Genomic DNA, 245,152 nt, shown 5'->3' with positions numbered 1-245,152 from the left:
CAGAGCCGAGCCCAGCGCCTCGCTGAGCATCGCACGTGAGATTCCACCAGCAGCAGCAGGGCTCCTGCCACGGGGCCAGCAGCCGCCTGGGCGCAGGAGGTTCAACGAGGCCAAATGTCCCCTGCCCTTGGGGCACAACAACCCTGAGCAGCTCCAGCCTAGGAGAAGGCTGGCTGGAAACTGCCTGGAGGAGAAGGACCTGGGGTGTTGGTTGAACAGGAGCCAGCAGGGGCCCAGGGGGCCAAGAAGGCCAAGGGCATCTGGGCTTGGAGCAGACCCGGCGTGGCCAGCAGGGCCAGGGAGGTTCTTCTCCCTCTGGCCTCGGCCCTGGGGAGAGCGCTCCTCGAATCCTGGGGTCAGTGCTGGGCCCCTCCCCACCAGAAGGATGTTGAGGCTCTGGAGCGAGTGCAGAGAAGAGAACGGAGCTGGGGAAGGGGCTGGAGAAGAAGAGGAGCGGCTGAGAGAGCTGGGGGGGTTCAGCCTGGAGAAGAGGAGGCTGAGGGGAGACCTCATTGCTCTCTGCAACTCCCTGAGAGGAGGTTGTGGAGAGGAGGGAGCTGGGCTCTTCTCCCAAGGGACAGGGGACAGGACGAGAGGGAATGGCCTCAAGCTCCGCCAGGGGAGGGTCAGGCTGGACATCGGGATGAAATATTTCCTGGCAAGGGTGATTGGGCAGTGTCCGAGGCTGCCCAGGGAGGGGGTTGAGTCCCCTTTCCTGGAGAGGTTTAAGGGCCGGGTGGCCGAGGTGCTGAGGGACATGGGTTAGTGATTGATGGGAATGGTTGGACTCGATGATCCGGTGGGTCTTTTCCAACCTGGTGAGTCTATGATTTCTATGAGCATCTGCAGGGGATGCTTTTCCTTGCTTGTAAAGCCACCGTGGAGAGAGAAATTTGGCCATAACCACAGCTTGCTCAAGGTTGGGGAGGTGGCTTTGTGGTGAGAGGGACTCCAATTCGCGCTTGTCCTGCGCTCCCATCGCTCCCTGCATCCGTGTGGTGGAGACACAAGCTGCTCTCAGACTTGTCCTGTCCAGCCATTCTCCCAACACACAACCTTGTATGTTCCTGAAAAAGCCAGAGTGATCCAAGCCCCTGATACCTCAGACCTCTCGGTATCTAGAGCCCCTGCCATCCCAAACCCCTGGACACCCCAAATCCCTGGGTATCTGGAGCTTCTGCTGTCCCGAAGCGCCTGGACACCTCAAGTCCATGGGTACCTAGAGCTCCTGCTGTCCTGACGCTCCTGGACACCCCAGATCCCTGGGTATCTGGAGCTCCTGCCATCCCAAAGCCCCTGGACACCTCAAATCCCATGGTATCTAGAGCCCCTGCCATCCCAAACCCCTAGACACCCCAAATCTCTGGGTATCTAGAGCTCCTGCTGTCCCGATGCCTCTGGACACCCCCAAATCCCACGGTATCTGGACTCCCTGCCATCCTAAAGCCCCTGAAGACCCCAAGCTCAATGCTCCTGTGTCTCCAGCACAGTGCTGAGCTCTACCAGGGCAGCACCGTGGGGACCATGCGTGTCCCTGGGATTGTCCCCCTCTTGCCCACCACCCAGAGGTCTCCTGAGCAGCCTGGACGCCGTGAAGGGCATCTCCAGCTTCCCACACCATCTCCGAACCTCCATAGCGGCTTGTGGGGAACCCACAGCTCTTCCTCCAGCCCCGAGCATCCTCATCCTCAGGTCTGAGACGACCTCCCAGCTCCAAAGCCACCGCTCCACCAACTCAACTCAAAGTTCTCAGGGAGGTGCCGCTGCCAAATTGCAGTTTCCAGTTCCCAGCCGCTTCGCCTTTCCCGCTGTTCAGCCAAGTCTCATTATGCTCCTTTCTTTCCCCTTTCCCTTTGTGTGACGGGAAGAAAATGGGTATTTCTTATTCTCCCATCCCACCCGATGGGGAGAACCTTTTCTTTTAGTTGGTTGTTTTTTTTTTTTATTTCTTTTATCCCCTTCACTCAAGCCTTTTGTACAAATTAAATCCTTGGGCTGAGGCCAAGCCTGGGGAAATTTCATCTGAAACGATGAAATTTTCTGAGCCTAACGGGAGTAATTATGGGGGGTTAGAAAGCAAACTGGTTTGCTACTTTAACAAGAGGAGGCTGTGACCCGGCACTTGTTACAGCTAATAAAAATGTTAATGAAGCAGCGGCGACTGGGCTCTCCTATCGCTCCTTCTTCCCTCTCTTGCTCTTCATCCTCCAGCCGGGGTGGAAGAAGAGCCCAGCGATGCTGTGTTTGCCTTTCTGTGCAAACACCACGTAGAGTGGAACCGGTCAGGCAGCTGAGAAGGTCCAGGGGCCACCAGGCTCCTCACGAGGCTCTCAGTGTGAGGATGTGGGTCCCAGGAGAACTTGGTGGCCCCAGGAATGCATGAGCTGGATGGGAAGGCGAGCAGCAGCGATTCGCTCCAGGATGCGTGTGCCTTCCACAAGTTATTCCAGGGGGTAAATAAAGGAGGTGGATCTACTAGAGCGAGTCCAGAGGAGGCCATGGAGATGATGCGCGCTCCCAGCCCAGAAACCATCCTGGGCTGCATCCAGAGAGGTGGGAGCAGCAGGGAGGGAGGGGATCCTGCCCCTCTGCTCCGCTCGGGGAGACCCACCTGGAGCCCCGAGTCCAGTTCTGGATCCTCAGCACAGGGAGGACACGGAGCTGCTGGAGCGAGTGCAGAGGAGGCCACGGAGATGATCCGAGGGCTGGAGAACCTCCTGTGCGAGAAGAGAGTTGGGGTTGTTGAGGCTGGAGAAGAGAAGGCTGTGGGGAGACCTTAGAGCAGCTTCCAGCACTGAAAGGGGCTCCAGGAAAGCTGGGGAGGGGCTCTGGGTCAGGGAGGGCAGGGAGAGGATGAGGGGAACGGTTTGGAGCTGAAAGATTGAGATGAGATCTTGGGAAGAAATTCTTCACGCTGAGGGGGTTGAGGCCCAGGCTGCTCAGAGCAGGGGTGGCTGCCCCGTCCCTGGAGGGGTTCAAGGCCAGGTTGGATGGGGCTTGGAGCCCCTGATCCAGTGGGAGGTGTCCCTGGGGTTGGAACTGGATGGGCTTTGAGGTCCATTCCAACCCAACCCAACCCAACCCATTCCATGAGTCTATGATTCTATTCTATGACAAATGACACCAACTGAGAAGCTCACCAGCCCATGCAGGAGCAGAAACGAGGTCTGTGGGCCCCACGGAGGGCACATCAGCTGGAAACCCACCCACAGGAGCCTCTGAAACCCCAGCAGATCCACTTTGCTTTGGGGGCCACTGGCCAATCCCCCCTCGGTGAGGGGCTGGCACGTTGAATAATTATCCCAGTGGCAACCGAGTGCCCCGGCGTATATTTTAATTACCGAGAGAGCATCCATCACGAGCTCCTCCCGCAGCGCAGCTGCTCGGCGCTGCGTTTGCTCGGGGCTCAGAAGGAGTTTTCCATCGTGGCTGGCGCTGTTTGCCGTGGGCACAGCCTTTCTGTTTGCTTTGCGTGGCTCGCTCTGCCAGTCCAACCCTTTGGGGCCGCGACGGTGCCGGGCGCGAGGTTTCCACGCCAGCCACACCAGTGCAAAGAGACAACGTGTCTCTGGGCTTTGATAGCCAGGGTGTGGTGGCTCTCCAAGAAGGTTTGTTGGTGATTCCGAGGCTGAAGTCATCAAGGCGCTGGACGACGAGCTGGGAGGCTCCAGCGCGGAGCAGAGATGCTGCTCCTCCAGCCCAGAGCTGTTGTCTCCATCGGTGGAATTCCTCAGTGCTCCTCTCCCAGGCAGCAAACCTCATTAAAAGAACAAAAGAAAAGCGAGCAGGGACATGAATTATAATTAATGTGCAACGCTGGAGATGGTGGCACGGCTGGAGAGACGCAAGCTGGGGTGGTTACAGCGCTGTTCCCTGCAGATCTGCGTCAGCTTTGCTGACTCTGAGATGTTCCCCAGCTCCCAGTGACCTCCCCAACCCAGACTGTATCCCATATTCGTGCCTCAATGCCTCTCCAGTCCCCAGTGACCTCCTTCCCACCTAGACTGGACCCTGTCTTCATGACCCAAAGTCTCTCCAGTCCCCAGTGACCTCCCCAACCCAGACTGTACCCCATAGTCATGCCCCAGTGCCTCTCCAGCCCCCAGTGACACCCCCCCTCAACCCATATATACCCTGTATTCGTACCCCAGTGTCTCCTTGGCAGGTAAAAAGGATGCAGTGATGAGCAAGATGGGAATGGTTGGACTTGAAGATCCGGTGGGTCTCTTCCAACCTGGTGATTCTATGATTCTATGATTCTAAGAGAGAGAAGCAATTGTGCATGGAGGCTCCTAAACGCCCACCGACCTCCCCAGCCTCATCCTGAGCATCTCTCGGTGCTGGACACTGCCAGTTGCCTTCCTGGGGAGGGGTTTTCATATGCTGCCTGGGGAATCCTGCGTCTCCCCCTCTCCTCCTGCCACCCTGCCCCTCCTCAGGTGCTTGTGTACCTTGGCTTCCCACCTACCTACTGCTTTTTGTCTCGTTGGGAGCAATTTTGGCTACAAATACTTCTGGTGAAGCTCTCCCGGGGGTGGCTCAGGTGGGATGGAAAGGTGAAGCTGCCCCCCGTGCATCAGCTGCCCTGGGTGGGTGCAGCTCCAGCATGGAGATCATAGAATCATAGAGTCATAGAATCACCAGGTTGGAAAGGACCCACCAGATCATCGTGTCCAACCATTCCTATGTTTGGTGCTGAGGAGGTGGCCAGCTTGGGGGCTGGAGGCATCACCAGGGAGGTTGTGAAGCACCGAGGAAGGAAGGGAAAGGCAGCAGGTGGAGGCTGAAGGTCACAGCTCGGACTTTGCCCTTGGCACCACCAGCAGCAGCTGCTCAGCAGGTGAGACGGGCACCGCAAGACTGGGTTCCTCCCCACCAGCCCCAAGCCTGTAGCAGCCACGGGATGCAGGGAGGTTCTGTGGGGGCTGCAGTGCCCCAGGAATCTCTGTGGTGGGTTTTGACCATGGCTACGTGGGTCCTGCCTTCCAAAACCCCATGGATGAGATGAACAGCTTAGGGCAGCTGCCTCAAGTTCACCCTTAGCCCTTCTGGTAGCATGGAGACAAAACGTGGGCTTTGCCAGGGTCCTTCTCTGCATCCAGACTTTTTTTTTCTCCTCACTCATGGATGCCCCATCCCTGGAGATGTCCAAGGCCAGGTTGGAGAGGATTTGGAGCCCTTGATCCAGTGGGAGGTGTCCCTGCGCGTGGCATGGGGTTGGAACTGGATGGACTTTGAGATGCCTTCAAACCCAACCCGTTCCATCGTTCTATGGTTCTTCTTGCCCCCCGCTCACATCGGGCAGCATCTCCTCTCGTTTGAGATGCCATTAAATAAAGAGATAGATGATTGCTCCAGCCCTCAGCCTGAAATGAAGGATGTGAGGTTGTGCATCTCCTCTCGGCCCTGCACCCAGGGAGCTGAGGCTGCTCTGAAATCCTGACTGATGCCTTCAGCCACCCAGGGTCCCCAGGACAGGGAACGTGATGCTGCAGCCCTCGTCCGAGGAGGGTTTTCATCTTCTTGGGTTTGGAGTCAGGTTTCGATCGATGAAGAAGCGCTCGCTCCAGCCCCATCGCCCTGACTCAGCAGGTCCTTGCGTCCCGGCCAGCGGGCAAAGCCGGGCACCGCGCTTGTGCCGGTGGCTCCCAGGCTCCCCAGGGATGGATTCTGTGCCTCCAGATCCTTTCTGGGAGGGCTGGAATTGGCTGGCTCCCTGCAAGAGGTTTTGGGGTGATGGGGGCTCCCGGTGCCTGGGATGCTGTCCCCAAGGGAGCTGGGAATAGTGACAGTGAAGCCCCTGGAGCTCCATGTCCCTGCTCTACCTGCCTGGTGCTGCTCCCAGTGCCTGGGATGCTGCCCTAGGGCAGCTGGGAATGGTGACAGTGAAGCCCCTGGAGCTCCATGTCCCCGCTCTACCTGCCTGGTGCTGCTCCCAGTGCCTGGGATGCTGCCCCAGGGGAGCTGGGAATGGTGACAGCGAAGCCCTTGGAGCTCCATGTCCCCACTCTACCTGCCTGGTGATGCTCCCAGTGCCTGGGATGCTGCCCCAGAGGAGCTGGTGACAGTGAAGCCCCTGGAGCTCCATGTCCCTGCTCTACCTGCCTGGTGCTGCTCCCAGTGCCTGGGATGCTGCCCTAGGGCAGCTGGGAATGGTGACAGTGAAGCCCCTGGAGCTCCATGTCCCCACTCTACCTGCCTGGTGCTGCTCCCAGTGCCTGGGTTGCTGCCCCAGAGGAGCTGGTGACAGTGAAGCCCCTGGAGCTCCATGTCCCCACTCTACCTGCCTGGTGCTGCTCCTAGTGCCTGGGACGCTGTCCCCAGGGGAGCTGGTGACAGTGAAGCCCCTGGAGCTCCATGTCCCTGCTCTACCTGCCTGGTGATGCTCCCAGTGACAAACGGTGCTGGTGAAGGACACAACAGCAACATTGGGCCCCGTTGCTCCTTTTGGCCCCTACCCAAAGCCTGTTGAACCTCCATCCTCCTCCCTCCTGCTGCTTTCAGAGCCCTTCAGGGCTGGCTCCGGGTCATCTTTATTTCATGAGCGTTGGAAGGCGTTGGCGGTCGATGGCTGGAAAAGGCAGAGCTGGAAGAAGATGCTGCTGCCCTTGGGCAACCGCTGCCCTTCCTGCCTGCCCCAAAGTGCTCCTGCGATGCCAACGTGGGCCTGAGAGCTCACGCCGAGCCCCAAACAATAGCGCTCTGCGTCCTGATGTTCGTCTAATTTGCGGTACACGGCTCCGTAATGAGTGGTGACCTCTATTAGCCATGCTATTAGTCTCCTCAGGAGTTCCTAAAGTACATCGCTGGGTTGTTTTTTTATTTTTTTGGTGGGTAGAGAGGCAGTCGGGTTCTGCCGAGTAACTGTACAATTAGGAATAAATCATCCCTGCGACTGCAGTCGCTGATGGATCGGAGCCGATGGGCATGGCTGGGGGGTGATGGGCAGCAATTTCTCTTCCCCTGGTTGCTCGGCTGCAAGGGCAGGAGCGAGGTCGCGTGGGCTCTGCTGGATAAAAAAAATCCTGATCGAGATAGAAAATGAAAGATCTGCCTGAAAATCAGAGAGGGATGCAAAAGAGATGGAGAGGGAAATTGCTGTTACGCTCATCACCCTGACTAGCAGCAGCTCCTGCCATGTCCGAGCATCCCTGGGCAGCCTTCCCTCCTCCTCCAAAGCTTCACGAGATGTTCCAGCAGCACCAATGAACCCTTGCTTGGCCCTGGCACCCAAGAAATCTCTTCTCAAGGCAGCAGGGTAGGTAGAAATAGCCTGGAAAAGAGAGCTTTGAGGAAGACCCTGTCTGGAAAGAGTCCCAGCTTGGTTTGCAGCCCCTGTTGCAGGATCAGGAGCTGATGACGAGGGCTTGAGCACTAAATTTCCCTGCACATTGCAAAGGGCTGAGCCCGGGGTGCCAGCTCTGGTGCTCTGGCTGCCTCCAAAAAGGACTCGAGGGATCTGAACAGGCTGGATCCATGGGCTGAGACCAACAGCAGGAGGTTCAACGAGGCCAAATGGCGGGTCCTGCCCTTGGGGCACAACAACCCTGAGCAGCTCCAGCCTAGGAGAAGGCTGGCTGGAAACTGCCTGGAGGAGAAGGACCTGGGGGGTTGGTTGGTCCCCTTCCCTGGAGGGGTTTAAGGGCCGGGTGGACGAGGTGCTGAGGGACATGGGTTAGTGATTGATGGGGATGGTTGGACTCGATGATCCGATGGGTCTCTTCCAACCTGGTGATTCTGTGATTCTATGATTCTATGAAAGCTGTGAATCAGGAACACGTGTAGGGAGAACATGTGGGAAATTCGTGCCAAGGCAGCGCCGGAGGAAGGCGACAGCGCAGGGCAGGGGTGATGATGCGTGGCCGAACGCTGCCACATCCGCTTGTAAACCAAACATCTCTGTTTTGCTGCAGGTGTCGGAGCAAAGTCCAAGCCAGCCGGTGTCTCTGCGAGGGCTGGAACAGATCTGGCAGGAAAGCCCTCCAGGTTCTGCTCGTGATGGATCCAGAAAGGCAGGGAGAAGCGAGGAACAGGGAGGGCAAAGGGGAGGGACCCCTGTCCCAGCTATGGGAAGAGCAAAGGTGGAAAATCATCTTGATATCCCACCCCGGCAACAAAAAGTCATCGGCGGAGGAATGTACTCGCTAATGCAAGCGTTTAGGAGAATTGTTCCTAATGGCTGGGGAGCGAGATGGGTTTGTCAAGAACAGGTTGTGCCAAACCCCTCTAATAGCATCTTAAATGTAATCAGAGTTGAAGGAGACAGGGGAGAACAGGGCAAAGCAGCCCTGGACCTTCCAGCCTGGTTGTAGCTCCAGGACCATGATGCTCGCATTAAGATCTGGCCCCTTCCAAGCAGCTGGAGGTGCCACCACATATGTCAGGCAGGAGCAGTCACGGTGGGACCCCTTTGCCCAGGAGAGGGCTCAGGTGAGGGTGCTTGGGGGCTCTGGGGGTGCCAGCAGCTCCGGTGGGATTTAGCAACACTGAGATTTGCCAGCAGAATCCAAACCGGCTGCGGGAAGCGAGAGGAGGTGGAGAACGGGGAGCGTAAGGGCATCCCACGGTTTGGAGGGGACAGAGGGGATGGTTATGCTGGGGTGGGAAAGCTGATGGGCTCACGTCTCCATGGGATGGATGAAGGTGCTGGAAGAGGCAACCATCACCATGCCAGGCTGGGACTGCTCTCTGCCAGCAGCCTCTGGGGGACAGAAGAGGAGGGGACCATGGCTTTGCACCTCGGCTGAGCAGCCAGTGAGTGGAGATAACCATTAATGAGGGGATTAGCAGTTATTAAATGTTAATGACCACGCTCAGAGCGATCACGGGGAAGCGGGCGTTTCAGGGCGTGTTAATAACCTCTTGGGATGCCTCACACTGCCTGGCAGCCTCATCATCCTCTGTGCGAGCCCAGCCAGACATCAGTCCTGCAGCCCTGATCTGGGGTGGATGCACTCAGTGCTGGTCCAGGATGGATGCAGTCAGTGCTGGTCCAGGATGGATGCAGTCAGTGCTGGTCCAGGGTGGATGCACTCAGTCCTGGTCCAGGGTGGATGCACTCAGTCCTGGTCCAGGGTGGATGCAGTCAGTGCTGGTCCAGGGTGGATGCACTCAGTCCTGGTCCAGGGTGGATGCACTCAGTCCTGGTCCAGGGTGGATGCAGTCAGTCCTGGTCCAGGATGGATGCACTCAGTGCTGGTCCAGGGTGGATGCACTCAGTCCTGGTCCAGGGTGGATGCACTCAGTCCTGGTCCAGGGTGGATGCACTCAGTCCTGGTCCAGGGTGGATGCAGTCAGTGCTGGTCCAGGGTGGATGCACTCAGTCCTGGTCCAGGATGGATGCACTCAGTGCTGGTCCAGGATGGATGCACTCAGTGCTGGTCCAGGGTGGATGCACTCAGTCCTGGTCCAGGATGGATGCACTCAGTGCTGGTTTGGGGTGGATGCACTCAGTCCCAGCTGCAACAGCCTCCATATGGGGTTTTTGCAGTGTCCCCCAGCCCTCAGGTTCTCCTGCTCCCCATTCTTAAGCAGTGCTCTCCCTCCTTGGCTTTTCCCTCAAACAGGGAAACAGAGGCTTCCCCCTCTCCTCTCTGCACAGGGAACAGCATCGGAGAGCAAGACAGCAACCCCCTATCCCATGTGGTTTCTCCCTAACACGATCATTAGGACCTTTGGCACCCAATTTTGTGGAGGGGAAGGATTTGTGTCTTGCAGCTGGGGAGGGCAACACTGGAGAAGGCTTCTTGAGCCAGGCTGGCTCTGCTCCACATCTGCTCAGCCCTCATCCGAACAAACCAGCTGCCCCGCAAACGTGACCTGTAGGGCTGGGAAACCTCTCAGCAGCTCCTGCTCCATCCCACCAGCCGAGCCGCTCGCCGGCAGATGTTCAGGCTGTTAACGCCCTGCATGGTTTCAGCAGCCTGCGGGTTCCAGTCTCACGCATCGCTGCCCAACGCCGGTCCCCTCCTGCCCCCGCGGTCCCCGAGGCTGGTAGCAGATGTCCGGCACGGTGCCCCTTCCGTGTGCACCACACGTTCCCTCGCCCTGCGGCTCAACCCGTGTGGAAAGCACCAGATGGGCCACCAGCGAGCGGCCGCGATGCTCCAGCGCAGAGCAGCAAAGCAATTCCCAGCGCGGTGGGAGGCACAAACCCACTCGTGGCACCTCCAGCCTCGGCACGGCTGACCGAGCCCGTTACCCCTGGGTGGATGGTGTGGGACCAGTTCCACGGCGCAGCAGGCGGCTTGAATCCCCCGAGAGGCTTTAAAAGGCAGCGATTGCTGCCAGCGCGGCTGAGCACCAGCTGCCCTCGCCTGGATGTGCGAGTCTTCAGCATATTTTGAGAACGGGCCATTTCATAGAATCACAGAATCACCAGGTTGGAAAAGACCCATCGGATCATCGAGTCCAACCATTCCCATCAATCACTAACCCATGTCCCTCAGCACCTCGGCCACCCGGCCCTTAAACCCCTCCAGGGAAGGGGACTCAACCCCCTCCCTGGGCAGCCTCGGACACTGCCCAATGACCCTTTCCATGAAAAATTTCTTCATAATGTTCAGCCTGACCCTCCCCTGGTGGAGCTTGAGGCCATTCCCTCTCGTCCTGTCCCCTGTCCCTTGGGAGAAGAGCCCAGCTCCCTCCTCTCCACAACCTCCTCTCAGGGAGTTGCAGAGAGCAAGGAGGTCTCCCCTCAGCCTCCTCTTCTCCAGGCTGAACCCCCCCAGCTCTCTCAGCCGCTCCTCTTCTTCTCCAGCCCCTTCCCCAGCTCCGTTCTCTTCTCTGCACTCGCTCCAGAGCCTCAACATCCTTCTTGTGGGGAGGGGCTCAGAACTGACCCCAGGATTTGAGGAGCAGTCTCACAGTGCCGAGTACAAATGATCTTAGAGGTCTTCTCCAACCTTAATGCTTCTATCATGGTGGGGCTGGACAGGAGCACAGGTGCTGGTGCCCACCTTGGAGCTGCTCCCACATTGCTCATTCTTGCACTCTCCACGGTGATGTCCTGTGCGTTGCCTTCATCCCACCACACAGGAGCCAGCCAGGGTGGAGCCCAGTGTCAGTGGTGCCCAACAGGAGCTTGAGAAGCTCCTGGAAGGCTCTGGTAAAGCCCCAACCTGAATCCGGCTCTTCCTGCGTGGCTTCCTGCAGGATGGAAGGAAGGAGATGTGGGATCTGGAGGGGTGAGAGCAAGGATGAGGACAGAGCTTGGCTCCTGCCAGCCCTGGGGTGCTGCAGCCTGGGCCCCTTCCAGCATCCCTGGGGACGAGTGTGAAGGGACAAGGTGAACCAGGAGCACTGGGAGCACTGGGATGCGGTGGGAGCACAGGGAACCCCAGCATGAACTGGGAGCAACAGGAATCCCAGGATGCAGTGGGAATATTTGGGTCCCTGGGAGCACAGGGATGCTTCAGGAGCACTGGCAGACCTGGAAACAACAGGAGTACTGGGATGCACTGGAGTACTGGGATATGATAGAGATGCACTGGAACACTGGGATGTACTGGGAGCCCTGGGATGTGATGGGAGCACGAGGATCCTTAGGATGCACTGGGATGCTGCAGGAGAAGAGAGATGCTCCAGGAGCACCAAGAGCCTTGGGAGCGGGGGGAGCCCTGGGCTGCACCGAGAGCTCCGGGATGCGCCGGGAGCACCGGGCGGTCTGAAAGCTCCTCCTCGTGGCTCCCGTGGAGAATTACCGGGCACCGGCCGCCGGGAGAGCCCCGGGGCACGGACCAGGGTGCAGGATCGTAGTTCATTGCATCCCTCCCACCCCACAGGAATGCAGGATCATGGCTCCATACATCCCTCCCACCCCACAGGGATGCAGGACCATGGCTCCGAGCATCCCTACCACCCCACAGAGATGCAGGATCATAGCTCCATGCATCCCTCCCACCCCACAGGGACGCAGGACCATGGCTCCGTGTATCTCCCACCCCACAGAGATGCAGGATCATAGCTCCGAGCATCCCTCCCACCCCACAGGGATGCAGGACCATGGGTCCGTGTATTTCCCACCCCACAGAGATGCAGGATCATAGCTCTGAGCATCCCTCCCACCCCACAGAGATGCAGGATCATAGCTCCGAGCATCTCTCCCACCCCACAGGGATGCAGGACCATGGGTCCGTGTATTTCCCACCCCACAGAGATGCAGGATCATAGCTCTGAGCATCCCTCCCACCCCACAGGGATGCAGGATCATGGCTCCATGCATCCCTCCCACCCCACAGGGATGCAGGACCATGGCTCCGTGTATTTCCCACCCCACAGAGATGCAGGATCATAGCTCTGAGCATCCCTTCCACCCCACAGAGATGCAGGATCACAGCTCCATGCATCCCTCCCACCCCACAGGGATGCAGGACCATGGCTCCAAGCATCCCTACCACCCCACAGAGATGCAGGATCATGGCTCCATACATCCCTCCCACCCCACAGGGATGCAGGACCATGGCTCCGAGCATCCCTACCACCCCACAGAGATGCAGGATCATAGCTCCATGCATCCCTCCCACCCCACAGGGACGCAGGACCATGGCTCCGTGTATCTCCCACCCCACAGAGATGCAGGATCATAGCTCCATGCATCCCTCCCACCCCACAGGGATGCAGGACCATGGCTCCAAGCATCCCTACCACCCCACAGAGATGCAGGATCATAGCTCCATGCATCCCTCCCACCCCACAGGGACGCAGGACCATGGCTCCGTGTATCTCCCACCCCACAGAGATGCAGGATCATAGCTCCGAGCATCCCTCCCACCCCACAGGGATGCAGGACCATGGGTCCGTGTATTTCCCACCCCACAGAGATGCAGGATCATAGCTCCATGCATCCCTCCCACCCCACAGGGACGCAGGACCATGGCTCCATGTATCTCCCACCCCACAGAGATGCAGGATCATAGCTCCATGCATCGCTACCACCTCACAGGGATGCAGGACCATGGCTCCATGTATCTCCCACCCCACAGAGATGCAGGATCATAGCTCCATGCATCCCTCCCACCCCACAGGGACGCAGGACCATGGCTCCATGTATCTCCCACCCCACAGAGATGCAGGATCATAGCTCCATGCATCACTACCACCTCACAGGGATGCAGGACCATGGCTCTGTTCATCCCTCCCACCCCACAGGGATGCAGGACCATGGCTCTGTTCATCCCTCCCACCCCACAGGGACGTAGGGCCATATCTCTGTGCATCCTTCCTGCCCCACAGGGTCGCAGCCCCTCTCCTGGCAAACACAGGATGATGGAGAGCCCAGGATGGGATTGGGATGGGACAGTGGCCCCATCCTGCCTCATTTCCCAGTAGGACCTCACCAGCGTGGGCTACTCTCTGCACAAAGCCACCGGCCACCCCAAACGAGCCCAAGGTGAGGTTTCTGACGGCTTCCAGAAAGGCATTAAGTGAATGCATGAAACACGATTTCAGGCCCCAGTCCCTGGCTGGGTACGAGCACCGGGAGCAAGGCAGGAATGCTGCAAGTGGAAAATCACTTCTGCTGCGAGCAGCAATTTCTTTTTTTTCCCCTTTGCTGGCAAAGGTGTTTGGAATAAGAGGGGAAGAGGAGGAAAGGGAACAATCTGGACCCTCAGGGCTGCTTGCAGATGCATTTGCAGAGCACTGTGCCCCTTTCCCTGCACCGTGGGGATGCCTGGGTGGGCTGCACCAAGCACATTTTGTCCCCATCCCAGTAGGTTTTGCCCTTAAAGAGCAAATTCCCAGCTCCAGCTGCAGGAATCGCTCTCTGGGAGAAGGACCAGGGTCTGGCAGTGTCACAAGGAGCAAGGGAAAAGGCGTGGAGAGGGGTTGGGGTCATTTTGGGGGCTGGGACACCTCCGCTCATCATCCCTTCCAGGAGATAAAAGCGGGATGTGCTGCTGCTGGCATCACACCCAGCTCTGTTGCCCCAGTTGCATGGGAAGGGGTGGCTGGTTCCTGCACAGGCAGAGCCACTCCCCGCAATCTGTACCCTCCAGCTAGAGATACACAAGGAAAAATCAATACCTGGCTGCAAAAAAAAAAAAAAAAGAAAAAAAAAAGGCAGCTGTGAGTGGCTTTTTATAGCAAGCTGTCCCATTTGCATCCTTCCTCAGCCCTGACCCAGGGAGACCGACCTCTGGCTAAATTAGCTGCGTCGTCCCGAGGGAAACAAGCTTTAAAAAGCAGCAGCCGAAGATGAGGAGGTGAGGCTGGCTGTGCTGGAATATTCCACGGCAGCCACCCCTTCCCGTGCTCCTTGCTGCCCCGTGTTCCTTGCAGGGAGGTCAGGCAGGTCCCAAATGGACTTATCCCCATCCCCCAAGCAGAGTTGGGTAGTGGGATGGGATGGGATGGGATGGGATGGGATGGGATGGGATGGGATGGGATGGGATGGGATGGGATGGGATGGTTGCAAGCAGCCCTGGCTCCTCTTTTCCCTGGCACTATTTCCCAGAGGGAAAAAGGGATGTAAGCAGGAGCAGAACATCGATAATCCTTCCCTGCGGCTGCCGTGGGGCGACAGCTCCACGCTGCATCCTCCACACTGTGGGTTTAGGGAGGGCTGCCAAGCAGGGTGCATCACAAGGAGAAGGAATAATCCCCTCAGGAAGCTGGAATCAGGATGGAGGACCCTGCAGGTACAGCTCAGGGCTGGAGGAGTGCTGACTCTTTCCATCCCACGGAAACCCCGCTTGTGCCCCTCAGATTGCAGAGGGGCTGAGCAGAGAGCCAGCATTTCTAGGTCAGCGATGCGAGCAGCTTAATGAGCTCCCTCATTAAGCGTCTCTGCCTCCGCATCGCACCTACGCGGGTCCAAATCGGCCTCCACCCTGATGAGGAGGGGATTTGGAAACCCCTGAGTGGGAGGGAAAGACAACTGGGGCCTTTATCCCAGTAGGATTGGAGCAGGATGAAAGGTGAGGAGCTGATGTTGGGGTGGTGGGGTGGAGGCACAACATTCTCAGGGATGGAGAGATGGGCACGGAGCAGCGACGAGGACCACGTATGGCCCAGCACCCTCAAACTGCACTTGGATTTGGGCTTCCCTGCAAAAAGAAAGGTTTTCATGTGCTGGAGGAGGAGCCTCAGGTGGCTTCTCCTGGTGCTGCGCATCAACCTTCCACCTGGAGCAGCTGAGTGCTGGGGTGGGGCTGCTCTGATAAAAGAGTGGTGAGGGGAGGTAGAACCTCTTCAGGAAGCCTAGTTTAGTCTTTGGTTTCTTGCTGTTTGCAGGGATGGCTGCAGCCTGGGGCTCTGCAGAGCTGGGAGCTGCTGGTGGACTGGAAAAGGTGAGTTGTGTCCTGAAGACTGGCTGGAGCACGTGGACCTGTGGATGAGCTATGGGTTTTCCTCCACCTTCCCCCTGAAGAACTTTTTCTTCTTTAGCATTGTCTGGCTGTGACTTGCCCTGTGTGGGTGCAAATGCAGCCCTGTGTCCTTTCTGGTTGAGCTGCTTGTGAGCTGGGTGTTAAATCCATTGGTGTGGCCATAAAAACCTCTTCTTGGAGTAGAATTATGGAGTGGATTGGGTTGGAAGGGACCTCAAAGCCCATCTAGATCCACCCCTGCCCTGGGCAGGGACACGTTCTGCTGAACCAGGAGCTCCAAGCCCCATCCAACCTGGCCTTCAACCCCTCCAGGGATGGGGCAGCCACCCCTGCTCTGGGAAACCTGCACCAGGGTCTCCCCACCCTCTCAGCAAAACATTTCTCCCCAAGATCTCATCTCCACCTCTCCTCTTGCAGCTCCAAACCCTTCCCCTCATCCTCTCCCTACATTCCCTGACCCAGAGCCCCTCCCCAGCTTTCCTGGAGCCCCTTTCAGTCCTGGAAGCTGCTCTAAGGTCTCCCTGCAGCCTTCTCTTCTCCAGACTGAACAACCCCAACTCTCTCAGCCTGGCCTCTTGCTCTTATTTGGTCACGGAATCCTGGAATGTTTTGGGCTGGAAGGAACCCCAAAGATGATTTTGATGCTGCTCTTTATGGCTGAACCCCAAACCGTGGTCCTGAGCTGGCTTGATCCCTCCTGTAATGTGACCATAACACTCAAGTTGCGTCCTTCCCACCAGAAAGATGCTTCCCTGTTGCTGAGAATGCTCTGGATGTTTGTGACCATGAGGACACGGTGCTGGTGGCCACACCAGGAGAAGCAGCTGGCTGGCAGAGGCAGGGATGCTCCTCCATGGGCTGGGAGAGAGGAAGGAAGGAGGTGTGTGGGGACCGCTGGCTGATGTGATCTGGAGTGCAGCCTGCGGATGACTCAGTGTCACTGATAACCAGCCTGGTGACCGGGGAAAATCCATTTCGAGGAGAAACTCTGCTTTGCACGCAGGGCTGCGTTGGTGGTGTGATCCTCAGGAGACGCCTCCTCCCAGTTGGGTGCCTGCTCTGGATTGCTGACCTCTTAAGTGCTAAGATCTGAATCAGAGAATTGCTAGGTTGGAAAAGACCTTTGAGATCATTGAGACCAGTCGCACCTGCCTGCTACTAAATCATATACCTGAGCACCTCATCTACCTGTCTTTTAAACCCCTGCAGGGATGGTGATTCCACCACCTCCCTGGGCAGCCTCTGCCAGTCCTTGACAACCCTTTTGGTGAAGGAATTTTTCCTAATGTCCAATCTGAACCTGCTCTGGTGCACCTTGAGGTTGTTTCCTCTTGTCCTATCACCTGGGAGAAGAGACCAACACCCACCCCTCTACAACCTCCTTCTAGGGAATTGTAGACAGTGATGAGGTCCCCCCCCTCAGCCTCTTTTTCTCCAGGCTAAACAACCCCTGGTCCTTCAGCTGCTTCTCATAAAACTTGTTCTCCACCCCCTTCACCAGCATCATTCCTCCTCTTTAGACCTCAATGTCTCAGTAAGGTGTGTCCACATCCCAGCATCACGGTGGAGATGTCCCAGCCGCAGTGAGAGCAGCTTTCTGTGCACCCTTAACAAGTTTGTGGATGACACTAAGCTGGGTGGGAGCTGGATCTGCTGGAGGGTCGGGAGGCTCCAAAGGGACCTGAACAGGCTGGATCCGTGGGCTGAGACCAATGGCAGGAGGTTCAACGAGGCCAAATGGCGGGTCCTGCCCTTGGGGCACAACAACCCTGAGCAGCTCCAGCCTAGGAGAAGGCTGGCTGGAAACTGCCTGGAGGAGAAGGACCTGGGGGGGTTGGTTGGTCCTCTTCCCTGGAGGGGTTTAAGGGCTGGGTGGACGAGGTGCTGAGGGACATGGGTTAGTGATTAATGGGAATGGTTGGACTCGATGATTCCATGGGTCTCTTCCAACCTGTTGACTCTATGATTCTATGCTGGTGGCCTTGGGGCTCTTCTGTAAGGAGCTTGGGAAGCTCTAGCAGGGGGAGCTGGGCTGCTGGAGGCTGGTGGTGCTGTGCTCGGTGCCTCGTGAGCAGCTGTAGAACCCGCGTACTCGGGTGACCAGGCAGCAACTGCGCGGTGCTGAGTGTGTAATTGGTGTCACCGCGAGCAGCTGAGGCTGGTGCTTTTAGGATGAGTAATTACATCAGGCTAATTTTGAAAATCAGGCTCTTAATGTCTTGCCAAGCTCATTTGCAGGACAACCCTCTCACAGTTGGAGCCGCTGGGCTGATAGCCAGGCAGCTGGCAGCCAGGATGCCCACATGTCCCCGTGGCCACCAGAGGTGAACACAGCACAACTGCCTCTCCCTCCGCCCCGAAAGAAGGGGTTTTGCTGCCTGCTGCAGTGCCCTGAGCAGGAGGGGAAGGGGAACGTGTCCCCCCATATAGCACCCGGGCAGCTGGTGGGGCTGAGCTTGAGGCAGAAGGGATGGAGGATGCTGAAGTCCTTGTGGATGCAGGGTGGGGGGGATTTGAGATGCATATGCCGAGGAAAAACAAAAAGCAAAAAGCGTGGGAGGGCATCCCTATTATTTTAGCCTCGGTATTTATTTTTGTTCCTGTCCTTGGTATCTTGGTGGTTGTTGGGTGAGGAGAGAGGCTTCAGAGAAAACACCTGAGACTTTATGTGCTTGAGCGAGGAGCAGGTGAGGGACCTGGGGCTGGTTGGTCTGGAGAAGAGGAGGCTGTGGGGAGACCCCATTGCTCTCTGCAGCTCCCAGAAAGGAGGTTGTGGAGAGGTAGGTCCTGGGCTCTTCTCCCAAGCGATAGGATGAGAGGGAATGACCTCAAGTCATGCCAGGGGAGGTTTAGGTTGGATATTAGGGAATAGAACTTCCCTGGAAGAGTTGTCAAACATTGGAAGAGGCTGCCCAGGGCAGTGGTGGAGTCTCCTTCCCTGGGAGGGATTTAAGACGCGTGGATGAGGTGCTTGGAGACTGAGTTTTGTGGTGTTGACTGTGTTGGGTTTGTGATTGGCCTCAATGACCTTAGAGGTCCTTTCCAACCTAAGTGATTCCTATTCCATGAACAACCAACCACCTACCTGTGGGCTCTCCCAGGGTCTTCTGGAACACTTCCTTGCTTTTTAAGCCAGTGAGAGGTGCTATACTAGCGTCCCAAGGTGGGGACGGTTCTGAGCCGTGCCCTTCAGTGACAGTGTGTCCACCAGCCAGCAGGCTGCTTTGGTCTCTGAACTTTGTGTCCTCCTTGGAAGCGCCTGGTAAATCAATCTGACCTCCCTGCAGTTGGTGCATCTCATGCAAATCGCACTGATTTGGTGATGATGAGGCGAGGTTGTGTACGTGGGGGCTCATTCCCCTGGCTCTGGAGCAGAGAAATGCTTCAATCCCTTGGCTGGGTTGCAGACGTTCCTCTCTGAGCTCCACCACCCAACAGCCAAGCATTCCCTCTCGTTGCTGAGTGCCTAAACTTGAATTTGAGCTGCTGTCACAGACACAAAAGGGGCTGGCAAGACAGTGAAGGTGGGGGGGTCTGCGTGTTCCTGGCAACCCCTCTGATGTACAGGAACAAGATGTGCTGATGACTTCTCCTCCCAGACAGGACCACCAGGAGAGGACAAGCTGGAGAGCCGCCAGCCCGCGGCATGTGAGCGGAGCTGATATAATATCTCTTCTTGGCTTGTCTAAGCATCTGTTTGTTTGTGTGGGTTTATCTCAACAGCAGCCGTGGCAGTTTGGCACGCAATGTGGTAGCTGCTGCTCTGAGCAGCTTCTTTGAACGCGGCTCCGAGCTGGAGCTGCCTACACAGCCAGCTGAACGGGCTGGGCGAGTGGCTGTGAGCTGGCACTCGCATCTCTCCTCCTCATCTCTCCCCTCCTCGCTTCTGGCCCTGGTGATCCTGGTGGCCCAAAGCTTTCTTGGAGCGAACGATGGTGGCACGTCCTGTGTCCTGCCCTGCTGGTGGTGTCCTCAACCTGAGCGTCAGCTGCTTTGAGGCACCAAAGGATGTTTGCTGTTTCTCCTGGCGTGCTCACGTGCCTCCTGGTCCACATGGAGGGGGTGTGGAGGTGGCCAAAGCAAATTCTTCCTCCTCTGCTTGGCAGCAAGAGCAAAGCAGTCCTGGGAAGTGGCTGATCTTGTCCCTGCTGCTCAGTGCTCCTCCAGAGCTGCGTGTGGGTTTGTATCCATGTGTAGGATCTCTGGGAACAAGTGCCTGGACCCATGTGGGCACCTGCTTGCTTGATTTTTGAGATCTGCAGCTCTTCAATCATAGATTCACCAGGTTGGAAGAGACCCACCGGATCATCGAGTCCAACCATCCCCATCAATCACTAACCCATGTCCCTCAGCACCTCGGCCACCCGGCCCTTAAACCCCTCCAGGGAAGGGGACTCAACCCCCTCCCTGGGCAGCCTCGGACAGGGAATCACCCTTTCTGTGCAATATTTTTTCCTAATGTTCAGCCTGCACCTCCCCTGGTGGCCTTCATGGACCTTCTTCAAGTCAGTTCAGTCCAAGAGGTGCTTGTGATCGTAGTTTGCATGGCAGAGTCATGATTGCTGCCCCCAGAGCCCTTCTTTGCTTCCCAAGTCCCTTGTTTTCCACCCTGGGGCTGCGGTGGGTGCGAGAGCTGCTGGGGAGGTGATGATGGGAGGCAACCTGGTGGCGCTTGAGGGGAGCAGAGGTTCTCCAACCCCACAGCTCTGCCTGCTAGACCTCACGCCCCTCAAATCCCAGCGCGGAGCTGCTCCAGTTGGCACCATGCACTGGTGCGTGTCTCAGTTTGTGAGCTCTGTTGCCTTTGCTGCCAAGTTGTTGGGTTTTTTTTTTAATTTCCAGCTCTTTCCTTCAGAGATTTGTTTATGGCTGTCAGGATTTGACAGACTCTTGGCACCCTTCCCACCCCAGCAAATGACACGATGGCACAAACCTCTTTTTCCTGCTTCTCCTTGCCCTGCTCCTGTGGTTCGAGACCTGTTGGGAAGGGCTGTCTTTGCAGGGAAATGAAGTTGGAGACTTTTTAGAGCCAGAAAAGACCTGGCACGGGGCTGACAGCAGCAGAAGCCAAAAGGCTCAGATGGTTTTAAATGTCAGGGAGAGGTGTAAATGTATCTCGGAGACAGCATGTCCAGGAGCTGTGGTATTTTACAGGCAGCTCCATCTCCAGAGCCAGCATTCCTCTGGCTGTCCCCTCTCTTGGAGCTGTGACTTTGTCTGCCTGGGTGACAGGGCTTGTGGCAGCAAATCCAGCCTTGGTGTGGGTGGCCTCTGGTGAAGAGGAGCGGGCTGAAGGGCTGCTGGGGGGGATCAGAGCTCTTGATGAGCAGAGGTGTGAGTGCATCTTGTCTCCTGCTGCCTGGGTGACCTTTTTCATCTTGAGATGATCCGCTCTGACAATCGGAGGCAGCGAGAAAGGAGGAAGTGGTCATCTTCCTGCTTTGCTTCTGTGGATTTGTCTGCTCTCATGTGTAACCCCCTATAAAAATAATAAAAAAAAAGAGTTTTAAGGCTCTAAGAGTCAGCAAGTTCTCCGTGCCAGCCATCTGTCCCATTTCCCTTAGCAACCATTTGTCCTTTTCTCCTTCATTAGGTATTTGAAGCAGATCCTGACTGTCAGACCCTCTCTTCTTTCCCTTTCTGCTTGCATTTGGCTCCCTGGATCATCCCCCTTGCTCGTCACCATGGCACGAGCTCCTCACCTAGGAACACGATGCAGGGGACGCGTCCGCGGTCACGGTTTAACAAGCTGTGTTTGCTCACGTTCTCCGATTCCTGCACCTGCCTGCTGGCTCTTCCTTTTGTGCCTGATCTTCTGCAGTTCTCTCTCTCCTTCACCCTCATCCTGATGCACGTGCAGCCCGCCTCGTGGTTTCGGGGCTGCGCAGGGAGCGGGGATTGGCACTATTTATGGCTCCGATCTGCTGGGCTGCCTGCTGCAGGGTAAAAGATTAAAGAGTAATTTTGGGGGAAGAGGCTTTGGAGATTTGGATCTGGAGCTGCGGCATCTGTTACTTCGCTGGCTGCTGTTTTGGTTGATGATGTGGGTACTGAACTAGTGACTTCCAAAACAAAATAGCTTAAATTAGAGCAGCCAAGGGGACTGTGCGCAGCTGGGGCTCGGGGAGGGGGTCCCATTTCCCAGCATTTGCACACCCTTCATCTCTGGGCATGGCCAAAACAGCTGAGCAACCGCATTTCCAGCTCTGCCTGTTCAGAATCCCCCTTCCCTGTGCTGCTTCTGCTCTCTGACGTGAGCCTGCAGAGGAATCCAGCACCCCTGGAGGTGCAGCATGTCCACTTGCTTCATCACCCTTGCTGCTTATGGTTTGTTACTGTGGTTTCCCTCTGGTTCAACCCAAAGGCGCGTCGGGAAGGATCAGCCTGGGTTTTGTAGCTCTTCTCCAAGAGAAATGGGTTCTGAGGGGTGAAAGCTGAATGCGATACCTCAGCTGGGCTGGTTTGTGCTTCTGGAGCAAGGAGGAGGCTCTTGGTGCATCATAAACCCAAAATTTGTTGTGCCTTCTGGTGGTGAAGGGGCTGGAGAACAAGTCTTACGAGTTGCAGCTGAGGGAACTGGGGGTGTTCAGCCTGGAGAAGAGGAGGCTGAGGGGAGACCTCATTGCTGTCTCCAACTCCCTGAGAGGAGGTTGTGGAGAGGAGGGAGCTGGGCTCTTCTCCCAAGGGACAGGGGACAGGACGAGAGGGAATGGCCTCAAGCTCCACCAGGGGAGGGTCAGGCTGGACATCAGAAAGAAATTTTTCACGGAAAGGCTCATTGAGCAGTGGAACAGGCTGCCCAGGGAGGTGGTGGAGCCACCATCCCTGGAGGTATTTAAAAGACATGTGGATGAGATGCTCGGGGACATGGTTTAGTGATTGATGGGAATGGTTGGACTCTGATCCTGGAGGTCTTTTCCGACCTAGTGATCTGTGATTCCTCAGCGTGGCACAGCAGGGCTCTGCCAGAGAGGTCCTGGGAGAGACCTGCTGGGACGTAGGCTGCTCTCTGCAACACCAGGACCATCCCGGAGAGCTGAGGAACAGCAGTGACACCTCAGTTGTTGCTCGAAGCACTGAACAAGTTGTATTTCAGGGGAGGTGGCTGTGATGCTCTGTTTCATGGGCTTGTCCTAAAGGGAGTTGCTCTCTGCAAAGGAAAACTGGGAATTTCTCTGTAGGATAATCATTCCAGGATATCGGTCTTCACAGCAGCCTTTGCTTTGCTCTTACACCCCTCTCCGAGCTGCCTGATGGGCTGTGATCCCAACACCTCTGCGCGCTGCTTTGTGGAGGAGCCGTGCTCGAAGTGGTGCTGTGAGGAGGATTGGGATCTCGATGGGAAGCGGAGCCTCCAGGCAAGAGCAGAGGCTTTCCCTCGGGCAGCTCAGAGCTGGGCTCAAGCCAAGTGGATTAGAAAAGGCTTTGAGGTTCTAGAGAACTGAGGGATGGCTCTGCAGCCTGGTGTGAGGAGTGGGAAAGGATCCAGGAGCAAAGTCAGAGAGGAATCCGTAATGCGAAGCCTGGTTTGGTACAACAGCCTCAGGTCTGCTAATGAGCATCTCTAGGAGTGAGCAAGCAGGGATGGGGATGCATTTGGCTTAATGAAATTATCCAAGAGCCCTGGCTCCAGATGCTGCTCCTTAATTGCATCTGACTGATATCCAAAGATGTGGTAAATGAGGAGGGGTGGCAGCATCTGCATCCTCTGGGCAGTGGCCACATCTGATGGTGCCATTCGCAGCCCCTCTTGCTTCCCAGAGAGCCTGGGAGGCTGCAGGTGCTGCTCGGTGAGGAAGAAGCAGGCTCGGAGCTCTCAGCACAGCTTCTCTCTAGCTCTGACAGGCACAACACAGCTGAACCGTAAACTTGTCTCTCCTGCTGCAGCGATTCCCGTCGCAGGAGGTTAGCAACTGGGAAGCAGCTCCCTGCTTGGACAGCTCGTGGGGTAAATTCTCATGGTTTAATCTCTCCTCTGCAGGAAAGTTCTGTTAATGCCACCTGACAGAGCCCTGGGAAAGGGCCAGCTCCTCTGCTCGAGGGGGGTGAACGCATCCCACATCCCTAAAGCTCCTGCGAAAAAATCCTGATTCATTTCTGGGCTTTTCAAGCTCTGCCTTCCAAAAGAGGGTTTGAGCTAGGAGGATGGAGCCAAGGGCATTTTGAAAGGTGGGCGGTGAGGAGAAATAAGAGCATGTAGGAATCCGCGGGTGGGTCAAGCAGATGGAGAAAATGAGATGATATTGCCCCAGAATTAGGCAACGGTGGGATGAAGCTGCAGCCTCTGCTGGGCTGCCAGCACCACAAACACATCATGAGTCAGGTCCCCAGAAAAAAAAAAAAAAAAGAGCTTGTGGGGCTGCATTTTTCTGCCTTCTGAGCCTTTAGGGTTCATTTCCACGCTTCCTTTTTGCTTTGCTTTACAAAAAAAAGCAGATTTCAGCGCAGGGATAAGGGGGTTGGCCAAGAGGGGAGCGTGCAACAGAGCTGGGGGATGATGCTGAGAGCCCTGAGCGCTGCTTTAACCACTCACCCATATTTCACTGCTGGAGAGGCCACCTGCAGCTGCTGGGCAGGGAAAGGCTCTGAGCTTTGCTAAAGCAGCTTCAGCAGTGAGAACTCCAGCGAAAGGTTATTTACTGTTCCTCTTCAGCGGAGATGGCCATTTACCAGTGAGAAATTTCTGAGAGTCACAGCTTGGGTAATGCTGGATAATGTCCTTGAGGTTGGGGGGGAGGAAGAAGCACTGGTGAGATTTATAGCAAGTCTTTGAAGCTTGGATTCCATAGTTAGATCTGGCAGAGCTTTAGAAAAGCAGCTGGAGGATGAGTTTGTGCTCAGAGTCATTAGCAGCGAGGGCTGTGCTGACTTACCAAGCGCAACCTGGTGGAGAAATAACTTCTAGGCTTTCTGGCAAGGCAGGTAAAATAAATACCTGTGCACAGGTGTGTGTTTAGAATCATAGAATAGTTTGGGTTGGAAAGGACCTTAAAGATCATCTCGTTCCAACCCCCCTGCCATGAGCAGGGACACCTCCTGCTGGATTAGGGGCTCCAAGCCCCATCCAACCTGGCCTTGAACCCCTCCAGGGATGGGGCAGCCACAACTCTCCTGGAAAACCTGTTCCAGTGCCTCAACACTCTTATGATGAAGAAATTCCTCCTTATATCCAGTCTAAATCTGCCCCTCTCCAGTTTATCCCCATTGCCCCTCGTTCTTTCACTCCAGCCCTTTGTGAACAGCCCCTCCCCAGGTTTCTTGTAGCCCCTTCAGGTACTGGAAGGTCACTATAAGGTCTCCTTGGAGGCAAAAGTGAATCCATAACCTTGGAAAGGTGTGGAGAGCTCTGGCTCCCTGCGTGGGAGATGCAGAAGCAGCTTTTTGGCTGGAAAAGTTAGTCTCACCTGCGGAGGAAGAGCTTGGAAACCTCATGGAACAGGCTGCCCAGGGAGGGGGTTGAGTCCCCTTCCCTGGAGGGGTTTAAGGGCCGGGTGGACGAGGTGCTGAGGGACATGGGTTAGTGATTGATGGGAATGGTTGGACTCCATGATCCCGTGGGTCTCTTCCAACCTGGTGATTCTACGAAAAGGGGCAGCTCACCAGCGTGCTGATGGGAAAGGAAAGAGCTGCGTCCAAGAGATGGAGCTGCCAAGCTGGCTAGGAGAGCTCTGCCTTGCTTGCCCACGATGGGAACCAGGGGCTGCCCCACACCTTGCTAGAATCGTAGGATCATTAAGGTCGGAAAAGATCTCTAAGCTCATCCAGTCCCATCGTCAGCCCAATTCCTCCACGCTGACGAAACCATTTTCTGAAGCGTGATGTCTATGTGCTTTTTGAACCCCTCCATATAGTATCAGTCTGTCTCCTCCTGTGTTTTGCAGATATTTACCACCCCTGTGAGTAAAAGGCTCCTGCCTGCCTGTGGGAGGGATCATAGAATCCCTCAGTTGGAAAAGACCCTTGAGATCATCAAGTCCCACCAGCTCCCAGAGCAGCCTGTGAACCCCGGAGTGTCTGTCTGAGCATCTTTGTGCTTTCAGCTTGTCTCCAGGGCCTATATCCCCAGGTTAAACTGGCTGAGGCCGCAGAGGTCTTGGAATGAGCCTTAGCTTGCAGGTAGAAATGAACTTCTTTAGATCTTCAGGCACACAGAGCGGACCAGGAATGAATCCAGCCCCATAGGCTGCTCCGTGTTGGACCAGCCTCTTGCCTTCTCCGGATGCCCTCCAGGACCTCAACGTCTTTCTTGTAATGGGGGCCCCAAAACAACCCAGGATTTGAGGTGCAACCTCACCAACTACAAGTCCAGGGCCACAATCTCCTTGGTCTGATACAGACCAAGATGCTATTGGCCACAACCTGCAGCCTGGATGTCTCTCCCGAAGAGCTGGTATCGTTGATTCCAAGGCTGTGGTGTGACTTGTGAGGTTGAAGTACAAGCTCCAGCTTGAAGAACGCAGAGAATGCCCCCTGCTTTCGTGTTCCTGGGTTATTCTTCAGCCAAGCTTCACTGCGTGAGCAGCACAGAACAGCCTGAGGGTGGCCAGGGATGATGAAGCCAGCAATTCATTAAACCAGCGTTGCTGCTGAAGCTTTTACTGCAAAACCGATGGTTGGAGGCGACGTCCTGATGGCGAGGCAATAAAGCTGCGTGAGTGCACGCTGATGGTCGCGTAGCCGAGCTGTCCGCTGCGATAACCCAGCTGATTTAGCTGCATTTGATGCTCTAACTCTGCTTTCCTACCTCTCTGCTGTGATGCAGGACTTGTCACTGAGGCAGGTACTTCTCTACGTGGCTGCCCTGGACGCTCAGCCCCAAGATCTTTCATTTTCTCCAGGTTGGGAAACTTTTAACTTAAATATTCTTGATAAAGAGGATGTTATTGGGAATGGGGTTCAGCAGGGCTAAAGTGACTCTCCAGGTCTTGGTGAACATCATCTCTCATTAAGATCTTAATTGTAGGCAGTGCCAGAGGGCAATGCCCTCAGTGCAGGTGGAGATAAGGGCTGCTGAGAGGTTTTTAAGTCCTTTCCTCAATGCTTCAGGGAGTGTTAAGGGAATGGGCTTGCACAAAACAGCTGGTTGGTGAGGAGCTCGATGTGAGCCAGCAACGTGTGCTCAACCCCCCGTGTCCTGGGCTGCATCCAGAGCGGTGGGAGCAGCAGGGAGGGAGGGGATCCTGCCCCTCTGCTCCGCTCGGGGAGACCCACCTGGAGCCCCGAGTCCAGTTCTGGATCCTCAGCACAGGGAGGACACGGAGCTGCTGGATTGAGTGCAGAGGAGGCCACGGAGATGATCCGAGGGCTGGAGAACCTCCTGTAGAAGGAGAAACTGAGAGAGTTAGGGGTGTTCAGCCTTGTTCAGGTGTTGAAGGCCAGGTTGGATGGGGCTTGGAGCCCCTGATCCAGTGGGAGGTGTCCCTGCCCGTGGCAGGAGGTGAAACTGTACGGGCTTTGAGGTCCCTTCCAACCCATTCTATGGTTCTAAAACAACATCCAAATTACTTTGTGGATTGTGTCACTGCCATAGAAGTCTGGAAGGAAAGAACTGCTGGTAGCTGGGCTGGCCCAGGCTGACCAGGAGATTTTTTTGGAGCAAAGCTGGAGCTGCTCACGAGCAGAAAACTCTATGAGACCAATTGCCTGTGATGACCTCTGCGCGTTAACCAGCAGGATCTGGGCTGCTGCGTGCTCTGTGCCACCACTTGAGAGTCTTGAGCAGCTATTAAGTGTATTCTCCTGAATAAAATAATCCCTTATATTTTTCCTGAGCTTCTCGCTTGTGTCTTCTCCAGGTTTCAGCGCTTCCAGGAGCGTCTGCTCTGCCGAGAACGCTTTGTGCTGAAGGAAGCCCTTGGAAGTGCCACACGCAGGACCAAATGATTTGTCGGGATACTATATTTGGCACCGGCTTTTCATCTAAACCAGAGCCACTTTACACCTGTCTGGCAAGATAAAGGGACTTTAAAATGAGCGTGAGGGTGATTTTATGCCTGAGCAGGATACAAAGACCTCGGCATAAATGAATCCCGGCGCTTCAAAGCTCTCACTGAATGTTTTTCTAGCACTGCTGGGCTGTTTTATTTTCAAGGGATGGTGATATCACCAACTGGAGCATTTGAAGGCTGCGCTACTGGCTTTAAGGAGGGATGGACAGACAGGTATGTGCTGCTATCCCCTGCTGGATGAGCTTCGCTGTTTTCTGGGACAGGTATTCCTGGCCCCAGGAGGCTTTTGGCTGCTTTGTTGGTCTTTTTGCATGAAGAGCATCTAAATGACGTCCTCGGTTAATTCTTTGGTCCTTGCCCTGTTGGGGCAGCTGCTGAGTCCAGGCTGGACCGCTGCTGTCCTCCCTCCAACTCCAAAGCCATAAATAGGGGAAGGTTGTTATGGAGGGTCCATCCTTCCAAGGATTTTGTTGGTAAGAATGTCCGTGAGCAGGAGGTAACCACGCTCAGGTTGCCTGAGCAAAACCTCAAGAGCAAAACCTCGTTTCTGGCACAGGTTGTCCAGTGAAATCATAGATGCTCCATCCCTGGAGATGTTCAAGGTCAGGTTGGGTGGGATTTGAGCACCTAGATCCAGTGGGAAGTGTCTCTGCCCATGGCAGGGGGTGGAACTGGATGGGCTTTGAGGTCCCTTCCAATCCAAACCACCTACGATTTTGATTGCAGTCATATTTATGGAAGCCTTTTAATTAAGAAGTGATTACGTTTCAAGCCAAATTACGGTAATGTGATGTTATCCATGGATTGGAAGAGGTGTGCCAAGTGTGTGTGTAGCTTGGACTGCCTGGAGAGGGTTCTGGAAGGAGATGTCCACGTTGGGATGGGGGCTCCTCCAAGGGAAGAGATGTTGGGAGAGCTGGGTACGGTCACCTTGCTGATGAAAGAGCCGTTGCAAGAGCAGTGGATGGTGTTGGTGGGCAAATAAAGCTACTTTTCTCTCGGAAAGGTTGAAGCGAGGCTGTCCTGAGAGTGGTGGGTGGCGTTTGAAGAGGAATAAAGCTGCTCTTCCCTTAGAAAGGGTTATCTGGAGAGCAGTGGATGGCGTTTTGTGTGGAATAAAGCCGATTTTCCCTCTGAAAGAGCTGTCCTGAGAGCAGTGGGTGACAATTTTGGGGGAATAAAGCTGGTTTTCCCTCTGAAAGGGCTGTCTTGAGACTGCTGGATAGAATTTTGTGTGGAATAAAGCTGGTTTTTCCTCTGAAAGACATGTCCTGAGAGCGGTGGATGGCATTTTGGGTTAAATAAAGCTGGTTTGCCCCCTGTTGGGGCTGTCCTGAGAGCAGTGGATGATATTTGTAGGCAAGTAAAGATGCTCTTCCCTTTAAAAGGGAGTGCCAGGTCTGTCCTGAGAGCAGTGGATGACAATTTTGGGTTAAATAAAGCTGTTTTTTCCTCTGAAAGAGCTGTCCTGAGAGCAGTGAATGGCATTTGTGGGCAAGTAAAGATGCTCTTCCCTTCGAAAGGCAGCGCCAGGTCTGTCCTGAGAGTGGTGACTGGCATTTTCAGGGGGAATAAAACTGATTTTCCCTCTGAAAGAGCTGTCCTGAGAGCAGTGGGTGACAATTTTGGGGGAATAAAGCTGGTTTTCCCTCTGAAAGGGCTGTCTTGAGACTGCTGGATAGAATTTTGTGTGGAATAAAGCTGGGTTTTCCTCTGAAAGAGCTGTCCTGAGAGCAGTGGATGACATTTGTGGGCAAGTAAAGATGCTCTTCCCTTCGAAAGGCAGTGCCAGGTCTGTCCTGAGAGCAGTGGCTGGCTTTTTGGGTTAAATAAAGCCAGTTTTCCCTCTTTCAGGGCTGTCCTGAGAGCAGTGGCTGGCTTTTTGGGTTAAATAAAGCCGCTTTTCCCTCTGTTAGGTCTATCCTGAGAGCAGTGGCTGGCGTTTTGAGCTAAATAAAGCCGCTTTTCCCTCTGTTAGGGCTATTCTGAGAGCAGTAGCTGGCTTTTTGGGTTAAATAAAGCTGCTTTTCCCTCTTTCAGGGCTGGGGGGGGCTTCTCCGGCAATGGCGCCGCGTGGCCGCCAGGGGGCGCCGCCTCCCCCCTTGTCCAGCCCCCTCCCCCCTCCCCTCGGTTTCCATGGCGACCGCTGGGTGCGTAGCGGTCCTTACGCCGCTGACGCAGTGGGCGGGGGCGGCGGAGGGCGGGGGGGGGGGGGGAAGGGGGGAGGGGGGGGCGCCCGGCATGGAGGAGGAGGAGGCGGCGGCGGAGAGGTGAGGGGGGGGGGGAGAGGGAGGCCGGGGAGAGCCCTGAGGGGCTGGGGGGCTGCCCTGTGGCTGAAGGGAAGGGCTGCGAGGGGCGGGGAGGGAGCTGGTTGGGAAAAGGGGGGGTAGATGCTGCCCCCCCCCAGCCCCATCAGTGCCTTCTCCCACCCTAGGAGTGCCGTATCCTGCCCCCCATCACCCCAGCACCTCCTTATCCTGCCCCCCATCACCCCAGCACCTCCTTATCCTGCCCCCATCACCCTAAAATTGCCTTATCCTGCCCCCCATCACCCCAGCACTGCTGTATCCTGCCCCCCATCACCCCAGCACTGCTGTATCCTGCCCCCCATCACCCCAGCGCTGCTGTATCCTGCCCCCCATCACCCCAGCACCTCCTTATCCTGCCCCCCATCACCCCAGCGCTGCTGTATCCTGCCCCCCATCACCCCAGCACCTCCTTATCCTGCCCCCATCACCCCAGCACCGCTGTATCTTGCCTCCCATCACCCTAAAATTGCCTTATCCTGCTCTCCATCACCCCAGCACCACTGTATCCTACCCCCCAGTACTGCTGTACCCTGCCCCCCCATTGCCCCAGCAGCACTGTATCCTGCCCCCGTCACCCCAGCACCTCCTTATCCTGCCCCCGTCACCCCAGCACCTCCTTATCCTGCCCCCGTCACCCCAGCACTGCTGTATCCTGCCCCCCATCACCCCAGCACCTCCCTATCCTGCCCCCATCACCCTAAAATTGCCTTATCCTGCTCCCCATTGCCCCAGCACCTCCTTATCCTGCCCCCAGCACCTCCTTATCCTGCTCCCCATCGCCCCAGCACCTCCTTATCCTGCTCCCCATCGCCCCAGCACCTCCTTATCCTGCTCCCCATCGCCCCAGCACCTCCTTATCCTGCTCCCCATCGCCCCAGCAGCACATTATCCTGCTCCCCATCGCCCCAGCAGCCCCTTATCCTGCCCCCATCACCCTAGCAGCACCATATCATGCCCCGTCCCACCCTGGCAGCACCTCATCCTGTCCCCCATCACCCTAGAAGTGCCTTATCCTGCTCCTTATTGCCCCGGCAGCACCTTAGCCTGCCCCCATCACCCTAGAAATGCTTTATCCTGCCTCTCATCGCCTCAGCAGCACCTTGTCCTGCCCCCCTGCAGTGCTGTATCCTCCCCTACAGGTACCTTATCCTGCCCTATCCCATGCTAGAAGCACCGTATCCTGCCCCCCATCACCGTCGAAGTCCCGTATCCTGCCCCTCATCAGTCCAGCAGCATCTTATCCCACCCCAGCAGCACCTTATCCTTCTCATCCTACCTTAGAAGAGCCTTATCCTGCCCCCCATCACCCTAGAAGTGCTCCCCATCACCTTGGAAGAGCCTTATCCTGCCCCATCCCACCCCAGCAGCACCTCATCCTCCCCATCCTACCTTAGAAGAGCCTCATCCTGCCCCTCATCACCTTGGAAGAGCCTTATCCTGCCCCATCCCACCCCAGCAGCACCTCATCCTCCCCATCCTACCTTAGAAGAGCCTTATCCTGCACCCCATCACCCTAGAAGTGTCCCCCATCACCTTGGAAGAGCCTTATTTTGCCCCCCATCACCCTAGAAGAGCCTTATCCTGCCCCATCCCACCAGGAACGCAGCTGGTGAAGCCCTCCCCGCTGGGAGCTGTGGCTACTGGGAGCACCAGGCGTTGTCTCCAGGCCTCTTTCCAACGTAGCCTTCACCCAATGGGATGAACGACCCCATCCCTTCCCTCCAGCCAGCGGGAACTGGGATGCGGGATCCCAATCCACGCTGGCATCGCTTCGCAAGTGCTGTCCTGGGGTGGGCGGTGGGATAGATGCTGGTGTGGGGCAGAGGAGGAAGGTGCTGCTGGGCTCTCAAGAATGGATTATCCATGCTCTCACGTGGATTATTGCTTCCCGGCAGGGAGCGGTATCCCAAAAAACTGGCACTAAAAGTATCTCAGCAGCGTGGATCTGTAAAAATCCCAGGTTAGGGTCAGGGAGAGCTGCATGTTTCTAAACCAAGGGAGATGTGACTGAGATGTTGCCAGAGAACTCGATCAGAATTCATGCTCTGCCTATTTCTGGGAATTCCGTGCCTGGTGATGTGGTTGGTCCAAGCTTGAGTTATCGCTTGGAGTCCAGGACTGGTGACGGAGTCGGCAGGTCCTGACGCGCAGGGTGGGAATCGGAGCCAAAGATGCAGCTCCTGGGATGCTGGAGTAGTTAAACGTTGCATCCCGAAAGCAGCAAATCACTGGCCAACAGATCCACGTTCAAGGAGATGGTTTGGAGGGATCTTCCAAGGTGGGAAGGAGATTTTTCACCCACCAGGATGAAAGCTTGTGTTACCTGGGGCTGCAACATCCCCCTGCCTGGTGGTTTCTGGCTGAGCAGGGAGAAGCCGTTGAGTTCGTGTGGTCAGGCCGAGCGGTTTGCAAACACTCGTGGTTGGGAGATAATGAAATCGCAGGAAGTGGCTTTGTGTAAAGGCCGAGTCTTTAATCTTTTGAGTTTTACGACCTTGGCTTCGGTGCAGTGTGGGGAAGCGTCTCGGCTGCTTGTGGTTGGGGAGGAAGGAATATCTAATAGGCACCAGCGGAAGGCTTTGAAAATAGACAATGTTGTCTGGGTGAAGTTATTCCTCGTCCTAGATGTTGGGTTTGTGTCATAAAAGTTATGTGGGGTTCTTAATTCTGCTGATTCGATTGCTGCTCAGCCCAGTGACCGGGTGGGAGCTGGTGGTGGTGGGTTCTTCGGGAAGGAGAAGGGCAAATAGAATCGTTTGGGTTGGAAGGGACCTTAAAGATCACCCAGTTCCAACTGGAACACCTCCCACTGGATCAGGGGCTCCAAGCCCCATCCAACCTGGCCTTGGATACCTCCAGGGATGGAGCAGTCACAACCTGTGGTCCTTCACACTGCTTATGGTGAAGAAATTCCTCCTTATATCCAGTCTAAATCTGCCTCTCTCCAGTTTATATCATCCTATCACTACAAACCTTTCTAACCAGCTTTCTTGTAGCCCCTTTCAGTCCTGGAAGCTGCTCTAAGGTCTCCTTGGAGCCTTCTCTTCTCCAGGCTCAACAACCCCAACTCTCTCAGCCTGGCCTCGTACGGGAGGTTCTCCAGGTTTGGGAGTTGGTGTCTTTGCTGTTTGACACTAATTTTGCTCCCTCTAATGTGCTGAAGAATCAAAATACGAGGAGGGTGTGAGCTTCGTACGTGCTGGCACTGATCTCTAAAACCAGGTTCGGTCAGAATTCCACTTGAACTTAAGGTGCTGGGTTAGAACTTTGTGGTTGCCATGGGCAAAATCAACTCAGAAGTGGTGGAAATGGGGATTACTGTAAGTCTCCGGCAGCTTAATCCTCGCTAGGAAGTGAGGAAGGCGAAGTTGGTTGTCCACCCGTTCCTCTTCTGGAGTCCGAGGAGCGAACGGTCGTGCAACGGCGTGATCGGGGTGGTTTAAAGTGAGAAATGTGGTTCTCCAGGAAGAAAAGATGAAAATACTCCATCTGATGAGAAAGTGATGTTAATGAAGAAATGGTAGAGAAAAAATCAGGAAAATCAAAGTATGTGCCAGTCTGTTTAATTAAGAAATCGGTGAATGTAGACGTCACTTTAGAATTGTCAAAGACTTGGCTTCAGCAGCTACTTAGTGCGTTTGCGTGGTCAAAAATCCTTATGAACAAATAGTTAATGACAGAAAAACTCACTTGTACGTAGGCACCTTCGGATCTCGGGTGGGAATATAAATTCCTCGTGCTGTCTCCCTCAGTTGCTTCTAAGACTGAAGAGATTTTTGTGTATCCCCTGAACCCATCTGAGCAGAAATTGGAGAGGGGGACGTGGCAGCTTTCGCACTGGCCTTTGTAGACCCATTCTTGCGTGGTTTTATCTTCTCTTCCCTCTGTAAAAGTTCAACCTCCCCTGCGGGATCCGTGTGCGGTTCAGGTTGTTTCTGTTCACGATTCTACTTTTAATCCGATGTGGGATGGGGTTTTGCAGTGCCAAGTGTAAAAAGGAGCATGCAGCCTCCTCTTAGAAGTGAATTCACGTCGAGTTGCCTCATCAAACCCAAGTCGCTTTGGTTTCCGAGTCGCGATAAAACGGGATGGGTTTACAAACAAGATAGATACGCTTCTTCCAAGCTTTTATGACTTGGAAAACACTCCTTAAACAACATCAACACCCATCCTCTTGGGTTTGTGGGTCCTTCCAGGCAAGGAGCGATGAGCTGGAGATCTGTAGAAGGTAGAGGAGTGTGGACACTTGGGATTGTAAAACCCAGCGTGCTTGGTGCTCAACGCTGATAACATCTAGGAGGCTTTGAGTCCTCTACAGGCCTGTCTACAACTTATTAAACTTTGAGGCATTAAAGCAGCAGGGATTCTGTTGCGTCTTCAGGCATGGGAAGGATGCTTGAGGTTGTCTCCTTGGGTAGCAAGTTTTTATATCTGTTCTCTTTGAATTTTGAGGAGTCTGCGTGCACCCGGCTTTTCCTCCCCGTTCTTCTTCTCCGCTTGCACTCAGGCAACAATAAATAATAGTTGGTTAAAGCCGGCAGCCTCTGATCCTGACAATGATCCAGCAGATGAATAACTACATCCTGAGCTGGATTTGGCATCGCTGACTGAGGAAGTTGCTTTTAAAGAGACAGCAGTTGAGATGCTTGGAAGAGTCGGAGCTATTTTCATCTGCATTTAGAGAGCTGCAGGGCTGGAGTTTTGAAAGAGCTGGGGGAAAGGAGTTTATGAAAGTGCCCTTTGTGCTCTCAGGAGCGTGACAAATGGACTCCTGGGATCTGCGGGGAGCGTTGGGATGTGGATTCTTGCTGGAATAGATTCTTGGAGGAGATAACTTGAAGCTTATTTGTGCTGATATATTCTTTATTCTGCATGTAGCCTGGAGAAGAGGAGGCTGAGGGGAGACCTCATTGCTCTCTCCAACTGGGTGGAGATGGGTGGGATGGGTGGATGAGGTGCTGAGGGACATGGGTTAGTGATTGATGGGAATGGTTGGACTCGATGATCCGGTGGGTCTCTTCCAACCTGGGGATTCTATGATTCTATAGCTGGGAGCTGCTAGTCTGTTCCCAGGGCACAGAAACAGACTCTAGAACCTGCTCCCTTGTTGATCTTGCTTACTGGGTATCTCTGCTTTCCAACCACGTGATATATTTTGTTTCCTGCAGCAGCAATTGCACATGATGCTGTAGGTGCAAGATGCTCTTACTCTGCTGGTTTGAGTGCATCTGTTTAAGTCGCGGTGCCTGGTGCCTTGCTCCTAAACTCGTTATGAAACGAAGTGTAGAAAAGAATATAGCCATAACGCATCCATTAAACACGGTGTTTTAGAGTTGGGGGATTCTTTAACTACTTGGAGCATCATTACAGGCTTTAAAGAATTCTAACGATGCATCTGAGAGAGTTGGGGTTGTTCAGCCTGGAGAAAACTCTAGGGAGACCTTAGAGCAGCTTCCAGCACTGAAAGGAGCTCCAGGAAAGCCAGGGAGGTTTTTTTTTAACGAAAGTATGGAATGATAGGATGAAGGGACAGGCTTTAAATTAAGATGGGGAAGGTTTAGATGAGCCATTAGGAAGAAACTCTTCATGATGAGGGTGGTGAAGCCCTGGCCCAGGTTGCCCAGAGCTGTGGTGGCTGCCCCATCCCTGGAGGGGTTGAAGACCAGGTTGGATGGGGCTTGGAGCCCCTGATCCAGTGGGAGGTGTCCCTGGGGTTGGAACTGGATGGGCTTTGAGGTCCCTTCCAACCCAACCCATCCCACGATTCTGTATTTTAGAAGCAACATACAGTCAAGTGGAATATCCTAATATAAAATGCATAGAAAACTAGGGTTTAAATGCAGAGCACAATGCAGCTGCACCTTGCGAGGAGTTTAAATAAAAAGTAGAATTCCTACTGAGCTTTAGGAAAAAAGTGCTCTGTGTTTTCAGTCAGTTCTTTTCTGTTTTATCCCTTTTTTTTTTTTTTTCCCCTCCTCCTTCCAGTGAAAGGAGTCGGGTCCCTTACCTCATACTCTGGATTTGTTTGAAAAGCTGTCAGGCTAAGAGATGAAACAAAAAAGGTTGCTGATTAATTTTCTCCTCCCTGCAGCAAGAGCAGAAAATCTGCATGGCAAGCAGAGGCTGCTTCGCTAACGAGGAGTTGTCTCGGGGGCTTCTTAACCTCCAGGCTTCCAGTTTGCTTTTACATGATGCTGCTTGAACCGGATTCATGTTCCCACAGGCTCTGCAGCCCCCTGGAAATCCTCCTCCGCTGGTGTTTCTGTCCCTCTTTGAGGAGAACTGGCCTTCTGGTCTCCTTCAGGGGGCTACAAACGTCTGGAACAGCATGAAAATTGGTGGCTTTTTGTTCTAATTCAGTCAGCATCCGACCTGCTTTTGGTTCTTGCCTCCTCCCTTTGTGTGAAATTCAAACTACAAGCGGATTCCTCTGTGATGTCTTTGACCTTAATAAGAATTTCTCCCTGAAAACAGGCTACGAGATGCTATTCAGAGTCTTTTCAACTGTGGTTTTGCTTCTTCTACGCTTGCTAGGTTAGCAGGCAACACTAAACCCCAGCGCACCTACCTTCTAGTAAGCTAATAATGTGATAAATCATCTAAAATGATCTAGTTTCCATAACCTTATGCCTAGATGGACTTTGCAGGGATGGAAACATTCTCCTCGTATGTGGCTGTGGAGGTTCTGGTGGGAATCTCAGCCAAGTGGGCTCCGATCGAGGTTGTACCTGGGATCGAGGTTGTACCTGGGGTTTGTGTTGTATTTTCTAGGTGCCTGATGTTCCATAAGAAGTGTTGTGAGCTCCTTCCTCCAGATAAAAGATTGCGTTGCTGTATGTTTTGGAGCATTTCTGCTCTGAGGCCAGGCTGGGGGAGTTGGGGTTGTTGAGCCTGGAGAAGAGAAGGCTGCATGGAGACCTTAGAGCAGCTTCCAGGGCTGAAAGGGGCTCCAGGAAAGCTGGGGAGCAAGTTTTTACAAGGGCCTGGAGGGGTAGGACAAGGGTGAATGGCTTTAAATTGGAAAGGGGGAGGTAGAGATGAGACATTAGGAAGAAATTCTTCAAGATGAGGGTGAGGAGGTCCTGGCCCAGGTTGCCCAGAGCAGTGGTGGCTGCCCCATCCCTGGAGGGGTTCAAGGCCAGGTTGGATGGGGCTTGGAGCCCCTGATCCAATGGGAGGTGTCCCTGCCTATGGCTGGGGTGGGACTGGATGAGCTTTGAGGTCCCTTCCAACCCAAACCACTCCATGATTCTATATCAGAACCCCTTAAAAGTCTCCATCACAACTCAACCTCATGATGATAACTTCCCTCAAGCACTTGGCTTGTCTTTGCTGGTCTTCGAAACGCCTGACCTTTCCTTTTTGAAGCGCAACATGGGTTTTAGTGTTTGGAAATTGAGATGTGAAAAGCATTAAATGAACTCAGTGCAGCTCTCAGTCGCTAAATGGTTTCTTTGGAACAGTAACTAGACCACTTCGTTGTTGAACTTGGATATTTTGAAAGAGCACCCACTAGGCTTTGAAAATGTTGGCCTCAGATCCTCTGGACATAGAATCATAGAGTCCCTAGGTTGGGAAAGACCTTTGAGATCATCAAGTTCAACCCTACCTGTCCACTACTAAATCATATCCCGAAGCACTTCATCTACCCGTCTTTTGAACACCTCCAGGTATGGTGACTCCACCACCACCTCCCTGGGCAGCCTCTGCCGGTGCCCGAGAACCTTGAAGTTTTTCCTAGTGTCCCCTCTGAACCTCCCCTGGTGCATCTTAAGGCTATTCCCTCTCATCCTGTTACCTGGGCGAAGAGACCATCACCCCCCTCTCTGCAACCTCCTTCCCGGCAGTTGTAGATGGTGATAAGGTCTCCCTTTAGCTTCCTCTTCTCTAAACTAAAAAACCCCAGTTGGTGGTGATTTTCTAGCCTGGTGGCCTGCCTCTCCTTCCAGGAAATCCCTTCCTGGATGATGCATTCTTCCATTTGGAAGGTCATCACCTCTCAGCCAGATTTCACCTTTTGAACTCCACTCTCCTTTTGGTGACTGTTCCCTCTGATTCAGATGTTTGTCACCATCTCCATGGTACCTGAGCATCCACTAATCACAACTGCCTCACTAAATGAGAGCATTGAGATAGGAACTTGTGCTGGTGATCCGCTCTCGGAGGAAGTAAAACCAGTTTCCGTTTGCTCTGGTGAGTGGTGGGTGTGTTACGTCCTTATGAGAAAATGAAGAAGCAGAACTTTGCGACTCCTCTCAAGTTCCTTGTTTAGTGGATGCTCTTTCTTCCCTGAATAGAATGGAGAAGGGCGACAGATTTCTTTGAGAGATTTTCTCTCTGTGGCTTCACTGGGATTGTTCTCCCCATCACCTTTGTTGTTTTCTAGCTGAGAAAAAGCTCTTTCTCTTCAGGTCTTCCTTCCAAGGTTAATGTGAGGCTAAAACTGTCTGGTGTGTGAATCATGAAGTGTATAGGAAGCAAGATGCCTTTCTCGAGAAGTTATATGCATTGAATCATAGAATTTTACCAGGTTAGAAAAGACTTCTTGGATCGTCGAGTCCAACCACTCCAATCTGCCAACAAACCAGGTCCCTCAGCACCTCGTCTACCCATCTCTTAAATACCTCCAAGGACGGGAACTCAACCACCTCCCTGGGCAGCATGTTCTAAACCAGGGAAGAGTGGAGCTTTCCTCAAACTTCAGTGACTTGAGGAGCGTGGGAGAAAATGCCTTTGTGTAATTGTGGTGGTAGAACTTCATCCTGGGGGAAGCCATGGGCTTCTTCCTCCAGAAGCCCTTTTCTCTCTAAATTCCATGTCTGTTCCTGGTTCAATAATTTGCTTTTGGAAAAGGGTCTTTTGTCCTTATTCTTTTAAAGAAGAAAAGGAACATGTTTTCTTCCACATCTGAGGGCAAACTCTTTTTGAATACCCCAAGGGCCATAATTGAATTGAACTCACTAGGCAATTGGGACATCCACGATTGTGGGGTTGTCCTCAGTGCTGTCCCCTTGGGGCTTAAAGGGGCTCCAGGAAAGCTGGGGAGGGGCTCGTGATTGGGGAGTGCAAGGATAGGAACAGTTTGGAGCTGCAAGAGGGGAGATGGAGATTAGATCTTGGTGAGAAATGTTTTGTTGTGAGGGTGGGGAGGCCCTGGCCAAGGTTTCCCAGAGCAGGGGTGGCTGCCCCATCCCTGGAGGGGTTCAAGGCCAGGTTGGATGGGGCTTGGAGCTGATCCAGTGGGAGGTGTCCCTGCCCACAGCAAGAGGTAAAACTGGATGGACTTTGAAGTCCCTTCCATCCCAAACCATTCCTTGATTCTCTGATGATCCCCATTGGAGCATGGTGCTCCAAGACCTATCCAACCTGGCCTTGAACACCTCCAGGGAGAAAACGATTCCATGAAGTGTTATTGATTTGGAGGAGTCTCTGATAAAGATCTTTGATTGCACGTAACTCCTTGCTTTATAGGATCCCAGCTTTCTGGTGGGGAGGAGGATTTATCCGTTCTCTGAGATTTTTGTCTTTCTCTTGGATGAGGGTGGAGGAATCGGTACAGGCGGGTTTGGAGGTGGGAGCCATGTAGGATGCTGCAGTAAATGCTCTTCAGCGAAGGGGTGGCTGAGTAAGTGTGGTGCTGGCATCCTAAGTGCCTCATGGGAGCTGGCTGGTAATAGTTATGGAGTTATGGGAACCTGGAGTCTGCAATATCTGAGCTTCCAGGAAGCCTGAGGAGAATCACAGAATCACCAGGTTGGAAGAGACCCACCGGATCATCGAGTCCAACCGTATCAGGTAGTTTAACTTGCCCCAGGAAAAAGGGGTGGACAGAAAGCCTTAGAGCTCACTGTGAGGTGGTTGGGAGGTGTCTATCACACCCTTCATAGTGTAAGGAACCTGTATTTTGTGTCCCTGCTTCTACTGGCTCCTCGCGTTCATACAATCGTAGAATCACAGAATGGTTTGGGTTGGAAAGGACCTCAAAGCCCATCCAGTTCCAACCCCAGGGACACCTCCCACTGGATCAGGGGCTCCAAGCCCCATCCAACCTGGCCTTGGACACCTCCAGGGATGGGGCAGCCACCTCTGCTCTGGGCAGCCTGGGCCAGGGCCTCCCCACCCTCATCATGAAGAACTTGCTAAGATCTTATCTCAGTCTCCCCTCTTTCAGCTGAAAACTGTCCCCTTTGTCCAGATTCAGAGCCCCTCCCCAGCTTTCCTGGAGCCCCTTTCAGCCCTGGAAGCTGCTCTAAGGTCTCCCCGCAGCCTTCTCTTCTCCAGCCTCAACAACCACAACTCTCTCAGCCTGGCCTTGCAAAGGAGGTTCTCCAGCCCTTGCATCATCTCCGTGGCCTCCTCTGCACTCGCTCCAGCAGCTCCATCCCTTTCTTATGCTGAGGGCTCCAGAACTGGACTTGGGGCTCCAGGTGGGTCTCCCCGAGCGGAGCAGAGGGGCAGGATCCCCTCCCTCCCTGCTGCTCCCACGGCTCTGGATGCAGCCCAGGACACGAGTGGTTCCTGGGCTGGGAGCGCACAAGTTGCCAGCTCATTTTAATCTCTCTGAACTCTCAAAGCTATTTCTTGAGTCAAGGGAGTGGAATCTTCTCGCCGTGTTTGCTCTCTGCAATGAGCCTGCACGCAAGGTTGAAGCATTAGATCATTCTTAGAGGTACGTGGAGGCCCAGGAGCTTCTGTTGGTTCCTCTGAGTTAAGGTGCCTTGGTGGGCTGAGGAAGAGGATGGAGTCACCTAGGGGAACATGGAATTCTTTCTGACACCGAGTCTCCTGGCCTGTCCTCTGAGCTAATGATTCTTTCAATGGTGAAGTCCATGTCCTTAGCTGCTGTTGTGTTTATCCTATGGAGAACTGGGTTTCCAGCTGCTCTGCTCATCTTTCTTCTCCAGAAAAGTCTTTTAATTTGTTATAAACAAACAAAAAATACTCAAAAGCAACGTAAGGAATGGGGCTTTAATTGAAAAGAGGACAGCAAGGGGCAGAAAGCTCCAGTCTTGCTTCCCACTTAAATGTGTTCCTCAGGATGAAGGTCTTTCATGGGTCTGATCCCAGCAGCAGACGAGGAAGCGTGGTTGTTGGAAAAGAAGAGTTAAACTGGAAGGTTTAAGAGTTAAACTGCTTGCAGGTATTTGCATTTTATGTCAGTGCTCTTGGTGTTGTGGCCCAGGGAGAGCTTTTGGAGTGCAGGAGTGTTGAAAAGGGTGCGGTTAAAGCAATCAGGAACCTTTTCACTTCAAATTACCTGATTTATGACATGAAAATCTCTGTGCTAACATAGATTTGTTTTGCGAACCGTTGGACTGTGAGTTACCTGGTTGTTATGCCAGAACACGCCCTCTGGAGCGACATGGGAAAATGCAGCTCAGAGCTTCTGGTTGGGACCACGAGAGCCAAATGCTTCTGCAGAAAGAGTGAGTGGAACTTCCAGCTCTTTCTTGCAGCGGTTGGCTTCGTTAATGTAATATTTGAGGAAGCCTTTTGGGTGGAGAGTGTGAGGAAACCCCCTCAGGTAGCACCAACCAGGCTGAGAGAGGTGGAGATGCTCAGCCTGGAGAAGAGAAGGCTGCGGGGGGACCTTAGAGCAGCTTCCAGGACTGAAAGGGGCTCCAGGAAAGCTGGGGAGGGGCTCTGGATGAAGAAATGCAGGGACAGGACAAGGGGAAGGGTTTGGAGCTGCAAGAGGGGAGATGGAGATGAGATCTTGGGGAGAAATGTTTTGCTGTGAGGGTGGGGAGGGGCTCTGGATCAGAAATTGCAGGGATGGGATGAGGGGGAATGGCTTTAAATTGGAAGGGGAAAGATTGAGATGAGACATTAGGAGGCAATTCTTCATGTTGAGGGGGTTGAGGACCAGGTTGCCCAGAGCAGGGGTGGCTGCCCCATCCCTGGAGGTGTTCCAGGCCAGGTTGGATGGGGCTTGGAGCCCCTGATCCAGTGGGAGGTGTCCCTGGGGGTGGAACTGGCTGGATTTTGAGGTCCTTCCCAACCCAAACCATTCTATGATTCTCTTCTGGATTGCTTTCATCCTTCCAGTCTGCCTGGGCTTGAAGTGCAAGTTGGTCTTCTACCTTTGCATCTGGAGGCAGGAGGCTCTCGCTGTGGAGAAGTTGTTGTGCCAGAGGGTGAGATAGGGAGCCTCCTAGTTGTCCAAGCGTGGAGAAGCAGGAGGTGCACGTGGTTTCCAGAAAATGCATCTGTTTCCTTGTACTTTTGATGAATAGGCTGGTGTTTGCTCAACCTATCTGCTGCCTCCACGCCTGCGTTTGCATTTCATAACGGAGATTTTGTTTAAACTCTTGTTTTTTAAGAAGGAAAAAGTGACTGATGCCAATTAGGACAGAGGAAAAGGGGGGAAGATACAATTATCCAAGGCTTGGTGACCCTCAGGACTGTGGCTGCTGCTCTTTTTTTGTAGGGAGCAGGAGTAGAAGAGGTGAGAAAAGTCTTATTGGTCTCTTCTTGAGATCCATTCAGTGTTTGTGCTGCAGAGGAGCTGGGCTGCCGAGCCCTTGTTGGATATTTCTGCTCTTGGAAGAGGAGACGAGGGTGGAAGCAGTTCCTATGGGAACAGATAGGAGATGGAAGGGCTTGAATTCTCAACTATAAGGGGGTTTGTCAAGAAAGGTGGGAAAATGATTTAATTTCTGGTTTGAGTGGGAAACCAATATTCCTTCTCTCTCCAATGGGCTCCTGACTGCGAGCTTTTCCTCTGCTGAAGAGGATTTTGTGCAGCATCTTCAAGGCTGCTTCACTGTTCCATGGGCACAGAGTTAATTACAAGTTGGACAACGGCAGGAGGTTCAACGAGGCCAAATGGCGGGTCCTGGACTTGGGGCACAACAACCCTGAGCAGCTCCAGCCTAGGAGAAGGCTGGCTGGAAACTGCCTGGAGGAGAACGACCTGGGGGGGTTGGTTGGTCCCCTTCCCTGGAGGGGTTTAAGGGCCGGGTGGCCGAGGTGCTGAGGGACATGGGTTAGTGATTGATGGGAATGGTTGGACTCGATGATCCAGTGGGTCTCTTCCAACCTGGTGATTCTATGGTTCTAGTGAGATGGACAAGTCCACCCTGCTGCTGTTTTAGCAGTGCAGAGTTTTTTTTCTGGAAGGGGGCAGCAAAAAGGCCACGTGTGGCTGGTGGATGAGAATTCAAACCCATCTCTGTTCCACGCAGCCACGATGCTCTTAGTAAAGCGGTTGGAATGAGTGCTCCAGACTAAACCATTTCTCAATCTGCTTTTCCCACCTCGTTTAAAGTAGATAAGATGGTCTGGGCAGGGACATCTAGTTTTGTTTTCCAGCTCCTTGTTGAAGCAGCTCCCAGCAGATGCAGGGGGGTGCCCAGTCCTGTCTAGCTCATCTCTCTTCTCTTCCTGGAGGGATCAGCCAGTAGGTTCTTCTTCTTTAGAAAAGTTGAGTGGGGTGAGATCCATGCCATGTCAAGGAAAACAGCTGCACTAAAAGGAAAACTGAAAAGGAAAATAAGGAAGGACGTGGAGCTGTTGGAGTCAATCCAGAGGAGGCCGCGGAGAGCTGAGAGAGTTGGGGTTGTTGAGCCTGGAGAAGAAAAGGCTGTGGGGAGACCTTAGAGCAGCTTCCAGGACTGAAAGGGGCTTCAGGAAAGCTGGGGAGGGGCTCTGGATCTGGACAAAGGGGACAGTTTTCAGCTCAAAGAGGAGAGATTGAGATGAGATCTTAGGAAGAAATTCTTCATGATGAGGTTGGAGAAGCCCAGGCTGCCCAGAGCGGTGGTGGCTGCCCCATCCCTGGAGATGTTCAAGGCCAGGTTGGATGGGGCTTGAAGCCCCTGATCCCGTGGGAGGTGTCCCTGTCCATGTCGGGGGGGAGGGAGGGAGAGTGGAACTGGATGGACTTTGAGTTCCCTTCCAACCCAAACCATTCTATGATTTTGTGACCTAAGAGGGACCGAAGCCCTGGAGATTGGTTGCTCTGTCTGAAAATTGAAATGGCAAAAAAAGAAAGTTTGTTTAATAGAGAGATCTGGGTTTTTACCAAGAAGTGTCTTGTTTCCAGCTAAATTCCTTGGAAAAGCAGGTACCTGCCAAGGGGTGGTGCCTTCCTGGCTCTGCCATGGGCACGTTTCCTAGTCACCAGCTTTTTATTAAGACATCCTGATGGTTTTGTCAGTTTGATTTCAGGGAAAGAAAGGGGTTTGATCTTAAAACAGACCTTGTTAGGCGAGTAGACCCCATAATTTCACACTTAGCTCTTGGAGACTATCCCCTGTTCACGTCCTGGGTCATCCGCTGGTACGAAGTCAACACAATATGGGGTGTGAGCAAAGCTGAGGCTGTGGCTCAGTCCTGCTGACCTCGGGAGCACTAGATGTGGGGTTTGAGACTGTCCAGCGATGCTTTTTTTTGCTGGGGCAGTGGTGAAAAGAGGTGTTGGGGTCCTGCCTGGAGCAGTTGTGCTTGGTGGAGCTTCCAGGGCCGCTTTGATGAGGAAACTCCTACCTGTGGGTCACTGTCGTATGTTTTATTATAAGGAGGAGAGCTCCCAGCTCTTCCCTGCCCTCAAAACCATCAGGGGCTTGGAGCCCCTGATCCAGTGGGAGGTGTCCCCCTGCCCATGGATGGTTGGAACTGGATGATCTTTAAGGTCCTTTCCAACCCAAACCATTCTCTAATTCTATGAAATAAGGGATTTTTCCATCTTGCTGTGTTTTTCTCCTCCCTGGCGTATTAGGGTGCAGCATAGGGAGAGGAGGAGGGAGAGGGGGAAGAAGGCGCACGTAGGCTGCTGGTGTTGTGATTTCCAACCTACTCATGGAAAGAGAGCGGGGTCATCCTTGTGCCTTTTGCATAATTGTCTCCTTTTCCAGAGTTCGGTCTGGCAGCTGGAACACCTTTTAAAGTTTCAGTGGTGCCAGGAGACAGCGTCGAAGCAGCTGTGAATTATTCATAGCATCATCCCACCCGTAGCCGTCTTCCCTTACTCCTGAGAGATCAATTCGATGGGTTGGTATCAGTTGTTGAAGTGGACACGTGTGCGAGCTCTTCTGCAGCATCCCGGCTCTGCCAAGTGAGGTGGAAGAAGGAAGAAGCTTGTGCACGTTCATTTTTTCCAGTTTAAAGAATGCTTGAATTCATCATGGTTTGGGCAGCCGTTGCTCCAAAGAGGATGCTGTAACAAACTCTGCTCTCTGGGTCTGGCTGCTCTGCTGTTTTTCCTCTTTGCAGCAAAAATAAGATCATAAATGATCCGTGGAGGTCTCGGATATGATAAAGTGGGTGATGTGCACCTAAAGATGAGCAGAAGATTAGCTGGTGATGTGCTATCAGTCACGGAGTGCAGGGATAGGACAAAGGGGAGCAGTTTGGAGCTGAAAGAGGGGAGATTGAGATAAGATCTTAGGAAGAAATTATTCATGATGAGGGTGGAGAGGCCCAGGTTGCTCAGAGCAGTGGTGGCTGCCCCATCCCTGGAGGTGTTGAAGGCCAGGTTGGATGGGGCTTGCAACCCCTGATGGTGTCCCTGCCCATGGCACGAGGTGAGGCTGGATGGGCTTTGAGGTCCCTTCCAACTCAAACCATCCCACGGTTCTGTGTATAAATAAGAGTTCTTCCTGATTTTGCACCCAGCAGTAACCTCATTGCACCTCTTGGCACGTATCCCACTGCTCCCCGTTTCAAGGAAGGAACGTGGCCAAGTGAGCTGCCTGATGGACAATCGCACAGGGAAAAAGCTGGAGAGAGGTGAGAGCTCTGGGCTTCCAGCTTTGGGTTTGGACAAGAATTGGAGCCACCTGAGCAGGCTCTTTGGTAGCTTTTGTCCTTGCAAAGTGTTTTACTGGCTCAAATCGTGATTTGCAGGTAAATTTGTTGGTCCTGTGGGCTACACTTGGTGGTCTGCAGGGTCCACGCGGAGCTGAAGGCGAACCAAACGTGCAGGCGTGTTAATTCCTATAATTCCTTTCTCCAAAGGGCTGGGAACATTGCCCCACATCACCCAGAAAAGAACCGTAGGGAATCTCAGCTGGAATGTTTGTGCCTGTGTTCAAAATTGAAGTGATTGTGGGAAGAATTGTGGGGGGCAAAGTAGCACAGGATTATGATGCTGAGGAGCTCAGACCTGGGCTAAGCTTGTGGCTGCTTGATTATGCTTTAATCAGCTGGGTTAATTGCTGTATAATATCGCTCCGAGGCCTTTGAGCTGCAGTCGGGGATGAGGATCAGGAGGTGGAAACTGAGGAAAAGATGAAATAAAGATCTGTTTGCAGGCTTTGAAAGTTCACTCTAAATGAATTGCTTACCAAACCCCAGATCTTGTGCTCCTGATCTCTTCCAAGGTAATTATAACGTTCTCACCAAGGGCTGTTTGGGGCACTATTCAATTCTGCAGCCCGATTAAAAAGCTTTCAATGAATGGGCATTGCATGGTTAATTGTAATATAATTAAAGGAGAGGGGAAAAAAGTCCGCACCTAGATAAATCCTGAAAAAGGCACTGCCACAAAGGCTATAAATTTAATTACAGGGATAATGATGCACTGCCTACAGCACAAGAGGAAAAAGTGCTTTCTCTTGTAATAGCTTAAAACTGGGTCGGCTGGGAGCCAGTCACTTGTCCTGGAGTAGGTCTGACTAAACAGCTTTTTTCCTTATAATCCTGTTTGGATTATAAGTTCAAGTGTGAAGACTCGTTTAGCGTTTGCAATTCTCATCTGCTAGACTAGAGGAAAGGTGGCTTCTCGTCTAGAAACCAAAGCATCCTTCGCCAAACAGCAGTGGGAGAGAGGATGCTTTCATAGAATTATAGAATCACCAGGTTGGAAGAGACCCACTGGATCATCGAGTCCAACCATTCCCATCAATCACTAACCCATGTCCCTCAGCACCTCGGCCACCCGGCCCTTAAACCCCTCCAGGGAAGGGGACTCAACCCCCTCCCTGGGCAGCCTCGGACACTGCCCAATCACCCTTTCCATGAAGAATTTCTTCCTGCTGTCCAGCCTGACCCTCCCCTGGTGGAGCTTGAGGCCATTCCCTCTTGTCCTGTCCCTTGGGAGAAGAGCCCACCTCCCTCCTCTCAGGGAGTTGCAGAGAGCAATGAGGTCTCCCCTCAGCCTCCTCTTCTCCAGGCTGAACCCCCCCAGCTCTCTCAGCCGCTCCTCTTCTTCTCCAGCCCCTTCCCCAGCCCCGTTCTCTTCTCTGGACTCGCTCCAGAGCCTCAACATCCTTCTGGTGGGGAGGGGCCCAGCACTGACCCCAGGATTCGAGGAGCGCTCTCCCCAGGGCCGAGGCCAGAGGGAGAAGAACCTCCCTGGCCCTGCTGGCCACGCCGGGTCTGATCCAAGCCCAGATGCCCTTGGCCTTCTTGGCCCCCTGGGCCCCTGCTGGCTCCTGTTCAACCAACCCCCCCAGGTCCTTCTCCTCCAGGCAGTTTCCAGCCAGCCTTCTCCTAGGCTGGAGCTGCTCAGGGTTGTTGTGCCCCAAGGGCAGGACCCGCCGTTTGGCCTCGTTGAACCTCCTGCCGTTGGTCTCAGCCCATGGATCCAGCCTGTTCAGATCCCTTTGGAGCCTTCCGACCCTCCAGCAGATCCACGCTCCCACCCAGCTTAGTGTCACCCCCAAACTTGCTGGGAGCTAGTCGTGGTTGGGATGCTCTGGATAAGATTTGGGGTCAACTTCTGCTCTTCATCTTTCTCACTGATGGAAGACATGAAATCGTTTTCCTTTGTGTTACCAAACCTGCTACGTTGTTGATGTCTTAATCTTCCAACAGCAGTTAGTTCAGTAGAGAGAGAGAGCTTTGAGCTGGGAGCTGGCTTTAGTCCAGGCCATTCAGCAGCCACGTCCCAGAGGATTCCCCCTCACAGCGCTCGTGCTTGTACCTGGGAGCCGATAACGAGGCTCTGCGGATGACCCTGCTGATTTCTCCAGGAAAGGTGACGGTTTTCTTGTTCAATTCAGACCAGCGTGGACTTCAGGGATGGTTTTCAGAGGAGTCCATTATGCCAGGCTGCCTTCTTTTGAAAAGAGACTAGCACAACCAAGTCACCTTGGATGCTTTTTTATTCTGGAGCATCTGTAGCTGGGTACCAGGTGAGGTTTTGTCTCGTAGACCTCTCCATGTGTTACGTGCTCTCAGGTAACACGACCAGTCCTGTTTCTCTTTCATTTACACCTCTCTGGCACCAAATTGATGTCACTTAGAGCTTCTACCTAAATTTTGTCCTCTTGATGATCTGGTGGGTCTCTTCCAACGTGGTTATTCTATGAAACTATGATTCTCTTCATCAAGAAGAAGAGACTTCCCTCCTTTCCCAGTTTCTCTGTTGTGATCTCTGCTCTCTTTCATCTGGTTTTCATGATACTCTTCTCTGTATTTTAGTAACCATGGTTTTGATTTATGTTCTGAACAATCTCCTGCTGCTTTTTTGTCCCTCCTACCGCAAGCCTCGCAGGCTTCAACGCGGAGTTGGACTCCGGTGCGTGGAGAGTCCGCGTTCCCTGCGCTCGGTCAGCCTGGAGATGACTCCTTCCTGATTTTCTTTCAGTCTAACCAGTCGTTACCCCCAGAAACAGGCAGTTCCAATCTGTGCTTCGTGTCTGCACAGCTGCTCGAAGCCGAGGAACGCTTTTTCAGGGCATTTGCTGCTGCTGCAGCTCTCGTCTTGTGACATGGGAGCTCTGCTTCTGCCTCACCTCCTTTCCCCTCGCTGCTGTCCGTCCTTGCTAAACTCATTCTGGGTTTGGAGCTGGGTGGCTGAGAGGGCAGCGATGCTGTCCCTGCATTTCCCAGCTCCTACCAACGTGGGCTTAGCGGCTTCTCTAGCAGCTGCTAACGAGAGAAAGCTAGGAGGGTGTGGAAGCAAGGAGAGAATGATGGGGAAAAAGGGAGAAAGGCTGAGAGTTGGGGTTGTTGAACCTGGAGAAGAGGAGGCTGTGGGGGAGACCTTAGAGCGGCTTCCAGGACTGGAAGGGGCTCCAGGAAAGCTGGGGAGGGGCTCTGGATCACAGAGGGCAGGGATGGGATGAGGGGAATGGCTTTAAATTGGAAGGGGAAAGATGTAAATGAGACATTAAGAAGAAATTCTTCATGTTGAGGGGGTTGAGGACCAGGTTGCCCAGAGCAGTGGTGGCTGCCCCATCCCTGGAGGGGTTCAAGGCCAGGTTGGATGGGGCTTGGAGCTCCTGATCCAGCAGGAGATGTCCCTGGGGGTGGAACTAGATGGGCTTTGAGATCCCTTCCAACCCAACCCATTCCATAATTCTTAAAATATGACATGAAAACGTCCAGGCAGCGCTTGGGACAGGGTAGAAACTCTTCACTTAGGTTGAGGTCTTGCACAGTTGTCTATCAGCTCCACGAGCAGGTGTTTATATGAAGGAGGACACAGTGATCCCCGCAGGCTGCTCCTGTAGCCCCTTCAGCTCGCCTCTTTTCAGCCCCAGAATAACAGAATGGGCAGTAAATTCCTTGGTTCGTGATGTTGCTGTTAGAGGCTCAAGGAAAGTCATCTGGGAAGCGTCCTGCAAGCAGGATTTTGGGGGAGCTGTGAGGTAGAACAGAAAGGTAGAGATGGAGACACTTGAAAAAGTGGGGGTGGGGGATGTGTGTGCTAATTTAGGAGATGAGTGTGAACGCTTGGGCGTGCTGGGAGGAGGAGATCCTGGCTGGAGGCAGGGACGTGGCTGTGCCGCCTGTAGGACATGGGGAGCAGAAGATGAGGTGGGAATTCACTGTTCCAACTCCAGGGTCTGTAGCAATGAACCCACAGAGAGAAACATGAAGGAGCAATGGTTTTAAGCTGAGAGAGGGGAGATTGAGATGAGATCTTGGGGAGAAGTGTTTTTCTGGGAGGGTGGGGAGGCCCTGGGACAGGCTGCCCAGAGCAGGGGTGGCTGCCCCATCCCTGGAGGGGTTCAAGGCCAGGTTGGATGGGGCTTGGAGCTCCTGATCCAACAGGAGGTGGGAACTGGATGGGCTTTGAGGTCCCTTCCAGCCCAAAGCGTTCCATGATTCTAAAAATATGACATGAAAACGTCCAGGCAGTGCTTGGGACAGGGTAGAAACACTTTGCTTAGGTTGAGGTCTTGCACGGTTGTGTATCAGCTCCACATGCCTGTGCCCCATCCCTGGAGGGGGTTCCAGGTTGTTTAAGCTCCAGGACAGGGAAAGTGTTGGAGTAAATAGAGATAAGAGAATTTGCAGGACTCATAGCTGGAAAACCAGGGGGTGGACGAGGTGCTGAGGGCCATGGGTTAGTGATTGATGGGAATGGTTGGACTCGATGATCCGGTGGGTCTTTTCCAACCTAGTGATTCTATGATCTTCTAAAATGGAGTGGCCTAATTAAACGATTACTGAGCCAGAACCCAGATTCTCTGCTCATCCCCGGTTCTCCTTGGGGAGAGTCGTGCCGGTGAGGGGTGGCTTGAGGTGCAGGTGCTGGAGCCTCCAGGCAAGACGCAGCCCTCTAGGGCTTGGGGGGTTGTGTCGCTGCGCTCCGCATGCAGCTGACACGGCAGGTGTGTGTGCAGAAGGTGCTCGCGTGGGCGTTGCGGAGGAGGGATGTGTGTGCTGGTGTGGAGAAGCGTAGCTAATGGAGGCTCTGTCTGAAGAGAAGGGCTTTTTAGCTCTGGGTTATGGAATTATATATATATATATATATATATGAGGTTTAAATATGATACAAGATCAGAGAAACCTTGATTCATCCTTGCTTGCATAAGCAAAATGAAAATAGGATTCCTGCCTCCCGTGACACGCATCCAAAGCTCAAATTCAGGAAGAGTCTCGCTGCTTCGGCTTCGCAGGATTCAGCCTGGGATTTGGGTTTGATCTTGCTGTGTCACTAGGAAAGCGCAGACTAGGCTTGAGTTTCGAGGAAGAGGTTCGGTTGCTGGTCTTGGCAGTCGGTGGTAGGTAGAGGTGAGGGACCTGTGTCCTTGTTTGTTGCGTTGTGCCTCTTCACGTGTGGTTACAGCATCTTTATGCGAAGCGAGGAGAAGGAAAGAACGGGGGAACCGCATGGAGTTGATGTCAACCAGCTCTGAATTTGAGACTTAATTTCCTAAACCAAGAGGGAGTTGGAGCTGCGTGCGCTGAGCAGTTGGTGACTTCACCTCTTGTAGGCATGTTCTTCCTCAGGGATCTCCAGCTTCCTAGCGGATAAGCCTTTGGGGGTAGAGAACAGCTGGCAGCAGCTGGCAGGAGGAGCTCTGCTTGGTTTGAGGGCATCCAAACACGGAGAAACAAAGGGAGAGCTGCAAAGGGAAGAAGCCACAAGGGAAACCACGGGGAACGTGGAGACCGCGAAAGAAAAGAGAGTAAGAGAATGACTGAGTGGGTTGCAAGAGGAGAGAGAAGACGCATAAAATCTAAAGGATTGGGTGAAGAGCTTTTGGAAAGCAGCATCCGTGTGCGAGAACGGGACCTCTCAGAACACTTGAAGGTGTCGTTACGGGCAGGGCTGGGACCTTGGAGGAGAGAAGCTGGTGGTGCGTGTGTCTAAGTGGAAGGAGGTTGCTCTCCAAGCGTGTGAAGAGCAGCTCAGGCTTCCGAGGGGCTGCGAGGTGGCTGGGATTGGGTTCCTGGCGCGCTGAGCCCGGGAGGGGGTTATTTATAGCAGCAACCACCGAGGGAGGAAAAAGTTTGCTCAAGCTGTCATTTGTGCGAGCTGGAGTCAAGCTCTCCTTCCCTCCTGCTCTTGCTTTCTTCGGATTCTCACTGTAATTAGCAGGCTCTGCAGCAGCCGGGTCAGAGCCGGCAGCTTTCTTTAGAAGCCTCTCTTCTCCAGGCAGGAATAAGGGAAGCTTTTTTTTTTTTTCTTCTGGGAATACTCAGCCTGGTCGTTTGTTTGATTTCAAGGGCTGTTCTCGTGCACTGAGGTGGAAGCCACGAGATGGGAGGGGCAGAACCCAAGTTGCAACGGCGGCGGCTGGAAATTCAGGCTTTAAATGTCCCCTTTGAGCTGAGGAGCAATGGAAGAACCTTTTTAAGAGCCTAATCTGCACTGATTTGAGCTGGAAAAATGCTTGTTAGTCAATACAAAGCCATTTTGCTTTGCTTTACCTTGAAAGCTTTGCCTTTAAAAACTGCAAAGCTTCCTCGTGAGCACCCGGAGTGACGGATCGAGAGCAGCGGAGCGTTGGGATACGGCTACGGGCGGCTGGAATCTGTGTTTCTCTGACGGACGGTGGCAACGCTTCGTTGTTGGGGGCTCTAAGACCTCTCGGTGCATGCATGTAAGTGATATTATCTCAGTCAAGGTCGCTTCCAAGCCCAAATTTGCAATTCTCTGCTATAGTAGTTGAGCAATTTAGCCTAGCGATGTGTTTACGCTACGTTGAAGGTGATCGCTGCTGTGAAGGGTGGTGAAAATGCTGCTTGTGCCTGAGCCACACGCATCGCCCTTCGCCAGAGAGGGCTCGTTACCGGGGTGTTTGATCTTTGCTTCGTTAACGCCCCGGGATAAACATTCAAGTGCAAGTGGATCTGCTCTGTGATCCGGGCACGTGGTTTGGACCCGTGCCCTCCGCGGGAAAGCAGCCGCCCTCTGGATGTTAGGAGGTTGTTGGGCTTCACGTGATCTTGTTGGAAAATGTGGATTTGAGGGGGTTTTTGACTTCTGTGAAGGTGGAATTGCACCAAGGGGGAGGAACGATCCCCATATAGAGATGAATTACACCTAGGAGGGGGAATGATCCCCGTGTAGAGATGAGTTTCTAAAAGTGATGCCATAAATATCACTTGAGGTTCCCTGGAGGGGTTTAAGGGCCGGGTGGACGAGGTGCTGAGGGACGTGGGTTAGTGATTGATGGGAATGGTTGGACTCGATGATCTGGTGGGTCTCTTCCAACCTGGTGATTCTGTTTTCTTAAATGTGCTCGCAAGAATAACTGCTGCTCCTTGCAGCCTTATCCCGATGTCTGATGCATTTTCAGTGAAATCTCTAAGGAATCTAGAGCTGGGGGCAAGAAATAGAAGAGATGCTACTTAGTAAGGTGCAAGGGTGATGGTCTTGGGAGGAATAAGCTGTTGGAAAGTGGGAAGGTTGAGGTGGACATGCATTTTCAATGAAATACAGACATGATGTTTTCTCTGTCTTCTATGATTCCCTCTGTGGAATCACAGAATCGCTTGGATAAGACCTTTGAGGTCATTGAGTCCAACCGTACCTGTCTGCTACTAAACCAGATCCCTGAGCACCTCGTCTAATGAGGTGGGCTCCTGGATGCTGGGGTGGTGGCTGGTTGCTGGGGGTTTCATCTGAACGTTGCAAGAAGACAGATTGGGGGTTGCAGGGGACTGGCAGGAGAGGTGGACTTGTAGGACTTCACAGTTTCGAGTGACCTATTTAAAAATGGTTATGAAATAGGTTAAGTGCGTTCACGGGGCTGGTTGTGGGAACGGAGATGCGATGGGAAGACATTTAGGACATGGTGTATTTGTTGTGAGTTGTAAGAAACAATCCTTGGTGGTGAATGACATGGAAAAGCAGCGAGAACTTAACTGTTCAGCCTGGAGAAGACATCTCTAAGGTCTGAACAACCCCAACTCTCTCAGCCTGGTCTTTGATGGGAGGTGCTCCAGCCCTCGGATCATCTCCATGGCCTCCTCTGGACTCGCTCCAACAGTTCCGTCTCCTTCTTATGTTGGGGATCCCAGAACTGGACGCGGGGCTCCAGGAGCAGAGGGACAGAATCCCCTCCCTCATCCTGCTGGCCACGTTTCTTTGGATGCAGCCCAGGACATGGGTGGTTTCTGGACTGTGAGCATGTGTTGCTGGCTCCTGTTGACCTTCTCATCCCCCAGCACCCGGGTCTCCCCCAGGGGAGACCTCCTTGCTCTCTGCAACTCCCTGAGAGGATGTTGTGGAGAGGAGGGAGCCGGGCTCTTCTCCCAAGGGACAGGGGACAGGACGAGAGGGAATGGCCTCAAGCTCCACCAGGGGAGGCTCAGGCTGGACAGCAGGAAAAAATTTTTCACAGAAAGGGTGATTGGGCAGTGTCCGAGGCTGCCCAGGGAGGGGGTTGAGTCCCCTTCCCTGGAGGGGTTTAAGGGCCGGGTGGCCGAGGTGCTGAGGGACATGGGTTAGTGATTGATGGGAATGGTTGGACTCGATGATCTGGTGGGTCTCTTCCAACCTGGTGATTCTATGATTCTATGAAATCCTTCTCCTCAGGGCTGCTCTTCCATTGCTCATGGAAGAAACCACTGCAGAGCGATTCTCTTTGCTCCACATCCCGGGGCTGCCTCTCAGCTGCTTCTCCTCGCCGACGAGTTTTGTGGGGAGGGGAGCTGGGAAAGATTGCCAAGGAACGGTGTTGACCGCACAGCTTTCCCGAGTTTGGCACCGAGCGTGTGTTCTCCCACTTCTTTCGCTCTTCTCGTATTGGCAGCGGTGGTCGCTCAGCTCCTGTAGAGTGACTGGTGGCTTTCCCTCTCTGTGACTCATCCTCTAGGGAATTCCTGAAGCTGTGAGTCAAGTTATTGGGAAAACTGTTTGCCCACTAGCGTAAACTAGGGAGCCTGTGATGGGAGAGACACTGATTTTTCAGCATAGCTTGCGTTGTCCTCTTTCTTCTTCAAGGCGAGTCACTTCCACAGTACCTGTAGCAATGATAGAATGCTGAATATATTCTTTTTCACCTCGAAATATGCTCCTCCTGATATTTTTTTCTCCTTTTATTTGAAGGTGGCTGGTCCGATAAGCGTTCCAGGGTGGAGGAAACCAAACAGAATTGAATTTGCCAGTATTGTAGTGCAAAAGAGCTCACCTAAAGAAATGAGGCTGTTGGGTCGGCACCGCTCAGCTACGTCTGAAACACGCCTTTTGTAAGTACCATCTACCACCTCGTTGTGCACTTGTTGGCTTAATCCAGCCCTTAATCTCTGCCTACAGGAAAGATGAGGAGGGGCTCTTGATCAGGGAGGGCGGGGACAGGATGAGGGGAACGGTTTGGAGTTGAAGGAGGGGAGATGGAGATGACATCTTGGGGAGAAACGTTCTCCTGTGAGGATTGCCCAGAGCAGTGGTGGCTGTCCCATACCTGGAGGGGTTGAAGGCCAGGTTGGATGGGGCTTGGAGCCCCTGATCCAGTTGGAGGTGTTGGAACTGGATGGGCTTTGAGGTCCCTTCCAGTCCAAACCAGTCCATGATTCTCACCACAAGATGGATGTTGAGGCTTTGGAGGGAGTCCAGAGAAGAGAACGGAGCTGGGGAAGGGGCTGGAGAAGAAGAGGAGCGGCTGAGAGAGCTGGGGGGGTTCAGCCTGGAGAAGAGGAGGCTGAGGGGAGACCTCATTGCTCTCTGCAACTCCCTGAGAGGAGGTTGTGGAGAGGAGGGAGCTGGGCTCTTCTCCCAAGGGACAGGGGACAGGACGAGAGGGAATGGCCTCAAGCTCCACCAGGGGAGGGTCAGGCTGGACAGCAGGAAAAAACATTTCCCAGAAAGGGTGATTGGGCAGTGTCCGAGGCTGCCCAGGGAGGGGGTTGTGTCCCCTTCCCTGGAGGGGTTTAAGGGCCGGGTGGCCGAGGTGCTGAGGGACATGGGTTAGTGATTGATGGGAATGGTTGGACTCAATGATCTGGTGGGTCTCTTCCAACCTGGTGATTCTGTGATTCTCTGAAATCCCCTTTCTTTTGGGCTTCCTGTAGCCCTGAGCGGTGAAGATGAAGATCCGATTGCTGGGTTTTAAGCAATTATTGTTTGGAGGTGGATCATACTGAAGGACTTTGAGGTCCCTTCCAAACCCAAAGTGTTCCATAACTGAGGTTGCCCAATTTCATTGTGCCCTGGCTGACTTAATCCAGCCCTCATCGGTTTAACTACGAACAAATTAATAGTTGTGTGGTTTACAACCATGAATTAACAAATTTTGAATGGGATATTACAATAAAAAGAAAGAACTTTAATCCCTAATAATCGTGTCCAGGGAAAATTAACGGTTGTACCTCATGTGAGCATGGGTTGGCTCAGACTGTGTGTGTTGCCTTCTGCTGCGAGCCAGATTCAAGGTGCTCAGCTGCTCTTTGGTTTTGATCGTGAGGTGCTTGCTGCGTCTCCAAACTCAGCTCAACTCATCCCAATATTCTCTTTCCACATCTTTTTCCCTGCCCCGTTCAATCCAAGCTTCTCTCGTCGCATTACCAGATTTTATTACCCTGTAGAACACTAAGTTCTATTTAAAATACAAAATTAGTTTCACTTTTTAATACATTTTTTTCCCCCTAGCAACTTGGACATTATTTTTGCTCGAGCTTGGAGTCGTTAGAAGGCTCAGATTGTGGGCTTCGCTGGCACAAAATGTAGGTGGTTGCAGATATGTCGGCATCGATACAACGATTGGGTGTTGTTTTTAACTAAATTAGTGTCAGCAGACTGGGATTGTGCTCCTTCCCCACTCCAAGCTTTTCAGGAGTGGCTCATTTTAAGGTAAGCTTCTCCGTCGACTTCTATTTCTTGACCACTTAGTCATCGAGGCTTTGAATTTTCTGGAGCCAGACAGGTATGAAGCTTGGAGTTCAACTGTTCTCCTGCTGAGGTCAAGTGCTGGTCACCTTGGTGCTGGAGGGTGAGGCTCTTTTCAGCTCTCGCAACGTTTTTCTTCCTTTAATTCGAGTGTCTCACGGTGATTCCTGACTTTATGGACTGAGATGAAAGCGCTTTTCAAAGGTGTTTATCCCTGCAAACTTCTTCCTTGTTCATCCACGGATGAATCCTGCCCTGTGGGGTATCCCAGCTGGAAAAAAAAATAGAGGAGACTTCAGATCTTGCTAGTTTGAGGGTTTTTTTCCTTTATTTACACACACATCTTGCAGGCAAACGCACCGATGAAGTGGGAATGGGTGTTTTGCTCATGGAAGGTGCTGAGGGCTGACAGGACAGTGGTTCTCAGCTCAAATATGGTGAAAAAGGATGATGTGGGGATGGCAGAGGGGCTTGGGGACCATCCTCCTGGTGGAAATCCCTGTCTCATCGCTTTGTAGGACTGCGATCCCCGCGAAACCAGGCTCTGAACCGGGGCCAGATGCTTTGAGGAGTTGTATTTCCATCCCTTTAATTCAGCGGATCCTTCATCCTCCTTTTAACTGGTGCTTGTGACGTCGTGCACGGCCGTGGTTTGGTGTCATTTGACTCTGCTCAGGATCTTTCCGTGCTCTTGCGCTAAAACCAATGAGATTTGCAAGGTGGTTTTTCTTTGCTGAGCTCACCACTGTTGTTGTTTCTCTATAATAAAAGGGAATCGTACAGAAAACGTGTTCAGCTTTGCAAAGAACAGCTTTATTCCAGCAGGCAGCAGGGGTGGGACTGGCCAGGCCTCCAAAAGCACGTGAGGAACTGTCATGGGCTGGAGAAGAAGGTTGGGGTTGTTGAGGCTGGAGAAGGCTGTGGGGAGACCTTAGAGCAGCTTCCAGGGCTGAAAGGGGCTCCAGGAAAGCTGGGGAGGGGCTCTGGATCAGGGAGGGCAGGGACAGGATGAGGGGAAGGGTTTGGAGCTGCAAGAGGGGAGATGGAGATGAGATCTTGGGGAGAAATGTTTTCCTGTGAGGATGGGGAAGCCCAGGTTGCCCAGAGCAGTGGTAGCTGCCCCATCCCTGGAGGGGTTCAAGGCCAGGTTGGATGGGACTTGGAGCCCCTGATCCAGTGGGAGGATCAAAGCCCATCCAGTCCCACCTCCTGCCATGGGCAGGGACACCTCCCGCTGGATCAGGGGCTCCAAGCCCCATCCAACCTGGCCTTCAACCCCTCCAGGGATGGGGCAGCCACCCCTGCTCTGGGCAACCTTTCCACCCTCCCAGGAGAACATTTCTCCCCAAGATCTCATCTCCATCTCCCCTCTTTCAGCTCCAAGCCCTTCCCTTTCACCGTATTCTTGCTCTCCCTGGTGAGGAGCCGTTGCTCGTCAGCATTGGACCCTTTGTAGCGTGTCGGGCATTGTTCTACGGGAAGACGACCAGTTTGGAGTGAACAGCGAGTGTGATTCTCAGTCTTCTGCGTTAGGAGTAAGGATTTAGAGCTAAGGGATTTTTTTTCTCATGAGAGAAGAGGAAGCGTTTAAGAAAAACCGATGAGAGGCTTTTGAAATTCGAGGGCATAAATTGTAAGGCTGCAAGGTTCAAGAAGGCACCAGGGAGGAGATGCTGTCTGCGTTTGAAGGTTTTTTGGACTCGTGAGAGCTATTTTTTCACGCAAGGTGAGAGGCGTTTGGAGTAAGGGACAGAGGGGAATGGATTTAAGCAAGGAGCACATGCACGTAGGAGATACCTCAGTGTGCTGCCTGCGGGAAAGGGGCTTTGTGAAGAAATGTTAGGGAGGGATAAGTTGATTGAGGGTCAAGAGGCCAGGTTTCTGTTCCCACCAGTGTATCCTTGAGGCTGTCACCACTGCGCTTCCAACGGTTTGTGGTTAAAGTGGGGCCAGTTACAGGAGGCTGGTTCCAAGTGGGGTCCCCAGGGCTCCGTGCAGGGTCCAACCCCGTTCAGTGTCTTTATCAATGACCTGGATGAAGGCATCGAGTGCACCCTGAGCGAGTTTGCGGATGACACTAAGCTGGGTGGAAGCTGGATCTGCTGGGGGGTCAGGAGGCTCCAAAGGGATCGGAACAGGCTGGATCCATGGGCTGAGACCAACGGGATGGGGTTCCACCAAGGCTTGGATCAGACCCGGCGTGGCCAGCAGGGCCAGGGAGGTTCTTCTCCCTCTGGCCTCGGCCCTGGGGAGAGCGCTCCTCGAATCCTGGGGTCAGTGCTGGGCCCCTCCCCACCAGAAGGATGTTGAGGCTCTGGAGCGAGTGCAGAGAAGAGAACGGAGCTGGGGAAGGGGCTGGAGAAGAAGAGGAGCGGCTGAGAGAGCTGGGGGGGTTCAGCCTGGAGAAGAGGAGGCTGAGGGGAGACCTCATTGCTCTCTGCAACTCCCTGAGAGGAGGTTGTGGAGAGGAGGGAGCTGGGCTCTTCTCCCAAGGGACAGGGGACAGGACGAGAGGGAATGGCCTCAAGCTCTACCAGGGGAGGGTCAGGCTGGACAGCAGGAAAAAACATTTCCCAGAAAGGGTGATTGGGCAGTGTCCGAGGCTGCCCAGGGAGGGGGTTGAGTCCCCTTCCCTGGAGGGGTTTAAGGGCCGGGTGGCCGAGGTGCTGAGGGACATGGGTTAGTGATTGATGGGAATGGTTGGACTCGATGATCCAGTGGGTCTCTTCCAACCCAGTGATTCTATGATTCTGTGTATTCCACCCTTTAGGATTTTAGCTGGTGGGGCGTACAGGTATCTTCTCATCCCCTGGGTTTTGAAGGTCGGTTTCTACTCCAAGATGTATTTTGGGTATTTGTGTCAGTGGGCAGCGTTGCAGCTCCAGAGCCAACCTTATCCCATTAGTTCTGTAACGATGACCTTGTAGTGAGACGATTGTGGGGCCGAGCCCTTCTCCTCGGGGAGACGCATCCGAAATGTGCCAAGCCACAAGAGGCTTTGAACCTTTCCTTTCTCAGACCTGGTGGTTCAGTCTCTTGGCTCTGGCACGGACTCGTTTTATCTCCTTCTGCTTGAAAAATGGGAAGCTACAAAGGAGAATCTTAAAAGATGGAGTGAAATTGGTATTCTGGAATTAAAGACCCCACTGATTTTTGCCACTGTTCCCTGCCTGTGCTGTGACCTGGTAGTAAATGGAGATGCTCAAGGCCAGGTTGGATGGGGCTTGGAGCCCCTGATCCAGTGGGAGGTGTCCCTGCTCATGACAGGGAGGTGGCACTGGATGGCCTTTGAGGTCCCTTCCAACCCAAACCATTCTATGATTCTATAAATACCACTCGTAGATCTTACTTTATATTATTTAAAGTACAGATCTGTTCTCTTAATCATATTCAGTCACGGAAGAAGACTCCTCACAACCTTCTGGCAGCTGCTGTACCATCTCCCTTCCCCAGGGAAGGAGCTTTCCGTGCGGTTCCTGCAGGCATCACATGCAATGAGTATCTCCTGCTGCTTTTTAAAAGGCATCTTGGAAGCTCTCATCTTCCTTTGGGGCTGGGTCATTTGTCTCCACCTTGCTTTATGAGCTCCTGTTCCATGTGGTGTGTTGAACAGAGGAGATATTCCTCCTTTTTATAAGATGCTCTGAGATATTCCCACCCTGGAAAGGCATTTTTCAAAGGTCTGGATGTTTTTGCAGCCATCCCACCACTTTTTTTTTTTTCCTGCTGTTTCTTGTTAATGGTTCTTCTGTGCCTCCTAGCTGGCTTCAGGACATTCTGTATGGATGCAACCACATCCCTGCTTCTCCCTGCAAGGGGACAACAGGGTGGTGGGGCACTGGTGCAAGATAAGTAGGGGCTGCCCCATCCCTGGAGGTGTCCAAGGCCAGGCTGGATGGGGCTTGGAGCCCCTGATCCCGTGGGAGATGTCCCTGCCCATGGCAGGGGATGGAACTGGAAGGGCTTTGAGCTCCCTTCCAACCCAAACCGTTCCATGATTCTATGAACAGTTCCCAGGTTGTGAGGAACCAAGCTCAGAAATGGAAAAAGCTCAGTTTAAGGCCCTTATAAATAGCTGGATGAGGACTGATGAAGTTTGATTTGGGGATTTTCTCCTATACAGGGACAGGAGTTGGACTCGATGGTCCTTGTGGCTCCCTTCTGACTCAGGACACTGTATGGTTCTATGAACCTATGATCCAAGTTCTAATTGATGATAGCAATCAAGCGCAGTAAATGCTTATAGAAATCCGTGATTAATGGACCAGGAGGTTTCTGTCAGCTGGAGGGGTCATAACCCAACCTGGAGTAGAAAGCCTGTGTCCCATATGGAACATCCTTACGAGGAAAGCAGGGGTCTTGGGTCCAGGTAGGGGTGACTTGATGGGGCTGGAACCCTGCGTGTCAAGTGCTGTTTCAGGGGAAGGGGTTGTATTTGATGAACCAGCAGATGTTTCAGGGACAGGAGCTGTGTGGTTAAGCGAGCTGAATGTCGTTTTTGGTCGCCCAGATTTGACAAACGTGGTTGTCTTAAAATGCTGTTGCTTTTTCAGTTCACTTCAGCATAAAACCGCTTTGGCAAGAAGTCCAGAGAGCTTCGGTAGGTCTAAGAAATAACTTCAGAAAGAGGAAATACAGGTAGAGCAGCAGGGGACAGGGCATGGTTCTGTCAGTAGAAGGAGGAGAAGAAGGTTGTGCAGCATGGTGAGGAGGCAGAGAATCATAGAATAACCGGGTTGGAAGAGACCCACCGGATCATCAAGTGCCGAGTCCAGAGGGACAGTTCCAGAGGACCAAACCAGATGGAGTTAATCTGGGATGCTCAAACACTGTCCTTTGCCTGCCTGGGCTGCTCAGTGACTCTCAGATCTTATCTTGGAGGCGTCCTTCTTCTCCTCTTGGGGCTTTGCAGACAAGCTGCTGTGCCCTCTGGACAACCATCTCCAGGTGTCCAAGCAGAGTGACCTCGTGGTGTTTTCTGGGGATAAAAAAAAAGGGTCATTGATGCACCCGTAAGCACCTCTGAGAGTGCAGGGAAGCGGAGGAACCAAGAGTCACCAGACAAATGCTGCTGCTTGAGCTGCCGCGGCACAAAGCTGCTTTTGTTTCAGTTTTCCAGATGGATTCCCCTCAGCAGCTCTTGTAGAGGATCTGTGTGAGCTGGCAGTCCTGGGCGATGACTTCTCAGCGGGTCGGGGCTGGGATGTTCCATGGGAACGTGGTGGCATTTCATCCAGTACAGGAGCATCATCCGGCCAGTGCACAGTGCTGGATCTCTGTGGAACAGCAAAGGGCTTTGTCCTCTAGTGACTCCTGCAACCAGCTCCAGCTCTAAGACCTGAAGGAGGGGAGATGGAGATGAGATCTTGGGGAGAAATGTTCTCCTGTGAGGGTGGGGAGGCCCTGGCCCAGGTTCCCCAGAGCAGGGGTGGCTGCCCCATCCCTGGAGGGGTTCAAGGCCAGGTTGGATGGGGCTTGGAGCCCCTGATCCTGTGGGAGGTGTCCCTGGGGGTGGTACTGGATGGGCTTTGATGTCCCTTCCAACCCAACCCATTTTATGATTCTATGAAATCCCCTTTCTTCTGGGCTTCTGTAGCCCCGAGTGGTGAAGATGAAGATGTGGTTGCTGGGCAGTTATTATTTTGAGGTGGATCACACTGTAGGACTCTGGAGTTGAGGCAGAACTTGAGGAGATGAGCTGAAAGAGGGTGCTGATAGATAGGAAACGCGGGCGAGATGGGATTGCTTTGTGATACCTGCACTGTGAGAAGTTCCAGGCAGGTCATTAATGACCTTTAAGGTCCCTTTCAACCCAAACCATTTGTTGAAATAGGGTGATGACTGTGTTGGGCCGGCAGGGCTTCCTCCCGTGCACACAGGCATCATGAATGGGCTGTCAGAGTGAGAAGCATCATGGGCACTGGAGGATTTGATTTGCATGTGGTGGAGATCAGATTTCCCCTAATTTTCTGCTTAACAGGAATAGCAAGTGGTGGTCTGAACGGCAGGAGGTTGAGGGAGGACCAGGAGGTTTTGGGTGATGGAGGTGGATGCTGGGCGGGTCTGGAAGCTGGATCCCATGATCAGGAGTTTCGGGGAGGGTTTGTGTTGAGCTGGGAGGGTGCAGATGTGTCCTGGGTGTCGGCACGATGCTGTGAGCCTGCAGCGAATCCTGCTGAGGGTTTGGGTGCTGGGGAGAAGCCGATTCTTTCCTGGGGTGGTGGCATGGGGTGGGTGGTCTCCTGAGGTACCAGATGGACGCACAGCCCCTTTCATAGAATCACCAGGTTGGAAGAGACCCACCGGATCATCGAGTCCAACCATTCCCATCAATCACTAACCCATGTCCCTCAGCACCTCGTCCACCCGTCCCTTAAACCCCTCCAGGGAAGGGGACTCAACCCCCTCCCTGGGCAGCCTCGGACACTGCCCAATCACCCTTTCCATGAAGAATTTCTTCCTGCTGTCCAGCCTGACCCTCCCCTGGTGGAGCTTGAGGCCATTCCCTCTCGTCCTGTCCCCTGTCCCTTGGGAGAAGAGCCCAGCTCCCTCCTCTCCACAACCTCCTCTCAGGGAGTTGGAGAGGGCAATGAGGTCTCCCCTCAGCCTCCTCATCTCCTCCAGGCTGAACAACCCCATGGCTTCCCCCATGGCTGCGTTCAGCTCGTATTTACGCGTATAACTTCTTCCAAGGGTGATGTCAGCTCTGATGGGATGTTGGATTAAGCTAAATCTCCTCGGTTTAGCTGCAACGTTGTCTCGCTGGAGCGTTTTTCTCCCTTGCTCTTTTTCTCTAAGCCTTCCCCTCCAGACAGCTAATTCTCCCCTTCCCCCACATCCTGTCACAAGGAATTAACGGGCTGAAAAGGCCTGGGAAGAGGCTGCTGGTTGGGAACAGGCTCTCCTTTCTGTGTCCCCAGGGTGGCCCCTTCTTCTGTGCCCCTTTTGTTGTCCCATCCAACTCCCACCCATTCAGTTCGTGCCAGAGGAGAAGCTGGTGGCCCTCAGCCTTTTCTCAGCGATGCTGCTCGATGCCGTCTCCTCCAGCCCAGGGGCCTTCCCGTGCGTAACCGGGGGACGCGCGGCGGCGTTCCCGCTCCTCCCAGCTTCTTGGCAGCGCCAGGGAGGAGGTTTGTGGTGCCTCGCTCGCCGCCGGAGGTCTTTCCCCCCCGTCTCCTGGCTCGGCGTCTCTGACAGCATCGCCCGCTCTCGCTCCTTCCCACAATTCACACACCAGCTCCTCAGAATGGGGGTGATGTCACTTCCTTCCAGAGGGTGCCGGGAGGGGTGGGAAGCGGGGGCTCGCGACCCCATGGCTTGCGGCGATGAATAAATGAGGTGGCTGTTCTCGAAGGGAGGGAGGCGCTCGGAAGATGCCGCTCGGCTCTGTCGGAGGGTGGTCACCGTGCCCTCCTTCTCTTTGCCTGGTGGGTGTTTCAATGGCTGCGAGAAGAGTTGGCTCTTTCCTCCTTCACGGGTGATGCCTCTCTCCGGGGAGATGCTCCCTTCCCGAGAGACCCTCCCGGGAGAGAAGAACATGCAGGAGCCGGACCGCGTGCCATGTAAGATTTCTGCTTCCACGGACCTTTCTGTGAGGGTCGAGGGCTCTGGGCTGGTTGCACGCAACGCTTGTGCTTGCGTGAGCTTCCCTCTTAGCTCCGCGTTGGCTTCTTGGGGCTTCACGTGCTGGGCGTCGGGTTTTAGTGCAGCAGCGTTAAGGGGGTTTTGCTGTTGTAAAGCTGGAGTCGGTGGTCTCAGGGCTGTTTGCGCTCTGAGCTTCCACTCTTCTTCCCAAGATCATTTCTTCATCGTCTTAAAATGCAGCTGCTGGGATCTCCCGTGGGATGAAGGCAGAGAGTCCTCATGCAGAGGGCTTTGCTTTTTAATTCTTGTGGGCTTTCCAGTCTCCGGCCTCCCATCATCTCCCTTCTTCTGCAGGGCTGGAGCACCTCCCATGCGAGGTCAGGCTAAGAGAGTTGGGGTTGTTCAACCTGGAGAAGAGAGGGCTCTGAGGAGACCTTAGAGCAACCTCCCAGTACCTGAAGGGGCTCCAAGAAAGCTGGGGAGGGGCTGCTTATGAAGGATTGTGGTGATAGGATGAGGGGGAATGGGGATAAACGGGAAGGGGCAGGTTTAGACTGGACATAAGGAGGAATTTCTTCATGATGAGAGTGGTGAGGCACTGGCACAGGCTGCCCAGGGAAGCTGTGGCTACCCCATCCCTGGAGGTGTTCAAGGGCAGGTTGGATGGGGCTTGGAGACCCTGAGATGTGTCCCTGTCCATGGCAGGTGGTTTGGAACTAGGTGATCTTTAAGGTCCCTTCCAACCCAAACTATTCTATGATTCATTCCAAATTAAGGGTGAGGCCCCAGATTGAAAATCAATTGGGACTCTTCCAGTGATGGTCCAGGAGCCTGGAAAGCCTACAACTTGGAGTGATAGTCCCACAGTGAATGTTCTCATGTGTGACAGGGAGTGACGAGCTGCTTTGCTCCATCCCTGTCTGTCGGATAAGGAGTTCACGGTCCATGTTTGCTGCCGAGTGTACTTGGCGCTGGTGAGACCACTCCTCGAATCCTGGGGTCAGTGCTGGGCCCCTCCCCACAAGGAGGATGTTGAGGCTCTGGAGCGAGTGCAGAGAAGAGAACGGAGCTGGGGAAGGGGCTGGAGAAGAAGAGGAGCGGCTGAGAGAGCTGGGGGGGTTCAGCCTGGAGAAGAGGAGGCTGAGGGGAGACCTCCTTGCTCTCTGCAACTCCCTGAGAGGAGGTTGTGGAGAGGAGGGAGCTGGGCTCTTCTGCCAAGGGACAGGGGGCAGGACGAGAGGGAGTGGCCTCAAGCTCCACCAGGGGAGGGTCAGGATGGACAGCAGGAAAAAATTCTTTGCAGAAAGGGTGATTGGTCCCCGTCCGAGGGTGCCCAGGGAGGGGGTTGAGTCCCCTTCCCTGGAGGGGTTTTAAGGGCCGGGTGGCCGAGGTGCTGAGGGACATGGGTTAGTGATTGATGGGGATGGTTGGACTTGGTCATCCGGTGGGTCTCTTCCAACCTGATTATTTTATGGTTCTTGCTGATTCCATGCTCCTCAGACCAGCAGTGAGGGCAGGTAGAGCTTAACTGCTTGTGTCTGGAGAGGTGGAAGAGTTGTGGAAGGTGTCTTGGTGGGATGCAGCCAGGGGACGCTGGGAACTGAGGTCGGAGCTTGACTGGAAGGAGTGGCAGGTGACCCTGCTGGAAAGGGAATCCATGTATACTGAGCAAAATTAGTAATGTTTGGGATATAACTGCTCCTTCTGGCCAATGCAGGAGGAGGTAGGTTGAGGAGAAGTCACCAGATGACCAGAGGAGTGAGCAGTTTGAAGGCAGAGCTGCTGCGTACTGAGTGCTCCGATTCTGATGGGCTTAGGCAGTGTGAATCCAAATGGTGGTGGAATTCCACACTTATTTTGTTTGTGGAATATAGAGCGTTTCCTTCACCCAAGTGACGAACCACTGCAAGTGTCTCAGGCTGTATGGAAGCTCCCAGAGACCTTTGTGTAGGTTTTCAATATGTGGCAAGTAGAATGGGTAGGAAGGTCCAGTCTGATGGCCAGGGGTGTCGGTACAGGAGGGGAGACTCCTCTGCTTCGAGATGTTCAGCACAATAGATGAGAGAGATGGGTTAACCGTGCCTGACCGGTGGCCACAGCAGCTTCTGCAGTTGGGATGTAGTCTGTGATATGTCACAAAACCAACACGGGGGTTGCTTTGAAGGTTCAAATTTAGTTTCAATGTGATCATGTCGCATGAAAGGGACAGGGAAAGGAAGGGATGCTGTCCAGATGGATGGGGGATGCCATCCAGAGGGACCTGGAGAGGTGGATCCACATAAACCTCATGAAGTGCAACAGGGCCAAGGGCAAGGTCCTGCAGCTGGGTCAGGGTGATCCCAAGCACAACTCCAGGCTGGGTGGAGAGTGGATTGGGAGGAGCCCTGAGGAGAAGGGCTTGGGGTGCTGGGGGTGGAGAAGCTCAAGCCCAGAAACCAACCGAGTCCTGGGCTGCATCCAGAGCGGTGGGAGCAGCAGGGAGGGAGGGGATCCTGCCCCTCTGCTCCGCTCGGGGAGACCCACCTGGAGCCCCGAGTCCAGTTCTGGATCCTCAGCACAGGGAGGACACGGAGCTGCTGGAGCGAGTGCAGAGGAGGCCACGGAGATGATCCGAGGGCTGGAGAACCTCCTGTGCGAGGAGAGAGTTGGGGTTGTTGAGCCTGGAGAAGAGAAGGCTGCGAGGAGGCCTTAGAGCAGCTTCCAGGACTGAAAGGGGCTCCAGGAAACAGGCCAACATGAGGTGTCCTCCAGGCTGTGGTAGCACAGCGGGTGCAGGTAGGAAGAGAGGGACAGGAATGAGCAATGCAGTCAGGACATGACCGCTGACTGCAGGCAGAGCACAAAGACATGATCTCAGAAACCATAGGAATGGTTTAGGAATGGTTGGACTCAATGATCCGGTGGGTCTCTTCCAACCTGGTTATTCTATAGGTTGGCAAAACCAAACAGAAGTCGTGGTTGGGGGTCACAGTTGAAGTGCGTCACACAAGAAATGGAGAAAGGAGGGAGGGACCGAGCGGCTCTGGTGGACTTAGACTGGAGTGCGTGGAGCAGAACTGAAATGGTGTGGGAGAGCTGTGCTGGGAGGAGGTGTCTGGGCAGCCCCGTGGAGTCTCGTGATGGATACCAGCGCCGTTTCTTTTTATAAAGGCTTTGTAAAGCTTTAAAAATAGTAAGACAAACAAAATGCGAGGAGGAACAGGCAGCTCCTCAATCTTCGACCTTTTAAGTGTTGGTGCCTGGCAGGGCCAGCGTGAGCACATAGGAGATGTGGAGCTTCTGTGGGAGTGATGGTGGAGGGAGAGCTCTCCTCGGAGCGTGTTCCCTCAGCTCTAAATGCTGTTGGAGCCAGTCGATAGCTTTCTCAGCTGCTCCTGCTAACTGCTAATGGGTATTTTGGCTTGCTGAGCCGAGGGAGGGGAGGGAAGTGTTGGACAACAAGGCAAGAGCCAGGCAGCAGGTGAAGAACACGGTGATAGGACCAGTGGAACCTGTCCAGATCATCCCCGCGGTGCCCGCTTACCACCACGCAGCCCTAACAGGATTCTAAATAATCTTGTGAAGTGGAGCTGGGTGAGTGGCGATTACCTTCAGCGAGTTCCACACCTGCAACACCCAGTACTTCCCACTCTTTAAACTGGGCATCCCTGCTTCTTCTCGAGCGCGCCGTGCCCCCTGGTGCTGGAAGGAAGAAGCTCTGCCAGCTTCCGAGAGCTCTGCGGTGAAGTCCTTGCGTGGAGCTCTCTTGGAGGGCTTGGAGAGAGGGTCAGCAGCATCTTTGCTTCTGTTCTTTTCCAGGAGGTGAACATCGTGCCTGCTGAACTGCCTCAGACCCACTAGCCATGCCAGGGATTGTCGTGTTCCGCCGTCGCTGGTCTGTAGGCAGCGATGACCTGGTTTTACCTGCGGTCTTCCTCTTCCTCCTGCATACCACCTGGTAAGTGGGGAAGGGAGAACAGTGCTTGCAGTTCTCCCATCAATTCTTCCTGCTGCTCCCGTTCCTTGCAGCTGGAATTCTTCCTGCGCTCGTACGTGCGGCTGGAAGGCTTGTTTGGGGCATTTCTGACAGACGTCAATGTCCTTGTGCTACTGCTTCTTCTAACAGACACCAATGTCCCCACCCATGGCCAGGGGGTTGGAACTGAATGATCTTTAAGGTCCCTTCCAACCCAAACCATCCTATGGTTCTAATTCCTGCTCCTGGTTCTTTGAATAAACTCTTAGTTGCAGTTCCAAAGAAGGAGCCCGAGCAGAGCTCCCTGCATCCTCCTGTGCTCCTCAAGGATGTCCACTGGACTTTGGGGCTGTGTATCTGTACAGGAGAAACAGTTGGAGCAGCAGATCCCATGGGATAACACGCCATAGATCATCATATTGTTCTCACCTGGCCAGGAGGACCTCTGGATAGTTTGTAAGGAGGAGATTTCCAGCCCAAATTCAATGTTAATGCTAAGTAGCTGTGGGACACAGTTCCAGTACCTGAAGGGGCTCCAAGAAAGCTGGGAGGGACTTTTTACAAAGTCTTATGGCAATAGGACAAAGGGAAATGGGTTATAAACTAGAGAGGGGCAGATTTAGACTGGACATAAGGAGGAATTTCTTCACGATGAGAGTGGGGAGGCCCTGGCAGAGGTTGCCCAGGGAGGTTGTGGCTGCCCCATCCCGGGAGGGGTTCAAGGCCAGGTTGGATGGACCTTGGGCAACTTGATCTAGTGGGAGGTGTCCCTGAGACTGCTTCTTGAATCCTGTGTTCAGTTGTGGGCCCCTCCCCACAAGAAGGATGTTGAGGCTCTGGAGCGAGTGCAGAGAAGAGAACGGAGCTGGGGAAGGGGCTGGAGAAGAAGAGGAGCGGCTGAGAGAGCTGGGGGGGTTCAGCCTGGAGAAGAGGAGGCTGAGGGGAGACCTCATTGCTCTCTGCAACTCCCTGAGAGGAGGTTGTGGAGAGGAGGGAGCTGGGCTCTTCTCCCAAGGGACAGGGGACAGGACGAGAGGGAATGGCCTCAAGCTCCACCAGGGGAGGCTCAGGTTGGACAGCAGGAAAAAATATTTCGTGGAAAGGGTGATTGGGCAGTGTCCGAGGCTGCCCAGGGAGGGGGTTGAGTCCCCTTCCCTGGAGGGGTTTAAGGGCCGGGTGGCCGAGGTGCTGAGGGACATGGGTTAGTGATTGCTGGGAATGGTTGGACTCGATGACCCGGTGGGTCTCTTCCAACCTGGTGATTCCACGATTCTATCTTCGAGGTCCCTTCCAACCCGAACGATTCTGCACTATGGTGCAGAGGATCCTTGGTAGCTTTGTGAGGAGAGCAGGCGTGGGCTTTCCTGCTGCTAACAAGCCGCTTTGTGACTCGGCAGGTTCGTGATCCTCTCCGTGGTGCTCTTTGGGCTGGTGTACAACCCCGACGAGACCTGCTCGCTGAACCTGGTGGACCACGGCAGAGGCTACCTGGGCATCCTGCTCAGCTGCATGATCGCCGAGGTGGCAATCATCTGGCTCAGCATGCGAGGCAGCATCCTCTACACCGAGCCCCGGGACTCCATGCAGTATGTGCTCTATGTCCGACTGGGTAAGAGGCAGCGGCCTGAGGCCTCCTAATGACTCAGCCTCCACACTGCCATCTGCTAAGCGCAGAAGACTTCTCTCTCCCCACACCCTGACAACCACCCAGCTTCTGAAAGGCATCCAGATGGCCCCTTGTATGTGAGATGCATCCGAATCCCTCACACGTACCGCGCCCTGGCAGTGCTGTGAGGCTCTTAGGAGATGCCCCAAATATCTTTCTAGCAAACCTTTCCCTCATTGCCATGCAGGTACATCCTTTTCCTCTAAAAAAAATACGCTCCCCTTCTGTCTCGCGACACAGATCTGCCGCGGCGAGATGCATCCACACCTCTCCCCCACCTTTTTTTCCCCCACGTTTCCCTCTGATCCAAGAATATCTATGTCAATCGTGGTCATTCTGACCCCGAGGCGTGTGCGTGTCCTTGTCTGTCATCCAGACGCTTCAATCTCCACCCACCTGCCTTGAGACACACGCTGGACCTCTTGGTTCCCACGTGATGCTTCTCGCCATCCTGCACTTCGACACTCCACCTCCAGGCACCGGGAGATAAATCAGCTTCCCACCTGCTCACTGGCTGCATCCCCTCTCTTAGCGTCCCCGTTTCCTTCCAAAACACGTTTCCTGTCTTACCCACCAAGAATTAGATCAGAAGAAAGCTTTTTGCCTTGATTTCTCGTTGAGGGCTTCCCTTTTAGCTTATCTTTCCTCCTTTGTTTTGCTGTCTTCCAAGGACAAACTCAGATTTTTCTGTGCTGGGTGGAGATTTAAGAGAAAAATCTTCTGGAGATGCCGAGTTGAGCCCGTTCCATACAAAGCATCTCATGTTTTTGCATCTCTGGGTTTGCTGGATCGCTTTCATTTGCAAAAATATGGGTAACCTTGCTCCAAAAGCTCCGTCTGGGAGACGCTTCCACCTTTGAGCGCTAAGTGCAAATGATTAACGTGAATAGCAAACAAATCCCTCTCTCCGGTTTCCCAGACACACCGCAGTCTCCCTGGGGAAGCACGTAGAGCCTGACAGTTTGAGGAACACAGTGTTAAAACCAGACTAAACGGGGCAAGGGAGGTAGGAAGAATCCAAAGAGCCGTTTTCCTACCAAAGAATTATCCCCTTTTCTTCCTTGCCTGCTTTAAACTGATATTTGTGTTCGGGAGCTGTATTTATCCTGCATCGTGGGTCTCGTGCGTCCTCGTTTCATGGGACTTTTTGCTCTTCATGAGTTCTGCTGATAGAAACAAGAGCGTGACCATCGCGTGGGCAAGGTCCATGTGACCATCCCTTTTTAAGCACTTGCAGTTCAGCTCATCTGAATCTAGGGAATGAGCTCCAATACAAAGCCAGGAAAATCTCAGCCGCGCTGCTACCGCTCCTGTCCTGCAGCCGGTAATCCCAAAGAGGAGAGAAGTCAAGGGAAGCAGAGCCAGGTCCAACCCTGGTTCCTCACCCTTGGAACTGGTCTGCCCAGAATAATGAGTTTGTAGCAAGCCATGAAGGATTCTGCGCTAACACATAGATAAGGAGAGTGGATGGTTAGGGTTGGCTAGGCTGGAGTGAGGTTTCATAGAATCACCAGGTTGGAAGAGACCCACCGGATCATCGAGTCCAACCATTCCCATCAATCACTAACCCGTGTCCCTCAGCACCTCGTCCACCCGGCCCTTAAACCCCTCCAGGGAAGGGGACTCAACCCCCTCCCTGGGCAGCCTCGGACACTGCCCAATCACCCTTTCCATGAAAAGTTTTTTCCTGCTGTCCAGCCTGAGCCTCCCCTGGTGGAGCTTGAGGCCATTCCCTCTTGTCCTGTCCCCTGTCCCTTGGGAGAAGAGCCCAGCTCCCTCCTCTCCACAACCTCCTCTCAGGGAGTTGGAGAGAGCAATGAGGTCTCAATGAGGTTTCACTCTGCACCACCAAAGGCTCACAAGAAGCTGTTAATCCTCTCCATACCTGTTCTTACCTCACCTTACTTGTCCTACCAGTCCTTTGGGATTGTAATATGTACAGAAGATGTGAGGATGAGCACCTCAGAGCAGTTTTTCCTATCTCTTTTCTGTCAGGGAGCCACTGTTGGTCCCTAGTTTCTTGTTCCTGTTTCACACAAAACTGAGAAGCCAGCAAAAGGCTCCTCAAGGACCGTGTCCTTACTGGAAGGACTCTAAAGAGCAGAAGCAGGATTAATCCTGGCTACGTGCTACTATTTATTTTGTGGTTTTGACTCGGGTCAAGGTGGTTAAGCCCCAGGAACTGTTACCTACGGGAGTCTTTCCGCTGTTGTGGGTGGAAGGTACGGCTGGTTGATTCACACCTCTCACCCAGCCAAGGGCACTCACAGCTCTGTGTCATTTAGGAGTAATTAGAGCTAAGGATGCATCACATTTTGATTTGTTTTCTTGACTATCGCCTTCCAAAGCACCAGGGCCCAGTCCTACAGTCATTTCTACAGGAAATTTCTGCAGTCACTTGGGGCACAACAACCCTGAGCAGCTCCAGCCTAGGAGAAGGCTGGCTGGAAAGTGCCTGGAGGAGAAGGACCTGGGGGGGTTGGTTGAACAGGAGCCAGCAGGGGCCCAGGGGGCCAAGAAGGCCAAGGGCATCTGGGCTTGGATCAGACCCGGCGTGGCCAGCAGGGCCAGGGAGGTTCTTCTCCTTCTGGCCTCGGCCCTGGGGAGAGCGCTCCTCGAATCCTGGGGTCAGTGCTGGGCCCCTCCCCACCAGAAGGATGTTGAGGCTCTGGAGCGAGTGCAGAGAAGAGAACGGAGCTGGGGAAGGGGCTGGAGAAGAAGAGGAGCGGCTGAGAGAGCTGGGGGGGTTCAGCCTGGAGAAGAGGAGGCTGAGGGGAGACCTCATTGCTCTCTGCAACTCCCTGAGAGGAGGTTGTGGAGAGGAGGGAGCTGGGCTCTTCTCCCAAGGGACAGGGGACAGGACGAGAGGGAATGGCCTCAAGCTCCACCAGGGGAGGGTCAGGCTGGACAGCAGGAAGAAATATTTCCTGGAAAGAGTAATTGGGCAGTGTCCGAGGCTGCCCAGGGAGGGGGTTGAGTCCCCTTCCCTGGAGGGGTTTAAGGGCCGGGTGGACGAGGTGCTGAGGGACATGGGTTAGTGATTGATGGGGATGGTTGGACTCGATGATCCGGTGGGTCTCTTCCAACCTGGTGATTCTATGATTCTATGATTCTAATTCTTACGGAGGTGCTGCCGCTATCCATCGTTTCCCTTGTGTTGCAGCTATCCTGGTGATCGAGTTTGTGTACGCGATCGTGGGCATCGTGTGGCTAACGCAGTATTACAGCTCCTGCAATGATATCACGGCGAAGAGCGTCACTCTGGGTACGTATTTAGCGTGCGGTCGGTGGTCGTTGCGGTGCACGCGCACACATCCTCTCCCCTTGGAGAGCTAATTCAGTCCTGCACGTGGGGATTGACTGTTGGAAGCGGATCGGAGCTCTAAATGCGGTTCTTGTTTTCTCTGAGACGTTATTGCTCGGCACAGTTGCTCTATTCATTTGTTTGCGCTGTCTGCATGGAGACAAGAATTCCTGTTCCTGGGAACGGGGTGGCTGGGGACTCCAAGACCTCATTCTCGTCCTTCGGTTCAAAATGACTTTACTGTTTTCCTGGAGCTCCTTTTCTCTCTCAGCCTGTCTCCTGGCGAGGGCGATGCTAGTGTCGCAGTCCCCTAGACGGTGAATATTTAACAGTCTAATGCATGAGTGACCTCCTAAACCAGCTGGCAAACTTTGCTGGGCTTTAGAAGTCTTGCCAGAGGATTTCCTCCTCCTGGAGCTGGCAGCGAGACTATTTGGGTTTTATCTGCCCTGTGGCAACGGAGACATGGGTCTAATGAGGAACGGCTGAGAGAGCTGGGGGTGTTCAGCCTGGAGAAGAGGAGGCTGAGGGGAGACCTCATTGCTCTCTCCAACTCCCTGAGAGGAGGGTGTGGAGAGGAGGGAGCTGGGCTCTTCTCCCAAGGGACAGGCCAAGAGGGAATGGCCTCAAGCTCCACCAGGGGAGGCTTAGGCTGGACAGCAGCTGAAGGACATGGTTTAGTGATTGATGGCAATGGTTGGACTCGATGATCCAGTGGGTCTTTTCCAACCTAGTGATTCTATGAGCACCAGGTACCTCTTCTCGGAGAACAAGTCTAACCAGGAGGGGCTGAGGGACCTGGGGTGGTTTAGCTGAGAGAAGAGGAGGCTGAGTGGAGACCTTCTCGCTGTCTACAACTGCCTGAAAGGAGGTTGTGGTGAGGTGGGTGCTGAGCTTTTTGTCCAAGTGATAGGTGATAAGACGAGATGAAACAGCCTCAAGCTGCACCAGCGCAGGTTCAGATTGGACATTAGGAAAAACTTCTTCACTGAAAGGGTTTTCAGGCCCTGGCAGAGGCTCCACAGGGGGTTGTTGACTCCCCATCCCTGGAGGGGTTTCAAAGACAGGTAGATGAAGTGCTTAGGAATATGATTTAGTAGTAGACGGTAGGTACGGTTGGACCTGATGATCTCAATGGCCTTTTCCAACCTAGAACTTCTCTGATTCTTTCTTTGTAGGGATGGTGGTTTGCAACTGGGTCGTCATCCTCAGTGTCTGCATCACCGTCCTGTGTGTCTTCGACCCGACCGGCCGCACCTTTGTCAAACTCCGCGCCACGAAGCGGAGACAACGCAACCTGAGGACCTACAACCTGCGGTAAAGCTGCATGGCTGGAAGGGCGCCCAGCTTTTTATGGTCCTTGACGTTCTCCTTGCCTTGATGCCGCGAGCGTTCCGCTTCAGGCGTCGCTTCCCTTTGCTGCCGAGGGGGATTTGGGAAGTCGGACCATCGGATGCTGTGTGTGGGCATCCGAATCCAAAGGAGGAGAAGCGACGTGGCTGGATTGTGCGTTAGTCACTGGATTTGGGGATCCTTACGAGCCCCTGGAACCACAACAGCTCCTTTGTCCATCCTGTAGCAGCGTTTGCCTGCTAACAATGCTTAAATTTTGCGTAGGTTGAGGCAACATCTTCTTCCAAGCCCGTTTTCTCCTTTATTTTGCCTTCACAGTCCGACCTTTTGGCCCGTGAGGTTTCTTTTCTCCTTGGTCTTTGGCCAAGAAGCGATTTCTTTTGTATCGACAGTCAGGTCTTTTAATTAAGAATTGATTGCCTCTTTGAGCTACACGGATTTCATTGCTTTTTTTTTCCACCAAGTAAGGCATTTTTCAGGCGTGGTTTTCCAGTAGCAGAACAACACAAACAGCCTTTGTTTCTTTACTCAGTCTTGACATCTGTATCTGTCAGCGAGGAATGTGGCTTTGTAGGGCTTGAGGGCGTGGGGTTTTGAATGTGAAAAAATGAAGCTTTTAAAAAATACTTTGCGAATTTAGCATTTCTCGTTGGGAATGTGTTTTCAAGAGGGTGTTTTGAGTGCGTGCTCGTCCCAACGCCTGGAAATAAGACCCTTCACATTGTCTTTTTAAGTTAAAAGGCGCAAACGCAGGCTGGGTGGAGAATGGATTGGGAGCAGAGCTGAGGAGAAGGGCTTGGGGGGATGGGGGAGGAGAAGCTCAACAGGAGCCAACAACGTGCGCTCCCAGCCCAGAAACCACCCGTGTGCTGGGCTGCATCCAGAGCGGTGGGAGCAGCAGGGAGGGAGGGGATCCTGCCCCTCTGCTCCGCTCGGGGAGACCCACCTGGAGCCCCGAGTCCAGTTCTGGATCCTCAGCATAAGAAAGGGATGGAGCTGTTGGAATGGGTCCAGAGGAGGCCACGGAGATGATCTGAGGGCTGGAGAACCTCCTGTGCAAGGCCAGGCTGAGAGAGTTGGGGTTGTTGAGGCTGGAGAAGAGAAGGCTGCGGGGAGACCTTAGAGCAGCTTCCAGGAGTGAAAGGGGCTCCAGGAAAGCTGGGGAGGGGCTCTGGATGAAGAAATGCAGGGACAGGACAAGGGGAAGGGTTTGGAGCTGCAAGAGGGGAGATGGAGATGAGATCTTGGGGAGAAATGTTTTGCTGTGAGGGTGGGGAGGCCCTGGCCCAGGTTGCCCAGAGCAGGGGTGGCTGCCCCATCCCTGGAGGGGTTCAAGGCCAGGTTGGATGGGGCTTGGAGCCCCTGATCCAGTGGGAGGTGTCCCTGCCCATGGCAGGGGTGGGACTGGGTGGGCTTTGAGGTCCCTTCCACCCCAGACCATTCAGTGATTCTGTGGATATTCAGACTTTGTTCCCCATTAGCCCAAAAGATGCGATTGCCACATTGTGATTGGGATGAAAAGCCGTGTCGATGCTGTGGATCTCGTCCCCCACACTGAACCAAAGCTGTTTGGCTCAATCCTTTATTTTTAGTGCCACAGATTGTCAAGTTGTTTTTTGCCAGAGAACTTAAAATAAGTCAAAACAACCCTCAATGTGATCTCCCCTGTGAGAAGTTTGCAGGTCCTGGAGAGCTGAAGGAAGGTATTTATCCCTTGGGCCGTGGCCAGGTTTGTTCTTCTGGGTCTGTAAGGTTTTTGGAGAGCTCGTGGCTGCCGGTTGCAGAATTTCACCCCAGAAAGGGAGCGTTAACAGGTGTTAACAAGCAAAATGCTGTGGGCTACGATCTGAAAGGGAAACATGAAATGTCACGGTGCGTTCGCTATCAAAACAGTTGTTTTCAAAGCACGTCGCTTGGAAATCACCCGTAGCTTAAAGCGATCCCTTCCAAAGGATGCGTTATGAAATCCTCCGCCTGTTTCTGGCTTGGGATCCTGTAGGACGCTGCGGGTGTTGAAACCCCTCGCTCTGCAGCGATAAATTGTAGAATTGTAGGTTCTTCTCCCTCTGGCCTCGGCCCTGGGGAGAGCGCTCCTCGAATCCTGGGGTCAGTGCTGGGCCCCTCCCCACCAGAAGGATGTTGAGGCTCTGGAGCGAGTGCAGAGAAGAGAACGGAGCTGGGGAAGGGGCTGGAGAAGAAGAGGAGCGGCTGAGAGAGCTGGGGGGGTTCAGCCTGGAGAAGAGGAGGCTGAGGGGAGACCTCATTGCTCTCTGCAACTCCCTGAGAGGAGGTTGTGGAGAGGAGGGAGCTGGGCTCTTCTCCCAAGGGACAGGGGACAGGCCGAGAGGGAATGGCCTCAAGCTCCACCAGGGGAGGGTCAGGCTGGACAGCAGGAAAAAATATTTCATGGAAAAGGTGATTGGGCAGTGTCCGAGGCTGCCCAGGGAGGGGGTTGAGTCCCCTTCCCTGGAGGGGTTTAAGGGCCGGGTGGACGAGGTGCTGAGGGACATGGGTTAGTGATTGCTGGGAATGGTTGGACTCGATGATCCGGTGGGTCTCTTCCAACCTGGTGATTCTGTGATTCTATAAAGGAAGTTTCTTAGAAAAGCCTCAGCGCGATTAGCTGAGCCTTTTGTTGTGTTGTTTTAGTTTCGTAGCTGTGCACAAACATCAAAGCCCACGCCCGTCACGATGCTGCTGCTAAGGGAAAACCGCGGCGTGAGGGAATCCAGCAGCTACAGAGGAGAATAAGGAGGCCAAAGTTAGCGGTCTCTGTGATGCATCAAAGAAATCAGGTTGTTTCATGAGTTAAAACTGAGGGAATACAGCTCAGGTTAAGCAGAACACAAAGGTCAAGTACGAGGCCAGGCTGAGAGAGTTGGGGTTGTTCAGCCTGGAGAAGAGAAGGCTGTGGAGAGACCTTAGAGCAGCTTCCAGGACTGAAAGGGGCTCCAGGAAAGCTGGGGAGATGCTTTTTCCGAGGGCCTGGAAGGACAGGACGAAGAGGAATGGCTTTAAATTGGAAGGGGGAAGATTTAGATGCTGCTGAGTTGCCATCCTTCCATCAGGAGCTCCAGCTTCTCTTGAACCTCTTACTACCAGCAGATACATAGAACAGCAGCTTCTTTGTGATCATCCATCGGGTTCTGTAGAAAAGATGGGGACAGACTTTTTGGCAGGGCCTGTTGTGACAGGACAAGGAATGATGGGTTTGAACTAAAGGAGGTGACATTTAGACTGGATATAAGGAGGTAATTTGTCTTGCTGAGGGTGTTAAGGCACCGGCACGGGTTGCCCAGGGAGGCAGAGGTGGCCCCATCCCTAGAAACATTGAAGGTCAGGTTGGCTGGAGCTCTGAGCAGTCTGATGTGGTTAAAATGACCCTGTTCCTGCAGGAGGGTTGGACCAAATGACCTGTAAAGGTCCCTTCCAACCCAAAAGGCTGAGCATTAGGAAAAAATCTTTCACGGAAAGGGTCGTTGGGCAGTGTCCGAGGCTGCCCGGGGAGGGGGTTGAGTCCCCTTCCCTGGAGGGGTTTAAGGGCCGGGTGGACGAGGTGCTGAGGGACATGGGTTAGTGATTGATGGGAACGGTTGGACTCGATGATCCTGTGGGTCTTTTCCAACCTGGTGATTCTATGATTCTATGAAAATATTCACTGATGATCCTGTTACCATGTGTGTAAATAGAGGCTTGATCCCGTCCAGAACAACTGGATTATTGACCTTCCTATCCTATAAAATGAGATGTCATTAATCTATGTGTGGTCTCTGTCTTTACGAGACCAGGGTAAACATGAGAACGTGGTCTAGCATGCATTTTAGCAGGGGTAGCGTGAGCTGCGTGGCTTTGATTGGATCCTGCTAATTGCAGTCTTCTCCTGCCTGTCCTTCTTCTCACAGACACCGCCTGGAAGAGGGTCAAGCGAGCAGCTGGACACGCCGACTCAAAGTTTTCCTTTGCTGCACACGGACAAAAGACTCGCAGTCGGTAGGTATCAAGTATCTCCTGTTGGAGAACAAGCATCCATGCTAAGGTGGACAGTAGGTGGGACTTGGTAGAGCGGAGCATGTGGGGTTCCTGCTGCCACCCCTGGACAACACGTGTTTCTCTTCACTGAGGATTCTTTGAGGTTACTTCTTGGTGGAGAGCTTATCACGGTCTACAACTCCCTGAAAAGAAGTTGTGAGGTGGGTGTTGGTCTCGTCTTCCAAGTGGCAGGTGATAGGATGAGAGGAAATGGCCTCAAGTTGCACCTAAGGAGGTTTAGATTGGATATAAGGAACAATTTCTTCATGGAAGGGGTTCTCGGGCACTGGCAGAGGCTGCCCAGGGGGGTGATGGAGTCCCCATTCCTGGAGGTGTTTAGAAGACGGGTAGATGAGATGCTCAAAGTTCTAGTTTAGCAGTAAACAGGGATGGTTGGACTTGACGATCTCAAAGGTCTTTTCCAATCAAGCGATTCTATGATTTGAGAACTCTGTGAGGACCAAGCAGAACCAGGGAATTGCTTCCAAAGACAGAAGAAAGTCATAAAGAAAGATGAGGTGGCGCATATAAAGAAAGAACTTACTTGCGTACGCTGGGCTCTGAATTAATTACAACCTTGCAGGAGGAGAGCTGGTGGTTATCAAGGACACTTTGACAAAGACATCAGAGCGCAGCGGTGGTGAAAAATGCTTCATTTCAGTAGAAGGACAAAGAAAATGACAGGGAAAACACCAAGGGATCGACCACAGCAGCGGTGTCCTCACTAAATATAGCCTGGCGTTTGGTGTCCTAAACGATGCAGTGGGAGAAGGAGCTTGTTGGAGGGGAGGTCAACGTGGAGAGGGAGAGAAATGGGGCTGGGATTTGAGGCTCAAAAGGGTTTAATAAGATGAAAAGCAGCGTAAGAATAACGGAGAGCCTGGTAAAAGCTTGTTCCTCACAGATGGGAACCAGGATGGACTAGACTGGACAACCTTGATGGCATCAAACACCTCTGTTTCTAAACTGGTTTATTCAGAAATGCAAAATATCTCACTTCATGTGAAGCTTTTTTAACCAGCTTTTCATTCTGCAGCCACTGCCCAGATTCAGTTGTGGGTTTTTGAATTCAGGATAAGAGCAGAAGCTGGAATCTTCAAGTTCTTTCTGCTCTTGAATTGCTATTTTCCATTCCATCAATTTGCAGGCTCTCCTCATTACAGAAACGAGCTTGGACTTCGTCTGTCCTGGTGACAATGTGTGGGATGAATGCATGTGTGATGGATCAGAAATGAGGCCATTGCTGTCTTTCCTGGTCTTTATGGAAGAAAAACATTCTAGCTGAAGATTGTCCTCCTCTAGGCTGGGAAATAGTTCTGCGTTGGGGCAACAATCTCTTCTGGTGGGTCTGAAGTGCAAAGTCTCCACCGGCTCCACCAACCCCACAGCCTGAAGAGTTTGTAGCAGAATCCTACAGTGTAATGGGAGGTGCTCCAGCAAAAACTCTTCCTTCAGAGAAGAACGTAGGTGTTGAACTTTCGTTCCAGCCATGAAGATGACCCAAGGGCTGGAGCTCCTCCTGTATGAGGCCAGGCTGAGAGATTTGGGCTTGTTCAGCCTGGAGAAGAGAAGGATCTAGGGAGACCTTTAGAGCAGCTTCCAGGATTGAAAGGGGCTCCAGGAAAACAGAGGAGGGTCTTTTTCCAAAGGCCTGGAGTGACAGGACGAGGAGAATTTGCTTTAAATTGGAAGGGGAAAGAGTTAGATAAGATATTAGGAAGAAATTCTTCACAATGAGGGTGGGGAGGCCCTGAGCAGTGGTGGCTGCCCCATCCCTGGAGGGGTTCAAGGCCAGGCTGGATGGGGCTTGGAGCCCCTGATCCCGTGGGAGGTGTCCCTGCCCATGACAGGGGTGGAACTGGATGGGCTTTGAGATCTCTTCCAACCCAAGCCATTCCATGATTCTGTGATTCTTTCACTTTGTTCAGAGTATTAAGAGGTGTTGCTGGCACTTTGGCTTAATGAGTTGTTTTATTTTACTTCGAGACTTTTCTTGTGTGCCCGCAGGAACCGTGTTGAGATGTGTAGGGTCAGCCCTTCAAGGATACTGCGGTTTTAGTGTTGGAGAGGTTAATGCTGGTCCATTTGCTTTTCATTTGCTGGTGTGGAAACTGCTCAGTTGACATGTGAAGCCCCATCCTTAATTGTGATTTAACTCGGTTTTGTAGGCAAGTGAAAAATGATACAGAGTAATCATGCACTCCAGGAGTTCGTTGAAGAGAATGTAGGTCATTGCCTGCCAGGGAGAGGAGTGGTTTGCTTTCTTGCCTCTCCAAGAGGAGAGATGGTGGGATTCTATCCTGAAGATCAGCCTTTCTTCAGGTGTGCATCTCAGGCTTCTACAAACAAGACTGCGGTCGCGTGGCTTTGGGTGCTGAGTCAAGGACACCATGAAAACATGGGGAAAAGGGTCCAGACCTTAGCAGGAAAGTTTTAGCAGTGGTAGGAGTCAAAATGCTGACCTTGAGTGCTCTACAGCAATCGCTCAGTCCCATACTTTATTGATCCAGCTTCTGAGTCACCCTTGTCTGAGTGATGAGCATCATTGCACGGTCCAGCCCATCTTCAACCTCCCAAACCATCCTAAACCAAGTTGGATGGGGCTTTGAGCAGCTTGGTCCAGTGGGAGGTGTCCCTGCCCATGGGACACATCTCTTCTAGGCAGGGGGTTGGAACTGGATGATCTTTAAGGTCCCTTCCAACCCAACCCATTCTATGATTCTCACTTAACGTCTTGTGGGATTTCTTTTGCGCAGAGCAAAAAGGAAAATAACATTTCTCCTCAAAATATCTTTGTTGCTTTTCTTCAGAGCCTTGTCTTGACCTTCTCAGGTCACTTCCACTTCTGTCCTTCCGGTGATGTCTTCTTTTGGAGGTATGGCCACCTTCTCTTCTGAGAACTCTATTTAATGACTCAGATCTTTTTCTAGGGTTTCCTTTGCAGGCCCTTTTGCATGAGCGTGGTCCAAGACAAACCCAAAAAAGCTTTTGAGGAGAAAGGTTGACAATGAGAATGACACCGGAATGGGATTTGCTTGGTTCCCATCTTTCTTCTTCTGCCTTATTTACAAAATAGAGATGAAGATATTTCCTTGCTCTCCCCGCCTCGGCTGTTTTGATGTTGAGGTGCTCCACTTGCCCACACACAAGCACCCAACATAGTACAAATCCAGCCTCAGCTGAGGCCTTGGGGTGTGACTACGTGAAATAAATAGGAGTTATTAATATGATTAGACCAGATCTGGTGTTCCCTGAAGGAGTCTCGTGGCTGGTTTGGAGAGCGAGCTACAGAAATGAGGCCGCTGGTGCCGCATTGGTTCTCATTCTGTGTCCTGTTTTGAGGCTCCCCGCACCCAAACTCTTCTCTCCCTGGATTTTACAGGACGCCTACTCTGAAATCGCCTACCTTTTTGCTGAGTTCTTCCGAGACCTTGACATCGTCCCGTCTGACATCATCGCCGGCCTGGTTCTTCTGCGCCAACGGCAGCGGGCCAAGCGCAACGCCGTGCTGGATGAGGTGGGTGGAGGGCACGGAGCCTGTGGGCATCTCCCTTGGCTTCTGACTTACCTGCTGCTCTCGGGACTCAACATGGGAAAAGGGATGAGGCTGCCCACCTTGTTGTTGATGGGTGATTGCCAGTCGTTGAGCTCTAAAATAAAAATACTGGCTTCTTAGCAGCTTTTTCCGAGGCTCTCAAGGGGCCCAGATGACATTGAGTCAAGCTGGTGAAACCCATCATCTCTTCTAGGCAGGTGAAACACGCAGATTTAGCTCTTGACCCCAAATTTCTCTGGCTGCAGATGAGGCTTTGAGCAACCCAATCCAGCAGCAGGAGATCTGAACTGGATGGGCTTTGAGTTCCCTTCCAACCCAAACCGTTCCATGATTCTATGTTTAGATATAAGGAAGGAATTCTACCCTGTGAAGATGGGGAGGCCCTGGCCCAGGTTGCCCAGAGCAGTGGTGGCTGCCCCATCCCTGGAGGAGTTCAGGGTCAGGTTGGATGGAGTTTGGAGACCCTTATGGAGTGGATGGAGTTTGGAGACCCTTGTGGAGTGGGAAGTGTCCCTGCCCATGGCAGCGGGTGGAGCTGGATGGGCTTTGAGGTCCCTTCCAACCCAAACTGTTCCATGATTCCTTGAAAGTCAATGGGAAGGTTCGTCCTCCTTCCGTAGTGATGTGGAGAAGACTCCAGCATCTGGATAAATGAGGAGGAACTTCAAGGAAAAATTCCTAAATTCCCAAACCATTATTGATATTGAGATTTGTGGATTGTCAGCCCCATAGAAAATTAGTTGGTGGGTTTTCCACATAGAGGAGGGATTCAGACAGCAGCGATCAGATCGGACTAGATCAGCTGGAGCTGAAGAGACCAGGTAGGATCTTGACCCCAGTTACCAAGCGCTTTGTTTGACGAGTGTAGGTTTTGTCTTGGTGTCACAAAGAAGAATTTTCCTGTGTGTTTGTGACTTACAGGCAAACAATGACATTTTAGCCTTTCTGTCTGGGATGCCGGTGACCAGGAACACCAAGTATCTGGATCTGAAGAACGCGGTAAGTCACTCAACTGAGACCTTGCAGACTCCACTGTGCTTCCCCGGGTAGCCTGCTTGGGTTTCTTTCTCAGTGGTTTCTCTTCTGCCTTCGTGCCCCTCTCTGGAAGAGTAAAAAATATTAAAGATTAGTATAACAGAATACAATTAACGTGACATGACGCGAGAAGGCTCCAGAGAGACCTTAGAGCAGCCTGAAAGGGGCTCCAGGAAAGCTGGAGAGGGATAGGACTAGGGGAAGGGTTTTGAGCTGCAAGAGGGGAGATGGAGGTGAGATCCTGGGGAGAAATGTTTTCCTATGAGGGTGGGGAGGCCCTGGCCCAGGTTGCCCAGAGCAGGGGTGGCTGCCCCATCCCTGGAGGGGTTCAAGGCCAGGTTGGATGGGGCTTGGAGCCCCTGATCCAGAGGGAGGTGTCCCTGCCCATGGTAGGGGTGGATCTGGATGAGCTTTGGAGTCCCTTCCAACCCAAACCATCCCATGATTCTACCACCGCTTGCTGTCTGGAGGAGTTTTGTTTTCAAATCACTTTTAAAGCATTCTCTGTCTCCATCCTTCGCTGCGTGAGAAGTGATAGTGTTTCCACTCAGCTGGGGGAAGGCAATGGGAGGTTTCTCCAAAGCCAGAGAGGTATCCAGCAGTGTCGTGCCAAGCCGAGCTCTTTATGGAAGTGGGATGGAAGCTCAAGCTCCACCAGGGGAGGTTCAGGCTGGACAGCAGGAAAAAACGTTTCACAGAAAGGGTCACTGGGCAGTGTCCGAGGCTGCCCAGGGAGGGGGTTGAGTCCCCTTCCCTGGAGGGGTTTAAGGGCCGGGTGGACGAGGTGCTGAGGGACATGGGTTAGTGATTGATGGAAATGGTTGGACTCGATGATCCAGTGGGTCTCTTCCAACCTGGTGATTCTTGTCTCTTCCAGCAAGAGATGCAGCGGTACAAGGAGGTCTGTTACTACATGCTCTTCGCGCTGGCTGCCTACGGGTGGCCCATCTACCTGATGAGGAAACCCACGTGTGGACTCTGTCGCCTGGCCAGATCCTGCTCGTGAGTGACCATCCTACCTTCTCTTCTTGCCTTTTCCCTTCTGTTTCCTCCAGATTTAGAGGCTCCCATCCTTTCATCGCTTCAGGACTGAATTGTCTGAGACGGTTGCTTCCAGCTGCCGTAACGTTGTCATCACATTCTCTTTAGGCCTGAGCTTTTTTTTTCACTCACAGGCATTTAGCTGTTGATAAATGAACCTATTAGAAGGATTCTCCTTCCTTTTGAGTATTTTTGTTTGTGAAGCGCCTCGTAAAGAAGGCAAAGAAATCTGCGCCGCTATTTTTATTCTGGAAGGCTTCGAGACCTGCTTTCTTTTCCGTTATAAACAGATGTAGGTGTCAGTAAACGCTGCTTTGTGTTGGAGCAATGTAGGACTGAGCTATGAAGCGTTGGATGCTTTGAGATCCCAGCCCCACCATGCACTGATTCCTTGGGAACTGGTTGCACTGTAGCTCTCTCTGGTGCTCAGAAGGAAAACTACAGCTGATCCTGGTGTCTTTTTGGTGCTGGAACTTGATTTGCCTGCTGGTTTGTGCAAGAGCTCCTACTCGTGAAGGAAATCATGGCCATTGAGATGTGGCAAACAGGATCTGCCTTTCCCTTCTCCCTAGGAATTCCGTTCTAAAGCCGATTTCTTCCACGTTCTTTGTTCCCTCAAAGCTGGTTTTCCCTCCGCAGGTGTTGCTGCCTCTGTCCTTCGCGTCCCCGCTACGCACCCAGCGTCACCATCGAAGAGGACAATTGCTGTGGCTGCAACGCCATCGCCATCCGGCGCCACTTTTTGGATGAGAACATGACCTCGGTGGACATTGTCTACACATCTTGCCACGATGCAGTAAGGAGAATCCGCAATCTTCTTCATATTTGGGGCGTGCTCCTAAGGTTCTTTACGTGCTTCGTAGAATCATGGAATGATTTGGGTTGGAAGGGATCTCAAATCCCATCCAGTCCCACCCCTGCCATGGGCAGGGACACCTCCCACTGGATCAGGGGCTCCAAGCTCCATCCGACCTGGCCTTGAACCCCTCCAGGGATGGGGCAGCCACCACTGCTCTGGGAAACCTGGGCTGGTGCCTCCTCATCCTCATAGAGAAGAATTTCTTCCTCATGTCTCATCTAAATCTTCCCCCTTCCAATTTAAAGCCATTCCCTATTGTCCTGTCCCTGCCCTCCCTGATCCAGAGCCCCTCCCCAGCTTTCCTGGAGCCCCTTTCAGCCCTGGAACCTACTCTAAGGTCTCCCCCCAACCTTCTCCAGGCTGAACAACTCCAACTCTCAGAGCCTGTCCTCATAGCAGAGGTTCTCCAGCCCTCAGATCATCTCTGTGGTCTCCTCTGGACTCGTTCCAGCACTTCCATGTCCTTCTTATGTTCGGGGTCCCAGAACTGGACACAGGGCTCCAGGTGGGATCTCATGAGTGCAGAAGAGAGGGGAAGGTGAAGTACAACAAAGGAAACTTAAGCCTTTTTCTGACCCTGGAGCTCCCCATCCCATCCCTCCATCAGGAAATACTGGCACTTGCAGAATATTTGAAATATTTGTCAGTAAAGGCTGCCCAGGGAGCGGGTTGAGTCCCCTTCCCTGGAGGGGTTTAAGGGCCGGGTGGCCGAGGTGCTGAGGGACACGGGCTAGTGATTGATGGGAACGGTTGGACTCGATGATCCCGTGGGTCTCTTCCAACCTGGTGATTCTATGATTCAACCAGAAATCAGAGGAGCACTGACCCCAAGGAGTGACCTGTCAGGCTGCTCCGTTTCCTTTCCCCTGAGCAGGAGAATCGTGAAACAGGAACATCTCACCTGATGGTTACAGTGGTGGATCTTTTCCAGGTTTATGAAACGCCGTTCTACGTGGCCGTGGACCATGACAAGAAGAAGGTGGTCATCAGCATCCGAGGGACTCTGTCTCCAAAAGTAAGTGCAGTCTGAAGTAGCCTCACGTTCCCTTGGTCACCCTTTCAGAAGAGTCCAAGACCTCCTTGACTCACACTTGGTGTGTGATTTCCTGAAACATGGTGATGCTTCTCCTCCAGGATGCCCTGACTGACCTAACTGGAGATGCAGAGCGACTTCCAGTCGAGGGTCACCATGGCACGTGGCTGGGACACAAGGTGGGTAAAAGAACAGAAACCAAACCCAACGCCAACCCAAAACTTCACTTCTTTTTCTAATGCTTTGACTTTTTACTTATAGGCCAAAATAAAGTGGTGTTTGTGTTGCAGGGTGCTCCATCGTTGCACTGAAATGGCTTTGAGATGTTAAAATCCTCAGCTCGAACGGTTCAAATTGCTCTGTAATTAAACACCGCGTACAATTAGTAAAACACAAACCATAAAGGCATCTGTGGAGACCTTGAACAAAGGGGTTGGAAGGAATGGAGCGGCTGCTGGAAAAGCTGCTGCTCGTGGAGAGATCATAGAATCACAGAATCACCAGGTTGGAAGAGACCATCGGATCATTGAGTCCAACCGTTCAGTGTTGCTGATCATCCAGTTGCATCACATCAGAGTGGGGCATTGAGCTCGTAATTCCTCGGAAGCCATGAGGTGGAGCTCCTGCTTCATTCCTTGATGTTCAAAACTTCTTCTCAATGTGTTGATGCTTTTCTTGTGGCAGTAGAGCACTGGTAGGTGGTAGATCTCTGCGTACTCAGATGGTGAGCTGGATATGGGACTGATAAAGAAGTGGTTGCAAAAGAAAGAAGGAATTGAAGGTGATTCTGCCCCTGTGATCCACTCGGTGAGACCTGCCGGGAGCCCTGCGTCCAGTGCTGGATCCTCAGCACAGGGAGGACACGGAGCTGCTGGAGCGAGTGCAGAGGAGGCCATGGAGATGATCCGAGGGCTGGAGAACCTCCTGTGTGGGAGAGACTGAGAGGGTTGGGGTGGTTGAGCCTGGAGAAGAGAAGACTGCGGGGAGACCTTAGGGCAGCTTCCAGGAGTGAAAGGGGCTCCAGGAAAGCTGGGGAGGGACTCTGGGTGAAGAAATGCAGGGATAGGATGAGGGGAAGGGTTTGGAGCTGCAAGAGGGGAGATGGAGATGAGATCTGGGGGAGAAATGTTTTGCTGTGAGGGTGGGGAGGTCCTGCCCCAGGTTGCCCAGAGCAGGGGTGGCTGCCCCATCCCTGGAGGGGTTCAAGGCCAGGTTGGATAAATCTTAGTTACAGCTATGGGTTTTTTTCCCCAAAAATAGCTCCAAGACCTCATATCTATTTGACCGGTGGCTTTCAGAGCAACGCGTGCAATCAAGGCAGCTCGTGTAGACATGAAGAGGTTTCGTTTGGAGCATGGCTGATGGCCACCGCATGGGTGGAGATGAGAGGCCACAACAGCCTGTGGGAGAGAATCAGCAAGAAGAGAAATCAAACAACTTACCGGGAGCTCCTGAGCAGCACGGTGCTTTCCTCCAAATTGAATGTGTTAGCCAGACACTTCATTTATTCTTGTATTTAAGTTGACTACCAAACATTAAAAATGCATTAGGAGAGACATCTTAAAGTTCTCTTCCCTCGAAGAGGCTCCCTCAGGAATCAGCAGTACGTTCTTATTTGGAGATTAATAGTGATAATAAGCTAAGATAAAGCTTTATTTCTGTACTAGCGACAATCCGAAGGGAAATAAAACAAAGGCCAAGTAAAAATTCCATCTAGAGCAGAGGGAATAATCTGATCACAGCTCATACAAGTCATAGAGCACAGGATGGGTTGGGTTGGAAGGGACCTCAAAGCCCATCTAGTTCCAACCCCAGGGACACCTCCCACTGGGTCAGGGGCTCCAAGCCCCATCCAACCTGGCCTTGAACCCCTCCAGGGATTGGGCAGCCACCCCTGCTCTGGGCAACCTGGACCAGGGCCTCCCCACCCTCACAAAAAAACATTTCTCCCCAGGATCTCATCTCCATCCCCTCTATTGCAGCTCCAAACCCTTCCCCTCGTCCTATCCCTGCAAACCCTGATCCAGAGCCCCATCCCAGCTTTCCTGGAGCCCCTCTCAGCCCTGGAAGCTGCTCTAAGGTCTCCCTGCAGCCTTCTCTTCTCCAGGATGAACAACCCCAATTCTCTTAACCTGACCTTGGATGGGAGATGCTCCAGCCCTCAGATCATCTCCATGGTCTCCTCTGGACCCAACAAATCCATGTCCTCCTTATGCTGGGGATTCCAGAACTGCATTTGAGACTCCAGCGCTTCCATGATATTAAAATCTCTCTTTATTAGAATATACTTTAATTATAAAAAATACAGCTCTAGGGCTGCCTAGCGGCCCGTTAGTGCCTTCGCTGCAGATTTAGGTCGTGCTTTTCAAAAATAGAACCCCAAATTCCCGTTAGAAATGTATGGAAGTCGTCTGCCACTCACTCCTCATTAGAGTTGGGAATGGAGGCTCTTCTGAACATCAGCATGGAACGTCATGGCATCTCCTTTCTGATCCTAGGGGTAGCGTTACCGATGTCCTATTTACAAGCTCAGCAGGACCCGTTGCGTTCTCCTCTCCGCTTTCAGCAGTCAAAGTGGTTCTGATGGGGTGTTTGATATTGAGGACTTAAAAAAAGCATGAAAAGGTGGATTTTTTTGAGATGGCCGTGAATTCTTTTATGTCTCTGACATCAAGCAATGCTCAATGATGTTTGCTTTGTACTTAAAACTGGTTCCAGGTAGAGATGTGATGGAAAATAGCCAAGGAGAGCGTCTTCTCTGGGCTTTGGCCAGCCCAGGCAGTGTGGATTATTGGAGATCTGCAACGAGAAGCAGCCGATTGCTGTTTATCCACGTTCACTCTGGACAACATCACTGGGTTTTGGGCTTGCTTACCACCGAATTAAACTGTAATAAAGGAATAAATGATAGGAATGGTTGGACTCGATGATCCGGTGGGTCTCTTCCAACCTGGTGATTCTATGATTCTATAAACCAAGAGTTTGAGCCACAGACCAGATTCTGGTTGCGAATCCAACTGCCTTTGTAATTCTTACGTAGAGGGAGAAACGCTCTCCAGCAGAGAGGTTGAAAGCTGAGAACCAGCCTCTCAAGTTGATTCCCAGCTTCCAGCTCAACTTCTAGTGAAGAAAACTCTGTTAATAAGTTATGACTCACATCCTCTAACAGCTCAATCCCCTTCATAGCACGGAACGCAAAGGTTGTTTCTCCATCCAAATGCTGGTCCCAGTGTCTGCTGAGCTACTAACCACCCAGCCTGGTGGTTTGGAACCAGGTTGGGTTGTGCTGGTGGGTTTTTATTCCCTAGATTTCACAGAATCATAGAGTCACCAGGTTGGAAAAGACCCACCGGATCATCAAGTCCAACCATTCCTTATCAATCACTAATTTCGCGCTGTGAGCGCAGGAATAGGACCATTGGGGATTAATTTAAGAGCTGTCGTTACTCCTAAACAGTTGGTGGTGTGATCAGTGAGCCAAGACTTGTGCCTAATGAAGTTTCTTCGTAGACGTGGAGTGGAGTCAGCGTTGTCTCCTCACGCTGACTCAAGCTGTGTGGACTGAGCTCCAACGTGCTGTCTTCTCCATGCTTGGATCAGGGCTGATGTGCAACCGTATGCATCCTGTTCTGTCTGTCTGTCCCTCAGGGAATGGTGCTCTCTGCTGAGTACATCAAGAAGAAGTTGGAGCAAGAAATGGTGCTTTCTCAAGCTTTCGGACGAGACTTGGTGAGTGTTTGTTTTCTTCTGTCTTTGCAGAAGGCGAGAATTCCCCAAAACACTCCACATCCTTGAATCTGTTGTACTAATTTCTCCAGTCTTGGAGTCGTGGAATGGTTTGGGTTGGAAGGGACCTCAAAGCCCGGCCAGTTCCACCCCTGCCATGGGCAGGGACACCTCCCACGGGATCAGGGGCTCCAAGCCCCATCCAACCTAGCCTGGAACCCCTCCAGGGATGGGGCAGCCACCCCTGCTCTGGGCAGCCTGGGCCAGGGCCTCCCTGCCCTCATCATGGAGAATTTTGTCCTAAGATCTCATCTACATCTTCCCCCTTCCAATTTAAGGCCATTCTCCCTCATCCTGTCACTCCAGGCTCTTGTACAAAGTCCCTCCCCAGCTTTCCTGGAGCTCCTTTCAGTCCTGGAAGCCGCTCTAAGGTCTCCCCACAGCCTTCTCTTCTCCAGGATCAACAACCCCAACTCTCTCAGCCTGGATTCCTTCAATTCTGCTCCTTCTGGATTGCCAGGCAGGCAAGTCGTTACCCCAGGGCTTTTTGATTTGAAACCACCAGCTCTGCAGAGCTCCTGATTTCTTCTTTTTTTTCTTCCAGCAAAGTAAGGCGAGAAGCCCCATTTGGTGGCAACGCAGGGTAGGGAACATTGAAAACAAATCAACAGGAACTAAAATCTCGTCTCTATGGAGATTCTCTTTAGAGATAGTCATGGGATGCCTTGCTAACTGCTTTTTTTGTGCACATTCCTCGTGGTTGAGAGCTGTAGGAGAGCCCAGGAGAGATCTTACGGAGCAGCCAACCTTCCTTGATCTGTCAGTAAAGCCCGGGTGATGTCCCACTTGGGAAGAGAACTTGTGCCTAGTTCCCTGGTGTCACCCAACACTATAGACCAGTATAATAAATGAGGTCTATAAAGCCTTAATTCTCCACCAGCCTTCACCTCGCTGGCTTTAACAGTGGGTGGTGGCCTAGAGGTGGTGGTAAGAAGGAAAACAACATAAAGATCTCTCATTCTTGGGGCCTGGGCTTACCTTCTATGTGTATTTTCTCAAGTCCAGGGATAACTTGGGGCCACCTGGATTCTCTTTCCTTGTTTAAAGCCCACAGGATGCTGGAAGAGCTTTGCAGAAAAACAAGACTGAAACTTTGAGACCTTCAGATGTTGTTTCAGTGAACTTCTAGCTTCTGAGCTGCACCGGGCGCTCCAGCCTGAAGAACAAGACCAGCACAAACCATTAGAGACCAGTTTTGTCTCTGGGTTGCTTGGAGCAGTTCCCAGCTGTTGAGAACAGCTCAACTTGGACTGTTCCACCTCCTAGTGAGGATTTCTGGTTTTCAAGCAGTGGAATTCATGGAAGGAAGAGGTTTCTAGGAGCAAGGAGACCTCAGCTGTGTGAGCCCAGACTTGGATGTTATCAGAAGGATCACGGGAGAGGGAAAAGGCTCACATCAAATCCTAAATAAGTCAAACAGCTTGGGTGTAAATCTTTTTCTTCCTACTTTCTTCTTTAAGGGAGGACCCAATAAGTCTGATGGAGATGGAGGAGGAAATATCAGAAGAGAGTGAATTCTGGGCTTGTGGACTTGTCTGACCTCAATTTCGTTTGGTTTTCCTTTTCAGGGGAGAGGAACAAAGCACTATGGGCTGATTGTGGTGGGTCATTCCCTCGGGGCTGGCACAGCCGCCATCCTGTCCTTCCTCTTGCGTCCCCAGTACCCGTCGTTGAAGTGCTTCGCCTATTCTCCCCCAGGTGGGCTGCTCAGGTAGGTGTCGGGGCAGGAGGACCAGGGAGAGAGAAGTGTTGGAGTGGGGGGGGTGGGAAGTTGTAGCTGGATCAGAACCTATTTGTGATGCTCTGAGGAGCAGGAGAAGACAAATCTCTGCCTTGAGAAGCATGTAGAGAAAGGGGAGGGGCGGTTTATAGGAGCTGAGGGTTGTTGGCATCTTTACTCTGTGTTGTAGGTTGGAGTTGAGGGTATGGCGGAAGATGTTCGCTCTCCAGGATACCATAGGATCATGGAATGGGTTGGGTTGGAAAGGACATCAAAGCCCACCCAGTTCCAACCCCTCCCACTGGATCAGGGGCCCCAAGCCCCATCCAACCTGGCCTTCAACCCCTCCAGGGATGGGGCAGCCACCACTGCTCTGGGCAACCTGGGCTGGTGCCTCCTCACCCTCACGGCAAAACATTTCTCCCCAAGATCTCATCTCCCTCTCCCCTCTTTTGGCTGAAAACCGTTTGTCCGTATCCCCTCCCTGAGCAGGAGCCCCTCCCCAGCTTTCCTGTAGGCACATTTCTTCTGATTTCACCCAGACTGGTGGAAGATGCCAGTTGAGGGGACAGGATGACATTTCCTTCCTCTCTCATTCTAAATTCCGTGTCTAAAATAAGTCAGAGGGCTCATGCTTCTTGGGTACCTGTTATGACCCTTGGCTCTAGGGGGAATCCAAGGTAGCTGCTCAGACGTCTGAAGGTGAATTTCTCCTGCTGTAAATTGGCACAGACCTCCTGGTCACGGTATTTATGTGGCAACCAAACGAAACCATCGCTCCTGACTGTGGCGAAGCGAGATAAGGTCTTTCTGGTCATGACAGACACCATGGGGGGACTTGAAAGCAACTCTGGACTATCAGAAGCTTCTGGTGATCGTTACATCATATTCTAAGAGCAGCTAAGGGTTGCAAACCATCCTGCTGATGAATCTGGACATTAGCGTGCCTTGTTCTGATAATAATCCCTGGGTTTGTGTAGCTGGGGATTAATTGCTCTGCAGAAGGTTTCATGAGTGTTCTAGCTTTTGGTTTGGAGCTTCCACTCCTGAGATCCCTTGATTGCTTGGGCTGTGACAGCTCAGTTGGCTCAGGTCAAGGAGATGCCTTCAACTTCCACACTGCATCGTCTCTGGTTCAACCACGTGGCCTGTGTGGTGACCGGTCCAGAAGATGATCCCGAGGAAGTTGATTGCAGAACCAGAGTGGAAGCCTTAATTCCCTCTTATCTTGGTGCTCAGGTTGCTGCAGAAGGCGGCCGTCTTGGTTCTACGCTGTCTTTATAGAGTAATCTCAGGAGCAGGGAATATCTTCTCCTTCCTTTCTGCTCTCCTGGCCATTCCCAAACCCCTAGGAACCCAACTGGGAGGCACCGAGTTTGAGTGCTTCTTTTTCCAAGCGTATTTATTCCGAGCCATATGCAGGTAAGGATGGAGGAGCTGAGTTTGTATGAGCTGTATTGTTAGAGAATAACGTCGTTGGGGGCACAGGATGTGAATATCAGGCTGTTCTTCAGGCTGTAAGTCCCAAGAGCCTCGAGCAGCTTAGGGTGTGGGGTTTTATGACCCTGGCTCGCTGGTAACGCCTCTGAGACCAGCAGCAAACTGGGAACGAAGGGCAATTTGCTGCTGGTGAAACACTGTTTGCTTCTTCTCGGTCCTGTTTCTCTTCTAGTGAGGATGCCATGGAGTATTCAAAAGAGTTTGTGACTGCGGTCGTGCTTGGCAAAGATCTAGTGCCCAGGCAAGTTGAGAAGCGTCTGCATTTCTTGTTGAGTATCTGCTGGTCTCTACCAAAGTCCCCTGTTGCCTCTCAGAAACATCTGGATCTCATGTGTCTGGTGTCCTCATTTAACTGTCCTTGTGTCCTCCTTACTCATCTTCCTCCTTACCTGTGTCTTCTCCCTGGACACCTACACTGGTGTTCCACCTCTTTATAGGCAGATCCCACCTTGTCTCTCTGTTTGAAACCAAAGAGTGAACCTCCCATCTCTGTGACTGATGTGTCAATGATGTCTTCCCGGTTGCCTGTGTCATCTCGGACCTCTTTACACTCTGCTGTCATCTCATCTTGTATTGTCTGTCCATGAGTACCTCTTCCATTTCATCTCACGTCTCTGAACCAGCTCCCTCATTTCTTGTGTCTTGGCATTTCTCACCTGTTGTCATCTCCTGGGATGTGTTCTGGGGCATTGGACTGAGAGGAGAGCGACCCGGGCTTTGCTTTTGCTTCTTCCCTGTAGCGTGACCTCACATAAACGATGGCATTTCTGTCTGTGCAGTTTAAGTCATAGAATCACCAGGTTGGAAGAGACCCACCGGACCATCGAGTCCAACCATCCCCATCAATCACTAACCCATGTCCCTCAGCACCTCGGCCACCCATCCCTTAAACCCCTCCAGGGAAGGGGACTCAACCCCCTCCCTGGGCAGCCTCGGACACTGCCCAATCACCCTTGCCAGGAAAGATTTTTTCCTGCTGTCCAGCCTGACCCTCCCCTGGTGGAGCTTGAGGCCATTCCCTCTCGTTCCTTGCGAGAAGAGCCCAGCTCCCTCCTCTCAGGTAGTTGCAGAGAGCAATGAGGTCTCCCCTCAGCCTCCTCTTCTCCAGGCTGAACCCCCCCAGCTCTCTCAGCCGCTCCTCTTCTTCTCCAGCCCCTTCCCCAGCTCCGTTCTCTTCTCTGCACTCGCTCCAGAGCCTCAACATCCTTCTGGTGGGGAGGGGCCCAGCACTGACCCCAGGATTCGAGGAGCGCTCTCCCCAGGGCCGAGGCCAGAGGGAGAAGAACCTCCCTGGCCCTGCTGGCCACGCCGGGTCTGATCCAAGCCCAGATGCCCTTGGCCTTCTTGGCCCCCTGGGCCCCTGCTGGCTCCTGTTCAGTGGGCAAGAAAGTATTCAGTAGAGAGAAAGTACTAAATGGGGTGGAATATGCCTTTTGGGATCCAATATGGCAAAAATCTTGTCCATCCTGCGTGGCCACCTTCAGTGGGGTCATAGCTCTGCGCCAGCTTTCCAATTTATCAGTTCTGTATCATCCTATACGTGTTCCTTGCTCGCTTGTTCCTGTGATTGCATCATCTCCCTCCTTATCTCTTCATTGACCTCATGTCTGTGTTCACCAATCCCATTCTGCTATGACATTTCATACATGTTCATTGTTTCCTGTGGCCTCTTCACCCTTGTTGCTGGTCCTGGGTTGATGCCACAAGCCCTCTCTGATATGATCTGCACTGGGATGTCGTTATGTTCTTGTAGCATCTTCTCTTTCATGTTCTTCTGTGCTCCCCTCCTGTCGTGTTCCCTACCTGCTGTTGTAAACGCAGCTTCTTCTCTTCCAGGATTGGCCTCTCTCAGCTGGAGGGATTTCGCCGGCAGCTTCTGGATGTTCTTCAAAGAAGTAACAAACCAAAGGTAAGAGAAAGCGTTAACCTGAAGAGGAGTCCCTGAGCAGCGATGGGAAACTTTTAGCACCACATAAGAATTGTCCCAAGGCACAACTCCAGGCTGGATGGAGAATGGGTTGGGAGCAGCCCTGAGGAGAAGGGCTTGGGGGGCTGGGGGAGGAGAAGCTCAAAAGGAGCTGAGAACGTGCGCTCGCAGCCCAGAAACCCCCCGTGTCCTGGGCTGCATCCAGAGCCGTGGGAGCAGCAGGGAGGGAGGGGATCCTGCCCCTCTGCTCCGCTCGGGGAGACCCACCTGGAGCCCCGAGTCCAGCTCTGGATCCTCAGCACAGGGAGGACACGGAGCTGGTGGAGCGAGGCAACCTGGGCTAGTGCCTCACCACCCTCATTGTGAAGAATTTCTTCCTAATATCTTATATAAATCTCCCTTCTTTCAGCTGAAAACCATTCCCCCTAATCCTATCCCTGCACAACCTGATCACGAGCACCTCCCCAGCTTTCCTGGAGCCCCTTTCAGTCCTGGGAGGCTGCTCTGAGGTCTCCCTGGAGACTCTTGTCTGTCTGTTTGTCCATTTTTTAGCACATTTTCTCTGTTTTATACATTAAAAACTCAAGTTCCATCTACCTTGTTTATCCTGGAAAACACTGAGTTACCAGCTGGTGGACAAGTTGGATCCTTAACTCTACAAAAACCTCCAGCAGGAAAATAAGGATGAGATGTTGCTACTTCCAAGGTTAAAATTGGGAAAGGAAGAAATGGCTTTTCCTTGCAGGGTTATCTCAAGGTCTATCAATTAAGCTATCGAGGCATAAGACCTGTTTTTATTCTTTTGTGCTGAGGGACATGGTTTAGTATTTGATGGGAATGGTTGGACTCGAAGATCCGGTGGGTCTCTTCCAACCTGGTGATTCTGTGATTCTATGAAATTCAGTTTAAACCTACTAACAGCATCTTGTGAGATGTCTCTGCTTTTCTTTGGTCTTCTCTTCTCAATCTTCTTTCTCTCCCGTTGCCCAGTGGCGAATCATTGTGGGTGCTACCAAGTGCATCCCCAAGTCGGAGCTCCCCGAAGAGACAGAAGAAAACTCCGTAACGAGTAATCGCCTCTGGACTCATCCCAGCGACTTGACCATCGCCTTATCTGCGAGCACCCCGCTCTACCCACCGGGCCGCATCATCCACGTGGTGCACAACCATCCTGCAGAGCAGTGCTGGTGAGTGCGTGGCTCCAAAGCCAGCTCACCGAGACAGGAGGAGAAGTCTCTTTTGGAAGACTCTCCAAGCTAGGAACCCATCTGTGAAGGAAGGGTTCGGGTCTGGAGTCCTCAGCACAGGGAGGACATGGAGCTGATCAAGAGGAGGCCACGGAGATGATCTGAGGGCTGGAGAACCTCCTGTACGAGGAGAGACAGAGAGTTGGGGTTGTTGAGGCTGGAGAAGAGAAGGCTGTGGGGAGACCTTAGAGCAGCTTCCAGGACTGAAAGGGGCTCCAGGAAAGCTGGGGAGGGGCTCTGGATCAGGGAGGGTAGGGACAGGACACGGAGCAATGGTTTGAAGCCAAAAGAGGGGAGATTGAGATGAGATCTTGGGGAGAAATGTTTTGCTGTGAGGGTGGGGAGGCCCTGGCCCAGGTTGCCCAGAGCAGGGGTGGCTGCCCCATCCCTGGAGGTGTCCAAGGCCAGGTTGGATGGGGCTTGGAGCCCCTGATCCAGTGGGAGGTGTTGGAACTGGATGGGCTTTGATGTCCGTTCCAGCTCAAACCATTCTGTTTCTGTGATTTGGTGGTGGATGGGAACGACTGACAAAGGTCTTCACTGGTAGAAACCTTTCCTGGTGTAAAACAGTGAAGTCATGAGCTTAAGAGAAGAGGAATAATGGTTTCTCTTCAGAGCTGGCCAGCACCAGAGACCCAAACCATCCCATTATTCTTCTCTCTTTTTCCTTCTGTTGCTTGTTTCTTACTTTTGCATTGATGTCTTGCTCTTCCATCCCCTGCTCTCTGGTTTCCCCTCTGGTTGGATCCCATCTCCTCCAGTTGCTGCGAGCAAGAGGACCCCACTTACTTTGCGATCTGGGGGGACAATAAGGCGTTTAATGAAGTGATCATCTCACCAGCCATGTTGCACGAACACCTCCCATACGTGGTCATGGAAGGGCTCAACAAGGTAAGGTGGAGAATTCGGATCAAGGGGCAATTAAGTGACCTGATATAAACGAGTCCTGGGCCTTTATGTTCACTGGACAGGAATTTTTTGCCCAGGAGAGCTGTTTTGAATACACAAGAGCAATTGTCTTCTACTCTACTTGGAAGGATGGAGAGAAGAAGATTGTGCTCTGGGCCAGTCACACACAAGCTATTGGAGTTGAATGTTGAGGTCTGGAAATGGGATGTAGATCTCCATCCCACTGCAGAGTCCCAGACTGGGGGTTCTTTCTAAATTTATAATTAGAATTACAGGCTGGGTGAAGAATGGATTGGGAGCAGCCCTGAGGAGAAGGTCTTGGGGAGCTGGGGGAGGAGAAGCTCTACATGAGCCACAATGTGTGCTCACAGACCACAAACCACCCGTGTCCTGGGCTGCATCCTGAGCCGTGGGAGCAGCAGGGAGGGAGGGGATCCTGCCCCTCTGCTCCACTCAGGGAGACCCACCTGGAGCCCCGAGTCCAGTTCTGGAGTCTCCAATGTAGAAAGGACATGAAGCTGCTGGAGCGAGTGCAGAGGAGGCCACGGAGATGATGCAAGGGGTGGAGAACCTCCTGTATGGGAGAGACTGAGAGAGTTGGGGTTGTTGAGGCTGGAGAAGAGAAGGCTGCGGGGAGACCTTAGAGCAGCTTCCAGGACTGAAAGGGGCTCCAGGAAAGTTGGGGAGGGATCCTTGATCAGGGAAGGCAGGGACAGGACGAGGGGAAGGGTTTGGAGCTGCAAGAGGGGAGATGGAGATGAGATCTTGGGGTAAAGCACCAACTGTTCCTCTGCTTTCCTTCCGTAGGTCTTGGAGAACTACAACAAGGGGAAAACAGCTTTACTTTCTGCAGCCAAAGTGATGGTGAGTCCTACAGAAGTGGATCTCACCCCGGAGTTGATCTTCCAGAATCAGCCCTTGCCTAGTGGACCCTCCGTGCAGATCGGAACTGGAGCCGGAACCGCGGACAGACGGAACAGCAGCACTAAGTAAGGAGACGCCTTTGATTCCTTTGGATTGTTGGCTCCACGTGTGGGTCCTCTTTCTCTTAGGGTGTTTGTGTGGAGGTTGGATCCAAACCTTTGTCAGACTTTATGTGTCCAACCACACGATTCTGCGATTCCAACAGCCTCCTGATGGTTTTGGTAGGAAGGGAGGGATTGCCAGCATGGAGAAAGAGGGGAAGATGTGGCACTGGAGTTCCGAGTGTGAGAAGAAAGTAGTAGATTAACTGTCCTTGAACTTCTCTTGCCTCAGTCTTCTCTAATCCAGAGGTGTTGGGTGAGAAGAGAGTTTGGCTGCATGTAGGGAGGCTGCTCCATGGTTTTGGGTGCTTCATCTAGAAGCTTTTCATGTCTCACTGGAAGCAGAACCGTGGTCCTAGGTGAAAATGGTGCTTGAGGAGGAAAATGTTTAGCCAGGAGGAAAGGGAGAAGGGCAAGAACCTGAGTTTGCAGAAGGAAGAAACCAGACCTAATGTTGAACTTGGGAGATCAGAGAGGTAAGAGGGTCATGGGTGGTTCTGGTTAGAGCGACGCTGTGTGTCCTTAATGCATATGAGGAATTCTGTGCTCAAGACGTGGTTCTTTGGTGTTCCTGGGAGCGACACGGGTTCCGTTTCTCGTTGCAGGAGCAAATCCCATTCTGAAATCAGCTTGGAGGGGTTTTATGAGACGAAGCCGCTTTCTCCTGTGCAGAAAGACCCCGTGGAGCTGCTTCTCTTGGACACAAAGGAACGTCTGTCTGTGGAGCTGCAGGACCGTCGTGCCCCTCTGGCCACCATGGAGAGCCTCTCGGACAACGAGTCCATCTACAGCTTCGATTCGAGGCGCTCCTCTGGGTTCCGGAGCATCCGGGGTTCCCCCAGCCTCCATGCTGTCATGGAGAAGGACGAGACGCACTGCTTTTATATAGACCCCGTTATCCCCGAGGAGAACCCTTCCCTCAGCTCGCGGACAGAGCTGCTGGCTGCCGACAGCCTCTCCAAGCACTCCCAGGAGACTCAACCCCCCGACAACGCTCTCAACAGCGGCGCCACCACTCCCCAGCGCCGCTGCAGCGAGGAGGGGGCCAGCAGCGAAGGGGACCGCGTCTCCTTAGCTCCTCGGGAAGAGTTGGCCCTCCAGAACGGACGCCTCACCGACGTTCCCAGTCCCCAAGTGCTGGAGTTTGCGGAGTTCATAGACAGCCTCTTTAATTTGGACAGTAAAAGCAGCTCCTTCCAGGACATCTACTGCATGATGGTGTCAGACAGCTCGAGTGACTTTGCAGAGATGCCCAAGTCGGTCAGCGATCAGGAGATCCTGTTGAGGGCACAATACGAACCCAACTTAGTCCCAAAGCCCCCGAGGTTGTTTGCAGGCTCAACAGATCCTTCGTCGGGCATCTCAGTGTCTCCCTCCTTCCCCCTTAGTTCATCTGGAGAACTCATGGACATCACTCCAACGGGCGTGAGCAGCCAGGAGTGCTTGGCCACTGACAAAATCCGGACTTCTACCCCCTCTGGGCACGTAACCAGCCCTGCCAAGCAGGACGACCTCATGATTTCGGCCCTTTAGTGCAGGGGAAAGGCTCTGAGAGCTGCTCCCGTAGGCTGAGTGCTGAGATAACGCTTGGAGGAGGTGGTCGTTGGGCAATTCAGAGCGGAGGAGACAGCTGGGAACGTTCCTTCTGGGGTGGCACGGTGGTGGCACGCTGGAGGATGGGTTGAGTTTGAGTCCCGGGCTTGCAGCTGGGAGGAGTCACGGTCGTACTTGCAAAGATAGGATGCAAGTTCCCTACCTCAGCTTGTCTCGTTTCGTTTTGGAGGCACGTTCCTTGCTGAGTTTGGGAGGAAGACGCCCTGCTCCAGGGAATCCTCCAGGTGAAGGGGGTGGATTCCCTGAAGCTCGAGGGTCGGATAGACGCAAACGAGGGGGGCCAAGGCCAGATCTTCCTCTTGGTACCGTGTCAGTGGTTCTGGAAATGAGCAGATTGAACCTTTGGGCCCTATTGCACTACCAGGTCAGGTCTGGCCGGAGCTTCAATTCGTCCCACTTCCACAGGGATGGTTTTTGTAGGCCACTCTCCTCTTTTAAAGCCATTTTGGGGCTATATTTTCCCCCGACACACTCTTCCCTCCCTGGCCGGGCACAGCAGGAATGGGGCTGGCACTGTGTTTTCTCTCCCCTCAGTATTTCTGTGTTCAGTGACCACCAGGCTGCTACCGAGAGGGAAGGACACTGAAGAGCCTCCTTTGCCAGAAAGAGCTCTCCTGGATGTCACCATCATCTCTTCTCCCTTCCCTGGACCGCTCTGAGCTGGCGACGTTCCTGTGGGACTGACAGGGTTTAACAGGCATCTCAACACCCAGAATTAATATCCAAGCCCCCACGGAGCCCGGGAGCCTCTGCTAGGTCCTCACCCCACCCCCAGGCAGTGATTTCAGATCGGTGCCAGCCTCTGTCTTTGGGAGTTCAGAGGAAAGAAGAACTTCCACTGAGTACTGAAATCTCTTGTATGTTTACAGAGCTGCTAAGCTTTTTAGAAGATATTTATTAAGCCAACGGGGAGGCTTTCCCGAAGCAAAAAAGCACGTTCATGCTCTCCTTCCTGGGCTCTTCCCTCTGGGAACCCGAGGGGAGAGAGGATGGACAGCTAAGATCGTGAATCCCCGGCTTTTAAAGTGGATCGGAGCCTGGAGGAAGCTGCACGCATCCCTTGCCCACCTCATCCACCTCTTTGCACGTGTCAAAGCTCGAGCAAGCTGTGAGTAAAATTACCTGAACGCTGCTGTGCGGAGCCTCGGTGCCCGGAGGAACCCGCTCGACTCATCTCAGCAGGCGCTTTCTGGTGATGGGAGCAGGAGAGAACCTACCTAGCAAGCGAGTTAAATGTCCTGTGACCTGGAGAAGACCTTTAATTGGCCAAACACCTTCCTCTCGATGCTCAAACACCTTCCTCTCGATGCTCAGTGGGTTTATCCATCATCTCCCTTGACTTTCTTCTTCCCCCAAAGGTGTTATTGCATTTGGGATTCAACCCAGAGCTTTCTAGCCAAGGTGCAATGATGTAAAACAGCTTCAGGGGCACAGAAACAAGCTGTGGGGCTGAGTGCTGCTCTCCAGCTCAACAATTTAGCGTGGGATGCTCTGTCCCCTGCTCCTTAGGAATTACAAAGCCTTTCGAATTGCTGGGGCTTTGTGAAATGGGGAGTAAAATATTATCCTGGGGGTTTAGGTTCCAAAGGTGACTGTCTTGAATCGGAGGGAAGAAACCTCTCTGAATTCAAAGTTAATTTGTAAAAGCAAAATGCTTTGGTTCTGAGCGACGAGAAGTTTTTTTTTTTTTCCTTTGTAGCTCCTTCGGTTTTGTTCCCCTCGCTGAGAGCTCGTGTGGTTGAGGAGCTCGTGTGGAGCGGTTCTAGGAGCTCCAGCAGATCATCTGTGATTGCAGAGCACAGGGTAGGGCTGGAGTGCTGCACACAGCCAAGAAACACTAAAAAAAAAAAAAAAAAAAGAAAGCATCCAGGAATATGCACGTTAAACAGGGTAGTTCCGAAGGGAAAAGGGAGATGAAGTGGTGGGAGGCTGGAGCTAGCGGGCTAGCTCACCTCCCGTGGTGATGGAGCAGGGAAAAGGGGTTCATTTCTGCCTCTAATCCTCGGCACGTGGGTCGTAAGAACACTTAGCACTTAGGCAGAGCTTTATCTGCAAAGCACTTTACAAACATTAAAGGCAAAATCATCCCTGGCAGCTGGGAGGTGGCTGTCTGGGTAGGTGGAAACTACTGGTTGCCCTGCCTGAGCCTGGTGGGGAGGTGGAAGAAGGTGGATTCCCTCCCTTTTAGGAAAGAATCGTTTCCCTAGTGACCTGATGGTGTGAAATAGGTCGCGATATTGCACTAGAAAGTCACTTCTGGGCATCGCTCTGCTGCCTCCTGGGAGGCGCAGGCGTCGTGCGTGACTGTTTCCTTCTCTGTGCCACTGGAACCGTGTCCTGGGGGGACAGGGTGACCTTGCCCTGGCCAGGAGACAGCCTGGCATGCTGCATTTCTCATGCTTTGTTTGTGCTCTGTGCTTATTAGGCTTCTAAAAAGCCAAGAAATAATCCTTGTGCCCTGCGCTTGTCGCCAATCAAGGGAGTAAAGGTGCCCAAGAGCCCTTTGAGTTAAGGTTCTTGCATCACTTTATGAGCAATCCCTGTTTTCCATTGTTCTCTCTTGACAAACGGATCTGTTCCCAGTCCTCACAAAGTAAATCCACTTTCTTTGTGTTATTTCTCCTTTAAACCTCTCTGTGTCCTTTGCTAAAAGAGCATTTGGACGTCCTGTATCATGCTAGAAGGATGGAGGACGTCGCGAAGCCTTGTAGCTACCTCCGTCTTCGTGCTGCATGTTGCTCCCTGCTCTCTCTGCCCTCGCTTCACTCTGACGTGCAGATGAAAACACACACAAAAAAAAGCATTTCCACATCTCTTATCCCTCGGCTCTCTGGTTCCTGCTCAAGCTTTGTGCCTTCTAATCTTTCTCTACTTCAATGGGACGTCCCACCAGTCGCGGAGGCAGTGCTGGAAGTGCCTGATGCCCCAGCCCCCAGCTAAGCTTGTTCACTTCCACAGAGCATCCTTAAAATCCCCTCTAAGAGCTTTTATTTTTGGTGGTAATGTGGATCCTGGAGAGCAGAGAGCGATCTTTGTGCACCTTAACGTTCCAGCGCGGTGAGCGAAACCACTTTCAGCTTTGCCAAAGAGCCTGGAGGGGTTCTCTACCCTCTCCACGATGCCCCAAGGTGGCAAATTCCACCTGACTGTGGAACTGGTGGTGGTTGTCGCGTGTTTCTTCGGGATTTTCCTAGCAGGTTGTCGTGGGATGCAATCCTGAGGGCTTGAAACCTTGAAGACCCTTCGCTAGGTGCGTGTTGAACTCCATCCAGCAGCTGAGTTCAGCCCCAACCTTGCTTCGAATTCTCCCAAGGCAGGAGGGGGTTGGTACCGCTGCTTATTTATACGGCTCTGACCCTTTGGGGCGTGTCCAAAGGGAATAAAATAGTCCCATGATAATTTATAGCATCCAATTTGTTCCTTTTTCCTCAGACGACTCAAGTCTAAGGTGGCTTTTGCTGACAATCCTTCCACGCTGCTCCCTCCTCCTGTTTAAACTCGCCCCACCGAAGCTGGATTTTTGCTGAGAGCTGGTACTTCATTTTTTTCTGCTGCCAACAGAGTCTCACGGAGCTGCCCTGCACTTTAGGAAGCATTTAGACAATCTCCAAGTTGGAAAAGCATAGGATGAGCCAATATCTGTTGGCCAAGCGCTCCCTTGTTCTGTAGCACCAAAAAAATGAGTCAAGAAAGACAAGGAAATCAAAGGGAAATGGGTCAAACAGCAAATGCACTGAACCTGGAAGCTCAGCGTAAAAACCGAGAGAGATTTAACACGCGGTGGTTGCTTCTTGGCCGTGAAATGTTGGCTTCTTCCCTGCTTCAGGTGTACCCGGTGCCTCCTTCGCCTGCTGAAGGGAAGGGAGGGTTGGGATTGCAGTAAGGGTTTGCACAGCCTGCTCTGATGCTTGAAATGAAGGAACTTAGGGCTCTGAAGCCTTGGAAAACGCTGGCCGAATTGGGCTCCTTGTGCCTTCTTCTCAGAGCCTGTGGAGGGACAAGTGGCATCTCTAGAGCCGAAGGTCCCTCTCATGGAGCTTCTGTGATGCTCCAAGTGGAGCAGATCCTGCTGGAGGCAACCGCCGCTTGTTCTTGGCACCTGTGGGAAGCGTTGAGAGGAGGAGAAATTGCAGCTGGGAGGTGGGACCTGGTCTGGGAGCTCCTTGCTCTCCAGTTAAATGGTCCTACTGGTCATATGGGTCAAGTGGAGGGGTACAAGTGGAGTTTTTGTCAGTGTTTCATGGTGTCTTCTTCCCGTTGCCGGCTCCAGAGCAGTGTGTCTGCTCTGTCCTCTTCAAAGGAGAAGCTGCTGTGCCTTCCAGTGAGATCTGGGAGCTTGGCTGGCAGCGATGAGCCTGGGGAGCTGTGGTTTGTTTGCTTTGGGAGTTTATTTTCCAGCTCGGAGAGTCGAGACCTTCTCTACCGAGATGGGTGGCAGTTTAGAGCCCAAAACCTCAACCCTGTTCGTTTGTAAACGCTCATTAGAGGGGGGGAGGAAGACTTCTGGCAGGAGATCTTTCACCTGCTGTGCCGAGGGCAGCGTCTTCTGCAGAGCCGCAAGGCTGGGGGCTCCCACGGGTGGCAGGAGCATCGGGAACTACCAAGCTTGGCTTTTCCCTCCCCATCTACATCCACACCTGCCGCTTCCCTGGGAGCTGGTGCCCTCTGAGCAGGAGGATCTCGAGCCTTGCACCCTGGAGCTTCCGTAGGGAGCTTTGCCGTAGGGATTTGCAGTCCTAGAAAGCATCGGCTCTCTCCAAGCACGTTGCTGTCTCTGTTACTGTTGTCTATTTTTTTGCTTCTTTTCTTGAATTCGTGCCTGTTGTGCCTTTGTTTTCCATTGGTTTGAAGCCCAAGCCTCCTGCTTGGAAGCAGCCGACCTCCTTCCCCGCTTCTGCACGTCCTTTCTTCTCTGGGGGTGTGAGAAGGGAACGCGTCGTGGCCAAGGACCAGCTCGGAGTTGCCCTTTCTGCCAGGACCTCTCTGCTCCAGTTGGGTTTTGCCCAGTTTCCTCACTCCCTGCTGCCTCGGGTTGGATCCAAGCTGGTTCCTCCTACCTGCACTGTGGTTCCCCTCCAATCTGGGACCTCAAAGTCTATTCTGCGTGGTAGGAAGAGAAGGCTTCCAACCTCTTCTTCCCTGTGGTCTGCAGGACCTCGGGCACCGCTTAACGGGTCTGTCCACCGGTAAAACTTCCTCTCAGGTCCATTTGTGAGTAAAACTCTTCCTACTCTTCAAGATCTGACTCTGGTTTCGCAGGATCTTGGGCTGACTTAACGTATTCCAAGCTATCCGCTGCGGTTTTGATTTACAACCGTCTTCTAGAGGAAGGCTGTCTTTTCCGAGTTGGATGTTCTTGCTGTGTTTGAGACCTCACCGTGTCATCCTGTGCTCTGTTTTTCATTCCCTGATGTTTCCTACCTGCCCAGCGTATCCGTGCGGCGAGGGAACCTCTGTCTGGCTCCTCCTTTATGTCTGCAAAGTCATTAAACGCAGAGCAGCGGAGGAATGAGCCTTCCTTTTGCTTTTTGTTGGGGTTCCTCTGCTCTGCTCTCCATCATGGGCTTTTGTGCTGTTGTGGTGGCTCAGAGTTGGAGGTACCTGGTGCGCGTGGTGGGACCAAGACGAGGGAACAGCCTCCGTGGGGTCTGTCCTGCCTCGCGGCGCTTCTTTGGGAACGTGTGTCCCAAGTGATGCCGTCCCGCTGTGTTTGTGCTCGCTGGTGGCAAAGGGGCATCATCTCCTGCAGCTACGGCCAGGGACTAGCCTCGAGCTCCTGTCCTAGTGATAAACTTAATTACTAATGTCAACATGGGGATTATTGGGGTTGGGTGGCTCCTCCCTGCCTGCGCACGTTGGGGAGCAGGAGAGGAGCTCCCTGCCTTTTAAGACCCTTTCCTTGGGCTGCTCCGCTCTCCTGCCCGTCCTCCCTCGTGGCTGCGAACGAGCAGAGACAGCAAGACCAGAGAAACCGGTGGAAACTCTTTCCTTCCTCATCTTTTTGGGCTTCTTCGGGCCAGCTGGCTCGGGTGGAGCCCAGCAGGGTGGTCTCCACGCAGCAAGAGCTGGCAGGAGCGGCGTAAAATAACTCCCTTGCCTCCCAGTTCTCTTCCATCCAGAGATGGAAGAGAACATCCACATTCCACGCCTCTGTGGAAAAGCCCTTCTGCTTGTTCCTCTCTCTCCTATCTCGCATCCTGCGCTGGGGCAGCTCAGAGGAGGGGGGCGATGAATTAACTCTTCGACCCTGCTCGCCTCGTTATTGCTAAAGCCTTTTGCGTTTATGGGAGAGTTGGTCCTTCTAGGGAGCCCTGAGCTGCTCTGCTCGCCTCTCGCAGGGCTCGGAGCGCTCGCGTGTGCAGTCAGGGGGGAGACGGCACAGGATCCTGCGTCCCAACGCTCTCAACTTGGAGAGGTCACTGCCTGTCCTGGGAATGCCGCCCTCCGAATCCCTGCTCCAAGCTTCATCCTCAGCATGAAGACCACAAGGAAACTGAAGCACTCCTCACGTGCCATTCTCATGTGACTTTTTGTACCTAATGTATGAAAGATCCAAACTAATATTGCTGTAAAGAAAGATACAGATTAATATAGCCTATTCTATAAAGAGAGATGTATATAACGGTTTCTGTATATCGTATGGCACCGTGTATAAAGTGGATGTAGAAGCATGACTGGTGTATGTGACTGTTCCCAAGGCTGACCTGGAGAATGATGGGTGTGATCTGCTTGAGGTTGGTCTTCAAGGGTTGTGCGTGAGCTTGAGAGTTGGAAGGACCTTGCACTGGGCTCTCACCTGGCAGAGGGGTGAGGAATGGGGCGGTGGCCGCGGCGCCGAAGCTCTGGGGAGCGATTTGGCCACCACCGGGGCTGCTCATCACCTCGTTGGTGCTGGGTCTCAGTCTTGGGAGCAGGAAAGATGCTTTGGGGGACGTCCCTGTCCCTTGAGAGCAGCTTGACGCTCTACACCCGTGGCAAAGGGGTTGGAACTAGATGATCTTTAAGGTCCTTTCCAACCCAAACTGTTCTGTGATTCTGGTGTTTGCCAGCTCCACCTTGGCCGTGGTGGAAACCACAGGAGCCTCAGCTCTAGCAACCTGTCTTCTCGAGTGGAAAAGGGATTTAAGGAAGGAACTTGAGGTTTTGAGTCACCAAGGGCTTGAATTCCATGTGCTGTGGGGAAAGAATTGCAAACAAAGGGGTTCTGGAAGGCGTGAGAGAAGGTGGCAGGGAGAGAAGAGGACAGGGCCAGCAAGAACAGTGTAGAAGTTTCCCCTCTGGAACGTTAGCAAGGTGCTGGGATCTTTCTAAGAGGAGGAAGAGCTGGAAGCAGTGAGGAAGAGTTGGAAGCTGTGAGGAAGAGCTGGAAGCGGTGAGGAAGAGTTGGAAGCGGTGAGGAAGAGCTGGAAGCGGTGAGGAAGAGCTGGAAGCGGTGAGGAAGATTTGGAAGCGGTGAGGAAGAGCTGGAAGCGGTGAGGAAGAGCTAGGAGCGGTGAGGAAGATTTGGAAGCGGTGAGGAAGAGCTAGGAGCGGTGAGGAAGAGCTGGAAGCAGTGAGGAAGAGCTAGAGGCAGTGAGGAAGAGCTGGGAGCGGTGAGGAAGAGCTGGGAGCGGTGAGGAAGAGTTAGAAGCAGTGAGGAAGAGCTGGGAGCGGTGAGGAAGAGTTGGAAGCAGTGAGGAAGAGCTGGAAGCGGTGAGGAAGCTTCACAGAGCAGGCAGTGAGGCAGGGATGCAGCTTTATGTTGGTTTGGGAAGCAGGATCTCAAAGCTCGGTGCTGCTCACGCTGCAGAGCAATAACAGCTCTAGGAATTCATATTTAGGAGAGGGCAAAGCAATCGCTGTGTCTCACGGGGAGGAGGAGGAGGGGATGGGAGCAGCTTCAGGAGAGGAGCAGGAGCTTACTGAGCAGCCCTGAGAACCACCAGCAGGAAAAGGAATGCCTGGAAGAACATAATCCTATTAATGGCTGCATGGAATAGTTTTTATGGTCGCTCCTGAAGAGGCTATCAAGGAATTAAGAGCTCAAAGGTGGCTGAACTACTGAGTTCTATAAAAAGTGCTGGTGTGTGTCAGTGCCTGCCTGCTGCTTTGCTTTGGGTTTGTGGGCTTTTTTTCCTACCCAGGACTCTTATCAGCCTCGTAAAAGGATGTTGCCTCTTCTGTAAACACTTCCTCTCCGGGGGAAGAAAAACATAAAACTCGGGATACAACCCTTGTATAAACATCAAATAATCCGTGTTTAGGGGCGACTGCTTGAGTACAGTTACTAAGGAGAAAAATAGAGGAACGTGTACGCAGCAGCCGCCCTGGGTGCTGCTTTAAAAGCAGGTTTGCTATTAGAAAGCTGAGGCTGGGGATGTGGGTGCTGTTTCCAGGAGGAGTCTCTGGCTGTTTGGAGTCTAAGAATAACAGAACGGTTTGGGTTGGAAAGGACCTCAAAGCCCACCAAGTTCCACCCCCAGGGACACCTCCCACCGGATCAGGGGCTCCAAGCCCCATCCAACCTGCCCTTGGACCCCTCCAGGGATGGGGCAGCCACCCCTGCTCTGGGCAACCTGGGCCTCAACCCCCTCAACATGAAAAATTCCATCCTAATGTCTCATTTACATCTTTCCCTTCCAATTTAAAGCCATTCCCCTCATCCCATCCCTGCCCTCCCTCATCCAGAGCCCCTCCCCGGCTTCCCTGGAGCCCCTTTCAGCCCTGGAAGCTGCTCTAAGGTCTCCCCACAGCCTTCTCTTCTCCAGCCTCAACAACCCCAACTCTATCCTCATACAGGAGGTTCTCCAGCCCTCGGATCATCTCCGTGGCCTCCTCTGCACTCGCTCCAGCAGCTCTGTGTCCTCCCTGTGCTGAGGATCCAGAACTGGACTCGGGGCTCCAGGTGGGTCTCCCCGAGCGGAGCAGAGGGGCAGGATCCCCTCCCTCCCTGCTGCTCCCACGGCTCTGGATGCAGCCCGGGACAAGGTTTGGCTTTCTGGGTTGCCACTGCAGTTTGCTGCCTCGTTTTAATCACTCTGAACTCAGAAATGCTTCTTGAGTCAAGGGAGTGGAAGGTAAGTCCCTGTGTTTGCTCTTTGAAATGAGTATGCATGTAAATATTGGATACATCCCTCCTGGAGCTGGGATGTGCCCCGTGCCAGCCGGCTGCGCTGCAGCAGAGGGTGCTGTGCCCATGCTGGTTGTGCTGAGGTTCCCAGCACTTGGCTGAGCGCCACTGGGACTGAAGTGCTGCTCCCCGTCTTCTCCCAGTCATAGAATCACAGAACCACCACGTTGGAAGAGACCCACCGGATCATCGAGTCCAACCATCCCCATCAATCACTGACCCATGTCCCTCAGCACCTCGTCCACCCGGCCCTTAAACCCCTCCAGGGAAGGGGACTCAACCCCCTCCCTGGGCAGCCTCAGACACTGCCCAATCACCCTTTCCAGGAAATATTTCTTCCTGCTGTCCAGCCTGACCCTCCCCTGGTGGAGCTTGAGGCCGTTCCCTCTCGTCCTGTCCCCTGTCCCTTGGGAGAAGAGCATAAACGCTCCCTGGTTGCTCTAAATCCTGGTGGTGCTGGTTTGAACCCTTGAGCTTCCAGCTGTGGTGCTTTCCCCTGCTGGAGAGGTCTCCTGGAATGGGTCCCCCTCGCTGACAACCACCCTTTTTATAAATCAACGGTGGCATTCTCTCCACCTTGGGAACGAACCTCTTGCAGTTAATGAATAACCAGCGAGGTTTATCAGTTCAGGGCTCTTGCCAAGAGGAGATAACAGAACGAGCCCACGTCTCTCTGCTTCCGCCTCCAGCGGTGTGGGAGCTACCCTGGGTCGTGCGGGGCCTTGGAGAAGGGCAGGGGTGGCATCCTCTGCTGTCTGACCCTCTCCAGGAGCTGATGGCAAAGGAGGTTTGCAGCCAAAGCATGAAGAACATCACAGGCTAAGCAGGGCACCAGTGGGAGATGCTGTGAGGACAGGTCTCCTGGGGCTGAGCGAGCTCTGCTGCCCGTGGCCCTTGTGGTGGTTCAGTTCAGGACACACCTGGAAGAGCGAGGTGCTCGTGTGCAGGATGGGTTGGTCTATACGTGTCTGTTCTTGTGTTGGTGCTGCTGATGAGAGGCCTGATCTGTGGAGGCTTCGCTGAGGGCATCTTCCCCAGCTCTGGTGCTCCATCACGTCCACAAAGGCCTCCGTACGCATCACCTTGGGGGTTATGTCACCTTCCCTGGAGGGGTTTAAGGGCCGGGTGGACGAGGTGCTGAGGGACATGGGTTAGTGATTGATGGGAATGGTTGGACTCGATGATCCGGTGGGTCTCTTCCAACCTGGTGATTTTATGATTCTGTGATTCTATGTTCTGTGCTGTGCAGCAGAGGAGCCAAACTGGTCTCCTGCTGGATGCATGTGTTGAGTTGAGACATCTGGATAGGGTCTCGAGAATGATCTGGGGGCTGGAGCACATCACGTATGAGGCCAGGCTGAGAGAGTTGGGGAGAAGAGAAGGAGAAGAGAAGGAGAAGAGAAGGAGAAGAGAAGGAGAAGAGAAGAGAAGAGAAGAGAAGAGAAGAGAAGAGAAGAGAAGAGAAGAGAAGAGAAGAGAAGAGAAGAGAAGAGAAGAGAAGAGAAGAGAAGAGAAGAGAAGAGAAGAGAAGAGAAGAGAAGAGAAGAGAAGAGAAGAGAGAAAGGGAAGAGGAAGAGAAGAGAGAAAGAGAAAAGAAGAAGGGTGTCCTGCTTGGCAGGAGGGTTCTGGGAGGTGGAAACCTGGAGAGAGTTGTCCATGGGAGAGCACAGAGCTGCACAAGCTCAGCGCTGCATGAGAAGCAGCTTCGTTTCCAGCTTGCAGTCCTTGACTGCATTCCCATGGAGTGACTCATTGAAGCCGTGGTCTTCACTTGAAGGTTTTTGATCTCTCGGTGATCAAGCTGAAGTCACTGGCTGGCTCAAAGAAGCATTGTCACACCAGATAAGAGCCACAGCTCTTCCCCAGTGGGGAGGCAGGTGGGGTCAAGGAGAGAATTTGCTTTGTCCTCTGCAGTCAGATAACCAGGGGCAACACAAGGTCCACCCGTGTCCTGGGCTGCACCCAGAGCCGTGGGAGCAGCAGGGAGGGAGGGGATCCTGCCCCTCTGCTCCCCTCAGGGAGACCCACCTGGAGCCCCGAGTCCAGTTCTGGATCCTCAGCACTGGGAGGACTCGGAGCTGCTGGAGCGAGTGCAGAGGAGGCCACGGAGATGATCCGAGGGCTGGAGAACCTCCCAGAGGAGGTCAGGCTGGGAGGGTTGGGGTGGGGAGGGGACACGGCTGTGCCACCACTGAATTATTTTTTTGTTTTCAGCTGGACTTTGAGATCTAGTGCTGGAGGGAGCAACGTCCACACCTTCTGTGAGTAATATCCCTCCACCCCCTCCAGCTCCTGCTCCCAACCAACCACATGGATGGGGAGAGTGGTGTTTACAGAGAGCGAGGAGATGAGGAAGAGCGTGTGTGTGCGCATCTGAGGGGGAAGGAGGAAGAGGGAGAGAGGAGAGGATGGCAAACTGAGCACTGAGCATCACAAACAGTGATGGGGACTGGATTTCTGTCCCCTGGCACTGCCTTCTTTTCAACTGGATGACCTCCAGAGGTCCCTTGAACCCCTACCATTCTGTGATTCTGTGATACTGTGATACTGGGAGAGTTGGGATTGTTGAGCCTGGAGAAGAAAAGGCTAAGGTCTAAGGGAGACCTTAGAGCAGCTTCCAAGACTGAAAGGGGCTCCAGGAAAGCTGAGGAGGGGCTCTGGGTCAGGGAGGGCAGGGACAGGATGAGGGGGAATGGTTTGGAGCTGCAAGAGGGGAGATGGAGATGAGATCTTGGGGAGAAAAGTTTTGCTGTGAGGGTGGGGCAGATGATTTCCAGAGCAGGGGTGGCTGCCCCATCCCTGGAGGTGTTGAAGACCAGGTTGGATGGGGCTTGGAGCCCCCTGATCCAGTGGGAGGTGTCCCTGCCCAGGGCAGGGGATGGAACTGGACGAGTTTGAGCTCCCTTCCAACCCAACCCATTCCATGATTCTATGATGTTATTCACGATACTGATGCACGATGCTGATGGTACCAGGAAGGCGAAACCCTGTTGATCCTCCCTGTTGGCTTCAGGGCTCCCATGGCCAAGGGTTGAGTACCTGGCTCACTTAATGCTGATGCCCAAAGGCACTGAGCCATTTCAGGAATTCCTGGACCATTCGCCTGGTAGAGCAGCCAAGAGGAATGTTTTCCTTACCCTGTTCTTATTATCAGGCTGGGTTTGCTGGGGTGGCAACCCCTCCGTGAGGTCCTTGTCACTGCTGGGTTGCTCTCAAAGGGTTTTTCACATCTCAAAAGGGCAGAGGTGTCACAGCTTCGTTTTTATTGAGTGGCTGCACAGGAGTTTGCACCTTGGGGATGGAGAATCCCAGGTAAAGACCAATGTGTCAGGTTCAGAGGGTTATGAATCCGAGGCAGACCGGTCTCAGGTCTTTTAGATGGTTTGATGGTCTTCAGACTCAGCTTTGGGATCCATAACAGGCAGGAACTTGTTCTGCTGGCTTCGATAGTCACTGGTGAAGTGACCCAGAATAGCCTTGACCTTCCCTTGTTGTTTTATTTTCCCTGAGCAGCTGGAGCTCCAGCTCCCTCCTGCCACTCCAAGAATTTATGAGGTGTCTCTGGAAGACCTCTAGGTCTGAAAGCACAAGAACAAGACTTACGGGTGGGTAATGTTGCAGAACCATCAGGGGAGGTTCTGCAAGGGAGGAGGTTTTCCTGAGCGCTGGGAGCACGGAGCTGGATGCTCAGGTCCTCTAAGTGCCTGTGAACATCTTCTGCTGTGTTCTTACATGAAATTTGAGTGTGCAGGGCTGTGTGCTCCCTGGAAGGTCCATTCCTACCATCTTCATGCAGGAGGCTCTTGCAGAGGTGTCACCCCACTGCGAGGACAGGACTCTGAGGCTCAGACCCCAAATTCTACAGGAGCATTCGGTTCTGGGTCTGATCTAAAAGACCGTAGAGTCATCATGGTTGGAAAAGATCTCAACTTACCCAGTCCAACCATCAGCCCAACCCCACTGCACCTACAAAACCACATCCCAGAGTGCCACATCACACACTTCATGAACCCCTCCAGGGATGGAGACTCCACCACTGTCCTCATCAGCCAGGGCTTCACTGTTCCTGCAGTAAAGACATTTTTCCTCATCTCCAATCTAACCTCCCCTGACACAAGGTGGTTTCCTCTCGTCCCATCACTTGTTACTTGGGAGAAGAAACCAAGACCCACCTCTCTACAACCTCCTTTTAGGGATGTGTAGAGAGCCACGAGGTCACCCTGGAGGTGTCCAAGGCCAGGTTGGATGAGTCTTGGAGCAACCAGACCTGGTTAAAGACGTTCCTGCAGGGAGGTTGGATTGGATGAGCTGTAAAGGTCCCTTCTGACCCAAACCACTCTGCGATTCTACGATCTGACTGATCAGATTTCGGGATCAGATAAATATTCGCATCCTTCCCACGCAGCTTGTGGCCAAAGATGGAGCAGGGGGGTGGGTCGAGCGTGTGCGGAGGAACAAGGGGTGACAGAGAATAACAATTGTCTTAACGGAAAGAGAGAGGGGGAAGAAAAAAGGGCTGTTGAGCTCTTTCTCTCCATCCCCGAAATAATAGACCTATTAGTGTCCCCAAACCTCAGCCCCCCTCCCCTCCCCAGAGAAGAATTGGTCACTGCACAGCTGTGCGAGTGAGAAAAATATATTTATATATATAAGAGAATCTGCCCTTCTGAATTGGGTTGCGGGGAGGGACAAAACCTCATTGTGCGCTTTATCTGCCCCGAAGAGAATGGACCCACAGTCTTGGGCTGGCAGGGGCTCCGCGTTTGGTTAACTGTGGTCAGATCACTGTAACTTCATTTAGATACTGTACTGTTATTTATTTATTAATTTGGAGGCATTATTCTTGATTGTGGGCACATCTGGGGAAGGAAAAACACAACTTGTGGCGGCCCCTTCCCCCGGCGCCGAGAGGGGAAGGAGGTTGGTGGTGGGTTGGGGCTGGATTTGGGAGCCCCGCAGGGGAAAAGGGGGTGGGAAAAAGGTGTTTTGAGAAGGGGAATATGGGGTCCTAGGAGAGGAGGGGGAAATAAAGTGTCCCAAGAGAGGAGGTGGAGGCAAAACGCTGGGTTTGGGAAGGGGAGGAGAGGGGATGAGGGTGAAACACGAGGGTTTTTAGGGGGAGGAGAGGAGGTGAAGTCAAAATATGGGGCTTTGGGCGGGGGGAAGAGAGAGGATTAGGATGAAACTCAAAGGTTTTTAGAGGGAGGAGAAGAAGTGAAGGCAAAACACGGGTTTGGGGAGAAGGAAAGAGGAGGTGAAGTCAAAATACGGAGCTTTGGGAGGGAGAGAGAGGGATTGAGGGTGAAACTCAAAGTTTTTTAGGGGGAGATGAAGACAAAATAAGTGGCTTTGGGAGGAGAGGAAAGGAGATGAAGTCAAAATACGGAGCTTTGGGAAGAGGGGAGAGGGGATGAGGGCAAAACACAAAGTTTTTTAGGGGGAGGAGAGGAGGTGAAGGCAAAATAAGGGACTTGGGGAGGAGGAGAGAGGAGGTGAAGACAAATCATGGGCTTTGGGAGGAGAGGAGAGGAGGTGAAGTCAAAATATGGAGCTTTGGGAAGGGGAGAGAGGGGATGAGGGTGAAACACAAAGTTTTTTAGGGGGAGGAGAGGGGGTGAAGGCAAAACACGAGGCTTTGGGAGGAGGAGAGAGGAGGCGAAGACAAAATAAGGAGCTTGGGGAGGAGAGGAGAAGAGATGAAGTCAAAATACGAGGCTTTGGGAAGGGGAGAGAGAGGATGAAGGCAAAACATGAGGGTTTTTAAGGGAAGGAGGGGAGTTGAAGTCAAAATACGGGGCTTGGGGAGGGGGAAAGAGGGGATGAGGGTGAAACTCGAGGTTTTTTAGGGGCAGGAGAGGAGGTGAAGGCAAAATAAGGAGCTTGGGGAGCAGAGGAGAAGAGGTGAAGTCAAAATACGGGGCTTTGGGAGGGGGAAAGAGGGCATGAGCGTGAAACACGAGGTTTTTTTAGGGGCAGGAGAGGAGGTGAAGACAAAAATATGAGGCTTGGGGAGGGGGAGAGAGGGGACGAGGGTGAAACTTGAAGTTTTTTAGGGGGAGGAGAGGTGATGAAGGCAAAATACGGGGCTTGGGATGGGAAGAGAGGGGATGAGGGCGAACCAGGAGGTTTTTTAGGGGGAGGAGAGGGGGTGAAGACAAAAATATGAGGCTTTGGGAAGGGGAGAGAGGGGATGAAGGCAAAACACGAGGGGTTTTAAGGGAAGGAGAGGAGTTGAAGTCAAAATAAGGCGCTTGGGGAGGGGGAAAGAGGGGATGAGGGCGAAACTCGAAGTTTTTTAGGGGGAGGAGAGGGGATGAAGGCAAAATACGGAGCTTGGGATGGGAAAAGAGGGGATGAGGGCGAACCAGGAGGCTTGGGGAGGGGAGGGGAGGAGGTGCCGGGGGAGCTCAGCCTCCCTCCCTCCCTGAGGAGGGGGAGGAGGGCTGGGAGGGCTGGAGGGAGGAGCAGGGTTGGGCTTGGGGGCAGCTCTCGCTCGATGGGCAGCGGGCGGCGCCGCTCGGTGCCGGCGGCGGCTCCTCCGGGACCCCGGCGGCTGCTCCGGCTGCTGAGCCCCCGCATGGGCCAGACATGGAGGTGGTGGACGAGACGGAGGCTTTGCAGCGCTTCTTCGAAGGTAAGGGCTCGTCCCGCTGGCTCCCAGCCTTCTCCTGCCCCGGCTCCGCAGGGATAAACGGTTTCCTAGGGGTCGGGGAGCAGGTTTGCAACCTCGGGTGCAGGTTTGCAGCCTCCCCTTACAGCGTTGCAACCTCCAGGACGGGTTTACAACCTCCTGTTGCAGCATTTCAACCTCGAGTACAGGTTTACAACCTCCCCTTGCAGCGTTGCAACCTCCAGTACAGGTTTGCAACCTCCCCTTGTAGCATTGCAACCTCAAGTACAGGTTTACAACCTCCCTTTGCAGCGTTGCAACCTCCAGCACAGGTTTACAACCTCCCCTTGCAGCGTTACAACCTCGAGTGCAGGTTTACAACCTCTCCTTGCAGCGTTACAACCTCAAATACAGGTTTACAACCTCTCCTTGCAGCGTTACAACCTCAAATACAGGTTTGCAGCCTCCCCTTGTAGCGTTTCAACCTTGAGTACAGGTTTGCAGGCTCCCCTTGCAGCGTTGCAACCTCCAGGACGGGTTTACAACCTCCCCTTGCAGCGTTACAACCTCGAGTACAGGTTTGCAACCTCCCCTTGTAGCGTTTCAACCTTGAGTACAGGTTTGCAGGCTCCCCTTGCAGCGTTGCAACCTCCAGTACAGGTTTACAACCTCCTGTTGCAGCGTTTCAACCTCGAGTACAGGTTTGCAGGCTCCCCTTGCAGCGTTTCAACCTTGAGTACAGGTTTACAACCTCTCCTTGTAGCGTTTCAACCTCGAGTACAGGTTTACAACCTCCCCTTGCAGCGTTGCAACCTCCAGTACAGGTTTACAACCTCCCCTTGCAGCGTTGCAACCTCCAGTACAGGTTTACAACCTCCCCTTGCAGCGTTACAACCTCAAGTACAGGTTTACAACCTCCCCTTGCAGCGTTGCAACCTCCAGCACAGGTTTACAACCTCCCCTTGCAGCGTTACAACCTCGAGTGCAGGTTTACAACCTCTCCTTGCAGCGTTACAACCTCAAATACAGGTTTACAACCTCTCCTTGCAGCGTTACAACCTCAAATACAGGTTTGCAGCCTCCCCTTGTAGCGTTTCAACCTTGAGTACAGGTTTGCAGGCTCCCCTTGCAGCGTTGCAACCTCCAGGACGGGTTTACAACCTCCCCTTGCAGCGTTACAACCTCGAGTACAGGTTTGCAACCTCCCCTTGTAGCGTTTCAACCTTGAGTACAGGTTTGCAGGCTCCCCTTGCAGCGTTGCAACCTCCAGTACAGGTTTACAACCTCCTGTTGCAGCGTTTCAACCTCGAGTGCAGGTTTACAACCTCTCCTTGCAGCGTTACAACCTCAAATACAGGTTTACAACCTCTCCTTGTAGCGTTTCAACCTTGAGTACAGGTTTGCAACCTCCCCTTGCAGCGTTTCAACCTCGAGTACAGGTTTACAACCTCCCCTTGCAGCGTTTCAACCTCAGGTACAAGTTTTCAGCCTCCCCTTGTAGCATTGCAGCCTCCCTGGCATCACAATCCGATGGCTGATCCCGACCCATGGGTCCTGGCACCTCAACACCTTGGGAGTCGCGTTGTGTCGTCCCTCAGACCCCCCCATGCCCCCAAGCGAGGACTTTGGGGAGCAGATTCCGGCTCCGGGCGATATCTCTGCCGTAGGGATCGCAGGGGTCACCGTGGGGGCCAAACTCCTGCTCACCCCTCTCTTCTCGTCCATTGAAACCCCACGTTTGGTCCTCATCTCCTCTCCTCCCCTCCCTGGACGCTGTGGTTTGCTCACAGGGTGTTGGAAGCTCATCGTTGTGTTCTTCCCTGGAGAAATCCCTCCTAGAAGACAGTTGCTCCTACAAGGCTTGTGTCCAGCAGTGGACCCCACACCATCTCTTTGTTGGTGTTTCTCGGCCAGTGCTGTCCAGCCAGGGCTCAGACCCCTTTGGCCACCACGTGTCTTGGGGCTCAGACTCTCCTTTCCCATCAGCACAAGCCAAAGGCAGCTTTGACTGCAACCAGTGGTTGGACTCAGTGATCCGGTGGGTCTCTTCCAACCTGGTGATTCTATGATTCTATGATTCAGTGGTGGGAAAGCGCTTGTGAAGAGGATTTGGCCTCTCAAATGGGTGAAACGCAGCTCCTCGTGGCAGCTGAGGGCTCGGTGGGGTGAGAACTGTGCATCTGGGGAGGGCGCGTGGACCTCGATGCCCTTTGTTTGTCCCTCGGTGTTTCTTCTCTGCGCTCCGGCTTTGTTGGCGCGCTTCGCTCTTCCTTGTTGACCGTGTTGTTGTTCCTCTTCCTCGCTCGTTGTCTTTGTTTCCCTCTCTCTGCTGCTGCGCCCTTGTTCTCGGGTGGGACGCTTGCCAAGCGGAGATTTTGGTTGCCTCCTCGCTGCGACCCCCTGGCACACGGAACGGATGGTTGAGGAGGAACCATCCATGCAAAGCTCCGTTGCATCAACCGCTTCTGCTGCTGGTGGCAGGAGCGGGGTCGGTAGGGCTGGACCCCATCCACGGGGAGCAGGTTGTGTGCGTGGAGTTGGCTCCGGAGCTTGGATTCCCTCTGGAAGCCTCGTGTTGGGCTTCGTCTGTGGTGGGACCGGGCAGCGAGCTGCCTGCTCCATCGATCTGCTCGCTCGGCGGTGGTTGGGATGGAAGGATCGTGTCTCTCGTGTTTCTTTGGTGGAAAGACTTAGCCTGGGGAGGAGAGAGAGAGCAAACAGAGGTTGAAGCTGCTCGCTTCTCATTTTTATCTCTTGTGGCATCTGTGTGAGGCCTCAGAAAATCATCTCTTCTTCTTCCAAGGAAGAAGCATCCCCTGGTTGTTCCAGCCATGATTCTGGATTCCCAGGAGCGACAGGATTAGTGAGGATGGGAAGCCTCTCCACGCAGGCTCTTATCGTGTGCTCCCAGCCTGTGTTCTCCTCAGCCTTCAGGGGCTGTTTTGTTTTGTTTGGAGGGTTTCACTTGAACCAATCTCCTAAATCCTGGGGACCCTCTCCTGTCCTTTGGGTCCTGAGCTCCTCCTGGCATCAGCACCTCGACGTTACGAACTGGCGTGGGGCTCCAACGCTCGGACTCTGCGTTGGTACAGGTGGAATTTTTCTCCCTCCCCAGAGCATCTTTTGATAAGGATGGAGGTTTCTTTCTTTGTCTGTCGTGTTCTTCCTTTCTGGGTTGGACGAGGGGGCCTTGAGGTCCCTGCCAGCCTCAACCATTCTGGATTCTTCCTCTCTTTTTCCTTCTTTCTCTTTCTTTCTTTGTCTCCTGCCTCTCTGAGTTTCTTTCTTCTTCTGCCTTTCTCTCTTAGTTTCTTTCTTCTTCTCTCTTTCTCTCTTTTGAATTAAAACCATCTGTAAAAACCAGGACTGAGGGAAACCAGGGCTGAAGGATATTTCTTATCCTCTCCTATTTGCTTCCTTGTATAATTTCCTTTTTAGACCTTCTCTGAGCTTCGTTTTTTGGTGGAGCCCAATGTGGCTGGTGCTGTCATTGAAGACCTTCTGTTCCAACGGGGCTTTGAGGAGGAGAGGGGAAGAGGAGAAGGTTTTATCACACAGGATCTCCTCTCACATCGGTTTACGCAGTGAGGGAAGAAACAAGTTTCTTCCTTTTTGAGCACTTTTCGGTCGTGAGGGAAGGAGGACGTGGCCAGACTGAGCCTCTGTTGTTTGGAAGTGAAGGGCAGCACCGTAAGCTGCTGGTTTTGCAGCCCAGAGTCGGATTTGCCCTGGAATCTCACTGTCCTGAAGACTTACTCGTTCCTGGATATAGTGGTGAACAATAGATCTGTTAGGATTAATTATTTTACAGGAATAAATTTGTTCCTAGAACTAATTCTATGCTACGCCATCACTTTATAAGGTGTTTGCCTCTCATCTCTTCTCTTCCACTCCGAGATCTCTACGTTCTGCCTGGGGGAACACATCTTCAAACCATGTTTTCCTCTTGCAGTGAAAGATTTTTTTCCCCTCAGCTCATCTTCTCGCCGAGAGGAGGTTTTACACTAAGGACATTCTTCCCATAGGCTGAAAATGCTGGAATAATTGGAGAATTCCCTTTGCTTGACAGCGATTTGCACAGGATCGGAGCCGGCTGTGAGCAATCCCACCGTATTTAGGAGTAACGCTTGTCTAGCCCTCGGTATTTCAAAGTGTCAGACGAGGATTAACGTCTCCTCTCGCAGCGTTTGGGGAGTGGGGGCTGTGTGGATTCCAGACCCTGGCATTTCCCTGGCTCCAGCCGCAGCACGGCAGGTCCTGATGGTTTGAAGCTGAAAGAGGGGAGGTTGAGATGAGATCTTAGGAGGAAACGCTGTCCTGGTCCAGGTTGCCCAGAGCAGGGGTGGCTGCCCCATCCCTGGAGGGGTTCGAGGCCAGGTTGGATGGAGCTTGGAGCCCCTGATCCAGTGGGAGGTGTCCCTGCCCATGGCAGGGGTGGAACTAGATGGGGTTTTAAGATCTCTTCCAACCCAAATAATTCTATCATTCTTTTGGGGAGCAAGGATTTCAGGTCCAGTTGCCCAATTCTGTTTTTTTCAGCTGTAAGATATGGACTTTTATGTTCCTAAGGAGGGTTCCCAGCATTTCCTTGGGTAGGAGTCCTTGTTGCCCTCAAATGCCATTGTCTGCACATGGAGAGTGAGATCTGAGCCGAGTGAGAAGCAGAAGAACGATGTCAAAAGTTTAGCTCTTTGTTCTGAAGGTTGAGAAGGAGCTAGGGGAGAAAACGTATCATAGAATCACCAGGTTGGAAAAGACCCATCGGATCATTGAGTCCAACCATTCCCATCAATCACTAAACCATGTCCCTCAGCACCTCGTCCACCCATCCCTTAAACCCCTCCAGGGTATCTGGTCTCCGAGAGGGGAGGTGGATCAGACAATACTTCCCATGGATCAGACAATACTTCCCATGGATCAGACAATACTTCCCACCCTCCTGTGGAGCGGGATGAAGATGCTGTGAGTGCGTCTATGGTTGGCTGGGAGGTCTCTGAGCTGGACCTGTCCCGTGTTAGGAAGATCATCGTTCTCCTGGGTTGTTTTAACCCAGGTCGATGTGTTAGATGGTGCTCAGGACCATCCTGCTGCTCAGAGCTGGGAAAGCTTGGAAGCAGAGAGCGTGGGATGCTGGGGCATCTGGCAGCGGAGGGGATGGAGCTCGCTTTGGGCTTTCCATAGCGTTGGGAGTGTTTGCCCGGCGCGCTCGTATTTTGCATCAAAGGAGAAGTGGGGAGTTGAAAGCGTCTGACCCTTGGCTGGCATCCTGCTAGAAACTTTTACCTTCCTCCCTGCCTGCCCCTCGCGGAAGGGAAACGGTTACGACAGAGCTCAGCTATTCGGGATCCCGCGCTCTCCTGGCTAATTTATGAGATAAGAGCTCGTTAAAGAATGTACAGCGGGAAAGATGCGCAGAGCGGGGCTTGGGGGGCAGGGGAGGGGGCGGGTTGGCAGCCGCCTGGATGGGGAGAAGTCAAGAAACGCAGAAAAGAACAGCGAAGGCTAAAAGTTTGGAGCCTTTTGGGGATGAGCTGCGGCTGGGAAAGGTGAAATAGGTTTGAAGTTTTGAGTCCTGTGGAATGAAGCAGCCCTTTAGGGTTTTTTCACCCAGCACTCGGAAGCGAGTGGGAGTCTGTGCAGGCACCGGGGCTGCTGCGGGAGAGGGTGGAGGAGTCTCCGAGCTGAGGGGGAAGGAGCACCAAGAGGTTTAGAAGCAAATGTGGGTGTTTGAGCGATGCGTTTGCCCGCAGGAGCGGGTGGTTCGGTGTGTGAGTGGTACCGGTTACTTTCTTGGGGGGTTGTGTTGTGGAGCACTTGGTCATCGAATCATTTCTGGTTGGAAGGGACCTCAAGACCCACCCCATCCCACCCATCGTTTGGGTTGGAAGAGATCTTAAAAGCCCCTCTAGTTCCAACCTCTGCCATGGGTAGGGACACTGGTTGAGAGGCTCCAAGCCCCATCCAACCTGGCCTTGAACCCCTCCAGGGATGGGGCAGCCACCCCTGCTCTGGGCAACCTGGGCCAGGACCTCTCTGCCCTCACAGCAAAACATTTCTCCCTAAGATCTCATCTCCATCTCCTCTCTTTCAGCTCCAAACTGTTCCCCTTTGTCCTATCCCTGCACTTCTTCACCCAGGTTGGATGGGGCTTGGAGCCCCTGATCCAGCGGGAGGTGTCCCTGCCCATGGCAGGAGGTGGAACTGGATGAGCTTTAAGGTCCCTTCCAACCCAACGCATTCCATCTATCTATGATTTGGTGGTGGACAGCAACAAGAGCCAAGACTTCACTGGTAAAACCTTCACTGATGTAAAATGGTGAAGAGGAGCTTAAGAGAAGAGGAATAAATGTTTCTCTTCAGAGCTGGCCAGCATCTTGTGGTGGGATGAAGCATCCCTAGCTCTGTCTTCTGGCAGTGGTGACCCAACCGTTGGGTTGCAGCTCGCTGGGGTTCACAGAACCACGGGGACAGGAGGTTTGGAGGGCTGCAAAAAAGAGTCACAGTGAAACAAGGGGCTGCTTAGAGTCTCCTCGGGTGCTTCAGGCTGCAGAAGAGGGAGTAGGGGTTTCTTGAGGGGTTTCTGAAGGTCTGAGGGCAGCAGAGCCTGGAGCAGAGGTGGTGTGTGTCGTGGTGCTGGCTGGCAGGCAGAACCCATGCTTCCCCCCCCCCCACCTAGATGCATCCCCCCCCACCTAGATGCATCCCCCCCCACCTAGATGCATCCCCCCACCTAGATGCATCCCCCCCACCTAGATGCATCCCCCCCCACCTAGATGCATCCCCCCCACCTAGATGCATCCCCCCCACCTAGATGCATCCCCCCCCACCTAGATGCATCCCCCCCCACCTAGATGCATCCCCCCCACCTAGATGCATCCCCCCCCCACCTAGATGCATCCCCCCCCCCACCTAGATGCATCCCCCCCCCACCTAGATGCATCCCCCCCCACCTAGATGCATCCCCCCCACCTAGATGCATCCCCCCCACCTAGGTGCATCCCCCCCCCCCAGATGCATCCCCCCCCCCCAGATGCATCCCCCCCCCCCCAGATGCATCCCCCCCCCTCAGATGCACATCCCCCCCCCAGGTGCATCCCCCTAGATTCATCCCCCATGCTGTGTTGCAGCCTCTCACATGGAGCAATTTGATGTGGGAAGAGGAAAAGCAGGGAAAAAGGCTGTGGGGGAGCGTGATCTTTGCTGAGGGGTCCCTGGGGCCTCTCCCCCAGCTCTTGGGGGGGAGCTGGGCTGGGGAGAGGTGGCTTTGCGGGGTGACGGTCCCCCCAGGGGCTGGTGGCGCGGAGGGGAGGGTATAAGAGGCTTTGCAGAGGGTGCTTTGCTGGCTGGAGTCAGCCCGTGCCAGAGTGGTCCTGGGGAACCTGGTACAGCCCCAACACATGACCATCCCTCCTGGTAATCCCCTCGCAGACCCAAATCCCAGCTGCAGCCTCCCAGCCTCCTCCCTCGCCCTCCCCACTCTTCCCTAGAGGGAGAGAAAAACCAGCAGGCAGCGGTGGTGGGACCTCGACCAGCTGAGCTAGGCAGGAGAATGACCCAGAGGGACAACAGGGACGCGGCAGGAGCTTGACGTCTGCTCTCACCATGCTCAGGATGCGCTGGATCCGAGCAGGTAACAGCACGGATCCCTGAACCCTTCCATGGCTCAGCTTCTTTTTCCCTCTGCCTCTCTAGCTTTTCTTTCCAGTGTGATTATTTTTTTTTTCTCCTGGTCCTCCTCTTTGCTTCTGTTTTGAGCTTCTCCTAGTTGTCCAGCTTACTGTCTGCTTCTGCTCGGCACGTGTCCTCAACGAGAGCCGGTAACGTGAGGCTGCTGGTTAACCCAGTTCCACCCTAGGGCCTAAACAGAGGAGAGAAGAGAGAAAAAAACATCCCTTTGAACCCATCTCCTGGGCTCAGGAGGAAGCTGCCACCTCCATCCCAGCTGGACCAGCAGCAGGAGGTTCCCAGAATCTTCAGCCAAAGCACTTGTCCTCAGCTACTCCTCAGGACAAGGCTGGTGCAGAGCAGTCCACCTCATCCAGTCTGGTTTTTTGTTCTTCTTTGGGGTTTGCCCTTTCTCCCCAGTTTCCCAAAACCTCCTTTTTCCTGGACAGGAAAAGGTGGGGACACCTGGAGGGCTAGATACAGTTCTGGATCCTCAGCACAGGGAGGACACGGAGCTGCTGGAGCGAGTGCAGAGGAGGCCACGGAGATGATCCGAGGGCTGGAGAACCTCCTGTACGAGGAGAGGGTTGGGGTTGTTGAGCCTGGAGAAGAGAAGGCTGTGGGGAGACCTTAGAGCAGCTTCCAGGGCTGAAAGGGGCTCCAGGAAAGCTGGGGAGGGGCTCTGGATCAGGGAGGGCAGGGACAGGATGAGTTTGGAGCTGCAAGAGGGGAGATGGAGGTGAGATCTTGGGGAGAAACGTTTTGCTGTGAGCGTGGGGCAGATGATTTCCAGAGCAGGGGTGGCTGCCCCATCCCTGGAGGGGTTCAAGGCCAGGTTGGATGGGGCTTGGAGCCCCTGACCCAGCGGGAGGTGTCCCTGCCCAGGGCAGGGGTGGGACGGGATGGGCTTTGAGGTCCTTTCCAACCCAACCCATTCCATGATTCTACGACATCGAGATGGAGCGAGGCCAGCGAGCTGTCGGTGGGAGGGTGGATCTCTCAAGGCGTCTGATAAGCGGTGGTGGGTTGTGACTCAGAGCAGGTGACGTGCGCACACACCCGCCGAGGCTCCATCCTCTGGGACACGGCGCGGTACTTTGCCCGTGGTCTGGTTAATGTATCTTCCCCAGGGCTGGTGTCTCCGGGCAACGATGCCTGGACGCTCACCAAGCTGGTGGGAGGAGGGAGGGAGCAGGGGGAGAAGTGGCCGTCGGGGTGGATTAGAAGGGAGTCGTGCTGGAGCTGGGACCAGGCCGATGGAAACGGGCACGTTGGTGACTCAGAGAGCCTCGGAGATCCGGCTGACCCGTGCTGCTCCCCGTGCTTGGGGTTGCGCAAGGGCTGCTGCGTGCGCTCCATGTGGAGAAGTGATGTTGGTGAAGAAGGAGCTTTCTTAGGGTGCTGATTAGGCAGGGTTCTCCTCTACTCCCTCACTCTTTTCTGCTAAATCGAAGCTTTTGCTTGCATCCTGAGGCCAGAATCGTCCCAGCTGATGTGTCACCGGCTGGAATAACCATGGAATTAAGTGACTTGTGGGCATGGAAAGAGCTGGGCGTTCCCTGGAGAAGTGTAGTCCCACCTGGGTGATGTGTAGGGACCGTGGACTTTCTGCCTCCTATCATAGCTCAGTGGTCTTCTTTAGGCTTTGTGCTTTCACCTCTTTCTCTGCCCGTGCTCACGTAGTGAGAAATAAAACCTGGAGAGACCTTTTAAAGAAAAGAGAGAGACGGGATCCAGCTGGACTTGCCCTCTGGTAGTTATCAGCCTCATGGATTCTGGCTGCTGGGACAAGACCTGGGTGATCTGGGGAAGGGGCTGGAGGAGAAGAGGAGCGGCTGAGAGAGCTGGGGGGGTTCAGCCTGGAGAAGAGGAGGCTGAGGGGAGACCTCATTGCTCTCTGCAACTCCCTGAGAGGAGGTTGTGGAGAGGAGGGAGCTGGGCTCTTCTCCCAAGGGACAGGGGACAGGCCGAGAGGGAATGGCCTCAAGCTCCACCAGGGGAGGGTCAGGCTGGACATCAGCTGAGGGACATGGGTTAGTGATTGATGGGAATGGTTGGACTCTATGATCCGGTGGGTCTCTTCCAACCTGGTGATTCTATGATTTCTATGATTCTGTGATCCGGAGCTGGGATGGTGCTGGGCTGTGGCCACCGAAGCTCTGGTCCCCTCTGGTAGTTCAGGTATGTGCCCAGACGGGGTCCTTGGTGGGTTGGCATCTCTCCAGCGTATCTCTCCCTAGGGATTTCCCTGCTTTCGAACGGCCTTGCCCCAGCAGAGCTTTCCAGAGCTTGCTGGGTAACCCCCGTGCCTCTTTCCACCAGTGTTGCCGATCGGACTTTGCGCTCTCTGATAAGAAACCCACTAAGCTAAATGTGTCCGAGGAATGATTAACTAGCGTGTGCGTTGCCAGAGGACAAGGGAGCAGCTGTGAGTGGAGACATAAACAGGAACAGGCTTGTAGGCTTTGGGGGCTGAGCTGGTGTTTGCTGGATGCCCCTTCCCCGTGCCAGCTCATACGGCAACATCGCTCAGGAGACAAAACCCACCCTGTGGGCTCCTTGCTACCATCAAGGTACCGTTCCAGGTATCGTTCCAGACAGGGACCAGACCTAGGAAGAGAGAGAAGAGGGATGAGGCTGTGTCAGATCAGCAGGAGAGGTGCAGAGTCCAAGGGAGGACACTGCTGTGCGTAGGGAACACACACACATACTCCTCTTAGAGGGTTTGGTTGCCACACTTGGTTATCCAGTGGCTGCCGCTTATGTTTTCATGGATAAACCCATTCCAGGAGACCTCTCCAGCATGGGAAAGCACCACAATTGGAAGCCCAAGGGTCTTCCCTTGGGAGAATGAGAGGGAATGGCCTCAAGCTCCACCAGGGGAGGGTCGGGCTGGACAGCAGGAAAAGGTTTTTCATGGAAATGGTGATTGGGCAGTGTCCGAGGCTGCCCAGGGAGGGGGTTGAGTCCCCTTCCCTGGAGGGGTTTAAGGGCCGGGTGGCCGAGGTGCTGAGGGACATGGGTTAGTGATTGATGGGAATGGTTGGACTCGATGATCCGGTGGGTCTCTTCCAACCTGGTGATTCTATGATAACGTGATACTCAGGGTCCACCACTTATCTCGCTGAACTTTGATTTGATGCAGTTACTCCAAAAAGCGAAAGGGAGACGTGGGAGCGAAGCTGTGGGGCTGAGGAGAGCGGAGAACAGAGAGGGAGCTTTGTAGTCGAAGGAGAGTGCGCACTGGTGTTCTGCTGGCTTTTGGGATGGTGGCGAGGAGAACTGGTTGGAAAAGCCGCTGCTGGAGTTTTAAATAGCCTCGATGGGCTTGTCTCCAGGATTTGAGAGCAGAGGCTGGGGTCAAGCCTACATTTTCTTTTAATTCCTCTTTTCCCTTTCCCCATCCCTCCTCCCTTTTCATAGAATCAGAGAATCACCAGGTTGGAAGAGACCCACCGGATCATCGAGTCCAACCATCCCCATCAATCACTAACCCATGTCCCTCAGCACCTTGTCCACTCAGCCCTTAAACTCCTCCAGGGAAGGGGACTCAACCCCCTCCCTGGGCAACCTCTGCCAGTGCTTTTGCTCTATCCAGTCGTCTCCAGCTACTCTCATCTCTTGTTTGCAGGGGTTTGAAGCAGATGCAGTGAGTTCTGCCTCAAGTAGTTGCAATCTAAATGGGTACGAAGAGCAAAAAGGTATCTCAGGTGGCCTGCTCTGGTTTTCTTACCCAAGGAGGAGAAAAGATTAGCTGGTGGGGAGGAGACCACACAGGAAATGGGACAGGGAAGACGCAGGTGGAGGGTTTCCAGAGGATGGAAACCTCATCCCTGCGAGCTCTCTGTCTGCTGGGACGGCGAGGACCACAGAGCACGCTGAGCTTGTAACCTGGAGAAGTGGAGGTGATATAAAGAGTAAACGCAACTTCATTTGGAATATGAGGAGTCACTTGGTTTGTCTCTGACGATGCTTATTAATCAACAACTCTCGCTTATTTATTTCGTCCCATAGTTTTATTACAGGCGACTGCGAGAAGTCTCCATGAGCAGGAAACCAAACAAGTTATCAGCCTGCTTGATCACAGCTTATCTCTTGTGTTATGACAAGCGATGGTTATGGACGTGGATCCAATAAAGCACTAAAAAGCAGGCTTTGACTTTATTGGGAATGAAACACCTGCTTAAGTAAAGCAAAAGCTTCAAACCTGTGCGTTCTAAGAGCCATCAAGCTGCTTGCTGATAATAGAATCGATGCTCCACTCCGTATAAGAACAGAAATGGTTTTTCCCTGATGAGGTCCCATCCAAATCAAAATCTGAGGTCAGTGAGAAGTTCTGGGTAGCGGGGAGCAGGAAGATTCAGTCCATCTCCCCTCCCTCCTGTCTACTTTAATGCAATCTTTGGAAGGGGTGTTGGAACGGAGAGGCGGGTGGTGATGGGTTGTCACCTGCAGCTTGGTGGAACGCGTGGTGAAGAGAGAAGGGTGGTGAATGATGTTTCGAAACTCATCTCGTGGGTGTTGAGGGGCTGAAGGGCCACAAGAAGCAGCAGTGTGGGGTCTACAGACTGGAGATGGACTTCACAGTCCAGAATGAGAAGTTTGGGTGCTGGGGGTGGTGCTGGCGTGCAGGGGCTGGACCAGGGACGGGTCAAAAGTCAACCTGGTCCAACAAGATGATCCTATGGTGGAACATCAGGGTGGGAGCAACCTTTCCTACTCCTCTGCGTTTAGACATAGGTACTGTGGCTCAGTTAAACCCAGGAGACGCCTGTGGATGCGATGGATCATGGATGATCACTGATCATCCACTGATCAAGGTCATCCACCGTGGCCTTGAACACCTCCAGGGGTGGGGCAGCCACAAAATACCTCAGCAATGTTGGCTGTGCTGTCTTGAGGGACTTTGGAGTGGCTGAAACTCTTGTCATTTATCTTCTTGGCTCAGCTTTTTCCCCCAGAATTGGTCACAGTCACCACCACAGCCTTTTAGGTCGCCTTTCATTCGCAGTTCGCGGTGTTGCTTGTAGGTAGTGAGGAATTGTCCTACACCCTTTGAAGGGAGATTAGCTCCAGAATCAATGTTAGCACTTCTGAGGTTCAGGGTTGGTTTGTCACTTGTGTATCGGCCTCCAGGGAAGCTTCTTTCCCAGCTGGGGACTTGTCTGAAAGAGTTGGGGCCAGGGCTGAACCCAGCATGCTGTGCTATGGAGAAGGTTCCAGTGGGAGTGGAACCAAGTCCATGCTCTCCTTGGTCCCCTTCCACGGACAACTCATGATTTGTGGAGCTGTGGTAACGTGCTGTGGATGAATTTTGCTAACACAACCCTCTTGGGAGGATTGACGACCTACTGTTGGGCTGCTGCCTCTGTGTTGTGTTGGAGCACCGTGGGCTCTACAACCAGGAGGGTTCTCCAAGATATCTGAGGGGTAGAATTGCTCCTAGAGCTTCTCTTTGAGAGTCTTTTTGTATGGTTCCGGAAAGATGGTGACCAGTAATGTTAATATTCACGTTTCTTGCAGTCAGACGTGAGAGCCACGGGCTTGCTGTGATGACCGTGCTTTGCAAGCACGGAAGAGCACATGGTTCCTCACCTGTGTGTTTCACCTCGCTGGGAAAGCTGTGGCTGTCTTATTTCGTGACTAACCTTGTCAAATCGTGCACTCCCACTGCGATATCCTCTCCACAAGCCCAAAACTCCCTCCCAGTTGGCTGCTTCCTCCAATGTGAGTTCGTGTACCTGAGGGTTCAACCGCTGCTCAGCCTCCTGGTCATAAATGGACCAGACAGGGTCTTTTGTAAAGCTTGTGCATCCTTAGCAGTCGTATTTTGATTTTTCCAAAGGCTCTCCAACACTTCCATGCTCTCTTCCTACAGATTCCACCAGCGATAAGCGGGAAAGCCTGGAGCAATTCTCCATCTTCTGCACCCTTGTGCGTGGAGAGCTCTGTGGTGGCTGTCAGAGCTGTGATGTTCTCTCGAGAGCTTTCGTGGCTCTGCTTAGTCCTGAAAACCAGAGCCTTTCTATTAGTTATCTCTTTCCCCAAGGGTTTTCCAACCAGTATGTGCTGCTTGTAGGTGATTCTCTTGTCTTTTCATAGACTCATAGAATGGTTTGAGTTGGAAGAGACCTTAAAGATCTTCTAATTCCAGCCCCACTGCCGTGGGGGTTGCTTTATTACAACAGAGCAGACGGATTGCTGCCACTTACCAGGGGATGCTTGATGCTCTATAAAAGAGAGAATTGGTTTTTTCCATTCTTTCCTCTCCCACCAATCCACGTGCTACCTTCAAACCCCACCAGCAGAGATCAGCAGGAGAAGATCCTGAATAGCTTTGGCCCAGGTACAAGTCCCTGGGGGTCTCTGCTGGTGACCTCTCTGCTCTGTGATGTCTCCGTACTAACAGCTGGACTTTAGCTCTGTCGGTGACGTTGGGTTTGAGCTCTCTCATGTTCTCCCTCTCCATTCCATGCGGGGGAAGTTTCTAAGCAGGATGTCATTCGGAATTAGGTGGAACGCACTGGAGAACTTCAAGGCTGTAAGCGCTGCAGGGCAGGGGCTGCCTGAGGTTTGAATTTTAAGCTGAAAGAGGGAGCTTTCCAGCCTGGAGAAGAGAAGGCTGCGGGGAGACCTTAGAGCAGCTTCCAGGGCTGAAAGGGGCTCCAGGAAAGCTGGGGAGGGACTCTGGATCAGGGCAGGCAGGGATGGGATGAGGGGAAGGGTTTGGAGCTGCAAGAGGGGAGATGGAGGTGAGATCTTGGGGAGAAATGTTTTGCTGTGAGGGTGGGGAGGCCCTGGTTGCCCAGAGCAGTGGTGGTTGTCCCATCCCTGGAGATATTCAAAGCCAGGTTGGATGGGGCTTGGAGGAACTTGACCTGGTGGGAACTGGATGGGCTTTGAGGTCCGTTCCAACCCAGCTGGTTCAATGATTCTATAGGAGGGAGAGAAACAGCCCCCCTGCTCCCTGCTGTCCTAGAAGCCGGGGTTGGCGATAGGAAGCAATAGCACGGGGTTTGTTGTGGGGACAGCTAAAGTGGAGCTGATGGCAGCCAGGACTGGAGGAGTTGGTCTATGAGGAGTTGGTCTGTGAGGAGTTGTGGTTCCGAGACAGTGAATGGCCCAGCTGCACCATCCTTGTGCTCTTTCGCACGAGGGGCGGTGAGCGGAGCTAAGAAAGGGGGCATTCAGGTCGCAGCCAGACTTGGAGGGGTGCGGGGCTGCAGCATCTTCTCTCGAATGGAAGCGCTCAAAGTCCAGACACACGGGGCAGAGCCCCAAGGAGCGAGCTGGGAATGAATGACCTTCTGCTGGCCTGGACAGAAGGCTCTAAGAGGGCTTTTAATCTGTTGATCTAATGACTCATACAATTTGTGTAATTTCCTTGCCTCCCCACTCTTCCCTCATAACTCAGTTCTTTGTCCCAGTCTGGCTGGCGGTGGGACAGACGTCTTCGCTCAGGACCTACACGCTGCTTTCCCCAGCAGGTGCTATAAAACCGCGGCAGCGTGAGATCTCTGCTCTGGTTGAAGGAGATGAGGGAGCAGGGCCAGCAGGCAGCAGCAGGCACTCCCTGTTGTCCTCTGCTCTGCAGAGGAGGGATGGTTTGCAGAGCACTGCCCAAACCAGGTACCAGGAGAGGGCTCTCGATGGAGTTATGCAGGTCCTTGACCTTCTCCACGCATCCCCAAATTCCAGGTCCTGCACTTGGGGCACAACAACCCTGAGCAGCTCCAGCCTAGGAGAAGGCTGGCTGGAAAGTGCCTGGAGGAGAAGGACCTGGGGGGGTTGGTTGAACGGGAGCCAGCAGGGGCCCAGGGGGCCAAGAAGGCCAAGGGCATCTGGGCTTGGATCAGACCCGGCGTGGCCAGCAGGGCCAGGGAGGTTCTTCTCCCTCTGGCCTCGGCCCTGGGGAGAGCGCTCCTCGAATCCTGGGGTCAGTGCTGGGCCCCTCCCCACAAGAAGGATGTTGAGGCTCTGGAGCGAGTGCAGAGAAGAGACCGGAGCTGGGGAAGGGGCTGGAGAAGAAGAGGAGCGGCTGAGAGAGCTGGGGGGGTTCAGCCTGGAGAAGAGGAGGCTGAGGGGAGACCTCATTGCTCTCTGCAACTCCCTGAGAGGAGGTTGTGGAGAGGAGGGAGCTGGGCTCTTCTCCCAAGGGACAGGGGACAGGACGAGAGGGAATGGCCTCAAGCTCCACCAGGGGAGGGTCAGGCTGGACATCAGCTGAGGGACATGGGTTAGTGGTTGATGGGAATGGTTGGACTTGATGATCCAGTGGGTCTTTTCCAACCTGGTGATTCTATGATCTCTTCCGCGCTTGGTCATTTGTGAGAAGGTCTTGCCCATCGTCACCCATCCCTTGGGTTTCTGTGCCTGGAGCTCAGGCAGTGCTGCCGTGAGCTTTATCTTGCTTTGGGCTCTTCTCATGGTTCTTTGGTGCTGGTGAGGCCACACCTCGAATCCTGGGTTCAGTTGAGGAGTCTCCATCCCTGGAGGACTTCAAAAATTGTGTAGATGTGGTGCTTCAGGACATGGTTTAGCAGGCATGGTGGTGTTGGGCTGATGGTTGGACTGGATGAGCTTAGAGGTTCCTTTCCAACCCGAGTGATTCCATGATTCTTATTTCAGTCCCAGTATTTCCCTCCACGTGTCTGATGCGTAGAGACAACGTGTTCTCCACATCAAGAGCCTGAGGAGCTGTTCTGCTTGCGGCGATGTGTGCAGTCAGTGCCTCCCACCTCCCCAGCAACTTAGGGTGACCTCCTCATCTTCTCCTCCCCGTGCAGGGTCCTGGAGCAGCGTGCCAAGCTCCTTCTTGGTTTGGAGCGCTCCAGACAGCACGTGGCTTTGAAGTGAACCCCAGAACCCCCAGAGAGCTCAGGGCGTGGGTGGGATCCAAGCAAGCACTTTTTGGTACCTGGTTTGTATTGTCTGGTAGCTGTTTGCTAAATCCCTCGTGCAGGAACTATGTGAAGGGGCAGGAGACAGCTCATGGTTAGTCAGAAAATGCAAACAACAAGGTTTTATTTGGAAAAAAAAAAAAAAAAAAGAAAGCTCAGTTGCAGTTTGGAAGCCTGCACGGAAAAAGCCGGCGTGGCAGTGAGCCCTACCAATTTATTTTGGTTTAAATAATTATTTTTGCTGTGTTGTGACTCGGTTTTTTGTTATTGCATCCAGTTCTGGAGCCCTTGGCACAGGGAGGACATGGAACTGGTGGAGCGAGTGCAGAGGAGGGGACGGAGATGATCTGAGGGCTGGAGAACCTCCTGTATGAGGAGAAACCAAGAGAGTTGGGGTTGTTCAGCCTAGAGGGGAGACCTTGGAGCAGCTTCCAGGGCTGGAAGGAGCTCCAGGAAGGCTGGGGAGGGGCTCTGGATCAGGGAGGGAAGGGAGAGGACAAAGGGAAGGGTTTGGAGCTGCAAGAGGGGAGATGGAGATGAGATCTCAGGGAGAAATGTTTTGCTGTGAGGGTGGGGAGGCCCTGACCCAGGCTGCCCAGAGCAGGGGTGGCTGCCCCATCCCTGGAGGGGTTCAAGGCCAGGTTGGATGGGGCTTGGAGCCCCTGATCCAGTGGGAGGTGTCCCTGGGGGTGGAGCTGGATGGGCTTTGAGGTCCCTTCCAACCCAAACCATTCTATGATTCTATGGTTCTACAAAACCCCATCATGTAAGAAGGTTTTGGTGACCTTTGTGAGTTTTGCGGGAGGCGATTCTCAAGCAAATGTCATTGCAATGAAGAGCTGAGAGCAAACGCTGTGCGGCTGCACGTCCCAGCGGTGAGAGAAGAAACTTAAGAGCCCGATGACCTGACACTCCTGCTTGTGAAAGTTCAGTGCTGGTTGCACAAAGGTAGTGATGCTCCTCCCCAAGCCCTGGCAGAAGCCCCATCTAGATAACGAGCTCTTGCTTTCTTACTCTCGCTCTTCTCTGGAGACTGTCCAAAGCGGCCAGGAGAGACCTCGTTGCCTCCCAGTTTAGAAGGGAGGGAACAAGATGCCCGATCTGGACGTGGTGTTCCAGGAGATGCTTGGCTGCCCGTAGGCTTGTGTTTTGTTGCTGTTTGATTATTAATCTTCCTGCCCAAGGATTGTTTCGTGCTTGGGGGGTTTCCAGGAGAGGTAGAACAGCTCCAAGTCCCACGTGTGTGTGGTGTTCATGTTTCAGAACTGGGCTGAAAAGGGTCTCCAGAGTGGCTCCTGATCTCCAGATTTCCTAAGAGCCTTTCCAGGAGCCACAGGCTCGGAAGCCCTACTGATTTATTTTGCTTTGAATAATTATTTTTGCTGCGTTGTGACTCGTTTTTTTTGTTGCTGCATCCAGTTCTGGATCCTCAGCACAGGGAGGACATGGAGCTGCTGGAGTGAGTGCAGAGGAGGCCACGGAGATGATCCGAGGGCTGGAGAACCTCCTGTATGAGGAGAGAGTTGGGGTTGTTGAGGCTGGAGAGGAGAAGGCTGCGGGGAGACCTTAGAGCAGCTTCCAGGGCTGAAAGGGGCTCCAGGAAAGCTGGGGAGGGGCTCTGGATCAGGGAGGGAAGGGAGAGGTCAAAGGGAAGGGTTTGGAGCTGCAAGAGGGGAGATGGAGATGAGATCTTGGGGAGAAATGTTTTTTTATGAGGGTGGGGAGTCACCAGCCCAGGTTGCCCAGAGCAGGGGTGGCTGCCCCATCCCTGGAGGGGTTCCAGGCCAGGCTGGATGGGGCTTGGAGCCCCTGATCCAGTGGGAGGTGTCCCTGCCCATGGCAGGGGGTGGAACTGGATGAGTTTGAGGTCCCTTCCAACGCAAACCGTTCCATGATTCTATGTCTCCTTTTTTACTGCCCAGTCCTTTCACTGGAGCCCACTAAAGCCTGGTGGAGCGGGGCGGCTGCTGTGCCGTGGTCCTGCTCTGGGCATGGCTGGAGGATCTGGGACACGTGGTGCTGCTCCTCCTCGGGTTGGGCGAGCACAGCAGCATGAAGGAGCCTCAGCAGAAGGCATGTGGAACAGGCTGCCCAGGGAGGGGGTTGAGTCCCCTTCCCTGGAGGGGTTTGAGGGCCGGGTGGCCGAGGTGCTGAGGGACATGGGTTAGTGATTGATGGGAATGGTTGGACTCGATGATCCAGTGGGTCTCTTCCAACCTGGTGACTCTATGATTCTATGAGCTGGAGGCGGTGCTTGTGAAGCCTTTCCCTTTCCCGTCTTCCTCTTGAGTTGGAGAATGAAGGTGCGAAGGTTTCAGGGTGAGCCTCACGCATCGTTCCTGAGCCTGCAGGAGGCCAGATGGAGCGACCTTCTCTGGTCCGGTCGCCTCCCCTGGCAGCTCTTCAGCACCCTCCGTCCAGAGAGGGAGATAAAGGCGTTGTCTTCTGCCTCTTTGGCCTCCAAACAAACAGGGCAATGTGCCCCCCTGGGCAGGCACCTTGGACCCCGCCAAATGGCGCCGCTTGTGTGGGCGCTGCTGTTGCTGCCATCTTAGGGCATGAATGGACAAGCAGGGCTTTGACTGCTGCGGGGACACAACACAAACGCTCCACTGTGTCCCCTCTCACACCTTCCCCTCCTCCTCCTCGGCCCCCATGCCCAGAGGACAATGGCTCTATCCATGCCAAGGTTCACAGCTGGCAAGGGCGGAGGGAAGGCCTGGACAAGGGTGGAGAAGCCGGAAGGAGAAGGGACTCGGGAGGGTCCGGAGGGATAACGGCGCGGAGAGGGATGGGGTGAGGGGAGGTGGGAGATTGGGATGTTCAAGAGGGGCTGGAAGAGGAACAGAGGAGAAGGTGCTGGGAGGTGGCTGGTGGAGAAGCTAGAGAAGACTGTAGAAGGTCTTATGAGGAATGGAGCAAGTGCAGAGAAGAGAACGGAGCTGGGGAAGGGGCTGGAGAAGAAGAGGAGCGGCTGAGAGAGCTGGGGGGGTTCAGCCTGGAGAAGAGGAGGCTGAGGGGAGACCTCATTGCTCTCTCCAACTCCCTGAGAGGAGGTAGTGGAGCTGGGCTCTTCTCCCAAGGGACAGGGGACAGGACGAGAGGGAATGGCCTCAAGCTCCACCAGGGGAGGGTCAGGCTGGACATTAGGGAAATATTTTTCCTGGAAAGGGTGATTGGGCAGTGTCCGAGGCTGCCCAGGGAGGGGGTTGAGTCCCCTTCCCTGGAGGGGTTTAAGGGCCGGGTGGACGAGGTGCTGAGGGACATGGGTTAGTGATTGAAGGGAATGGTTGGACTCGATGATCTGGTGGGTCTCTTCCAACCTGGTGATTCTATGATTCTGCACGGAGCTGCCCACCTTTTCCCACAGGTCTCCGTGAGGGACGTGTCCATGCCTTGCTGTGCTGCAGCCAGTTGATTTCCTCTGGTTCCTCCCACTTCTTCTGTCTCGGGATGTTTCTCTCCTCACGTCTTGTCCCCCCTGAGGCCTGGGGGATGGAGAGAGGGCATTATCTCTCTCTATATATGTCTGTACTGGCTCACATCCCCTTCCTGCTAAGATGTCAGAAACGAAAGCTGAAAGAGGGGAGATTGAGGTGACATCTTAGGGAGAAATGTTTTGCTGTGAGGGTTGCCCAGAGCAGTGGTGGCTGCCCCATCCCTGGAGGTGTTGAAGGCCAGGTTGGATGGGGCTTAGAGCCCCTGGTCCAGTGGGAGGTGTCCCTGGGGTTGGAACTGGATGGCTTTGAGCTCCCTCCCAACCCATTCCATGATTCTATGGATACAACACTGCGCAGCAGATGTGGGAGTGAGAGCTGTTGTGGGTCTGAGCCAGGACATGGCTGTGGGTTAGGGACACTTTCCAGCTTATCTGAAGGTGCTTAGGTCAGATCTGTTCTTCTGTGCATGTCAGCTGAGGAGTTGTGGGTCTGGATGAAGGTAGAAGGGAGCTTTCCAGAGGGTGTGGAGATGCTGCTATGGACGGTGCTGGTGACTCTGCACGCTTTGCAGGCTGGTGGTGGTTGACCACCCTTCACACCAGCGTGGTTGAAGTGTGTTTCCACTGGTTCTGGTTTGCTGTTCAGCCACCTTGTTGCTTCAGGGTCTTCTTGGCCGCTGGAGACCCTGTGACACCTTTTACTTGCTATGGTAAATGTCTCCATTCCTCGTGCGCTACCTTCTCCACATCCTTTCCTAGCTGGTGTGGGATAGTTTCTCCTCTCAGCAGCACAAGGATTGTGGTTGGGTTTGACGTGAGAGCACAGATGCTACCTGGGAGCAGCGATAGTGAAAGGAAGGTGTCATGGAGTAGGGGGTCAGGTAGAGCTGGGCTGGGGACACTCTTGGCCTCTCCATGGAGAAGGTGTTGGGAAGAGGTGTGTATCCATGTTCCAAGTCCCTCTCGGTTGCTCCATTAGGTATTTTCAGGTATCTGACACCCCTATTAGGCTTCCAGGAGCCCACAGGTTCTTAAATTCCCATGAACCCTCATCTTCTTAGCTCTGAGGTTGGTGTTCTCCCCATAATTTTGCCCCGTGGACACCCAGAGCTCGGCCTTGGCTGTGTTTCTGGTGTGACTTTGGCTCTTGGGGTTTCTTCTCCAGCACGAAAGGGGGATGCACAAGCTGGGCTGACAAGGGAATGTCCCCAGGGTGGGACACAGGGTGGTGGCCTTGGCTGGGACAGCCCTACCTGTTGTGATGGGAAGGGAGACAAGCCGTGTTTGCATGTGTGCAGGAGAAGCGTGTCCTGATGTGACTGAAACTGCTCGGTGAGAGTGTTCAGGAGTTGAGGAGCCAACTAGGGTAGCTCAGTGGAGCTCCGTCAGCATTGGATGAGATGGAGATGCCTGACATCAAGCAGTTGACACCAAGAAGCTCCTCACACTGACAACCCGCATAGACCCAAGCAGGCAGTCCTAGAGGGTCTGGAGGAAGATGATGGAGGGGTTGGCGTGAGAAGGGGCTCACCATGGCTCATCCATGGAGAGATCGTGCTGTGCTTCAGGGCTGAGGGCCCCTTTCAGTGCCTCAGGCAACCAGGGCTTGGCTCTGGGGTGGTCCCAGAGCCCTTTCGGGGAGATGGGGGTGGTGGTCTGGTTTGGCGTCCCACTCAGGTTACAGGAGCCACTTCTGCTGGGAGGGACTGGTTATCGTTACAGTCAGGTAATAAAGAGCATTAATTAAGGAGGAATGCTGGGCTGATATCTGGGGGGAGGCAGGGGCTGCGAGGTCGCCGTCCCTCCCACTGGTGGGGATGTTTCCACCCCTCCATACGCTCTGGACAACCCCAGGTTGGGCACACGGAGCGATGAGGAGATGTTTCCACCCCTCCATATGGTCCGGGCATCGCCAGGTTGGGCGCATGGAGTGATGGGGAGATGTTTCCACCCCTCCATGTGCTCTGGGCAGCCCAAGGTTGGGCACATGGAGCGATGGGGAGATGTTTCTACCCCTCCGTAAGCTCTGGGCAGGCAAGGGTTGGGCACATGGAGTGATGGGGAGATGTTTCTACCCCTCCGTAAGCTCTGGGCAGGCAAGAGTTGGGCACATGGAGTGATGGGGAGATGTTTCTACCCCTCCATAAGCTCTGGGCAGCCCAAGGTTGGGCACATGGAGCGATGGGGAGATGTTTCCACCCTCCATGTGCTCTGGGCAACCCAAGGTTGGGCACATGGAGCGATGGGGAGATGTTTCCACCCCTCCATGTGCTCTGAACAGCCCTGGCTTGGGCACACGGAGCGATGGGGAGATGTTTCTACCCCTCCATATGCTCTGAACAGCCCTAGCTTGGGCACATGGAGCGATGGGGAGATGTTTCCACCCCTCCATACGCTCTGAGCATCCCAACGTTGGGCACATGGAGCGATGGGAAGATGTTTCCCCCCCTCCATATGCTCTGAGCATCCCAAGGTTGGGCACATGGAATGATGGGGACGTTATCTCGCTGTCCCTTATGCAGGGACCTCTGTCCCCATGGCTGGAGCTTCCCAGCTGGCAGATGCGTAGCCCAGATCTCTAGATGGGGACGGGATTTTGCGGCGGCTCCTCACCGTGTCCCATTCCAGGCAGGGCTGTCGCGTTGGGTGCTCTTCAGGCTTCGTCCTAGGCTCCTGCTGGTGGAGAAGCCGAGCTGGAGCTGAGCAGCAGCCCCGCAGCTCCCCAGGCTTAGGCGGTGTTTGGTTAGGCGGCCGTGGCGCGGATTCCTCGTGCTCGCGGCCAGGCGGGCAGCCAATCCGCCAAGACCGAAGGATAAACAGAGGAGGGAGCAGAAGGGGGTGCTGAGCAGCGCAAGGGCCTGGGAATGTGCCGATGCGGCAGCCTGGGTGCCGATTGCACAACCCCTCGCGCAGGAACGTGCTCGGCGCCGTGCCGGGGCTCTGAACCTCACCGGGGCACCAAACTTCATGGGTGATGCCGTGGCATCCAACGCCGTGGCTGGTGGGACTTGACGCTCAGCAGCTTTTGCTGAGGGTGGGGGCGTTGGTTCTGCTCGCCCTGTGTCCCACCAACACTCGGCACCCGTTCCAGCCTCTAGGAGACGCTTCCCCTTGCCGTGTGGGACCATCAACCAGGAGCTCCTGGGATCTCCTGTTCCACCTGCTGGATATTTGTTATCGTTCAGCAGTGGTTTTGTCCGCAGGGTGCTCCGTGCCTCAGTTTCCCCATAAGCGCCCTCCAAGTGGAGCTCTTTGGGCAGGGGGATGCGCTTTCCTGGTTGCAGTGACCAGCTGGAGGACTGTCCCAAAAGCTAGTTGCTCTCCAGCCACCTGTGCTGAGGGACCTGGGGGTGTTTAGCCTGGAGAAGAGGAGGTTGAGGGGAGACCTCGTCGCTCTCTGCAGCTCCTGAAAGGAGGTTGTGGTGAGGTGGGTGCTGGGCTCTTCTCCCAAGGGACAGGAGGAGGGGAAATGGCCTCGAGTTGCACCAGGGGAGGTTTGGATTGGATATTGGGAACAATTCCTTTACTGAAAGAGGCTGCCCAGGGCAGTGGTGGAGTCTCCATCCCTGGAGGGCTTCAACAAATGGGTAGAGGTGGCATTTTAGGACATGGTTTAGTAGGCGTGGTGGGGTTGGACTGGATGAGCTTGGAGACCTTCTCCAACCTTACTGATTCCATGATTCTGTGTCCTCTCCTCTCTGCTGTGCTGTATCTGATGGTTCCCCACTTGGCTGTGGAGACGAGTCATCTGCCCTTTGGTCTAGGTTCCAGGTGAAGGTTTCCACACAGAGAGGTGATGGACCTGGTCTATCGAGGACTTCAAAGCACAAGGCTGCTCCCTCTCCTGGTTGTGCTGCACATCAGGCACTGCCTGGCTCATGCAGCACGTGCTTTTGGCTCCTCCAAATCCACAGATGCTTGTCCCCATCCCAGCTGTGCTGGCAGTGGGGCAAGAGGCTTGGCTGCTGTGGTGCTCCTTGTTCCGTCTGAAGGGAACACGGGGCAGCACTACAGCTGGTGGCATCTACCACTCTTCAAGTGTTGTGGAGAAACTAGCGTGACTCTCCCAGGGAGGACATGGAGCTGGTGGAGCGAGTGCAGAGGAGGCCACGGAGGTGATCCAAGGACTGGAGAACCTCCTGTGTGAGGCCAGGTTGGAGGAGTTGAGGTTGTTGAGGCTGGAGAAGAGAAGGCTGTGGGGAGACCTTGGAGCAGCTTCCAGGGCTGGAAGGGGCTCCAGGAAAGCTGGGGAGGGGCTCTGGATCAGGGAGGGCAGGGACAGGATGAAGGGGAACAGTTTGGAGCTGCAAGAGGGGAGATTGAGATGAGATCTTAGGGAGAAATGTTTTGGTGTGAGTGTGGGGAGGCCCTGGCCCAGGTTGCCCAGAGCAGTGGTGGCTGCCCCATCCCTGGAGGGGTTCCAGGCCAGGCTGGATGGGGCTTGGAGCCCCTGATCCAGTGGGAGGTGTCCCTGCCCATGGCAGGGGGTGAAGCTGGATGGTCTTTGAGGTCCCTTCCAACCCAACCCATCCCATGAGTCTATGATTGTCAGAGCAGCCATCACTGTATTGTCTGGTTTGGGAACCAGCTAGGGCTGAGATGGCACCAACTGGAGATGTGGGACAGGCTTCCCAGGGTCTCTGGCTTTCCATTCCTCTTAGCTGCAGTCCTCTTCTCACCAGCTTTTGGAACACAGTGCTTCATTTCTAATTTGTTTCCAACTCCAACGATGGTTGGACTCAGTGATCCAGTGGGTCCTTTCCAACCTAGTGATTCTACGATTCTAATTCTAACCCTCATTGCGTCCCTGAAACCCAGAACAAAAATTCACCCCCACGTTCGTGGCTTCAGCGCCACGGGGAGGCTCTGGGCTTGGCACAACCTTTCCTCTTCCTCCTCATCCCGGGTGTCCCCCCACTCTTCGCTGATGTTCCCCAGCCCCTGCGAACCGTTAACCTCGTTGTCATCTCCAGCTTCCCACATCTGGTTCTTGTTAGCGGATGCCAGGATGAAGTTCTTCAGCTCTTTGCCTTCCTCCCACCCCCAGGTGACCCAGGCAGGATTATGGGTGATTAGAAGACAGGCAACAGAGCAAGAGTAGGTGGGGGAGGACCTGTTATAAATAGAAATACCATAAACTTATCAGCCTATCACTCGAGGTGAATTCTGCTTTTAATCTCTCAGACCTGTAAATATGACGACTCGCGGGGGCCAGACGCCGTTAACTCTTTCCCATCTCTCATGGGATGCACCAGAGCGCATGAAAACGAGACGGGGAGCAAGTTCTTTGAGCTGGATGTCCCCAGGAGGGGCAAACTGGGGCACCCTCAGAGCCAGGGGAGAAGACAGCGGCGCGGGAAGCGCCTCCGTTTGGATGGTGATCGCGGTTGGAGGTTTGGGGAAGGCAGAGAAAACCAGTCCAAACATTGGGATTCCTGACATTCTCACACGTCCCGGGGCCTCCGCTCGCCCGGCTCTGCTCCCAAGGAGGGTGCTGCGGGTTTAACGTCTTCTTGTTCTTCAGGCAAAGTTTACTTTTGGAGGATCTGCTCATCTCCTTTGGGAGGGAGGAGGTAGAAAGCGGAGCAGATGGAGGGGTGACGTGGTGGGAGGGCAGGGTGGCAACGCAGGGACCAAGAGGAGGACAGGATGTAGGGAGCTGGTGGGTTTGGGGGCAAGAGGAGGACAGGACGTATGGAGCTGGTGGGTTTGGGGGCAAGAGGAGGACAGGACGTATGGAGCTGGTGGGTTTGGGGCCAAGAGGAGGACAGGACGTAGGGACCTGGTGGGTTTGGGACCAAGAGGGCGACAGGACGTAGGGACCTGGTGGGTTTGGGACCAAGAGGAGAGCAGGACGTAGGGACCTGGTGGGTTTGGGGCCAAGAGGAGAGCAGGACGTAGGGACCTGGTGGGTTTGGGGCCAAGAGGAGGACAGGATGTAGGGACCTGGTGGGTTTGGGACCAAGAGGAGAGCAGGACGTAGGGACCTGGTGGGTTTGGGGCCAAGAGGAGGACAGGATGTAGGGACCTGGTGGGTTTGGGGCCAAGAGGAGGACAGGACAGAGGGACCTGGTGGGTTTGGGGCCAAGAGGAGAGCAGGACGTAGGGACCTGGTGGGTTTGGGGCCAAGAGGAGGACAGGATGTAGGGACCTGGTGGGTTTGGGACCAAGAGGAGAGCAGGACGTAGGGACCTGGTGGGTTTGGGGCCAAGAGGAGGACAGGATGTAGGGACCTGGTGGGTTTGGGGCCAAGAGGAGGACAGGACAGAGGGACCTGGTGGGTTTGGGGCCAAGAGGAGAGCAGGACGTAGGGACCTGGTGGGTTTGGGGCCAAGAGGAGGACAGGACGTAGGGACCTGGCGGGTTTGGGGTGTTTCTTTGCGGCAGCACTGACTGAAGGAGTTGTGGAATAGGTTGTCCTGGAAGAGTTTGCCCTGAGGAGTCTCTGTGTCTGTCCAGGGAGGTCCGTGTGTGGTAAGTGGCTGAAGGACTTGGTCTTTGTGTCCCTACCAACCCAAACCACTCTGCGATTCTGATATAGTTGCAGACCCCAGAGCAGGTGGACACCAAGACGAAGTCCTTCAGCCACTTCTAGCTCGCTGACCTCCCTGGACAGACACAGGGACTCCTCAGGGCAAGCTCTTCCAGGACAACCTATTTCACAACTTCCATGGTGCACTGAGCTTAATAACTTGGTTTGCAAGACAGAGGTCTTCTGGCAGCTCTGCAGGTGCAGGTGCTCTCGGAGTTCGCTGCTCTGCGATGGAAGGAAGGATTCATCCTGCTGAGCTTTGAGGACATGGAAGGGGTTACGGGTGACAGGAGCTCTTGCATACTCTTTGGAGGGGTGCAAAGGCAGAGCCGTAGATAAGAGATGCGATGGTTTGCTGCTGTTCTTCCACCTTGAGAGGGTGAATGCTGGTGGCAGAGCTTCCCTGGGGTCCTCCCTCTCTCTTCTGCTGGGACAAGGAGAGACTGTGAGAGTGTCTCGTGCAGAGCCGTGTGGCTGTTGAGCTTCCCAAGGTCCCTCCTTGATGGCTTCCTCCTAATCCCCCCTTTGGAGGGGGAGGAGGGCGCGTTGTTAGGAGCTCGTGACTCTATGGAGAGGTATTAGCTTTTAATTAATCACCTAAGCTGGCTTTTGGTAAGAGCCTGTGTGGAAGCCACAGGCGGTGGGACATTCCTTGGCCAGCAAGACACACTGCTTGACATCCCCTTCTCACCCTGGTGCCACCTACCTGTCCCCAGGCAGAGGAAAGTCCTTTATTTTTGGTGGGCAGCCCCTTCCCATTGCGCTTCCCATCCCCACCACGGTTATTATCACCTCCCAACTCCACGGCAACCCAGTCGACCCACCCCTCGCGTCACGGTGCTTATCTCACCCTCCGCATGGGACTCGGGTCCTCAAGGTGACTTTTAATTCAAGGGAGCAGAGAAACAGGAAAGCCCAGAGCGCCGCTGTCTCTTGAGGGCCTCCTGGCCTTTCTGCATGAGTCTTGGGCTCCTCTTCCACCGTGGAAGTGGAGTTCGGAGGTGTGAGAGAAACCCAGTGGGGTCAGATCTTTCTTGGACAGGCTGAGTAGGTTGTAGGACTCCGGAACAGCGTGGTTGCTACCACATCATTCCATCTTCGGGAGAGGACAAAGGAGCTGTGCTGCCCTGGGGGTGCTGGCACAGCTCAGGACCTCAGGTTCTGCCTACCCTGTCTTCTTCTCACCATGATCACCGCTTGGTGTTTAAGGGACGGGTGGATGAGGCGCTGAGGGACATGGTTTAGTATTTGGTAGGAATGGTTGGACTCGATCTGGTGGGTCTTTTCCAACCTGGTGATTCTATGATTGGCAGCAGCATCACACGTTCCTCCTCCAACTGCCTCCTTTCCTAGCAAGAGCATCACCATGGAAGAGCATTTCCATGGAAGGGCATCACCATGGAAGAGCATTTCCATGGAAGAGCATCACACCTTCTCCCCCAGGTCCCAGGTTCTGCTCTAGAGGCCCATGGTGCACGAAGGGCGACGTGTCTCACAAGTGAGCATCTCCCCAGGTTTTTTTTCCCCCTCTCGCCAGGGTTACTAAGGGAGAGATCCCTCCGTCCGCGCCCACACCCCGTCCGGTTGGCAGAATTCCTGGCTGGATTTGTTTCTCCCGATTTGCTTGTCTTGGTATGAAGAGGATTTGCCGAGGGGAGAGCGGCTATTGGCCAAGGACGCGCTGAAACCCCCTGCGTTGGGCTTTGCGGTTCAGCGGGTGACCTTTCCCCGGCCCACGGGCTGCGGGGGGAGCCAGGGGTCAGGTCTTCTCCTGCCTGAGGGACGTCAGTGCTTTAACGTGGAGCGGCGAGGTCTTTCAGGAAAGGACGTCTTCGTTATCTGAGCTCGGGGCGGTGGGGGGAGCTGGGTCTTCTCTTCCACTTGCTTTGGCACCGAGGGGTTGGCACCAACCCCAGAGGGTTGGAGACTCCCCCTTCGGAGAGACAGATAAAGAAAGCAGTTTCTGTCAACAAACCCCAGCTTCCCCAGAACAGGAGAGGGGAGGAGGAGGAGGAGCTCAGCAGGAGGAAAGAGAGGGATGTCCACTGCTTGCCTGGTGGGAGAGGAGAAGGGAGGAGGGCTCCTGCGGGGTAGGGAGCTGATCCAGGGCTGTCACGGCAGCAGTGGAGAAACTCCAGGGCTGCCCAGGGAGGGGGTTGAGTCCCCTTCCCTGGAGGTGTTTAAGTGATGGGTGGACGAGGTGCTGAGGGACATGGGTTAGTGATTGATGGGAATGGTTGGACTTGATGATCTGGTGGGTCTTTTCCAACCTGGTGATTCTGTGATTCTGCAAAGTAGAGGCCAGAGTCTAAAGGGAAGCAACCAGCTTTCCCAGAGCACATGCTTACGGCCCCATCTCTACAAGGATCTCTCTCTCCTGTGGCCACCATCATCCCCAACGAGGCCAGCAGCTCTTGCAGCTTTGCTGACCGAGCTCTTGCAGGCCACATCAGTGCCAGGTTGGTGGTGGTTGGGCTAAACCTGGCTCTCGTGCTCTGTGGAGCCACGTCTCTTGCATAGCTCAAGCCTGACCCCATGTTCTCCCTTCTTCCACGTGTCCCAAGTCTGGTCCTGGGAAGTCCATGTGTCCCACGGCTGGAGCGGGGCTTGCAAATTGCTGTAGGTGAGCCCCAGCCCTGTGTCCAACATCCCAAGTGGTGTCACCACCCTGTCTTGTCCACACATCCCACCCTGTCTTGTCCCACACACCCTGTCTCTGGTTCTACACTGAGATGCAGATGGGTGTGGTGATCCTCAAACTGAAAGATCTGCAGTTTCTTGACTCTACGAAGGTCTGATGGTGTTTCTGATCTGCAAAACAAGGACTTTTCATGTCCTTCTCGTGGTTCACGTTTCCACCTCGTCTCTCCCCGCAGGCCACGACATTAATGGAGCTCTGGAACCGTCTAACATCGACACCAGCATCCTGGAAGAGTACATCAGCAAGGAGGACTCACCAGATATGTAAGTGCTTCCTTTACTCCATGTTCACTGTTGTTTTCTGTGAAGAGATGTTGAGCAATTTCTAGTTCGAGGAATCATTTTAAAACCACTGTGCACCCTGGCTGTGCCTCTGTCCCTCCTGGAGTCCTCCTTTACTCATTACCAGTTCGTTCTTGTGTCTCTTCCTGGCTTCTTGCCTTTGGACTTCTCAGTCTCTTCTACCCGCTCTCTTTCTTCTCCTGAGGGCACCACAAAGGGCTTCAAGAGGAAAGCAAGCACCGGGGGCTTGGGAAGGATTCGATCCCTAGCACCAACATGAGTGTGGAGGAGGGAACCTTGGCCAAGAGGCAGGGAGCAGACTTGGAGAGCAGTCAGGGTGGGAGCAGAATCTTTGGGATTGACGGGACAAAGCAGCTTCCCTGTCCTGCTCTGGAAGCTGAGGCATGGGGAGAAGATCTTGCTGTCTTTCCAGGCTTTGAGGTTGCTGTCCTGGGTGGTTTGGACCTTTACGAGTGGGTTTTTGCATCCTTGGGGTTGCGTCAGTCCCACCATCCCGGTTGACCGAGCTGCCTCGCTGGATACTTCTGCTGGTGCCACCACAATGTTGTGTGTTTTGCTGCTTCCTGGGTGTCCTGGAGAACCAAGTGGTTCCATCCTTGTTGCTGCATGGCAGAGGTATAGGCAGAAAGCACCGTCTTCCTGTTCCTCCACTGAGGTTGTCCCCTTCTCTCTCTTTCAGCTGTTTCCCTGACATCCCTGCTTCAACCAGCTATGCCCACCCCCAGCCTTCCAGCTCAACCACTGTCAATGCGCCTCTTGCTGGCTCCATCACCAATGTGACCAACCCCGCGGGCAGCAGCTCCCTTCACCTGCCTCCCCCGAGCGGCCAGATCCCCATTCGTCATGGTCCTCTTCTGGCCAACCCTTGTGGACCCGGCTACGGGGCTCACCTCAACTGCAACAACAACAACGGCATGGTGGTGCCCAAGGGCTACCTGGGTGGCCACTGCCTGAACAACGTGGGCCCTCCAATCAAATCCGAGCCCAAGGCCTCCTACGCACCTGGGTAAGTGGGGTTGGGGTGGCAGAACAAGGGGGAAACGGTGGGACAAGTGCTCCTCCAGCCTGGTGGGGCTGGTGTAGTTGGTCCCACGGTGCTTTAACTGCTGGCGGTGTTGATCATGTATGAAGCCCTTGCTGGTTTTTAACAAGTGGAGGTCGTGAAGCTTCTTGAAAGGTTCTTCGGTAGGTGTTATCTGTAAGCGTTGAGTTAGAGAGGATCAATGACGTCCCCTGTGTGTGCTCTTGGCACTGGGTCACCAGGAAATCCATCCTGAACAGCTACAAGGAGAACATCGTAGCCTTGTATTTTTTTTAAGAAGAAGGTTCTGTCTCTGGGATGTTCCCATGACTGTCCTAGGAACGGCTGAGAGAGCTGGGGGGGTTTAGCCTGGAGAAGAGGAGGCTGAGGGGAGACCTCATTGCTCTCTCCAACTCCCTGAGAGGAGGTTGTGGAGAGGAGGGAGCTGGGCTCTTCTCCCAAGGGACAGGGGACAGGACGAGAGGGAATGGCCTCAAGCTCCGCCAGGGGAGGGTCAGGCTGGACAGCAGGAAAAAATATTTCCTGGAAAGGGTGATTGGGCAGTGTCCGAGGCTGCCCAGGGAGGGGGTTGAGTCCCCTTCCCTGGAGGGGTTTAAGGGCCGGGTGGCCGAGGTGCTGAGGGACATGGGTTAGTGATGGATGGGGATGGTTGGACTCGATGATCCGGTGGGTCTTTTCCAACCTGGTGATTCTGTGTTAACTCAACTGGGCAGCGAGGGGTGCTTCTCTTGGCCTGATGTTGTAGGTGTTCCACTCAAGAGAAGGAAAAGACGGCCTCTGAGCTGGATTTGTGCTCCTTCGCGGTGAGCTCTGGTGGAAGGGAAGACGATGACCAGGTTGTAGTATTGCTGATGGACTCAATTGGACAACTAGTCCTGGGAGGAGGAGAGATGTGGTTCCTGCTCGCAGGACAGGTGGGAAGGGGACAAGCTTGGCAGGCTGGGAGAGCACCATGGTGTGGCAGCTGCCATCTGCAGGGGCCAAAGGGTCCAGGTAGAGACCATCTCAGTAGGGAGCAAACATGGGACACTGAGAGGGTACAGTGGTCTGTGATAGGAGCTGGCACGAGAGAGGAGCTGGTACACGTGAAGCTTTACTCAAGACCCAAAGGGAAGAACGTGGTGGAGGAGAAGCTCGAAGTGAGCTGGCAACGTGCGCTCGCAGCCCAGAAACCACCCATGTCCTGGGCTGCATCCAGAGCGGTGGGAGCAGCAGGGAGGGAGGGGATCCTGCCCCTCTGCTCCGCTCGGGGAGACCCACCTGGAGCCCCGAGTCCAGTTCTGGATCCTCAGCACAGGGAGGACACGGAGCTGGTGGAGCAAGTCCAAAGGAGGCCACTGAGATGATCATCGTGACTGCCCCATCCCTGAAGGTGTTCAAGGCAAGGTTGGATGGGGCTTGGAGTGACCTGATCTAGTGCAAGGTGTCCCTGGCCATGGCATGAGGTGGAACTGGATGATTCTATGAACATGACTGATCTCTTCCTCCTCTGGTCCACGCTGTCGTTGGGGGAGTGAAACAAGAAGATGATATGAGGTCAGAGAGATGAAAATCAAAGTGCGCAGCAGCACATCCATCAGCAGGAGACCTTGAGAGTTGGCAATAATCATGCCACGAGGAGCTGTGCATGGTCCAGCCTGTCTCTGTAGCACAAGCAATGGGTGGCCTTGGTGTCCTCTCCACACAGCCAATCTTCGTGGCTTCTCCTGTGGATGTAAGGGACAAGGAGGGCAGGATGTCCCCACGCTGCTCATCTCTGCAAGCCCCTGTCTGGCTTTTCTCTCTCTTCCTTGTGCCATCTAGTGTCCCCAGCAAGTACAGCACAACCATCCCCAGATTTAGGAGCCTTGGGGCACCCTGGACCAACTCTTCAGCTCCATGGGGATGACCTTGGCCCTTTGGCTGAGCTTGGAAAGATCTTCCAGAAAGAGACAAGCTGCAGCTTGCCCTGTGGAGAAGGACTTGGGGGGCTGGGGGAGGAGAAGCTCAACAGGAACCAGCAACGTGTGCCCCCAGCCCAGAAACCCCCCGTGTCCTGGGCTGCATCCAGAGCGGTGGGAGCAGCGGGGAGGGAGGGGATCCTGCCCCTCTGCTCCGCTCGGGGAGACCCACCTGGAGCCCCGAGTCCAGTTCTGGATCCTCAGCACAGGGAGGACATGGAGCTGCTGGAGCGAGTGCAGAGGAGGCCACGGAGATGATCCAGGGCTGGAGAACCTCCTGTGCGAGGAGAGAGTTGGGGTTGTTGAGCCTGGAGAAGAGAAGGCTGTGGGGAGACCTTAGAGCAGCTTCCAGGGCTGAAAGGGGCTCCAGGAAAGCTGGGGAGGGACTTTTTACAAGGGACTGGAGTGATAGGATGAAAGGGGGTGGCTTTAAATTGGAAGGGGGAAGGTTTAGATGAGACGTTAGGTAGAAATTCTTCACAATGAGGGTGGGGAGGCCCTGGCCCAGGCTGCCCAGAGCAGGGGTGGCTGCCCCATCCCTGGAGTGGTTCAAGGCCAGGTTGGATGGGGCTTGGAGCCTCTTATCCAGTGGGAGGTGTCTCTGCCCATGGTAGGAGGTTGGAGTTAGATGATGTTTGAGGTCCCTTCCAACCCAAACCATTCTGTGATTCTATGATAAGCAAAATCTGCTTTGGTGGCAGCATTTCTTCAGCATGGTGAGATGACTCTTCCCCGTTTTACAAGGCTTTCCCCTGGTAATATCTCATGTGTCGCATACCAGCAAACCCTTCCCTTGTACTGAGGACGTTCACACTATCTCCCTGACCCGTGGGTCTGCTGGAGAAGGCAGCTGACAACTCCTTTTTTATTCAGTTGCATTTTGTAGTTGGGGTCAAATCCTGCTCCTGGGGATGCTGGAGTAGAGCCAGGGCGATACAGCCACCAGTTGTGGTGGTGCTCAGGTTCATATGAGGCAAAATCCATCCTGTGGGCTTCCCAGTCTTAGCTTTTGGGCAGCAGGTCCTAGCCCAGCTTCTCCTGAGCCTCCCATTCACCAGTGGTGAAGCAGACGGTCTTCCTGGCTGTGGAATACACTTCTATCTGGCTTCTTTTAAACTTAAGGTCCACCAAGTGGCTTCAAGTTGCACCGGGGCAGGTTGAGGTTAGCCATCAGGAGTAATTTCTTCACCACAAGGGTTCTCAGACACTGGCAGAAGCTGCCCAGAGAGGCGGTGGAGTCCCCATCCCTGGAGGGATTGAAAAGCCAGGTAGATGAGCTCAGGATTTGGCTTAGGAGTTGACAGGCGTGGTTGGACTCCATGATCTAAAGGTCTTTTCCAACCAAATGATTCGATTCTATTTTATTCTCTGTTGTCCCTGGTGCAGGGAACCTGTGTGAGGAGCAGGGACAGCTACGGCTGAGCTGGGAATTCCACCCGGAGCCTGGAGGTTGCTTTGCTCGACCTGAACCTACTGGTTGTGCTGGAAGTTGGGTTAAAATGATTTTCCCTTCTCTTTTTCCCGTTGCTTCGCAGCACTTTACCCGACTCTCCCCCGGACTCGGGATCGGAAGCGTATTCCCCTCAGCAGGTGAACGGTAAGCGCTTAAAAGAGAGTGAGGAGGAGGGGGGAAAAAAAAAAATAAATAAAAATCATAATCCAAAGCCAACATCCTCCCCCTCTTTGTTCTGGGAAAGTGGTTGGCTCTGAAATCTTTATCAGACGGGAGAAAACAGGCGGCTGCAATACGTGGGGAGATTATCAGTTAGTAAATATCCCTCGACTTTCGCCTATTGTTCTGCCCCGGGGGGGGAGAGCGAGCGAGGGAACGGGAGCGAAGGCGAGGTGGGGATCCACCAGCCCCGGGGAGCGAGCGCTGGGGGCGTTTGTCCCCGCCACGGGGTGGGATGTGGAGCTTTGGAGCCTCCGTGTCCTGCCCTCGGCCAGCGCGGAGCGAAAGGCGAGGAGCGTGAGCGCGTGCCGGCCATGGAGAACGTCTCGGGGAGGCAGCTATGAATCCACCGTTCAGCAGTAAGTTCTCCGCCGGGCTTTTCCTCCCTTCCAGTGCGACCAGGTGGTCCTGGGGGGCTTTGCTCCCCGTTTCGAAGCGAGCTCGAGCCTCCTTGGCGCAGGCACGGGCACTGCCGAGGCCTCCCAGCTCCCCTTGGCGAAGCCACCAAGGGTTGGTTGGTTCCTCTGGTGACCTTCACCGCTCTTGGGTGGAAGAAACTCTTTGGGGAGGAAGGAAGGTTGCTCCTGGCCTCCCTTCCCCCTGGGCAGCCTCTTCCCCAGTCCCACCAGGAACAGTGCCTGCTCTTTTTTTTTTTTTCCTGGTGGAAGAGGTCAAGAGTTCTGTTTATCTTGCTAAAAAAAATCCCTGGAATTCCTCCTGGCCCTTCCTTAAATATAACAAAGAGGCCAGGTTGCTCACCACAGGGAGAGCTGCTTCGAGGGGCTGGCAGAGCAGCAGAACGTCTGCTAGAGGAGGAGAGGAGGTTCTGGAGAGCACCCCCAGAGCAGCTCCTGCCTCGCGAGGGAAGGGTCACATTCCCAGACCTGGAGCTGGGAGCACGGAGCCCGAGTCCTGTGACTGGGAAATGCATCACCCCCTGTCCCCACCCTGGTTAGACCTGTAGGAGTGGTGGGAAATGGAGTTAGCTCCAGCTGGAGGCCAGTTCCAAGTGGTGTCCCCAGGGCTCAGTGCTGGGTCCAGCCCTGCTCAGTGTCTTTATCAATGACCTGGATGAAGGCATCGAGTGCACCCTTAGTGAGTTTGTGGACGACACTAAGCTGGGTGGAAGCTGGAGGATTTTGAAGTTCTCCAAAGGGGTCTGGACAGGCTGGATCCATGGGCTGAGACCAACGGCAGGAGGTTCAACGAGGCCAAATGGCGGGTCCTGCCCTTGGGGCACAACAACCCTGAGCAGCTCCAGCCTAGGAGAAGTCTGGCTGGAAACTGCCTGGAGGAGAAGGACCTGGGGGGGTTGGTTGAACAGGAGCCAGCAGGGGCCCAGGGGGCCAAGAAGGCCAAGGGCATCTGGGCTTGGATCAGACCCGGCGTGGCCAGCAGGGCCAGGGAGGTTCTTCTCCCTCTGGCCTCGGCCCTGGGGAGAGCGCTCCTCGAATCCTGGGGTCAGTGCTGGGCCCCTCCCCACCAGAAGGATGTTGAGGCTCTGGAGCGAGTGCAGAGAAGAGAACGGAGCTGGGGAAGGGGCTGGAGAAGAAGAGGAGCGGCTGAGAGAGCTGGGGGGGTTCAGCCTGGAGAAGAGGAGGCTGAGGGGAGACCTCATTGCTCTCTGCAACTCCCTGAGAGGAGGTTGTGGAGAGGAGGGAGCTGGGCTCTTCTCCCAAGGGACAGGGGAGAGGACGAGAGGGAATGGCCTCAAGCTCCACCAGGGGAGGGTCAGCCTGGACAGCAGGAAAACATATTTTCTGGCAAGGGTGATTGGGCAGTGTCCGAGGCTGCCCAGGGAGGGGTTTGAGTCCCCTTCCCTGGAGGGGTTTAAGGGCCGGGTGGCCGAGGTGCTGTTATCAAGACACGTTCCTTGCAATGTTCCACAGGGGAGGATGCAAGGCTCCTCTCCCAGCCCCAAAGCTGTTGTCCTTCTGGGCATTCTTGGTTGTTCTGGGACTGTTGGAAGCCGTGTCTATCAGCTGGGCTGAGCGGTGGCCAAAGCTGCTTGGCTGGTTGTGTTGTTGAGCCGTGCTGGACTTTGCTCCGAGTTCCATGGGTGGAAGCTGTCGGGATGGCAGGAGCAGAGCTGGGGAAGGGGGATGTCGTGCCCGATGCCATCTCTACTCAGCTGAAAAGCAGAGAGATCCTCTGTCCCAGGGATGTCACCAGCCAGCCCCAGCCATTGCGTGAAGGCAAGGCTGCTCTTCAGTCCCAAACTTCTCAGGATGGAGACCTCCCCTCCTCCCTGGAGCCACAGTGCTTGACTCGGCTGACCCTGGGACAGCTCTACAAGGAGCTCCCAGGAGCAGGACCCTGCTGGTGGGCATAGGCAGAGGAATCCAGTTTGCTGTGTGCTGGAAAAGGGCACTGAGAGATCTTGGTGGGCAGCAGAAAGCCTTTAGAAGGAGCAGACCAGGTGGAAGCAGCCCTGCCCCGTAGCCTTCCGTAGCAAGGCTCTGCCTAAATACATTTTGCTTTTCTAGACCTTGCAACGGGAGGAGTTTTCTGATTCCTGGTCAAGTGCTTTGGCCTCATTAGTCAGCCGGGAACTGGTTGTTCTGAGACCAAAGTCCATCCAGCCCAGTGGCTCAAAGCTGGCTGGTGGCACCGGCTTAGGGGAGCAGCCTGGCAAAGACCTTCCCTGGTGTCCCCGTCCATGTCCCCATGGTCCGTAACAGCTTTGCTAGTCCTTGGATGTGTTTTCCCCCACCTTGGTGCTTAGCTTCCTCAGATTTGATGGTTGGACTGATCTTGGAGGCCTTTTCCAACATCAGCGATTCTATGATCTCCACAGCAGGCTGCAGAGAAGCTTTGTTTTGCACTTAAAACACCTGCAAAGCCACTGGCCCTTCCCACCCCTCGGTTTCCTCACATCCCAGAGCCAAACGCCCCAGGAGTCAGGGAGTGCAGAGATAGGACGAGGGGAACAGTTTGAAGCTGAAAGAAGGGAGAGTGAGATGAGATCTCAGGAAGAAATGTTCTCCTGAGCCTCACCTGAGGAGGGTGGGGAGGCCCTGGAGTTGCCCAGAGCAGTGGTGGCTGCCCCATCCCTGGAGGGGTTCAAGGCCAGGTTGGATGGGGCTTGGAGCCCCTGATCCAGTGGGAGGTGTCCCTGCCCATTGGAACTGGATGGGCTTTGAGGTCCCTTCCAACCCAAACCATCCCATGATTCCAGCATGCTCACTCCTGTTTTCCTGGGAAAATCTGCGCGTTCTTTGAGGTTCTGTTTTTCTCAGCTTATGGCCAGCTGGAAGCTGAAGCAGCTGCAGAAATGGAGATGGATTTGCATGCCCCTCCACACACCAACCACGTTTTTTGGTGGTGATGTAGTCAAATCAACCCTAAACATGGTGTGGCTTTAGCATCCAATTCCAAAGAGAGGAGGAGAGAGGTAGGATCGCATTTGAATGTCCCGTTTTGTTTATTTAAATGTAGAGATCAAAGTCTTCTTCTGGTTTAAATTTAAATGAGCAAGAAGTGTCCCCGCAGAAGTCCTCGCTGGTGATGCCGATGAGCTGGAGGCGTTCAGGTCATTGAGTTGTCTCCTCCTTTCTCTGGTTGGTTCCTGTCTTTGCTCTCCTTGAGAGCAAGCAAGTGTCCAAGTTCAGGTGCTTTCTCTTCTGCTTTCTTGGTCTACGCGTAGAGTCAAGGAATCATTGAGGTTGGAAGAGCCCTCTAAGCTCCTCCAGTCCAACCATCATCCCAACCCTACCGTGCCGACTAAACTGTGGCCCTGAGTGCCACAGCCACATGGTTTTTGAACCCCTCCAGGGAAGGAGACTCCACCAGTGCCCTGGGCAGCTTGCAGTCCCTTGGTGCTACAGGAATTTTGTGGCTGATGGCTTTGGTTTGAAGGGAAAACAGAAGCGACCACGAAAGCTGCCTGGGAATCCCGAAAGATGAGTTTTCACTGCAGAGCATCCAGGTTTAGCAGCGATCAGCAATGTTTGTGGGAATCTCCTCTGTTGTCCCTCACCCTGAGGACCTGGTTGCTCTTTGAGTTTTGATTCTTGGAGCTTCGAGATTCTGGCCCTTGGCTGCTTCCTCCACTTCCAGTCTCACCTCTTCCCAAACGATGTAAAGTACGAGGCACTGGGATTTGTGTGTCTCTTCATCAGCTGGACAGCCACGCCCCTGGCACTGCTCTGGTTCTCACGATGAGCAGCCCTGGAGGTGTCTGTAGGATGCTGGGACCATCAAGAAACCTGGGAGGAGAAGGCAGGGCAGGGCAAGGTGGCTGTTGTGGGGGCTGAGGGGACATGGCTGTGCTGAGCCTGGGCGTGTTCATGGAGATAACCAGGTTTCATGAAGGTAACCATGGGTTAACAACCATAACCAAGCCTGGGATTGTTCCAAGGGAGAGGAGAACTGTGTCTGCTGGACCTGGGCTTAGGACACACGGTGCATAACCTTACCTGCCGCTCTAATGTCTATTAATTCTTCTCTCTTTCAAGATCCTCACCTCCTCCGGACCATGACCCCCGAAAACATGTGCCACATGACTCCCCCTTCTCGCCTGGAGCATCCTCCACCACCTCCTCCGCCTCCACCGCCCCCTCCTCACCTCCAGGGTCCCCCGCCGCCTCCTCCTCACCCTCACCAGCCCCAGCACACCCCTCACTACCCTGGCCTCCAGCGGGACATGTACATGAAGGCTGAGCCTCTGATGCCACCCTACGGCCTCGGCCAGGGCATGGCACCTCCTGACCTCCACCACGCCCAGCAGTCGCAGATGCTGCACCAGCTACTCCAGCAACACGGAGCAGAGTGAGCCCTTGGGGCGCTGGGACTTGCTTTGGGGGATCTGGGGAGGTGGGGAGGAGGGAACGGGAGCTAGGGGCTTGCACGAGGTGTGAACAAAATCATTAGGTTTAACTGCAAGTTGAGGAGCACGCCCTGGTTCTGGGGGAGCAAGCTGGGGAGACATCGAGGTGGAGATGACCTCAAGTGTCTTCAGCACAGGAGGGACATGGAGCTGTTGGAGCAGGACAGAGATGATCTGAGGGCTGGAGAACCTCCCATCCAAGCCTGAGAGAGATGGGGTTGTCCAGCCTGGAGAAGAGAAGGCTGCGGGGAGACCTTAGAGCAGCTTCCAGGACTGAAAGGGGCTCCAGGAAAGCTGGGGAGGGGCTCTGGATCAGGGAGGGCAGGGAGAGGACGAGGGGGAAGGGTTTGGAGCTGCAAGAGGGGAGATGGAGGTGAGATCTTGGGGAGAAATGTTTTGCTATGAGGGTGAGGAGGCCCTGGCCCAGGCTGCCCAGAGCAGGGGTGGCTGCCCCATCCCTGGAGGGGTTCCAGGCCAGGTTGGATGGGGCTTGGAGCCCCTGATCCAGCAGGAGGTGTCCCTGCCCATGGCAGGGGTGGAACTGGATGGTCTTTAAGGTCCCTTCCAAGCCAAACCATTCTATGATTCTTTGAAGTGTGGGGCAGGGGTTTGCTGTGCGTGGCTCGCAGTTGGGTGGTGGGAACCGAGAAGAAAGCAGAGACGTGGCTCGGTGCTCTGACAGTTGCAGGGTGGGTTGGCAGAGCCTGGTTGGAGAAGGTGGTGGTGGTGGTGCCAAAAGAGCTTGAACCTCTCTGCATGAGGGTTTTGGGTTTAATGTGAGATCTTAGCTTTTTTCGGGAGGGCTGGGGTGTTGTCACCTCTCCCGCTGAGCCGTTCTGTCCCGTGGGTCTTTGCAGCCTCCCGGTTCACCCCGCCAAGAAGCGGAAACACTCCGAGTCCCCCCCCAACACCCTCAATGCCCAGATGCTCAACGGGCTGATAAAGCAGGAGCCAGGGATGGGGGCCGTGCCACTCAACCCTGACAGAGTCCAAACGCCTCCCTGGCACCAGCCGGGACCTCTCTCACCAGGTACGTGGGTTTGGAACCCCTCATCCTTCTTTTCCTTCATCTCTCCAACGTGCAACCCCCTGCTGCCAGCTCGGGCACCACGTTTGGGAGGGGGGCACGTGGCCACCACCAGCTTCAACTGGCCAATCCCTTCCTTTTGCTCTTACGTTTAAGACCTGGGGGTGTTGGTTGACAGCGACTGAACATGAGCCAGCAGGGGCCCAGGGGGCCAAGAAGGCCAAGGGCATCTTGGCTTGGAGCAGACCCGGCGTGGCCAGCAGGGCCAGGGAGGTTCTTCTCCCTCTGGCCTCGGCCCTGGGGAGAGCGCTCCTCGAATCCTGGGGTCAGTGCTGGGCCCCTCCCCACCAGAAGGATGTTGAGGCTCTGGAGCGAGTGCAGAGAAGAGAACGGAGCTGGGGAAGGGGCTGGAGAAGAAGAGGAGCGGCTGAGAGAGCTGGGGGGGTTCAGCCTGGAGAAGAGGAGGCTGAGGGGAGACCTCATCGCTCTCTGCAACTCCCTGAGAGGAGGTTGTGGAGAGGAGGGAGCTGGGCTCTTCTCCCAAGGGACAGGGGACAGGACGAGAGGGAATGGCCTCAAGCTCCACCAGGGGAGGGTCAGGCTGGACAGCAGGAAAAAATATTTCCCAGAAAGGGTGATTGGTCCGTGTCCGAGGCTGCCCAGGGAGGGGGTTGAGTCCCCTTCCCTGGAGGGGTTTAAGGGCCGGGTGGCTGAGGTGCTGAGGGACATGGGTTAGTGACTGATGGGAATGGTTGGAGTCAATGATCCGGTGGGTCTCTTCCAGCCTGGTGATTCTATGATTCTACCCAGCTGGACCTTCTGTTAGAGTGGTTGAAATTGGTCTTTTCCCCCTCATCGCAGGCCTCATTCAGGATAACGACAGCTTGAACGGCTCCTACTTGGATCCCAACTACCAGTCTATAAAGTGGCAACCGCATCAGCAGAACAAGTGGGCGACTCTTTATGATGCCAACTACAAAGAACTGTGAGTAATTCCCTCACCTTTCAACAAAACCCGATTCATTTCGGCAGAACGGATGGGGCTGGGAGGAGGAATCATACTCACAAGATGGAACAAGCATCTTCCTGGGCTCCCCCTTGTCTTCTCCTGTCACCTGCTTGCCAGTGTTTTGGTGGAGATGCTCTTCTCATGATACCTTTGCTGTTGGGAAAGTTACTTCTCTGCATTTCTACAGAGGATTGAGAAATGGGGTTGGGGCTGTAGGAGCCAGCAGAAGGTGGTTCAGCACCATCAGTCGCCGTTCAGCAGCCCCTCAAACTGCACTGGAACAAGCTGCGCAGGGAGGTGGTTGAGTCACCTTCTCTGGAGGGGTTTAAGGGACAGGTGGACAAGGCGCTGAGGGACATGGGTTAGTGATTGGTGGGAATGGTTGGACTCGATGATCCCGTGGGTCTCTTCCAACCTGGTGATTCTATGATTCTATGAAACCTTGGTGGCCCATGGAGGGTTGTATCATCAAATATGGTCTTGCTGTGAGCGTGGTTGGGACCAGCAGCGCCCGTTCCTCCTGCCCAGGCTTCCCAAGGTCCTGGATTTTAAGTGAAATATTAGGATTTGCTGGACAATGCGTAGCGTGGATGACTGGAGGTGATCTAGAGGGACTTCGGCAGAGCTTGAGAACAACATGAAAAAGAGCCTGAGGAGGAGGAGTTGGAGTGGTTGGTGGGCAGAGGAGAAAAAGAAAGGAAGAGGGAAGGGGTTGAGGAAAGCTGGGAAGCCAGGAGAGGTAGCAGAGAGGTAAGGAGAGAGGGCGAGGAGAAAGTTGGGGTGGTGGAGGCAGGAGGGGGTGCAGAGAGCGGCTGGTGGGGCTGACAGGGCTGGGAGCTGGAAGGAGAGGCTGGAGCAGAGGAGGGTGGAGGCAGTGGAGCTGCTGGGGGAAAGAGGAGTTCTCAGGAGGAAATGTGGATCCTCCCTGCATTCCTCAGAGGTGACAGAGAGCTTGCAGGCAGCAGGCTGGGTTCCAGGAACCACTCACTGAGCAAACTCTCGTTCCTCTTCCTTCTCCTCCTGCACAGCCAGTGGCTGGGAGAGCTCATCCTGAGGAGAGGCCGCTCTGTCTGCGATACCAAATAACCCAAGATCACGCCTCACCAGGATGGTGCTCGGGGTGGGAGCCATGGACCCTACATAAGACCAGTCGTGGAGGCAGAGTGGGATCTGTGGTGTTTGGGGAAGCTGAGGCTGCAAGTCCCAGATCTCCAGCTCAGCCCAGCCCTTGTGGCCTCTTTAATGCAGAGCTGGTGGTGACTTGGTTGTCCTATGGGTTGTTCCCCTGTGGAGAAGCGGCCGTTGGAGTTGGTTGCGTTGTTGGTGACATCCTTTCCTTTGCAAAGACTGTAGCTTGTGGTCGGAGAGGGGTAATTTGGGGAGGTAGCTACTTCTGGTTTATTAAACTGTTTCCATAAAGGAAGCATCTCCCACCTTCAGGTGGAATATCAACTACTTCTAGGAACTTGCGAGTGGCTCCAGAGTCCAGACCTGCAGCCCTGTCCCTGCTTTCCACCATCAGTTTGCTGATTTCTCCCTAAGATCTCATCTCCACCTCCCCTCTTTCAGCTCCAAACCATTCTCCTCATCCTCTCCCTGCCCTCCCTGATCCAGAGCCCCTCCCCAGCTTTCCTGGAGCTCCTCTCAGTCCTGGAAGCTGCTCTAAGGTCTCCTCACAGCCTTCTCTTCTCCAAGCTGAACAACTCCAACCGTCTCAGTATCTACTTGGACAGGAGGTTCTTCAGCCCTTGGATCGTCTCCGTGGGGGCTTTCCGTATGTGCTTTGGATGGCAATGAGCTCTGAGAAGCAGAACCAGGAGAAGCAAACCCTTCTTCTCTAACTCGGGCTCAGATTCTCAATCCCTGGAGTGGCCTCTCTTCCACCATCAATCTCCACGGGGCTTTCCCTGTGTGGCAGCAGCACAAAAGCACCTTGTGTAGCCAGCTCTGCACATCATAGGAGCAGACCTTCCATGTGGCCTCGCTTTTCTCCGTGACATAATAGGAATGGTTGGACTTGATGATCTGGTGGGTCTCTTCCAACCTGGTGATTCTATGATTCTATGATTATGAGTCCCTTTTTTCCTTCCATCTCGCTGTTTACCTGCACTGAGCCCTCATCTGAAACACCTTCAGCTTGTCCTAGACCACTTGCAGGTGTTACAGTCCCTAGGCTGGAGATCTTGCCGTGCATCCCAGTGTCCCACTGGTAGAGGTGAACTACACGTTGTCTTCTGCTGGCCACAGAGAATTTGCTGGAATGCTGCAAACCCCACCTTTTAACTTCTGCAAACCCAACCCCGCTCTACCACGTTCTTTGGAGCTGCGCTTGGAATCACTTCCCTAAGACCTGCTTTTAGGATTTAGGGTGAAAGCCAGAGCAAACCTACTTCTGTGGCATTCAGGTCATCGTCCCGTTGTGTAATGGGTAAATTCCTTGGAACTGACTTCATGGGGATTTTAGGAACCCACGTGCCGTTTTGTTGTGGTGCTGGATTTGGCCAGATTTAAGGGTTCAGGTCAAGGGTTGATTGATTCTGTTTTCATTCCACGCTACCTAAAAGGAGGTTGTGGTGAGGTGGGTGTTGGTGTCTTCAACCAAGTAGTAAGCGACAGGATGAGAGGCAACAGCCTCAAGTTGCACCAGGGGAGGTTTAGATTGGATATTAGGAACAATTTCCTTACTGAAAGAGTGGTGAAGCATTGGAAGAAGCTGCCCAGGGCGGTGGTGGAGTCTCCATCCCTGGAGGGGTTCAAAAAACATGTAGATATGGTAATTCAGGATACGGTTTAGCAGGCACGATGGGGTTGTTGTTGATGGTTGGACTGGGTGAGCTTAGAGGACTTTTCCCCCCTTGACAATTCTATGATTCTACCTCAGTTGTCCTGCGTAGGGACAGGAGTTGGACTCGATGATCCTTGTGGTCGCTTTCAGCTTGGAACATTCTATGATTCTGTGATTTGCTTCCTCCTTTGTGGTGGGTTTGAAGCTCTCTGAGAGAGCTGAGCCTATGTGTCGTTCTAAATGGAAAATCACTTGGTTCTCCTGGTACACCACCACCAGAATACATCTGTGAGGAACTTCAAAAACTCCATCTTCCCTTCCTCCTTCTAGAAGAGGACTCTTTAGGTTGACCAGTCCAAGTTTTAGCAGGTAGGATCTTCTCCTTCCATTCTGCCTTTAGGGTGGAGCTGACATCTGTGACTCTTGGAGATCCACAAGCATTTCCAAATACCCTGAGATCCCAACGCAAGGACCAGCCATTGCTGGTTTGTTTTCTGCTGGAAGGTGTCCTCTAGTTTGTACGTGCTCTTATTTTCATGCCCCTAGAGGGAACATATTTTTATCCCTACGATCCAGGTGCCCGCAACTTATTCACAGCCCCAGGAATTTGAATCATCTGAATCATCTGATTTTTCCTACTCTGGTTCTTAAGAAAAGAGACCAGACGGGTGGGTTAAGGAGGACGACCGAGCCTTGAGGATGTCATGAGCCTGTAGGAAGCTGTTGAGGTTCTTTCCGCAGCACGGTGTTTCCCACCAAGTCAAGAGCTTTGGGTTGTAACAGCGATTGCTGCACACAAAGAGCAGCTCTGGCCCGTGCAGCCGCTGCCATGGGTTGGTGAGATGGGGGAATCTGAACTCATTCTGTGGTTCCGAAGTAGCTTTTCTACCTTCCAAGAAACCTGTACAGTGATTTTTGTGGTATGGATGGCACCAGATATCCCAGGGAGATGTGGAGAAGGGGAGCAGCCCTGCAGCAGCCACCTCGCCCAGGAGAAGAAAGGAACACCAGGCTCATAGGAGCTACGCGGGTCTAGTTTGAACGCTTTGTAGAAGTAGATTGGAGTAAGGAGGTGGAGGAAAGGAAGAAAGGCAAGGTGGCTGCATGGATTTCAGTGGAGGTGCCTGGAAATCCAGGTCTTCACTTGCTGGGCGTGTGTCTCTTTCCTTATGTGGCTGAGGAATCCGTGTTGGTCGAAGGAAACCAAGGTCTCGGATTTAGTTTTACTGATGTTTCTTCTTGGTCTTTTGCGCTGGTTTTGTGGTTTCAGGCTGGCTGAACCTTTCAGAGGGTTAGAGCTGCTTTCCAGCAGCGGTGCCGAGGAGGCCTGGAACCGGGCACTTCACTAATTTACTCCTGGGAGCAGGAGAAATCCATCTCGCTGACAGCAGGCTCTGAGAGATGCCAGCAGGCTCCCTCCTCCCTCTCCCCGTTTGTTTACAGCTTGAGGGAAGGCAGCTGGTGAAGGCAGAAACACCTCCACGCTGAGGCCAGAACCTTTCTGCTCCAACCCTGGGAACCAGGCTGGGGCCGTTCTCGTCCCACCAAGCAAACGGGAGCTCTCCGTGCGCTCTCCTCTAAAGCTCACGGCTAAACCGGAGCTTTCAGGCTTGCGCCCCTTGGTTGGAAGAAATGTAGAAACGTGGAATGGGTTGGGTTGGAAGAAGGAGGGAGATGGGGGAGGTTTTTCTTCCTGAGAGGAACCAGTTGAACCATGTGAGCTCCTGGCCACAGATCCCAGACCAGTTCCTATTTTATCAGACACTTTTCATAGAATCCTAGAATCATCAGGTTGGAAGAGACCCACTGGATCATCGAGTCCAACCGTTCCCATCAATCACTAACCCATGTCCCTCAGCACCTCGGCCACCCGGCCCTTAAACCCCTCCAGGGAAGGGGACTCAACCCCCTCCCTGGGCAGCCTCGGACACTGCCCAATCACCCTTTCCACGAAATATTTCGTCCTGCTGTCCAGCCTGAGCCTCCCCTGGTGGAGCTTGAGGCCATTCCCTCTCGGCCTGTCCCCTGTCCCTTGGGAGAAGAGCCCAGCTCCCTCCTCTCCACAACCTCCTCTCAGGGAGTTGCAGAGAGCAATGAGGTCTCCCCTCAGCCTCCTTTTCTCCAGGCTGAACCCCCCCAGCTCTCTCAGCCGCTCCTCTTCTTCTCCAGCCCCTTCCCCAGCTCCGTTCTCTTCTCTGCACTCGCTCCAGAGCCTCAACATCCTTCTTGTGGGGAGGGGCCTCTCCCTTTGCTTTGCACTTCAGTGTGGAGGAGCTCCTTGCTCCTCTGAATGTTGGTGCCAGACGTGGGTGTGAGGTTTGTAACCTCTCACCTTCACTAGGAGAAATCTACTGGTGTTCCAAGTCCTACCTTAATCCGCTGTTGTCACGGGGAGCATCTTGCTGAGAAGCAAAGCATCAGGGATGAAAGATCTGGTGTCAAAGAGCATCTCAGAAAGCTGGGATGAGGCTCTTGATCAGGAATAGGATGAGGGGATCGGTTCGAAACTGAAAGAGGGGCGATTGAGATGAGATCTTGGGGAGAAATGTTTTACAATGAGGCCCTGGCCCAGGTTGCCCAGAGCAGCGGTGGCTGCCCCGTCCCTGGAGGTGTTGAAGCCAGGCTGGATGGGGCTTTTGGGCTTCCCTTTGACCCCAGACCTTTTATTCCTGATGCTTTGCCCTCTCACCCCTGCACTGTCCCTGGCAAACGTTGGCATTGGGTCGGCTGCCCCCGTGGCGTTGATTTGTCAGCGGCTGGTGTCACCCCTAATCCCAGGAACCTCTCCTCCCTTCTCCTCCTGCCCCGTTCCTATCTCGAGAGGAGCACGCTGCCAGCTGCTGCCCAAGGACACAGTCTGGTGGTGACTCTAAGGTCACTGTGGGTTAATTAAGATGAACTTGGCAATGGGGGAGTGGGTTTGCAGCTTGCAGGTGGGCTTTACAACGCACGAGTAAAGAAAAGCAGTGGAACAGGAGATCCAGGGGATCTCGCATCGCCCCCCAAGAGCAGCTCCTTGGCTGGGTTGGAGGGGATGGACTGAATGCAGAGGACTGGGAAGAGCCCTGGTGTCCCTGAAACCTGGAAAGCAGCTTCTTGCCTCCAATCTATCCCAGCACAGGGATCCCACTTTGGGGAACGACACCAGCCACAGCCACTGGGAAGACTGGGAGAAAAGGAGGCTCTGAGAAGGAGAGCTGAGGCACTGAGGGACATGGCTTAGTGATTGATGGGAATGGTTGGACTCGATAATCCGGTGGGTCTTCTCCAACCTGGTGATTCTATGATTCTATTCTATGACTCTGAAAGGACCAGGCATTTCTAAAAGATGGTGGGAGCCTGTTTCCCCTCTTTCAACACATGTTTAGGAGCCATCAGTTTGAGTGATGCTAACCAGAGCTTCGGGAGCATCCATGCTTTGGAAGTTTGCTCAAACCCTCCCTCTCTTTGGCTTTTTCTGCTAAAAACCGTGGTGGGAGAGGTGAGTGCTTGGGGGTCCTGGACAGACGGAGGCAGAGGTCTTGGGGAAAGGAGTCAGGAGCAGCTCCAGCATCCCTGGAGTGACGGCAGAGGGTGCTCAGACCAGCCCAAGCCATAGATTCTCATCAAGAAGAACCAGATGGAGGAGGGTGAATTCCTCTCGTGCTTCTGGGCTAAGGTAGTGCTCTGCTCCCACCGTCTGGTTTGTGTTCAGGGGCCTAAAGTGAGTGTCCTGGCCCCAGAAATCAGGTTTCTGGCCCCAGAATGACAGTACTGTCCCCAAAAATCACTGTTGTGGCCCTAGAAATGATGTTCTGGCCTCAATAATGGGAGTTCTGGCCCAAGGAATCAGTTTTCTGGCACAAAAAATCATGTTCTGCCCCCCAAAAAGTATTTCTGGCTCAAAAAAGTCACTGTTCTGCCCCTCAAAAAGGTATTTCTCATTCAAAAAATCAGTGTTCTAGCCCCCAGTATGTACCCGTGTGTCTGTCTGTCTGAGGAACCGGAGGTGGAAGGCAGGAGAGGTTTAGCTTTTGTGGAAGAGCCCTCCAAAGGGGGGTTGGTTGAACAGGAGCCAGCAGTGGTCCAGGTGGCCAAGAAGGCCAAGGGCATCTTGGCTTGGATCAGACCCGGCGTGGCCAGCAGGGCCAGGGAGGTTCTTCTCCCTCTGGCCTCGGCCCTGGGGAGAGCGCTCCTCGAATCCTGGGGTCAGTGCTGGGCCCCTCCCCACCAGAAGGATGTTGAGGCTCTGGAGCGAGTGCAGAGAAGAGAACGGAGCTGGGGAAGGGGCTGGAGAAGAAGAGGAGCGGCTGAGAGAGCTGGGGGGGTTCAGCCTGGAGAAGAGGAGGCTGAGGGGAGACCTCATTGCTCTCTGCAACTCCCTGAGAGGAGGTTGTGGAGAGGAGGGAGCTGGGCTCTTCTCCCAGGGGACAGGGGACAGGCCGAGAGGGAATGGCCTCAAGCTCCACCAGGGGAGGCTCAGGCTGGACAGCAGGAAGAAATATTTCCTGGCAAGGGAGATTGGGCAGTGTGCGAGGCTGCCCAGGGAGGGGGTTGAGTCCCCTTCCCTGGAGGGGTTTAAGGGCCGGGTGGCCGAGGTGCTGAGGGACATGGGTTAGTGATTGATGGGGATGGTTGGACTCGATGATCCGGTGGGTCTCTTCCAACCTGGTGATTCTCTGATTCTGTGATTTCCTGACATCAAAGGCTGGGCTGAGCTCCCCTTTACCTCCTCCTTTAATTAAAAACAATGGGATTGGGGTGTTCTGCTTGATGAGGAGGTAGGACGAGAGGCATCTCCTTCCCCGCTGCGTAGGACGGGCAGCGCTGTGGGGGCCCACCAGCCCAGGTCTGGGATTTTGGGATGGGGAGACAAAAGGGTCTTGCTGCAAAGGCCACATATTTCCCTCGTTCCCATGGTAACCAGCCCATTAAGGAGATGTAGATTAAACCTCCCCAGCTGGCAGGCGTTCATGGAGCCGTCTCCTCCTCCTTCTCCTCCTCTGGCCGGTGCTCACGGGGAGCTGGAAGCAGGTGGTTGTGATTTCAGAAGGAATCCAGCACGCAGGAGGTACCGCCTGGTAGCAGAGTGAGCACAGGTGACATCAGGAATGCGGTGGGTGAAGCAAGCAGAGGTGAGGGACCCCAACCAGGTCAGCCTGAGCTGCTTCTCCCAGCGAGCAGTGTTCAGGAGGTCTTCTCCAGGCTTTCAGCAGGCTGTGGAGCTTGAGACCTCCTGTGTGTGTTGAGCCAGGGCTTGGAAGGGAGATGCTGCCCTGGTGTGGCTCGTATTTACTGTGTTTCTAGAGTTAGTTCTACAGCAGAGCATCTACAGGGGTGGTCTCCTCAGCATCCTCATCAAATCCATATTCCAGGAACCATATTCTGTTCATAGGATCCTGGAATGGTTTGGGTTGGAAGGGACCTCAAAGCCCATCCCGTTCCAACCCCGTGTTGTGGGCAGGGACACCTCCCACTGGATCAGGGGCTCCAAGCCCCGACCAACCTGGCCTTGAACCCCTTCAGGGATGGGACAACGTGGTCCAGGGCCTCATTGCAAAACAATGGACAGTATCAGAGGTTGTCTTCTTTGCTCCAACACAACCTTCCTTCCCCTCCCACGTGCCTGTGGTGCCTCAGGATTGTTTTGTGGCTGTAAATGTGAGTAGAGGTAGCTTCATACTCTGTGGTGAGGTGGGGCTGTTCGTGATACAGTCGTGTTGTGGGACATGGAGTGAGCTGTCTGCTTAGCCCCTTCCATCCAGTGGTGGGATGGTTCACTGGGATGTGGCCGTGTACCATTCCTCTGCTTCTAGATGCGTGGCTCCTCCTTCCCTCCACAAGCGTGAGCCTCTCGTGGTCTGCACAGGGCTCTGGTCTTGATGCCTCCTTGTCTTTTCCACAGCCCGATGCTCACGTACCGCGTCGATGCTGACAAGGGCTTCAACTTCTCCGTGGGGGACGACGCCTTCGTGTGCCAGAAGAAGAATCACTTCCAGGTCACAGTCTACATCGGCATGCTTGGAGATCCCAAGTATGTGAAGACCCCCGAGGGCCTGAAACCCTTAGAGTGCTTCTACCTGAAGCTGCACGGAGTAAAGGCAAGCAGGAGTTAAGGGCCAGGGGCCAACCCGACGGGGAGAAGGGGTTCTTGGCAGATGGATGGGATGAGGCAACGCCACATCTTCACATGCTAAGTCATAGGGGAAGCATGTAGAAGAGTGCTGAAGGCCAGAAGAAGGCAGAGCTTGAAATATGGGGTCGTAAGGTAGATTGGGTCACTGCCTGGGTGTCTTCAGGGCTTCTTCGCACTCATCTTTGAGTCTGGAGGTTCATAGACATTTTGGGAAGATCCTTTCCCCCTCAAGTGGCTTTTTTCATGGGAGGCACCCGTGTTTGGCCAATGGCTGCGCTCAAGTTGGGTGTTGCAAGAGAGTTGGACTGAGTTCTAGGAGGGCTGGACACGGGAGAAGGAGGTGGGAAGGGGAAGGTCTCCACTTCCCACTCTTTGTCACACGGCCAACTCTTCCTCTCCAGCTAGAGGCCTTGAACCAGTCAATCAACATAGAGCAGTCGCAGTCCGACCGCAGCAAGAGGCCCTTCAACCCTGTCACGTGAGTATTGTCCAGGGTACAACAGAGAGGGTGGAGCAGGGGGTGAGCTGGAAGTCTTGGGGTAGCACCGTGGGTTTCACAGTCTCCAGTTTTCTCTGCTTTCCCTCTTTACGTTCTCCACTCTTCTCTGGGCCCAGTTGATAGACCTGCCTTGGTGGAGCAGGCAAGGAGATGGCCGTTCCCCGAAGAATCTCCTCTCCAGCAATGTCCACGCTCGCTCCTCTGTTTTCCTTTCCTCAGGGTCAACCTGCCTCCGGAGCAGGTCACCAAGGTCACCGTGGGGCGGCTGCACTTCAGCGAGACCACAGCCAACAACATGCGGAAGAAAGGCAAACCCAACCCGGACCAGAGGTGAGGAGCACAGATGCCTTCTCCAAGCCATTCTGAGCAGTGGACCTGCTAGTGCTTGAGTTGAGGAGCACGGCTGGAGGGAGGGGAGCGTTGGGGACAGGTTCTGAATTGGCCATCCTTGTCTCTGTGGCCACCAGAAGGGTCTCTCCCACTCTGCACGGGGTTGGGGACGGTGTTTGTGCTCCACAGCATGAGACAGGGTGAGCCGAGCCCACCAGGACAGCTCGGTGTCTTCTCCAGAGGAGAAGCAGACACGGCAGTTCCCCATGCAGGACAGTACCCTGATCTCTCTCCCCTCTTGGCAGGTACTTCATGCTCGTGGTGGCCCTGCAGGCACACGCACAGAACCAGAACTACACGCTCGCAGCCCACATCTCTGAGCGCATCATTGTCAGAGTGAGTCCCTCTCTCCCCCTTCAGCCTCTGCAGGTGCCTCAAAGTCCTGTGCTGGACATCTTGGGCAACCCTCCTACCTTCTTTGGGCTTTTCAGTGCTTTCCCTTAGCACTTGCACCCTTAGCTAGTTTGGAGATGACACTAAGCTGGGTGGCAGCGTGGATCTGCTGGAGGGTCGGGAGGCTCCAAAGGGACCTGAACAGGCTGGATCCATGGGCTGAGACCAACGGCAGGAGGTTCAACGAGGCCAAATGGCGGGTCCTGCCCTTGGGGCACAACAACCCTGAGCAGCTCCAGCCTAGGAGAAGGCTGGCTGGAAACTGCCTGGAGGAGAAGGACCTGGGGGGGTTGGTTGAACAGGAGCCAGCAGGGGCCCAGGGGGCCAAGAAGGCCAAGGGCATCTGGGCTTGGATCAGACCCGGCGTGGCCAGCAGGGCCAGGGAGGTTCTTCTCCCTCTGGCTTCGGCCCTGGGGAGAGCGCTCCTCGAATCCTGGGGTCAGTGCTGGGCCCCTCCCCACCAGAAGGATGTTGAGGCTCTGGAGCGAGTGCAGAGAAGAGCAACGAAGCTGGGGAAGGGGCTGGAGAAGAAGAGGAGCAGCTGAGAGAGCTGGGGGGGTTCAGCCTGGAGAAGAGGAGGCTGAGGGGAGACCTCATTGCTCTCTGCAACTACCAGCAGATGAATGCCAAGGTTGTCTGTGCTGGAAGAGCAGGCTGGGATCTGTTCCCAGGACTGGTAGAGGATCCCACTTGGCTTTGTGCTGCTGCAAAGCTCTGTCTCGCACCTCCATGGCCTTGCTTGTCCTCAGCAAGCTCTGCCTTGTCCGTCTGTCCAGCTCCCTGCTGGCCCTCCTGTGAGGCTGGAGCAGCCTCGAGGTCTTCTGGGGGCTGGAGATCCATGCCAGGATCTATCCCAAAGCCGCCTTCCATGTCTCAGCCCCCACTTCCCGTTATCTCCCCAGGCCTCCAACCCTGGCCAGTTTGAGAGCGACAGCGATGTCCTCTGGCAGCGGGCACAGCTCCCCGATACTGTTTTTCACCACGGCCGAGTTGGCATCAACACAGACCGCCCCGATGAAGCCCTGGTGGTCCACGGCAACGTGAAGGTCATGGGTTCACTGATGCACCCGTCGGACATCCGAGTGAAGGAGGACATCCAGGAGGTGAGAGCCAGGAACATCAGGGTAGGCTTGGGGCCATCTGAAGAGGGACCACGGCAACCACGGGTGTCCTTGGGAGCTTATTTCAGCTGCTGATTTTGGTGCACTCCCAGCCCAGAAACCACCCATGTCCTGGGCTGCATCCAGAGCCGTGGGAGCAGCAGGGAGGGAGGGGATCCTGCCCCTCTGCTCCGCTCGGGGAGACCCACCTGGAGCCCCGAGTCCAGTTCTGGATCCTCAGCATGGAGCATCAGAGGACATGGATCCTCATGATCCTCAGATCAGAGGACATGGAGCTGGTGGAGCGAGTGCAGAGGAGGCCACGGAGATGATCCGAGGGCTGGAGAACCTCCTGTATGAGGAGAGGCTGTGAGAGTTGGGGTTGTTGAGCCTGGAGAAGAGAAGCCTGTGGGCAACAACTCGCTTAGGAGCTGTGTTGTCTGTTTTGCCCCAGGTGGACACCACGGAGCAGCTGAAGAGGATCTCCCGTATGCGACTGGTGCACTACAACTACAAGCCTGAGTTTGCAGCCACGGTGGGCATCGACAACACCTCTGAGACAGGTACGGGTTCTGTGTCACACCACAGTGACCTGCTCCCATCTGCAGTTTTGGACCTTGTGTTCTACAATGTCCAGCAACATTTTGCTCGTGGCACTGCCCAGCCTGTCCTGGACCCAGCTGGGCAGCCCCCCAGGCCTGAGGGGAGGAATCTTAGAATCACCAGGTTGGAAGAGACCCACCAGATCATCGAGTCCAACCGTTCCCATCAATCACTAACCCATGTCCCTCAGCACCTCGGCCACCCGGCCCTTAAACCCCTCCAGGGAAGGGGACTCAACCCCCTCCCTGGGCAGCCTCGGACACTGCCCAATCACCCTTGCCAGGAAATATTTCTTCCTGCTGTCCAGCCTGACCCTCCCCTGGTGGAGCTTGAGGCCATTCCCTCTCGGCCTGTCCCCTGTCCCTTGGGAGAAGAGCCCAGCTCCCTCCTCTCCACAACCTCCTCTCAGGGAGTTGCAGAGAGCAATGAGGTCTCCCCTCAGCCTCCTCTTCTCCAGGCTAAACCCCCCCAGCTCTCTCAGCCGCTCCTCTTCTTCTCCAGCCCCTTCCCCAGCTCCGTTCTCTTCTCTGCACTTGCTCCAGAGCCTCAACAGGAGACAAGGCTTCCCACCATCTGAAGTTTAGGTCTCTAAGGAAACTCGCTCTTTAGCGAGCGGGGGATAAGATGGCACTGCCCACACATGGCTTAAGCTCTGCTCTCGTGGGACCCACCTGGAGCCCCAAGTCCAGTTCTGGATCCTCAGCACAGGGAGGACACGGAGCTGTTGGAGCAAGTGCAGAGGAGCCCACGGAGATGATCCGAGGGCTGGACAACCTCCTGTGCGAGGAGAGAGTTGAGGTTGCTCAGCCTGGAGAAGAGAAGGCTGTGGGGGTGGAACAGGGTGGGCTTTGAGGTCCCTTCCAACCCAAAAGAGGGACAAGAGAAAGAGCCGTGGCAGCAGGAGCCCTGCCCACGCCACCTTGACCCACTTTGCTGTTTCCGCACAGGTGTCATTGCTCAGGAGGTAAAGGAGATCCTCCCAGAAGCTGTGAAGGACACCGGGGACTTGGTCTTTTCCAATGGGAAGACCCTTGAGAACTTCCTGGTGGTGAACAAGGTCAGTGGCAACCCAGAGGGGCAGAGAGGCTGGGGAGGTCATTGAACTTTGGGTCAAGGGAGTCACAGAGCTGACAATGGAAGAGAAGAAAATGCGATGCTTGAGAAAAGTTCCTGAGCAAACACCACCCTTGTGAGTTTTAGACCTGGCTGGGCTTTCAGATGTGAGGAGCAGCCTTGGGTGGACATCAGACAGCAGCAGGGAGCAGCTAGCCTGATATCCATGAAATTTGGCAGCAGAAGGAAGGGCTTCTTGTTGGCAACCTCCTGTAGGGAGGCTCTTAGTCACCATCTCTCCTTTCTAGATAAGATAAGGTGGTCAATGTCAAGATAACCCAGAGCACCTGGGTTCCTGACCTCTCTGTAACCTACGGCAGCTTCTTTGCTGCTCTGGGCATTGAGAAGACACCCTCCTGTAGGAGACATCGAGGGGACGGCCTCTCAAAGCTGACAGCTCTCTCCTGCTTCGCTCTACCCAGAGTTCAAATGGCCAGGAGGGTCCTTAGCGCCTTCTTCCTCCTTTGTGGAAGCTTAGATGCCTGCAGTGCCCTCACCAGGTGGCAGTAGCTGTCAGCATGGTCTTTCCTGTCCCATCTGCACGTGGCCAGGCCACTGTTGTCCTTGGTTTCGGGGTACAGCCCTCTCCTGTGGGCCACAGCATCCAATCAGCCCTCCAAGAAGCTGTGGGGTCTGCTGAAGAGCCATCTGCCTCCTGCTACAAGTTCTCCACGGTGTCCAAGATCCTGGACTAGCATGGCAGTGAGATGTTGTGCCTCAAGGAGTTGTGCCAGAGGGAGATGCTTATGCTGGAGCCACGTGTCTGCACCAGAGGGGCTGCAGGAGGAAGGTTGCTCTCCAAAACCTTCTGGATTTGAGCTTTCTGTTGGTCTGGATCCACTGGCAGTTGGTTAATGCTGCAGAAAAACCCCAGCAGCAGCTTTGTGGAGCAGGAGACAGAGGGCTGGGGAGGAGAAGGGGTGGACAGGGAGCTTTGCTCTCTTGGTTTGACCAAGGGCTCCTGCTTGAAGGTGGAGACTTTGTCCTTTGTGACTGAGGAGGACTCTGAAACTCCCATAGGAGACAGTTCTCAAGGATCCTGCCTCAACATCTATTGTTTCGGTTGGGTTTGAAGGTGACGTCTTTTGGGTTTGCATCCAGGAGCTGTAGAGGTTGAGATGGATGATTCCCTACCCCCAGAGCTGGCTGTTGTGGAGCCTTTTCCCCAGGACAGGGTGGGCAGGTCCATGGGAGCAGAGGAGCCTCCTCGAGCCGGGCCGCTCAGCCTGCCGACCTCTTCCCCGGCAGGAGCGAATCTTCATGGAGAACGTGGGAGCCGTGAAGGAGCTGTGCAAGCTGACAGACAACCTGGAGACCCGCATCGATGAGCTGGAGAGGTGGAGTCACAAGCTGGCCAAGCTCAAGCGGCTGGACAGCATGAAGTCAACCGTGAGCTCGGGGGCGTTCAGGTACGGGGCACGCGGAGGGCACGGGAGCCAGAAGGGGTGTCCCTCCTTGCTCTCTGCAACTCCCTGAGAGGAGGTTGTGGAGAGGAGGGAGCTGGGCTCTTCTCCCAAGGGACAGGGGACAGGCCGAGAGGGAATGGCCTCAAGCTCCACCAGGGGAGGGTCAGGCTGGACAGCAGGAAAAAATATTTCATGGAAAGAGTGATTGGGCAGTGTCCGAGGCTGCCCAGGGAGGGGGTTGAGTCCCCTTCCCTGGAGGGGTTTAAGGGCCGGGTGGCCGAGGTGCTGAGGGACATGGGTTAGTGATGGATGGGGATGGTTGGACTCGATGATCCGGTGGGTCTCTTCCAACCTGGTGATTCTAGGATTCTATGATTCCTTTGGAGCCCAAGCAGCCCTAAGGGACAGCTCGGTTTGGGAAAAGGGAGATGAGGAGCGGTGGTGGGTGTTGGCACTTGTCGTCTGGTAGATTCAAGGAGCTGAGCTTGGCGGGGCAGGTCTGGCACACACAGACGAAAAGCCTGCTCTTACACCAGCCCAAAAAAAACCCCAGGATGAAATTATCTCCATGTTTTCCTGCAGAAAGTGAGCGGCTTTCAGGCTGAGAGAGTTGGGATTGTTGAGGCTGGAGAAGAGAAGGCTGTGGGGAGACCTTAGAGCAGCTTCCAGGGCTGAAAGGGGCTCCAGGAAAGCTGGGGAGGGGCTCTGGATCAGGGAGGGCAGGGAGAGGACGAGGGGGAACAATTTGGAGCTGCAAGAGGGGAGATGGAGATGAGATCTTAAGGAGAAATAGGCCTGAGGTCCCTTCCAACCCAACCCATCCCTCTTTTCTCCCTGCAGCCAAACAGGAAGCCAGTTCAGCCGTGCGGGGAGCATGCCCCACAAAAAAAGACCCCACAAAGTAGCCAGCAAGGTAAGGAACCGCTCCCAGAGCATCAACACTGTGGTGGGGAAGGTGGCCTCCCTGGGAACCATCATCTGCGTGGTCCTTGTGTGTTTTCTTCCACGTCCTGCAGATATTGAGACCCTGTCTGCTCCCATTCCCACCATCTCTCCTTCCTTTGTGTCCGTGTCTAATGGAGATGTTACGTGGCTTCTGCACCAAGGGGGTTCAGGGCTTGCAGAGGAGCAGGAATAAAGCTTGGGAGGGGCTGGGTGGGATCTGTGTGAGGATCAGAGCCGTAAGGTGTCCTCAGCTGATCTTTTTTTCTCTTGCAGTCGCCATCGGTTGTCCCGGAACAGGCCTGCATCAGCCAGCGCTTCCTCCAAGGCACCATCATTGCCCTGGTCATCATCATGGCATTCAGGTGAGACCACACAACCTTGTCCCTGCTCCTTTCCCACTGTCTCCTTCCAGCTCATCGGTTTGGGTGTGGAGTTGAGGGGCTGCAGACCTCCAGCTTCTTTCCTGGGCAGAAATCCTTGGAAGCAGCCCAGTCCCGTGACTTTGCCCTGTGTCTCCCTCTTTATTTTTCCAGCGTGGTGTCCATGTCCACGCTCTACGTGCTGAGCTTGCGCAGTGAAGAGGACCTTGTGGATATCGATGGGTAGGTACCTCTGGGCTCCGTGGGAGGGAGGTGAAGCAGCTGAGAAGGGGAAGGCAGCAGCTTCCGTGGGGTTATTGAGCACAGTTCCAGTGAGCCAAGCTGTAAACCAACCAAAGGCATCCTCCCATCTGGAGCAAGAAGTGAGGAGCAGAGAAGACAAAGCAAACTCCCTCTTGTTTGGCTGCTCACAAGGCTGGTCTGAATGTTTCCTGCCCTTGGGGCACAACAACCCTGAGCAGCTCCAGCCTAGGAGAAGGCTGGCTGGAAACTGCCTGGAGGAGAAGGACCTGGGGGGGTTGGTTGAACAGGAGCCAGCAGGGGCCCAGGGGGCCAAGAAGGCCAAGGGCATCTGGGCTTGGATCAGACCCGGCGTGGCCAGCAGGGCCAGGGAGGTTCTTCTCCCTCTGGCCTCGGCCCTGGGGAGAGCGCTCCTCGAATCCTGGGGTCAGTGCTGGGCCCCTCCCCACCAGAAGGATGTTGAGGCTCTGGAGCGAGTGCAGAGAAGAGAACGGAGCTGGGGAAGGGGCTGGAGAAGAAGAGGAGCGGCTGAGAGAGCTGGGGGGGTTCAGCCTGGAGAAGAGGAGGCTGAGGGGAGACCTCATTGCTCTCTGCAACTCCCTGAGAGGAGGTTGTGGAGAGGAGGGAGCTGGGCTCTTCTCCCAAGGGGCAGGGGACAGGACGAGAGGGAATGGCCTCAAGCTCCACCAGGGGAGGGTCAGGCTGGACAGCAGGAAAAAATATTTCCCGGAAAGGGTGATTGGGCAGTGTCCGAGGCTGCCCAGGGAGGGGGTTGAGTCCCCTTCCCTGGAGGGGTTTAAGGGCCGGGTGGCCGAGGTGCTGAGGGACATGGGTTAGTGATTGGTGGGAATGGTTGGACTCGATGATCCGATGGGTCTTTTCCAACCTGGTGATTCTAGGATTCTTTGGGTGCCTCTCCAGCTGGACTAAACCAGGATGGTCCCACTGGTTGCACTGGGGATACGTGGTTGGTGCTAGGCAGGATTTTTCCTCTTCGAAGTCTCCTCCACGTGGAGAGAGCGTTGAGGTGCCAGGCTCCGGTTTGACTCACTTCACTCCTTTGGGAGCTCACGTTACCAGATAACGAATCTCTTTTTCTCTCTCTTTTCCCCTGTTCTATTCCTCTCCCTCCTTTTCTGGTTCCATCTCCCATCCAACTATTTTCCTTTCCACTTCATCTTTCATTCTCCCATTCTTCATTATCTCCCACATCCTCTTTTATCCCCCCTGTCCTCCTCATCTTCTACCAACCTCCCTTTTCTTCTCGTGTCCCTCCTGTCCTGTAGCTCTTTTGCTGTGCCCACTGCCTGTCTCCTCGCCCTCTTTCGGCACAGGGGTCCTGGGGTCCCGGTCGCTCTGTGTCCACGGTATGTTATTCTTTCATTATCCTGTTAATTAATTGCTGCCTCCCTTCTCTCAATTCCTCTTCTTCCTTCCATCCAAGAGCAAGAATCTTAAAATGGAAAGCAAAGAAACAGTTAGGAGTGGATTTTGAGCGGGACTCCAGGAGGAAAGATTATGAAGCCCATCAGGAAGGGGAAATGGGGATGAGGAGATCGAAGAACCAATTAATGGCTAAACCAAGAAATTAGACACCACAGATAGAGCAGGAGCAGAAGGTTTGGAGGGAGGGAGTAAAGAGAATGAAGGCGCTGAGGAATCAGCCAAAAAGCTGTTCCTGCCCTCTCTTGGTGTATGAGAAGCTTTCTTGCTGAAGGTCACTCTCTAAGGACAGGACAGTGCGAAAGAAGGGCAGAAGAAGACCCTAAATGGTCTCTTTTTATGAGTGTTTGGAAAGGAGCCCCAGTTACTCATTAAATCCAGACCCATAAAGCACCTCAGTTAATGGGTTTGTGGAGCTGGAGAGGACAACAGCCTGTGACCAAAACGGGGCATCAAAAGCAGCGGGAGCCACGATTGATTCGTTCTCTTCACGAATTCCGCATCAGAGCGCTTCACAGGAAGCGATTAAAAACGTAATTGCTCATGGGACGTGAATAAAACCACACCTGGAAAGTGGTGCCGAGGCCGTGGAGGAGAACGAGGGACAGGGATGGAGTTTGGGCTGGGGTGGAGGTTGGCTCCAGAGCCTGGTGCCCGCGTCCCCTCCCTCCACTGCATCCCCTTCCACCAGAAAAAGAAATGTGGGTTAGAAGTCATGCAGGTGACGAGATGGCACTTCGGTTTCTGTGAACGAGAGGTGGCTCCGTTTGAGCAACCTTGAGGGGACAGGCGAGGCAAGAGCAGAGGACAATCAATGTAGGGGCTGGATAAAACCAAACTGCTCCTGTGTCTGGGCAGAGAAGATCATGAACGTCTCGGTTAGGAGCTCGGTGAACGTTTCTGCTCGGTGGGCAGCTACAAGCCATGGAGGTGAGAGCCTTGGTGGTGCCCAGCGTGGTTTTGCTCTGGGCTCCCGTGCAGGCATGGGAGAAAACCAGCCCCAGGCAGCAGTTCCTCCCCTTTCACACCTGCCGTACCCTTGGGAGATGCCCACGGTGTCTTCGGCTCTCGGTAGCTCCAGTGAAACAATTGAGATGACGTGGGATGAACCAGGGTGGGATTCTACAAAACAAGGTGAGGAACAGTCTGTCTCGGAGAGATAAAGGGCTCCTCCTTTAGGTGCTCGGAGCCTGGTCTGGTCTTCATGTTGAGACCAGAGCACCTAATTCCACACTGGAGATCCCAGTTAGAAGTCAAGCCTGCTGAGCGCACCCTGGGAGCATTGAGGGAGCGTTGCTGGTGTTTTCTGAACCAGCTGGGACTTCTCCCTGCCAGACGTGGGACCACCACCCGATCTGCTGTGGCTTTTCCTACTTCTCCTCGCTGTCCTCATGGCTTGTGTGCCTTTCTCCTGCCCTTCCTCCCCCAGATCCCTCCAGTCCGTGCTCCTCCTCACCCTTGTGCTCTCTCCACATCTGCTCTCGCTCCGTGTACCTGGGCTCTTCACCCCCCTCACTGCTGCAGCTTCTCCCTTCACGTTCAAGCAGCGTCGTTGTACCCTGGGGTAGAAATTTTCACCCAAGCTTTCCTGCATTCCAGGTCAAGCCAGAACATTGATAAAACACAGATCGTGCGATCCACAGCCGCTTCGGACAGAGCCGGCGGCAGGACCCCCGCGCACCGTGGTAGGTCACAACATGGTAGAGGTCTCCAACCTGGTGATTCTATGACTCTATGACCTGGTAGATGTGCATGAGGATGGGTTGTGGTGAACGTGGCTGCTCCTCTGCGCCCAGGGCTTGCTGGCACTGAGCTCTCTCCATACTCGGAGGTCCTGGGGCTCTGGTTTAGTGGAAGGGATGGAGGGAGCGTTTGGTTCTGCTCCTCTTAGATGACTTACTCCCCGCGTCCCTGCTGTTTGCCCTGCAGTCACAGAGGACACGCCTGACTCCGTCGTCAGCGTGCTAGCTTGCTTCAGCCCACCGTGTTTCTCCACGTGCTGCTCTGCTGCTTCCACCAACATCTCTGTCTCCCTCTCTGAGACCAGCCCCGCTCACACCACCAACCGGACAGGTAAGTACCAACCCGGGCACCCCGGAGGTGCAGGGACAACACCATCGCACCACCTCGGAGCTCCAGCCCCGTCTCACCTTGTGTCTTACCTCTCACTTCTGTGGCCCAGGCGGCCAAGAAGGCCAAGGGCATCTTGGCTTGGATCAGAAATGGTGTGACCAGAAGGTCCAGGGAGGTTCTTCTCCCTCTGGCCTCGGCCCTGGGGAGAGCGCTCCTCGAATCCTGGGGTCAGTGCTGGGCCCCTCCCCACCAGAAGGATGTTGAGGCTCTGGAGCGAGTGCAGAGAAGAGAACGGAGCTGGGGAAGGGGCAGGTGACGCAGTGACAGGACAAACCCAGAGCTGGTACCTCACTCCAAATTGCTCCCAGAGGTCCTGAGTGGTTCCAGCCTCTCAGCAGAACCTTTCTCTCCTTTCTCTTCGCAGACCAAAGCCACATCTCCCTCCTGCCGGTGACAAATATCAAAGCCAAATCCAGGGGCATCACCGGGAAGGCAACTTCCTACACCAAGTGGCCAAAGACACCTGACAGGTCTCAGAGCTTCGGCAGCCCCAATGCCAGCCCCTCTTCCCCTTTCACTCACCTCCAGGGCAAATCCAAGTACATCTCCAACCTCTCGCTCTCCCGCAGCAACTCCCCGCTGGGGCAAGCCCGGCAGCAGCGCAGCCTCAAGCAGCCGGTGAGCGAGCGGCCCCGCACGCAGGATCCCAGCACGGATGGTAGGTGGAACTTCTTCTCTTCTTCCCTCCCTGCAGCAGCGCCGTGGTGGTGGGTTCTCTCCTGGGGTTACCCTCAGCCAACTGAGATGCTGGCCTTCCAGTCCAGACATCTGCTGGGCTTCCAGCACTGAGAGGGGCTCCAGGAAAGCTGGGGAAGGGCTCTGGATCAGGGATAGAATGAGAGGAATGGTTTGAAGCTGAAAGAGGGGAGATGGAGATGAGATCTGGGGGAGAAATGTTCCCACTGCGAGGATGGTGAAGCCCTAGCCCAGGTTGCCCCGAGAAGTGGGGGCTGCCCCATCCGTGGAGGTGTTGAAAGCCAGGTGGGATGGGGCTTGGAGCCCCTGATCCAGTGGGAGGTGTCCCCGCTTGCTCAACCATTCCTAAACCAGATCTGGAGGGAGAAATGTGTGGATCCAGTCGTGCTGGTAGCAGGGAGAAAGGAGTTTTGACCACCAGCCATCAGCATCGTCTGTGCCAGCCCTTTTCCTGCCTCTCCCTGGCTGGCTGTGGTGTCTGGAAGGAATCTGACCCCTTTCTGTGTTGACAGGGTGATGAGGAAAGGTTGTCTCGGTGCCAAGCACCCCTTCTCGCTCAGGGTACCCCATCCCTTTGCTGTTCCTCAACAGTTCTCCCTCCCCCCAGGGCCAAGCCCAGTGCTGAAATCCATCCGGCTCGTGGAGATCGATCTGGTCATCCCATCCCAGTTCTGCGCGTCCAACGACGCCTGCAGGTGAGTGGGACAAAGGCAGCTGGGGGGGGACCTCCAGGGGAACCTGCTGATGAGCAGCTCCATCTCTGCCATCAGCCCATGCTGCTCCTCGAGCAGAGGAGCCAGAGCTCCGAATTCTTCACTCGCAGCGCAGAAAGCTTGAGTTGGTGATGATGTGTTCAGCTTGGAGAAGAGAAAGCTCCAGGGAGACTTTAGAGCAGCTTCCAGGGCTGAAAGGGGCTCCAGGAAAGCTGGGGAGGGGCTCTGGATCAGGGAGGTCAGGGACAGGATGAGGGGAAAGGTTTGGAGCTGCAAGAGGGGAGATTGAGGTGAGATCTTGGGAAGAAATTCTTCATGATGAGGGTGGGGAGGCCCTGGCCAAGTTGCCCAGAGCAGTGGTGGCTGCCCCATCCCTGGAGGGGTCCAAGGGCAGGTTGGATGGGGCTTGGAGCCCCTGATCCAGCAGGAGGTGTCCCTGCCCGTGGCACAGGGTTGGAACTTTAAGGTCCCTTCCAACCCAAACCATCCTGTGATTCTTTGAGCTCCTCCTTGGGATCCTTCACCTCTGAAATCTCAGCCCAGCAGAGACGTTGGGGCCTTTGGGGCCACCTCTCAGCCACCGGGAAAGCTGCGCTGAGGTCTAACGCTCTCCCTGTGTCCCTAGGACTGGAAACTTCACCTACCGCATCCCCATCAACCAGCTCACAGCAGTGAACACCAACCTGACCCTGGAGATGAAGTGAGTGGTCGGAGCTCATCTCTTGGGTGTTTTGATGGCCCTGAAGTTGGCTGGATGCTCTGCCGTGTGCAACGTCTCCTGCTTGAGCTGGGGACGAGGCGGCAGAGGCAGCTCCTTTCCAGCATCTTAGTGTCTTGTCCTTGCAGCTCCTCCTCCGCCGTGTCCGTCTCCCTTTGTGGCCTCGTCTCCAGTGACCCCTGCCAGGACGCTGCCAGCACAAACAGCTCCACGGATGCTACAGATGCACAGGTAGGGAGGGGACAACTCACAAAATCCACGTGTCGTGTCATCCCAGCCCAACAGAGATCCCTCCAGAAGGGACCTCAGCAGCCCAGGAGTTGCTGGAGGGAATTCCTGCTCAAACACTCGGCACCGACCAACGTCCACGACACTCACACATCCCTGGAACCCAACAAGGAGATGTCTAAACCTGTTAGAAGTGGTCGCCCGTGTGAAATCGCCCCGTTCAAACCTTCTGATTCCACCCCAGGACTGTGGGGAGAAGCCCAGGCGGCCGTAACCCACCTTAAGTCCCTTCAGGGGCACCTTCCAGGTGTGGGTGCATCAGACCCTTCCTACCCTCGAGTGCCTCCCTGCCCCTCTCAGTCCAGCTCTGTTCCTGATCTCATGAGTCCCCACCTGGAGTGGTTTGTCCAGGAAGGACATGGATCTCTTGGACCGGGTCCAGAGGAGGCCACGGAGATGATCCGAGGGCTGGAGAACCTCTGCTCTGAGGCCAGGCTGAAAGAGTCGAGGTTGTTCAGCCTGGAGAAGGCTCCGAGGAGACCTTAGAGCAGCTGAGAGGACTGAAAGGGGCTCCAGGAAAGCAGCAGAGGAGCTTTTTACAAGGGCATGAGGTGACAGGACAAGGAGAAGTGGCTTTAAAGTGGAAGGGGGAAGGTTTAGATGAGACATTAGGAAGAAATCCTTCGCTATGAGGGTGGGGAAGCTCAGGTTGCCCAGGGGAGCTGTGGCTGCCCCATCCCTGGAGGGGTTCCAGTCCAGTGGGGATTGGAGCAACCTGATCTAGTGGGTGGTGTCTCTGCCCATGGCAGAGAGGGTGGAGTGAGATGATCTTTAAGGTCCTTTCCAACCCAAACCATTCCATGATTCTGTGACCTCAGAGAGGTTTCTCCTGCACTCAGTAACATGGGTTGTGCGGTTCCTCACCGGGCTGACCTGGGAGAACCATGGTGCTCAGCCACCATCTCATCCCAGCTCTTCTGTTTTCTTCCCTAGGAAACAACGCACCGTTGGCCTCTCGTGATGATGTCCTTCCGCGAGTTCACCTACCACTTCAGAGTGGCTCAGCCTGTAAGTACCAGCAGCCACATCGTCTTTCTTCTTGTCCAGGGCTGGGTTGGGAGGTTTGGCAGCAATGTTGAGCCTTCCACAGCCCTTTCCCCTGCGGCTGATGCCTCCCACGCTTCCATGGGTAGCAGGAGGATGATTTTTCTCTGCCCCAGCACATAATTCCTGCACAATCCTCCCCTCGGAACATGCATCCTGCCCTTCCTGAGCTTTTTCTCGCTCTCTCCCAGGGCCAAGCCAACTGCAGCACGGCCCCCGAGCAGGTGGGACACCTCTTCACTGACTATTATTTCCAGTTTTACTGGCTCTGTGAGTGAGTCCTGAGCACCAGTGCCATCTGCTTGGAGAGAGGAGGGGGCCTGGTGCCACTGGGGGACTCCCGTACCCTCCTCCGCTAGCCCCCAGCCCCACCTCCCCCCCGGCTCCGGCGTGGGGCTGGTTTGCTCGTGGCTGGTGACGCCGGCATGGAAGCACAGGACCCAGAACATCAGCCCTAACCCCAGAGACACAACCAGCCCTGTGGTATCTCCTGGGTTCTCCTCGCACCGATTCCCACCGTCCCACGCCCAAAGGCTCTCTCCTTCCTTTCTGAGGACGCTCGTGTCCTTCATCGCTTCTCCTTCCCCTCGCGACGCTGGATTTGAAAGCGCGACACCGGACTGGAAGCGGATGGGTCTGACGCAACGCGAAGCGTGGATGGGAGCTCCATCCTGGACCCCATCGGTTCTTCACCACACTGGATTTGCTCAACACTGGAGCCCTTTCCAAGAGCGGAACGCTGGAGTTGGTTCTGGAAAGGAAAAGGCTGTGCCTGGACGTACTGGAAGTCGTACACTGGAGTTGCTGTTCCTTGGACCCCACGGACCCCCGGAGAACCCAACAAACTGTCTTCTGTGGACAACAGGAGAAGGTGCAGCTTCAACCTTTGCTCCATCTATCCCGTTCCTTGCTGTACTCTTAATTTTCGCCGTGTCCAGCCCTGGACGGTTGAACTCAAGAACCGCAGATGCTGCTGAGGCTGTGCCCAGCCCGAACCCCGCAGGGGGACACTCGCATCAACCCAGAGGAGAAAAACTGAGTGGGAGTCGCTTGCGTTAAGCGACGCGGGAGCCGTTTGGAGCTGCCTGCTGGGCTCATGAGTCGGCACAGCCACCTCGGCCCGAGAGAGAAAGGCCACAGCGCCCTGAAGAGCGAGGCTGGGGCGCTGGGGACGCGGGACGGGGCTCCACTGGTGGATCTCCCCCAAAAAGAGAGGGAGCAGCGCTGCCTGCGGGCCCTCGCTGTTGTCGGAAAGCAGTTCTGTTGAGTGTATTTTGGGTATTTTACTGTTACAAGTTCTTAACTTGCTAAACTACTGAATTCTTTTTTTAAGCTGTATAAAAAAATGGGTCTCTTAATTCTGTCCCCGGTGAGCCACGTGTGTCTCACGTAGGAAACCCAAGAGGGGTCACTGCTAAAAGTTAAAGCTTGACTACTGCAGCGGTGCTGGGAGACGACAAAGCAACCGAGACATAATAGGAATGGTTGGACTCGATGATCCGGTGGGTCTCTTCCATCCTGGTGATTCTATGATTCTATGACTGGCACGCGCCTCCTCCTCCCCGTCCTGCTCCAGCAGCTCTTCCTGAAGGAAACATCGATGTTCTCAGAAGCTGAGCCACCACCAGGTTCCTCCATCCGAGATGCGTCTTTCTCAGGAAAGAGCAGCGAGGGGTGGAACCGCTGGCTTCGAAGAGGACACCTCGCCCCACGCAGCCCTGGCTGGAGGCAACTGGAACCAAACTGGTTTGGGGAGCTGCACTGGGCTCTGGCTGCTGCGTTTTGTTGCCTTCAGTGGAGACGGAAGCAGGAATCGCGCTGCAGGCCGCGTTCCCAGCACTGAGCTGGCTCTGCTGCTCCGGAGAAACAAGCTGCAAAGATTTATTTTCTCCAGAGAGATGATGGTTGTGCACACCTAGGATCCTACACAGCTTTCTCTTCCCACTCTGGGGAGCAGTTTTAGCTCCTGCCACCCATCTCTGAACTTCCTTCTGGGCTCGCCCCAGGAAAGCAGCCGTAGCCATGCAATTCCTTGCAAGATCCCTAAAAGAGAGCTGGCATCTCTGCCACTGAAGGACCTGGCTCTGGTTTAAGGTCAGGTCTTCATTCCCCTGGCTGCCTCTGGGCCCCACACATTTCATCGTAGAAGGGTTGGAGTTGGAAAGAAGCTTAAAGCTCTTCCAGTTCCAACTCTCCTGCCTCCACGGGCAGGGACACCTCCCACTGGATCATGTAGCTCAAAGCCTCATCCGCCCCGACCAGCTTCACGATGCTTTCCAGCTCCTAAACGGCACCGAAGCCCAGATGGGAGCAGGGAATGCTCAGCAGCGAAGCAGGAGATGCTAGGAGACCCCTAAAAAAGAACAAGAGGTCCCAAGGCTTGGGAGTACCCATCGCAAGCAGGTCAGCTCAGCAGGAGTCTCTGTTCCTACCTGCAATGGGAAAGAAACCTCCCCGCGTTGCTCTCCAGAGGTCACTCATCATCTCCCCACACCTCCCTGAGCTTTTTGGCTTGGCCTTAAATTGAGAAGTTACTTTCTTGGCAGCTTTTCTTCTCCTCTTGGCAATCAGGGGCCTCGTCCGGCGCGTCCCCGTTGAGGTGAGCGCCGCTGCCTGTTCTTTGATGCCCACGCAGCCTTCTCCAAGCCACTTTTCCCTCCTGGGTTCGACACCTGTGCCCTCGATCGGGCCCTGAGGAGGCACCGGGTGGTGGTGCGAGGGCCAGAGCTGAGAGCACGGCCTGCAATCACCCCCCCTGCTCCCCTTGGAGCGAGGGAAGACACTCCCAGAGGAGAGGAATCAAACAATCACTTCGGAACGAGGCAGCAGTGGTGGCCCGAGAGAAGAAGGAGCCTCGCGGGTGCTTTGTCATGGGATTCGTTGAGGGCTGCTGGCAAACCAAGTGCCTTAAGGGCTACGGAGCCTTCTCTAGTGCCTTTTTCTGCTAATAGGAACAGGGGTTTCCCCACACGTGCCTCGAAACGGCGAGCAGGATAGTTGGAAACAGAGATAAAGCAAAACAAAGTGCCAAGGCCGGGTCTAGGCGGCTGTTTCGCAGCGGAGCAGCACCAGGGGGACAGCAACCCCTGGTATTCAAAGAGGAGAGGGATTCAGAAGGCAGTTTCTAGCCTCTTAAATCACGATATCTCAGAAATCCTACGTGCTGCCAGCGAGACCGGAGCTCACGGGGAGGCTGCGGTTCTTAAAGGCTCCCGGGATCGTTCCTACGCCTGCGGAAAGAGCCGCTTGCAGAGCCTGCCCCCCAAAAGCACCTCTGGAGACGCGCTCCCCCTCCCCAATCAGCAACAAAAGAGAGTTCACAATCAGGCCCTGCCCCGCACGAGACCGAGGGAGCTCGGAGCCGCTGTCTCCAGCCACGCAGCCTCGGGAAAACCCTCTCTTCCCGCTGGAAATCCGGCGCTTCCCCTCTCTCCACGTGCTTGGCAGGGAGGAAAAAGAGTGTGGAAACGAGACCGGCTCTTCCGGAGTTTGTTTCAAAAGCAAATTCACCAAGATTCTGTCCTACTGTTAGCGCTTAAAGCCTGTAAATAGAGACTATGGCACCGCTGCAAGGATTAAGGAAAAAGTAAAGCACTAATTTGTTTGGTTTAAATGTTGCTGTCACAGCTTTAATCACTGTATATTGCCAGCGAGTTTGTAGATTTGCATTCTTAGCAGGTTATTCTTGATTATCGGTTTTTATCTGGGGGGGAAACAAGCGTGGTTTCCCTCTTTTTCTTTCTGATTTATATTTATATTTTGATGAATTTGAGTGCTGAGTCTCCTCCGGATTCCCCACTTTTTTTTCATTTGGCTTATTTAGACTTTGTTTTATGCTGGAGGTAAATATGCCCATATAAATAAATATATAAATACTGCTTTGTATCCAAGGATGGCTCCAGGGACATTCCTCCCTTGCTCTGAAATAAGGGTCTTCCGCTTCCCTGCTTCCCATGAGACGGAGGAACCCGCGTATCATTAACTTCCAGAGGTCAGAGTGACCTCAGCCTGTGGCTGCTCGCTGCCACGTAGCATCTGGATGGGTTTTAAGGTCCCTTCCAACCCAAACCGTTCTATAATTCTAGATAAAAGCAGAATAGAATGGAAAGCGCTTATTTTCTAGCATCTCGCTGCACCAGGGCTCACCCGAAACCCTTCTGGGCAGACACAGCTCTGGAAGCCTCTAACAAACACGGGGCCTGTCCCAGGGCACAGGGAGCTGGTGCCAATATCCAAGAGGTTTGGAAAAGCCACGGAAAAAACATATCTAGGAGACAAACCACAAGGCCAAAGGCGTTTGCGTGATGGAGGCGGTTTTATTCAGGCCGTGTTTGCAGAAGTCACTCGGCAGCAGCACAGGCCACGCCTGACGCAGGCTCGGTTGCTGAAGTATAAAAATACAAAAAACGCTTCCGCTGGGCTTCCCACCTGGAATTAAAGGAGAGACGAAGGCGATCAGTGACGGGATTCCCCAGGGTGGCACTGGGATAGGCTCTGCTGGCTCGGAGCGGAGGAGAAAGCAGCGCAGACGCCTCCTCGCTGCCCCAAACGGGGCTAAGCCCCAGCCCTGCCCACAGTTAACAGCGGGACGCGGCTTTTTGTGCTTCCCAGCTCTGGTTTGGGACAGATCAGTTGTCCCAGGGCCACGTTTCCGGACACACGCAGGTTGTTTAGACCTTCAGGACTCACCAGGCGGGGCCAGGGCTCCTCCACCAGGCTTCAGACGTAGATGCCGACCCACAGCAGCAGGAAGAGGACTCCGAAGCCCATGAAAAGCGAGGCCACCAGGGAGATCAGCAGCTCCTTGTAGATATCCCGCGTGTACTTGGTGGAAGTCACCTCGTAGCTGCGGCCCGGGGGTTAAGGCAATAACGGAGGCAGAGCAGGGTGAGCCCTAAGCCCTCATCCCCGCTCCCCTGGCCCCGCCCCGGGGATACACAAAGAACCAGGCAGTGAAGAACATGCCGATGGCCAACAGCACCACGGTGAGGTGGGGGAAGACAGCCGGGTTCACCGGGCTGGTGTATCTGCTCATCGCCTCCAGCTCCTGGGGGGAACACAGGGATAGAATCATAGAATCACCAGGTTGGAAGAGACCCACCGGATCATCGAGTCCAACCATCCCCATCAATCACTAACCCATGTCCCTCAGCACCTCATCCACCCGGCCCTTAAACCCCTCCAGGGAAGGGGACTCAACCCCCTCCCTGGGCAGCCTCGGACACTGCCCAATCACCCTTTCTGTGAAATTTTTCTTCCTAATGTCCAGCCTGACCCTCCCCTGGTGGAGCTTGAGGCCATTCCCTCTCGTCCTCTCCCCTGTCCCTTGGGAGAAGAGCCCAGCTCCCTCCTCTCCACAACCTCCTCTCAGGGAGTTGCAGAGAGCAATGAGGTCTCCCCTCAGCCTCCTCTTCTCCAGGCTGAACCCCCCCAGCTCTCTCAGCCGCTCCTCTTCTTCTCCAGCCCCTTCCCCAGCTCCGTTCTCTTCTCTGCAATCGCCCCAGAGCCTCAACATCCTTCTGGTGGGGAGGGGCCCAGCACTGACCCCAGGATTCGAGGAGCGCTCTCCCCAGGGCCGAGGCCAGAGGGAGAAGAACCTCCCTGGCCCTGCTGGCCACGCCGGGTCTGATCCAAGCCCAGATGCCCTTGGCCTTCTTGGCCCCCTGGGCCCCTGCTGGCTCCTGTTCAACCAACCCCCCCAGGTCCTTCTCCTCCCGGCACTTTCCAGCCAGACTTCTCCCCCTGTTACGCTCCCTCTTCCCGGCCGCCTCCCCGCGCTGTGCTGTCCCCCCTCACCATGGCTCCGCTCGCCGCTCTCGCTCCGCTTCAGACACGTCGTTGCCTTCACTTGCCGACCCTGGACGGAAGCGGAAGTGAGCGCGGGCGCGGTGCATGACGGGATAGAGGGGGGATGAAGTCTGCCTAGACTGGGGAGGGGGCGCGGTGCATGCCGGGACAGCGGCGGGGTCTATCTGGGTCGGTGGGCGGTGGCAAAGGGAGCGTGACCCGTATTGACAGAGCGGTCCCGCGCGCGGGGCATGCCGGGACGGGGGGGCGGGGCCGGCAGGAGCCGCTCCTCATTGGCTGCGGCGGCTCCCGGCGTGCACCGCGGCGGCGCGCGCGGAGCGGCGGCGGGAAAGAGCGACGGGTAATGGCGGCGGGATCGGGGCCTGGAGAGGGGGAATGAGGGCCGTGAGGGAAAATCGGAGGCCTGGAGAGGGGGAACGGGGGCCGTGAGGGAAAATCGGGGGCCTGGAGAGGGGGAATGGGGGCCGTGAGGGAAAATCGGGGGCCTGGAGAGGGGACATGGGGGCCGTGAGGGAAAATCGGGGGTCTGGAGCGGGGGAATAGGGGCTGTGAGGGAAAATCGGGGGTCTGGAGCGGGGGAATGGGGGGCTAGAGTACTGGAATAAGGCTAGAGGGGGGAAATGGGGGCCTGGTGAGGGGGAACGGTGGCTGGGGGGGGCGGTCGGGGGCTTGGAGCGAGGGAATAGGGGCTGAGGGGCGGGAATCGAGGCTTTAGGGGGGGAAATGGGGTCTTGGAGAGGAGGGGAGGGGGAACGGGGGGCTGGGGAGCGGGAATGGGGCTGAGGGGTTTACAATTTGGGGCTGGGGGAGGGACCGAGGGCCTGCAGGGAGGGGAATTGGGGTTGGGGGTGGAACGGGGTCCCGGAGATGGGGGGGAACGGGGTCCTGAAGAGTGGGGATGGGAAGCTGGGGGCTGGAATCGGGGCTGAGGGAGGGAATGGAGGCCTGGTGACAGGGAATGGCGGCTGGGGGGGGCGCGATCGGGGGGGGTTGTGAGAGGGAATGGAGGCTGGGGGTGGGAGAACAGGGGCCTGGAGAGAGGGAGTAGGGGTTTGGGGGGGCAAAACGGGGGCTGAGGGGCTGAAAGAGGGTGAACCGGGGTCTTGGAGAGGGGGAACAGGAGTGGGGGGGGGCAGAATCGGGGCCTGTTAGGGGGTGGGATGGTGGTGAGGAGAGTCTGAAGGGTCCTGGAGAGGGGGAACAGCAGCTGGGAGAGCTTGGGGGGGCTAGGGAAGGGCTTGGAGGGGGCTGAGGTGGGCTGGGGGCGTGAGGGGTGATGTAGGGAGGGGGAGTGGGGGCTGGAGGGCCTGTGGGGGGAGGTGGAGAGGGGAGGGCTGGGGAGCAGGGGTGGATGAGGTGGGGACGGCAACTGGAGAGGCCAAGGGGGGTTGTGGAACAGCAGCTAGAGGTGTTTGGGGCGTGGAACAGCAGCGCCTGGAGGGCCTGAGGCAGGAAGAGGAGCATAATGGGAGGCTGCAGCGCATGGAATAATGGGAATTAGAGGAAGGAGCCCTCTCCCTTTGGTGCTTCCCCCCCAGCCCCGTGCGTGTGTGTGCGTGCAGAGGGTGATCCCAGCCTCCCCTTTGCTGTTCCCTAGGATGGGAATCCATGGCCTGGCCAAGCTTATCGCCGCCGTGGCTCCTGGTGCCATCCGGGAGAACGACATCAAGTCCTACTTCGGCCGGAAGGTCGCTATCGACGCCTCCATGAGCATCTACCAGTTCCTGATCGCCGTGCGGCAGGGAGCCGAAGTCCTTCAGAACGAAGACGGCGAGACCACCAGCCACCTGATGGGCATGTTCTACCGCACCATCCGCATGGTGGAGAACGGCATCAAGCCGGTTTACGTCTTCGACGGGAAACCACCCCAGCTGAAATCCGGAGAGCTGGCGAAGCGGACTGAACGCCGAGCCGAGGCTGAGAAACACCTCCAGGAAGCTCAGGAGGCCGGAGAGGAGGACAACGTCGAGAAGTACAGCAAGAGGCTGGTCAAGGTGACCCAGCAGCACACCGACGAGTGCAAGAAGTTGCTGACGTTGATGGGGATTCCCTACGTGGAGGCGCCAGGGGAAGCTGAAGCCAGCTGTGCTACCTTGGTGAAGGCCGGGAAGGTCTACGCGGCTGCTACGGAAGATATGGATTGTCTGACCTTCGGTAGCCCCGTGCTGATGCGCCATCTTACTGCTAGCGAGACGAAGAAGCTGCCCATCCAGGAGTTTCACCTGAACCGCATCCTGCAGGATCTAGGCCTGACCTGGGAGCAGTTTGTGGATCTGTGTATCCTCCTGGGATGCGACTACTGCGAGAGCATCCGCGGCATCGGGCCCAAGCGCGCCGTCGAGCTCATCAAGGAGCACAAAAGCATCGAGAAGATCGTCCAGCAGATCGACACCAAGAAGTACCCTCTGCCTGAGAACTGGTTGCACAAAGAAGCCCAGAAGCTCTTTCTGGAGCCCGATGTGGTCGACCCCGACGCTGTCGAGCTCAAGTGGACCGAGCCCAACGAAGAGGCGCTCGTCCAGTTCATGTGTGGCGAGAAGCAGTTCAACGAAGAGCGGATCCGCAACGGGGTCAAGCAGCTGAGCAAAAGCCGACAGGGCAGCACCCAGGGCCGCCTCGATGACTTCTTCAAGGTGACGGGCTCCATCACGTCCGCCAAGCGCAAGGAGCCGGAGGCCAAGGGGTCGGCAAAGAAGAAAGCGAAGACCAATAGCCCCGCGGCCGCCAAGGCCAAAAAGGGGAAGTAGCCAGGCTGGCCGAACACAAACCCTGTGACTGGTTTTTATGCTCACCCGGGAATTTTAGGCTAATAACAAACTGTTTGTCCTGCTTGTTAGTGCAGGGGAGGAAGCTGCCAAAGGGCTTTCTAACCAGGCTAGGTTAGAGAATCTGATAAGCTTCTTCCTGCTGGGAGAGAAGAAACAGCCGCAGGGTGCGAGGAACCAGGGAGTTGCATTCATTAGTTCAGCAGTTTGAGGGTTCAGATGGGGGCTGGAAGTGATACCCGGGCCCTGGAGTTAAAGGAAGGTGTGATGACAGCCTGATTTAAGAAATAAAAAGGTGAGTAGCTAGAGAGGAAACTGGGTGCGAGTGTGATAAAGAGATTTCTGCCTGACAATCCATCTGGGAAGCAGCAGGGGCTGAAGAAGGAGCTGAGGAGGAGTGGAAGGCAGATTGGAGAGGGAAGGAGACTTGAAATAAAGAGGGAAACATCTCCCTTTAATGAGGATTTGGTTTGGGTTCTTCCTTCCCTTGCTGACATCACTTATTTGTTTAAGAATCGGGACAAAATATTGCAGTCCCAGTCCTGTGGAAGCTGTCTGGGCACAACCTGAGGATAAGCTGAGCTGACACTGCAGCTCCCCATGCCTGAATTTTGCAACTAGATGCTGCTTTAGGTGTAAAAAGTAAAACCTAGAATGGAATCCTCTTCGCTCCTTCATTTCTTGAGGCATCTTTTTGCATTGGACACATAGAGACAGGTCCCAGAATGAGAGGAAAAAAAAAAAAAAGGCAGCGCCTCTTATTTTTTTCTTATTTTATGTTGTATTTTGCGTAGTCTTTTCAAAGTGATGTGCTGGAGTTTGCTTTCAGAATAAAATTTGTAAATACAGTGTTTCTCGTTGTCTGGGGAGGTGGCTTCAACGTGGTTGCTGAAGAAACATTTAGAGGGACACCCACTGGTGACAACAGCCAACAAAAAAGGCACAACCCTAAAACACTGGAATATGCGGGAAATGCCGCAGGGTCAATAGATTTTAAAGTCAGGATGAGAGGTGATGGTTTATTACCTGCTCTGTTTTTATCTGTTTAACAGAGAGATCTGAACTATTTGTGCTTTCCACCCTGTGAGCTGTTCGCTCCCAGTCTCCACTTCAGCTGGGAAAATCCTGCTCTGGCAGTAAAACTGTCCAAAAATCCTGTTACTGGTTCTTTTCTCACAGAGAAGCGGAGCCCAGGCTGCATTCTTGGTGCAGCTTTCCTGGAGGCTTTAAGGTAGGGGTTTTGCAAGCCAGGATCTGCATTATTTCCATGATTTCATTTCAAAACACAGCGCAGACGGGTTGTGTTTTCCCAGGGTGTATTCTGAATGTTTCAATCTAATTTGTCTTAACAGGAGCTTCTTGGTTAACTATTCCTGTTTTATCTGTGGATACCTTCACTGTGACCACTGGGAAGCTCCAGTGACAGGATTTTGGGGTGAGGGAACGAATGATGAATAAATAAATTTATATTGGTAGAAGGACAGAATGATTTGGGTTAGAAGGGACCTTAAAGTCCAGATCCATCCCCTGCCACGGGCAGGGACATTCCTACTGGATCAGGTTCCTTCTTTCTTCTGTTAAGAGGGGCCAAGCTCTTGCTGGAAGAGATCTTAGGAAGTGAGGGAGCCCTTCAAATCCTTGGATGCAGTGCTGGAAAGGGCAGGGGTGATTCCTCTCTGCCCAGGCAGCTCCTCACCAGCCCAACGTAGGAGCTTTCATGCACCCTGACTCAAGGTAGCAGGGAGTGCCAAGCATCTGCTCCATCCCAGCTTCTCAGAGTCTTGGAAAGGAAGAATTTCTGTGCTTTCCTGCTCTGAGGGATGTTAAGAGAAGCTAAAATGAGTCCTGTGCCTGCAGGCTCCTGCGGTGGCTCCGTTTGGGGCTGGTGGAATGTGACAGCAGCTATTTGCAGTGGTAAGTAGCGGCGAAAGCCTCCTGCTCTCAACAGGTGAGAGGGAATCCATGGCTTTCATCCATGGGAAGAAGCCCACAGACAGCTGGGTGCACAGGGGATAGTTTATTTGTGAGGATAGATGCTCCCTGGCCAACTTAAAACCAAGCAAATTGGAGCCCACCCGAACCCGGCAGGGGAGAGGGGATAAAACAAGGGGGGGGCAGCAAAGCCTGCAGGAGAGTGGGAGGGGATTCTGCCCCCTGCTCCTCTCTCATGAGACCATCTGGATTATTGTGTCCAGTTCCGGAATCCTCAATATAAGAAGGAGATGGAGCTGTTGGAAGGGGTCCAGAGGAGGCTACAAGGATGATCTGAGGGCTGGAGGCCAGGCTGAGAGTTGGGGTTGTTCAGCCTGGAGAAGAGAAGGCTCCGAGGAGACCTTAGAGCAGCTTCCAGGGCTGAAAGGGGCTCCAGGAAAGCTGTGGAGGGACTTCATATAAATGCTTGTAGCAATAGGACTAGGGACAACGGCTTTAAAGTGGAGAGGGGCAGATGTAAACTAGTCATAAGGAGGAATTTCTTCATGATGAGAGTGGGGAGGCTCTGGAATTCAAAGAAGTGGTGGCTGCCCCATCCCTGGAGGGGTTCAAGGCCAGGTTGGATGGGGCTTGGAGCCCCTGATCCAGGGGGAGGTGTCCCTTCTCTAGGCAAGGGGTGGAACTGGATGATCTTTAAGGTCCCTTCCAACCCAAACTCTTCTATGAGTCTATGACGGGATCACTGGGATCAGAAAGGGTTTCCTCTGTGGCTCTGGAGGAGCCCGCTCTGCACCACAACAATCCTCCTTTGCTTTCCTTGGCCAGGCTGGGGTTTATCCAGGATGGAATGTGCCTTTTCTTCCAGTCCTCACCGGGATCGCTAATCCTAGCAAGCGGCGAGCCTGCAGGAGACACGCTGAGTCAGGAGCGAGAGGGAGACCAAGATTTTCACTCACACCCCCTCGTCCACAACGCTGCTCAGAGGAGGAATTATACAATATATCTATGTGTGTATAGATATCTCTATATATAGTTTATTTCTCACAATCCTGGTAAGAGTTACAGGTGTATTGGGAATCATTTACAGTTTCACAGCAGATGGAGTGGCCATACAGCTTCTGAGGTGAGTAACATACAGGGTGTAGAGAGCACACGTTTCCAACCCATCCACCCACCACTCATACAATGGGTTTTCAAAGCTAATACTAGATTCAGCTACGTAGAAAGCCTGGAAAATGTTAGGGTACAGCGTTGGGTGTCAGACAACACTGTCAGTCACAATGGGACAAGCTAAACTACTTTAATTTTCAATCTAGTATTTCTAGTCTACCTGCATTATTGCATTTATACGCTTTTTGTTGTTTTTTTTTTTTAAGTCAAAGTAAATAGAATACTATATGGGAAAGGAAAAATTCTTGACTATTTTAGGATTTGAGCTGCAGCCCATACAAAGTGTCCATAGAAGCATAGACAAGATTATAAATTCAACAAGGTATAAATTAGCTGTAGAGCTTTGTGTGTAGGTAGGTGTCCATTTCCCTCCAGGAAATGTGTCTAGCAGCAAAGTGTTTCTGAAAGCAAATCAAACCAAACCTGGATGTTGACCACAGGTAAATACGTGTGAGTGACAAGCAGGTTGGTTTGTCCAGGGAAGAAATCAAGGTGTCAAATTCCTGTTGGTTGGGAAAACACGGTCAAGAGCCGATTCAAAACCCACCGGTGTCGTTGGAAAGACGCCTGTAGCATCTCCAGCGTTTGAGCTTTCCATCCGACCTCCGAGGGCTTTGGATCAGTCCCTGGAAAAGAAACAGAACCCAAACAAACCAAACGAAAAAGTCAAATCCCCTGTAATCTGACCTTCGAGTTCCCTTTCTCCAGTTTTCCTTTCTCCACAACAACCTGCACCTACCACTGGAGGAGAGTTGGGGGTCACCGGGGAGCCGAGATCGCTCCTCTTGAAAGATTGAAACGGTCCTAACCAGGGACCCGGGAAAAGGCACCAGGTGGAAGGAGGGCTGCTCAAAACTTAATAAAGCCAAATTATTTGCTTGCTGGTTTGTTTGGGGTTCTTCTTAAACGTGATAAAATTGTATGGCACCTTTGTTCTTATCAAGCTGCCCCAAAAAAACGTGACTGCTTGAAGCTGCTGGGGCAAAACCAGGGATACAATGCAGGTTTCTACTGGTGCAAAGATGATTAAAGGCTCCTCTCTACCTTCTAGGCTTTTTGATAATGTAGCATCATCATGCAAAGACGCAATGAAGCTCTAATTTCATTCCTGGTCTTCTTTGCATCACAACAAGTTGAAAAAAGTTGAATTTCAAGCTGGGAGCAACCCAAAGAGAAACAGGAAGGAGAGGAATGTGTTGCTCCCAATCCTATTTAATCCGAATTATGTTTTTCAGAAAAGAAAATTGGTTTAATCTGAAGAACAAAGCATCAATGAGCAGAGAATGAGTCCCCGAGGACTCCAGGTAGAGCCAAACCCCTCCATGCCGAGAGCCAGTGGCCAAGATCTCTCTCCCCACTTGCTGCTCCGGGTATCGGTTTGTTAGCAGCGTTGGTGGAACGAGCCGTGAATTTTCAAGCCTCCCATTTACGAAACGGTAACGCCTGAGCAGCCCATTCAAATTTTAAAATCCTTGCGGCTTTCTGCGTTGGTCAATTTTACTTTCATCCGAGAAAACAAATAGACGTGGAAAAAGAATAAAAATTAACATGTCCTCATCAAACCATTTAAGATAATGATGCCATCTGCTTTTTTTTTTTCCCTCTCCGCCTTTCTCTGTCCTGTTTCACGCACCTTTTCATCAAAACCTGGTTGGAATTCCAAGAATTTCACTCTTTGAATAAAATTTTTCATTGCCTTTTGGGTTGTTCCTTAAAGACTAAGTTTTTCTTAAGTCTTTCAGGACTGCTACTCCCACTTATTTCCAAGAAGAGTTAGAAGGATGCCGATTTCTAAATCCTGGTGGCATTTCCAAGAAGGGAAGGGACATTTTTAAGGCAGAATCATCTCCTCTACCCAAGTCTAGTGGGTTTTTTTAGTGGATTATATGCATATAGTTATATAGTATAAGCAGGGTTGTAGAGCGTGGCTGCCTCAGTCCATAAAGGAGCCTTTCCTCCCGCTCAGCAGGACCAAGGAAGGTTGAATGACCAAGAAATGCTTTGCCCAGAGAGGTTTTGCAATTTTACAGCGACCCGCAATCGTACCCCTGGTGCCAACAAGACCTCAAAAGCCTCAGCAGAGCACGGCGAAGCCAACGGAAAAAAATCCCCCTTGTTTTCTGTAGCCAACCCCAAAACTTCGCTGCGGCAGAGACAAACTCATTTCTAATCGATCGCTCAACCTAATGGAGCTAAGAAACTCTTGTTCAGCAGGGAAGGGTGAGTCCCAGAGGTGAACGGCACCTGCAGGGATTCATTCCACCCTCCTGAAAATGCTCCTGCTTTATCGTTTGGCTTCCAGATTCGTTTGCATCCTGTTAGGAATAATTGGACTTATCCATAGCTTATTAAATGGGTAGGAAAAAAAGAAGCAGTCTAGTTCTTCCTTCAGTCTAGAAGCATCAAAAACCTTCTAAGTTGTCCAAGAGAGCGTAATGACAGCTTTATAACTCAACAAAAACTTATGACTCCTTAAAAAGAGGTTGAGGTCGGGTGTAGGAATTGAATCAATAGATTTAGTGACAAGCTACGATGGCTAAAGTTGGTTTTGCAACTTGATAATTTATAGAGTTTCTAATTTATAGACTTTATAATTTATAGACTTTATAACTTATAGACTTTATAACTTATAGACTTTATAACTTATAGACTTTACCAAAAGAGTAAACTAGCAATCTAGATCTCTTCAAATCCCAAGCACAGAATCCGATTCGATATAAGCGTCGGCTCGTTCTCCCCACGGAGATATCGCTGGAAGGACTTCATACCACAAACACCACACAAAGAAGAACATCAAGCAAATAACGGTGTGTGCTCAGTACGAGAAAAGACAACTATTTATTTAGCACAGCGAGTCCAGTCTTTTAAACCTTCTGCTTCCACAAAGCTGGTTTCAACCTCTCTTCCAGTCTGAGAGGAGGCGGATTTGCTCTTCTCAAGCCTACTCCTCGCTGGACTTATTATTGTCTCGGAACGAAACCACGGCACAGCCTGGCACATTAAGGCAGAACAGGAGGCGTTTGCTAAGAGGATGTTGGTTGCAAGTCAGGGGTGAAGTGCAGCGTCCCGGCTCCGCGCTGGGGCGCTCGGACGGCACCTACGCTCGAGCTCCCTGACTCCACGCTAGACCCACACTTGGAGAAGCGCCACGACACAGTCCGGTCTAGTTCAGTCAAGTCTAAAAGCGCCTTATTTGAAAGCAAGTAGCCCACACGACTATCCAAGGGAGGGGGGAAACAGTCATTTGGAGCTTCTAGCACAACGGGCACGTCATTCATACATTCAGCAGTTCGCTAGCCGTACATTCGTCGCACTGAGAAAGAAACCAGGGAGCGAAAAAGGGATTCGGGCGCTGCATGGCAGGATGGAAATGGCACAGAAAAGACACCACGGACACTTTGTGGAAGGCAGAGGAACGGATGAAGGGTCAGCTCCAGGTTGGTTTGGTTTCCCCCCCACCCCAGACTGCAGTAATATCAACATCTATGGATGTGGTGGTGTCTACACACACACACGCAGAGGTGTTCACCAAGCCAAGATGCCAAAGAAGTTGTTCCAGGGAGCGAAGAGGTGGGTTCCAGGTAGGGCAGGGGGAGCTGGAGACAGACAGACACATTTAAGGCCCACGTTGGCTGAAAACTCTTTTTTTCCTTTTCCTTTTCCGTTCCCAAAGGTTAAATCAAGGACTAAAACCACGTTATAAAGGAAAACACGAGACTCAACCAGAGCAGGTGGTTCTATTTCCTCCTCCTGTTTCATAGAATCACAGAATAAGCAGGTTGGAAGAGACCCACCGGATCATCGAGTCCAACCATTCCCATCAACCACTAAACCACCTATTTACTCCGCTCAGGACAGGATAGATAGTGACATCTGTGATCCCGTCACGCTGCTAAATGAAATTATCCTATGCCAGGGCTGAGAGGGACGGAGAAGACAGGGAGCAGCATCTCTTGAAAACAACCCTCCTGCTCGGAAAGTGCCTGAAAATCACCACCCTACCTTGGCAAAGCAGGAATCGGAGCAGCAGTGGCCGATTTCCCTTCCTCGCAACATCAGTGAAATTCCCCCCTAGCCGAGAGCTTCGTGCTTCCAAGATTTGAGGGAACGGGAGCCCAGAAATAGCCGTGCTCACATCCAAACCCCGGTTGTTTGGATACCTTCCTCCACACGCAGCGGACACTCAGCTCCCAATCACAGCGATCAGGTTCCTGGCTGGACTGCACCCCAATTTCCCTCATGAGGATGTTCAGGGTGCAAGCAGGAGCAGAGGGAGGTGGGGTGCGATGAGGTATCTCCCCAACAAGAGGTTGGGGCACCATCAGGTTGGGAGGCTCTCCAGCTCCCAGCCTCTCAGTGCAGATGCTGCAGCCTCACCTCATCCTCTCGCAAAGAGCTGCATCCTCTGCCACCTCTCTGCTTTCCAAAGATCTTTCCTATTCCTTTACTACTGTTTGCCTGCTCTCCCCTCACTAAAAGAACCTCTGCAAAAGAGAACGAGGGGTAATCACATCTCTAGACAAAAGTGGAATCATAGAAACACCCCGACACGGACCCTTCTGCTTCAAACCAAAGAGATTCTCCAGGCTCGGAGTGACGTAGGAGACATCCAAGAGACAAGATTTCACCTGGGGCTGCGGCGCTTGCTCCGAAAACCATCAAACCAACATTCCCAGCCCCATCTCTGCTGGTAAAGGCAGAGGGAGACGTTAAACCTCACCTCACGGCATCGGATTCTCCCAGAGGCTGCGCCCCTTTGGGAATATTTAGTGAGCCTGGAGGCCAAGAGGATGACAGATCTCACCATCAGAATGGCCAGGAAGCCTCTAAGACCTTTTGTTTGGGGAAGCCGCATGCGTTTAGCAGATTTGGAGGTAAATAAGACAGATACGAGCAGAGGTTATAACATCATGGCCACATCCAACATCCTATCGGGTAACCTCGCCAGCAGCTGATACCACAGAACCTGAGGAACGTGTGTCTCTCTCTGGTCCTGCACCCACTGAATTCATACAGCCAGGCTCGGTTAGAGCTGCGTGACTTAAGTTCTTTACCTGAACCCGCTCTGCTTCGTCACAACCTCTCAAGAACCTTTGTGACAACCTCTTAAGAACCATCACTGCAAACCCTGCCTGCTGGCTGCAGCTGAGCTCTGTGGTTCTGACCTCATCTAATCTCTGACCTAGTTTAAAACCAACACGTAAGGTCTTTCCTGTAAGACTTTTTTTTTTCTTTTTTTTTTTTTCTAATGGAAACTTTCAGATAAGGTGTTTGGGGAAGGGCAGCGGCCAACGCGCTGCACCCCCTCTTCTCACCACCTGCCTCCTTCTCACTTTCGCAAGCTCTGCCTTTAGAGTTGAGCTTCTCAACGATGAAACCAAACTAATCAAGGGCTGGGAATCGATTGTCATTTCCAAAGCTTGGAGGAGTCACGGGAGGGAGGTAAGAAATCCCCCCAGCACAGACTTCCAGAGCTCTTGAAGAGGGTTTCCCTGGTATAAAGCAGGGCAGTCTCGTTCTCATAGAGTCCCAGGTCCTCTCTGCCCCTAAAACCATCTCATCTCCACTTTTTCTACCTTCCGTAGTCTTCAGTGGGGAAAAAAAGCAGGCAAAAGACCTGATCCGAAGCCCAAACAAACAGAGTCCAGCCGACCTCGAGGGAGATCGGGCTGAGGCCACAGCATCCTGCAAAGCCCAACCTAACTTTAGGAAATACTAGATCCAAAACACAAAGTCTCTCTAGCCCCTGTGAGCCTTTCGAGCCGTGGGATGCTGGAGGCTCCCTCCCAACGTGCCAGAAACCCAGAAATCGCTTGCTGGCTGCTTGAGGTCGGCACGGGACTCGCTCAGGTACCTCCACATGCTGCTCCCTGCGCTGTGGGTCACAGCGTGGACCCTCCGTTCCCTCCCTCACCAGCAGCTCAGGTTGAGCTGCGAGACAGCACGATGCCCCGAGCTCTGCAACGCTGCATCCTCAGCCCCTCGTTGCAACCAGCTTTTCTCTAGGATGCTTTCCAGTTGGGTTTTTAAAGGTGGGTTGATGAGCAGCAGATACACGAGACATCTCTTAGAGCTCCCGCTTGGTCAGGGAGATGCCTTCCACCTGCATTTCCCCAGCGGCGCGATGGAGAAACGCGGCAGACAAGCCAGGTCTTACCACGAAGCTCCATCTCGCCTTAGAACTTCTTCACCGCAACCCAACTTCAAACCGAAACACAACGCGGGGACTCTGGATGGGACGTAGAACACTTTGGACTTGAAAACAGGGGACCGCGAGAAGAGGAGGGAGGTGGGGGGTGTCTCCCAGGGAGGACCCGCAGGGGAGGGGAGGGGACACCGTCATTTACACTGATCAGGAGAAGCTGTAAATCTATACACAGTGGGATAAGCCGAGATATATTACATGAAAGAACACATCGAGTGCATGGAGTTACCCGCACCGGGTCAAACCGCCACAGTTGTCTTGAACAAGACTCTTGGAGTTGCAGTTGGTGCTTGTCGTTGACCTATCTAGCTCGCTCTATATATATAGATATGTATAGATTTTCTTTTTTTTTTTTTCCTGCATGCATTTGTCTCAAAAGGAGCTGTACAGCTGGGTTGGGTTTCTCATCCCCACCCCGTCTCCGTCTTCATTTTTTCCGGGCTAGGAACGCCACTCCCACAATCACCGCCAGCGCAGCCACCGCCACTCCTCCCACGATGATCAAGGGCTTCATGTTGTCGAAGATGCCGCCCGGTGACTCCTCGGAGCTGTTTCCCTTGTGGTCAGAGTCAGGGGACTGGCCGGTGGCCTCCTGCGTCTCCGTGGCGGCCGGGCTGGGTTTCAGGTTGCTGTGGTTGTTGACGACGGCAGCGTCACCTCCTGCTTTCTTGGTGCCGGAGGAGGTGGTGGTGGTGGCAGCGGGTTGCTCTTTGGGAGCCTCCTTCTTGTCTGCATTCGTGGCTGGCCCAGGGTTGGGTTTTTCTGGCTTTCCGGAGCTGGGGGCCTTGGCATCGGGTTTGTTTCCACTTCGGACGTTGCCTTTGGAATCCATCCTTACAAGTGCTGTGGGTGGCAACTGGTCACGCGCAGGGCAATCCCAGCCCTTCTTCTCCACCTGGATGCTGAAGAAAGCAGAGGAACCACCTAGAGGGACACCTCAACCCTTCAGAGCAGTTGTCTCGGGACGATTCTCACGCTGGTGGTGTCTTATCTGGACATGATACGGCACCTGGAGGAGGAAGCAGAGCAATGAGAGGTGAGTGAAGAACAGAGCGAGCTGATGCTGTTCCACTCGAGTGATGGAGAAGAAGATAAAACTGGAAAACCGCTGCCTGGCTCTTTAGCAGCTGAGCTGTGTTCGAAGCATCTATGACAGTGCTTGTGCTTGGGAGAACATCAAGAAGGTCAGAGTGGATGTTATCATCAAGCTCCATGTGTGATCAAGACCTATTCTGGCCACCTATGTGACACCATTTGCCACTGATCAAATATAATCACGTCCAACCTAATAATTCTCAATTTTTGGTTGCTCAGCACATCTGCCTTCACGGCAAACCCAATCAGCAGGATGGAGATTAAAGATCACCCAGTTCCAACTCCCTGTGATGGGCAGGGACACCTCCCACTGGATCAGGGGCTCCAAGCCCCATCCAACCTGGCCTTGAACCCCTCCAGGGATGGGGCAGCCACCCCTGCTCTGGGCAGCCTGGGCCAGAGCTTCACCACTCTCATTGTGAAGAAATTCCTCCTCATGTCTAGTTTAAATCTGCCCCTCTCCAGTTTAAACCCATTCTCCCTCATCCCATCACAGTCCTCCCCATCTTTCTTGTAGCCCCTTCAGGTACTGGAAGGTCTCTATAAGGTCTCCTCAGAGCCTTCTCTTCTCCAGGCTCAACAACCCCAACTCCCTCAGCCTGGGAGATGCTCCAGTCCTCAGATCATCTTCGTAGCCTCCTCTGGACCCACTTTTCTTTCCTCAGTCTCAGAAACTAACCCTGCACGTAGAGATGTGAGGAACTTTCTCCACCTGCTCCTCTTCCCTCATTCCATCACACAAAGTTGTTCTCTAAGCCCCATTTCTCCACCTTTCTAGCTCCTCACATCTATTTATTCCTCCCTCCTCTCCTCAGTCGCTGCCTCTGCCTGTCTACCCATCCCTCCCCCTCCCAGCTCCCTCTCTGCCTCCCACTCTGACAGCAGCATGTAAGAAGAAGGTTTTGTGAGCGAGGCCCCATCCCCTCCTTCTCCCCCACCGTGCTATTTCTTTTTTTGACAACCTGTGCCTTCGCAGGGAGGTTTTCACTCCCCACCAGCTAACCAGCTCCTTCCCAGGCTGGAAAGAGGGAGCAGAGCTCATAAAACCAGTGAGAGAGGAGAAAAAGGGCAAAGCAAAGCGGTGCATGAACATCTCCGCTCTCCTAGGATGCTGCTGGGGTTGTTGCAACGGAGCCGATGTAAGGAACGGGTTTTCTTCAGCTCCCTGAAGGGCACCTTCTCTGCCTCAACCCCCCAGGAAATTAGCAACTGCATCTCTTCATCTGCCTCCCGTGCGCGCGCAGACGAAAGCTGCATCAATCCTGGAGCGGATGAGTCATTGTGAGCCTCACCGTGAAGATAGCGCCAGGAGAAGGTCGTCTTCTCTCTGCAGATATCAGCCCCCTTTCCCTTGCAGGGAGGAAGGAGATGAAGGAGAAGCCACCAACTTCATGAGCCTGAGCTGCTGCTCCAGAGCGAGGGGTGTGGTGGGAAGCTGCACCCCACAAACGCGTGGAGGGCTCATACTTAGGGGTTTCTCCCCTTTGTGATAGGAATGGTTGGTTTGATAGGCATGGTTGGACTCGATGATCCAGTGGGTCTCTTCCAACCTGCTTATTCTATGATTCTATGATTTCCACACACTCCAGAAGCCATGGACTCAGAGAATCATTAAGGATGGAAAAGACCTCTAAGCTCATCCAATCCAACCATCAACCCAGCCCCACCATGTCCTGAAGTGCCACCTCTACAATTTTTTAACATCTCCAGGGATGGAGGCTCCATCACTCCCCTGAGCATCCTCTTCCTATGCTCTTTCGTAGCCAATCTAAACATCCCCAGGCACAACTTGAGGCTATTTTCTTACATCACCACTTGTTCCTTGAGAGAAGAGCCCAGCACCCACCTCACCACAACCTCCTTTCCAGGAGCTGCAGAGAGCGATGAGGTCTCCCCTCAGCCTCCTTTTCTCCAGGCTTAACAACCCCAGGCCCCTCAGCTTCTCCCACAAACACTGTTCTCCAGCCCCTTCCCTTCTCTGGATGTGCTACAGCCCCTCAACGCCCTCCAAACTGAACCCAGAGTTTGAGGTGCAACAAAACAGTCTCAGAAATAGCTACTGGCCGCGTCTTATCAGAGGCAATTGTGCACAAAAAGCCAGAAATGGAAAAAAAAAAAAAAAAAAAAAAGACCTTCTTTATCCTCAAATTTTCTTCCTTAACCCCTAATCTCCCCTTTACTTCTTTGTCATTCTCACTTGTCTGGAAAAAAGGTTAGGAAGTTTATCTTTTTGAGGTGAAGAGGAGAGCTATAAGAACCAAAGCCTCGTTCTCTCAAGTAGTATGGACTGTGTTGGCTTCTGGGGAAAGAATTAAACGGGACCGTGTTACTAAGCAAGCATTAATGCTTCTTCCTTCGTCATCTCCACTATCAGCCCCTAAACCCATTAACTTGAAGCAGACGAAGCATAGAATCAGAATCATGGAATGGTTTGAGTCAGAAAGGATCTTTAAGCCCATCCATCCCAGTCCTGGAGAAGGGACCGTTTCAGAGAGCCACCAGCACATGGCTTGGGGGGTCCCTCCTCAGACCCTGAGGCTTGAGACCTTTCTTGCCTCCCTCTCCTCTCCCAGAGGTCACCAGATCTCCTCATGCACCAAAGCAGCTTGGAGGAGAGTTAAGAAAACTATGAGCGTGGGCTGCAATGAGCAGGAGGGAGTGCAAGTCCTGGCTTGCTCAGCTGAAAATTGTGTAAAAAAGCAGCAAAAACCCTCTGAAAAAATATAATAATCAGGATTTGTCCCCCCCACAGCTGCAGGCAGAGCTGGAATCACACTGCTGAGTTATTTTAGGGGGGAGAATAGAAGCGGCTCGCTGACTCACAGCCGGGCTAGCCCTGCTTTTTCCTCCCTCATGGGATGCATCTTAAACTCACTGGCTCAAGTGCAGCCCCCCCAGTGTCTTTTGAGGACACCTGAGAGTTTGTCAGCCCCCAGGGCATCCAGGGGGTTGGAACTGGGTCCCTTCCAACTCAAATTATTCTATAGCTCTATGGTTTTGCTTCCCAGTGCTGCCACTCCCCGTTTCCAACGTGGACAAGCAGCATTTCTCCCTCTTTCCAAGGTGCTGGGGAATAAACACATTAAAGAGATGCCAGGCAAGCACCTGCAATAAAATCATAGAATCGCAGAAGCATCGAACGGTTTGGGTTGGAAGGGACCTCAAAGCCACCTCCTGCCATGGGCAGGGACACCTCCCACTGGATCAGGAGCTCCAAGCCCCATCAGATTAAGATTTGGGATGGGGAGGAGCGTGACTAAGCCATTTCCCCCCCCCCATCTCCACAAAGTAGAGACAGATGAGGCAATGCAGCGCCTCTCGGAATCACCATAAATATTAAAACAGCTTTACATAAGGAGCTTGTGTTTGCTCAGCTGCGGGGAGCAGCTCCCCGAGGAGGATTTTAGCTCCCTTAGCGTCTATTTTGGCCCCCCCCGGCTCCCGACGCAACGCACAGCAAAGGTGATAAAACACAATTATGGTAGGAATGACTTTTCATGGATGCTTCTAAATAATCCCAGAGCATCAGGACCAGGCTGTGCAGGAAGACAGCTCTGCTTGCAGCCCCCCTCAAAGCTTGGAGACAGCGGCACCAGCAGACGCTGCTGACCCACTTCGCTCCGATGAGATGTTTATGAATCCCTTTCCCAATCGGTTGTTGGCTGCATCGGCGCGTAGATGCTGGGTTTTACCTGGCACCGAGGGAGATGTGGGAACAGGATCATAGAATCATAGAGTCACCAGGTTGGAAAAGACCCACCGGATCATCGAGTCCAACCATTCCCATCAATCACTAACCCATGTCCCTCAGCACCTCGTCCACCCAGCCCTTAAACCCCTCCAGGGGAGGGGACTCAACCCCCTCCCTGAGCAGCCTCTGCCAGTGCCCAAAGACCCTTTCCATGAAATATTTCCTCCTGCTGTCCAGCCTGAGCCTCCCCTGGTGGAGCTTGAGGCCATTCCCTCTTGTCCTGCTGCCAAAAAAACCCAGCCAAGCTCTCTCCTTCCCTCCTCCACCGAGGTTGACCACCCAAACTCCTCTTCTCCAGGCACCCTGCGCTGGGACGGACACAAAACCAACACAAAGCCCTTTCTCACACCTCACAAAGCGTGGCAAAAATTGGAAAAGCATCCCCAAAGCAGGCTGGGGAGGCAGAGGACTTTATCTCGAGCTCTCCAGTGGTGCCCATCACGTGCTCCGACTGCTGTCGGACAAGATCCTAGCTGTCACCCTTCCAAAACCAGGAGGTGTTGGACCTTAAGCCTGTTCCTGACAGGACCGAGCACCACTCACCCCAAGACAGGAATCTGGGGAACGAAGGAAAGGGGTTTTTAGTCAGGATGACATCTCACCATGAGACCTCCTCAGGTCTTGGCTTTTGCTGCGCTCACCATTTCACTAACACACTCCTTTTGCTGCTTTATTACGCTTTTTCCAGCCCTCCCAGAGCCAGCAATTCAACGTCAGCAGCTCTGGGGCACTGGGGACAGGTGAAAGGTGTCACATCCCTTCCTGGGGACAGGCTGGAACCTCCTGCAGGATTGGAAAGGAGCCCCTCAGAGCCCAAAAGCCCCAGGAGAAGCAGCCTCCTGCTAGTGAAAATGGAATTATCCCCCTCCCAGGCACAGCTTCGTAGCTCGGAATCTGCGACAGAGAGGGGGGAGCCACTCATTCCTGTCCCCCACAAAGCCCTGCTCTGCACACCGAGCCTGCCAGCACCTGGAAAAACGCCTTTGGCATGAGGGCTGATGCTTCCAGACTGGGATGCTGCTCCCCACGCAGCCTGGAGCAGGTACCCAGATGCAGGAGGCTGATTTCCTTCCTAAGATCTGTGCTTTTAAGGTCTCCTCCTAACAGTCCGTGGGTCCCGGATCTCGCAAATTCTATTATCCACAAGCCAAAAAAAAAAAAAAAAATAGATGCAGGTTATCTCTGACACAATAAAACAGCTCCAAGCACTGCAGCAGATTTAAGAGCTTGCGGGCATCCTAAACCCATCCCTTCTGGGGGATGCGGGATCGCACGGGGCTCCCACAGCATCATCCACTCAGCGAAAAGATTACGGAGGCAATTCTGTACGCGCAGAGCCAGGTCCCGACTCCCACAGCCCAGGGATCTGCAGGCATCAGCTGGAAAACTGTTGGGTTGCAGCTGAAACGCAAGAAGCCTCTGCAGGCTGACAAGGGGCCAATTCAGCATGAGGCGGTGACCTTCTTGCGAGGGTCCTGGCACGCCCTGGGTTAAAGCAAAACCACAGCGCTCTCCCTCCCTGCAGAAAGGTTCTGGGGAAGGATAAAGAAAAGCTCCTCCAGCAGAGAAACTGAGCTCCATCCATCCCTTCTGCCCCATCTGCTTTGCCTCCAAACCCAACCAGGGATGCGGAGAGAGCATCAGGATGCTCGCCAAGCCCCATCCTGGTAGCCTGCCAGCAGAGGGATGGATGCAGAGGGATGAAAACCCGCATTTAGGGGAATTCGAGGTTTAATTCCCCCATCCTGCCGCAATTTAGAGGCTGGTGGCGGGCACCGTGGCTGAGAAAGATGGAAAATGCTTGAAGGTCAAACCTGTGAAGGTCAGGCTTTTGGAGGTCAGTCCCGAGATGGAGCAGGGAGCTCAATCCAACCGAGTCCATCCTCCTTCTCCTGACAGCATCCTGCTCAAGCCCCACCCAGGAAAGCAGGACTGGGATGGGGAGGCTCCCTCCTGTTGCCCCGATGCCAAACTTCACCCCGATTCCAGAATAAAAAACCCTCTTCCTTCCTTCCCAACCCCACCAGAAGCTCCCAGAGGGTCATAGAGAACCGAGCAGGAGCAGGGACCAAATCAACAGGTCTCAGCAAGCACACAGGGATGCAGAGAGGCAGGGACAGCAGAAGGAAAAGCCCGAGACGTCCCACCCCATGCATTTCATCCCTGGAACCTCACATCTTGAACGAGGAACCCTGGTGTCCTCCTCCCACTCGTTTGGGGCAACCTTCTCGCCATAATTTAAGAAGAGGCACCGTTGTCTCTGTCTCCTCTCTCATTTTGGGGCAGATTTCCCTTCGTGAGCTCCTTTCCAGCACAAGCTGGGGGTCATAGCAGAGGACACCCCTTTAGCATCAAACCCCTCTTCCTCCTAGGATAATTCCCAGCTCCTTCCTTGGGAAAAAGCGAGAGCTAACTGGGCTGATCCTTGCTCTGGGATCGCCAGTAATAATTAAACGGAGACCTTAAACCCATCCAAGGGCAAACAAACCCCATGGCCACGCAGATGGGAAGAGGAAACGAAGACGGGAAGAGGAAACGCAGCTGGAAACTTGATCCTAAGCTTCCAGGGAGGTGTAGGAGCTTTCCTACCAAGGCTGGGAGGTTGCAGCTGGCGATGCTGCTTCCCCTCCTCCCTCCCAGCGGCCCTGTTTCCGGCACACGGCTGAGTTGGTTCTTCCACGCTCGGAGTTTCCAGCCTCCATCCCGGCCTCCGTCTCCCCTTCCAGGCTGCCTGCTCCTCTCCGAAACCCATCGGTGAGGACCAGGCGAGCCCAACGCATCCCACCGCCGAGGCAGCAGGTACGTGGAGGCAGCAGCCGGGCTCCCACGCGCTTGCGCTCACGGAAATGCCTCCTTCTGGCTGCTTGACCTTCAGGGAGCAGAAAAACAGAGCTGGGCTGGGAAAGGAGCTGCTGGGAACCAGGCATCCTCAAAACGCTCCTTATTTCGGCCTTAAAACCAAGAAATTTCCCTATTAACAGGGCGAGCTGCGCGAGGTCGCGTTCCAGAGGGCATGGCAGCTCCTGGCCTCCATCCCGGGTGGCGGCGAGGAGGTGGATGCTCACCTTGACCAGGTAGATCTGTATTTCGCTACGTCACCCTGAGCAGGAGCGCGGAAACCCCTGTGCCGACAGCTTGGGGACCCCCAGCAGCTCCGTCCCCGCACCCCAGCGGGTTTTATCCTGCACCAAGGGAAGCAGCATCTCTTACCTTCCGTCCTCCGGCGCGGTGTCCCACCTTGGGAGCTGGTTCTTGCGCAGAGGAGGAGGAGATGGTGGAGGTGGGGGGGGGGGGGGGGGGAAGTTGGGAGTTTCCCACAATGCACCTCGGCAGACTGCATGGAGATGGAGAGCGGGGGGGGGGAGGGAGGCAGCTCTCCAATCCAGAGGGAAGGGCTGGGCTCTGGTGGGGGGGGTAGGATGCCAAGGGCAGCTGGCAGGGCAGGGAAGGCAACCCAGCTGTATCCCCACATCCCTGTTATTTGGGGCTGAGAAAGCAAATCAGCTTCATCCCCACATCCCTGTTATTTGGGGCTGAGAAGGCAACTCAGCAGCATCCCCACATCCCTGTTATTTGGGGCTGAGAAAGCAAATCAGCTGCATCCCCACATCCCTGATATTTGGGGTTAAGAAGGCAAATCAGCTGCATCCCCACATCCCTGATATTTGGGGCTGAGAAAGCAAATCAGCTGCATCCCCACATCCCTGTTATTTGGGGTTAAGAAGGCAACTCAGCTGCATCCCCACATCCCTGTTATTTGGGGCTGAGAAGGCAGCCCAGCAGCATCTCCACATCTCCTTTTATTTGGGGCTGAGAAAGCAAATCAGCTGCATCCCCACATCCCTGATATTTGGGGCTGAGAAGGCAACTCAGCAGCATCTCCACATCCCTGTTATTTGGGGCTGAGAAAGCAAATCAGCTGCATCCCCACATCCTTGATATTTGGGGCTGCGAAGGCAACCCAGCTGCATCCCCACATCCCTGATATTTGGGGTTAAGAAGGCAACTCAGCTTCATCCCCACATCCCTGTTATTTGGGGCTGAGCTTTGCCTATTCAGGGCTGTGCCTGCTTCACTCCTCTCCAAATCCTGCCTCGTTTTGCAGGGATTACAGTGAATAAAGCCACAAATCCAGAGGGAAACACACAGGAAAACAGGATAATTTGGCATGCTTGTGAGGAGACAAGAGGAAAAAAAAAAAAGAGGATGAGGCTCCCCCAGCCAGGATAAGGGATTTGCAAACAGGATAATCCCCCAGCAGCGAGTTAAGGAGGGGAAATGTGTTCAAGAAGGAAGATTGCAGGCAGCCCAAGGGCAGTTTGGGGCTGGAACAGACGGGATCAAACCCACAGACCCATCAAATCTTTCTGCCACTTGTACATCAGGCACAAACCTCCTCTTGGCACAGCAGGAGGGAGCCTCCTGCAAGCAGAAATCATCAGCTCCAGTGCCCAGAGCCTGGATTTGCTGAGACCAGTGGGTTTCAGCTGCAATTTCCTCTTGTTCTCACATGCTGCCTCTGCCTTAGGAGCTAAATAACCCCACACGATGCATTTATACGCCTTAGACTTGTTGGATTTGCATTATATGCCTGAGATTTTGGATTTAAAACGCATTTTTACCAACATAGAAAAAAAGAGCTGCCAAGATGTAGTCTATTTTTCTCCCTCCTTTAGCTCCCAAAGTGCCTTAAAATATCCTTTCCCCCTTTCCCAGCATCCATCAAAAGCAGCTTCGCTAAACACATCCCTTTGAAGCATTTTCTTTTCCATCATGCCTGGTTGAAAGCCTGATAATTTAGGATGCTTGTGGGTAGATGAAAGAAATAAAGGAGTAAGGGGCTCAGACTCAGCTGCAAAATCCACTCCGGTGCCACAATCCCAGTCCCTGATGGGTTTACCCCCTTCTAAACCAAGACATTCAGAAACTGGAGCATGAAAAGCACCAGGGAGGGCAGGGAGAAGGCAAGGGGAAGGGTTTGGAGCTGGAACAGAGGAGAGTGAGGTGAAATCTTAGGGAGAAATGTTTATCTGTGAGGGTGGGGAGGTCCAGGTTGCCCAGAGCGGTGGTGGCTGCCCCATCCCTGGAGGGGTTCAAGGCCAGGTTGGTTGGGGCTTGGAGCCCCTGATCCAGTGGGAGGTGTTGGAACTGAGCTTTGAGGTCCTTCCCAACCCAAGGGCCGGGTGGACGAGGTGCTGAGGGACATGGGTTAGTGATTGATGGGAATGGTTGGACTCGATGATCCGATGGGTCTTTTCCAACCTGGTGATTCTGTGATTCTATGAAAAGGCTACACAGCAGCAAAAGCCTGTGGCCACTTGGGCAAAACCCATTTCTCCTTACCTCTGCACCTCTAGGGAAGCAGGATGAAGGGCGCTCCTCAGGGTGGAGCATCTTGCTCCCACAGTCCATGGGTTTGCGGTTAGTGCCGCAGCCAAAGAGCTGCCTGGCTCAGCACCCTGCAAAACCCATCCCTGCAATGAAAATCCAAGCCCAGCTGCCCCTGAGGGGCTCTTAATAGCCTCAAAGCCCTCATCAGCCTCATCGAGGCTTCTCCACCCACCGCCTGGGTTCCATTTAAGCTCAGCCCTGGGCACCCAGGCTCTGAGCAGCACTTGGGACCTTCTGTCTCCTGCTGTGCCTCCTGCATGGGCTTCAGCACGGTGCTGCAGGCAGCTCATGCCTTTAATGAGCTCCTCCAAGGTGCATTTAGCTTGTCTCCCATAAGCCTCATCCTTTAAAAGTTCCCAAGCACCTCCCCATCACCTGGCAGCACTGGGATATTTTCCCCTCCCCATATAATTCCCCATTAGCCAACGTATTTCCCTTTAGCACAAGCACAATTATACTTATTATCATAGAATCATAGAATGATTTGGCTTGGAGGGGACCTCACAGCCCATCCAGCCTCCCATCCAGCCTCTCCTCTTCCACCCCCTAAAAAAATCAGCCTCTCCTCCTCTTTCTCCCCCCAAACCCCAGGCTCTTCTCTTCCTCCCCCCAAAAAACAACCTCTCCTCTTCCACACCCCTAAAAAACAGCCTCTCCTCCTCTTCCACCCCGCAAAAAAACAGCCTCTCCTCTTCCACCCCCCAAAAACCAGGCTTTTCTCTTCACCCCCCCCAAAAAACAGCCTCTCCTCTTCCACCCCTCAAAAAAAACCAGGCTTTTCTTCTCTTCCACCCCCCAAAAAACCAGGCTCTCCTCTTCCACCCCCTAAAAAAACAAGCTCTCTTCTTCCACCCCCCAAAAACCCAGCCTCTCCTCTTCCACATCCCCAAAACCAGCCTCTTCTCCTCTTCCACCCCCCAAAAACCAGGCTCTTCTCTTCCTCCCCCCCCAAACCCACGCTCTTCTCCTCTTCCACCCCCCCAAAACCCCAGGCTCTGCCCTGCAGCCTCGCTCCCCAGGCTCATTCCCGGGTTCCGTGGGTCCCTTTGCCCACGCGGGTGGTTTTGGGGCAGCTGGTGGACCATCCCTGGCCAGGAAAGGAGGAAGCGCGTGCCGGATGTCAGGAAGCCGCGCGAAAGCGGAACCCCGTTAGCACGCGGGACGGGGATTTCAGGCAAGGCTTGAGCCCTTCCAAGCATCCCACCCCACCGCTCGGATGGTGCGGTGAGTGATGGGGATGGGGAACCGGCCATGGGGACTCTGTCCTGAGGGGCAGCAGCTCCGAGTCTGGAGACAACCCTCCAGGATGCTTCTCTGGGGGCTTTTCTCTCTCCTGTGCCCTCTGGATTTGGCACTGGGGAGAGCGCTCCTTGAATCCTGGGGTCAGTTCTGAGCCCTGCACCACAAGAAGGATGTTGAGGCTCTGGAGTGAGTCCAGAGAAGAGAATGAAGCTGGGGAAGGGGCTGGAGAAGAAGAGGAGCAGCTGAGAGCTGGGGGGGTTCAGCCTGGAGAAGAGGAGGCTGAGGGGAGACCTCATTGCTGTCTCCAACTCCCTGAGAGGAGGTTGTGGAGAGGAGGGAGCTGGGCTCTTCTCCCAAGGAACAAGTGATAGAACTAGTGGGAATGGCCTCAAGTTGTCCCAGGGGAGGTTAGATGGAGATCAGGAAGAATTTCCTTACCAGAAGAGTGGTGAGGGGCTGTGGTGGAGTCTCCATTCCTAGAGGGTTCAAAAAGCTGTGGCTCTTCAGGACACGGTTTCGCAGGCACGGTGAGGTTGGGCTGATGGGTGGACTGGGTGAGCCTAGAGGGCTTTTCCAACCTCAACGATTCTATGGTTCTGTCTCACGCGGGACATCTTCGTGGAGCAGCCCTGGTGACCTTGCCCTGCTGGGGTGATTGCCCCCAGCCTTTCCAGCTCAGGAAGAGCCGAGCTGTTTGGGACAAACTTGATGCCCTGATCCAAAACCTCTTTTGCTGTGGTGTCTCTAACTCTTGGAATTTTCAGGTGACATCCCGCGATGGCAGAGCAAGAGGAGGCATTAGCCGGTCTCATACAAGCACTGCAAGCTCTCACACCTACAGACTTCCAGGAGTTTAAGACGAAGTTATTGGACGCTCGCGTGGAAGGAGGATGGAACATCCCCAAGGATTTTCTGGCGAAGGCCGCCCACCCTTGCGCTCTTGCCAGCTGTATGGGCAACAACTACAGCAAAGACGCCGCAATGGACGTCGCAATTGGATTGTTTGAAGAGATGAACCAAAGGGACCTCGCCGAGAAACTCTTGGATGAGAAGGTGAAAGGTAGGAAGCCAGCGTACATTTTGCTTTCTGCTGTCTCTCTCTTTCTCTTGAGCAATCCTGGAGGCGAGTAGAGGTTGGCAAGAGCAGGTTTTGGCTTCTCGGGGAGGCTGGAAAGGAGCGTTGGAACTGGATGATCTCTCAAGTCCCTTCCAACGCAAACCGTTTTAGGATTCTGTGGTTCTACCCTTTCTTCCTGGGATGGAGATTAAGGACCTTCCCTTGGAGGTGTTTAAGGCACGGGTGGACGAGGTGCTGAGGGACATGGTTTAGTGTTTGATAGGAATGGTTGGACTCGATGATCCTGTGGGTCTCTTCCAACCTGGTTATTCTATGATTCTATGATCTCCGCAGAGCTCACATCTGGTAGCGCTGTGGAGCCAGGGGGATCCCTGGGAGCCCGGGGCGGTGGCTTTGGCCCCAGGAGCATGAGCAGAAGGCGTAGACATTGTAGGTGGCTCCAGGCGATTGCATTTTTTCCCCAAGGTGGATGAGGATTGCAGGGTGGTTAAAGTGTTGATGGATCAGGATGATGGGGGAACTCAAGAGAGGAGAAGAATGATAGAATCATAGAATCATAGAATCAAGAACACCCACAATTAACCTGAATCATAGAAGAGTTTGGGTTGCAAGGGACCTTAAAGATCATTTAGTTCCAAACCCTCTCTCACTAGATCAGGCTGCCCAAGACCCCATCCAACCTGGCCTTGAACACCTCCAGGGATGGGGTGGCCACCACTTCCCTAGGTAACTCATTCCCGTGCCTCACCACTCTCATCGTGAAGAAATTCAGAAACCTTAAAGTCTCGCAGACAATGATGTCCTCGTTGACTTTTCCAGACTTAGGAAAGCCTTGAGTATTGACCCAAGTGTCCTATTGGTGTCGAGAGCGTGGTTGGGCTGGTTGGGAGCTCCTCGGGAAGCCGGCTGCGCTTGGGAGTGACCCTGCTTCTCGCCGGCACAGAGTACGAGCGGAAATACAGAGAGCACGTGGTCCGGGGATTCCTCCGCTACAAAGAAGTGAACTCCCGTCTCGGCGAGAACCTGTCCATCAGCAGCCGCTACACCGACCTGACCATCGCCACGAAGCCTTGGAGCGAGCACGGAGGTGAGGATGAAGCTGCAGACACCAGCAACGGGCCACCTGCCATCACCGTCACCGCACAGACGCTGTTTAAACCCAACGATGATGAGCAAACCCCGCAGACCCTGGTGCTGGTAGGGGCCCCGGGGATGGGGAAGACGATGACGGTCAGGAAGGTGATGGTGGAGTGGGTGGAAGGAACCCTCCACGCGGAGTTTGACTACGTCTTCTGCATAGACTGTAAAGACGTCGCCTCTATCAAAGAGGTGAGCGTGGCAGACCTGGTTTCAAAGTGCTGCCCTCACAGGCAAACGCCGGTTGGGAAGATCCTGGATGACCAGAAGAAGATCCTGTTCATTTTTGATGGCTTTGAGGCCCTGGGATTTTCCTTGCTTCAGTCCAAAGAGGAGCTGAGCTCTGACCCCAGGGAAGTGAAGCCACTGGAAACCACCCTGATGAGCTTGTTGAAGAGAACTGTCCTCCCCAAGTCCTCCTTGCTCATCACCACGAGGCCAATAGGTCTTCAAAGCCTGGGGCGGTGCCTGAAGGGTGAACATTACGCAGAGATACTGGGATTTTCAGCAGCCAAGAGGAAGGAATATTTCCACAGGTACTTTGAGAACAACAATAAAGCCGACATGGCCTTCAGGTTTGCCAGAGACAACGAGATCCTCTACAGCTTGTGCACCATCCCCATCATGAGCTGGACGGTCTGCACCATCCTTGAGCAAGAGCTTTGCAAGAAGAAAAACCTTTATGAGTGCTCTAAAGCCACCACGAGGATGAGTGTTTTTTACCTCTCCCAATTAATGACGTGCAGAGACGGGAACAACCCTCAGGACCTCCAGCGGTTCCTACGCAAGCTTTGCTCCTTGGCTGCCAACGGCATCTGGAAGCACAAGATCCTCTTTGAGGAGAAGGAAATCAAGGACTATGGCTTGGACCAGCCAGACCTTCTCCCCCTCTTCCTCAACGAGAAGATAACAAGGAGAGGTGTAGACCATGGGAACATCTACAGCTTCACCCACCTGCACCTCCAGGAGTTTTTCGCAGCCATGTTTTACGTTCTGGAGGACGATGAGGAAGCAGACGGTGACTCAAGGGCTCTCACAAAGGACATAAATGTGTTGTTAGAAAATTATAGCGAGTCCAGGAAAGATCTGAACTCAACGCTACGGTTCCTGTTTGGTCTGGTAAGCCAAAAAACAATCGAGTCTGCAGACAAAACCATCGGGTGCAGGATTTCACCACGAGCCAGGGACCATTTGCTGAGGTGGCTTCAGGGGAGGCACGGAGGCAGCTCCCACCCCAGCCAAGTGATGAAGGTTTCCAAGTTGGACACTTTCCACTTCTTGTTCGAGATGAACGAGAAAGGCTTCACGCAAAGCGCGTTGGGTCATTGCACCGACATCGACTTGCAGGACGTCAAGTTGACCTTCTACGACCAAATGGCTCTTTCCTTCTGCATCCGGGAGTGGGTTGGACTGGGCTGCGTCACGCTCCGGGGATGCTCCTTCCACCAGCAGAATCCTGAGGAGGAGCCGGCCACGTCGCTGCCTCAGTGAGTACTGCCTCTCTGCCCTCTAGGGACCCAAAATCACCACGTTTTCTTCTTCTGCACTCTAGGGACCCAAAAATCACCAAGTTTTCTTCTTGCCCACCCCAAGGGATGGGTTTAAAGGCACTTCTGCTCGTCCCACCCAGCTCTGTTGCCCCTTCACTGGAGGTTTAATGCCTCCATGGAGGATTTTACTTTTTCTTGGGGAGAATTGTAGGTGAATAAGGAACACACGGGCTCTTTCTTCCACTGCACGTGGTGGGATTGGTGGAGGTGGAGCATCAGCTCAGCTTCCCCAGCGCGATCAGGTCCATCTGCTCCCAGGTGTTGGTTTGGCTTTACGTTCCCCTTCTCACACGCAAAGTGGAGGTTCCCACTGCAGAGATTTTAAGCACATCCCAAGATGGGCTGGACAGCAGGATGTCTCCAGATCCTTTGTATCTCCAAAGCCATGGAGATTCTTCCTAAGGAGACCTAGTGTGAGATGGTGGTCAGCTCTTCTTGGGGTGGATTATGTGCCAGCATCAAAGCCAGGAGCTCCTGGTGCCGGTGAGGGCTGCCCACGCCTGCTGTGGTCCTGCTCCCTTGCAGCTCCAGTGCCTCAGGAGTTGGAGGAGATCCCAGTCCCATCACCGAGTGGCAGCAGGAGGAGCCGCACTCCCCCATCCACCTGCTCTGCCGGGCACTGCGGCACCCAGGCAGCAACCTGCAGGTGCTCCGGTAAGGGAGCTCCACACAGCACCGAGCTGATTGGCCATGAGTGGTGAGATCCTTCCATGCTGATTGGCCATGAGTGGTTGGGTGAGATCCTTCCATGCTGATTGGCCATGAGTGGTTGGGTGAGATCCTTCCATGCTGATTGGCCATGAGTGGTTGGGTGAGATCCTTCCATGCTGATTGCCCATGAGTGGTTCGGTCTGGCTCCTCCATACTGGTTGGCCATGAGTAGATGGGTGAGGTTTCTCCATGCCAGTTGACTCTGGGATGGGTGGGAATGGTCCCTCCATGCCCATTGGCTCTGGGATGGATGGGAATGGTTCCTCCATGCCAGTTGACTCTGGGATGGTTGGGAATGGTCCCTCCATGCCCATTGGCTCTGGGATGGATGGGAATGGTTCCTCCATGCCAGTTGACTCTGGGATGGGTGGGAATGGTCCCTCCATGCCCGTTGGCTCTGGGATGGGTGGATGTGGTCCCGGCAGGCAGGGGTGGGCAGTGGGGTGGTGTGACGAGTCCGTGGGTTCTCTGCTCCTCTCCCCGCAGGCTGCAGTGGTGCCGGCTCTCGGAGAGCTGTTGCGCGGAGCTGGCGGCGCTGCTGGCCGAACACCCCAGCCTGGCCCACCTGGAGCTTGGGGACAGCACGTTGGGTGATGCCGGCGTCCGCCTGCTCTGCACGGGGCTGCGGCAGCCCGGCTGCCGCCTCCGCGTCCTGCGGTGAGTGGTCCTGGCACCCCAGCACACCGCGAGCATCTCCCAGGTGGCCAAACCCACCAGGTACCCCAAGAAAGTCCCTCCAGGGTGACACCATCGCTCTGTCCCACCCTCCCAGGGTGGGGAACTCCAGGGGCAGGGGAAGGGGAGCATCGCCGTGCCACGGTGGCACCGGGGGTGGCTCAGGCTGGCTCTGAGGGTCTTTCCTGGGCATCTCGGCAGGCTGCGATACTCCCACCTCAGCGGCGCCTGCTGTGAGGACCTCGCCGCCGCGCTGGGCACCAGCCCTTGCCTGGAGGAGCTGGATTTGTCCTTCAGCGAGGGGCTGCGCGACGCCGGCGTGAAGCTGCTGTGCGAGGGGCTCCAGCGGCGGCGCTGCCAGCTGCGGACGCTGCGGTAAGGGGCTGCGGCGCCCGCGTTGCCTCCTTCCCAGCCGGAGCAGCCCAACAAGCGCCGGTCAAACCCTTTGGTGCCACAGGCTGGGGAGCTGCCGGCTGACGGGCGCCTGCTGCCAAGCGCTGGTGGAGAGCCCCGGGCTCACCTGCCTGGACCTGAGCGACAACGAGTTGGGAGCCGACGGGGTCCTACAGCTCTGCCGGCGGCTCCGGCATCCCGCCTGCCCGCTGCGGGCACTGGGGTAAGGAGCCGGGAGGGACCCACTGTTCGGTTGAGTCCCCTTCCCTGGAGGGGTTTGAGGGATGGGTGGATGAGGTGCTGAGGGACATGGGTTAGTGATTGACGGGAATGGTTGGACTCGATGATCCAGTGGGTCTCTTCCAACCTGGTGATTCTATGATCACATCTACAAGAAGGGTCGCAGGAAGGATCCGGGGAACTCCAGGCCTGTCAGTCTGACCTCAGTGCCAAGGAAAGTCATGGAACAGGTGATCTTGAGTGCTATCATGACGCACGTGCAAGAGAACCGGGTGATCAGGCCCAGTCAACATGGGTTCACAAAAGGCAGGTCTGGCCAAACTAACCTGATCGCCTTCTGTGATAAAATGACTCAACTACTGGATGAGGGAAAGGCTGTGGATGGATCTTCTTGGACTTCAGTAAAGCCTTTGACCCAGTTTCTCACAGCATTCTGCTTCAGAAACTGTCACCTCTGGCCTCGGCCCTGGGGAGAGCGCTCCTCGAATCCTGGGGTCAGTGCTGGGCCCCTCCCCACCAGAAGGATGTTGAGGCTCTGGAGCGAGTGCAGAGAAGAGAACGGAGCTGGGGAAGGGGCTGGAGAAGAAGAGGAGCGGCTGAGAGAGCTGGGGGGGTTCAGCCTGGAGAAGAGGAGGCTGAGGGGAGACCTCCTTGCTCTCTGCAACTCCCTGAGAGGAGGTTGTGGAGAGGAGGGAGCTGGGCTCTTCTCCCAAGGGCCAGGGGACAGGACGAGAGGGAATGGCCTCAAGCTCCACCAGGGGAGGGTCAGGCTGGACAGCAGGAAAAAATATTTCCTGGAAAGGGTGATTGGGCAGTGTCCGAGGCTGCCCAGGGAGGGGGTTGAGTCCCCTTCCCTGGAGGGGTTTAAGGGCCGGGTGGACGAGGTGCTGAGGGACATGGGTTAGTGATTGATGGGAATGGTTGGACTCGATGATCCGGTGGGTCTTTTCCAACCTGGTGATTCCATGGTTCTCTGATTCTATCCCTGCGCTGGCACCAGGGGGTCGGATGCGGTGGGACAGGCTGGGGCACATCAGCATCCTGGTGGCCCGCAGAGCAGAGGGTGGGTTTTAACCACTCTCCTGCTTTTTTTTCCCCCTCTATTTAAAGCCTGAGCACGTCTGGGTTAAGCGAGGAAGCGCTGCAGGAGCTGGCGGCGCTGCGGATGCTGAAGCCCGACCTGAAGATTGGGGATCTCCTCGAGCAGGACGTGCCTCAAGCGGGGGCCATGGCCCGGCTGCCCTTCTACCGCGGGGTCCTGCCGGGGGGCAGAGGTCCGGGGGGCAGAAGGCTGCTCGCCTCCCGTAGGAGAAGTCCCTGCAGCAACCAGAGCCGTTTCTAGCCCACGTCTTCAAGTTGAGGAGGAGCCTCCCACGTTCCCAAGGGTCAGATGGTGTATCGGAGTCATAGAATCATGGAATGGGTTGGGTTGGAAGGGACCTCAAAGCCCATCCAGTTCCAACCCCAGGGACACCTCCCACGGGATCAGGGGCTCCAAGCCCCATCCAACCTGGCCTTGAACCCCTCCAGGGATGGGGCAGCCACCCATGCTCTGGGCAGCCTGGGCCAGGGCCTCCCCACCCTCACAAAAAAACATTTCTCCCCAAGATCTCATCTCCATCTCCCCTCTTTCAGTTCCAAACTCATCCTGTCCCTGCCCTCCCTGATCCAGAGCCCCTCCCCAGCTTTCCTGGAGCCCCTTTCCCTCCTGGGAGGGCCCCAGGTCCCAGCCCTGGGACTGAGTTTCCAGCCAGTTTGGGGTTTTAATAGAAAAACAGATAAACTAACAGTGAAAAAAGAACCAACTCCCTGTGGTGCTGCTGGTAGGGGGGATAGGGGAGGGATACTGAGGTCCTGGGCAGGGTGAGGTGACCACCTCTGCAGCCAGGGCCACCTCTTTGAGGGGACAGAGCCCTCTACCCTGCAGGTTTGTCCCCAGGTTCTCTTGTGGGCATCCTCACGGCGACGTCCCCACGGCGCTGACGCCAACGTCATCGTAGTCTGTGACCCCCAGGGATGGCGCTGGCAGTTCCCACGTGGCTCCTGGGGGACCTTGCGGGGGGCAGCTCCCACCTTGGGGGGACAGCAAAGAGCAGCACCTGAGGGACCAGCGCCTGAGGGATCTGCTCCGTGTCCCTCGCGTCTTGCCGCAATCCCTGTGGATTTGCCGCCAGCTCCCTCTTACCTGTGGGTTGGACACGGTCCCAGCTCCTCCGTGACGCCTCCTCGGAGATGTCCCCAGCGCCAGGAGCAAGGGATTCTTCTGGCACAGCCACAACGTCATCGTAGCCATCCGGGGAGCCGTGCTGGGCAGGGGAGGCTGGGACAGGGAGTGACCCAGAGGACACAGCAGAATCTTGGAATCACAGAATCACCAGGTTGGAAAGGACCCACGGGCTCACCAAGTCCAACCATTCCCATCAATCACTAACCCATGTCCCTCAGCGCCTCGGCCACCCGGCCCTTAAACCCCTCCAGGGAAGGTGGCTCCTATTCTTCTCCAGCCCCTTCCCCAGCTCCGTTCTCTTCTCTGCACTCGCTCCAGAGCCTCAACATCCTTCTTGTGGGGAGGGGCCCAGCACTGACCCCAGGATTCGAGGAGCGCTCTCCCCAGGGCCGAGGCCAGAGGGAGAAGAACCTCCCTGGCCCTGCTGGCCACGCCGGCTCTGATCCAAGCCCAGATGCCCTTGGCCTTCTTGGCCCCCTGGGCCCCTGCTGGCTCCTGTTCAACCAACCCCCCCAGGTCCTTCTCCTCCAGGCAGTTTCCAGCCTGCCTTCTCCTAGGCTGGAGCTGCTCAGGGTTGTTGTGCCCCAAGGGCAGGACCCGCCATTTGGCCTCGTTGAACCTCCTGCCGTTGGTCTCAGCCCATGGATCCAGCCTGTTCAGATCCCTTTGGAGCCTCCCGACCCTCCAGCAGATCCAGCTCCCACCCAGCTTAGTGTCATCCACAAACTTGCTCAGGGTGCACTCGATGCCTTCATCCAGGTCATTGATAAAGACCTTGACCAGGGCTGGACCCAGCGCTGAGCCCTGGGGACCCCACTTGGAACTGTCCCCAGTGCCTGGACGCATCCCCGCTCCCCAGGGCTGGGATCCTACCTGGCTCTGCCTCGGGGTCACCCTCCTCCACGCTGTCCCCGGCGTAAATTTGCAGCTTCATCACCGAACCCTCTGACAGGGAGCCTGGGGGTGGAGAACGGGGTGTTGGGGTGTTGGGGCAGCACTGGGATCGTGGGGGTTGTTCCCACGCCACGAGGACGAGCCCGTGTGACATCAGGGCTCCCGGTGCTGCGGTGCAGCTGAGCCCCCAACCCTTGGGGACAATCCTGGGGGCACCAACCTACGCGACTGGGCACCTCCTGGTACTCTGGTGCTGGGATGTAGTCCAGCTCCTCGTAGACGGCATCAGCAATGGCATCTGCGGCTTCGCCAGCGCCTGAAACGATGGACAACGCTCACCCACGGGCACCACCGCCCCACGGCAAAGCCCCAGGACCCCTGGCACCCACCTCGGTGCCGAGCGCGGGCGCGGCAGGTCTGCGTGACCAGGGCGCCCAGGGCCAGGCACAGCAGCGAGCCCAGCACCACGCTGAGGACCACGGGCACCGGCACAGACCTCACCGATGCAGCCGGGATGGTGCCACCGGGGAACCCTGCGGGGATGTGGCCGGGCTGGGTGACGGAGGAGACGCCAACCAGCCCGGCGCGGGGGGCCGCGGGCACGGACAGCGCTACCTGTGCCCACCGGGTCCGGGCTGGGTGTCCCGCTGGCGCCGCCGCCACCGTCCTCATCGCAGGTGATGTAGGCGTCCTCGCCGAGGGCGCAGGGCTGCAGGCGCCAGGGCGCCGAGCGGCACTGCCAGAGCGAGCGGGCATCGTCGCCGCAGCTCAGCCAGGCCAGCCAGGCGGGGGCTGAGCCGGAGCTGGGGGTGGCTACCAGGCTCCCCCCGTGCCCGCAGCTCAGCTGGCGGCACACTGCGGCCGCGGTGGCCTGGCCGGTGCCGTTGGCGCAGACGCGGCCCCACGTGCCCTCGTGCAGCAGCTCCAGGTGCCCGCGGCAGCGCCCGCCGCCGCCCGCCAGCCGCAGCGAGAGCAGCTCTGCGAGGGGATACAGGGTTGGGGTCACAGCACGGGGACCCCGCGATGGTCCCCGACGCAGGGGACGCTCGGCACTCACCTGAGCAGACGGCTCCTGCCCGGCCACCGCGCTGGCAGCCGCCCCATTCCAGAGGTGGGCAATCCCAGAGAGAGTCCTCGGTGCCGGCGCAGCCGAGGGCAACCGGCCACGGCGGCTTCGTGCCGACGCCGAAGCGAGCGGAGTCGGGTGCCTCCAGCGCCGTCCCACAGCCCAGCTGGCGGCACACGACGGCGGCATCCAACGCGTCCCAGGTGTTGGCACAAACGCTGGACCACGAGCCCTTCACGTAGACTTCCACGCGCCCCGCGCAGCGCCCGGGGCCGCCCACCAGCCTCACGCGCCGGCTGCCTGCAGGGCACGGAGGGCACCGGGCTCCAGCAGCCGCTCGCCGTGCCAGCAGCCCAACCTTTCCCCGCACGCTCACCGGAGCAGACGATGGCCACCTCCTCGGGGCTGCCGGTGGGCACGGTGGCCGTCCCCGAGATGTTGCACTGCGCCACGTTCTCCTCGGTGCCGTTGCACCACAAGCCGTGCAGCTCCGCGGTGCCCGAGCCCAGCGTGGTGTAGGTATCTTCCAGCACGCCGCAGCCCAGCTGCCGGCACACCACGCCGGCACCGCGGGCGTCCCAGCTCCCCGCCGGCACGCGGGACCAGCTCCCGGGGCTTGTGGTGATCTCCAGCCGCCCGTCGCACCGAGTCTCCCCCTCCACCAGCCGCAGGGGCTCGGCGACGCCTGCAAAATCCCCAGTGGTTTGGAAGGGACCTCAAAGCCATCCAGATCCAACCCCAGGGACACCTCCCACTGGATCAGGGGCTCCAAGCCCCATCCAACCTGGCCTTGAACCCCTCCAGGGATGGGGCAGCCACCCCTGCTCTGGGCAGCCTGTCCCAGGGCCTCCCCACCCTCACAGCAAAACACTTCTCCCCAAGATCTCATCTCCATCTCCCCTCTTGCAGCTTAAAACCATTGCCCCTGCTTGTTTCTCTCTGTGGGTTCATCGCTACGGACCCTGGAGTTGGAACAGCGAATTCCCACCTCATCTTCTGCTCCCCACGTCCTACAGGCGGCACAGCCACGTCCCTGCCTCCAGCCAGGATCTCCTCCTCCCAGCACGCCCAAGCGTTCACACTCATCTCCTAAATTAGCACACACACCCCATTTTTTTCAAGTGTCTCCATCTCTACCTTTCTGTTCTACCTCACAGCTCCCCCAAAATCCTGCTTGCAGGACGCTTCCCAGATGACTTTCCTTGAGCCTCTAACAGCAACATCACGAACCAAGGAATTTACTGCCCATTCTGTTATTCTGGGGCTGAAAAGAGGCGAGCTGAAGGGGCTACAGGAGCAGCCTGCGGGGATCACTGTGTCCTCCTTCATATAAACACCTGCACGTGGAGCTGATAGACAACTGTGCAAGACCTCAACCTAAGTGAAGAGTTTCTACCCTGTCCCAAGCACTGCCTGGACGTTTTCATGTCATATTTTAAGAATTATGGAATGGGTTGGGTTGGAAGCGACCTCAAAACCATCCAGTTCCAACCCCAGGGACACCTCCCATGGGATCAGGAGCTCCAAGCCCCATCCAACCTGGCCTTGAACCCCTCCAGGGATGGGGCAGCCACCCCTGCTCTGGGTAGGACATCCCCAATCTCACAGCTAGACATTTCTCCCCAAGATCTCATCTCCCCTCTTGCAGCTCCAAACCCTTCCCCCTCGTCCTGTCCCTGCATTACTTCATCCAGAGCCCCTCCCCAGCTTTCCTGGAGCCCCTTTCCCTCCTGGAAGCCTCTAGTTCTCCCTCTCCCCGCTTTCGGGGCGCCCCAGGATCCCCGTTTCCCAGCGGATTCCGTACACACCTGAGCAGGTGACGGCCGCGGCGTGCCCAGGGGTGCAGCCGGGCTCCCCCAGCACCGTCCTAGGACACTCTCCCGGGTGCCTCTCGTTGCCGACGCACCCCAAGTTGTCCGGCCGCAGCGGTGCGTTCCCCGCCCCGAAGGATCCTCCGGGGGGCACGGCGGCAGCGGGGCCGCAGCCGAGGTGGCGGCAGAGGACGTGGGCGTCGGGTAGGTCCCAACCGGTGGCGCAGAGGGACCCCCAGGTGCCCCCGGCCTCCACCTCCACCCGCCCGGCACAGCTCGAGCCGCTGCCCACCAGCCGGAACCCCGCGTAGGCTGCGGCAGAGAGCGAGCGGTGAGGGGGGCGCGATGGCACAGGGACCCCCCGATGCCCCTCATCATCCCCGGTGCTTACGGGAGCAGGTGATGCTGGCGTGGCCGGCGCAGCTCTGGTTGCGGGGTGGCCGTCGGGCGCAGGCGGCGAGACGGCTCTCGGTGCCGTCGCACTCGAATCCCCCTTCCCAAAGCGAGGAACTTGCCCAAGTCGGTTCCTCAAACCAGCCCTCGCCGGGGCCGGCGAGCGCCACGCCGCAGCCCAGCTCCCGGCACACCACGCGGGCGGCCTCGACGTCCACGGCGTCCTCGCAGACGCCGACCCACGCTCGGCCCCGACGCACCTCCAGCCGCCCGGCGCAGGCACCGTCGCCGCCGACCAGCCTGGTGAACCCTGCCGGGAGCGGTGGTGAGCGACGTGCCGGGCCCGGCGCAGCCTCCCCGCCGCACGGCGCCTACCTTGGCACACGACGGCGGTGTCGTAGTCGTGGATGCCGCTGTAGGGGCCCCAGCCGCGCACCTCGCAGTCCCAGAGGGCGGCTTCATCGCCGCGGCAGTCGATGATGGCCAAGCCGATGGGGCCGTCGCCCGGGCCGAAGCGGGCACTGGCCAGGTAGGCGCCGGCGGCCGAGCCGCAGCCCAGCTGCTGGCACACCACCTCGGCGTCCTCGGCGTCCCAGTTGCTGTCGGCCACTGAGCCCCAGCGGCCTCGTAGCTTCACCTCCACCCTCCCGGCACAGGGCCCTCCGCCGCCCGCCAGCCTCAGCTCCACCGCGTCTGAACCACACAGAATCACACAGAATAACCAGGTGGGAAGAGACCCACCGGATCATCGAGTCCAACCATCCCCATCAATCACTAACCCATGGCCCTCAACACCTCGGCCACCCGGCCCTTAAACCCCTCCAGGGAAGGGGACTCAACCCCCTCCCTGGGCAGCCTCGGACACTGCCCAATCTCCCTTTCCAGGAAAGATTTTTTCCTGCTGTCCAGCCTGAGCCTCCCCTGGTGGAGCTTGAGGCCATTCCCTCTCGTCCTGTCCCCTGTCCCTTGGGAGAAGAGCCCAGCTCCCTCCTCTCCACAACCTCCTCTCAGGGAGTTGCAGAGAGCAATGAGGTCTCCCCTCAGCCTCCTCTTCTCCAGGCTGAACCCCCCCAGCTCTCTCAGCCGCTCCTCTTCTTCTCCAGCCCCTTCCCCAGCTCCGTTCTCTTCTCTGCACTCGCTCCAGAGCCTCAACATCCTTCTGGTGGGGAGGGGCCCAGCACTGACCCCAGGATTCGAGGAGCGCTCTCCCCAGGGCCGAGGCCAGAGGGAGAAGAACCTCCCTGGCCCTGCTGGCCGCGCCGGGTCTGATCCAAGCCCAGATGCCCTTGGCCTTCTTGGCCCCCTGGGCCCCTGCTGGCTCCTGTTCAACCAACCCCCCCAGGTCCTTCTCCTCCAGGCAGTTTCCAGCCAGCCTTCTCCTAGGCTGGAGCTGCTCAGGGTTGTTGTGCCCCAAGGGCAGGACCCGCCATTTGGCCTCGTTGAACCTCCTGCCGTTGGTCTCAGCCCATGGATCCAGCCTGTTCAGATCCCTTTGGAGCCTCCCGACCCTCCAGCAGATCCAGCTCCCACCCAGCTTAGTGTCGTCTGCAAACCCTCTCAGGGTGCACTCGGTGCCTTCATCCAGGTCATTGAGGAAGACATTGACCAGGGCTGGACCCAGCCCTGAGCCCTGGGGACCCCACTTGTCACTGGCAACCGCAGCAGCCGGTGACGCCGCGGCACACGGCGAGGGGCCCCCGGCGCGGCCGCCTCCGCTCCTCACCTGTACAAGTGACGCCGACGTCCAGGTCGTGGCCGCAGAAGTGTTTTCCCCACCCGAAATGGGGACAGGCTTGCAGCGTGGTCTCGACACCGCGGCAGATGACAGGCTGGAGCCAAATCCTGCCGGTGCCTCTCCCGAAAGGGGCGAAGGCGGAGGCTTTGGCCACGGCGCCGCAGCCCAGCTGCCGGCACACCACGCCGGCCCACCTGGCTTCCCAGTCGAAGTCGTAGTTGCAGACGGAGCCCCACTCGCCCTCGTGCTTCACCTCCACGCGGCCCGCGCAGCGCCCGCCGCCGTCCACCAGCCGCAGATCCTCGGCGCCTGCGGTGGAAAAAGGCGCTGAGCGCCGCTCCGAGCTGGAAACGAGGGTCCTGACCCCCTCCCAGCCCGGCGCTCACCCCGGCAGAGCCGCAGGCACAGCAGCAGCAACCCCAGCACCCCGAGGGGCTCCATCGTGCCGCGCCGGACCCACCGCCGCGGGGTTATATATAGGCAAGCGGGAGCCAAGGGAGGTGGCAGCACCTTCTGAGCCGTTATCAGGGGAGTTATCTCCCCGCTGCCGGCGCCCCGGCCTCCAATAACCTGCTCCGTGCCCAAATATGAGGCTCGGCTCCGCTCGTGGCGTCACACACCTCAACGCCCGGATGTCCCCAGCAGGAGACGACCCCGCTCGGGCACCTGCGCCCACGCGGGGAGCACCGACCTCGCCTCTCCCGCGTCCCCCCACCCCGAGCCTGGTGAAGAGCCCAGGCACCCCAAAACCCACCGACGCCTCCGCGGGTCCCCAAAGGCGGCCTCGGGCTGCTCCCCGCGCCGGGGGGAGATGCCGGGGGGGGACACGGTGGTGGAAGCAGCCCCAGGGTGACCATGGTGGGTGCACGTGGCGGGTCCCCAGCCCCTCGTGGTGGCACAGGGCAGGTGTCTGGGGAGGAAGGAGGTGGTTTCCCTCTCAGCGAGGACTTGGCCACCTGCGACGGGACCGATCGCACCGCACGGAGCCACCGCGGTGCCCGCGGGACCCACCTGGCTGTGCGAAAGCCAACGGGTGCAGGAGGTGGGAGGCAGCGGGAGCTCCTTCTTTTTCATGTGGGGACGAGCCACAGGTCCCAGCGGGCTCTGTGGGCACTGGTGGCCTGGCCAAGGGGCTCCTATTGAAAGGCTGCAGGTGTTCGAGCACGTGAAAAAGCCACCAACGTGCAATGACAGCCCCGAATCGTTGATGGAAGCAGAAGGGCTGCTGGGGGGGGGGCTGTGGGGACGCACCTGCAGGCGGCACAGAGGGGATGGGGACCTGCCACCTGCAGCCAGCCCCATGTCACCCAGGATTGGTGACATAAAATGGCATCAAATGGAGCTGCCAGAGCCTGCCTGTCCCTGCCAGAGCCTCACTGACCCTCCTGTCCCCCCTGGAGCTGCTGGGGACGGAGCCCCCCAGGGCTGGCAGGAGGTGGGGGGCTGCACAGCCACGGTGGCACCGGGGTGGAGGTGACCCTCACCGCGAGCCGCAGAGACACCAAACCCCCCCTGCACCGCATACCACGCCGCTTCCAGGTGGTTTTTCACTCTGGAATCGCCCACGTGGCTTTCCCAAGGGCTGATCCCGGCGGGGCGGGATTCGAACCCGCGGCGCACGGAGCTGGCCGGGAGGGAGCCTGGGTCGGGTTGGCCACGCCCCTTTGCCATATATGGTCATGGCTAGGCCGGCGCTGGCCACGCCCCCACCCTATATGGTCACACCTATCGCTCAGCGCAGGCCACGCCCCCACCTGCTCTGGCCACGCCCCTTCTCCTTATATGGCCATCCCCCCCTTTCATGGCGCCGCTGCCGCCGGGGCCTCCGTGCCGCCGGGGGGCGCCGTGGCGCGGCCGCGCCTCTCCGGAAAGAGCCGAGCGGCGGCGGCGGAGGCGGCCGGAGCGGGTCGGCGGGGGCGATGGCGCAGCGGGAGGAGCAGCTGCGGGCGGACGGCGTGCACAAGGAGCTGCTGCGGGAGGGCACCGGGCCGCTCCCCGACTTCCGCGACGGCACCAAGGTCAGAGCCGGGGGCGGGGGGGGGAGACGGAGGGGTGAGGGGAGTGGGAAACGAAGGAGGCGCGCATGCGCACTGCCCCGTTGTCCGTGGTGACGCCTCGGGGCCTTCGCGCTTCAGGCCACGTTCCACTACCGGACGCTGCGGTGCGGGGATGAGGAGCGGCCGCTGGACGACAGCCGCGCGCGGGGGAAACCCATGGAGCTCATCGCCGGCAAGAAGTTCAAGCTGCCGGTGTGGGAGGCGGCGCTGCGCACCATGCGGCCCGGAGAGAGGGCGCGCTTCCGCTGCGACACTAAGGTGGGCGGGGCTTTATGGGGCGCGAGGGGCGCGGGGATTGGTTCAGGAGGCGCGAGGGGGCGGGGCCTGGGCGCAGAATGGCGCGGTGATTGGCTCGGGGGAAGGGGGCGTGGCCTGTGGCTTAGGGACACGATGATTGGCTCGGGGTGGCGAGGGGGCGTGGCCTGGGCGCATAGCGATGCGGTGATTGGCTCGGGGGTGCGAGGGGGCGGGGCCTAGAGCATAGGGACATGGATGGCTCGAGGGGGCGTGGCCTGATACACAGTGATGTGATGATTGGCTCAGATGTTGCGAGGGGGCGTGGCCTAAAGCACAGGGATGCGGTGAATGGCTTGGGGGCGTGGCCTGTGCGTATAGGGGCGCGGTGATTGGCTCGGGGAGGAAAGGGGGCGTGGTCTGTGAGCAAGAGTGGTTGTTGGGGGCGTGGTTTCTGTTGGGGGCGTGGCCTGAGAAGCGGGGGGTGCGGTGATTGGTTGAGAGAGGCGTGAGGGCGGGGCTTGTGTATAAGGGGCGGGGCTATGAGCCCAGGTAGGGCAGTGGGGGCAGGGCTGGGGGCATGGATTGAGGGGGAGTCCTTCTAGGGTGGGAGTTTGTGGGTTTGTGGGCCCGCAGGGTGTGGCTGAATGGGTGGGTGCGGGGGGGCGTGAGGTGTTTGGGGCCACACAGAGCACAGCTGGGGCGTCCCAGCCCCAGGGCGCGAGGCTGGGAGCATCCCGGTTCCCCCCAGCCCAGTGCTGTCCTGACTCAGAACCATCTCAGTGCATCCCAGTTCCCTCGTGCCAGTTCCATCTCGTCTCAGAACCACCTCAGTGCATCTCAGCTCTGGGTCACGAGGCTGGGAGCATCCCAGTTCTCCCCATCCCAGTTCCATCCCGACTCAGAACCATCTCAGTGCATCCCAGCCCCAGGGTGCGATGCCCAGAGCATCCCAGTTCCCCCATCCCAGTTCCATCCTGACTCAGAACCACCTCCATGCATCCCAGTTCCCTCATCCCAGTTCCATCCCGACTCAGAACCCCCTCCGTGCATCCCATCCCCGGGGTGCGAGGCCAGGACCCTCCCAGTCCTCACCCCCTGCCAGCAGCCTCTCCTCTCCCCCCACAGCACGTGGTTCTCTACCCGCTGGTGGCCAAGAGCCTGCGCAACATCGCGGCGGGGAAGGACCCTCTGGAGGGGCAGCGGCACTGCTGCAGCATCGCCCAGCTCCACGACCACTACTCCCTGGGCTACCCCGACCTCGATGAGCTCCAGAAGAATCCCCAGCCCCTCATCTTCGATATCGAAGTGCTCAAGGTGAGGCACCTGCTCGTACCAGCAAGAGGGATCCGGGCAGGCTGGATCCATGGGTTGAGGCTCTGCAGAGGGATCGGGACAGGCTGGATCCAGGGGCGCAGGCTCTGCAGAGGGATCGGGGCAGGCTGGATCCAGGGGCCCAGGCTCTGCAGAGGGATCGGGACAGGCTGGATCCAGGGGCCCAGGCTCTGCAGAGGGATCCGGGCAGGCTGGATCCAGGGGCCCAGGCTCTGCAGAGGGATCCGGGCAGGCTGGATCCAGGGGCCCAGGCTCTGCAGAGGGATCGGGGCAGGCTGGATCCACTGCTGAGGCCAACAGGATAAGGTTCAACAAGGCCAAGTTCTCAGGGTTTAGTAGTGGACAGGGACTCGATGGTCTCAAAGGTCTTTTCCAACCAAGCGATTCCATGATTCTGTAATGAATGCCGGCAGGTGGAGGCTCCCGGCTCCTACGAGCAGGACCCGTGGGCCATGACGGATGAGGAGAAGCTCCAGGCCGTCCCCCAGATCCACAAGCAGGGCAACGAGCTGTACCGGCAGGGCAAGGTGCAGGAGGCAGCTTCCAAATACTACGATGCCATCGCCTGCCTCAAGAACCTGCAGATGAAGGTGGGGCTCCCTGGTCCCTCTCGGGGGTGCCCAGAGGTCTCCCTACACCCCTTCCAGCGAGGAGGAGCATCCCCTCGCTCTTCCTTCTCCGTCTCATCCCGCAGGAGCAGCCGGGCTCTCCGGACTGGATCGAGCTTGACCAGAAGATCACACCCTTGCTGCTAAATTACTGCCAGTGCAAGTTACAGTGCGAGGAATACTACGAGGTGCTGGACCACTGCTCCTCCATCCTCAACAAATATGAGGGTAAGGAGCCCTGGGCCAGCGTGGCTGGCAAACGGGTCCTGGGGGCCCCAGCCTCCTCAGCCCAGCTGTTTTCTCCTTCCTCCAGACAACGTCAAGGCTTATTTCAAGCGAGGAAAAGCCCACGCGGCGGTGTGGAACGTGGCCGAAGCACAAGCCGACTTCGCCAAGGTGCTGGCCCTCGACCCCTCGCTGCGTCCCGTCGTCTCCAAGGAGCTGCGGAGCCTGGAAGCGCGTCTACGCGAGAAGGACGCCGAGGACAAGATCCGCTTCAAGGGCATCTTCTCGCAGTAGAGAGCCCAACGCTCTCGGAACAGGTTTTGGTTTTTTTTTAGATATTCCACATGTGGAATGCTCATCGATGTTTATTAATGTTTAATACAAATTTTACTTATTTGAAGTCGTTTGAAGGGGCCCAGGCGCTCGCCCCGGCCCGGTGACACTGCAGTGCACTTAAAAATTGCAGTATTAAGCAGCACGTAGCGATCGCAGTCCAAAGGGGAAGCTCTTTGCCTGGCTCTCATCATCACACCCAGGAAAAAAAGACGCTGGGGGGTGATGTGCACTCAAGCCCGCTGCTCCCTGCCAAGCGCTTTGAGTCGTCGGTTGATGGTTTTATATTTTCCATCGGGCTGGGGCAGCCGAGCTGTTTTATGGTTTGCAGGGGTTGCAGGCAAAGCCTCAGCCCCATCTCCTACCCCGCCCTGTCCTGCACTGTCACTGCTCGAGGCTGCTGCATCATCCCAAGCCGGCGATTCCTCTTTTACTACATCGTCACGTCAGCGTGGTAAATATTTTATATAGGATAACCGCTCGTTACTGCTACCTGTATAAAACTCTGGTCGTGTTATGCCAAGATAAACAAGATTAAATCCAGTCACGGGCACGTGGTCACTTGGAAAAGTTGCTGTTAGAGGTAAAGGAGGCAAAACAGGTCCTGCAGGCAGGAGCAGGGTGGGAGGAGGGAGCCTGGCACGCCCTGGCTCTTGAAAACTTGCTGCAAAACCCAGTCCTGTCTTGCTTAAGCACATCACGGATGGGTCAGAGGAGCTACACAACGGTTCATAGAATCACCAGGTTGGAAGAGACCCACTGGATCATCAAGTCCAACCATTCCCATCAATCACTAACCCATGTCCCTCAGCACCTCGGCCACCCGGCCCTTAAACCCCTCCAGGGAAGGGGACTCAACCCCCTCCCTGGGCAGCCTCGGACACTGCCCAATCACCCTTGCCAGGAAATATTTTTTCCTGCTGTCCAGCCTGAGCCTCCCCTGGTGGAGCTTGAGGCCATTCCCTCTCGGCCTGTCCCCTGTCCCTTGGGAGAAGAGCCCAGCTCCCTCCTCTCCACAACCTCCTCTCAGGGAGTTGCAGAGAGCAAGGAGGTCTCCCCTCAGCCTCCTCTTCTCCAGGCTGAACCCCCCCAGCTCTCTCAGCCGCTCCTCTTCTTCTCCAGCCCCTTCCCCAGCTCCGTTCTCTTCTCTGCACTCGCTCCAGAGCCTCAACAGGAGACAGGGCTTCCCACCACCTGGAGTTTAGGTCTCTAAGGAAACTCGCTCTTTAGCGAGCGGGGGATAAGATGGCACTGCCCACACATGGCTTAAGCTCTGCTCTGGTGAGACCCACCTGGAGCCCTGCGTCCAGTTCTGGATCCTCAGCACAGGGAGGACACGGAGCTGTTGAAGCGAGTGCAGAGGAGCCCACGGAGATGATCCGAGGGCTGGAGAACCTCCTGTGCGAGGAGAGAGTTGAGGTTGCTCAGTCTGGAGAAGAGAAGGCTGTGGGGGTGGAACAGGGTGGGCTTTGAGGTCCCTTCCAACCCAAAAGAGGGACAAGAGAAAGAGCCGTGGCAGCAGGAGCCCTGCCCACACCACCTTGACCCACTTTGCTGTTTCCGCACAGGTGTCATCGCTCAGGAGGTAAAGGAGATCCTCCCAGAAGCCCAATCACCCTTTCCGGGAAAAATTTTTTCCTGCTGTCCAGCCTGACCCTCCCCTGGTGGAGCTTGAGGCCATTCCCTCTCGGCCTGTCCCCTGTCCCTTGGGAGAAGAGCCCAGCTCCCTCCTCTCCACAACCTCCTCTCAGGGAGTTGCAGAGAGCAATGAGGTCCCTCCATCCCTGTCCTAAGACCTCTTGCAGAAAACCATCGACGCGAGAGCAGCTGGGAGGCACCCCAGGGTGGCTTTTCCCTGCTGGGACGTGTCCTAAATTCCTTATTACCCAGCTGCCACACCTAAAAACCACTTCCCATTGTCCGAGGATCCCTGGGGTCGGGGTTTTGCTGGCGGCTGGAAGCCCCGGTGCCCCCTTCGCTGGCCGCTGGGCTCGGAGCAGACACACAGGCCCCAGCCCCTCGTCTTTACAACAATTTATTTAACACCGCCACGAAACGAAGGGAACGGAGGAACCGCTTTGGAATCCCAGCCCTTCGCCTGCCCCGTGGTGGGCGACACCGGACGGAAATAAATAGGAGGGGAGCAGAGAGGTGCCGCTCGCCCTGGGGCGCAGCCGCAGGCCCCCCAACGCTGCCCAGGGACAGACGAGCCCCTCAAGCAGGAAACCAGCTCCCCAGAGGGTGAAATCACCCTGGCGCTGCCCGGCAGCAGCTCTGCAGCCCTAGAGGACCAAGGGGATGGGGTGGAAGCAGAGCTGGGGGGCAGCAGTGGGGACATGGAGCCCCAAGGGGCTCGCTCTGCCCCTGAGGGTGGCTCCGAGCGCCACCTCCCGCGCCCCCTCGCTCTCAGGGAACCCAGCCCACCCTCGTCTTCCTTCCTAGCGGTTCCGGGCCCGGTCGCGGGCTCCAGCCCCACGCGCTCCCGCAGCACAGGAGGGAGACGGCGGCCGCGCCACCCTCACTCCTCACCCTCCAGCTTGAGGCTGACGCTGCGGGGCTTGGGCCGGGGGAGCCCGGAGGGAGCCGACGAGGGCCCCGCGTCCCGCTCGGCCTGGCTGGAGCCCCGCGACCGCAGCAGCTGGCTCTGCTTCCGAAGGAAGTCGACGGGAGCCGGGCAGCCGTAGGTGCCTTTGCCCAGCACGGGCCGGGGGGGGCCCTTGGGGGAGTTGACCAAGGCCGCGGCTTCCAGCTGCGCCAGGTGGGCTGCGTAGCCCTCGGAGAGGAACTGCAGGACACACAGAGAGCCTGAGCCGGCAGCCTCGGCCAGAGTGTGCTGCCTGTGCCCCAGCGGGGTCAGGGATTGTCCCCTGCGGCCGTACCTGGCACTGGTTCTGAAACTTCTTGACGGCTCGACCCACGATGTAGATGTTCGCCGGCGCCAGCCCCAGCGAGCTGTACACAGAGATGTCCTTGGTGGAACCGTAGCCGGCGACAATGGTGATCTCGGCCTACACACGGAGAGGAGCGTTAGGGCAGGGAGCGACCCTTCCCGTGAGGACAGACAGAAAGGACCCACTGGATCATTGAGTCCAACCATTCCCATCAATCACTAACCCATGTCCCTCAGCACCTCGGCCACCCGGCCCTTAAACCCCTCCAGGGAAGGGGACTCAACCCCCTCCCTGGGCAGCCTCGGACACTGCCCAATCACCCTTTCCAGGAAAGATTTTTTCCTGCTGTCCAGCCTGAGCCTCCCCTGGCGGAGCTTGAGGCCATTCCCTCTCGTCCTGTCCCCTGTCCCTTGGGAGAAGAGCCCAGCTCCCTCCTCTCCACAACCTCCTCTCAGGGAGTTGCAGAGAGCAATGAGGTCTCCCCTCAGCCTCCTCTTCTCCAGGCTGAACCCCCCCAGCTCTCTCAGCTGCTCCTCTTCTTCTCCAGCCCCTTCCCCAGCTCCGTTCTCTTCTCTGCACTCGCTCCAGAGCCTCAACATCCTTCTGGTGGGGAGGGGCCCAGAACTGACCCCAACACCATGTTCCTGTCCCCACCTCGGTGAGCAGGCTCTGGAGGAAGGCAGCTTTCTGGCGCAGGGGGTCGTGGGTGAGCCCGTCGCAGAAGGAGACGGCACCGTGGGGGAAGTTGTGCTGGGAGAGCCAGGCCACCACGCGATGTTTCTGTATGTCGGGGCGTCCCGTCACATAAATGATCATGTAGCCCAAGTCCTGCCAGTGCCTAGAATCAGAGAATCATCAGGTTGGAAAAGACCCACTGGATCATCGAGTCCAACCATTCCCATCAATCACTAACCCATGTCCCTCAGCACCTCGGCCACCCGGCCCTTAAACCCCTCCAGGGAAGGGGACTCAACCCCCTCCCTGGGCAGCCTCGGACACTGCCCAATCACACATGCTGCCTCCAAAACCTCCTCCCCACAGGGATGCAGTGGAGCCTCCATCCCTGGAAGGCTTCAAAAGGTGTAGATGTGGCACTTGGGGACACAGTTTAGTAGGCACGGTTGGACTGGATGAGCTTAGAGGGCTTTTCCAACCTGAATGATTCTATGATTTTAGCAAGGTAGAGCTGAGTGGTTTCACAGGATGCTTCAGGAGCAAAACTGGGAGCAAGACCACGTTTCTGCAGCAGCACAGAGACACTGAAAACACCAGGTGAGGGAGTGGCAGATCTCCCAGCTCATCCCTGGGTGGGTAGCTTGCTCCAATGTCCCCAGTCGGGTTATCCTCGCCATGAGAAGAGCACCTACCGTACAACGTCGACCGCCCCCGCCCGCACTTTGGGGTCGCCGCCCATGATGGAGACGCTGGCAGTGAAGGAGCCATCGATGCTGAACACGACTGACTCGGTGCCTCGAGCCACCACGGTCAGGTACGCCTCGGCATAGGTGTGATCCCCCCTGGAATGGGAGAGAATCAGAGAATCACCAGGTTGGAAGAGACCCACTGGATCACTGAGTCCAACCATCCCCATCAATCACTAACCCATGTCCCTCAGCACCTCGTCCACCCGGCCCTTAAACCCCTCCAGGGAAGGGGACTCAACCCCCTCCCTGGGCAGCCTGAGAGCAGGGAGACTTGGAGGAGGCTCTTCCAAAAGGGCTGGAGGAGGAACCAGGATGGCACCACACACCCCTATCTCACCTGACCACCATGCGCACAGGGTAGATGCCGATGGCCAGAGCCTTTTCTGGAGGGATGGTGAAGGTCAGGCGCCCGCTGCTGTTCGTCAGCTCGGTGCCGTGGTGCAGCCACTTCCCCGACAGCGGCTGCGTCATGATGTAAATGTCCACCTGGGAGGGATAAACAAGGACTGAACCTCCAGATCCTGCTGTGTCACAGAACCATAGAATAACCAGGTTGGAAGAGACCCACCGGATCATCGAGTCCAACCATTCCCATCAATAACTAACCCATGTCCCTCAGCACCTCGGCCACCCGGCCCTTAAACCCCTCCAGGGAAGGGGACCAACCAACCCCCCCAGGTCCTTCTCCTCCAGGCAGTTTCCAGCCAGCCTTCTCCTAGTCTGGAGCTGCTCAGGGTTGTTGTGCCCCAAGTGTCCCCAGCCTACAAGCCCTTACGACCTTCTCCCTGCATCCCACAAGGATCCTGTTCACCACATCCCCTGCTGTGGGCAACACCAGCCCTGTGCTCGCTCCTGGACGCCCCACCCTGTTTGATGGGGTCTTGGCAGCACACGGAGCCCAGCGGTACCTTCTCCCCCGTCAGCGTCACCACGTCCAGGGGTCCGTACATGAAGCGCCCGCTGAGGACCTGAGCTTTGCCCTCGCAGATGATCACATCGCAGGCCCGGTGGTTGGGTGTCATGTTCTGCGGGGACACGGGGGGCTCAGAACCCTGTGCTGGGTCTGTGGGTGGCACTCAAGGGAGCTCCCGAGGTGGCCCGGTGGCCCTGCCAGGCTGCAGAACCATCGCGGCAAACAGGAACCTGCCTGGGCACCCAGGGACAGCTGGAGCAAAGAGTTGGTTGGGCTCCTGCTGGCCCCAGGGCACCTACCCGGATCTTCACTTGGGTTCGTTTGCGCTGCCACTTCTCCCGGGGGAAAACGGGGCTGTAGATCGAGCTCTCCTCGCTCTCCGCTGGCTGCGGACCCTCCTTCTCCATCACCTGCCGAGCAGCACAGCTCCCCCTCAGCTTCCAGCGGCCCCGGCGAGCCGCGCTGCCCGCCCTGCTGTGCCCGCCCTACCTGGCGCAGGATGAAGGCCACCACGTCCGAAGATTCCCAGTAGCTGGCGTGGAAGAGATGGGGCAGGGTGATGGTGGGGAAGGCGGTCAGGGCATCGGGGCAGTACAGCGAGTAGTCGATGCGTTTCGGGCCCCACCAGCGCTCCAGAACTGTGGGGAGAGCTGGAATGAATCCGTTTCCTGACCTTATCCGCCGTTGCGCAACCCGAGGGGTCGGCATGGGATGGGATGGCGCTTACTCTTGACGACTTCACTGGTGCTGGCGGGAGTGGGGGGCTCTCCCAGCTCGCTGCCCCTCCAGAAGCCCCCGAAGTTGCTGGTGGGAGTAGGGGGAGCGGCCACGTCCACCTCGGGAAGGAACAGGGCAGAGTGCGTCTGCAGGGCCTCCGCTGCGGAGAGAGATGAGTGAGGCCACCTAGGTCCCTCCTCTGGACATCAACCACCCTGAGATCCCCCTCCAGTAGAGCCCTACAAGGGTGGGCTTAGAAACATAGAATTGTAGAAAGGTTTGGGCTGGAAAGGAGCTCAAAGTCCATCCAATCCCACCTCCTGCCATGGGCAGGGACACCTCCCACTGGATCAGCGGCTCCAAGCCCCATCCAACTTTGGCCTTCAACACCTCCAGGGATGGGGCAGCCACCCCTGCTCTGGGCAACCTGGGACTCCTCACCCTCACAGCAAAATATTTCTCCCCAAGATCTCACCTCAATCTCCCCTTTTGAAGCTCCAAACTGTTCCCCCTTGTCCTATATCCCTGCACTTCTTCATCCAGAGCCCCTCCCCAGCTTTCCTGGAGCCCCTTTCAGTCCTGGAAGCTGCTCTAAGGTCTCCCCACAGCCTTCTCTTCTCCAACGCCACCTCTCTCAGCCTGGCCTCATACAGGAGGTTCTCCAGCCCTCAGACCATCCCCGTGGCCTCCTCTGCACTCGCTCCACCAGCTCCATGTCCTCCCTGTGCTCGTGTAGGGCTTGCACCTCACTTTCTCCTCCCCTGAACCAGGCTCCAGCAGTGCCGTGGGTGCTCTGGGTACCCCAGAGCAAAGCCAAATCCCCAAACGCACCCCAGGACACCTGGAATCAGCCCAGCATGGGAGTCACTCACCCAGCAGGGAGGAGGTGCCATCCCCCAGCGGGTATTTCTGGTAGCGGGGCACGCTGAGCGGTGGGACGGCGTGGAAGGCTTTGGCCAAGAGGGGCTCCAGGCGAGAGGCGCAGGGATCGGCCGCGTGGAAGAGGTTGTAGATCTGCTCGCAGGCGGGACGCAGCTGGGCCACTGCGGCAGAGAGGGGCGAGTTGGGGCTGTCCCACAGCAAGGACAGAGCACGAGGGTCCAACACACACAGGGCAGTGCGGCCAGGAGCTCAGCACCCGGCATGGAGAAAGCAGGACCCGGGGAGAGGAATGGCTGGGGACGCAAACCCAGGGTGCTGGTGACAGCAAGGATCCTTGTGGGATGCAGGGAGAAGGTCATAAGGACTTGTAGGCTGCGGACACTTGGGGCACAACAACCCTGAGCAGCTCCAGCCTAGGAGAAGGCTGGCTGGAAACTGCCTGGAGGAGAGGGACCTGGGGGGGTTGGTTGAACAGGAGCCAGCAGGGGCCCAGGGGGCCAAGAAGGCCAAGGGCATCTGGGCTTGGATCAGACCCGGCGTGGCCAGCAGGGCCAGGGAGGTTCTTCTCCCTCTGGCCTCGGCCCTGGGGAGAGCGCTCCTCGAATCCTGGGGTCAGTGCTGGGCCCCTCCCCACAAGAAGGATGTTGAGGCTCTGGAGCGAGTGCAGAGAAGAGAACGGAGCTGGGGAAGGGGCTGGAGAAGAAGAGGAGCGGCTGAGAGAGCTGGGGGGGTTCAGCCTGGAGAAGAGGAGGCTGAGGGGAGACCTCATTGCTCTCTGCAACTCCCTGAGAGGAGGTTGTGGAGAGGAGGGAGCTGGGCTCTTCTCCCAAGGGACAGGGGACAGGACGAGAGGGAATGGCCTCAAGCTCCACCAGGGGAGGCTCAGGCTGGACGGCAGGAAAAAATATTTCAAGGAAAGGGTGATTGGGCAGTGTCCGAGGCTGCCCAGGGAGGGGGTTGAGTCCCCTTCCCTGGAGGGGTTTAAGGGCCGGGTGGCCGAGGTGCTGAGGGACATGGGTTAGTGATTGATGGGAATGGTTGGACTCGATGAACCGGTGGGTCTCTTCCAACCTGGTGATTCTGTGATTCTATATTCTAAGGGAGGGTTGGGGGCTGGCACGGCGGCTGGCAGGGGTCCTCACCATCCAGAGTGGGCATGACGGTCTTGCGCAGCGCGAGCACCAGCCCCAGCGGGGAGCCAAAGAGGAAGAAGCTGGATACCTTAAAATCGAGGCGGGTGCTGGTGCCCTCCAGCCCGTCCAGCGCCGCGGTGCCGCTCCGCAGTGCCTCTGCCTCCAGCGGGACCTCGCTGGCCTGCAGGCTGGGACAGCAGCGCCAGTGGGCGTGGGGAAGGACGGAACCATCCCGCTCCCACCACAACAGGGACAAAGCTGTGCCCAGAACGGCCCCGTTAGCCCGGAGGAGCCGCTGGAAGAAGCAGGGGAGCTCCAGCAAGAAGCCCCAGGGCAGGCAGCCCCCATGCAACGCTCCTTCCCAGCCTGGTGCAGATGGGAAGTTCTTCCTTTCCATAAAGCACAAAATTATTTGGGAGATGACCAGGCTTCCCCCAGGGACAGGCCCCAGCGCTGCCGACCGTTCCCCTGGCTCTCACCTGCACGAGGAGCTGTGCTGGTGGCTCTCCCCCTGCTCCCGGCAGGGCGGCTGCGTCCCCGGCTCGGAGCTGGCTCCTGCTGCTCCGTCTGCTCCATCGGCCAGCGGATCCCTGGCGCCGCACAGCTCGGGGGAGATGGGCTCTGTGCTCTGTGAAGGGAGAAGCAGCAAACACCCACGCCCTCTTTAGCCAGCATCCAAGGGCACAAACCCCATTCCCACCCTTCCCAAACCCCAAACTGGAGATGGGGGGACCAGCAACTCACCAGGCTGCCACGGCGGCTGCTGCCACGGCTGCCACCGGAGCCCGCCCGGCTCTGGCAGAGCGCGTCGAAGCCCAGGATGCCGCCCACGCAGTCCCCCAGCAGCACAACCTGCGAACGGCACATGCCGGTGACAAAGGTGAGGAAGGACAGAGCCTCCAAGCCCTCTGCACCGCGACAAAGCAGCCCCTGAACAAGTTCACAGATGACACTAAGCTGGGTGGGAGCGTGGGTCTGCTGGAAGGTCCAAAGGGATCTGAACAGGCTGGAACCATGGGCTGAGACCAACGGCAGGAGGTTCAACGAGGCCAAATGGCGGGTCCTGCACTTGGGGCACAACAACCCTGAGCAGCTCCAGCCTAGGAGAAGGCTGGCTGGAAACTGCCTGGAGGAGAAGGACCTGGGGGGGTTGGTTGAACAGGAGCCAGCAGGGGCCCAGGGGGCCAAGAAGGCCAAGGGCATCTGGGCTTGGATCAGACCCGGCGTGGCCAGCAGGGCCAGGGAGGTTCTTCTCCCTCTGGCCTCGGCCCTGGGGAGAGCGCTCCTCGAATCCTGGGGTCAGTGCTGGGCCCCTCCCCACAAGAAGGATGTTGAGGCTCTGGAGCGAGTGCAGAGAAGAGAACGGAGCTGGGGAAGGGGCTGGAGAAGAAGAGGAGCGGCTGAGAGAGCTGGGGGGGTTCAGCCTGGAGAAGAGGAGGCTGAGGGGAGACCTCATTGCTCTCTGCAACTCCCTGAGAGGAGGTTGTGGAGAGGAGGGAGCTGGGCTCTTCTCCCAAGGGACAGGGGACAGGACGAGAGGGAATGGCCTCAAGCTCCACCAGGGGAGGCTCAGGCTGGACGGCAGGAAAAAAATATTTCCTGGAAAGGGTGATTGGGCAGTGTCCGAGGCTGCCCAGGGAGGGGGTTGAGTCCCCTTCCCTGGAGGGGTTTAAGGGCCGGGTGGACGAGGTGCTGAGGGACATGGGTCAGTGATTGATGGGAATGGTTGGACTCAACGATCCAGTGGGTCTTTTCCAACCTGGTGATTCTGTGATTCTATGATTCAGTGGAGCCCGAAGTGAAGCCTCCCCCAGATCACAGAATTATGGATTGGTTTGGGTTGGAAGGGACTTGTACAAATCATTCAGTCCAACCCCCCGGCAGAGGCAGGAACAACTTTAACCAGATCAGGTTGCTCAGAGCCCCATCCAACTGGACTTTGAATGCTTCCAGGGGTAGGGCATCCACTGCTTCTCTAGGCAGCCTGGGCCAGGGCCTCCCCACCCTCACAGGAACCCATTTCTTCCTTATATCCAGCCCAAATCCCCTCTCACCTGGCCGCAGAAGCCGGCTCCCTCCCCGGTGCGCACGAAGGCGCTGTAGGCCTGGTTGGCGCGGGCGATGACGAAGCCCACGGCGTGCTGGTAGCTCGCCGAGGAGGTGGCCAGCAGCGGGAGGGCTGCCAGCGGGATGTGGTCCTGGCTGCTCGACAGGCTGTCCCTGTCGTGGCTGTAGGGGCTGAGCCTGGGAAGGGAACACAGAGGATGAACCGGGGTGGTCCCCACGTCCCCACCCCACCGCGCAACGCTCGGATGCTGCACCAAGAGTTACCTCCATCCCACCCCTATCCCATCGCGTCGCTTGTCCTGGATGCTCCACCAGGAGGAGGAAAGTCCCCTCTCCGAGCCCACCACCTCTCTGCTCCCCTCCCACAGCTCTGGGATGTTTTTTTTCCAAGGGGGACAGCCCCCTCCAAGCCCCACGGCGTCCATACTTGGAGACGAGGGCGTAGGCAGCGGCGCAGATGGGCGGGCAGGGCACCAGGCGCAGCGCCACGTGCCCCAGCGCCTCGGGGAAGTGGACGCGGGTGACGGCGTCGAAGGTGGCCGCCAGCGTCTGTACGTCGGCCTGCTTGGAGCCCGGCTCGCCCACTCCCTGATCCAAGATGTTGCCGCTGTGGAGGATGAGGAAGAGGACGTGGATCCGGCACGCCTGCGCCGCGCTGTCCACCGAGCTGCCCTGCGGGAAGGAGAGCGCTGCCGTCGGCCCCCGCGCCGCGACCGCAGAACGAGGGACGGGACGAGCGGGCCACGCACCTCGGGAAACGCAGACGCTCCCAGTCCTTCACCATCCACCTTGGCAGCGCTGGCCGCGTCCCCTGTGAGCACACGGCCCCGGTGAGCCTGGCCGGGGTATCATCCCTCCCGGGACCCCCACACCGGGGTTTGGGGTCTCCTGCCACTCACCCAGAGCTTCATCCAGCTCCGTCGGCCGCTCCAGCGTGTCCAAGAAGTCATTGGAGCTCCACTTGGTCATCTCCTTCGCAAAGACGTCGTCGCTGTCGGACAGGTCCTCTGCGGTGCCAGGGAGGGGACCGTGGGTGGGGAGCCCACCAGGTTCCCCCCTCAAGGGTCACATCCAGCTCGCCTCGAGCTGGTCCCCGTCACCAAAACGCTGAGCTACGGGGCTGCCAAGCCGTACCGTGGGCATCGAAAAATTCCTCTTCGGAACTGTTCTCGGAGTCGCGGGCTATGTTCTGAATCCGCCACTCAGACAGGCTCTGAGGAGACACCCCCCCTGCCACCAGTGCGGGGTCAGCACCCAGAGACCCCCCAACAGCGAGACCTGGCTCCTGCACCCAAACTCCACACCAGGAGACCCAGGGCCATCCTGGAAGAACACAAACTCCCCACAGGGTGACCCAGAGCCCCTTCGGGGACATCCAAACTCCCCACTAGGAGATCCAGGGCCACCTCAGGGACATCCAACCTGTCCACCAGGAGACCCAGGGCCACCTCTTGGGCATCCAAACTCCCCACTAGGAGACCCAGGGCCACCTCTGGGGGAACCCAAACTCCCCACCAGGAGACCCAGGGCCACCTCTTCGGCATCCAACCTCCCCACCAGGAGACCCAGGGCCACCTTTGGAGAACAGCAGCAACCAGGGGGTCTCCATCCCACGCATGCAGGACCTGGTCTCTCACCTCCATGCTGGGAAGAGTAGGAGGACCGTGAAGACGAGGACCACTGCTTGGCAAAGGTGTCATCAGGGGAGGCATCAGCCCCTCCTTGGACCTCGGTCCCCTCCTGCCCGCTGGCGTCCCCTGGCTCCGGCCGCCCCTCGGGGCTGGGCCCGGGGGTGGGAGGCTCCTCGGTGTCACCACACTTGGCCATCTTCTGCGCCAGCATCCGTGCCGTCTCCTCCTCCAGCTGCCGGATGTCCTCCATCGTCAGGTCCGTCCATTCGTCCTGCCAGCACCAGGCCTGCCGATGGGCGCGCAGCATCACCTTCCGCAAACCTGCGACGGCAAGAGAGGAGCGGGGAGAGAGCCCGGCATGGGCCAAACGCCAGGCCCTGCACTTGGGGAACAACAACCCTGAGCAGCTCCAGCCTAGGAGAAGGCTGGCTGGAAACTGCCTGGAGGAGAAGGACCTGGGGGGGTTGGTTGAACAGGAGCCAGCAGGGGCCCAGGGGGCCAAGAAGGCCAAGGGCATCTTGGCTTGAATCAGACACGGCGTGGCCAGCAGGGCCAGGGAGGTTCTTCTCCCTCTGGCCTCGGCCCTGGGGAGAGCGCTCCTCGAATCCTGGGGTCAGTGCTGGGCCCCTCCCCACCAGAAGGACGTTGAGGCTCTGGAGCGAGTGCAGAGAAGAGAACGGAGCTGGGGAAGGGGCTGGAGAAGAAGAGGAGCGGCTGAGAGAGCTGGGGGGGTTCAGCCTGGAGAAGAGGAGGCTGAGGGGAGACCTCATTGCTCTCTGCAACTCCCTGAGAGGAGGTTGTGGAGAGGAGGGAGCTGGGCTCTTCTCCCAAGGGACAGGGGACAGGATGAGAGGGAATGGCCTCAAGCTCCACCAGGGGAGGGTCAGGCTGGACAGCAGGGAAAAATATTTCCTGGAAAGGGTGATTGGGCAGTGTCCGAGGCTGCCCAGGGAGGGGGTTGAGTCCCCTTCCCTGGAGGGGTTTAAGGGCCGGGTGGACGAGGTGCTGAGGGACATGGGTTAGTGATTGATGGGAATGGTTGGACTCGATGACCCAATGGGTCTTTTCCAACCTGGTGATTCTACGACTCTATGGCTCTGGCGCTCCCCAAAACGGTGTCGGTTGAAGGATCACCACACTCACCCACATCATGGATAAACTGCTCGATTTTGGACTGCATCCCCCAGTAGCGAAACTCCACCTTGCAGAGCTTGTAGGCGCACATCAGGGGCCCGCCGGCGGCCGCCTCCAACCAGTCATCTCCCAGCGGGCCCCGGCCCGTCTTGACCGAGCGGTAGAGCTTGGGGTCCTCCTCGGGCTTGTATTCCCCGGGGGAGATGGGGTCACGCACAATATCGATGGTATCTGTGGGGAGAAGAGCGCTGACTCCCTCGCAGGACTCAGCGAGGGGACACAGGAGGGTGGGAGCCCCCTTGGATTGAAAAAGTGAGGAAAAAGAAACAAAAATTAGAGTGGGTACTTGTCAAATTAATCCCATGTGCCACCAGGCAGCAGCAAACGCTCTCCACCCTGCGGATCTAACGACAAAGGGTGCACCAGAGAGGGTCCTGTCCCTCGCACGGGGGCCTGATCCAGCGCCTTGTGGGACGCACAACGCGGCTGCGAGAGGCGCTGGGGGAGGCGTGGAGGCGGCGAAGCGTGCGAAGAGCCAGGGCTGACACACATACGCGCATTAGCCAGGAGATTTGGCAGCTGGGAGAGCGGCCCCGGCGACCCCGGGGGATGTAGGGGGTGAGGAGAGATGGATGGAGCAGCTCAGCGTAGTGCGGAGCCCCACCAGAAGCACCCCCAGACCCAAAGAGCCCCCAGAAATGGGGCAGGGGGCTCAGCAAAACCACATTGAGTCGGAGGATGCGATGGCAACGCTGCCTTCTCTCCAAATCAGGATGGGCTCCCCAGAAGGGAGCGGGGCTCACGGATGGCACCCAGGAAAACATGACCCAACAGCCCTTGGGGGGCTGCTCAGGTCCAATCCCACACAAAGTCTCCTCCAGTTGGGTTGCTCCAGCCCTGTCTCCAGACCAGCTCCCTCCAGATGGGTTTTGGGGGGCCCTGAGGGGGCACCAGGGCTCCCCGCTGGCCCCCAGGACCTTCCCAGCGTGCCATCCCACACGCCTCTTCCCCACTGACGCCCCTGAGGTGCCTTCTGGCATCTTCCTCCAGCTCAAGCCACAAAAAAAGGGGGGGAAAGAACTTTGATGACTCAGAAAGCAAACGAGAGCTGCAGGGCAGGCGCTATGAAGCAGGGCTTTTCCCGGGGCAAGGAGCTGAAACACAAAGCCTTCCAAAGCTCCCCAGCCTGCAAAACAACACCACGCGGTGGGAAAGCAGCCCTGGTGTCTAAATCACACGGCGAGAGAGGTTGAAAGGACATCCCAGAGCTGGCACGGGGCGGGGATCCCAAAGCACAGCCTTGCGTCCTCTCCGATTATCCCTGTACGAAGGGTAGAGCAGCTCCACGGACGCTAGAGATGCCTCAATCCCACAAAAGCACCAGCGAGGCGCGGCACACGGCACGGCCACGGTGGCGAAGGGACCACGAAGCCTTAAATTGGGACCTGATGGGACGGCTGAGCAGCTCACGAGGAGCCAGGACAGGACCTGCAAGCAGCTCCTGGCAGCGTCAGCGATGACCAGCAGGCCCTTTTGCTTTGACCGCTGCGAGAAACTTGGCCAGGAGGCCGTTATCCCCGCGGGTCACCCCGATCACGTTATCTCACCACCCTTTGAAACACAAGACGGGGTTTAAATCCGTCAGCGCTACCGGACACCGGGATGACAGCGAGAACTGGCAAAGAAAATCCCAGCAGGGACCATGTCAGAGCCGATCCCACCCCAAGTCCCGCTCCCCGGGGATCCACCCAGGCTGCCTGGTGGGCCAAGAGCAGAATTTGCACCCCCCCCATCAGCCCAAGGCGCCGGCATCCAGGCCGAACATCCCCGATTCCGCAAGAGCCAACGCGAGAAATAGGTCAGATGAATCATTTCCTCCGAGTGCCTATTTTAGGCCTCCATTTTAAGAGGCAGCGCGTCACGCTCGGCGCTCCAGCACCTAAAACGACAACGCCGGGGAAAAAGAGGCTGCGGTGCCGGGGCCAAAGCCGCCAGCGAGGGAGGGATCCCAGCCCGGGCTTCCTGGGCTCTGCCTGTCATCCCCCGGCACGGTGTGGAAGGGCTCGGAGCCCGAGAGCCATCTGGAGCGAAGCCCCGGGGAGCAGGGGAAGCAGGACAAGGGGTGGGAAAATGGGGACAAGCTCTTCCAGCTTCCCCTCCTCCAGCTGATCCAAAATGCCCTGCGGGAGCCCGGTCTAAGTTCCCAGGAGAAGGAACCGGGACAGCAAAGCCGGGTCAGATGGAGCGGGACAGGGCTTGGGATGTGGAAGGAGACAGAAGCGGGCTGGGATCAGGAAAGGGAGGGCTGCAAATAAATATAGTCAAGGGATGAAGGCAGAGGATGAAACTGTCCACCAAAACTTCCTCCATGTGGCCTCTGGGCAGAGAGCTCAGAGCTGGTCTCTTCTCCCAAGGAATAGGTGATAGGATAGGAGGAATGGCCTCAAGGTGCACCAGGACAGGTTCACACTGAGCATTAGGAAACATTTCTTCATCTAAAAGGTCCTCAAGCACCGGCAGAGACCGCCCAGGGCGGTGGTGGAGTCCCCATCCCTGGAGGGGTTTAAAAGACGGGTAGATGAGGTGCTCAGGGATGGTTTAGTAGTGGACGGGGACGGTTGGGCTTGATGATCTCAAAGGTCTTTTCCAACCAAGTGAATCTCTGATTCTATGACACAGGTGCCTCCCCCTGCCAGGCTCCCCCTATCGTTATCCCCAAAACGCGAGGGAGAGCAAAGCCGAGGGTGTTGCAGCCAGCAGGGAAGCGGGGAGACCCGGGGGCGAACACCGGCAGCCTGGGGATCTGCCCAGCACCCCGAGCCAGCCTCGCGGTGGCTCTACGCACCCAAAATCCTCTGCCTCTTCTCAGCCGAGCTCAGGTTGAAGACGTTGGTCTGCTGGCCCGCGTCCGGACGGTAATAGGTCTCAATCTCGATGGAGAACTTCTCCACAAAGGGGCAGGTGTACCTGGGAGACACATGGAGACAAGGATGAAGAGAAGGTTCCAAGGAGATCTTACCTTCCAGAACCTGAAGGGGCTACAAGAAAGCTGGAGAGGGACTGTTCACAAAGGCTTGGAGTGATAGGACAAGGAGAAATGAGTGTAAAATGAAGAGGAGCAGATTTAGCCTTGACATAAGGAAGAATTTCTTCACCGTGAGAGTGGGGAAGCCCTGGCCCAGGTTGCCCAGAGCAGTGGTGGCTGCCCCATCCCTGAAGGCCAGGTTGGATGGGGCTTGGAGCCCCTGATCCAGTGGGAGGTGTTGGAACTGGACGATCTTTGAGGTCCCTTCCAACCCAAATTCTATGAGCCTGGTGGCACGGTCAGCCCCGCAGCCCACCCCGTGTCCCACCTGGTGCGGGTGTAGGGGTAGGCGTTCCAGGATTCCTCCTCCACCTGCAGCGCGGCTTTGGGGAGCAGCGCCCGAAACCAGCTGGGGATGTGGGAGCCGACATGGTAGATCTTGTGGGTGTACTGGCCGCTGCCGCCGGGGCCGTCGCTGTAGGGCCGGTTGGCCAGGATCTCCACCCCGCTGCCCTCGCCGCTTGACTCTTCCCGGCTCTTCTTCTGTGGGAAGAGCCGCTGGGTGAACCCAGGCACCCCCAGATCCCACAGATGCTCCTGGAACGCCCCCTGCTCGGCTCCATGTCCTCAAACCCAACCACCCTCAGCGACACCCCTGCCAAAGCCCTGGGGGCATCCTCAGCCCCACAGCTCCCTGCACCCCCAGCTCCCCACGCTCAGCCCCATAGATAGCTGCACCCCCCAGCTCCCCACGCTCAGCCCCACAGATCTCTGCACCCCCAGCTCCCCACGCTCAGCCCCATAGATCTCTGCACCCCCAGCTCCCCACGCTCAGCCCCACAGATCCCTGCACCCCCAGCTCCCCACGCTCAGCCCCATAGATCTCTGCACCCCCAGCTCCCCACGCTCAGCCCCACAGATCTCTGCACCCCCAGCTCCCCACGCTCAGCCCCATAGATCTCTGCACCCCCAGCTCCCCACGCTCAGCCCCATAGATCTCTGCACCCCCAGCTCCCCATGCTCAACCCCACAGATCTCTGTACCCCCTGCACCCCCAGCTCCCCATGCTCAGCCCCACAGACTCCTGCACCCCGATGCTCAGCCTCACAGATCTCTGTACCCCTCAGCTAAATCCTGAGAGCCCCCTACACCCTCAGCTCTCCGTGCTCAGCCCCAGAGCCCCCTTGCACCCCCACAGCTCAGCCCCAGAGCTCCCTGTACCCCCCACACCCCATGCTCAGCTCCACAGCTCAGCCCCACAGCTCCCTGCAACCCCCAAATCTCATGCTCAGCCCACAGGCCCCTGCACCCTCAGCTCCCCATGTTCAGCCCCATAGCCTCTTGCACCCTCAGCTCCCCATGCTTAGCCCCACAGATCTCTGTACCCCTCAGCTCAGCCCCACAGCTCCCTGCACCCCTATGCTCAGCCCCACACCTCCCTGCACCCCGCTTCAAGCTCTGCTCCACAGATCCTTGCACCCACTGCTCCAGCCCCACAAATCCCTGCACCCCCCTTGCTCCAAGCTCTGCCCCACAGATCCCTGCACCCCCATGATGCTCAGCCCCACAGATCCCTGCACCCCCTGCTTCAAGCTCTGCCCCACAGATCCCTGTCCCACAGCTCCCTGCACCCCAGCTCAGCCCCACAGCCCCCCGCACCCCCAGCTCAGCCCCACAGCCCCCTGCACCCCCAGCTCATCCCCACGCCCCCTGCACCCCCAGCTCAGCCCCACAGCTCCCTGCACCCCCAGCTCAGCCCCACAGCTCCCTGCACCCCCAGCTCAGCCCCCGCGGGCGCTGCCCCACCTGGATCATGTAGAGCTGGGCCACCTGGTACTCCTCCAGGCTCATGGGCAGCAGGATGTGGTACTCTTTGATGAGCATGGCGGCGGGGGGGGGGGCGGCGGGGTTTGGGGGGTGGGGGGGGCAGCGCCTACGGGGCCTCCGTTACCCCGGCCCGGCCCGCCCCGCTGCCATGGCAACGCGCCCCTCAGCCGCCCGCGCTCGCCCCCCGCCCGCTCGGGCTCCGCTCGCCCCGCTTCGGCTCTTTCCGCCTGCGCTCGCCCCCCGCCCGCTCACTCTTCGGCTCCCTTCGGCTCTTTCCGCCTGCGCTCGCCCCCCGCCCGCTCACTCTTCGGCTCCCTTCGGCACTTTCCGGCTGCGCTCGCCCCCCACCCGCTCAATCTTCGGCTCCTTTCGGCACTTTCCGGCGCCGCTCGCCCCCCGCCCGCTCAGCTTCGGCTCTTTTCGGCGCCGCTCTCCCCCCGCCCGCTCAGCCTTCGGCTCCCTTCGGCTCTTTCCGGCTCC

General features: G+C 55.2%; 9 protein-coding genes across 16 annotated transcripts; 5 read left to right on the top strand and 4 right to left on the bottom strand.

The window, feature by feature from the left end:
- The first annotated feature begins 51,264 nt into the window (after nt 1-51,264).
- On the top strand, nt 51,265-105,796 carry DAGLA (diacylglycerol lipase alpha). 3 transcript variants are annotated; one of them, XM_069857219.1, is made up of 21 exons: nt 51,266-51,815; nt 54,269-54,408; nt 67,427-67,565; nt 68,981-69,192; nt 72,413-72,514; nt 73,732-73,870; nt 77,809-77,896; nt 81,318-81,452; nt 82,413-82,490; nt 83,404-83,528; nt 84,207-84,363; nt 85,358-85,441; nt 85,561-85,638; nt 89,108-89,188; nt 90,814-90,956; nt 92,638-92,706; nt 94,302-94,374; nt 95,383-95,579; nt 96,401-96,530; nt 97,356-97,537; nt 98,179-105,796. In XM_069857219.1, the coding sequence occupies exons 3-21, from the start codon at nt 67,471-67,473 to the stop codon at nt 99,104-99,106; spliced, it is 3,096 nt and encodes a 1,031-aa protein (XP_069713320.1). In that variant the 5' UTR covers nt 51,266-51,815; nt 54,269-54,408; nt 67,427-67,470; the 3' UTR covers nt 99,107-105,796. The 3 variants fall into 3 exon arrangements, with proteins under 3 accessions (XP_069713322.1, XP_069713320.1, XP_069713321.1); XM_069857221.1 differs by lacking the exon at nt 68,981-69,192 and having other exon boundaries at nt 51,265-51,815; XM_069857220.1 differs by lacking the exons at nt 51,266-51,815; nt 54,269-54,408 and adding an exon at nt 63,497-63,606.
- Nucleotides 105,797-114,861: 9,065 nt separating this feature from the next.
- MYRF (myelin regulatory factor) lies at nt 114,862-179,333 on the top strand. The gene is made up of 27 exons (XM_069857328.1): nt 114,862-114,930; nt 144,319-144,406; nt 145,125-145,451; nt 148,963-149,024; nt 153,557-153,869; nt 154,785-154,957; nt 155,816-155,939; nt 164,633-164,828; nt 165,265-165,341; nt 165,582-165,692; nt 165,998-166,088; nt 167,048-167,248; nt 167,700-167,808; nt 168,796-168,905; nt 170,210-170,370; nt 171,208-171,280; nt 171,586-171,674; nt 171,846-171,914; nt 174,975-175,060; nt 175,305-175,448; nt 175,873-175,978; nt 176,078-176,166; nt 176,812-176,899; nt 177,543-177,617; nt 177,764-177,866; nt 178,857-178,931; nt 179,159-179,333. Exons 1-27 carry the CDS (start codon nt 114,885-114,887, stop codon nt 179,243-179,245), a joined length of 3,273 nt encoding a protein of 1,090 aa, XP_069713429.1. The 5' UTR covers nt 114,862-114,884; the 3' UTR covers nt 179,246-179,333.
- Nucleotides 179,334-182,675: 3,342 nt separating this feature from the next.
- TMEM258 (transmembrane protein 258) lies at nt 182,676-184,867 on the bottom strand. The gene is made up of 4 exons (XM_069857327.1): nt 184,764-184,867; nt 183,905-184,014; nt 183,657-183,813; nt 182,676-183,395 (listed from the first exon to the last, which is right to left on the bottom strand). The coding sequence occupies exons 1-3, from the start codon at nt 184,764-184,766 to the stop codon at nt 183,687-183,689; spliced, it is 240 nt and encodes a 79-aa protein (XP_069713428.1). The 5' UTR covers nt 184,767-184,867; the 3' UTR covers nt 182,676-183,395; nt 183,657-183,686.
- A 231-nt stretch (nt 184,868-185,098) lies between these two features.
- On the top strand, nt 185,099-188,391 carry FEN1 (flap structure-specific endonuclease 1). The gene is made up of 2 exons (XM_069857268.1): nt 185,099-185,115; nt 186,373-188,391. Exon 2 carries the CDS (start codon nt 186,374-186,376, stop codon nt 187,520-187,522), a length of 1,149 nt encoding a protein of 382 aa, XP_069713369.1. The 5' UTR covers nt 185,099-185,115; nt 186,373; the 3' UTR covers nt 187,523-188,391.
- A 2,085-nt stretch (nt 188,392-190,476) lies between these two features.
- CEND1 (cell cycle exit and neuronal differentiation 1) lies at nt 190,477-197,702 on the bottom strand. Its single transcript, XM_069857324.1, has 2 exons — nt 193,299-197,702; nt 190,477-193,216 (listed from the first exon to the last, which is right to left on the bottom strand). Exon 1 carries the CDS (start codon nt 197,677-197,679, stop codon nt 197,275-197,277), a length of 405 nt encoding a protein of 134 aa, XP_069713425.1. The 5' UTR covers nt 197,680-197,702; the 3' UTR covers nt 190,477-193,216; nt 193,299-197,274.
- A 6,585-nt stretch (nt 197,703-204,287) lies between these two features.
- On the top strand, nt 204,288-215,899 carry LOC138720843 (NACHT, LRR and PYD domains-containing protein 3-like). Of its 4 annotated transcripts, XM_069857229.1 has the most exons (9): nt 204,288-204,492; nt 204,675-204,767; nt 209,091-209,386; nt 210,348-212,028; nt 212,617-212,745; nt 213,289-213,459; nt 213,679-213,852; nt 213,935-214,093; nt 215,221-215,899. In XM_069857229.1, exons 3-9 carry the CDS (start codon nt 209,104-209,106, stop codon nt 215,450-215,452), a joined length of 2,829 nt encoding a protein of 942 aa, XP_069713330.1. In that variant the 5' UTR covers nt 204,288-204,492; nt 204,675-204,767; nt 209,091-209,103; the 3' UTR covers nt 215,453-215,899. The 4 variants fall into 4 exon arrangements, with proteins under 4 accessions (XP_069713330.1, XP_069713332.1, XP_069713333.1 ...); XM_069857231.1 differs by lacking the exon at nt 204,675-204,767; XM_069857232.1 differs by lacking the exon at nt 212,617-212,745.
- Nucleotides 215,900-217,097: 1,198 nt separating this feature from the next.
- Nucleotides 217,098-223,538, bottom strand: LOC138720732 (antigen WC1.1-like). Its single transcript, XM_069857080.1, has 12 exons — nt 222,903-223,538; nt 222,623-222,806; nt 222,225-222,545; nt 220,877-221,194; nt 220,500-220,811; nt 220,106-220,420; nt 218,674-218,982; nt 218,289-218,597; nt 217,847-218,209; nt 217,621-217,764; nt 217,452-217,547; nt 217,098-217,294 (listed from the first exon to the last, which is right to left on the bottom strand). The coding sequence occupies exons 1-12, from the start codon at nt 223,536-223,538 to the stop codon at nt 217,098-217,100; spliced, it is 3,504 nt and encodes a 1,167-aa protein (XP_069713181.1).
- Nucleotides 223,539-224,088: 550 nt separating this feature from the next.
- On the top strand, nt 224,089-227,089 carry AIP (aryl hydrocarbon receptor interacting protein). The gene is made up of 6 exons (XM_069857280.1): nt 224,089-224,254; nt 224,372-224,551; nt 225,656-225,844; nt 226,276-226,452; nt 226,557-226,698; nt 226,784-227,089. Exons 1-6 carry the CDS (start codon nt 224,156-224,158, stop codon nt 226,987-226,989), a joined length of 993 nt encoding a protein of 330 aa, XP_069713381.1. The 5' UTR covers nt 224,089-224,155; the 3' UTR covers nt 226,990-227,089.
- Nucleotides 227,090-229,047: 1,958 nt separating this feature from the next.
- Nucleotides 229,048-244,764, bottom strand: PITPNM1 (phosphatidylinositol transfer protein membrane associated 1). 3 transcript variants are annotated; one of them, XM_069857213.1, is made up of 23 exons: nt 244,652-244,764; nt 243,174-243,388; nt 242,666-242,787; nt 239,830-240,051; nt 238,693-239,007; nt 238,190-238,285; nt 237,955-238,062; nt 237,805-237,866; nt 237,483-237,727; nt 237,043-237,232; nt 235,733-235,840; nt 235,468-235,616; nt 234,998-235,176; nt 233,846-234,016; nt 232,984-233,133; nt 232,746-232,894; nt 232,556-232,666; nt 232,252-232,368; nt 231,681-231,829; nt 231,287-231,436; nt 230,574-230,757; nt 229,908-230,036; nt 229,048-229,813 (listed from the first exon to the last, which is right to left on the bottom strand). In XM_069857213.1, exons 1-23 carry the CDS (start codon nt 244,727-244,729, stop codon nt 229,547-229,549), a joined length of 3,666 nt encoding a protein of 1,221 aa, XP_069713314.1. In that variant the 5' UTR covers nt 244,730-244,764; the 3' UTR covers nt 229,048-229,546. The 3 variants fall into 3 exon arrangements, with proteins under 3 accessions (XP_069713314.1, XP_069713315.1, XP_069713316.1); XM_069857214.1 differs by lacking the exon at nt 235,733-235,840; XM_069857215.1 differs by lacking the exons at nt 229,048-229,813; nt 229,908-230,036; nt 230,574-230,757 and adding an exon at nt 230,928-231,178.
- Nucleotides 244,765-245,152: the final 388 nt, after the last annotated feature.

The sequence above is a fragment of the Phaenicophaeus curvirostris genome, chromosome 5 (genome assembly GCF_032191515.1).
Source record: "Phaenicophaeus curvirostris isolate KB17595 chromosome 5, BPBGC_Pcur_1.0, whole genome shotgun sequence".
Classification (NCBI taxonomy): Eukaryota; Metazoa; Chordata; class Aves; order Cuculiformes; family Cuculidae; genus Phaenicophaeus; species Phaenicophaeus curvirostris.
Note: the sequence above shows the minus strand (reverse complement) of the source record. Positions and strands in the feature narration are given on the sequence as shown.

Coding starts and splice junctions, on each gene's coding strand:
- DAGLA (XM_069857219.1), top strand. CDS start 67,471: ATGCCAGGGATTGTCGTGTTCCGCCGTCGCTGGTCTGTAGGCAGCGAT. Junction 67,566..68,980: donor TTCCTCCTGCATACCACCTG/GTAAGTGGGGAA, acceptor GTGACTCGGCAG/GTTCGTGATCCTCTCCGTGG. Junction 95,580..96,400: donor CATCCTGCAGAGCAGTGCTG/GTGAGTGCGTGG, acceptor CATCTCCTCCAG/TTGCTGCGAGCAAGAGGACC.
- MYRF (XM_069857328.1), top strand. CDS start 114,885: ATGGAGGTGGTGGACGAGACGGAGGCTTTGCAGCGCTTCTTCGAAG. Junction 153,870..154,784: donor CTCCAGCAACACGGAGCAGA/GTGAGCCCTTGG, acceptor GGGTCTTTGCAG/CCTCCCGGTTCACCCCGCCA. Junction 171,281..171,585: donor CCCACAAAGTAGCCAGCAAG/GTAAGGAACCGC, acceptor TTTCTCTTGCAG/TCGCCATCGGTTGTCCCGGA.
- TMEM258 (XM_069857327.1), bottom strand. Junction 183,814..183,904: donor TTCACTGCCTGGTTCTTTGT/GTATCCCCGGGG, acceptor CCCGGGCCGCAG/CTACGAGGTGACTTCCACCA.
- FEN1 (XM_069857268.1), top strand. CDS start 186,374: ATGGGAATCCATGGCCTGGCCAAGCTTATCGCCGCCGTGGCTCCTGGT.
- CEND1 (XM_069857324.1), bottom strand. CDS start 197,679: ATGGATTCCAAAGGCAACGTCCGAAGTGGAAACAAACCCGATGCCAAG.
- LOC138720843 (XM_069857231.1), top strand. CDS start 209,104: ATGGCAGAGCAAGAGGAGGCATTAGCCGGTCTCATACAAGCACTGCAA. Junction 212,029..212,616: donor CCGGCCACGTCGCTGCCTCA/GTGAGTACTGCC, acceptor GCTCCCTTGCAG/CTCCAGTGCCTCAGGAGTTG. Junction 213,853..213,934: donor TGCCAGCTGCGGACGCTGCG/GTAAGGGGCTGC, acceptor TTGGTGCCACAG/GCTGGGGAGCTGCCGGCTGA.
- LOC138720732 (XM_069857080.1), bottom strand. CDS start 223,538: ATGGGGCTGGCTGCAGGTGGCAGGTCCCCATCCCCTCTGTGCCGCCTG. Junction 220,812..220,876: donor CACCGCCGTCGTGTGCCAAG/GTAGGCGCCGTG, acceptor CGCTCCCGGCAG/GGTTCACCAGGCTGGTCGGC. Junction 218,210..218,288: donor GGCAGGAGCCGTCTGCTCAG/GTGAGTGCCGAG, acceptor ATCCCCTCGCAG/AGCTGCTCTCGCTGCGGCTG.
- AIP (XM_069857280.1), top strand. CDS start 224,156: ATGGCGCAGCGGGAGGAGCAGCTGCGGGCGGACGGCGTGCACAAGGAG. Junction 224,255..224,371: donor ACTTCCGCGACGGCACCAAG/GTCAGAGCCGGG, acceptor TTCGCGCTTCAG/GCCACGTTCCACTACCGGAC. Junction 226,453..226,556: donor TCAAGAACCTGCAGATGAAG/GTGGGGCTCCCT, acceptor CTCATCCCGCAG/GAGCAGCCGGGCTCTCCGGA.
- PITPNM1 (XM_069857213.1), bottom strand. CDS start 244,729: ATGCTCATCAAAGAGTACCACATCCTGCTGCCCATGAGCCTGGAGGAG. Junction 238,063..238,189: donor GGAATTTTTCGATGCCCACG/GTACGGCTTGGC, acceptor CTGGCACCGCAG/AGGACCTGTCCGACAGCGAC. Junction 233,134..233,845: donor TGGCACCTCCTCCCTGCTGG/GTGAGTGACTCC, acceptor CTCTCTCCGCAG/CGGAGGCCCTGCAGACGCAC.